The sequence below is a fragment of the Phalacrocorax carbo genome, chromosome 2 (genome assembly GCF_963921805.1).
Source record: "Phalacrocorax carbo chromosome 2, bPhaCar2.1, whole genome shotgun sequence".
NCBI classification, from domain to species: domain Eukaryota; kingdom Metazoa; phylum Chordata; class Aves; order Suliformes; family Phalacrocoracidae; genus Phalacrocorax; species Phalacrocorax carbo.
Window position 1 is genome coordinate 37,208,337 of NC_087514.1, and position 288,358 is coordinate 37,496,694.

The window sequence follows — 288,358 nt, forward strand, 5'->3', positions numbered from 1 at the left end:
GGATAATTACAGTAGTCCCTTAACGTATTTTAGCCTTGAATTATTGACAAGTGCTTTCAACCTTAAATCCACTTAAATGTAGAATAGATTTCTGAAGTAATCATTATACTGTCTTGTGTGTCTCTTCTATTACCCTTCAGAGACTATATAATATTTGTATATTTACATTTCTATACAAAGGAAGTGTCTGAAAAACCTCTCAGTTCTGGACACATGACAAATTATCTGAATGGGATTGTTACCTGGTCTCCTACTCCACTTCTTCTTTTTGCTTATTCATTACATCACATCTAAACTTATTTTGTTTTTTGATTCCTTTTTTAATTGAAGTTTCTCTTAAGAAGGAATTTTGCACATATTTTATATGACACACCAGACATGCAATAGTAACAGGCACAAAAATTAAACTTGACACTTTATTTGGAGAGAGATTTGATAGCAATATAATCATCACATTTTTCTGGCTGACAAGGGCAGGATGATTCCTTCCACAGCCTCAGGCTGGATGATTTAGTTGATTTTGATAAGAGTTGTGGTCATATGCAATTTTTCCTAACCCTATATTAACTTTAATATGGTTTTGATCTGGTTTAGAGGTACTGGAAATTATTCTAAATACCTATGTTAGTGGTCTATCTGAGTCATCTCTTGAAGAATTCATTCTCCTGCTTTGGACTATTGGGAATTTAAGAAGATTTTACTGCTAGATATTTATAGGTAAAAAATGAAAATAACCCCAGTATTTTTGGTGTGGTGACCTGTACTGCCCTGTCACTGTAAGAAATCACCAAATAAGCACAGTGCGCTTGCTCCAGGCACAGCCACTGTCTGACTCCCAGGGTCTCAGGAAAGGACATTTCCCTCTTCTCCTTAAGCCTGGAAGATGCACCTTGGCTGACCAAGCAGGCCTTCAAGGTCTACAGCCAGGTGTGCTCCTGGGGCTGACATCACAGTGACTAAAATACAGCTTAGAGCTATAAATGTTCTGAAGTTGCCTTCATTCAGAGGAGGGAAGCTGAGCCAGATGTGGGAGTGAGCTGAGCCCCTGGCAGCCCAGCTGAGCTCCCTGGATGCTCTGCCTGCCTGGCCGTGTTTCCCCACTTATTGAGGTCTCCATGTGCAAAGAGGTCTCATCCACGCATCTGGCATCCACACACCTCATCCATCCATATCTGGCATATGCAGCCCAGGGAATACCCTACAGGTGTCTTGCTGTTTCCAATATTACCTGTGAATATAATTCCCAAAGCACTGTTTTTAAACCTAGTCACCTGTATTTGATGTTTCAGCAGAAGCCCTTTACATAGATGTGCAGAAAATGGTCTTGATGGGAATAAATGGTGTTCTGTATTCTCCAGCTTAGAAAAAGCTGGATTTAGACCTGGCATCATCAAATGGGTAAAACTCTTCATGCTCAAAAGCGTATGAGTACACTTATAAAGTGGTTAATCTCTGTGTCAGCTGAGTTGTTTGCTGGGAATCCTTTGACAAATGCCTGAGGGCCATCGTGTCTCATGTTCCCTCCCTCATAAATAGTTTTCCTCACTGTAAATGTGAGATTACATAAACCTCTGCCATTGATGACTGATTGCACCTACTTTGGGAATGCTTTTAAACGTACATTGAGCTTTCCAAAGTTACCTATAATGAGTGATATTTGGAAAGGAAAAGAATATTTTATTGTATCAACTACTGCAAATGATCGCTCTGAGATGTTACCTCCTAATTCACTCTTCTCCCTCCCTGCTTCCCTCCCTCCCAAAACACCCCCAAATCATTTAAATTGCTGTGCTGCCAACTGAACCATTTTGACTACTACTTCATCTGCTTCTTTCTTCTCCCTTCCCTGGAAGTGTCAGTATCTGGATTTAGGCCTATGTTCCTTAAATGGATGAAAATGCACACTCAGCAACAGTCAAAAATGCGTTTATAAATGGGTTAATCTCTTTGCCAGCTGAGTTTATTTTCAAGGAATCTCAGCCCTTTCCCTCTCCTGGATTTCAATATACACAGGCCCATGTACAGCTAGTGATATAAATCAGGTCAGCTCTGAGATTAGAGGTGTGGGAGCAAGGCAGAAAGAACATAATCAGTGCCTGCATGCTGCTATGGTGCTAATGACACAGTTACAAGGAGTAACTTTAATCCCAAATGTCCTATGTGTTCTGAAAAAACATGTCTAGCTAACCTGCCAGGATTTAAGATAAATCCGGTGAAATGAAGTGAACTGTGGCCTTTGCCTTTTTTTTTTTTCAACTGGCAGATGTGAATTTAAAAAAAAACCAAAACCTCATTCAAACACAGAGATTTAAAAATAGAAGCTAAAACAGTTTCAACTTTCTGGCTAGATGGCAGATCATCTGGCTGTAAAAATAATAAGAAACCCCTATGACCAGAATACATTTTAGAAAATAGAGAAAGTTTCATTACAGCAGTGAAGAATGAAAGCTAGGGAAAATCCATAATATTTCTGCAGTATGATCAGCATCACACAGGTTCTGGCCTTAATTTCCTGCAACAATTGTTATTCAGCATATGCAAAACTGTGAGCGGGCTAGCTGTGCAGTTCCATGCTGTAATTATTACAAACATGAATAATTAATATTTGGGGAGAGTATTTTTGATGAAAAAGTCTTTTTTTAATTCTTTCCCAAGGTGCTTTGTTATGTAAGTGCGCGAATCCCAGATTGGTACTTCTAATTAAATCAGAGGTTTCTTCTGAGATGAGCATGTTAGATAACAGGGACAGAAAGCAGAGTGGCCAAGCACACAAATCTTTGAACTTATTTTTAACCTCTTCATCATACTTGGTCCATCTTTCCTCAAATATATCAGCTCCTAATAGTAAGTGTCTCCTACTGCTTTTGGGAGTTGTTAATGTTTTTGCAGGATCAGTTTGGATCAGACTGTCAGCCAGTTTACATGGGGAGCCCAAATTTTTAACACTGAGAGAGGATTTGGCTTGAAAATGGCAGACCTAAAGCTACAGGACCAGGATTTAATCAAATACAGTAGCAGCACAGCACAAGTAACAAGCTCCCATTAGGTATTTGAACCTTACTGGATACTACCAATGTCTGGGTCCGGCTAGCTCCATCTTTCACCAGGTGCTTTTGTACTTTTGCACTTAAATTGATAGTGTATTTCTGGGTTTTATTAACAGTGTTTTACTGATTTAGCAATATAGTTCAAAATTATACTGATGGTTGTTCTCATGCTTATGGAGTTCATGGCTTTGGATAATACTAAGATCTGAGAAACAAACTGATGTTTCACTGAAACTGGTAAATTTAAAAAATGATTTCTTAATGGGGAAAAAAAACCTGAAACAATAAGGATACCTCTGGGAAGATTGCATGACAAGAAAACATTTAAAGAATTCACTCCTTCCATTTAGTGGCAGATTTAAGGATAGGATCCAGAGCGCACAAATCTGCCTGGGTCCTGCCTGCCTCAGGGTCTGGTCCTCCACGAAATGGGTACAAAACAGCTGGGGAGCACTGGGGGGACTGCTCTGCTGCTGCAAGGTGAGAGCTGGGCTTTTGGGTTGAGACCGTGTTGCTGGTGGGGCTCCCAGATGGGAGGAAAGCAGTAGGGAGCAGGGCCAAGATGCACCTCTGTGGTCAGGAGGGATCAGGAGCTGCAGGGAAAAGGTGAGTTGTGGGTCAGGCCCCTGTACCTCAGTGGCAGTGAGCTGGAAAACAAAAGCCATACTGGGAAAGGAGACTGGAAAGGAGAAGGTGTTAAGAAGAGCAAAGGAAGGGAGGACATATATTTAGAGTTGAACCCATAACCAGGAGGTCAACAGAGGAGAGAGGAACTGTTGAAAGGTGTAGGTTAGAGGAGCGGGGTGAACAAAAATAGTCTTTAGATTGATATGTGCTTTTAGGACAGGGATACATAGGTGTAACAGTTAAGACATTCCAAAAAGGACTGCCAGGATCCTCTACCCATTATATAGGAGGAAAGACCAACTCCAAAGAGCTGGAACAGAGCTGCCTTCTTCAATCTGTAAAATAGTCAGAGGTGCAACACTTAATGCAAATGCAGATGCACTGGGAAGTGCTGACTTACAGCTCTTCTTTCTTCACACTTGATGAGGATGAATCACTCCGGGGCCAGTCTGCACTGGGCGAAAGAAGGCGACAGGGTGGTGGAGTCTCTTGTGGAGATACACAGCTCATTTACATTACAGGACTGTGAATCTCCTTCCAAGTCTGAGCAGGAGGGTTTAGGCAAAAACAGCCTGGGGAGCATACTGACAAGGTGAGCAGATCAGCATCCTCTTGTCATTTCAGTAGAAATAGCAGCAAAACTTCTGGACAAATAATTTATTAATTGAAAATGCATTTGGTGCACATTGTTCAGCTGAATGTAGAAAAAAAATGGTGTCTGGAGATATGAGACCAAATTAAGCTAAGCTTAGTTTTATATTAAAAATCAACTGAAATAATTACACCTTTGATTTGGGAAGGTTGACATTTTTGTTAAGCTGTTTTACTAAGGAATGGATTTTTTTTTATATGAAATAAAATATCTCTACTTGAAGTTTGTCAGTCCCCCTCTGCCCCCAAATTCTAAGTGAATTACACAAATCCTGAAAATCAGGCCTAAGACCTCAGACAGGTCTACAGAACCTATTCATTAAAAGGATCCTTCCAGCTCCGGTAAGGAGATACTTAGGTTAGAAAACAAGACCAGTTTATTTATTTTTTAAGAGGTTAAAATACTAATATTTTATTCTTTGCCCTGTATTTTATACCAGAAATTGTTTCTTCCATGAGAACATGACCATTTATTTTCATAATCTTTCAGTTCTGCCCTGGGAGTGAAGAGATCTGAGTTTTATCTAAGTTCACAATAGTGAAATTTTGGGTTAACTGATAATAAATGAACATTTTTATTACAAAGTCCCCATTGGCTATAGAAGCATCCAATAGTCAAATTCTTCTTTATGCCCATGAATTTGTTTGTAAAAGCCTATTTAATAGCTTCCAAAACCACAAACAACTCTTGGGAAGACACTTTTCCTATTTCTTTTCCCAATCAGTTATGGTCTGCAAGCTTCTTAAAATTAAATTCAACTTCAAATACTCCTTACTCAAAGACACATACCTGAATTGCATGTGCACTGCAGAACTAAGGCCATGTACCTGAGGACAAAATCCCTGTGTTGCTTAGGCAAAGGCAATTTCACCAGCTGACGTATGTCAGCAAACTGGCAGCTACAGTGAGCGCTTGAGCATGATGATGATGATGTGATTTCATATTTATCTTATTATTGTGCTCAGAAATCCACTTAGCTGAATTTATATTTTTTTTCATATTTCCACTGAGGTTGTGCATGGTAGGCAGGAGTTGCAAAGCCTTGTGCACAAGCATGAGATTTAATGTAGGACATCAGGTGTATATAGACAGAGCTTGAGTCCTAAACCAGCAGACCTGTTAAGCACATCTCAAATTTCCAGAATATGCTACAATGCTTCACTGAATAAAGACAAAACTTGTTGGATGCCTAATGGTAAATACTTTGCTGGAGTGGGACTTTACCCTTCAACCTGTTCCAGGTGGTGTCCAATTCTGGAAATTGCTGTTCCCTGAAGCATCAGTGTTACCTGCTGCACAACACATTTTATTTCTGTCTCTGCAATTCCCAATAACTTTGTGTCCTTATCTGCACACCCATGGTGAGATTCAGCACCATATCACAGACACGTTTAGGTACCTAGATGTAGGTAACAGCATAGGAACTAGTTGTCTAAACTTTGTTACACTTGAAAACCTAACTGATGCAGCTGACCCACTGCTCACTCTGCTAGTTCTTCAAGTCACCCGTGAACAGCAGTCTACATGAGGAGCTCCAAGCTCAACTGAGTTTGACTAATGGAGGAATCTAATGCCCTTTGGGTGACCTGCCTGGTCTCCTTCTGAAGTTCGGAAAGGCATGGGTCTCCTCTGTAGCTTGTGCCACATCAGCCACCTTTGTGCAGTGCTGCCAGGTTTGGTGACACTTGACATCTATACTTGTTGAATGAGTCAAGTATTTTATCTTCAGGAGCTAGAGCAGGAACTTCTACGCTTAAATTATACATAGACGCCTACATTTAGACACTAAAATGTTCTACAGGGTAGAAGGTATCAACATTTTTTTGAGGTATTCTCTTGTTGTCCAGACAAAATCTATTCCAAAATGTTTATCTTCTTTAATGCTAAAAGCAACAACAGAGTCTTGCCTGAGTTTTATCACAGCTGATGAAAAATCTGTGCTTCCTTACCACTCACTGAAATGGCAGCAGAGCACTGACCGTATGGTCTTCTTTTAGGGAAGAGTAAGGGCTCTGTATAGCTAAGGTGTATCTGAAATTCTTCTCTGTCTACAGAACTTTGAAGCTCTCCCTACAAACTCTTTGACTGAAATTCTTGACTGCACTGATTTTATTTTGCAGGCGAGGTAGGATAAGAGACTGTAGAAAATCCTTCTCCTGGAGCCAGCAATTCTAATCAAAAGAAGCCAATGTATGGCCTTTTGCAAAACTAGCAAATGATACAAGGTTTCAGTACTGATGTGCCATACATATCCTGAGCTTTAAGGAAGAGCTGAAAGAGCTTTTTACAGCTGAAGAGTCGGGGTGTGGGGGTGTGGGGTGTTGGGGGGGAGCAAGGGAGGGAGAAGAAAGAAAAAAAGAGATTTCTAAGCACCTTGCCCCAAATGTAAGTTTGTCTAAGGTAGGTCAGTTACATCAAGATGCCTCTTTGATGATCTGACACAAGCTCTGCTTGTGTAATCTAGTTTTGCTCTGAAAGCTAGATTCAGGCCAGCTTGTTTGGCTGAACAAGATGAGGGGAGTACAAAGCTGTGCCATCATGCCAAAGTGAGGCAGGTATGAATCATTCATCCTTGGGTGGTCTGCACCCTCTCCCTTGTGATGCACACACCATGCACTGTAGGAGCTGGACATCCTCCTGCACACCTACTAGGTGACTTCTAGCAGAGCTGGCTGTGCAATGGGACAGACTTTTCTGGAAGACTGGGTGAGGAAGGGGATGGGGATGGGTGGGAGGAATGGAGAATGTAAGCAAGCCTGACACTAATCTTTGTACTTTTTTATAATTTTCTTTAGGAAAATTTCTTTAGGAAAAAGAAGAGTAGGAAAATATACAAGGTATAAAAATTTTGGTTTTTTTCCCTAATAACTAAAAACCTGAGGACTTTAAAACCACATATATGAGAAATGTATCAACCAAGCACTAACACTGAAGGGTCTATAGACATAAAAATTCTAGATAATATAAAACAGGTAACCAAAGTCTTAAGTCCTCACCCATTTTAGTTTTGTACAAAAACCTACTGACACTAAGCAAACCGTTCAGAGCTACTTCATTGTACAGACGTTCTAAGCATTTTCGCATTGGAGTAACTAACTATTCACTGTACGTGTATAAATTAAAGAGCAAAAGATATCCAGAGGGCAAGCACTGGCTTCCCTATCTGTTGAACATGGAGCCTAGTCCATGAACCCAGCATAGATGGCCACATATTAGACAACTACAGTTAGATGAGTTGGATCCCATTCACTGCTTTTACAATCTCTTGGCCTGATAAGGGAGAAATGAGCAGACTTTCAACAACATGAAGCTATAATTTACCAGAGATAAAATGGCAATTTTCCTCTATGTACTTATATTTTCTGTATTCTACAGCTGCAGAAAGAGTGACTAGCAAATGAGAAAAATACCACAGACTGATGTAATGTGAATGATGACAGCTTCAGCCGATGACTGTCTACTAATAGATATGTTTCAAAAGAAAGAAAGAAAGGAAGGAAGGAAGGAAGGAAGGAAGAAAGATAATTTTAAATAATGACTTGGCTCAACACTTGATTGTATCCTATATTCTGCTTAAAATTGGGCTGTAAAGGTGTCCTTTTAATGAGACAAAGGACTTCTTTGCTATGCAGCGCCTGCCTCGATCTTATCTACATCAGTGGAGCTACATCTCTGTAACTTCATTTTGGTGACAAAACACAGTGTTTATGCCAGTAATATTGCAAAGATGAGTATACTGAAACTGGCAAATTAAAGCAAACAGCGCTGAAGGCCTTAATATGGAAATCTTCTGCCTTTCAGTATCTGCAGTTTTAATTTTACATTTTGAGGTTTTAAAATTCATTAAACTATTCCTTGCCTTATTCATCTGAGTCATTCTTCAATCTCCTTCCAGCATTCTGTTTCTGATTAATAGCTATTAAGTAGTAACAGCAATCATGGGAAAATTACTATTTTGTCCTGGAAAATTTAGCAATTCTAATAACTGCTAGTATTTCACAGTTGAATGTGAACATATAGGATACAAACTGAAGTAATGCTAACCCTTTAAAAATCTCTCTCTAAAAAATATTGTGTTTCTTTTGCATTTTCATTATGACTGCAAGCTACCATGTTTTCTCAATAGTTTATTATAATAAAGCTGATATTTCCTTATGGGTAGTAAACAATAAAGCTGCTCTTTCTACTGCAGAAACAATCTATGCTGTAGAAATAATTACAGCTATAATTGTGCAATATGCCAAAAAGAAGGGTAAATTGGATAATCGAAACATCTGGTTTTGTTCACAAATGTAATCTAGAGGTCCATAAACACATCCAGGGTAGATACAGACTGCTTTCTATTCAAATTCAAGTTAACTACCTACAGAAGAGGGGGGGGGTCTATTTTTTTATTAGAATGGTTGGGTTTCAAGGTTCTTAACAATGAAGCTCAGTACATATTTCAGGTGAAACCATGGAAACAGCAGGAGCCATTTTACTCCAAATAGAAATACCACAAATGACCTTGACATTTAAAAGCTGATGCTGCACATTGTCGTTTAGATTGTGAATGATGGGCATATTATCATGTCCTCTGGTCCAAAATTGTTCTTGGTCTTCCAAGAAGGAGTATTTGATAGCTGGGCACTTCTCTCATCCTCCCTCTGTGTGGGTGCAAGGTAGGAAAGTCAGAAATATGCAAGAAGACATGACAAACTGTAAATGATGGCAGTGGAGACTGAGAGAGTGGGACTCAGGTATTTATTTGCACCAAAAGACTGTAGAAGACACAACATACAAAACTTCTTCCCTCAGGTAGCTGCACGTGAATGGCTTTTTGCTGTTGACATACAGAGAGACAGAATTTTTCTACGTTACATGTCTGAACAATGCTAACATTTCGAAATACTGCTTAATTTAAGTATGTAATCCTTTTGAGGATTGCTGTACAACGTGATTTCTTAGTCTACAATGTCTGCATAAAAGCCTAACTTCTACCATCTTTAAACAAATGAAAATTGCAAAGGTATTTTGGCTTTTTGCAGTTGAGCCATCCTTCCTGGATCTGTATTTCGATTCCCATTTGAATGGTATTCTTGTTGCTGAAACATAATTGCTGATCCAAGGCCTGTGGGGGGCCAGGGGCCAGCACAGGGCCCCTTTTAACAGGGCCCTATTGGAAAACACTTCTTCCGAGAGGGACTATCCACCCACCGCTTGTGCCTCTTGTAGGGCCTGCTGCCAAGGACAGGCACCCCATGTGGTGTTTAGCAAATATGCTCTGGTGTTGGCACCCTGCACTCTGGCCCTTGCCGGTGAGGAAGAGTGAGGCAATGCCATTGTGTCCAAGTGGGGCTGGCTGTTTGGGTTAAGTTCTTTGCTGGTACTGACTTCTTCAGAGGCACTAACTAGAGGTGGTGTGTGGGAGGACAGAACTGGCACTCCCAGCACTGGGCCATATTTTTTCACCAGGTATTCAGGATCTCACAGACGTAGAGTCGAAGATACTCCTGAAGCGGTTTCAGATTGCATGTAGGTTCTTTGTTTCTCAGAAGACAAAAAGTGAGTTGAAGGAGAAAATAACCTGGAGAATGAGTGTCTGGCAGTGGAGATTTTACCATTGACTTGTGGGGCCAGGATTTTACCTTTCAGCTTCAGACAGCATTTCATCTCTTGGGTGTAGCACTTAAGAAAAAACCCTTGATGAATTCACCACTGCCCCCATCTACTATTTCAGAGAATACAAACCAACACACGTCAGTGGCAATTTCTGCTTAAATGATGAGCAGTAAGAGAGCTAGCATTGGGCACCATATAAGGAAAGAGCTGAAATGCCTACTACAGCTTGGTTTGCCTTCTCCAGTTTATACTGCTCCACTGAATTCACACTCTTTCTTTCCCTTTATTTATTATTAGTGTGAGTGCAGTCTGTGTGTGCATGTGCCTGTGTGCATGCATGCGTGCACGTAAGTATTAACAATTTTCACTGGCCTTCTCTTTCACTTTTTTGAGTAATAATTGTACTTCTAAATAAGATTTTTAATACTTAAAGAAGGCTGCTAACACTGCCCTTGAAGCTTTACTTTGTCTTGTCCTCATGCTGGGAGCAACTCTTCCTTTAGGTGACGGATAGGAAGCCCATTTTCTGACATTTCAGATCCAGCAATGTCATGACATAAAAGGCAAAATAATAGCTCCAGGGGCAACAATGACAGACTCAAAACATCTGAGTGAAAATCTGCTTTACAAGCATCATTCCTGGCAGGATTTAGTTTTAAAACTTTTTAGGATTAATTTCACATAACCATTTTATGGGTAAAATAATTTAATTCTATTCACCACTGGTAATGTTTCATATTGAAAGTGAATGCATTGCAGCATTTCTTGTACAAACACAAGCTCTGTCCCTGTGGACCAGAAGGGTTTCTGAGGAATAGTAAATACAATACAAAACTCAGTGTTTGCTCCTGCTGGTAATGGGAGCAGCAGTCCCAGCGATGTCCTATAATGACTTCGAGCCTACCATGAAAGCCTTGAGGTCAAACTCAGCAGTGCGTCCCTGAGCACTGCACAACACCCAAGTCTTAATGGTTCCTACAGACATCTAAATTAATAACTTAACAATTAATGCAAAGCATTTTTTTAAAATAAAATAAAAAATTACCATCAGGGAGAAAGGAGGGCTATTGTGCCTGGCTTTGGCTGAGTGGATTCGTGCTCTGGGGCACACTTGGGTCAACAGCCTTCAGGCACTGCTTGGTCCCTAACTTTTTTGCAAGTTGTATTATTGGTCACCAATATAATAGACAAAATAATAATTATTTAGTATCCAGGCCAGGACCATGTCGGCAACTGAGGTGAGTGGAGAAAGGGGCACATAGAGCCTCCTCCCCCCACAGCAGACTGGAAACTGCATTTGCAGAAGAGGGAACTGCAGTCCCTCAGCCCCTCTTGCAATTCTACTTCTGACAATGCCTCACTCCATTCTAGCCAGTATTTCTAATGAAAACCTCCCATCTTCTGCTATGATTTAACCTGTTAACTAAAGTTAAAATGAGAATAGGCCTTCCCCAAAACGTCATGACAATAAGTATCCTACAAGTAAGTGTCTCTGACCCTAAGCTGAAGAGCTGCACAGGCCAGTGATTTAGCTAAGCTGATACAGAATATTACCATTTAAAGCACTGCAACAGTCACCTTCCTTTTCTTGACAGCACTGACGTAGCTGGGTCACATCTGGAGGTAGCAGTAAGAGACCGAGGGCAGGAAATTCACTTGAGAAAAAATGGGGCTAGCTTGCTTTTCCCCCTTTGAGAAGTTGTCCTCTCAGCCCAACGTATCTCCACCTGTCTCTGGTGACACCCAGAAAACACTAGAAACACCAACCCCGTGTATGCAGGACCCATCAGGTAAATGGTCACCACACCTCTGCTCTGCTGCCTCTGACTTCAACTCCAGTGTAGCAAGTTTCCCCACTCCCTGCCCAACTGATGAACACTGGATTAAAGCCAGTGTACATCTTCGGTGGCAGCTGGATGGCTGATCTCACCCCTATGTGTAGAACAAACCCAGCGGTATTTTCCTGAACCCAGGGGAATCTCTGTGTCCTGTAACTCAGATGAGAGTTTGGGCCACAGTGACTAGAGCTCAGGGCAATTGTAGGGTGGTCTTTAACATGGAACGGAGGCTGTAGTAGTTTACATTTACCATTAGATTTCATATATAAGCCTCCATGACTGCCATGCCTGAAAGCTTTCTTGGGTCAGCAGCTGCAGAGGCTACTGCTTGCTGATATAAGCCTTCAGAGTGCCCACATTAAATACATGTTTCAAGGATAAAAGGTGAATAATGTTTCAGCATATGGTTCCTCTTAGAGCATTTCCTTTGGTTCTTTTTTCAGCCTTATAATAATAAATACATAACTTCAGGATAATTTTGCATGCATTCCTCTAAGAGATCTGCAAGTTTTATTTGTATAGGGACCCTAAGGCTGTAAAATATGCCTTGTTGGGCAAAATACTCTTCCTAAAAAACAACAAAACCCTGCTCTCATATCTGGCCTGAATCTGTTTTTGAGAATTGGTGCACATTTTCCAGCAGATTTCCTGGGTACTTTTTTGTATCTCTGCTTTTTACACTGTATTGCTTCAGACCAGATAATTGTAAATATCTCACTACATTCCTTTCTGTTTTTCTTATTCTAGGTAGAGAATTTGGTTTAAGTGCTGGAGATGTACAGTAGCCCCAGGGCTTTGAAATGGCTTTACCACTCCAGAGGTAGGGAGTAGAAGCCTTACGGACTTATCTCAGAGTATGATTCTCCCATTTCATCCATTTTCTCCTTTTTCAGATCTACTGAAACCGGAGGAAGCTAGCTTCTGTACTGGCAATTGAAGAATGTTTTTAATATGCTCAGATTTACTGAACTGATTCTATTAAATCACATTTTAGGTGGCAATGTGTTTCATGAGAATCTATTCTCATCACTCCTTCTTGTGTTACTCTTATTTTGTGCTACCTTTCTCTGTATTCATCAATGTTCAATTACTTTATTGCTACTCACTAATTAAAATTGCTCATGATTTTATTTAATAGCATTGGTTCTGAATGACATGCACTTTCCCTGGACAAATGCTCTTTCCCTTGGTGTGAAGGCACAAGGGCTGATTCCAGGTGGCACATTGCTGACTCCCATCTGAGGTAGCTGGCTGGGGTGACACCTTGGAGCACCAGTTCAGACACTGGCATGGTCCAGAAAGATACACTTGATGTGTTTACCTCTAGACACATGGTAGATTTACTTAGAAGCTGGCAATTAAATTGATTTTTTTCTTGCTCTCTGTTTAATGGTACATTATAGGTTTTGTGGTTTTTTGGGTGTTTTGTACTAAACCCCCTACACTTTGCAGTTAGTGATGTTTGTGGGCAGGCCACAGTGTGGGCCACAGTAGACTAAAAGCCTATGTGTCATGGTAACTGGGACTGGGGGATGATGACCCAGGAGTTCCCAGACATTTTTATGTTCCTGTGTACTGACTTTTGGAGAGGATATTTTTACTTGGTGGCATTCTTCCATGTTTCTTCTATTGTGGCACTGATATTTTGTGATTTTGCTAGTGCATTTCCCCTGAGAGAAACTAATGATCTGGTGGGGGAAAAAACAATGAGCAAATATTCTATTTTCATGTGGAATTTTGAATTTGGATATGGGCAAGGAATTCAAACAGATTCAAACTGTTATTTCGAAGTATTGTGACTTTGTCACTTAACATTTTAAACTAGCACATTTAAAGGCATATAAGTGTAGACAGGAGACCAATGTTTAAGGCTGGTTAAGGTCATAATGCATATGTTAATCAAATATAAATGCATTAGCGGATATATGAATACAGAATTCTTGCCAAAAGGCTGCTGAAAGGTGACATTGAAATAAAGAGGCAGATGCTGCGAAACAAGATCTCTGTGAATGAGATTGAGAGGGAAAGCTGGTTTAGTCTTTGTTCATGGCTTTGATCCTGGGTTCACATGATGTTTCCACAGTTTCAGATGAATGTTTATATAATTTTAGAAGCAGGACGTTGTAGAGGAACTGGGACTTTTGGGGAAAAATGTGAACATAAAAAATGAAATGGCATAGAAAGGCACAGTACAACTCCCTTCTTCCTCTCCCACGTAGACTGTGTGAGTATCTGACGTCTCCTTAATGCCTGATATTGCTGTGGCAGTAGGAAAAGAAAGGCTTAAAACCAGGGGTATAGATCTTAGGAAATAATTATAGGCACTAAACGTGTCTTTGCATTCAAGGCATATACCTTATCTCATTGCTGCTAGGCTACCACAGCCCTGTATACATTCCTAAGAAAGTACCCTGGTGTTTAATAATCTGGTATATCTTACTTGGAAAAAAGATACCTTTGATGATCAGCTGGTGGATCATCTGCCTTTAGATATTCTTTGCTCAGGGCTAGAGTGCAGCACTTGCAGCACTGCGCTGCAGGATGAGCTGTGGCTCAAGGCTGCCCAGAGCCTCGGCACCCTGCAGTGCTTCAGTGAGGGGCTCCAGCCCAGCTCCACAGTGAAGGAAACGGCCTGCTCTGCTCCTCAGCACAGGGGTGGAAGAAGCCCTCACAGCTGTCCTCAGACCTGAGAGACTGCCCGTAGGGAGGTCCTGTGCTGACTCAGAAAGCTTCCTGCATCCTGCCGCTTCCTTCATCCTCCCCCTTCCCTCATCCTCCCCCTTCCCTCTGCCCCACTAGACAAATTCCTAACACAGTCTGACATGTTGCAGGATTGGGAATTAGAGCCCCTGCCTCCTAGTGTGTCACTTAGCATTTATCAATGTGATCTCCAGAAGTTAATGGTACATAGAAAAAGAAAACATGCTTTAGTTTCTTCTTGTTTCTTCTATGCTTTCGCTTCTAGTTTTTTAAAATTTTATTTTATTTTTTATACTCCTTATGTATAAAAACAAATGAGACTTTTTAACCTTAAATTTATTTTTCAAAATAAGAGTTTTTCTGTGTACTTGCATAGGAGATGATAGACATAAGTAATTGAGACAAAACTCCCATTTTTAAGATGCTCAACTAGCTTTTTCGGACAAACACACTTAAACATTGTGCTTTTGCTTGAGAAGGAAAGTCTAATTTTGAACATAACTGTTAAATTATCTCAAGTGGATACACTATAACTTGTCTCCTGAGACTTGGCATCTTCTAAAATAAAACAGTAAGCCCTGTAGAACCATCACCATGACTAATATAGGTGGCATGGGCTTTATCCTGCTACTAGGCACTCAAAGGGGAGCCCATGTTTATAGGCGTGGTGCCAGACTCAGCCCTGCAATGGGCAACGCGTGCCAGGGCCTTCCCCGTGCTACCCTTTGCAGGTAGCCTTATCACCTGCTGCTTCTGACTGGGCCCCCCGCACTGACGCAAGCCCAGCTCACCACCTCTCCATGCCCGGTGATCACTGGATGGCCAGCTGAACCCATCACCCCACCATCCTGGCCCTGTTGCAGGTTGTGGGGCTGCTCCCTGGACAGGAGGACATGGCACAGGGCAGACTATCATGTAGAATAATGACCTCAGTGAGGAAAGGTAGCCCTTTCTTCTCTGATATATACAGTTTTAATGCTGATAGCTGTCACCCTTAAGCTTAACTGTAACTTCTGAGACTCTCTTTTCTTCCTTTACGCTATTGCTTTGCACATTCCTCCCATTCATGGTTTCTTTATTTCATTCATGAAACTGTAGCTAGCTCTTCTCTGGAGACCGACAAACGTTAACGTGGATTTATCTCAACAGTATCTGAGTGTGGTTAAGCTTGTTTCTTGTACTAAATGAGCTCTTTAGTTTAGGCTCTGCTGTTACAAGCGCTCTCTCTGGCATCCCAAATAAAAATAATGAGCTGTTCTCTTCTAGCAGTGAGCTGCCCTCGGGAGTTCATTAGGACACTAGCTAGGTGAGGGTCCCTGAGGGGTGAAGTTACTTTTCCTTTTGCTTTATTCTTCCCAGTGCTCACGCTCCAGAAGGACCTAAAGCCCATTAGCCTCCTAATGCACATCCTGTTTTGCTCATTGCTTTATTAATATTGGGCTGGGAATGAAGAGCAGATGTTGCCCAAAAATGGCAGCAGTGTCAGGGAAATGGGGAAGGAAGACAAGTGTGTTGATTTATTGCATTTGTGGCATAGCATTGAGTGGAAAACCTGGCTGGAAATGTGAAATACTGAAGGAAAAGCAGAGCCATCAACTCACACCACCCTTCAGCTGAGTTCTTCCCTCTCTTCATGGCCTAGAATAGACCAGACTGAGGCACCTCGTTGGGTGTCAGCAGCTTCCTGGACTAGCAGGCACATGTAAAGCCCCAAATCCATCACAACTGAAACATGACCTTAAAAAGATGGTGCCTTTGTAGCTCTTTTACCTTCTCTTCTGAAACTGATACAGCTCATGAGACCAAGCCAGCCTGAGTGACTGTACTTCTCTCCTCTCTGCTGATGGTTACCATCTCTCTGCCAAGAGGTCGTGTTCCTCAGAGAATAGCAGCCAAGAGCACTGTGCAAGTGCTCACCACCGCAGCAAGGGCAGCCCGTGCGGAAAGCAGGTTGTCAGCTGGGAACTTAGGAACTGTTAAGATGAAGGACCTGTCCGCCACTAGGCCTGACTTAATGTCTTTCACTAACACAGATAAATCCAAAGTAGGATGTCAGCTCATGTCTTTAATCTGGCAAAATGGGAACAATGTTCTTTTGTAGTTGTAGCCATAAAGAGATCATTCTGCAACACCAATGGATTGCTTTGTGCTTGAGGGATCTTATATATTTTACATTCACTGAGGTGAAAATTTAAAAGCAGAAAGTTTGCATAATAAGTCTTACATATTTGTATTTTATTGTGAACTTGGGTACCATCATTGCACCTTCTGTAATCAACCTGTCAAGTGAAGGGAGTAATACTGATTTCCCATTCATCACTTGGCACTGGATGCTCATACCCACTGCAGACTATGAATACTCCCTTTGCTCAGCTAACCTGTTATTTAAGTATTCAGAGCCAAAAGTAAGCAGGGAAGTCAGGCATTTTAGAAGCTGTAGTCTGCTGGAGTAACTTCCCAAAACAAACATCTTCACATAGTCCTAAGGACAATTTTATCTCTTGATAGGTTTGTTGCTGCAGGAAGAATTGAAAATGCACCTCTTTGCAGGCTGTACTGTTTGCAACTGCTGTGACGGCTGTGAAGGCTACACCCTTACATTTTCCCGTGGGACTGGATAATGCTTTTGTAATATCTACTGTTATTCTGTGATGTCATGAAAATTATTGTTGGTTTTATACAATAATGGCTAGGAATCCTGGTCATAGAACAAGATCCCGAAGCTGATGTAGAAATATATGATCCAGAAAGCTTACAAACTGCGGTTATTGATTCATATACAAGTTCAAGTGCAATGGAGTTACTGAAGTTTACTGGGTTACTGCCTATCAGCTGAATTATATGTATGTTCTCATGGATGGCTCAATGGGGTGACTGAGTTGAATTAAGAGCTCATCCTTGTTGAAACGGGCTATCCTTTCTTCCTCTTCCCCCATGGACCTCCCCTCTTCTTTCCCTTTTTCATGCAAGCTCGTGCTCCCATTCTTGGTGAAGCTGTCCAGCTCACAAAAACAAAAGCAAAAATCTTTCCTTCCCTTGGGATGGTTCCATGCTGCCTCAGTGAGCTGAATCAGCGTACCGAGGGCTGAGCTGAGTGCCAGAGCCATTGCGAAGGAAGCTGGGGCCATGAGGTGCTGACAGTGGAAGAGAAACAAAAAGAAGAGAGGAACCACAGTAAAAAGAAGCTGTGGGATGATGAGATAGAAGAAACCGCATTAGTGAGCTTATGTGGAAAGAATCATTGAGATGGAGAATCACTGAGATGACTTTTTCAAGGATGCTTGGGCACCTGTCTGAATCAAAGAGAATACTAAAACTACAGGCCCAGACAACCACTGAACTTGGGGTACCTTATCAACAGAAGGAGTACGGTGAAAACTTAGGGGAAAAACAAGTATTGTTCTGATTGTGTTGAGTGTGAGCTGTCTGAGTGCTGAGCAAGCACAAAGAGGTATCAAGCACAAGCTTGATAAAAATTGAAAACGATATCCTATGAAACCATCTTATTGATCAAGAGTATAAATAACTAAACAAATGTGGTGAGTCAGTCTTCACCATTTTTTTTAAAGAGAGGAAACAAACCAAAGGTAATTCCTCTCTCCTGCCAGAAAAGCACTAGCTATTCAGAAATGTGCAAGATGTTATACTTCTTTGGTATATTCCTCAGCATTATTTTATGGTAAAATTTAGGGCAAAAAGAGGCATCAGTTCACCCTCTATCAAACCACAACAGATGTAATAATTTGCAGCACTATCGCGACTTATCTTAGTGCCAGGGCTTTAAAAACAGAGACTTGAGAGGAAAACAAACCAGTGCGATTCAAGACACTACACAAACTGAGAAAAGGGGATTCAGAGGAAACTCTGAGAGGAGTAAAATCCAGACTACTTTTCCCAGGTTTTGTGTGTGTTTCACACTTCTGGAAGTGGCTCACGTTGGAGACAAAATCCTGGACAAAATGGGTCATCAGGTGGCCTGGCTATTTTCGTTAAAAAAAAAAAAATCCCTTTGTTCTTTATTTTCACTTCTCGGCAGACGCTGTAACGGAGGTATCGCTCTCCGAATACTTCATTACCTCGTACAAAGCAGGGAGCACTGGGGCCGACACCCGCGCCTGCATCGCGCGGGGCGCTCCGCTCACCTTCTCGGCGACGGGCTCGAAGTTGCCCACCCGCGGCGAGCAAAGGCACCGGCCAGCCCCTCGCGAAGCCTGCCCCGCCCCGGGCTCGCCCTCCCGCGGGGGGTCCCTAAACTTTTGCGAGGGGGTGTAACTTGGTTACCGCTTGCCCTGCCGGTGTGGGTCGCGGGAGCCCCGGCAGCCGCTCCCTGCTCGGCAGGGAGGGGAGGGCGGAGGGGACGCGGGTGCCCGCCGGCGGCACCCCCCGCCCCAGCCCGCCCCGGCCCGCGGGCGCGCCTGCGCTCCGCCCGGGGAGGCGGGGGCGGCCGAGGGGGACCCGGGGTTGGGTGACAGCCGGGGCGGGGGCGCAGGGCCCGGCTGGCTCCCCGGCCGCCCCCCCTCACCCCCGCGCCGCAGGCACGGTGAGTAGCCCCGTCTTTCTTCTCCGCGGCGGCCGGGAGCCCGGTGCGCCCCGCCGGCTCCCCCCCGCCCTGCCCGCCGCCCACCCTCCGGGGTTGGCGGGAGAGTCCCCGCCGGGGCGCGGCTGCCCCAGCTGCCGCTACCCGCCCTCCCCCCTGCCCGCCCCTCCGCACCGAGCAGGCGGCGGCGGGGAGACAAAAGCGGACAAAGGAGGCACAACGCGTGTATCGCTGCCGGGGTAGGCAGGGCTGGGCATCGCTCATCGCTCGGCGGTCCCGCGTGTCTGCGGGCGCGGGGGGCACCCAGGCGACCTGGGGCGCCGAGGCCGGCCCCGGGGTGCCCCTTCCCGAGGTGCTGCCTCCCGGGGTGCCCGCCGCCGCTGCCCCGGCGCCGCCTTTGTTCCCCTCTGCTCCGCCCGCTGCTGCTCCCCGGGCTGCCGAGTTGTAGCGGAGTATTTATTTCAGCGTGTTTATTTTTAGGCTGGAAAATAAAATAAGGCTTGGCACGGCGACCTTTGGCTGTCGCGTCCAGCGCCAAATCAAAGGGTCGCGCTCCGGCCGAGGCCCACGGACGCGTACGTCCGCCCCTGCTCTTATGTAAAGCCACGTGCTGTCCCCACGGACGCGCTCCCCGGGGCGCTCCCCGGAGCTCAGGGCAGATCCCGGGATCGGGCGGGCAGAGGCCGGGGCGGCGGGGCCGGGGCGGGGGGGGGCCGGGGGGCGGTGGGGCCGGCGCCGCTGACCTCCCCTGCTTGCTCTCCGCCCCGCAGATCGGCAGCGACCCCCCGGAGCTCTGTCACCGGCGTCGGCGGCGCGGAGAGCGGAGGATGCGGGCGGCGGAAGGGCGGCAGCGGCGGCGGCGGCGGGCAGCGCTCCCCCGCGGCGGCCGGGCTGGCCGCGGGGCCCCGGCGGGCGGCTGCTGAGCGCGGCGCGGCGGGCATGCGGCGGCGGGGAGCAGGAGCCAGCGGCAGCGGGGTCGCCCCGGCGGACGGGCGGCACCTGCGGCGAGACTGAGGGAGGATGGAGCCACAAAGGACTTTGGCTGACGGGCGCGGCGGGGCGGCCGGCGGCCGCGGCTAGGGCCACCCCCCTCCCCTCCCTCCTCCCCTCCCCGCCATGCTGCGCTCCCGCCGGGCCCCTCACCGCGCTCGACGCGCGGCGGCGATGGAGCCGGCCGGGCGCCTCTGAGGCGGCGGCCGGACCCGGCATGGCCTCGGCGGGGACCCCGGCGCAGCGGCGCCCCGGGGCGGAGCGGCCGGCGGCGGCGGGGGGCCGGGCGGAGGCGCCGCGGTGCCGCAGCCTGCCCGCCATCGGCGGGGCGGCGCCGCGGGGCGACGGGGCCGCGCTCGGCTCCCCCCTGGCGGCCGGGGGGGGCGGCGGCGGCCGGGACGCGCCGAGCCCCGCCGCGGGTCCGGCGCCCCAGGAGGGACGGGGCGGGGGCGCCTCCGCCGCCGCCGCCGCCGCCGGGGCTGCCCGCCCCCCCGCCGCCGCCGGCTGCAGCGGCAGCTCCCCCGGCGGGACGGAGCGCGGCCGGCCGGTGGTGCCCGGCCGAGGGGTGTCCCCGGGCCCCCCGCTGCCCCTGCGGCCGCCGCCGCTGCTGCTGGGGGTCCCCCCGGGCAGGGCGTGCCTGCGGGCCGTGCTGGCGGACTCGCGCTTCTTCTTGGTGTGCATGTGCTTCCTGACCTTCATCCAGTCCCTCATGGTCTCCGGCTACCTAAGCAGCGTCATCACCACCATCGAGCGGAGATACAGCCTCAAGAGCTCGGAGTCGGGGCTGCTGGTCAGCTGCTTCGACATCGGGAGCCTGGTGGTGGTGGTCTTCATCAGCTACTTTGGGGGGCGCGGACGGAGGCCGCTCTGGCTGGCTGTAGGGGGGTTTTTCATCGCCCTGGGGGCTGCGCTCTTCTCCTTACCTCATTTCATCTCTCCGCCGTACCAGATCCAGGAATTGAACTCCTCCATCAGTAACGAGGGCTTGTGCGTGACTGGCAATGGCACCGCCAAAGAGCAGTGGGACTCGCCGGCCTGTGTCAAGGACTCCGGTGGAAACGACCACTCTCTCTATGTAGCTTTATTCATTTGTGCCCAAATCCTTATTGGCATGGGCTCGACACCCATCTATACCTTGGGACCAACCTACTTAGATGACAATGTCAAGAAAGAAAACGCCTCGCTTTACCTAGGTAAGGCATCTGAGTAGCAGGGTGCTTTGAAGGCTGAACCCCAGATCCCTCTGAGGGACCAGTCACAGGTACTTCTGCCCTGTTCCTTCTGAATGATGTCCGTGCTAAGCTTTCCTTCTGAAGTGAACTTCTGAAGTAAAACTGCCATGCTTTCTTATTTTAAAATGTCTTTTTCCTCTTTCTCGCGGAGTGAACAGCAGTAACAGGTGGAGCTACCATAGTGTGCATGAAGCGGCTGTACTTGCACCCTCCCGCACGGGGAACGGGACAGCAGAGAACGTCGGCTTCTCTAACGCTTTTTGGCACTTGGCGTTAGCCAGTGACTTTTTCAGAAAGCAGTGTTAAAGTTTGCTGTGCCCCTTCAAGTTTCTTTTTGCTAATACAGAAACTCTGTATTTCTAAATTTTGGTCAGTATGCCTTCAGCTTAGAGTCTCTGTCTATGATGTTAATGTTTTATAAGCACTTTGAGCGATTTTGGCATGCTTAGTTTTACTTCTCCAACATCCATTTATCTCTTAACTAGCAGAGAATTTTGGCTGGCATTGGTAAATGATCTGGCGACTCAGAATGAGTTAACAAAACATTGATAAAACAGCAAGTAAAACCTTCAGGGTTAAGAGTTTCGTGACGGGAGCTCAAGGGGTGCAACAAAATGAGAGTCTGTCCTGTTAGTACCTGGCACCTGGCTTTTGGCAGGTACAGATGGGTCTTCCTGTTAGTTGTTCTTATGATGGGAGAAAGGGGTTTGTCGTATAACTGGGCACTAAACTTGTTTGGAGTTTGAACATGATAATGAACACGGTACGTTTTTGATAGTTTGTGTAATGCGTAAGGTGATTGACTATTCTCTGAATTTGTATTGGTATCTTACATGACCCTCTAAGAAATGCACCTCACGTGCTCCTTGAAATTATTTTCAAATAACGAGAGGAACTTAAGGAGCTGAGAGAGCTGCCAAGGGGTTTTGGATGCTCAGTGTTACCATTTGCAGTTCAATTTACTTCAGCTTTATGATAACCGTGGAGATAACCATTCCGTGTAAAATAGACATGTATGAAAGGAATACACTTGGGGTGCATGTGTAATTACTTTATTAAGCAAAAGTAGTGATCTGGATCAGTATTTCTATTCCTTTCGATCTGTTCTTCAACAATTTGACTGTTGCCTGAACCATTTTAAAGCAATGCACAGTCTATGTGAAGTGTCTTGAGAAAGCCGGAGACACCGTGGGTTTTGGGAAGGAGGAAGAGGTATTATCTGTGGTTTTTTCTACTGTTTTCACAGCATTGCTAATCTGCCTGATGAAATTTTTGAAAAAGTGTTTTCCCTCTCTTCCTCTCCTCTGAGAAAGGTTAAGTGGTATGGAAGTTTAGATTAACCTGGAAACAACTTTATTGGCAGTATGCAAAAAGCAAAGCATCTTGTTGCTGAGGTTAGTAACTGTAGTTCAGAGCAGCAGAGAGAGAGCTGAAACTTTTGCAATTAGATGATTTCATATAGTCCTCAAAAGCATGGAAAGAAGGGAAGTGGAAAGGCTGCAGGTGAGGAATGAAGGGTAAAAGATGAATGGGGCAAGAGGAGGAAGCCTTCACCGATGGGGGAGGCAAGGTCAGTGGTCAGAAATCCTCACTGCGCAGGAGAAATGATACCTGCCATTGAAGCACTTCCAGTGCAGGAAATTGTGATAAAGTGACTCGGGTAACTTTTAATTGCAGCAAAGATCAGCCTTAAAGTTAACAAAGATAAAAGACACCAGCAGCTGTTGGAAGACTATATGTGACCCTGTCGCCAGGCCCTGAAGGTGGCTTTGATCTATCCTGAGAATACCCTCGTAAAGTGGAAGTTCATACGCAGTGATACAAAAAAGTAAAGATGAGGTACCCAGCTGAACTGTACATGAAAAATTCATGCCTGTGATCTGATTGTGTCCACAGGGAGAAGAATTAAAATGAACACAAAGCATGCTTAAACACTGAGTAAAACGTACCATCACCTCCTTTCAGTCTTTAAGCTACTCACGGCTAGAAGCAATGTTGCTTGCCACTGGAAATCTTGGTATTATCTTTTTTAAATAACGTGAAATTCTGTGGAAAGTTTTAAATTGTTCAAGTCTGAGTGTTTACCTCTCTTTAGACGTATGCTGATGACTTTTTGAGGGGTAAAAACTGAGTTCAGTGGAAAAAGGGGGCATCGTTTGGCGTGCTGATGTGAGCAAACATGTTTTTTTGAGTTTCTCAAAGGTCTGGAATGTTTCATGTCCTCGAGGAGAGGGATTTGTAGGTGGCAGGCATCCCAGCTGGGTACGGGGCCGGGCTAGAGATGGCCAGGGCATGGCTGCGCAGGCCAGCCACCACACATCTTGCATTACGCAATGCCTGTTTCTCAAGGCTGTATGATTTTATTCCTGGGGCAAGCTATGCAAATGATGTAAAAATGTAAAATGGATGTATGCACTTAGGCGTGAGCTAACGAAAAGTCTTGGAGTAGGCCATGGGAGCTGAGAGGTTTTGAAAAGAGAAGAAAGCCTGGTGAAACAGATCCGAGTCACACAGATATTTGTGCCTGAGTGAGGACAGTTAATTAAAAAAACCCCCATATCCTCTAACATAAATTGGAAGGTCACTAATGTGTTTGCTCGTAACCATGCTGGTATTGCATTCTGTGTTTTTTTTTTCCAAAGAAATGTAACATATATAAATACCTGTTCAGATGAGAAACATTTGTTTACAAGCATGCACATGATCAAAGTTCCACTGAGCAGCAGAACTGAAGAGGTCTTCCACCCTGAGAGTGTACCCGCTAATCGTAGGTCAGTAAAGCCCCCCTAATCCTGATTCTGCAAAAACTCACCTTATGTGGCTGTGGAAGCTATTTTATTTCTTTTCCAAGTTAATCCAGCTCAGGGCTCGAGTGGCAATAGCATATCCTCTTAAGTGTAGGCATGCAAGCTCAATGTGGACAGCTGTTTTAACATTCCTGGCTGGAAGTCCTGCTCTCAAAAAACATATTTGATGCTTATACATAGTCTCTTGGCTGCCTACACTTAAGTCCATCTGTCAGGGTAGCATGGTGCCAGATTACAAGGTGGTATGTCACTTTTAGTAGGACAAAGGTGCCAAGCAGGGATGTGTATTTGGGCCGCCTGCATAGCAATGTGCGAGCTCACTCTTCTGTGGGATGTTTCATCCTTGTGAAGGCAGTGCCACCTCCGGGTCCTCTTGCCCCTTAAACCTAGCGGTGCTTTGATGCCTTGATGCTAACTTTGAGAAAATGTATGACATCAGTGTTGGAAACAAGTCATGATTGTAACAGGTGCACAGGAAATATAAGAATCCGCTCCCTTAATCACAGATAATCCAAAATGGAAGTTACACACTTTCTGTAAAAACTGGGCAATCACTAAGTTGTCTTTGTCTGCTCCTACAGTCTCTCCCTTCTGTGCTCAGCTGTACTGTATCATGTCTGTTGTCAGCTGCCCGATGTGTGCAGGTTCGCCTTTTAATTTCTTAATTAATTGAATTAATTGCAACTTGATTTGGAGTTGAATTGGACTTCATGAGTCTTGTTTTGTACTCTTGATGGTGTTTCTGCTACTCGCCAAATTCTAGTGCTTCAACACGGTGTGTTTTTTTTAAAAACTGTGGGGTTTTTTTAGAGGTCTAACAGTTTGTCTTGTATGTGAGTTTTCCTTGTGTTGGTAACGTGAATTTTTAAAGCAGTTCCTTAAAATTAACTGTGACACTTGGAAAAGGAGGTTTTATTAGTGGCATTACAGTGCCTGAATAATTTTTAAATATTTTGCTTCTTTTGGAAGTGGCTATTATAATAGAAAAGGAATTTACTTTGAAAAATCATACATAGAAAGTCAATGTTAGGTCTTACAGAAAAATTACATTAAGGAAAATATTTGAGCATTCAAGGAATGGGTCTCACCAGTACCCCCCAAAAATGACTAGTGGATGAATTAGTCATTGTGGTAAGGGTGTTTTATTTCAGTTTCCAGAATGCTGTAGGCTTCTTAGGATGTAATATGAGAAAAGGGTCTAAGTCAGTTTAATTTCACGCAGACTCTCCATAGTTTTGGGAGCAAATGGTAATTACAAAATGCAAAGATAAAGCTTTTATGGGGTAAGAGCTGAAAAATTGGATAAACCTGTGTAAATGGAGTTGGTGCAGATAACAGCTTGAGAGCCAGCGAAGAAAATCCTTTCCTAAGCTGGAAAAGAATAAATATTTAGACTAGTTTCAAAAATGTTTTGGACTCTGGCTTTGTTTTCATGAGGACCATTTGTGGGTTGCTGTTGCTAGCATTAGGTAGACTGTTTCACTGAGACTACATTCTACTTGGAAATCACCTTCTTACCAGTGTTTTCCAGGTGGATGCTCTATGTACCCCTCACGTCTTTTACAGACTTCCCCAAAGCATATCAACATGTGAATATGTTGACTGTATTTGTTGTATTTCTAGTTAAACCTACCCTTATATTGATGTCCCACCTGGAAGGAGAGGGCAGGAGGGGTAGCTTCACGAACTCCATCAGAAACCCGCTGCCTCTGCCCTCTGGGTTCTGGGGCAGAGTCAAGCTGCCCGTCAAGCTGGGCCTCCATAACATGCCGTTGCCTGGAAGTTGGCATGGGAAGCACTGGATTTTTGTGCCACTTTGATTGATTCATTTTGCTCTGGCCACTTCTGAGGTTATGGATGCCACTGGAGGACAGGAGCTGGAGCCTGCCAAGGGCATCAGGTCCTCTGTATGGATGCTGCAAGATCACTGAGGTTTCCCAAGGCAGGATCAACTTTCTAGCTGAACAGGAGGGACCGTCTGGAAGCAGTGAAACAGCTGACTAGCATTTCATTTTATTCTCACCATTCAGCCTATGACCACTTGTGGTTTATGTTCAGTACGCTTCCTGCTACCTGATATCTGAAAAGGCTCGTTTCCTACAGGGTATTCTCAGCATTGATCCCTATAGTTGGTAAACCCTGCAGACATAGTACATTTATTTTTACAGCATGCCCGTGAGGAGGAAGGATTTTTTGAATAAAAAACTGAAGCAAAAGGGCAGGTTCACCAGCATTTTTTATTGCTTGTTTGTATTTCCCTTGTAAAAGAGCAGCGTGCTGAGCTTATTCCTCACATACAGGATTTTAATTTATCAGAGTGAAAGCCACATATTGGTTTATCCATAGGCTAACACTAAGACTTAGCCCATCAGCAGTCTTTTTTGTACAAACATGTGCTTTCTTTGTGTGCGCACTCAGATGGGCAGAGCTAGCTGCAGGCTGAGCGCACTGTGCTCTCGGCTGGCTGTAAAGAGCATCTTGGGATGCAGGTGAAGTGGCTGCGGGTCTGTTTGTGCATATGGATTATACTGTTTTCTCACACAGATGATCTAGTGCTCAGAAATGCTTCTCTGGCATTTCTGTAACATCTTTTCTGTTGAAATGCTGATCAGGCAAGCAGGCGTGGTTCCTAATAATTATTTAAAGTAGCACTGTGCAGTTTTATTGCCCTTTCCTATAGCTGACGAAATAGAAAGATAAATTCTGCTTTCTTCTCCACTGTAGTCTCCTGCTCCATAGGTGGACTGATATTTTTTTTTTCCACAGTATAATCCTAGATATCCTTTTCTTAGGCATTTAGAGAAGGTGGGGTTCTGCATCCTGTGTAAGTTGTGTGCGCGTACAATGAGTTCAATGAAAGGTGGGGGCAGCCTTTCCTCTGAAGTTTTCTGCCTGCAGGATTTAATGTCATTAGTGATACACCTTCACTTGCCCTGCCAGTGTCATGTCCCTTAGGGATGCTTTCTGCATCTCTCCTGTGGTGTCCTTGTCAGGAGCTATGTCATTGTGCACAAGCAGTTGCATTGACAAAGCATGGCTTGAAGTAACTGGCAAAATGTGCTTTGCCCCTTTTAGGAACAAAAAGAGACTTATGCACATACTTCCCTAATTGTCTCTTTCCTTTTATATTAAAGGAGAAAAATGGGGTTGGGTCCAGGGGACTGAAACTCACTGAAGTCCCAGGCCCAGTTGTTTTCCTTGCTTTGCGTTTGTCAAAATGCTCAGCATTTTGTTTCTGAGGCCAACAGTGCCCTTTTCACCTGCTTGAGCTTGGGACTGGTGCTTGGAGAGCAGCTCCTTTCTGCCCTGCCAAGCTCTGCTGGAGGGCTGGTGTGAGCAGACCAAGTGTCTGAACCTGCTGCGATCCCTGGAGGAGCTTGGAAACTTAGATGTGAAAGTGGCCTTTAAGTAACAGCTTGTTTGTACCTTCTCCCAGGAACTGAAGGCTAGGGATCTAGTGTCTGATTACCCCTGGGGCTGTAAACTTTAGCTGTCTGCTGGATACCCTGACTATTTTGTAAAGGGTCACTGTAACTACTCCTGTTGCAAGTGGATTAGAGATGCTTTGTGTTTCATACATTTTCCCTTAACTTCCATTCAGTGGCCACCTCACCTGGGAGAACTTAATTGCTGTGCAAGTGCTTACACAGTCAAAAGAGAGGAGACTGGGTTTCTCTCTACCATCATTCCAAGACACATAGGTTTCTATCTTGGCTGTGTAGGGAACACAGGCAATTATATAAATGACGCTTGACCTGCTGTTTCATCATCCTGATGGCCAGCATCTAAAAATTCTGATTTTTAAAGTAGGTAAATGGATTTCATCCATGGATTTTAAAACAGCAGAAGAGTAACTCAATCGTATTAGTCTGTTTAGTCTCATGCTCTGTTTTTAATCCTATTTTAAGTCTTTTTCACCCTGATAGCACTTATAAAACCCTTGTCACTTGGGACGCATGAACTCAGTTTTCCTTTTTAATTGTTTTTACGTGCCTTTCCCATTTCTTTTGAAAACAGTTGAGAAGTTACCATGCAAAAGTGGCACACACTTCAGCTGGTCCCCTCTGGCAGTTGTTGCCTCTGTTGACCTCTGTAGGGTCAAAGTGTTAGCTCTGTCTCGCACTGCTGATGGATCGGACAGTGTCACATGGACTGTGACAGCAGGGCAAGCTAATCACCTGCCTTCGTGCGAACCATTGCCAGAGCTGTCAGAATTTCAGCTCCAAGTCCAAGGGTGCCTCTGCAACCCCCCACAGCAGCCGTGGGGGACAATGGGAGTTGTTAGGTCTGTAATCTGAAGGCGCTGAAGCAGCACAGTTGGAAGAGGGAAATGTTTTCCCTGGGGAACCTCTAGAAGTGAGGGCACTGCACAAGGAGCCAACAACTCTGTTGGCCTTCTGAGTCCTGGTGTCCATGCTTTTATTCAAACACCATGATGCTTTCACCACAGCTTAGTTGGACTATCTGGGCATGTGGGCTGGAGCAAAGTTACAACAGCAGACAACTCTGTATTGTCATTGCAAGCTAATTTCACTTGAGTCAGCCTGATCCATACCCCAACTCCTTCCATGTGCCCAGAAAGAAATAGGATATTTCCTGTGATGGGAAAGAATATGCAAATGCCCAGCACCGCAAAGAAGTATGGGCTGTCCCCTGCTTTGCCACTGAGCAGTTGGGAGTTTGGGCATCTGTTGTGCTGTCACAAGGCCAGAAATTCAGACACGCTGCATGGCGTTAATGGGAGAGCTAACGTACCTAGGTCTTTCCTCTTCCCTTTCCTCCATACTTCTCTTCTGACACGGTGAATTTGTTCTTACCTGAGAAATTGGGAAGTGCGAACACAGAAACTCGCGTGCTAATTTTTGCTGCCATTACACCTGATTGCCTAATTTGAAGGCACTAATTCTTATGTAGGTAAACAGCTTGCTTGGCAGCAAAGACACATTGTGCCAGTGAAAACCATCATACTCCGGTATGAATTACATTTTAACTAGTCTCATGGTGAGTTGGGAAGAGATACATTCAAAAAAAACCATGTATATTTTCACTTTTATTTGAACAAGCGGATGCAAAAATTATTCAGAGGAAATAAACATGAATTGTATCATGTGAAGTACTTGCAAAACAGTACTGCATATTCACTAATCATATGCTCCTGTGCTGTTCCTCTTTGATTTTTTTCTCCATTTTCAGTACAGGTTCTTTTTCAGCAGCTTGCTTTCTTTTCATTAGCTTGCTGGGATATATTGTGGTTGCTCCCATTTTTTTTCCTTGCATAGATTGATATTAATACTTTCTTTGCCTTGCACCATGCACAGTAGGACTTTCAGTCTGATGGTTACCCTCTGCTCCTTCTATCTTTGGTGCTTACAGGTTCAGAATGAGAGCCTCAAGAGTGTCTCGGCTGAAAACAGCTACCAGCTCTTCAGTTGTTTGTATTTAGTAAGCTTTTGTAAATTAACAACTACTTTCTGTATTTATCCGCCTGTTTCAATCAGTTTCTTCTAATTCATACTGGATGGATTCTCATATGGTTGTATCCCGTCCTTTCTGGATTAATTAAGCTATCATCTAGGGTCAAGAGTATTTCAGATAATCTGTATATTAGCTGAGCGTATCTTCTGATAGATGGTTTGCTAGCCAGGGTATGGTATTTGCTGCTTCATGCTCAAGCTGTAGTTTACCCCAGTGTTTGTCGCAGATTTGTTCACACTGTTTTACTTCAGGTGTCATGGAGGCACTCAAAGGTCCCAGTGGGCTCCTGAAGTCAAGTGCTCCCAATGACACCTTGGTTCCCTCTTCTCCTTTTTTTCTGTCCCTGGTTAGATTAAAATCTAAATACCCGACCTCCCCAGAAGACATTTTTAAGAAATGCGTGTTTGTAGGTAAGTCAAAGTAGATCGTGAAATAGTTGTGAGCACGCTGTGGTGGCTGCTAACCTCTAATTACTCAACAGAATGTGTTCAGCAAGCCTCACTGGTGTCTAAAATATCTAAAGGAAATACTCTGTAAGATACTATCTGATGTTGCTCTGTGTTAAGCTTTCCTTCTACTTAAGGAGAAATTGCTGTATTCAGCTGAGCTGTTGGCTCAGTAGATCTTGCTAGGTGTAAGACGACTGACAACACTACCTTTTCCATCAAAGGTCCCAAATGAATCAGCTCATAGGCCCAGAGGTCAAAACCACGTGACATTCATGAGCAGGATTCCCTGAGGATGCTGGTTAGGTGGGACTTCTCAGCTCCAGGAAGGGTGAAGGAGAAGGGGAGGTTGAGTGCCAGTGGCATGGGACCGGCAGTACCTCTTTGGCGGGGTCTAAGGCGGTGGGTGGCAGAGCCAGAAGGGGCTCTGGGCCAAGGGGCACCTGCTGGGGCAGTTCAAGGTGGAGTCCTTGGCAAGGGCTGAAGGTGCTGCTGTAATTGTCTGTGGAGCCCTCAAAAGCCCCTGGCAAGGCTGGGGAGTTTTGGACATGTAGACAACAGAGAGGCTTTGCTTCTGCCTATGCTTTTTTTCCCTGCAGCCCAGTATTTCCAGCTTTAGCCTGACATGCCTCTCCATGCTGTCCATTGATCCCTGCCATGTCAGTAGCTGGAGTTTAAAAAGTAATAACAAAATAGTTTGCCTCTTTGTGATTTTTAATCTGAATTTAAGTTTCCGTTGTTACTTCATCCCAGTGAGTGAAAAAGAGGTTTAATAGAGAGTGTAACCTTCTGGAGTGCAAATAGCTTCAGTAATAACCCTCCTATTTCAAAAAGTAAAAAATTCACAGAAGACCACTACATAATATTAGAGTCTGTAATTTCTGTAAACATGATGGGCAATTTATATCAACTTGATTTAATACAGCTGTCTAGTGACAGAAATAGTGAGGGCATTCCTAGGGAAAATTTGTAGTCATGGGGGAATATAGATAACACATGAGCTTTTTAGTCTGCAGTACTGTCTGTGCTGATGCACACAAATGCAGGCGTTTATCTGGTAAGTTATGTAATTGGCCTAAAATAGGCATTTCAGGAAACTCTGTTTCTTCTGCTAATAACATGACTGAGGGGGGGAAGTGGAATTTCGGAGTTGGCTGAAACAAGTAGGTGTTAGTTTGTTACCACACCTGCATTGTGTTATTGGAGCAATATTAGTCCTGTTACACAAGGATAGTAAAAAGGCTCTGAACTCAGCACTAGATCACTGTAATGCAATACTGTAAATAATTTTTCAAAAGCGTAGCTGAGGACTGATTTGATGCCTGAAGGAAGAGCTGTACTCTAAATTACAGTTCCCAAGTAGCAATTGCACTTTTTTGTTATGTGGAACCTCTGTATATTCATTGACCTCAGTGTCTGAATATTTTAATGGGACAGTGATTATAATGGGAAAGATAGAGCTGGCCGGTGTGAATTCCTTTGGCTGCAGAAGCAAAGTAGGCAATGATATCTATATGTTTACTCCTAGGGCTTCTCCAGAAGCTCTGGGAGAAGGAAGATGAGCACTTCTAAAAGAGTGCCCTCTGCGTTTAGGAGTTCCTCTGTGACTGAGCCTATGCAGAAGTATAAAACCAGACCTTTCCTCATTAGCTTTTTCTCCTTGCCTTACTTGATATTTGTTGGCAACTGATTTTTGCTTAGATGTGGACGTTTATTGTGCTTACTGAGTTTATGGCTAATTGCACCAGCTTTGGACACTCAGAAGCAAGTAGGACACAGACAGCAAGTAGGAAGGCATTTCACCTTGAAAGGCAAAATAAAGAGTGGGTAAGGCTGCTGCACTCATGCAGTTGTGCTAATTAAAAGATCAGCCTTCTATGGGAAATGAGGTAAAACTGATTGACTAGTATTTGCCGGCCAGCTAATGGGAAAGGAGTTGATAAAAGCTTTTAAACCTGGTGAGCCTTGGGTACATATGTGCATTCTCAGCCTACAATAAGGATAAGAGATTCAATTTCCCAGAGAGAAATGGAGGAATATATGAACTAATATAATTTTAAGAGCTCCTGCACTGATGTCCTTAGAGCAGCTATTACTCCTTCAGGTAAGCAGTAATATTTTAAGTATTTGGACAAGGTAAAAGCGAGCTGTTTAGGATCAGATAGATCTGTAATTAACTTCTCTTCATCCTTATTCCTCTCTCCATCCTCCCCTGCATCCCCACACTCCAAATTTAAATCCTACAGAAAGAACAGCTTAGCAGGGGTCTGATGCAGTGCAATGCTTTCAAGAAAACCCCATGTTTTAATTCTCAGAATCGTACTGTGTATTTATACCTATCCTGAGTATTGCGAATACTGAAGAAGGGATCTATCAGATGTCACAGTTTCAGGGTATGTCAGAAATGACATCTTTATTGTTTGCCCAAGTTGGCACACTGAAATCTTTTACTAACTGTTGGGTCAATGTTGACCACTTTCCTGTAGGAGAAGATGTAACTCGTTCAGACAGTGAGAGGATTGCTGAATGGTCATGGTAGAAGACTTTGATAGCTACGAGGTTTATATGAGCACATAGGCATTCTACACTATGAGCCAGCTGCTTTTGTCTGAATTGTGCCTGACAGGAAAAACCAGTGTAGTATATCAGGAATGTAGTGCATTTCCCTTGTCTAGCTGAATAAGAAGCTCGGATCAGTTACTTTGTGGTCTGAGCGTTAGGGTTTTGCCGAAGTACAACTACTAGGGAAAGCAACTCTTCCAGTGCTGGATTAATCCCAGTTTGCTTGGCCTGTCCAGAGATATTAGAAGAATTAGTAGCATAGCATTAGAAGGGATGGTAGTGTAACCCATGTGACTGTGTCAGAGAGTCCATCCCTGGATGCTCTTAGAGCTGCTGTCTGCTGCTTTTCTACCGAATTAGGATACAGAGTATGAGGAGCAGCATGGTTATTTTTGTATGCAGAGGACTGGAAAGTAATATTACAATTCTACCTTTAATTTAGGCTATATTGCACTCCTGCTAAATTGAAAACAGAAGACTTCTCAACTTTTTTTTTCTTTTTGTTCCTGGTTTTCTTGAGTAAGAAAATGGTGTGGTGCTCAGGGAGCTGACAGCTGGTCGTTTTCTGATGTGGGAGATTTGACTTCAAGAATATATGTGTGGGTGTGATGATATGAGGCAGCTTCTTTGTACAACCCCTTGGTGATGTGCTGTATACTGCTGTTATACATAGTGCCAAAATAGACAGTAATCCTCTTACGTGGGATTGTGAAGCAAGTAATAATAGAGCACAAGTCAGTGTCATCAGTTCAGAGCTGGGTTTTTTGTAACGTTTTTTAGACATATTTGTCATTTTGTATCTCCTGAATTCTTTAGTACTTCTTAATCTTTATATTGAATAAGTCCTTGTCTCCAGCTGGAAATGTTAATGTTTCACAGTTGTAGTGTCAGCTGCAGTCAAGACGTTTCTATTCATCTTTCTAATTGATGCACTTGCTTTAAAAGGCCACAGAGATTTTGAGTTTTATAATCCAACTCATTTCCTAATATGAAAAATTCAGATGAAGAAAAATTGTAAGATCACTTAGTCTGCATAAAATTTTTCAATTGTCTTAGAGGCACCCTGAAAAGATCTGATCTGAAGCAATCGGAGTTACTATCTGCAGGCTGTTCATCCTATTTAGAAAACATGAAGTTGGCTGCTATGCAGCAGGGCAGGCACGATAAGCGTGTGCTGGAGGAGAGAAGCAATTAGCTCTACAGCAACTACAGTCAGAGCAGAAAGGAAGGTCTGGAGGCGTTTAATTAATACTAATGCTTTTGTGCTTATGAGGACCAGAGTCATGATAGGTTACTGCTGCCTTGGTCTTGTGGTTCTCAAGTCTGGCATCTAATGAACGTTAGATTTAGAAAAGCTTTCCAGAAAAGTTAATAAATCACAACTAACTATGGCACATTCACATTCTCCCTGAAGATAATGAGGTACACCTGATACTGAATGTGAGCGGGATCTGATCTGTAAAGCTTTTTCATTTTTAAACAGATAAGAAGTCCTCGTGGGATTTTTGTACCAAATTTATTTAAGCAATCTGAAATAATGAAAATGCATGCCATTTATCAAGTCACCAAACCAATTAGGGAAAAATGAAACAGGGTTTCTTTTCCATTGTGAAATTAATTCGGGACAGATGTAATTTTCATTAACCTGAGTTTGATGGCAGAAGTACTTTTGATGGAAAATTGTTTAGCCATCAGTGTATACTTATTTGCATAGCTTGACATTTTGAGATGCATTTTTGCTCTTTAATTCTCAATTGTTGTTATTCATTTCAACTTCCATTCATTCTTGGGTAGAAAATACAAGTAATCACAGAATCACAGAATCACAGAATGGTAGGGGTTTAAGGGACCTCTGGAGATCATCTTGTCCAACCCCCCTGCTTGAGCAGGGACATTTAGAGCAGGGGGCACAGGAACGCGTCCAGGTGGGTTTTGAATGTCTCCAGGGAAGGAGACTCCACAGCCTCCCTGGGCAGCCTGTGCCACTGCTCTGTCACCCTCACAGCAAAGAAGTTTTTTCTCATATTGAGGTGGAACTTCCTGTGTTCCAGCTTGTGCCCATTGCCCCTTGTCCTGTCGTTGGGTGCTATTGAAAAGAGGCGAGTCCCATTGTCCTGACACTCACCCTCTAGATATTTATAGGTATTGATGAAATTCCCCCATATTCGTCTTTTCTCCAGGCTGAACAAACCAAAGTCTCTCAGCCTTTCCTCATAAAGGAGATGCTCCAGTCCCCTGATCATCTCGGTAGGTCTCTGCTGGACTTACTGGAGCAGTTCCACATCCTTCTTATACTGGGGGCCCAAAACTGGACACAGTACTCCAAATATGGCACTATACTCCCACTAGGGCAGAGTAGAGAGGGAGGATGACCTCCCTCGACCTGCTGGCCACACTCCTTTTCATGCAGCCCAGGATACTGTTGGCCTTCTTGGCCACAAGGGCACAGTGCTGGCTCAGGGTCAGCTTGCTGTCCACCAGCACTCCCAGGTCCTTCTCAACAGAGCCGCTTTGTCCTATTCGATTTGAAGACCACTCTCTGTGTAACTCCTCTTGCTCCTGTTTTCATGTAGTATATCGTTCAATACATATTCAGACTCCAGTAGGCTGGAGAGGATGAATTTTTCCATTTGCTCCCACTGAAAATACCAGCTTTGTGGCTTCAGGCTTACCTGTTTTGACAGTTTGTAAAGGTTTCCCTGATGGGATTCAGCAGTGTGCATTAATAAAAAGATGATCTCTGTGATGATTTACTTTTTGTGCAGGAACACTAATATAATCCAATTTAAGTTGTACTTTAATCACAGGCAATTTGGATAACTGCAAGGGGCCATCCGCAAACTTTTGAGTTTTGTTTAGAGGTTGCCTGTGTTTAGGTCACCTCTATGTCACCTCTTCTACTGATGGTTATCTGTGCAAACAGCTTTGGTGTTCCGTTGTGGGAGCAGAGGTCCATATCACATTGCATTTGATATATTGTTGTATTGCGCTGATTGCCTGTTACTACATATTTTCAGATTTTGCAGGTATTGTGTGATTAAAGTGTTCTTATTACACATTACGGTATGGTCTGAGAGTTACATATCAAGGTAATCAGGCTATACTTTCTCCAAGGAATAAATCAAAAACACTGCATCAGGGTCACAATGTTTAATGATTATTTATGTCACAAGAAAAAAGCTAAACAGAAACGTTTGGATTTTCCGATTTTGATGGATCTTTAAGTGTATAGCACTTAATTTCCTTAGTCATCTGGGACTCCCCAGCTGAACATTGTTAGTACCGTGGTAATAGCTTACAGGTCTGGAAGATGAACATAAGGAGTTGAATTCTGAATTACGGACTTCTGAATACCCCTAATAGCATTGATATGCTGTTAATATAATGCCAAAAAAAAAGGGTTAGTGTTAACTTGAATTGCATCTGGAGGCCGTTTTCCCTGAAGGCTGTCCCTTAGTTTTAGTCAGCCAGCAGATGTGTTTTCGTGTCCGTGTGGCGTGCCACCTGGAGGGAGGTCTTCCACCGCACCGCTCCTTTCCCTTTGCTGTGGGTGTGTGCTGCTGCCGCTTCCCTGGCGCTGGATTCAAGGATTTTGTGACTGCAGCGTGGATCAGACCTCCTGCTGCTCTGACACAAAATTCCCTCACCACCACTGGCAGGGCCAGGTTCATGCCAGATCCGCTCCCTCCTGTAGCTTGTCCATGGGCTGCCGGCCCTCCTGGGAAGGAGGGGGGCAGCCAGGGCACCTGGGGAGCGGGTGGCTCTCAGGACCACCCGGGCCAGCAGCCTGCAGACAGACACACGGGTGAAACCACACGTGGCGGCTGAACCGCAGGCTGCCTGCGGTCGTTTCTCAGGTGGCATGGAGAGAGGCAGCTGCAACAAACACCTGGATTTTTAACAACTGCCTGAAACTTTCACTCCTTTAGTCATAGACTTTCTTGAAATGAGGGGTGTTTAGCTGAACAGCTCATGTATTTTTAGTATTTTGGAAGAGAGGATTTTTTCTTTAATATCATATTTGGAATGATGACTTCCTTATTGCACATCTTTCAGTGGAATATTTTCTCTGCAGGTTCTTTCCCTCTATTATTGTGATTGTTTTGAAGCTCCCACACTGTAGGTAACAGTACATTATCCAATGATATGCTTCTTACACACTTGTAAATAGAATTTTCAGGGTAATATTGTAATTAATAGTAATATATTATTCATTAATGTGGTGCTCGTGTAGAATAGCAGCCAAATAGAAAACCTATTTGGTTTTATGCAATATAGGATTCTGAAAATAAATGATAAAATGAAAGATAATAATTAAAAAAAAGATTATAGGGATTTATCGCCCCCCGTCATAGACATGCTCCCTTTTCTTTCCTCTACAGAAGGAGTTTTTCTCCCAGCATCTTGCACAGACAAGCAGACATCTCCCCAGGACACTGCCAAACCCACCTTGTTCTGCCTTGCCTCAAATATTTAATATTAATTTCTGAGAACCAGGAGAAATTAAATTCATGCTGAAGTGTCCATACGTAATCTGCTTTCAGATACTGCAGTGATGAATCTGTTCTAAAAAAGAAAAGTGTAGAAAGAAAACCTTTCAGAATAAGTGCTGTCCTTTCACTGAGCAGCACATAGGGAGATGGGTGTTACAGCCTAATAAGGTATTTCTTTTGATTCTGAATGTGTCATTCTTACAATGGAAGGTCAAAGAATTTTCTTTTAAAAATTAATAAAATAGGAAGATAGAGACAATGCTGTAATGTATGACTTTTTTAGGCAAGGCAGTAAGTGGAAGTAGGTGGTCCTGCAGATGTGTTACCATGTACAGTTGCGTGAAGGCACAAGGCAGGACACCACCGCATACCTGCCAAAGGGAACCTCTGTCAAATCCCGTCTGCTTGGCAGTGGGGAGCGTCTCCTTTTCAAGCCTGGCTTTTCTCTTTCTGTTAATAAACAAAGTTGATGCATCGCTGCAGAGATTAATATCTCCAGCGTCACAGGGCTAGCCGTGAACATTTATCCATGTGCTTTTGGTTGGGGTTTTTTTTTCACAGGAGGGGGATTAGCTTCCATTCCTTAAGGTTTAGACTTGATTGTTTGGCCTTCCTTTACATTTTTCCTAACACAGATATCTGAAGTTGTATTAATTATGTGATGCCAGCCTCAGCCTGAGGCATGGGAGAACCATGGGATGGGTGAGTGGCAGGAGAACCTCTGGGAAGGCTATGCAATGGCTCCAGAGTAGCAGAGGAATTTGGAGAGGAAATGAAACAAACCAGTCAGTAGTAATAATTACAACATTTTATAATTGTTGGAAATGTTTGTCTCCTAGAACAAAATCTACAGAAATTAAAGCCTTCTATTTTTCATTTGTTTTGGGTGGAATGAAATACCAACAGTAAAGATGGCACATAAAACACATGACACAGGTGGGCTTACTAAATAACTAGTTAGTAAATAATTGTTCCCTACATCAGTGCTCCTGTTTTCCACCTGAAAGTCTTCAGGACATTCCTGAAACTGGGCAATAAGAGGAAGCCATTTTCTGATTTTGTTTCTTCCTGTGACAATCTGAAGACATTTCATTGGCTTCCATGGATATTTTTTTTCTGTATCACATCAATGTAAAGGAGAACATAGTGTGATCTAAACTTTTTACTTTTTGTTTTCTTTTTAGGCCTATGCAAATTGTTTATTTTTAAGTTAATCTCCTGAGCCAGTTCTATGATTGAAACATTACTTATTTTCTGTGATTGTATGAAAACTAAAACCTAAAGAAATAATAACTGTTAAATAAAATATTTCTTTCTGGACACTTGTAAAGGTACAGCTGAAAGGAAGGGGTGGATTCATAAAAATGGCTAGGGAAGTCGGTCTCCATCAGCCATATGCTAAATATCCCAAAGATAAGAGCCTGGGGTGGTACCTCCAAATTGTTTCTCCTCTGGAAAAGGAGGCACCTAGTGTTAGAGTTTTCTACTATTTCTTGTATTACTGAGAAGTAACATTTTAGTTTGGTTATTGAGCTAAGAACAAGCAATATTGCTGAGAACAAGTGTCTGATTCTGCTGCCATATCTCTGCTGGAGTTGTCACTGCAGTGTTTTGATCTTTGAGTTGCTAAGTTTTTCCCAACAGTTTTAGTGTTTGAAAAGCATAATGCTGTGCGACTATCATTTGTCTGTTTTGAAAGAAACATTTGCCTGAGTGGTTTATTATACAAGTTAGCAGATGGCGATTTAACTGTGCTTGATCCAGTGAGAGCCTTGGTTCTGTAAGTATGTCTCTGGCTCAGAAAATCTCTGCAAAGCACTTACAAAGCAGTGAGCAAAGTAGTGGTAGCTGTGCTGTTTGAGGGCACAAATGGAGCAGCTGTGACATGTTTGACAAGGGTTTATGCAGTTTTGGGGGTTAGAATTGGCCTTGAGACAAGGATGTGTAACTCCAGCATAACATACAGACTCCTCAGTGATACAATGGGCGAGCTGCTTGTTTGAGGAGAGGAGGAGGTAACTGCAAGAGATACCTCAAAGTTGAATTTGCTGTGTGATGTTTGATTCCTGTATTCTGCGTATGAGTGCTTCCATGATATACTTAATAAGAACTTCACCTTTATAAGAGTTTACAGTAGATGAAGGTCTGCATTTCTCATAAATTGTGCAAAGACCATTTTTAAACTTGTTCTGTTTTGTCTGAGCATTTGTGGTCTGAGTGTAGTGCCACCACTGACAGCAGAAGTAGACTTGTAAACTTTGGATGGTTTTTAAAATTTATTATAGATGTGCAATTTAGATTAGGGATAGGAATGCATAAAATATAATTATCTGTGTAATGATCTAAAAATATGGATCTGAGATTGTTATATTAACTTATAAATAATTTACATGGCATGTGGAGTTCAAGGGAATGTCATAACCAGAGATATTTTTGTTCACAGAATCACAGAATGGTGGGGGTTGGAAGGGACCTCTGGAGATCATCTTGTCCAACCCCCCTGCTTGAGCAGGGACATTTAGAGCAGGGGGCACAGGAACACGTCCAGGCGGGTTTTGAATGTCTCCAGAGAAGGAGACTCCACAGCCTCCCTGGGCAGCCTGTGCCACTGCTCTGTCACCCTCACAGGAAAGACGTTTTTTCTCATATTGAGGTGGAACTTCCTGTGTTCCAGCTTGTGCCCATTGCCCCATGTCCTGTCGTTGGGCACTAATGAAAAGAGGCGAGTCCCATTGTCCTGACACTCACCCTCTAGATATTTATAGGTATTGATGAAATCCCCCCATATTAGTCTTTTCTCCAGGCTGAACAATCCAAAGTCTCTCAGCCTTTAATAGTATTTTTGACTGTATTTTAGACTGTATTTTTATTTACCGGGTGTATTAGAAGCAGGCATGATTTAAACAGTGATTGAAAATTTAAGTTTTATTGCTAGTGTTCTCACATTTGATTTTTTTTAACTTTCACGTTATAACTTCAGTTGTTTCACAGGAGACAAAACTAAGGCTTACACCACATCTTCAGTATCTGTGTTTAATAACTGTTTGTGTATGCTATATTGAAACTCAGTCTATACTGTCATAAATTAATCTCATGACAATATAGTTTGTTAAAATTATCAGTGCAATGGATTACAATTGCAATTAAATATAACATGCAATATAGAAATATATGCCTTATATTTGGTCTTTGAAGGAGTACTAGATGTTTGCCTTTTTTGGTGATTAACATTTTCACTCTTTTTCTCTGCCTATAAGCTGTGTGTTTCCACTTGTTTTGTTGTCAAATTTATCAGCATGAATCTGAAAATGTAGTTAAGGGTCCAGCAGTGTATGAAGGCATCCTTTTTCTGTCACATGATGTAAAAAACTCCTACAGAGTGGAAAGATGCCTGATCGATTTTCATTGGACTTGGAAAAGCTCTGCCAGCAGCAGAGACCACTGGTAACACTTGCAATCATGGTTATTCCAAGCAACTCTAGTATCATTCTTTGCGGACCTCCCTGTCAACCTCTCTCTCTCTCTCTCTCTCTCTCTGAATAATTTCATAACTGAAGTCAAGATTTCCCAAGGAGCCTGAGGAAGCCAAGGGATCTGACTTTTAATAAATTTCTTTGCAAACATAGGCCTAAAGTTTCAACAAGTAACTTGCTTGTGGTAAGCTGATTGAAAGTTGTGATAGTTTGCAGATTGTGTACATAAGTGTAATCTTCCAGTTGAATCTTCCTAAATGTAAATAACCAAAAACATGTTCGCTATGAGAAGGGATGCAAATGGACTAAGATCCTAGAAAAAAGGTCACTGAATTGCTTGAGTAAGCAAAATCTAAGTAATGAAATATATTTTATTTTCATTGGTGCTTAGTACCTGATTTCTTAAGCCTGGCTAAGCAGTTTCTATGTGTTCGGGCATCAGTACCAGCTCCCATGGTTCTGGGGTGTTCTTGCTCTTTGGTGCTCTCAGAGTCAGCCTGGCAGAGAGAGGTGACCCAGAGTGGCTCGGGACAGCCTGGAGGTTCCCTGGCTGCTGCAGCCGGTACCAAGGGCTACCTCTGCTACATTCTGGGGCTACCTCTGCTAAATGCTCAACTGATACACCAGTGAAATATGTAAAGAGCACAAGGTCAGCTCTGGTCCTTCCCTTACCTGGGCAATGACTTTGGAGATGTCTCAAGGCAGCATGGCCAGGAAGGAGAGGTCAAGAGGTTTCTTGTCTCTTGGCATCCTTCTTTGCAAACAGTGACGACTATTTCTGCAAGACCTACTGTGTTAGAGACAAAAAGAGAATTTGTGGGATAATTTTATGCTTTTTTGGGCCAGAAAGGACTGTTATGTTCATTTTCTTTGACATCTGTGTTGAATCAGATTTCATTACAGCATTATCCCTATGCAATGCTCTATTTATATAAAACCATTTAGCTTAAAATTAACTACTCATGGAGAGTCCGCCACATCCCTAGGAAAATAATATAATTAATTATCCTGTTGAAAAAGTTGCTGTTATGCAAGTGTGTCTAAAGTTGGCTGAAAGTCATTTGTACGTAGCCTCTAGCTACCACGTTTTTCATGTCTGTCTGCTAAATATGAAAGCATCTTTTACTTTTGGAGAATAACAATATGCTTAATAATCTGCTAATTAAGAAACAAACTGCCATGTCTAATTCTACTCACAGAAGAGAGAAACAACAGAATGAAGTCCTCATTTAAAAGAAATGCAGACTAAGTAAAAGGGTATTGCCCAATTTTCCCCAAAACATGTCAGCAGGATAATTAAATTCCCTAATTAGTGAAAGTAACTACAGCTGATTTTAAATGTTTCAGTTTTTGTAAATCAACCATGTATGGTGTTTTGAAATATCTTGGAAGGATCCTTGTAATATAAATAATTTTCTATTGGAAATGCTAACACTGTAAGCTAGTAATACTGCTATATATTATTAACATATCTTGCTGTGACTAGGAATGAGCTGCAAATGGAGCCCTAAATCACAGTGACAACTTATATCTTAAAAAGGAAGACAAATGTAATTATAATACTACCATTAAGGAGAACCTTTTGTAAGAGTAATTACTTTTTCAGTGCTACACTTTGTGTTTAAACTATGCCATTCAGTAGCACTGATAAAGATGTTCTGATGGTTTTGCTCTGGCAAATGACTTAATTAGGTCTTGATTTTTGGGATATATGGACTTAATATTTTTTCATGTAGAAAAAAATTATTTATTCTTAATAAGGTTGAAATATTTAACTTACATTGCATTATTTTGACCTTTATGTAGGAATACAGGTTAGCATTTAAAAAAATCAAGTTATTTTAACTTGATGCGTAGACAAAACCAAACTAAACCGTGTAAATCCCATTTCTTAATAACATAATATAAAAATATTTTCATAATTTTTATTTGATTATTGACTTTGCATATCAATATCCACTTTTCCCTGTGAGATGTACATTCATTTGTTTCGGCCCTAACTAAAACTGTCTTAGCAATTATATGGGTTTATAGAATTGGTTTGTTACTAACGAATTGTGTCTGTGGTGGTTTTCTGTCCAAAGCAAAAATATGAATGAATTGCCTTCTTTTTGTTTCTTCTTACAGAGATCTCAATTTCTTTTTCTCAGAATTTCTGGTATATCTCTGACAATTCACATCCCTTCATCTACTGGGTTTATCAGGGCCTTTTTAGGGATCAACAGCAGCAGCTCTGTGCTTCTGTGTCCTCTTTCATGGGACTGTGTCAAGAGTGCCAGGGTCATTTGGGAACAATTTGTTTCTCAGTGGGGCACCCATTAGCTCCTTAACTATGGGGAAGGACAGAGGTGCTGGGGCATTTCTTGCTGACATTCCTCCATAGGCTGGGATGTCTACACAAGGGTGAAGATAACCCTTCCCCTAACTCTGGGTTATTTCTTCTTCAATTCAAGGCATTAAATCCCAGGAGTCTTCTAGTTCAGTGAATCCAAGTCAGGGCCTAGAAGCTCACAGTGGTCATGGTGTTCGGTGTAGCCAAAGGGATATACAGAAGTTTCTTCTGCCGATACTAAGGCCACATGGTCCATGGTCAGGCTTGTCATAGCCTGGGTTCCCTGCAAGATCTGTTATTTAGATAACATCGATCTAAGATCTAAGACCTGGCTATCTAGACCTGGCTGTCAAAGATCTGGCTATGCACTATTTCCTTCCAGGTGGTTTTGCTTCTCCTGCCCTAATTCTATTAGAAATTGTGACTGAAGCCATTAAGAACATTTTGTTGTTGCATTGAAACCAAAAGCTTTTTTGTTGTGGGAAGTGGTGGAAAAGACCGGGGAAGCCTGCTGTTGTCATCATCCATCTGTTGTTGATAAGGAGGCTGTGCTTGAATGGTGAAAAAATTTATTTTGGTGCTGCAGCAAAAAATCTCTGCTGTCTCCAAGCAGAACATGGAGTTGAATGAACTCTCACGTCTATCTTATGATCCCTATGTGGAGACACAGAGAAGGAGAGACCCCTACCCAGAACCCAGAGCTCAAGTTTTTTCCAGAAACAAACATTTCAGCATAATTCCAATTTTGTGAAAATGCCCAAACCATGTTTGTTCCTATGAGAATAAAGAGTAAATTTTGAAACTTTGTGGAGGTTTTCATAAAATGGTCGTGGTGTCCTATAGCCAAAATAAATAGCCTCCGCTATTTATAACTGTTACACATGGATGGAAATGTTTTTCAGACTCTTTGACCTGTAATAATATTTTCAATATGCTTTCAAATATGGCTATATGGCTCTGCATTTCACTTTGCCAATTGTTATTTAATTTTTTTTTATTGAGGCTATTTCAGCTTTCAGCCTTTTTGAATGTAGAAAAATGACTTCTTTAGCAACACAATAAATGTTAATAAAACTAACAGGGTCATCTGCAAATTACTGGAATAATGTGCTTTTGCTTACAGGCAGATTTTCAGCCAGATATGAGTAATGAACTGTAATTCCTGTTGTTTTGGTTGAAAAATGAAAATGTAAGTGCAATTTACAAAGAAAACAGAAGAAATGCTATTTGGCTTGCCCTTCTTTGCAATCTGTTAGTGAGAGGTAGTCAGGGGAAAAACAATCACCAACATTTTCAATAATTAACCTGTGCCTCCTAGGCAGAAACCAATTTTTGAAAGGAAATTAATTCTGAGAGAACATGATTGAAATAATTTCCCCCTCTACTTCTTCTGTTGTCTTGCTGGTGGGACAAAGGAATAGTGAATATATATAGAAATTCTTTGTCAGCACCTAACCTTCCCTTTCAGTAGATATTTGGTCTGTCTCCATTTCTTCCTCATAGTTTCTTTCCTAGGCACAAAGGGTCTGCTTTTGGGTAATGATGAATTATGCAAAATGTGGGTTGAACCTGCCTCTGAAAATCAGATATTTATGTGTGCTATTACCTACTTTGTGCACAATAACCAATAAAGCCCAGATCAATAGACATTAGGTATTTGAAGTACATAGACTTTGCTAATAAGGAACTGGTACTTATTCCTGGTTCTTCCCATGGTATGTGATAGCATACTTTAAAATCTGGTCCTGTGCCTGAAAAATTTCACCAAGCTCTTCCCCTGCTTTTCCTCCAAGAAAAACATTCTCCCAGCAAAAAGCAATGAGAAGACCTGAACAAATATTCCTGCCTGCTTATGCTGTTACACTGCCTGAACATGATATAAAACTAGGGCAGATACAAATAGTCTGAAATACTCTTCTGGGCTGGGTTCACCTGATCTTGTAGCTATGGACCTGGGTTCTCTCACTGCAATTTTAAATTCACAGGATTTAAAAATACTTCAGTCTCTTTCATTTGATTACTAGGGATCTACCTGGTGAGGTCTTCTTGCAGGCCAAATCTCAGCTTTCATTGCTTGGTATTTTTCAGTTACGATAGCCTAAAGAAAAGGGGGATAAGATGCAAATGAACAACCCAGCCTCACTCCAGTTTAGTTAGAAGTAATAGTAAAGAAATGAAAATTAGTTTTAAGAAGTTAAGATCAACAGTGTCTGTAAGCATGTGCCTGGGGATAGTCTCCAATGAAAATTAAATGCATGTGTGTGTCTTCAACTGCCAAACCATTAAAAAAAACAAAGCCAAGCAATTAAAAGATAGAGAAGAGATATTCCCATTTGACATGACTTAACGGGAAGAATGACTGTGAGTCAAGAGGCTGCTCCAGTATCTCTTAATGACAGCCAACAGCTTCCGTGCCCATTTATTAGGAATATCACTGAGTAATAGGACAGAAGTTCGAAATCCTGCCTGCCTTGTGAAAGTAGCCCCACTAACTTATAGGATCCTACTAGCGTGAGGGATGAATTCACTACTGTGGATTTAGCTTTCAGTGTTTGGATGAATGGGAAATAAGACAATGAAATTACCTAACTAGTTATTTCTTGGATTTGGGATGTTAAAGGGTTTTAAAATAATTTGGAGTAGTAGTTTGCTTAGGATTTAGGTTAGTGTATATACAGAAGATAATTTTCTGTATGGAAATGAACATTACATTTATGACATTTCATTGAAGGTGAGTTTGGAATGCTGACTCTTTTGAAAAGTCATGGTTTGGGAACTCACAGCTAGTGACCTTGGGATATGTTAAGTTGTCTTATGTTTATAATGCAACATACTGACAGAGACTTGAGAAACTTGAAGGTAAGATGTGGAGCTTTCTTTTAGAACTGATTTCCAGAAAGTAACAGCTAAAAGCAAAGTTCTGCCTTTCAGGGCATCTTTGGGCATTCTTACTGTGTTCAGCACAAGTCATGTATGCATCTGTCTGAGAGCTAGATTTCAATAAGAGCTCATTTCCATATCAAAATTCCCTACATGTGGAAAAACACCTCGGAGGTTTAAGACAGACAGTTTTCATTGCTCTCATATTAATGCATTTAAGTAGTTGTTAACACTTCTGTTTTTAAAATACATTTATTGGGGGGACCAATGCCGCTTCGTCCACGGAAAGAATGTCAGAGCATCTTTGTTTTCAGTTTAGGTTCTGATCATGCAAGTATAGACAAGCTTATCTTTGGTCACGCAAACCGTTTGCATCAGTGGGGACTTGCCATGTGCTGAAAGTTAAGAGATAGCTGCGTGTGCTTTTGGAATACCATCACCAGAAGGTTCTTGCCTTCTAATTGGTTTAAGAACTGATAAAGCTGATAAAGCCTGATTTGCTTAATTATCTGATATCAGAATTTCCTCATGTATGGTGTCTAAATTCAGTTAACCACACTGACATGAAGACTGCACTTGGAAATTGGAGTAGTTTTCACTAGACTCTTAGAGCAGATGTATCTTTTTCATATTTACTTACTAACCACAAGTCATGCATGGTAATATCAGTAAATTTTTATTTATAGGTGAATATAAAGAGAGAAAAGACAGATTTTGAAGAAAAAAAAGAAATAATATTCGTGTTTCCAAATGAAACAGTTGTCTCTAAAGAATGGGACAGTCTCCGGTTGCCCCTTGGGTTTCTACTTCCACAGTTCTCAGGTTTGAGGAGTAAAGAAATAGAGAGTCCATTTTAAGTAGTTTTTCTTGTAGTTAAGTAGTTTTTCTTGGAGAAATCTTTTCTTAAGCAGAGTATCTGTAAGGCTGAAATAACATGGCACAAGTGCAAGCCTTTCTTCTTTGATGTTTTCAGTGTTTTCAGATTTTGGATTGGATGCGCACACCTGTTGATAGTGTAACCTAAAGACAAGTGCTGAGGCCTGTGAAATTTTGATTTAAGATTAATTGCTTTATAGTCACTGTGGCTCCACAGCATAGCAAGTGACTGGGAGCAGCATTGCAGTGACAGTGTATATGAGAGGTGCACTTTGGGACAGACAGCCTATTTTAGCTTGTTTTGTTTGGGCTTATTTTCCTGGTTTTTTTTTTTTGTTTGTTTGTTTGGTTTTTTTTGTGGTGTTAGAACTAGATCCTGTGAAAATTATTATAATGTTTTAGAAAATGACCAAAAATGGAGAACAGAAAGCATAAGGAAGCTTAGCTGCTTGAGCCAGGGAATGATATCTCCTTTGATACAAATTATATCTTAGTAATAAATCTGTAAGAGAAAAGTAAAAATGTAATGCTTTTCATCTGGCATTGGCAAGTCACTGGACATATTTGTATTTAATTTAACTTTCAACATTTTTTTAATGGATGGTAAGGAGGACCTTTTGTTTTAGTTTGCATGGTAGGCATGTAAAATTGTGCTTCTCTATAAATTTGTCTCTAAGGTCTGGGGAATCTGCTTGTGAAAATAGTGACGAATATATTCTATACAAAGATCAAGGCAGGCTACTGGAGTAGTTTTGTTGCTTTATTTATTGTTTTGAGTGGAGCAGTGGATCTGAGAGACCTTTAAAGTCATGCTAACAGTAATACATTTTAAAGGAAATGATTTAAATATCTGATCTGTACCTTGTTATCTGACTGCAGTACTGCTTAAAACATTGTTTTTTCCTGAGCAAATAACCACATTAAAGAAAAAATACTAAAGCATGTATAGATAGGCTTGGCTATGTGCTCATAAAGAAAAGAAGGAAGTGAACTGATTTCCTGACTTAAAAGCTTTTGAGAAGTATGCCTGGCTTCTGCTCACAACTCCTCTCAGTTATGTGTCCTCAGGCTCAAATGAGTGGTTAAACCTTATGGTTTTTTGGGTAGCTTCTGGGTGTGTGAATTTAGACAAGATGAGGTAAATACACCTTTATGAATGGAAGCAATGTTTCTTTGAAATTTGCTTCATGCTTGTTCCTTGCTACCCCGTGATGGGTATGGATGAGAGGAACAGGGGAAAGCTGAGACATGTTCCACATTGAAACCTCTGCCTCTCAGCTTTGTTCTGTGGGGATATTGAAACCTGCCTTGTACCCTGGAGAAATATCCTGCTGCTTATTCCTCAGCGACAGCATAGCTCATCTTCCCAGGGAAATGTGCTGCAGAAGGACTAGAGAGGATGCTATGGTACCATAGCATGGTGATGCTTCTCTTGCTTGCAAAATCCCAGATGGTAACCCCTGTGACTATCTTTTTTTTTTTTTCTCTGTAGCCCCCTAAATTTCCTGACATATAGACACACAGTCAGGATTATATAAAGTTCATCTTGCTATTTCTGATAAAGCTCACTCCTCAGGCTGTGGACAGGTAACCTGTAAACACGAGGCTTTTCTTGCAAATTCACAGGAGCATTTTCTTTCTTGAGTGTTGTTCAGCAGGGAGGCCAGTGAGTTATTGCTTTGGTGAAGTAAATTATACTCCTGGACTTTCTACTCTACTCCATGACGATGGGGGATTAATTTTATCTTTTGTATCTCTGTTTCCCAATCAATACCCTCATGCTAATGACGGTTAAGTTTTTGGAGTAAAAATTTGAAATCTACAGATATAAAATAATTATACCTTTATGCCATTAAAAAGCATCCTGCAAAATCTGCCCAAATCGCCATACTATTGTGACAGGAAAAACATGTATATTATATATATATATATCTGTATTTACATATAGAGATATATATATGTATTTATATATATATAAAACCTCCAGAATGCACACTGTAGCTTTTGCAGGATTTTGCAAATCCTAAACTTCCATTGAAAATAGAATAAAGGTCAAATTCTGCTTGCCTTACACATGTATGAAATGAACAGTTGTACTATGGTGACGTGCTGCCAAGATTTGAACAATGGGGTCTTTCAGAAGTGTTTCTCCTCATCCAGTGATAAACTCTGTGTGGTGACATGTGTGTGCACACAGAGATGAGATGCACTGAGCAATATATGCATTTGTTTTTACTTTTTAAACCAAAGTGGCTGTTTTAGATCCCAGAAGCCAGACAGCCTGTTGTAGTGCACTGGAGTTGTGTACTTTCTGTTCATGGAGGCACAATATGATGCTTGCGGCTTTAATTGGCACTAGCGTTACTAATATAAAAAGGCACAGTCGGAGGGTTAACAATGTATGCATTTGAGGATGCCATGTTAGATATTCCCAAATGCAAAATGTATTAAAGTTGTCATTTGGTGTGATTAGAGGAAAAGGACATTCAAAGTATTTTTATGACCTCTTTCTCAGTATATTTTCATAGTGTGGGGAGATTAAAAAGAAAATCTTTGGCAACAAAGTTATTTCATGCATGTGATGTGAAAACAGGCATTTTCGGACCTGTAGAGGATTCAGTCCGTCTCGTAATCATAGAGACTTTGCTGTACTACTACGTAAAGCTTTCTTCAGCTGAAGAAGAATCTCCTATGAATAGAAGCAATACACAATATTATAATTTTGTCAAATATTGTCAAAATGGCAGCATTCATTGCAACATGTCCTAGGATAAACTTTTTAGTGAAGAATGACACTGCTTGATCTTATTGCGCTTTTGTAGGTAAATTCTATGTGTAACTCAATTACTGTTTGTTTGACTCCCTCTTTCCCATCCAGCGTCTTAGCTGTGATGGACGTTTGTGGCTAAGCCTGGATAGCCATAGCCAGCTGCAGTTTCAAAACTACACAGCCTTGTTAGTATGGTGGTGTGCCTGAGATAATATGCCATGCTGAGGGCATACTCAGTGAGGCAGATAAGCTCCTCAGGTACAAAACTTCAAAGGAATTAAAATAACCGTGGCTGGATATCGTGGGGGCAAATGGGCACTGTGTCTGAACCAGTATATTTTTACTCATCTACAGTCTATGTCAGATGTAGAACTACAGTTGAAAGCCCAGGTTTGGGAGAGCTGGGAAAGGCTATCCCTCATCACTGAAGAGAAGCTGAACCCAAAGGAAGAAGCATGCTTGCTAATGCAAACCCCTCACCACAACGCCAAGTTCTTCAGAGGAAAGGGAAACTCAGAAGAATTTGCAAGGTCTTTGGCCTTTGAAATTGTCTTGTTAAATACCGTGTAATTTTAGTAGACTAACATGTGCTTTGGTTTGAAGACTTAAGATCCTACATCACAGCAGCAGCAAGCTATGAAGGGGCTGTTTAGTCTGGAGAAGAGGAGGCTGAGGGGAGGCCTTAGCACTCTCTAAGCACCTGAAAGGAGGTGGTAGTGAGGTGGGTGTTGGTCTTCTTCTCCCAAGTTACCAGTGATAGGATGAGAGAAAATGGCTTCAAGCTGCATCAGGGGAGATTTAGATTGGATATTAGGAAAAATTTCTTCACTGAAAGGGTGGTCAGGCATTGGAACAGGCTGCCCAGAGAGGTGGTGGAGTCACCATCCCTGAAGGTGTTCAAAAAACGTGTAAATGTAGCACTTCAGGGCATGGTTTAGGAGACATGGTAGTGTTGGGTTGATGGTTGGACTTGGTGACCCTAGAGGTCTTTTCCGACCTTAATGACCTTAATAATTGTATGGTTGTATGATTGATTGTATGATTCTGTGATTCTATGATTCTATGACAGGCTTCTGGGGAAAAACTTTTGCAAGGTCCAGTCTGAGCTGGTCATGTTGAATGTCATGAGTAGTTCTCAGATGGCTCTAATTCAGCTAGGAGTGGGTGACCTGCAGGTGCTCTTTCCTAGAGAGATCCATGTTTCCAGAGAAATGTACTTAGTGACTTGCCAGTGTTGAACATGCATGGTTAATACGGTAACTCTGGGAGGTACAATTTTTCATTTAAATGAAAACCAATCAGAAGAGAATCAGATGAATGTTGTAGCCCATATGTCTATATTAACAATAGTTTCCTCATTTTATCTTTTGAAGGTGATTCATTGTTTGGATTAGAGTTATAACTTGTAGAACGTACATCATCTCTGTTGGATCATGGGAAAGGAGGTATTACTGTGATTTATAGCATAGTTCTTTATAACTTAAGAAATTTGAAGGCAACTTGCAAGTCTAAGCACCAGTCAAGGTTATGGCTAGGATGTTAAAAGGCAAATCCTGGATTTCATTAAGGGCAATTTAAAAAATCATCTGGATACCATGTGGCCTGCCTCTACATCACAGTAATCCAGTATGTCCCCTGATAAAAATGTTCGTTACTTCTTTTGTTGAAACTTCTCGGCTGTTGAATCAGTGCAGCTCCCTAGACCAAGGTCCCAGATCATGGCCCAAAGAGGGAGGACCAAAAAGAGCTAGCTGAAATGCCAGGCAGGGGGCTGAAAGGAAGGTGCTCCTACATCATCTACATGTTTCAGAACCTTTTTCTTCCAGAAGGTGGAGACCTTCTAATGACCTGGATGGAAAAACACTATGGAACAGTTCTCGGTAAAATTTTTCATTTGTGAATTGCACTCAGTTTTGATGACACCCTGATTGAATCTGTTTCCAGTTTAGTTTCCCTTCCATATCATCCAGTAATCTTAGTGGCCTGTTTGGGAATCAGGAACCTCTTTATTCCTGGACACTGGGGTGCATAGCTGTGAGGGCTGTAACCGGAATTTCAAGGGTCCAGGACCCTGGAGCAGCCTGCCAGGGTGACTCTTGGAGATGACTGTCCCTTCACTTCCACAGCAAAGTTGGGAGGTTTGGGGCAGATTTTTTCAAGTACCTAATTTTGAAATATCAAAATCCTTTACTTGCCATGCTCTATCTTTAGTCCTATTTAGAAGTCCAAATCAGTTTATTCCAGTTGGTGTCTGGTTTCTGATAGGGACCATTACTAGGTACTGAGGAGCATGCTGCAAAGTGTCTGAAAATGGCAATTGTGGAACTCATCTGCTCACACGTTTCCTCCTTCCTTGAACCAGGACTGCCCTAGGGGCTCTCTTCTTTCTGAAAGATCCAGAAAATTGCATGCTATCTGTAAGTTATATTAAAAAAAATCTAGAAGCCTAAACAGCATACACTTATTTTAAAATACTTTTGAAATGGCTCAAAGCATTCCCTCCTCTAATGGAGCACAGTGTGCACTGTTATTTTTATCTTTACTGTGCAGTATTTTTGCCTACAAAGAAAACCTATGAAGTTACCAGGTGTACAAAATGCACTGTCTGGGTAGTGCTCCTAAGCCTCTAAGCAGTTGCTGCATTTTGCCTGTTTCAGTGGTGGAACTGAAGCTGAATAAATACAGCATAAGTATTTTTTCTGAATACTGAAATGAATGGATTAGGTCACTCTTTTACTCCCTTTGTGTTTCCTCTATAAAGTTTTTAGAGATCGGAGTTTGCTGTAGCTGTTTGAATCAATTTGCAAAGCAACCATTTGTAGAACAAACTTATTATAGTGGATGGAGGTTGATTTTTTTTTTCACTCCTCATGATGTGGATTTTAGAAATAACAGTTACTGTGGTATTTATCTGAACACTTACTGCTACGGAGCAGTGTTAAATATCTCGTGGAGCATTTTAGGCATACAGAGAATTGTTTACAATCAATCCAGAAGGGAACATGGCTGGAATAAATTTAAATAGTGAACACGGTTCTGGAAACCATTATGCAAAAAGAACTTCAGCAAAATCTAATTACTTGAAATTGCAGGTTCATAAAAACTGAAAATGTGTTTAAGAAAGAGTAACTTAGAAGTGATAAATCTGTTTAATCAATTTGTATTCTGGCAGCATTTTTTACTATAAGCAGTTTACCTTTTGTAGTAGTTTCTGTGATTTTTTTTTCCCCCTGCAATCTAGGTCTCAGCAGCCCCTTTTTATTAATGAGAATGTTCTTTTTCTTCTTCCTCTTATTTCAAAACATAAGATAAAAAATGTACAAGTTATTTTGGTTTAATCGGGCAGATGTAGTGATTTCTTTTTGCTCCTTTTGTCCATGAGATAGAATTTACTGTAACTGGTAATGCAGAAACGCAAGCTCTAACAGCTCAGTTACGCTTCCTCAGCTGCTGCAGTCTAGGGATGCAGCATGCCTGATTGAGGATGTGACCAAAAAGGATGGAGTCTGCATACTGCCATGGAGAGTGACTGGTCCACAGAAACTATGTGGAGGTACAGATTTTGTGGTGAAGATGATGTTTTCTGAGAATTAGGTAATCGGTTGTTTTTTCATGTGCTAAGTAGTGGATCTGCAGCAACTGAGTAAGTGGTGATGTGCTGGCTTTCAGTGGTACCAAACATGTGAGTGGACAGCAGAGACCATCCCTTACCACCCCTCTTGCCTTTCATGCTTACAGCTAGACAGCATGGGAAGCAGGGCAGAAGCATCTCAAAAGGGGTAAGTACTGCAGGATGCATTAAGGAAGGAAAGAGATCAAGTAGGGGAACAGAACGGAATGGAATGGACTATTTCAGTTGGAAGGGACCTACAGTGATCATCTCATCCAACTGCCTGACCTCTTCAGGGCTGACCAAAAGTTAAAGCATCTTATTAAGGGCATTGTCCAAATGCCTCTTATATACCGACAGGCTGGGGGCATCAACCACCTCTTTAGGAAGCCAATTCTAGGGTTTGACCACCCTCTCGGTAAAGAAATGCTTCCTAATGTCTAGTCTAAACCTCCCTGGTGCAGCTTTGAACCATTCCCACGCATCCTATCGCTTGATGCCGGGGAGAAGAGCTCAGCACCTCCCTCTCTGCTTCCCCTCAGGAAGCTGTAGAGAGCACTGAGGTCACCCCGCAGCCTCCTTTTCTCCAGACTAGACAAGGCCAAAGTCCTTAGCTGCTCCTCATAGGCCATTTCTTGCAGCCCTTTCACCAGCTTTGTTGCCCTCCTCTGGACGCATTCAAGGACCTTCACATCCTCCTGAAATTGTGAGGCCCACAACTGCACACAGTACTCAAGGTGAGGCTGCACCAACACTGAACAGAGCGGGATAATCGCCTCTTTTGACCAGCTGGTTGTATGTGTTTGATGCACCCCAGGATGCAGTTTGCCCTCTCGGCTGCCAGGACACACTGCTGACTCATATTGAGCCTGCTGCCAACCAGCACCCCCCATCCCGTTCTTCAGGGCTGCTCTCCAGCCACTCCTCTCCCAGTTTATACTTGTGGTCAGCATTACTCCATCCTAGGTGCAGAATCCGGCATTTGGACTTTTAAAATGTAATCCTATTAATCATTGTCCAATGCTCCAATCTATCTAGATCCCTCTGGAAGTCTGCTTGTCCCTCAAGACAGTTAGCAGCACCTCCCAGTTTGGCATCATCAGCAAACTTGCTAATGGTGCATTGAAGTCCCACATCCAGATCATTGATAAATATATTGAACAGAACTGGCCCTAGAATTGAACCCTGAGGAGCCCCACTTGTGACCAGTCACCAGCCAGATGTGGCCCAGTTCACTACAACCATTTGAGCTCTGCCCTTCAGCCAGTTCTTCACCCAGTGCACTGTGAACCCCCTCATCCCACAGTTGGACAACTTGTCCAGAAGGATGTTGTGAGGGACCATATGAAAAGTCATACTAAAATCCAGAAAAACTACATCCACTGCCTTCCCTTCATCACTAGGTGAGTGACCTTATCATAGATGGATATCAAATTAGTTAAAACAGGACTTTCCTTTTGTGAATCCATGTTGACTGTGCCTGATGCATTATTCTTTATGTGCCTTTCAGTAGTACCCAGTATAATCTTCACCATAATTTTTCCAGGAACTGAGGTTAGACTAACATTTGTAGTTCCTTGGGTCTTCCCTCATGCCTTTTTTGTAGATTGGAATGACATTAGCTAGCTTCCAGCCAGCAGGGACCTCCCCAGATTCCCAAGAGCTTTGGTCGAGAGGGGCCCTGCCATAACATCCACTAGCTCCTTCAGTACTCTGGGATGAAGCCCATCAGGCCCCATGGACTTGTGAACATTCAGCTGATACAACTGATCCCTTACAAGAGAACAGTCTTTGGAAGATGGCTGTGGTCTTGATGTTGTGGTCAAGATCATACGGATCTTGTAAAAGGTGTCTGAATTCAAGGTTGTGATAACTGACCTTGGCTTAGTTCAAAAGTTGATTTGGGGTTTGCAGAAGTAGGATAGCAAAGGAGTGGAATTGGCAAGGCTTAAGGGCAAGGCAAATGACAGCCTTTAAATCATCCAGTTTTCAAAACCTGGAAATGAGAGCAGGATTCCTAATTCTCAGCACTCAGTTCTTGTCAGCAGACAGACCAGATGTTTTTGTCTGCTCCTGCTGGTGTCTCAGAACTATACCTCTGCTGGGAGATCCAGAAGGGTTTCCTGGGTCCCATGGCCAGTTGCATCTTGGCCTCATGCTAAGATGTCGCCTTTCCTTGCCCGTCTCTCCCTTGCTCCCAACAGCACTGGCACACAAGCCGAAGGGGAGCGGCGATGTTTTCTCACACATGCCCTTTTGTAGATGGCTGAAGGACCAGTACTGGAGATTGGACTCTGAAGAGTATCATGTAGAAGACGCAGCAGATGGGAACCTTCTGTTGTTACTTCCTACTCTGTTATTCCAAGTTATAAGGATTTTACTATCATCCAGCATGATGACGGTGTAAAATCTGTGTCTGTATGGTTGCACATGAGAAAGATATTTTCATTTTACTTGCTTTTTAAATTAGGAAATATCTTTTAAAATAGAATTAAGATTTTAAATTTAAAAGATCACATGTTCTGAGTAAGGCAAGAGTCTTGCAGGAAATATCATATATGTGGTCTGCTGGTATCAGTATGTAAAATAGACAAGTCCGTGGCTACAAAATTCTGTCAATTTCTGTAATAGGAATATTTGATTTCTTAACTTTTTTTAAACTCAGTATTAGTCTGATGGTAATGTTGTACTTCGTTCTTTGGTGTCTTACACAGTTTTTAGCCTTTGCTTTTCTGTTTGATTACCATTAATTATATTTTTCCATTTTGTATTAAGTTTTGTTTTGATCCAAAGAAAATATTGCCAAATGTGAAAAATACTGTAAAAGTCAAGTATGCTTTCCATCCAAAATACCAAAGTAGTATGTACTTCCATCCATAATTTGTCTGAAAACATACAGGAAGTGGTAATTTTCTTATCAATATGTTACTTATGCAGAAGCTGCTGCCTTCAAAGGTTGCAAAAAAGGGCTCTGAAGGTTTTAGGATAGAAAACCCCCTGCTTTAAGAAGCATCTTTTACTTTTTGATCTTACATGAAATTAACTAATGAGGCATCCATTTTATTGATGTACAACTCTGACCTTTTATTTCCTCAGCCATCATGTACGTGATGGGAGCACTCGGTCCTGCAGCTGGATACTTGCTAGGAGGACTTCTTATTGGCTTCTATGTTGATCCTAGGACAACTGTTTATATTGACCAGAGTGATCCCCGATTCATTGGAAACTGGTAAGAATCAATAGTTTTTCAAAACTAAACTCTAAATTGCCAGTAGGGAGTTGAGACAGATTGGGAAATCATATCCCTGGAGGGCTTGTTTAAGGTTGTAGAAGGAGGCCAAGGAAGAGGAGGTTTCTGTCAATTACTACACACTAGTCTCTGACAGAGAGGGAACACTTGCCACAGAAGCACATGCCACACTGCATGGAAAACCTCCTGCTTTTGGCTGCTCCAGGACTGACTCTGACCACTGTGGGTGCTGACTGACAGAGCTCAGCACAGGAATGGCAGGACACAATATCCATCTTGCAGGAGGCCATCAAGCATCACTGCTGCCCAGGGCTGAGCTCTTCCTGCTGGAAGGTGGATTAATCCCTTCTCTGGTTTTCCAGAGCAGGCAGCACAAAATGCTGAGCTCTGCTGCCCAGATGACAAACGGTAGACTTTGCTTACCCTGCACTAGGAGAAGGAGGTAGGATGGGGTCAGAACATGGCCTTTCCAGTCTTGTTTAGGCAGCAGATGATGTAAACTGTCACATTATTCTCTAGTAAATAGTAGGCTTCCAGCAGCTGATGTCTTTGGGCAGCCTTTGTTACGTGGCCTCCTTGGAAATGTGTCTTTGAGGAAGCATGTCTTGAGGACGCTCTAACTGCCTTTTCTCAGATAATTCATAAATCTGCCTTGAAATTTTTGTGCAAGGCCGGAAAAGACTTAAGTTCATTATTGCAGGAGGAGACCTCTACTTTCTAGGTGTAGAGTTGTCATGGTTTAGCCCCAGCTGACAATGAAGTCCCACACAGCCGCTCGCTCACTCCCCCCCAGTGGGATAGGGGAGAGAATCAGAAGGGTGAAAGTGAGAAAACTCATGGATTGAGATAAAGACAGTTTAATAGGTAAAGCAAAACAGTAATAGTAATAATAATAACAATGATAATATAATGAAAAGGGAAAGCAAAAGCTGTGCGCTCAAGTGAAACAAACCAAGGAATTCATTGACTACTTCCCATGGCCAGGCAGGTGTTCAGCCATCTCCAGGAAAGCAGGGCTCCATCATGCGTAACGGTTACTTGGGAAGACAAATGCCATCACTCTGAATGTCCCCCTCCCCTTTCTTCTTCTTCCCCCAGCTTTATATGCTGAGCATGACGTCATATGGTGTGGAATATCCCTTTGGTCAGTTTGGATCAGCTGCCTTGGCTGTGCTTCCTCCCCTCCCGGCTTCTTGTGCCCCTAGCAGAGCATGGGAAGCTAAAAGAGTCTTTGACTAGTAAAGGCACTACTTGGGGACTCTTAGCCACTTCTTAACAACAACTGAAACATAGTGCCATCAGCGCTATTCTCATACCAAATCCAAAACACACTATACCAGCTACAGTGAAGAAAATTAACTCTAATGCAGCCAAAGCGAGCACAAGGGTGCAGTGTCAGTTCTCATGCACTGGATTCATATTTGTCATTGCGCCATCGCAGTCAAATTGTACCTGTTTCTATTTATCCTGTAGTAATCTCTCCTGACAGTTTGATGTGAAAAATTCTTTATTTGGAGTGTTCTTAAGCCTTTAAAGATTTATCGCTGCTTCATTTGCCTTACTTAGTCCAAGAGCATTGCTGCACGGGACTGTATAGCTGAATTTTCAGTGAGAGAAAGGCAAACCTGAGTGCTCAGTTAACCTATGGCCTTGGGGTTAATGACTCTGTGCTCTCATGTATATACTGACTTATCTCACAGAAAAGATTTGTCGTGTGAATGTGCTACAGTGTTAAAAATGTGCTTTGACTGAATAAAAGATTAGAAATCAAAGCAAAATATTATACATTCTTCCTAAAACTCTTACGTTTCATGTGTTTTTAAGGACACGTCAGAACTGGTATTCAGCATCTGCTCAGTACTTTTCAACAGAAATCGTGAACTGGCCCATAAATATATTTAATAATTCAAATCAGTGGAGCTATACGAATGTGGAGTAAGCTTTACTTTTATCTATAATGCAACCTTGTAGTCTGGGCATATCTGTGTGAGTTTTGACTTAAACAGCTCAGGTGAAGGTAAAATAACCAAAGCAGCACAGACACATCAATTTGCCGCTTCTTGGGCTCTTTGCACCAAGCTCTGTGCTGCAGCAGATGGGCAGCCACTACTGCTTGTTTAAAGCTAGCTTGGATATACATGCAATGTTGTCATAGCCAAATGTATCAGAAAGATCAGGCAAAAAAATGCCTGTCCTTGTTCGTGAATTACAAGTTTAACTATCCTCCCTCAAAAGAGTGAGCAGGAGGGATGGATGCCCAGTGCCAGGGATGAATCCCCAGCGTCCTACAGGAATGCTGTAACCACTGAGCTCTGTGGCAAGAGTTATGAGAAGTCACCTTTTGCAACCGTTTCTGTGGGGCAGGCTTTGAGAGCATCTACTGTACCCGGCCTCGCAAGCAAAATAAGGAAAAGAGCCTAGTTTGACCATTTGGAAGATTTTATGTCAAATTGCTAAATGCATTTCATGTATCTCCAATGTTTAATGTCACCTGAACAAAGTATCTTGGTGATTTCAGTTTTGCACAGGGTTGCCAGCAGAAGTGATGCTTATATGACTGCAGCAAGGGCAGGAAATCAGCTGTCATAGGATCTCAGCAGGCAAGTCGTATTCTAGCCAGCATAGAAAAAGTAAAAGTCATTCAGTTCCCTTTTTCCATCATGTTGATTAAATTTGTAGACAGTGGCTTCCCCTGAAGTGTGTTCCAGATCCTTGTATAACTTTTCCAATTTTGGCTCACTCAATTTTTTCTCTTTAATTTCTAAAAAGTATTTCCTGCTATCAGATCTTTGGTAATTTGTTTCATAATCTGTGGTGTCCTCTCATAAAAGTTTGGTGGCATTCATAGCATCTGCGCCTCGTTCTTTTTTCTCTTTCTGGAGCTTTTTCTACCCATTAAAATGAAGACTCTCACAGCGTGACGATTGCTGCTTTGTTCCTTGCTGCTCACTGAGTGCCCAGTTGCAAGTGTAGATTTTCATTCCACTGAAATCTATTTTCTGGGACTGTGACATTTTCTCCTTGGATTTATGTAATCTAACAATTTGAAATATAAAAGTAGTCTAGCACTTACTTCAGCTGACACTCTTTTTAAAAGTAGTGTGCAGCGGAGGTAAGTTAATGGGCAGTTGTATTTGAGGATTCTCAGCCTTGTCTCCTTTGAAGCGAATTAGTGTCTTTGATTCTCATCTTTCCTTTATTATAGCTGTAAGATTTCTAATGTAATTTATCGCAGGGACCCAGTGGAAAAATTCCATTATGGAAGGAGGTAGTGATTACAGACAAAATAGTAAGTACAGCAACTATGATATATGGCAACAAAAATTACTGTAAAACCTATTTTTTACTTAAGCTGTTCCTGTTTAAGAGCTATATTGCATATATGCAGGGCAGGTAACTTGGTTTATCTCTTGTGAAACCTGATAAACAAAGTAAGTGGTTATTTCTCAGCATTATTTCTGGTTTGATTCTTCCCCGAGTTTCACAGAACATGGGTTTGCGCTCCTTGGTTTTGCACACCTGGGCTTTCTGTAGGTGCTCTGACAGGCCAGTTGTCTACGCCAGCCCATCAAATGTTTAAAACTGCTTTTTATTCAAATATGGTAGCTGCAGGCATATCTGTTAGAAAGCATCCATCATGTTGCTGTCTTTGCAAACTCTTAAACTGCTATACAGGGATCTCATTAGTTATGGAGTAGCCCTTGGCGATCTGTCAGGTGCTTTGAATCAAATTTTCTTTTGCTGACACTTTTCTAAGTGTTTGCCTAGTTCTGAATCTGTTTAATACTTGGATCTTCCCATATAGTCTTTCATCGGCATTCCACACAAGTTTAAAGGAATTCCTCCAGCACTGTGTGGTCCTTCCTTAGCTTTCATTGTTTTTATCTGAGGTCCTAGGGCTTGTGCAGATGCCTTTGAGGTATTCTCCTGCATATTTTTTTGACTTTAGAAGGCCGAAAATTGGCTTTTTAATTAATACAGAACCTGTTCTGACCTCTAATTTCTCATTATAGGTATAGGTGTCATTATTTTTGATATAATCTTTTGTCTGTTTTCCAATTCTTTGATATTTCTCCAGGAGGATGCAAAGTGTAGACAGTGCAGATAATTGCATCCAGTGCTGCATTTGTGACATCTCCAGCACTCGGTATGCTCCCATAATGGTCCCTTTGGATTTGAATTTCATTTCGTGCTACATCACAGGCTTCTGTCTCCTTTGCTGTTTCCTGCTGAGTGGTCGGTTTCTGATTTCTGTGTATTATTGCTACAGATAATTTCTTTGATCAGTGTCTTTGCAGCTTCTGCCTTTGAGATCCTGAAAGGGATGTTACTATATTTTTATACAGTCTACCAATTTATTCCCTGTCTGATAGTGCTGACTAATCCTCCTAAAAGTCTGCTTTCTAATCCATGTATGTTATCAGCTAAAATGAATGAGTAGAGGATTTTCTGTTTACATAACATCAAAACTAGTCAAAAACTTTCAGTCACTTAGATTTGCCTCGCAAAAGCTTCCCGTACAATCTTTCTAACGAAAATGATATTACGCATGGCTGTTTGGTGTTTGGCTTTGCATAACCATTTAATACACAAACCATTACACATGCCTATGAATTTGCCTTCATTTGAAAATACAGTTTGCAATATCTTTGCATTACGAATATGAGGCCCAATGTTTTTATTTCTTGTGCAAGTAATCTTGTCTACTTTTAAATGTTTAAAGTTTGAACAAATATATAATTAATGGCTTCCTCTTGTAGCTTCCTTTTTAAAGTGTAAAAGAGGTACAAAAAGTGTAAAAATTGTTCTTCTATTTGGTTTGTGTGGCAAGGTTTTAGTAGTGGGAGGGTTATAGGGGTGGCTTCTGTGAGAAACTTCTAGAAGCTTCCCCTGTGTCCGATAGAGCCTTGGCCAGTGGCAGGTCTGTCTTGGAGCCCATCAGCAACGGTGGTAGGGCCTCTAGGGTAACATATTCAGGAAGGGGAAAAAAAATCTGCCCAGTAGAAACTGCAGCTGGAGACAGAACTGAGAATATGTGAGAGAAACAGCTCTGCAGACACAAAGGTCAGTGAAGAAGGAGGGGCAGAAGGTGCTCCAGGCACAGGAGCAGAGATTCCCCTGCAGCCCGTGGTGAAGACCATGGTGAGGCAGGCTGTCCCCCTGCAGCCCATGGAGGTTCACGGTAGAGCAGATATCCACCTGCAGCCCGTGGAGGACCCCACACCAGAGCAGGTGGATGCCCAAAGGAGGCTGTGGTGGGAAGTCCACACTGGAGCAGGCTCCTACCAGGACCTGTGGGCCCATGGAGAGACAAGCCCACGCTGCAGCAGGTTTGCTGGCAGGACTTGTGACCCTGTGGGGGACCCATGCTGGAGCAGTCTGTCCTGAAAGACTGCAGACTGTCATGAAAGCAGACTTTCCTGAAAGGACCCACGCTGGAGCAGTTCGTGAAGAACTGCAGCCTGTGGGAGGGACTCATGTTGGAGAGGTTAATGGAAAACTGTCTCCCATGGGAGGGACCCCATGCTGGAGCAGAGGAAGAGTGTGAGGAGTCCTCCCTCTGAGGAGAAAGGAATGTCAGAGACAGAGAGGGATGAACTGACGGTAATCGCCATTCCCTGTCCCCCTGTGCTGCTTTGGGGGAGGAGGTGGAGAATCTGGAAGTAAAGTTAAGCCCGGGAAGAAGGGAAGGGTAGAGGGAAGGTGTTTTTAAGATTTGGTTTTTATTTTCTCATTACCCTACTCTGATTTGATTGGTAATAAATTAAATTAATTTTCCCCAAGTTGAGTCTGTATTGCCCATGACAGTAACTGCTGAGTGATCTCCCTGTCCTTATCTCGACCCGTCAACCTTTTGTTATATTTTCCCTCCCTTGTCCTGCTGAGGAGGGGAGAGATAGAGCAGCTTTGGTGGGCACCTGGTATCCAGCCAGGGTCAACCCACCAGTTCTGTAAACTGTGATTCGAAAGCAAAGAGCTTGAGTCTTTCTTTGTCATGGTTTGATATTGCAGTAGTGTGGTTGACTCCACTGAAAATTCCAAACACTAGTATGGATTAGTGTGGTGGGTTGACCTTGGCTGGCTGCTGGGTGCCCACCAAGCTGCTCTCTCACTCCCCCTCCTCACCAGGACAGGGGGAGAAAATATGATAAAAAGCATGTGGGTCATGATGAGGACAGGGAGAACGCTCACCAGTTACCATCATGCACAAAACAGACTTGACTAAGGGAAATCAATTTGATTTACTGCAATTAATAACAGAACAGGATAGTAGGAACTAAAAGCAAAACTACACTTTCCACCCATCCCTCCCTTCTTCCAAGGCTCAACTTCACTACCAACTCTTCTACCTCCTCTGGCCTGAGTGGTGCAGGGGGATGGGGAATGGGGGTTGCGGTCAGTTCATAGCACTTGGTCTCTGCTGCTCCGGACTCCTCACGCTCTTTCCCTGCTTCAGTGTGAGGTCCGCCCCATGGCAGACATTCTTTCATTAACTGCTGTAGCATGGGTCCTTTCCACAGAGTAGAGTCCTTCAGGAGCATACTGCTCCAGCGTGGGTCCCCCATGGGTCACAGGTCCTGTCGGAAAACCTGCTTCCTGTGGGCTTTCCAAGAGCTGCAGACATATCTACTCCACTGTGGTCCTCCATGGGCTGCAGGGGAACAACCTGCATTACCATGGTCTTATCTTGGGCCTGCAGGGGACTTCCTGCACCAGCATGTGGAGCACCTCCTCCTCCTCCTTCTTCTTTCACTTTGGTGTCTGCAGGGCTGCTTCTCTCACATTTTCTCATTCCCCTCACGCAGCTGCTACACAGCATTTTTAATCTTTTCTTAAATGAGTTACCACAGAGGTGCCACCAGCATCGCTGATGGGCTCAGCTTTGGGCAGTGGTGGATCTGTTTTGGAGTTGGCTGGAGCTGGCTCTGTCCAGCATGGGGGCAGCTCGTGGTGCCTTCTCACAGAAGCACCCCTGCAGCCCCCACCCCCCTACTAAAACCTTGCCACATAAGCCCAGTACAATTAGATTAGTATATAGTGCGAATTGCACTTTCAGTACACGGGAAGAACTCTGGGTGGATTCTGAGGTTGTCCTTCTTTATGGAAGCATCTGTGTGAGTTTATCTGTGTTTCCCTGCAGTCTTCCATTACAAGATGAACTTCAGAGGAGAAATTATGTTATCTGACACTCTACTATCAGCTGCAGAAAGTTAATTCTAGAGTACTTTCTAGTAAGACCCTTTTGCCCATCTGTGTTGCTGTGGTACAGTTCATTAAGCTTCTTGTCCTCTGGGAGGATAAGTTATGCCTGCAGTCTAAAAGGCACTTTTCTGGCACGCCGTACATTGCCCCTTCTGTGGGTACATCCCAAGTCATTCCATGTGAGCCAGGGGATCATCGCAGGGTTGTTTATAACCCCTTCTTATAAGACAGAGGGAGAGAGGAGGGAGTTTTTATGAAGGGATATTTCAGGTTGTGGTCACAGAACAGAGGTGCAAAGTTTTAGGCATAAACCCTGACACGAACTGCAACACATTGGTTCTTTACAGTCAGGCTTTAGGAGCTCTTCATTGGGAAGGGAGAGAATTGGACAGTCAGGGCAGTGAGAGGTAGGCAGTGGAAAGCTGAACAGATTTAGCCCTGATGTATCCATCTGGACATTTTATCTTCTCATGCCATGGTTAACTTTTTTTCATGTTCTCCAGAGGAATATTGTATTGCTTTGCTGGGAATTATTAAAAAAAAAAAAAAAAAAGGGCACAGTAAAAATGAGTATCTACTTCTCAGCACTTGGTACTGAATAATTACCAAAAGAGAAAATTTATGTAAACTCAAAGCTGGCACTATTTCATAATATTTGGTGGGTTCTAGATAAATACCTTTATCAGCAGACAAGCCAACAGAAACATCCTCTAATTAAGGGTTTTAGTGCAGTGAAGGCTCTCCCCCACTCCAATCCTTTACTCTTAATGACAATGTTCCATATTTTGCAAATATGTGTTTCCAGCCAGTACAGCCTGTAATAATCACTTTGGGTTTTTTATTTCATGTAATTTGTTGGCTTTCATTTCTGTTCCTGTCTCTTTGCATTAGGTGGAGTGGATTTCTCCTTTGTGCCATTGCAATGCTCCTTGTGATATTTCCCATGTTTACCTTTCCGAAAAAGCTCCCTCCTCGACATAAAAAAAAGAAAAAGAAAAAGAAGATGAACTCTGATGATGTTTCAAGTGATGATGAAGTTGTGAAAGAGAAAACGAATAGCAAAATACAAGCAGAGAGTGCAGTTCCTGCCTCTATGGGATTTGGAAAGAATGTTAAAGGTGAAGTTTGCTTTTAATTTTTAAATGCTTTAAATTTTAGGTACAGGGTCGTCTAAGATTACATGAGTGTAACCGAAGGCAGAGTTTTGACACCCTGTATTTAATCTTATGTTAAGATAATATTATATTGAGATTTTAATAGATGGTTGTCATCTAAAATTACAAAATGCAGTGATGAGTTTAAGACATCCGTTTCCTTAAACTACAGTTTATTTCCTGTAGTTATAGGACCTCTATTACCAGACATATCTGTGCACCTTACAGTTTGTAACTGTCATACTTGCCTTCAGCTGTCCTTCATAGAATAAAGTTCTCTTCTAAAATATAAGTGAAACAAGTAAAAAGAATTCTAGTATGTGATTTCAATTACATTCATGCACTTGGGTAAGTTAATTGAGAAAGATTATTTGCTTCATATGCCTTTCCTGGCTATTTTGTACTGCAAGCTATTTATTTTCAGAAGGCTAGGATGAATGAAACCTGTGCTATGATTTTGAAACAAGAAGAGATCAAGAGATTGACAAGTAATAGAGATTTTTATTTTATTCAAGAAGTAAACCGTTAATGTGAAATCTAACAGTAAGTAGTAATCATTGATAAAATGCTGTGGGAAGAAGAGCAGTGTTGTTAAAAATTAATTACTGTGAAATTTATACATTTGACAGTATAGGCTTAACAGTGTCATAATACTGAATAGTATAGAACAAGAATGAATGTGCCTTAATGCTGTTGTGTTATCAATGCTGTCGTGTCCTCCTTGGATTCCATGATACAAATGCTGGTTGTGCCATTTTGTGGCAGCCTGATGAATGCAATCGGACTAGGAGAAACCATGAAATGTCATTTGTACCATTAGATGTAATTAGAACTCAAAACTTCAAGTGTTTGTTTGTTGACATGAACTTTAGTGTTACTTTTTCATTGGATATCAGTCCAGGATATAATGATTGGGAGATTTTTTAATGACACATTTATGATCACTCTTTATATTGAGTAGGCAAGGCTTAGCAAAACCAGTGTGCTGGTTTTAGACTAAAACCAGTGTGGTTATAAGTAACACTTGCCTACATGCATATTGATTTGCTCTACATTGCATTTACATCTATACCTAAAGTTACTGTTAATTTCTATGGAAGTAAAGAAAAAACAGGAGACCAGATGACCAGTGGTGATTTTATTAGCTTACAAAACAGCATCAAGGCACAGAGCATACAAGGCAAACCTGCAATATCAGATCTTTCAGAACCATATTCTCCCTTTGTTTGCAAAGTAGCTAAAAATGTGGTGGAGAAGCAAGAAAAGCATGTTGTCTACTTCCTTGTTTGAAGTCTTACTATTCCCAGTATTGTGAGTCCCCGTACGTAATGTTTTCACCTAAATTGATAAAGCTAGTTGTGGGGTTTTTTGGCCTTCAAACCTACTGGCCTGATTAGCAAAAGTAGTTCAGGGCTAGTCCTGTCAAGGTTTTCTCTCTAACTTAGGGAAGTGGAAAAGGGGAGCTCAGTCTTCACCAGGCTCTTTCCTAATCATTGTAGTCAATGTCACAGCAGAGGGACTGCTTCATCCTGTAGGTGTGCCTGGAAAAGATATAGGTATTCAGACAAACTCTGTGTCTGGGTGAGTTTGCTGATGCTGGTTCTCTGTTTCTGTCCATAATTTCACCTTCCAGGTCATGTTGTGTCACTACAGCCACAGCAGATACACAGAAAACAGGTATACTCTTAGGAGAATGCTCCCTAGTAGTTTTTGTCACAAAAATGAAAACTACTGTGTCTCATTTTAGTGTGTATTTTTAATATATATATCTGCCTAAATGTGTACCATACCTTCTACAAAATCCTACATTAATGTATTAGTGGAGCTTCCAAAATTAGAGTTTCTCATATACAAAACTTTTCCTTTTCTCTGGAAGAGAAACTTCACCACATGGAACAGTGAAAAGCAGCATTGTATTCCACATGTCAGAAAGATACCAAGCGAGCTGAGATAACACAGAGAAAAGTATTTTGCTATAAGCTGATAATAGCTTCCCCATTAGGTGTCATTTACCCTAGGAAAGAGGGCCTGCAGCAGGAATGCACTATCATTTAATTATTTTTCAAGTTTAAGTGGGCTTTATGGAATGAGATCATGCCTCAAGCTTCTCGGTTGAGGTAATTTTGTTCATAATAGGAAGGAAAAAAGGATCGCCTGTGTCTAAGTCATTTAGCATTGCTTCTTCTGAGATGCAATGTGCATTTTATACTTCCCATTGAATTTCAGGGCTTCATCTTTTTATAGCATAATGGGCAGAACCTCCACTTAGGCAGTAGCCTGGAGACTGTTGATTTAGTAGGTCATGTCTTCTGTTCCATACTAATAAATATCAGTGGTGTCATAGTCTGCCATGACAGAGGTCAGTGCCATTAAATTTGTAATATCCGTGCACCTTCGGTAAGGAAAGTCTCAGGGAAGAAGCTGCTTGTTTTGGTCTTCTGCTATGACGTTGTCTTACCTGGGAAGCCTGGCAAAATGATTCTTGTCCTCCTGTAACTTGTCCTAATTTCATATAAGTTGGTTCTCTAGATGAATGAAACGGAATTGAAAAGGTATGATGGGAGAGGGCTGGAGTCTCTTTTCCTGCAGTGGCTGCCAGTGTCTCCAGCTACAAGTAGCCTCAAACTTCAGTGATCTGAGCTTTATTTTGGCCCATAGTAGAGCTGGGATCAGATGAAAATACAGATACATCTTTGATTTTTCTCATGTTTCGAGATGCAAGGGCTTGGAATTCAGTCTTTTCCTATTTATGTTGCAAGTAAACAACATAAGAGGGAGATTGCTTCTGAGGCAGGTATCAAAAGTATTAAATAAAACATTAAATAGGTCACAGGAGGAAGAAAATTGGGTGTAGTTTATTGGGAGAAATAGAGACAGTGCAGGTAACATGAGCTAGAGGAGATTTATAATGAAGAAGCCACAGTTCAATCCCATACATACAGATAAATCATGAACCTGAGCAGGCAAAACCACTGTTTTCATTTATTACATGCATACCCTTAGGGTTTTGTACCATGGGAGTTGCATAGGCAGTCCCTTTTAATTACCAATATAATGAAACTTACTGTGCAGTTGAATAAAGGATCAGTGTAAAGAAAGCAGATGTATATATTACCTAAAATGTACTGATCTAGTCTGAAGGCTGTTAATGAATTACATGTCTTTTGTAGTCTATGGGATTTTTTTTGATGATTTGAGTGTTGTCCCTCTGTACAGCCCTTTCTTAAATGTGGAATATTCCTGTCTGCCTTTTCACTTCTACCAGCTGTCATATGCTCTTCCCAGTCAGTCCCTGCCAGGGACTGAGACAGGATAATAACGCTTGTCAGGGCATCAGCAAAGGTAAAAGACATTCCTGAGGGGCTCGTGGCTGTAGGGTAAGCCCACTGCAGTGCTTCCCCAAGGATCCGGATGGGAGTTTCTGCAGTACCTGAAGATCAGTTGGCAGGGATCAGAAGAGGAGGAGGAGACAGTGGTCTGTGTGTATGGGGTGCTTGGTGAGCTCTGTAAATGTCAGAGAGTTCAGCAGATTGTGGGCTGGAAATCCTGCTGTGCCAGTGACCTTGAGCAAGTCACTCCCCCCTCGCCCTTTCTTAGGCCATCTTGAAGAACTCAAAATAGAAAAGGTTGGCATGGCCCCATGCAGGGATGAGCAGTGTTAGCTGGAGCCTCAAAAACCTGCTCTAAATCAAGTTAACAAAAGTGGTAATCAGATCAAACTCACTCTGAACCTCCCTACTCTTGATGGGATATGAGGGGCTGTTCAGCTGTCTGGCCACCATCCAGGTACCTATGGCATGTCCTGAAAATGCTTGAGGAATCGAGTTGAATGAGGTTGTTTAAATGGTATGTGAGTAGATAATGAAATTAAATACATGGCAAAATATTGCTCTAGAATTTAGTGATTAGCTCCATGCAGAATATATTTGAAGTAGTTGTGTGTGACTGAAAATGCTCATTTCCATTCTGATAAACAAACCAGAAATTCTGTCCCAAATCTTGGCTCTGCCTTGTACTGCATGAGAGCAGAAGCTGTCCCTGAGACCTTGGTGTGGAGGCAGCCTCCTTCAAAGCTGCAGGCTTGGATAGTGCTGTCCAGGCTTGGAGCACCAGGAGAAAGGAGGTACTTTGGCTAATATCTGCATCACCCTCACAAGGGATTTCGCTGATGGACTACGAGAGGACAGTGCTGTAGGCTGGGATGGTTTATTCCGCTGGTTGTATTCACTGCACTGCCTTGGGCTAGATGCACAGGAACAGTGATAAAAGAAGCTATATTAAATTAGGAAAAAGGAGGTGAAGTCAGAATTATTTGAGTTTTTACTGAAATTCTTTTTACAGTGCTCTAAGAGTGTTGCTTAGAGCAGTATTTACAAATACTTGTATTGCTTGCAGATTTTTCTTATGCTTTTCCCTTACCATGAATCAAGCAGTGGTCCAGCACACTAGTGAAAGAAAATGGGTGCTGACTAGGGAAACAATATTGTCAAAGACCATGAAGGGAAGAAAATTGCCAGTATATTAGCAAACCAGTCCAGCAAGGCAGGTTCCAATTTACTCTTAGTTACATATTAGTTTATTAAAAAAAAAAGAAAAAAAGGAAAGAAGATGAGGATGTTTAAGATTTGAATTACTGCACAGAAGAGTAAACATATTTGCAGCCATACTAAAAGATCATTTGAGTTTCAGGAATGTAATCGGCAGAGATTTATTTGTTCAAATGACAGAATGAGGGGAACTGCAAGTTCTCATAGGTTTGTTTCTGATGCAGACTTGCAAAAACAAAAGATGTTTTTTGAAGATCTCCTAAAAATCAGAACTTGACAGGTTTAATGATCACATTGAAATCAAAGCCTCGGCCTATGGCTAGTCACACAAAAATAATGTGACACTGAGATGTTTTAAATGCGTGATTGATTATGTAGAACAAAGGATCCTTAAAGTTTTTAGCATTCTTGCTTTTTACTAGAATTGGTATGTTTGAAAGATATGAGATACTAATAGTGCCTTTTTATTATAGGGTTTTTAAATTCAGAAGCGTAATACAGATTCTGTCACACAGGATTTGACTATAATCATAGGAGGAAATCGGGGAAAACCTAATTCTGAATATGTATTTTTATTTGCAAATTTCTTACTATATAGCAACTTTTCCTTGTATGCCATACAGTTCCTCTTCATAAGTTGCAAAGAGCTTCAACCCTCTGCTACTCCAGGTGGTGTGTATTAGTGCAGCATGCAGAAATAATCTCTGTTTAATTTCATGCCAAAAATTACAGTAATCAGCAGAGCTGTTCCCTGAAGAATCCTTCACATGGGTGTAAGAGAACTTGTGCTTATTCTAAGACACTGAGTTTTTTCTATTTCTCAATAGAAATCCAATTTGAACATACTAATTAGTTTTGAAATTAATAATGACCTTTAGACTGAGTGCTCAGATGGGATGCAAGTAGGAGTCAACAGAAAGTACAGCTCTATATCCGAACGCCAGAGCAAAATGTTTGTTAGCTCTGCAGTTCTTTACCTAATTAGTTCTTCAGTATCTTTAGATCAAAAATTCTAAACCAGGCATTTTCCTGAAGCTCAGTTTTACCAGGAAGACCTAAACTTTACTAGTGTTATGATATTGGGACCAGGCCCTTTAAAATAATGGATTTAGCAGAGATCTTGGGCTCAGCCCTTGGCCAAGGACTTCCAGTTCATTTCTACAAAGAACACTTTAGTTCATCATCCTAATAAAATTATATTTCTTTCTGTGATGTCCAGTGTCTAAGAGTTACTATCTTATTATTTTCTTCCACATTTTTAGCACAGGTGAGCAGCTGCCACCACGTAGCTCATTTTCCAGCAGGACTGATCCTGGCACCCCCTCTTTCTGTTTCCTGACTCCTTTCTCACAGCTTGCTCCTGTTGCAGGGGGAGAAGCACTCAGTCCTGCACCTTGTCCCCAGGGAAATCCTGCTTCAGCTGTCCCGCTGCAGCCCTGTGGCAGCCGTTTTCTTAAACTGCGTCATCTAGCCCCATGAGAGGCTTTGCAAAAGCTGGGTTAGAGCATCTTGGCTCTTGCCTTCTGGTTTCTTTTTGCATCTAAGCCCCATCAGCTAACCCAACGCAACCCAAGCCAACCCAACCCAAAAATAGACACAAAGCCAAAGCTGGTGAGGTTTGAGGGCTGACATCTGATGGTATTTTAGATCCTTCATTTTTTTTGCTCTCTTTCATTTCCTTTTGAACAATGACATTAATTTTGGTCAGCTGTATTTTGAACATGCAGCATATTTGCCAATAAATACTGATACTATTTTATCTTTGTATTTGCTACTGTGATGTAGTTTCTGAAGGTGTGCAGTTGCACTGCAGTTTTCATATATTCATGTTGGTAGTATATGGTCTCATACTCCTGTTATCTTGTTTTTTTTCTGTTCTTCTATTGCAAACAGTGCTGCATTTTGTTTTTAAAATCTGTAGGTGGTAAAACCCGTTAAGATTAAACCATATGAGTGCTTCTTAATATAATTTATTCATTACTTATTTCCACCGAATTTTGTGTTTAACATGTAATGTATTTCTTCATAGACGCAGCAAGAGAGCATTTGGCTATGTTAAAATTATAACTTCTGTACTCATAATGAATTCAGCATGATTTTTGACAAATGGCATAAACTAAGACCGGATGCAGTCAGACAACTTAGGTGCTAATTTGCAGCCTGACAAGTTTCGACATGACAAGAGTCTAAATCCTGTTTGCTTTTATACAGATAGCCTACTGGAGTCAGTGGAGAAAGTGAGACAAACTTTTGACTTGACAACTTTTAACATCAGTAAAATTCTCACTCAGGAGTTCTTACTCAACATGTTGTATTTCTAATGGGTGCTTTTGTAATTGTATTCACTGGGCTTTGATTCAAGCAGCGTTTAATTTCTGTATGAAGTGGAAAACAAATTAAACCCAAATCATAGTTGGTTAGATATAATACTTGAACAGAAAATCTCATCTTGGTAGAAGCCCCAAGGGAAAAAAAAATGTTTAAAATCATGCCATCTAATCTGAAAAACTAAAGTCTTGAATAGAGTTATCATCTTGTGATGATAATTTGATATCACTACAGGACTGAATTAAAAGTATTTAAGTGTTTAACTACAGTGCTGAATTTCATGAGGTTTTGATATTTGATTTGAGGATAATTGCAACATCTATGAATACTTTTTCAATTTAAGTTAATGATTTGCCTTCATTTTTAATTGATTGTTTTATCCCTTCTGAGAATATTAAATGAGTTGTATGTAAGGTAGGTTGAGATTCATTGACATCATTGAGCTGTTTTTCAGTACGCTTTGTCTGCCTCTATGTTAAATACTTCTAAATCATGTAGAAAAATGTTTAGTTAAAAAATCTTTTGGTTCCCTTTTCAAATTATACTAGTATTATCCCAGCTTTCCAGCCGTGGTCATCGAAGCAGAGAGTTACAGGGGGAGTACGTAATCTGTTTTCCTACTGTGAAGCACAAATCTCTGTCCTGTTGGTTCAGCAACATGATATGCATTATCTTGTAAAGAATTTCAAAATAAAACATCAGAATAATTCCAAAATCACTACATTTTATTGCTGTTTTTCTTTCCTTTAAGGTGTTACTGTGTAGACCTTGTTTCTTCAGATGGTTTTGTTAAATCAGACCTCAGTTATGTTTGTGAAAAGTTGGACTGCAGCTTAGGGGCGATGCAGTGAGGTGGGGTAAGAGCAGACAGCAAAGACTGCAATCCCAAATATCCACTCTGCCTTCTACTTAGCAAATGTAGCCAAATGTAGCAAGCCATTACTGCCAGTCCATCTCAAAGAGAATCAATTTGTTTTGTTTCAGTTTGGTTTTGTTTCTCACTCATTTGTAACATTCCTTTGTCATTTTTGTCATTTTATAGAGCTTCCAAGAGCAGCTGTCAGGATCTTAAGCAACATGACATTCCTTTTTGTGAGTTTGTCATACACAGCTGAGAGTGCCATTGTCACAGCTTTTATTACCTTCATTCCCAAGTTCATCGAGTCACAGTTTGGCATCCCAGCTTCCAATGCCAGCATCTACACTGGTAAGGCATTGCCACGTAGTGTAACATTGAAAGGGTTGGTGTTCTTTGGCTAATGAAATGAATCAATACAGGAATGAACCGAAAATATGCTTGTTAGAACAGGTGATTGGATCCAGCTTTGTGCATTTGGTTAGGTATTCAGGCCTTTTTTGACGTTTGCTATATGTTTTTAGTGAGAATGAGAGAAGTGTTACAGGGCTGGGGTTTTTATATAAGCCTAGGCAAACATTTTCTAATACATTAATGGTCATCAAGGGGGAGAACGCAACAAAAACAAGCTAGAAAATCCATAGGCATTACAGTGGTTTGTGTGCCTTGAAAGATATTTTAAAGCTGTTCTTATTTTCTGTGAATTTTACTTCCTCTTTGATCTTTAAAATATCCTAATATCTCTTTTTTCCCCAGCGATGAGTTGTTTATCTGTCCCATCCTTCAGTTATCTCTCCCTTCCAGGCTGGTGGTCTTCTGCCTATTTACTTATTAACACTGCGCGTACAGTGATCTAGTCTGACCAGGAGAGCTCTGCAAATCCTCTCCCACCTGCTGTTGCAGGTCTGAGGCCCCTCTTTTGCAGGTGTGACACTTTGCTGCTGTCATGGTCCAAGTGCAGCCAAGACCAACTTCTTAACAGAGCTACCAACCACAAAATTTTAAGCTTCACAGTGCTCAGAGGGAGGGAGAGATGGGAACTTCCCTAGGGAAAAGACCAAAATGTTGTGCAGAATTGGGGCCCATGACCGTCATGCAGATCATCTCCCTACTCTCTTGGCTGCATCAAAGACATTTGTCTCAATACCTCTTTCTTCTTTTGCACTTATAAGCATCTTTTCTGCCTTCTCTATAGTGCTTCCCATATAGAATAGCTGCTGATTGCTAGACAGGTTAGTTCTTTGCTCCACTGTACTTTCAGATATTGTGCTTGAGAAGGAGTGATGGAGTGGATAGTGAGTTGTGGGAACAGGGGTGAAGTATGGGTTGAAGCTGCCCAGGGGCATCAGTCAAGAAGACAAAAAGTGGTAGAAGAAGGAGAGACAAAGACGCAGAGACCTCACATGGGAATTATTTGTCACCTGCAGTGGCTGGAAAAAATGAGAAGAGTCTTTCTAGAGTGCTGAGGGGAAACATTAGAGAAGCACCATATAGTGACTTCTGTTTGAAAGCTTGCTGGGATGAGATTTTCTTCAGGGTGTGAAATCCCTGTGTTCTGTATATAAGGAGGAAACATTGATTGATGGGACCATGATTCTATCTGAACATTAGGGTGGCTATACATGCACAGGAGTTTCACTGTAATAAGTCTTGATGGGATTGCTACTCCATAACTTGCTTCATTCTCAGGAAAAAACAGAAACAAAATATTGTCAGACAAAATATTCAACAGCCAGTACATTAAAGAGGAAAAATTGATGTGATCCTATCCAGGGTGTGAAACTATTAACAGCTGTTGTTTTCCCTGTTATAAGTAACTTGGTAAATAATATTATAATGAACCAGAAGAAGATGATGAAATAACTCAGGCTGGATGTGCAACATAGACAAGTGAACACTGCTTCCGCAACCCCAGCCCCTAAACTTAGCGTTAAAGTCAACAGTTGTTATTAATTTTATAAATTCTTTTTGTAGGAAAAATGGGAAAAGGAAACTTGGAGATTCTGTATTGGATTGCTCTGGCTAATCTAGTAAAAGAGATGTCCAGTTTACAAACTTCTGGTTAGCAAAAGAAGGACTTACATGTTATTTATATCACTACATCTATACTTCATATGTACATCGCCAGCTGAGTACATGTGCTTGACGAATCTCTCCATGTGACTGCTGTAAAGTATTTATCCATAATTTTCTGTGTCAGTTCATAAGCAGTGATTCTTTAAGTAAGTCTCAGGTTTTTTCTATTTTTTAACAAACCTGGTATTAATCATCAGCAAAAATGCCATGTGCCAAACTTCATGACTTGAACTTTTGCAGCTTGTGCTGCAGTCTTGTCTTGTTTGGAAGTGTTTTGTGTTCAGAGCAGGTGGCATTCAGCCTTTAGGCTTTCTCAAGTCCAAAAAAAATGGACTTTGACTCCAGTTTACACATAGATCTTAGACAAGTCCAGGTTAAACTTTTAGGTGCTTTGCTAGTGTATTTACTTGTGAGAAAGAGAGTTACAACTGAAATAATTTGTAATTGGAAGAACTGCACATAAACTGTATATAAATGTATTATAAAGCACTGCTCTGGTGACTTCTAAAATGGTTACAAATGCATTGGATCTACCTTTAGTTTTAGAAAAGGTGTAGTATGTATCTCAGACAGAACTGGTATGAAAATCTCCACGGTATTCCCTTAGTGTACCCTGCTTAGCAGGTATTGCAGTTTTCTGTTCCTAGGCTATTAGTAGCTGTTAAGATCACCTTTTGCTGCTGTGAAAAGCCTCAAGTGCTGTAGCATCCTGACAACAGCAAAAAGGACAAAGCTTGAAAATTGCTGACTGAAAGCCGATATTGCCTTGGAGCAGTGTACCCAGGAGTGTATTTGGCACATGCACAATTCCTGTGAGGCAAACTGTCATTATAAAATGGAGAGTGCAGTGCAACAGCTTAATATCAGATCTTAAGCTTTATTCCTCTAAATGCCTTTGAAAAAGAAGAATGCATGTCCTGATCAGATGTACATGCTTTGATTTGCCCTGGAAGCTCATCTGGAAGTGCACTGGAGTAGCTGTTTTTCTTTGACAGTACATAACTTCTGATTTCACATCCCCTGTGGAAAGAGAGGGGCATAAAGATGAAGAGTTTGTACTTTAGGCAAACAAACCTGTCAGGCTTCCTAACATGCGGGAGGGAATGAGTGCTTCTCTCTGCTGCCTTCACCACAAACAGTGAAATCTGCTCCTGCCCTTCCATTTCCTCCCAGAAAGAGTTTTCCCATCTCCATCTTTGGTTTGCCTGGAGGAATTGGTCTTTGTACTACTTCTGTGTAGGCTTTCCTTTACCTTTCCTCCTGAATGAGAGCAAGCCTCGGCAGGCAATTTGCTCATGTTTGTCTCCTCATTTTTTATGTTCTGATATTTATGGTGTGTCAAAGGATGGATGAAAACAGCAGCACAGCATAACTCAGTGATGGAAGAACCACTAACTTAATGCCTCATAAAATATTTACGTGCTCAGTTTTGACAAGGTACTAGATATAGACCCACAGGGTCTCAGTTCTAGTGAAAGGATTTTCCAATATACATGTCCTCAGGAGAATAAGAAAGAAAAGGTAAATTCAGGTCCAAAAGAGGCTAAGAACTCAAAGTTAAGCTGTAAGATGGAAGGAAGAAGAATACTGAGGTTAATTCATTGTCAGTAAGCCCTTACCTTGGGCTAGATCCTTAGTTCATATAGCCACGGATTTGGTCCATGGAATTTGGTTCACCTGACAGGGGTGTCTTAGAAGGCATTGCAAGTGACCCCAGTCTGCCTTCAGTGTGGGTGTAGGCTTCTCTGACACAGATTTTGTAGAGCAGGGCATGCCTGGTAGACTCAGATGGCTAAGTTACCATTTTCACCCAGAGAGAACATTTTCAGTGCAAGTGAAAGGATTTGCATTATTTCTTTCCCTCATTCATATTCAGTCATTGAAAGTGAGAGATATAACAGCTTGAGAGAGATGACAGCTTTGAACTTTGTAAAAATAATTTAATTCTCCCAGAAGGACTTCTACATTTAAATTATGCTCTTATGAGGAAGACTGGTTTTGAGTCTGTGAAGGGTTATTATTAAGAATCTTCCTCATGAAATGACATTTTATTTTATAATGCCATTTGTGATGGTGGTATAATTAAGGCAGCAACTATTTTTACCTCTTATTTTTACTTTCACAATCTCAACATTTTGATAAATATAATGTCCCCTTCACCTTTAGGCAAATTAGTAGATAATGAGAATGCTTTGCATTAATATTAAAGATATTTGCAAGTGATAGTATTACCAGCTTCTTTAAAAAGAAGACCAACATCTTTAAGAATTTGGATTATAAAGTTTAGCTCCTTCTCCGTAAATGCAGCTGCTAAAAGTTGTTCAAATTCCATATTTATGTGGACTGCATCTTTATTAGCAAAGACCTTATTTAAAGACAGTCTCACGTGTCAGTGGGAAGCAAAAGCCAAGGGAAGCTCAGGAGTGCAAGACATTCACTGACAATACTACCTCAGGCCCTGGGAAGTGAGGACAGCTCGGTGACATGCTGCTAAACCAGCACCTCATAACTGCAGCAGCAGAGCGACAGAAATTTCATGGGCACGTCTTTTGTGTCTCAAACTTAGCCTCATACTAATTCTAGTATCTTAATTTCTTTCATCATGTTTGATCAGTGCGCACTCCATGTGGCTGTGCTGAGTTGAATGGGGCTGCTGATGTAGGGAAGTGCCATTCAACTTGAGTAAAGTATCCAGAAGGCAGAATTTGCAGCCAGGCTCACACATGCACTCCCAGGTGGGCAGGCTTCTGGGGGCCTGCCTGCGATTAACGCTTGTGCTTCCCTGGAATTAACCATGAGAGTAGGAAGAGGAAGCTTCATGGCGAAATCTGGGTTTCTTCAAATTTTCAGTAATTAAACTGGAGCAATGTGTATCCCTTCTCCCCATGCTAAAATAAATACAAAGCAATGTTTCTGCTTGTGAGTACAATAGTTCTCTTATAGTGCTTTGGCTGCTGGTAATATCATAAGGAGGCTTTTATTAATTCTCGGACAACACTCCAGAGGTTTGAAAAGTCTGACTCAGTTTGCTAGCAGACAATGGAGATCTTAGTACAGCGATTGCAGTCATCTAGTCAGGGAATGAAACCAATATTTATGCTTTAATCTGTTTCTGTAGGTCCTGTTTTAATGTTGCTCAAATTTCTTCCTGGCAGGTGTGATTATTGTCCCGAGTGCTGGTGTTGGTATTGTCCTAGGCGGCTACATTATAAAAAAACTGAAACTTGGTGCGAGAGAGTCTGCGAAGTTGGCTATGATCTGCAGTGGTGTATCTCTGCTGTGCTTTTCAACTCTCTTCATTGTTGGATGTGAAAGCATTAATCTAGGGGGAATAAATATACCTTACACGACTGGGTAAGTATCTTTGAATCATCTGTGGCAAACCCAACTTTTTCCAATAAGCCTGATAAAGAAATGTAAAAAAACGTTGATGGCTGATGTACTGAAGAAGACACATGTTCAGTTGAGAATGTGGTGAGTATTGTGATATAAACACATGCTGTTACTATGTGGCCCTTCGGTTTTAAATCTAACTAATTATGAAGCTTATGTAATAATTCACCTTTTTGAGGGGTGGGAAAACACATTAGAATGGACTTCAGTGATTTTTACAAGAAAACAAGAATGGCATCCTCTGTAGATTGCTCAGAGTTTAGTTGGTGTTTCAACATTTTTTCTTTTCTGCTCATGAAAATTGTGAAAATACTAAAGGGGTTATAAAGATTATTTCTGGATAGGTTTGTTTATTATCATAATAATAGTGTCCTAAGTCTACGGTCCCTATTTGAGAGGAATCACTTGCGCATGTGCTATTAACATTAGTGATGTGCGCTGCTTCTGAACCCCTGACAAGTTGTATGAATGCCCTCCAGCACCTGTTGGATCATTATAAAGACAGTGACTAGGTCATAACTCTTAAAGACATGTTGAGAATGAAGAAGGCTCTCATGAAAAAGAAGGTGTGGATGTAGGAAGGTATTAGGAGTGAGAGATTTAAGCTGTGACGTTAAAAAATGCGTGGAAGGGCATTTTAAAAAAATGAGGGATATTTGGAAGGAAGACAGTGTGCTAAAAGTTGTGAGAAGGTGTTTCAATGGGAAGCAATTCCTCAGAAGCCCGAGCTTTTGTTTTCTGTCTTATTTTGTGCATTAGCTTTTCTCCAAAATTTACCTTCTTCATGTAGCTTAAACGCAAGAACAGAGTAAGCATTTGAAAAGCACAGACTTATCTGAAGCAATGTTTTTCCCTTTGCTTTTACATCTGAGACAATGCCTGCCTTTTATTTATGGCCAGGTGCTGGGTATCAGATCGATTTGAATATCTTGCTTTTAAGGCTCAGCTCTGGATTCTTAATATTTTGATGTTTTCAAGAGAGTGTAGAAGTGCAGAGCTAGAAAAGAGATGAACAAATGGGGACAAAAAGAACTACAGTGGGGCAGTGAGCAAGTGTCATGGTTTAACCTGGTGCTGAAACCAGGACAGCAAGCCAAGTGAAAAACAAAGAGGAAAAATGAGAAACAAGCGAGGAAGAAAATAGGCACTATTTACACAGAGAACATTTTGCATTGTGTGTTGCTGGGTTTGCTTACAGCTACATTGCTGTCAAACTCTAACCCTAGAGCAAGGAAAACCAGCAACTGAAAGTCATGAGCTGATGGAAAGCTGTTTTAATCCTTTTTCTTTACACCTAGAGTTAAAGCTTGGTGCTGAGGAGCTGACTGCAGAGGAGAGTAGCATGATGATATATCCTTGTCTGAGCATAGTGGGCTGAAAAATGAGCGAACAGAGATGGGAAGGAGGTGGAATGCTTTGATTGCCCACCTGCTATTGATGTTTTTGACAGCTGGTGGGCATAGATGAAGAAATGAAAATTATTAGGAATTAAAACAAATTTCTGACAGCAATTAATTGAACTGTGTGGCAAGTCAGAATGTCCCTGCCTGGCTAATGAGAAGGTTGTAGTCTTCTGTTGGTGAAAAGCTGCTATTTAATTTAAACCTATTTCTAAATTGAAGGGAAGGCAAACAATTGCTATGTAAAACATAACCTTCACACTGGAATTGTCAGAGTATCTAATTTTTTTTTTTGCAGTAAGTAATAGCACTTGCAGGAAATACATAGCATGAATTGAAATAGGCATCTATTCACAGCTGTTCTGAAAGTCTGAAGTAGCATTGCTTCTTTACCACCTTCATCTAATTGTTCTTATTGAGAAAAGAGGTGAGAGATGGTAATAGCAAAATCCTTGAAAGCGTTGAGGTATATCAACTCTTTGAAATCAGTATAAAAATCAGTATGCTTAGACTGTAATGTCGTCAGAAATTGAGAATTATCAGCATGTTATAAAGCATGGTTCAGGAGTTTGCAGCCCCAGCCCTATATGATTTTTTAAATCCAGAGATCAAATCCAAATTTATTATCAAAATGATAATAAAGAAGCAGGATCCTCTTGAATATCTGGCATGATAAATCTTCTCTTAATTCTCATGATCAATCACTTGATAGCTTCAAATAATTTACTTGGTAGTCAACTCTTTAACTCAGACATCAAAAAATGTTACTGTTCGTGTAGCAAAAAAGTATGCTTTCATTTTGAGGTTTAATAAAACACGTACTTCATTCTCTAGTTCCAATGAAGTGCAGTGTTATGGATATTAAAGCCAGTACAACAGGCTAGATCGGATAGGAGAAGCAGTACAGCTACTTGGTTCAGAGTAAATATCTTGCATGATGCTCTGCCGTAACATGGCTATGCTGGGTCTGGTGTCTGAGCTACCTGCACTGGCAGCAGCCCAGAGATCTCAGCTGCACTGGGCAGGGTAGACATACCCTGCAGGAGAATCTTCTCTGATGTTCTCTGAAGCATGTTCAGTTCTACTGTTCTTTTCTTTTACATTTAAAAAGTAGGTTTTTTTGATTTGATGAAAGCCATAAACCAGTACAGAAGAGAAGGATAAGCTTGGTTTTAGATAACATAGAAGTCTGTGCATACCAATATTCAGCAAAGTAGGCCGTGATATTTCATTATTCAGTATGTTTCATAACTCAGTATTTTTCTAACTGTACCAGCTGTGAGGAAGTGGATGGGACCTCGAGGCATGCACAGATTAGAATACATTTGCAAGGTTTTTCTGATGTTTTATGTTGGGCACAAGCAGTTTGTTGGTGTGTCATCAGCAGTTCTGTTATCAGGAAGGTGAAGGGCACCTGTATTATACATCTCATAATTTTACAACCTGTTGTGCTGTGCCCCAGCCTTATCTGCAAAGGCACGTTTGATATTTGAACACAGTACAAGAAGCCTTATGTCAAACCTCAACAGGGCACCCCTTCTCTTGCCCTGTAACCAGCATCCGAATGGGAAGTCCTCAATCAGTGAATTGCCTCCTTGTCCAGGCAGCTTTTGAAGATCTCCAAGGAGAGAGACTCCACAGCCTCTCTGCGCAGCCTGTGCCACTGCTCGGTCACCCTCACAGTGAAAAAGTGTTTCCTGATGTTCAGAGGGAACCTCCTGTGTTTCAGTGTGTGCCCATTGCCTCCGGTTCTGTCACTGGGCACCGCTGGAAAGGCCTGTCTCTGTCCTCTTTGCACCCTCCCTTCAGGTATTTATGTACATTGAGAAGATCCCCCTGAGCCTTCTCTTCTTCAGGCTGAACAGTCCCAGCTCTCTCAGCCTTTCCCTATAGGAGAGATGCTCCAGCCCCTTCATCACCTTAGCGGCCCCTCGCTGGACTCTCTCTGGTATGCCCACGTCTCTCTTGTACTGGCAAGCCAGACCTGAACCCGGCACTCCAAGTGTGGCCTCACCAGTGCTGAATAAGGGGGGAATAACAGAGAAGAGTTGGTTTGGTTGTTCGTAGACCCAACTCTTCCATGTTTTGTGGTATAAGGCAAATAAAGCAGTCTCCATGGGAGCTTACTTATAGTGACAGATTCCTGTATTAGATCAGTTCCATTTCTCATATTTCTGGCATGTAATGAATCAAAACAGGCCTTTCCGATTGCTTTCTGTTGTTTTGGTGCAATTAAGGTTTAGTTAAAACAGGCAATTGAGTTATTGAGGTACTCCACATAAAAAAAAATATCCTATTCTTCCTCTTCTACCAGCAGTTTGGGTTTCTGTTATTCTTGTCTATCTTTCAGTCCAGTTAGCCGGTTGGATCTCTTAACTTGAAAGCAGTGACTAATTGGATCAGAACAATAACAACAAAGAAGGAATCCAGCTAACACAGTGTGAGGGTCCCTTGTTTGACAGCTACACAAAAATTGCATCATTGCTGCAATTCTAGCTGCTTGCCAACAAGGACACTGCAGATCTCGACCATCCAGAATGTCCTTCAGTACCAAACCAAAAATACTGCTATCAAACTAAGATAATCCTTTTTATTGTATAGCCCAATATTATAGAAACTGTGTGGGGATGGGTTATCTCTTTCCTTTGCATTTCCTTCAACCTGTAGGTTACTACTGAGACCTAAATAAATATGAATAAAACCATGTGCATACCAATTCTTTGTTTAGATGTTACCAAAATATAGGCAGGCACTTTTTTTTTTTTTTAAACTGTGTTTCATTTAGATTGTAACCTCATGGGAAGAGGGTCCACCTTTTTTTTCCAATATGTGTGCATTGACTGCCAGCACAATGAAGTTTCAGTCCAAGCCTGGGTATCTGAAATAACAGGTCACAGCTCTGAAAACTCCAGGCAATAAATCTTGCCTTATACTTTCCCTTTTCCTACTTTACTGCTATACCACAAGCCTTCCATAGAGTAGTAGTTGGAAAGGAGAATGGGATTTAGAAAAAAAGAATGTTGGGAACTAGAGTCCCTTTTATCGTTAGTCACATCTAATAAAGGTCTCCTCTTTACCAGAGTTGTATTATGGAGACACAGAACAGTCTTCCTGAGAAGTGAACAAATGCAATTTGTCAGATGGGATTCTGGGTTTTGTCCTGGCATACGTTCAGCAAACTCGCAGTTGCATCTTACTAATGAAAAAAGTGGCATCATTGCTTCTAATTGAAAGAATAGTTCAGGAAATGCTGTTGTTTGGGGTGGTTTGTGTTAGTGTGCTCGTGCATGACAGGTGTCCTTAGCAGCTCAGGTGCAGCAGCACCTCACGTTGACAGCATCTGCACCTGCTGAAACAAGCGGGGCAGCTGTTAGACCTCCTGTGTGTCTACAGCAGTGGATGCATTGAAACTAAGATGCCTTGCCACAGGCCAGCTCACGAGCAGGACTTACTAGATAAGAGCCTGCTCTTTCTGACTGATGCAGGTAAATCTACAACGTAGTGCAGTAATTCAGAGATCAATGCTCTGTTTTCCTTTGTGGAGAGTAGGCAGCTTCCCAGTGTCAGATTAGGATTAGTAGAGTACTTTAGTTCAGTTTACTGCTGAAAACATACGTGCCTTCAAGAAAAATGGTCCCCTACTGGGAGAGGTGTTCACAGAAATCTGTTATGTGCTACATGGTAAATCACACGTGATGAAAATAGGGTTACATGGATATGTGTCAGTAAAGATTTCATGTCCCCAGCATCTGAATTCCTTCATCCTACATTAGTTTCCCATCACTGAAAGAGGAAGAAACAATGAGTGAACAGTGAAGGTAATAAAGATGAAAGCACGAACCTCTTACAACTGTCTTATAATGAGCTTTTGGAAACAGAGTTAATAGAAGATTTTGTGTATCACATGTTCTTGAAAGGATGGAAAAAAGGTCTCTTTGCATGCAATGCATTTGCTGTAAACAACAAAAAAATAAACCTTACAGTGGTTTGCCGAGGTGCAAAAGGTGATGAAAGTTGGAGAGACACAGCTTGCAGTAGCTTGTTATTAATATGAGCATATTTGCTTTGCGTGTCTGTAAACTTAATGCTTCTTCTGGGGAAAACAAAAAAATGCCCGAGATTAAATTTTCACAGTGGTCTCAGCTAAGTTTCCAGTTTAATGCTTCTCATTTCTTGCATGCCCGATTTCATTCACCTTTATTTTTAAGCTGATTTCCTAACCTCTGTGTCACGGTGATGTTCAGCAAAGCAGCTGACGCGAGTTAGCTATGTAAGCAAAGCGAGCTGGGGAGCAAGCTCTCCTGCCTGTGGAGCGATACAACCCATCTGCTGCTGAGAAGGGCTTTATGTGATGGAGGGATAAGAGGTCAGAAGAATGCGTTTCACAGGGTAGGAGAGGTTGGAGAGGGGAGCCTGAGCTGTGCCTTCCCCTGCAGCCTGGGCCGTCCCCAGACCTGTCTGTGTGCATGGTGGCAGAGCCCTGCTGGCAGCCAGGACGTGGGCACGAGGGTCTCCCAGGCAGGCTGGTGAGCCACTGCTTGCCCCAGCTATTCAGGCACCTGGGACATCCAGCTCAGCAGGCTGTTGAGGAGCTTGCAAAACTCCAAAAACTCTGCCTCTCTTGTTGGCGTGAAAAGCTTCTGTCACTGTGCTGCCGAAATCAGTATGCTCCTGAGGAATGTTTTGATGATTTGGTGTTTTCCATCAGAGAAAATATTCTGTCGAGAGATTACTGGAAAAGCCTGCCTGTTGCTATATGACGTGTTGCTGCATATTGCTTTCTGGAATCCAGCGTGATATAACAAGACAAGTTTCAGCTGATAGCTGAGAAGGTGACAGAATCAATATGACTCCTGGATATTTAATTTCCTGCTCAAGCTGCAACTTGTTTCTAAAACTGTGCCTTGTTTGTTTATGGCGCAAGAAAGAAAACATTCAGAAAGGCTTTGGTCAACATCCAACTAGACCATAAAGCATAAAGTAGCTCCAAGAGCTAAATTTGTGAACCTGATTTGTGTGATCAGTAGACAGTCAATAAATATTTAAGAGCGATTTAGTAACATTTGATCGGCTGCAAAAGTGCCTAGCTGGAAAGACAAGCATATTCAGCAAAAGCAAATAGTGGTGTATAAATACATTAAAAACAAGTCAAGTGGAAACCACTAAGCAGCAGTTGTACTGCTTAGTGTCACTAATGACAGGAGGTGAGGTGACAGACAACATGAGTGACAGTTGCTGTGTGTAGAGCAGCTCCTGAGCCAGGTCACTGATCTATTTGGGTGTAGAAGATGGGAGCAGAAGAACATCCCTTGTTGTCTGTGAAGTAGCTGGGATGCAGTAAGTCTGATGTTAGCTGTTTACCTTTACAGTGGTTCAGCCCACACATTACAGATGTGAAGGCAAGCAAGCAGCAGCCCCCATGAGGCTCTCCAACCCTGGCAATCTGTGAGCATGTGTACAGTTTGTCAGGGATGCAGCCACAAACCCAATCCAGATTCCTGTTCAGCTCCTGCCTGGCTGAGGAGGTGCTAAAATTCCCTGGCTATCTACTGATCTGCTTAGAGCAAAGATACTCGAGCTAGTTTTAAAGAGCAGCGGCCTCTCTGTGGCACCATTGAGCAGTACTGAGAGCAGGGCAAACAAGGCAGCACAGTTAATTCAGTATTACACTGCGGTGCCTGATGTGGAGAGGTTGTCCATACCAACATAATTCCCAAGGCAAGATTTTTTGCTTAAAGCACATGTACATATACTCGTGCCCCAAGAGAGATCAGTACTTGGCTCTATCTGGTTTTGCAGATTCTGCAGGGATCAAACTGGCATGTGTTGTCAGACATTTAGGTCTTCTGGACTGGACTGTGCATGGACCATAGGCAGAAAGAGGATGGTGCCTGCAGCTCCACTTACCACTCGGGTGTGAGAAGGCAAAGGGCACAGTCTTCTCCTGGAGCTGGGGATTTTCATACATATATTCTAGTCTCTGGAGAAGGCCCTCAAATTTCACTCCTGCAACCTCTCCTCTTTATAGCATTCATCTGTTCGTGGATTACTTCAGTATGCTTTGGAAGCTGGGTTTTCATATCTAACCAGTGAACTACTGAGTAAATGATGCAATGGAGGACCCTTTTCGCTTCCATTTGTCAGTAAAAAAAGTAATCTAATTTAAAAGTGTCAGGTAGTAAGAGGAAGGAGGGACAGCCTTATGTCACAGAGCTAAGCAGATCCAAACTCTTGGGAGAGGATCCAGAAGCTGTGCCCCTCTGTGGATCAAAGACAGAGTGACTGTAGCCATGAGCCACAGTATCCTGTACTCTGTGAAGCACTGGTGAAAGGTGGCACATGGAGTATTCAAAGCAACCTTTCAAAATAAAATTATGACACACCAAAGGGTTCTGGTACCACTGTAATAAAACCCATGAGAAAAAAAAGTATCCAAAACTGCATTCTCGAAGCATCACCTTTCTTCACTGATCTGCTACCATGCACTCTAGCTATGAAGAGTGCCAGAACCATGCAGGTGACACACCTGGCCTTGTCTTCTGAGCTAAACTAGATCCCTGCCATTGTGACCACTTAGAGAAGGTAGAGGAGTGCATTGACTGGAGGAAGACTTTGGGAAGAGTTTGAAATATGTGAATTCTTTCCAAAACCCAGATTAAGCGTATTTTGGACTATTCAGTCTCAAAGATTAGTATAGTTACCTATTTTCAAGGACTACTCAAGTGAAATAAGCTGCTGTTTGTATTTTGGCCAGAGTTCTCCAAGTGACGAAGCATATACTCTTGTGTGGTTTTAGAAGACCCTGTGCTAGGGAGCCACGTAGGTGCAGGTGTTTAAGCTGCTGAGACTCAAAGATGGGAAGAAAGCATTTGAAATATGTCCAAATCCACAAGGGATATATGTGTGTTTCCCACTGATACCCACTTTATTAGCATTGGCCACCATGTTTACCAGTTATTGTGGAGAAGACAAAACTACCTGATAGTGTGTGTTTGCTAGGAAGTCCAGGAGTTGGTTGCTACAAAAGTTGCTCACCTTATGCGTGGTAGCCTCTACCCAGGTATTTAGCCAGAGAGAATCTGACTCTGAACTCCTGATGTCCCCAAGAGCACCATAACCACTGCACAAATGGATAGTGGATATAAGGGAAGAGAAAGGAGGAAAAATGAGCAATGTATAGAGATGCAGAAGAAGAAAAAAGAGTATGCAGGAGAGGAACCTAACTTTAAAACCCTCTCGAAGGAGATTTCCCTTGGAAGAAATGGCTTCAGTCATGGTCCCTGTTCCAGGTTTTGCTTGTAGATACATCAGTAGAGAGTTATTGATGAGGAGACCTGGACAGGATTGGGATCACATTCAGCTTCAGCAGGAGGGATGGAAAGAGATGCCATTCTGGAGCTTGCTGATAAGAACATCGAGATGTAAGTTTGAGCACCTTCAGGTTGATGAGGACCTGGAACCCCAGTGTTCCCAACACGATCAACTGGAGAGCGATGAAGAAGCAGCTTCTTCCTCTGCTTCAGAAGAGATCTGTTATAAATCCATGAAGTACAGTGTTTCTGGAGAAGGCTATCAGCACAAAGGGGCAGCTTTTTGCTGTGTGTAGGAACTCACTGAGCTGTCTGCAGTGGGCACTGATATTCCTATACAGTGTCAGGGCGCAGAATGTGTCCCCCCACTTCTAGGAGCTTGGTCACCTGAGTTAAGGAGTTCAGCTGGCTGAGTCCAGGGTTTGCTCTGTCACTGATAAGAGCTGTTTTGAAGAAAGATGGAGGTGAGGGCCTGCCCCTTCTGTCTTTCGGACTTGCTGTGTGATCACTGAACTGATCAGTGTGATCATTTTGTCTGGACCCAATTCTGATCTGTCCTTGCCGTCACTCTCAGCTCCCATCTCACCTTCCCTGGCCAGGGTGCCAGCCAAAAAGTCACAGGAGTGAGGTCAGGCCCTCGCTTCCATGTTCGGAATTTTTGGAGATCTTAGAAGTGGCAGCCGTCTTGACTCCTTACAGATTCTGCCTTTCTGACTTTGGCACCTGGAAGGACTGAATACTTTCAGGATTAGGTATTGCAAATTACAACCCATAAAGTGCATGGTTTGAAACTGGCCCTCGATCTTCAGAAAAACTTCTGTACTGTAATGCTGAATATTGCAGTGCCTAACATTTTGGTACTTGGAGACACAAAATAGCATTCACAAGCCTGGAGTGTAGCTATGACAGAAAGTAAGACTTACATTTAGGAGTGAACCCCAGAAAAAGAAATCTGTTTAAGCATCACAGGAAACTATAGATTGCAGTTCCTGAAAACATAATAAAATGGGATTTTTCCTAAGTAACAGGAGAACCCTCAGGTTAAAACATTGATTTCAGCTGCTTTTCAGTTTTCAGTGGCTTGGCATTGCCTTATGAAGTGAAGAGGGAGCATGGGTGCAGAATTCAGGAACTGTGATTTCTTAGACAGAAAGGTATTTAGGAAATCAGAGCTAGGGTCCCTAGCCACAGCCAACTGTGTCACTTGGAAATGGATTGATATGAATAAGGTCATTCAGGTAACTTTTCCATTGGTTTATTGCATTCATGTTGCTGGCAGTATTTTAAACCCAGATGAAATTCCAAATGAGATGCAGAAAATTGAACCAACAATAAAACACACTGCAGGCTTTTGCTTTTCCACTTACTAAATTAATTTAGCAACCTGAAACAAGACAGAGGGCATGGCAAGTGCAGTAAAAATAAGTATAAATGTACCATGGGCCATTTTAAAGTTTATGCTTTTTACAATTTGGCTGCATAATGACAGCAGAAAATACATTTCAAGGTGTGTCTGCATAGATGTCTAAGTGGAAGAGTTATTTTCTTTTTGGTACCTGAGCTAGCATGTTCACTAATAGCATGGATAAAAGGTAATACTTCATGCCTATACCTTCAGGTACCTTCCATCATAATGCCTTCAGGTAGTACTAGATGTGATTAGATTAGATTAGATTAGATTAGTCAATATTAGATGTGGTTTATTTAATTGCAAGTACAAGATTTCACTAGAGCTTGCAAATACTTTCATGTTGGCCATAGGAACCCCTTAAGTTTATTTTTTCAGGAGTTTTCATGTGTTTAGAATTTACAAAGTAGTAGAAGTGGTGGCTGTCAGGTAAAGCTAGGAAAAGCCAGATTGAAAACAAACAACAGCTCCTGTAACAGTCTGTTGAAAAATATTTGCTGTTGGATATTGCAGATGTAAAAAAATTAATCTCAATAGGACAAATACAGGGAAAAAATTGGGGTTTTATAACTAAAAAACCACATCAGACTTAGAAAATATTTTGGGCTGAGACTCATTAGAGGCTGGGAGAATACTTTTCTGGGGGAAGTTACTCGCCCTGTTCTTGCTCTTCCCTAGTCATCTTCTTAGGGCTACTGTTAGAGACAGGACACTGGTGAAGAGACAACAATGGTCTCAACAGCCGTTTTGATGTGTTTCTAAAGGTTTTCATAGAAAATGTACACATACAAAAATAAGTTTTCAATTAGTCTTTAGCCAGGCAAGAGAAAAAAGCAATGCTCAAAACTCATCTGAGCAATCCCAGTAACAGAAAGGACCAAAGGTAGTATAGTAGCTCTTTATAAACTAGTCTGAGGTTTGCAAGAAAATATGTGCATTAAAAGTAAATGGCTTTTCAGACCTGTTCTTTGTCAGAAAAATATGATATGATCATGAACTACTTCCTCATTAATGAGGAGCTTCTAGGTAGTAGAGATTGACACCTTACACCCTCTGATATTACCTCTGTATACAATGGGTCTGGTTATGCCAATCTGTTTCTAATTTGGTAGCAAACTAGTATGCATTTTCTCTTTCTTTAACCCTTTCATTTTAACTCTCTCTCTTTATTATCTATTCTCTTTCTCTATTATAGGGTTGCCTTTGTGCCTGCTAACAACTTTCCTCCTTTGCTTTGTACTCCAAGCCCTTACTCTACCCAGGAATGTTAAAAGTCCAGTGTCACCTTGGGCTTTCTTTCAGTGCAGGGAGTAGCTGGGTTGTCTCCTCCAAGGTTTGTGCCCAAAGCTGGGCATTTTTAAGTGATCTGAGAGTTGTTTAGGGTAGGGCTGAAGTGATATGGTAGGTAAGGCAGGAGCTGGTTAGTTTGGTGACTGTGTGACTTAGTCAACCTGAGTTGACTGGGGTTGTCCTGTGCAGGGTCAGGAGTTGGGCTTCATGACCCTTGTGGGTCCCTTCCAACTCAGGACATTCTATGATTCTGTGAAAACCTGTGGTGGTGACAGCTGGCAGTCAATTGTAACCAGAGTTCATTTCTTTCTACTGATAGACGAAAGCACCATTTGATCGGGGGGAGAGGGTGGGGGGGAGTTCCCCATCATCTTCTGATGAAGGGTCTGTGATCTTATAGGTATGGACTCTGCTTTTACTGAGGCCTTTGTCACTTCTGGATTGAGCTGCAATGGTACAACTGGTACAATTATAAAATCTTGATTCCAGCCACAAGTTGCACGCTGGCACTCAGTGGTTCACACTGGCTGCCCTTGGCAGCTCAGAATATCAGGTATTGGTTCTGTCTTAGGAGGTTGTCTTGCTTTGGGACCCCCAGCACCCAGGGCAGTGCCATTTGGGGAGACCAAAACTGCTTCCAAATAACCTGCTCTCTCCAGGCAGGGCCTAGATGTGCCACATAGAGGTGTTAGCTGGAGGTGAGGGCACATCAGGAGACACATGTAGCTGCCTCAGTGCATTACTTCATTTGGGCCCTGTTACATGAACCACTGAGCTCAGATGAGTGCCATGAGGTGCTGCCTTGGTTGGGGTCCTTTTGCACATTCATCCCGTGGTGAGGATGTGCCCAGGCTGGCATGGCGCTTGCCAGTGAAGAGGTGATGCAATTCCCTGCTGTAGCAGTCGAGATCTGTTCAACCACCAGTTTGGAGCAGCAGTGGTAGATAGCGAAGAGCCTGCTTTTTGGTGTCCTTCAGCTCTGAAATTCCCTTTAGTTCCTTCTGAGCATACCACCAAATACTTCTGGGGAGGGCCTAGAAAGCTCACTTTGGCAAGATTTCGGGGAATGGTCCAGGGAACCAGAGTGGTGGTTGGTTCTTTTACAGATATTTGTTGAAAACACAGCAGTCCTCCATACCTAGAGAGATTCCTGTAGATTTCACATATACATATAAATAATACAAGCATTAAGTTTTCTGAACAGTTGTTGGTATGTGGGAAGAGATGCCTGTTAGTTCATGCTTATATCTCTTCACTGAGCCTTTCACTAGTAATCAACAACAAATTGCTGTAGCTTAGGATAAACATATATAATAGTGGTGTCTTAACTCCTAAAGGAAAAAAAATGGGAAAAATACAACTATTACATGGACAAAAAAGAGACAAATTTTATACTTTGGTATTATTTTTGTATTGTGTTTTTAGTTGATAGCAGGGATGCCTTGAACGTTATTCCGTATTGTTTAAATCATGTACCTAACCTAGAGTTAATGCAGTCTTTCTCTGATAATCTACTCTCAGTTCCAGAATTAATGAGTAGGATGTTTTCTCCCACTGAACAGTGGGATATCTGTGCTTGCTCTACTAGCATGTTCTTTTCCTTTCTTTAGTCCCACTCTCGCCATGGCCCACAGGAATCTGACTGGAAGCTGTAATGTTAACTGTGGATGTAAGATTCATGAGTATGAGCCTGTCTGTGGATCAGATGGAATAACATATTTTAATCCTTGTCTAGCTGGCTGCGTCAACGGTGGAAACCATAGCACAGGGGTAAGTGCTTCACCCACCCACCCACCCGCGTACAACCTGTGAGTAGCCCCTCGGGACTGATGCAGATCAGACCGCTCTGTTTCTAGTGCGAGCATCCCACCTCTTAAGCTCTGGAGAAGTTGCTGCTGACTTGTGCATGAGTCTTTGCATGTTTTGAAAGGCTGGTGATGCACACTCCCACTCCCCTTCCTTTCAGTTATGTACAAATTTGAGGCACAGGCTCATTTGTACCAAGTAAATCCTCCAACCGAGTGAGGGCTAAGTGCCATGGGGTGGGGAGGGCTCGTGTTTCCAGTACAGACTCTGAAGTCCCTGATGGCAGTAGCCTGCCTGCCTGCTGCTCCTGCAGGGCTCGGAGAGGGAACCTTGCATCAGTGTCATCTAATTCAGCTTTCTGCTAACATAGGCAACCATGTCATACTGTCTTTCCACAAGCTCATCAGTATTACTCTTAAGAGCAGTTTTGGGTTTTTTTTAGCTCCCTCTCTGAATGGAAGACAGAACTTAACTCTTCAGGTAGTTGGAAGTGTTTTAAACCCCCTTTTAAATTTAGTCATGCCCTGTTTAAAATCATTGGTGTTTGTATCAGCCTCATCATTTTATGTGAGTAGCTGTTGCACCTGCACCAGTGTATTGATAGGTCTTTTGCTTGCATGGCTAAATAAAGACCGCCTGTTTATTCTGCTCTTGTAAAATAGTTTGGCCATTGTCATAGCCTTTCTCTAAACCTCTTTCAGGCTAAATGAAGTGATTGTCATTGAACTCAACTAACCAGAACTTAAAGGATGTTAATAATCCACTTTCTTTCTTGGAAATACATTGCCTGTTACAGCCCAGTCTTCCAGTTATGCTGGACTGGGGAAAGGCATCCTGCTGGTTAAATCATACCATAGAAATTTGGCAGTTTCTAGTATGGGGCACAAGAAAACAGTTGAAAAGTAGAATCTGACCTAAATATCAACAGAACATTATGGTTGTGCTCGTTTCATACAAAAACCAAACTCTTAAATTCTTCTGTTGCATAGCTTTCCTTTAAAAAAGGATAATTAAGAAAGATGGGAAGCAATGTAAACGTTGATTTTCTCAGGACTTGAGTGTGCTTTCCAGAAAGTTGATTTATTATGTATCAGTCTTCTGATTTGCAGTCCTGAGACAGTCTGTGAAGCAGGAGGATGTTAGGTCCAGCACTGTGCTTTCTCAGGTTTGACTGGATAATGGTCTGAAAAAGCAGGTGTATACATAGATTCCACTTAGAACAGTTTCATTTCCTTTATAGGATTTTTTTTAGAGTATCTTGCTGGTTTTTAATGGAAAATTGATTTGGCCCATTGCAAAAAGCCTGTGATGTGACCCTGTGGTTAACTTTCAGTGTCTGTATAAATCTTACTTGTGCTTTGGTGGATTGAGACATAGGTTTGATCTTTGCTACATTTCACCTGATATCAAACTGGCACTAGCAATTCAGTTGGTTGGGAGGTACTTTGAAGTATGTACTCTTTACTACAGATTTTGACAATTTAAGAAAAGATAATCCATGGCCTGAAGTTTTAACTCAGTAGCTAATGGTGAATAGAATAGGGCTGACATAGGTAGGAAAACACATTTCTTAATTAAATAATGCTTTATGTAGGGCACTTCTAAAAACAAGTGTAAGATTGTGTCACTGTATAACACACAAAATGTTGTTAACTTATAACATTTGGATATAAGTTTATAACATTTTTTTTCAAAATTAACCACTTAAGACTTGGAAGTAGGAGAAAAGGATGCCTGTGTACAGTTCATACCTATTTTAGATATATATTCCTATACTGTAGCATTTCTGTTGTGTCATATTTGTGTCTTTTAATGCACAGACTTGGTTTATTTGGTGATGAATCAGGATTGTGTAGTAGAGAGGGACTATTTTCTCTAGGATGCCGGTTTGGAAGCAATAAAGAGATTAAGGTGAGGCACTGTAGGAAGAAAGCAAACACTCATGTGATATTAGACAGGACAGTGTAGTGCTGCCTTACAAACTGGATTCTGTCATTGCCTCCATTCCTAAGTGGTCTTGGGCAAGTCACTTAAACGAAACCTCTCCCAGTTGTTCATTAATTTTGTATTCTTCATATTCTGGATGATGGGCATGAGCAATAACCAGAAGTGCTGTTTGTAGAAGCATGGAGTGCCTAAATCTGTATCTGAAGGCACAAAAATTTTCATTTAGAATATATTAAGTTGTATATAATGGAAAATGTTCTGAAAAAAAAGGATCCCAGCTATCTCAAATTTGCCACCCACATTTGTGAAACTTTTGGTCTGTTTCTGTTACTTAGCTACAAAATAGAGGTAACAGCATCAGTACCTCATCTCATAACTGTTTTGAAGATAAATTGCTCCTTTTTGAAAGAGTTAAGCAATAATGATGAGTGTGATAGAAAAATCCATATGAAATATGAGTCATTCTGTCTTTGTAGTGGAATATGTTTAGTGTGAGGAAAAAAATACCTGGAGCCACATTTTGAAAATGGGAGGTAAACTACTGGATAAATGGATACATTATTAGGATGTTCTGCTAAATCCCATGGAAAAAAATAAAAAAGTGAGGCTATATCATAACATGAACACATGCAGAGATATACATTGAAGTTGACAAACAACCCTAATGTGGATATTTCCTGACATTCAAGTGCTTAAAGTTACAACCTTAAGATGGTCTTGTAATGTAGCTTCTGTGCATGTGTGATCCTAGGTTTTATGAATGTAAATATCAAACCCCAAAACTCCTTCCTGTAACGTCAGATGAGCCCTGACCTGTTTCCCCTCTAACGCTGGAATATTCTGATGTGCCGCACAACCCTTCACTGTTAGAGCAGTTGAAAACAGTAGTAGAGTCAATGTGATGGGAGGCTGTCTCTGATCTAGCTCTTCTTCACCTTGCTCAAATCACAGTCCCTTTGCCTATGATATGCCACTTCATTATTCAGTCTGTTCATCCTAATTTCAGCCTCTTTGTCCATCCATGAATTCCTCATGTCCTTCAGTCTCACTGTTTAATTTTCTGCTTTCTCATTCTCTGATTTTGCTCCTGTACGCACCCCATCCACATCCACATCCACGTCCACGTCCATGTCCACGTCCACATCCACATCCACATCCACATCCAACTGGAAGGTCCTGGGCTCCAAGCATGAAGTGCTGCTTGTTGCTCTTTAGTCCTATCTGGGGAGACTTTCACTGAGATTGCAGAAGACACCTCCTGAAGATGGATGCTGACAGCCTGCCAAATTCCAGAATATGGTATTGTCAGTGCTGCCTTAAGAGTGTTTCCTCACAGTTTTTGTAATACAGTAGAAACAATCTTTTCCTCCAGCTTCCCTCTCAGAAGTAATTGAATTGTTTAATCAGATTTTTCAAAAAATATTCCAGAATTTTTTCTAAACTCAGCCTAAACAGTGGAAGTCGCAAATAAGAAAGGCAGTCTCATCATGGGAAGTCCTGGCCAACTTTAAAAATACTCGGAGTGGTAACCTTGCTTGTGCTTGGGGTAATGATGCTAGAGATTGAGAAGTACCATGGGACTGTTGTATGACATTTCTGCACAATGTCTTTCTCACATGGGGTTTTCATGTGGAAATGTTCTTTTTCACACTCCCCAGGTAAGAAATTACACAGAATGTGCCTGTGTCCAGAGTCGCCAGGTGATCACTCCGCCGACGGTGGGGCAGCGCAGTCAGCTCCGTCTGGTTATTGTCAAAACCTACCTGAATGAGAACGGCTATGCTGTTTCTGGGAAGTGTGATCGAACCTGCAACACGCTTATCCCATTCCTGATATTTCTCTTCATTGTCACCCTTATAACAGCGTGCGCCCAGCCGTCAGCAATCATAGTCACTCTCAGGTGAGAACTCAGTTATGGTTCTTTAAGCATTTATGCTGTGCCCGCTATCACCAGTGCCTGTGTCAGAAGAGGCTGGAACAATGCAGCCAAACTCCTTCAAGCTTATGTGTCCTTGAAAAGTTAGAATAGGGCTGACAGGGATAAGGTCAACTTGCTTGTATTTAGAATATGTAATGTGATAATCCACTTGAGAAAACGTAAAGTACCCAGTGATTTCCAGGGACTATAAAGACAGAAAAAGTAAAAGCATCATGTAAGAAAATGATTACTTTTGAAGAAATTTTCAGACTTAGAACAGTGGTTTGGATTTTCAAATGCAAATGAAAAATAAAAGCATTTAAAATCATCCTTTTTTCTTTCTTAAAACTGTTCATTCCTGCCACATGCCCGGTTTTGAATCTTCCCTTTTTTTCTTCACAAGAATTTTGAACTTCTACTGTAGTAGTGGTGTTGTCACTGTGGTCATTTAAGGGTAGAGAACAACAAAGTGTTTGTAGGGAAAGGTAGTGTCATTTATTTGTCCATTTGAAAAAAATGTGTTCAGGTTTTTGGATTGGCTTTTCCCATCTCTGCCATCTGGTCTCATAAACATTATCACTCCCTGCAACATCTTTGTCCATTTAGAAAACAGCTTCTGTAAGTGAACTTCAGTCTGATTTTTGAAGAAAAGTGAGCTGAAAAACAAAATATGGTCTACTGCTAAAATTAATTTGTATTTGTATAATACATGTTGCTGTTGTTAAAAGAGGAGGGGGAAGAATTAGAGGAAAATGAGATAATTATTTACTAGGATTTACAAAGCACACCCATAGGTATTGGTTCTCCTGGTAACAGAAGGACAAAGAGAAGGGTTTAAAGATATTGATTTGGTTTGGAATCTGAAGCTGAAGAGCTCTCAGAGTTTAAGAAGTAAGTTCCTTTCAGATGGAGATGAGCTGGAAGAGAATAGAATAGAATAGAATAGAATAGAATAGAATAGAATAGAATAGAATAGAATAGAACAGAACAGTTCAGTTGGAAGGTACCTACAATGATCGCCTAGTCCAACAGCCTGACCACTTCAGGGCTGACCAAAAATTAAAACCTGTTTCTAAGGGCATTATCCAAACACTGACAGGCATGGGGCATTGACCACCTCTCTAGGAAGCCTGTTCCAGTGTTTGAGATGCTCTTCAGAAGCACACCCAAAATGATCCAGATGCAAATGGGCAGTCAGTCCTTGGGACCAGGTTAGAGCTCATCTGAAGTAAATTCCTACAAAATCTGAAATGCTTGTGGTGTAAATGTCAGGTCCTCAGCATGAGCTATTTAGCTGTCTAAATCTGCTTCCCTTGAGCTGCATTAATTGCTGACATAGAGACACCTTTTGACCTGGTTTTGTGTAAAATCTCCTCCAAATTCAGCTTTTTAAAAACACTCTTGTGCCTTTTCTTTCTGTGAGAATGGGCCTCCCCACCAAGTAGGATTTTCTCCTGGCAGTGTTGCCTTTATATCTTCACTCTGATATTCTCAGACTACTGATGTTCTGCTGCTGCTCACAATTAGCCCCCTATAAAAATAATAACGGCAAATCTTTGTAATAGGTCATGGAGCCTTAGAAACATGAGGCTGATCAGGACTAGGCTTTGCTCTCCTTAGGCACAGCGGTGAGCACAGCTCTGAAACCCTCTGGCAGGCATCTGTGTCACATCCCCAGCAATGACAAGCACTCTCTTGCTGTCATTTTCTCAGCTCGAGTGGCTGAGGTTTATGCAGGAGCCTGCTGCTGACACGTGGATGGCTGTGCCGTGTCATGTGGTGGAATTTGTCTCCAGTTCGCTTTTCAGAAAATCTACGAAAATGGGCACAAGTATCACTGTTAGGACTCTGAAGCCAAGCGCTGTGAGTGGGCGCATCAGAATTCCAGTTGCTCATGCAGCTTTACCTCAACTGCTGTATGCACAGTGATGTTATAATTCAGAGTCTTCTGACCTTATTCCTTCTGTCTCCAGGTTTTCCACCTGTACAGTAACAACAACAACAATGATAATACATTGTCATTGAACTGCAATTATGCAAAGGTAAACTGCAATCAATGAACGTTAATATTGCAGTGAGCCTCACAATAATGAGGTGCATAAGGGACATCTCCATCAGGATTTTATGATGTTCAGTAAAAAAAGGATGGCCCACACACAGGAACAGTGACACCCACTGTCCCAAACCACATATTATGCACAGCACATCGGTCTAAGATTTTTGGCCTAAGTTGCTTCCCTGATTTCTCAATTTCTGAGTGAGTGCCTGACTTCAAAACCTTGATTTTACAGCTGCACCCCTTTGACTGCAGGGGTTTTTTGTGTTTTTATCTTATATTTCAACGTTCAGTAGAAGCTGCCTATCTTAATTTCAGATCTTTACATTAAGATTTGAAAGTATTTTTTAAATCAGAAGAAAATTTGTGGTTTACTAAACTTGTAGTTGCATTGTGGAATATCATTACTTAGTATTTAGTCTTTTGAAAGCTTGTCATTTTTCATCTGAAACCAATGAAAAAAATCTTGTATTACTTGTATTGAAAAGGCTCAGTGTTTGAAGAGACTGTTTGGATATTTCTACTGATATTTTTCCTAAAGTAGCTCCAAAGTGCTTATGCTGTTCAATTCAGAAGCTGAGTCCAGCTTTCAGCAACCTAATTCTCCATTAATTCTAATTTATCTGAAAAAGATTAAGAAAACAAAGCAAGTCATTATACGAAAGAACAGGAAACTATCATGAGAAGGCATAAACGTTTTGGATGGATTCTCTAAATTTCCTTAATGGGTTTGGATCAGATTCATAAGGCCTTACACAGGTAAATAAAGGTTAAAAGGTGTGATTCAAATTTTGATTAAACAGGGACAGGAGGGGCTGGCTATATTTTTTCCTAGCAACAAGAGTTAACAATATTAGAAGCTAAATGGAAGAAATTTAGACAAAGGTGTTTTAAAGTTCAGAAAAAAGCCAGGAGGCAGAACTAGAACATTCTACAATGATTGTCTGTTATGACTCTTTCTTCAGAGGAGTTTTCTTTTTGCCTGCTAGGTCTGTGGAAGATGGGGAGCGGCCCTTTGCACTAGGAATGCAGTTTGTTTTATTACGAACCCTTGGTAAGTCTTACAGTTATTCAGGGTTTCCATAAAGGCTCACCATGTTTAGCTTAAACGTACCATAAAAGTACTAAAATTCCAAAAATCTGCAACTAATTGCCTGACTAATTGATTTAGGTACCTAAAATTAATAGCTTCAGAAAACACTGTTGCTAAGAATGTATTTAATTATCTTTTTTTTTGTTGTTACTGACTCTCTAGAACACCATTTCTGTCCCAGAAAGAGCTATTTTACAGTTACGAATTTTATTTAAAATTATTAGTTACTAAATATTATTTTATAAGGATTTTTTATTTTTTGGAAACATATTTTATTGCTTTTACCAATAAAAATAGCTTTTTGCATTTTTAAAATAAGATGCAATTGTTACTTAATGTCTAATTTCAGATGTTTCATAGCAAAAAGGGTACATGTTAAAAGTCCTTATTCCACAAAGCAGTTTCTTTCAAGCTCTTGAACTTCTAAAGTCCTGCCTATAAAGAACACTCCAGGTGTTCAGCTACTATGAAACATACGACTGGAGCAAGGAAGGACCATTGTAAGAGAACAAGGGAAGCCTGTATGGCTGCATCTGGAATTTTCTTTGAGGAAGGACATTTCTGAGTTGCCTTAAAGGTGTCATATTTCTGGAGAAAGCAGGAGCATTCAGTGGGCTGGCTGCATTTTTAGCAGCCTTAGAAGTTAAAGTCTGTTTCTGAGGAAGATCTATTCAAAAGAAAAATCCACAATTTTAGTGGTCTCACTGCTACCATCCATCTTCAGTAAGAGAAACATTTTGTGGTCTTTGGGGGCTGCTTCTCCTTAATTTAAAGCAGCAACCCCCGCCCTTTCCCAGCTCATGGGCAATGGATGTTCAGCAAGTAACTCTCTGGAGATAATGTTTTGTTCCTCTCCTGTATTTTATTTCCTGAGAGCAACATGGGATTTTCTTCTGGGGGACACGTAGTTCAGGAAGAGCTGTCTGGGGACAGCAGGTTGAAGCAGTAGCTTTTGTAAGGTGCTGCTGCATTGTCTTATTTTTGTTAATTCTTTCCCATTGTGGTATGTTTCATGTGTGGGATAAGTAGTGTTGGTGGGAAGGTTGGCTGACCAGTTTTCCATGTTTTACATTTCATGTGAGAACAGTGGTGCAGAAATCTCAAAACTTCTCAACCTACACTGTTTGCCTAAGGCATACAGTTTCTTTAGAAGTTTTCCACTATATACTAACACATATTATTTCTGTTGCTATTTTTATTTCAGCTTACATTCCCACTCCAATTTATTTTGGGGCTGTCATTGACACCACGTGCATGCTTTGGCAACAGGATTGTGGCGTACAAGGATCTTGTTGGGAATACGATGTCACCTCGTTTCGTTTTGTCTACTTTGGGTTGGCAGCTGCTCTCAAGTTTGTGGGATTCTTTTTTATTTTCCTGGCTTGGTATTCCATTAAGTGTAAAGAAGAGCAATTGCAGAGACAGAGATGGAGGGCTTCACCGGTGAACACTGTGAGTGAGATGGTTGGCCAAGCTGGACCCCAACAAAACTATGCACGGACTAGATCCTGCCCTACCTTCAGTTCCCGAGGAGACATCGGTGTGGCACAAGGAATGAACTGCGTAGCACAGACATACCCCGGCCCTTTTTCAGAAGCAATAAATTCCTCAAATGAAAATGCATTGGAAGAAGTCACTGCTGAGATATAGACCCCTGGCTTGGTAATGTAATATTTAGTTTTGTTGGTTGACTTAATTACGGCGCCTTGTAAAACAACTGTGCCTTCTATTTTTAATCTAAATGTAACACGTGATAAAACCAACAAAGCTTAATGCAAACAACCATAGTATGTTCCTGAGGGCTGGATACCTCAAACCAACCCAAGCTCTTATTTCTCCCCTCCTGACAATGGAGTTTTAAAAATTGTGTTTGTAATTATTTCAGATGTGTCCATTAAATGTCCATGCTCTGATCTGATATCAATGTAAGGGTGAGGTATTATGAACAGCAGAAGTCAGTGGAAGAGTGACAAAAACTCATATCGTTGATGTCTAGACGCCATAAAAATGCTTAAATGTATCGTCAACTTTGTATCCGCAAATCATATTTTTACGAGATGAGTAATTACTGTGAGTTCTGCTACAAAGCACAACTGAACTTGTTTAAACTATGCAACTTATTTGGATAATTGTATGTGCAGCAAATTAAGTTTAAAGTTTGCTTTTAAAGACATAACTGCAACTGAATTTGAAAGGGGCTATTTTCAGACATAAGCATTAAATTAAAAAGAACACAAGGTTTAAAGTACTGTTAATAACATGTTAAGCCATACAAACGTTATGCATCAGGTAACCTTTGCAAATGCTGAGTTGTGGTTTCTTTATCCTGTCAAAATGTGCATTGATTTTCATTTGATGGGATATAGTTATTCTTCACAAAGTACACAGGCTAGGAAAGCATAATGCTTGGAGTAAAAAACTTCAGTATTAATTTATAATAACATTAGGATGTAGGAATCATACACACACACCAGACCGGATATGTGCATATTTCTGTAATGTTATTTGGGTGGCCGTCACTAAGCACCAAATCCATACTTTTCCATAAGAAGAAAATAACCAGTTATAGCTTCATAGGAAGAGCTTGGCTGACCTTCAGAAATGCATGCCAGTCTAGTTCAGCTTTGGTGAAAGAATCTCAAGGGAGAGCTGATGGCCTCGTTTCGTGTCTGAAGTGGCCACCTGGGACCCGGCAAGCCCTCGCAGCCAGCGATGGTGCAGGGCTCAAGCTGGCACCGCTCGCTACCTGCCGCAGGAGCGAAAAGAGAGACCTTCAGGTGGGCTGCAGGCAGCCTACCTGCCATGGTGCCTGGTACGAGGCTTTCCCTTACACTCCTGGCACCTCCAGCATGCTGTGCTCCCCACCACCGAGGACAGCTGGGGAGGGGATGGCGGCTTAGAGCCCAGCTCCCTCTTGTTTCTGCCCCACTTCTGCCTCTCCCCTGCCCGGTGCTGAACAGGCGGTGGGACAGGCCTGGAGGTCATAGTTGCATGGTTTGTCCCACACATGGCCACCTTTCCTTTTCTCAGCTTCATTGAATGCTCCTGTGAAGACAAAGGGTGAGTCGCCTCTCCTTTGCCCTCCCAGGGGAAGAGCTAAGAATAGAAACTGTCTGTAAGCATGGATCCATGGGATGTGATGTGGCCTTTGCTTGTTCCAAATTACTGTAGTGTGTTTTCTCCCCAGGAGATGGTGAGACTTTCTAATCGAACGTACTTGGCATCTCATTTCTTACTCTGGAGGCTTTGTAGTGCCATGCTTATGATGTACTAACATTTCAAAGGGCAGAGAATGATTTCAGGTGGACGCTAAGAAGTCAAAGTTGTATTTTGCCCCGCAGGGAAAGTCTTAGAAGCCTAGGAAATGAAAAGCACTCTTTTAAGAGGACTCAGTGACAGGCAGGTTTGGATTTTGCAATGTGGGGGTTTGTGTGAAAACAAATAGAAGAGAGCAGAACTTCTACATGTTTTTGAACAGTTATTCCTCATTTAATTTTTAATGTATCAATGATTTAATTGATTAATGATCAAACATTATATGGAACCAAGTCCTTGAAATTAGACAGTACTCTCCTTGGCATCCATTGAGTTGTTCTGGGAATTGTAAATTTCCCTCTTATTATCCTTTGCCAGCTGCCTTCCCTCCCCTCCTGGATCTCCTTGACTGGCACGTGGGGCTGATTCCCCTGCTTGAAATGGTGGCTGCTTATTTCAGAGTGTCGCAGTCCATTTACGTGGCTTACAACAACTTCCACTCTCTGTGGCTGCAAACTCAGATGCTTCTACTCCAAACTACAACATAGAGGAATAAGGAATATAGTTTTAATCACCTCAAGCTATTCTATACATCTTAATAGCTTTTTGGGATCAAGCCACCAGGCACAACGCATCCTCAGTCTTGTGCCACCTGAGATTTTAAGCTTCTACAATTCTCATCCTGAAGAATAAATTTCCTTGGCTCAAAGGTATTGGGTATATTTTTTTTTTTTTGCCAGAGGAGATGAGAATAGATGATAAAAATGTCTCCTTTTGCTCCAGTCTCAAATGCTTTTTGCACCAAGAAATTCGGGCCATGGCAAAAATTTAAGCAAAGTAGTAGGACAAAGTGTAATTGCAGCCCATCACCCATCCATTTCAGTCACTTGCCCATTTTAATCAGCACGGGATGAGGTGAAGAGCGACAATCTTTTCAAATACCTCAGAAACAGAGTATTAAGGGAATTGTAAAAGGCTGGAAATGAATCATCTATCCTGATATATTCTGTTACATGCTTGTGTGTACTTCTGTTCCATGTGGATAAGAAGGGAGAGCAGATTAGGCTTGTAGGATTGTCAGGAGCTGACTGATGGCAGAGGATGAGAGTGATAGAAGTGACACATCTGCAACTGCTGCCACTTCTGAGCTGATTTCAAGGAAACTGCCCAGGGAGGCTGTGGACTCTCCTTCCCTGGAGATGTTCAAAACCCACCTGGACGCGTTCCTGTGCCCCCTGCTCTGGGTGTGCCTGCTCAAGCAGGGGGGTTGGACAAGGTGATCTCCAGAGGTCCCTTCCAACCCCTACCAGTCTGTGATTCTGTGAAATTCAGGGCTTGTTGGAATGGAGACCTCCTGCTTTTTAGGAAAGCCTGACACACTTTTAAAAACATTCATTTTTTGAAATGTTTGAGAAACTGGAATGTGGAGGGAAAGATGTTCTCTTTGGAAATATTGAAATAGCCTTGTTTACGTGCTATCAATAGCCTTTTAAGTTTCTTTTCAGAATTATATGCAAAAAAACCCCATAACATAACATAAAAATCATTAGTATTTTTTGATATAGATAATTTTAACAATATTTCTACAAAATCACTTAATTAAATCAGCACCTTCTGAAAGAAAGAAAACCCAAACTCTGGCCAGTTTTCGATTGATTCCTGAGGGAGACTTTATTGTGAGTAAACTGTAACAGTCTAAACCAATAAAGGCATGCAGGGGAAACACATTAACTTCCTAAAGAAGTGAATTCCAGCATTGTCAGCGTTGACTGAAATGTGGACTGAGACCTGCTGAACAAACACTATTTTCTGAGGTTGTCATTGCTGAAGGAAGCAAAACTGCCAGAGAATTTGTGTGCATCCCTAGCAGTAGTCATGACTGATGTGTGGTGCTAAACTAACTCACAGGAAGGAAAAAGGTGCTTTATCTATCACACAGTGAAGGTGGCCATGCTATCTTCCTGCCGTGAAACCCTCTGACCAGGGAATATAAAATTCCATTGACTTGTAATGTCCATCACCTTCCCTCCCCACCCCAAACATTAAAGTTTGGATAGCAGTGAGCACAAGAAAATGTAAAGCAGGGGTCTACAGTTTGCTATCAGCAGCAAACCCAAGTTGTCTACCTGCAGTTAACCGGCCAGGAATATTATGAAGCAGCGACACCCTGCGATTAACTACAAGTCCACAAAGTGCCATCATGTCACCACAAGGACAGACTAAATTCCTCTTACACCACTTATTCCTGATGTAGCATGAGGGACATGAGAAGAGAAGTAGCCTCAATATATGGACTTGACTGAACAGGTAATCGTCCCTGCTTAGGCTCCCATTCATCCCTGTTTCGCCAAAAAGGGCAGAACTTCAGAAAGGGCATAGCCATGGCCTTGGGTCCTTATGAGTGTAGCACCCTCAAGAGATGGCTCATAGAGCTTTCGGGGGCTGTGGTCTTGTCTGGAATATCTGGAAAGTGGGACCCTGTATTTCTAATTCTAGGCAAAAGCCCTGTGGTTTTGGTCCTCCTTTTTCCCCATGAACATACTGGATATAGTATGGTATAATTTGGGACTAGTGGCATTTTATGTCCTTTCAGTACAGTGTGAGCAGCTGCAAGAAACATGCTGAATATTATGGTGCATTTTATATTTAATTGGAAACTTTCAGTTCTTTGACCAGCCATTGTATCTTTAAAAGGGCATGTAATAACATGCAGTTCCTCAGAACCTGATGTTCTGTAAGTGAAGCAGGGGCACAAATCTCCTCCTAGGTATTAGAAATGTAAGTTTGAAAGCCCCTAAATCAGTTACAAACACTAGAGTATGTTTTCAAACATATGTTACCTGTTTTTAAAAATCTAGCTTATTAATTCATAGTATTAACTATTCATTCATTACGGCTCTGATCCAGCAGAACACTTACATATGTGTGTAAGTTTATATACTTAAGTAATACACTTAAAAATAACACATGTGTGTAAGTATTGGACCGAATCCCATTTGCATTCAGAAAGGAGTTCCTTTACCCAAAGAGTAATTTCCATGCTCAGTTTTTTTCCCCATGGATTCAGTGATCGTTATAACCAGAATAGCACAAAGTAGCACTCAAGTATTCCCGTGACACTCGTGTGTAGCTAGTTATATACCTGGCAATGGAGGAAAGCTTTCATTTTCAAATATAATTAAAATTTGAAATATTTTGTGGACATGCTCAAAGACACATTCTAGCTCTTCCTGCCATTCACTTATTTTATGAATTTCTGGCTGAAAATCTGTGCATTATGTGGGGATTTGATTAAATAAAGACATCTTTCTGACTTTAAAGCCAATGAAATTGCTCAAGTAATGCTGTAGGTTCGGATTGTGCCCTTCCACAGAATTTGGACCTAGAGGTACAGGTGACAAATTTTCAGTATCCTGCACAAGCGGAGCCGGGCGCTGCCTGTTCTGTATAACTCCAGACAGCATGGCTGGGAGAGGGGTCAGCACCTTCTGTACTGTTCTTGCAGATTTTCCCCCCAAATGCTTGAATTATTGCTGCCTTACTACACGTTCTCTGTGTGTGTAATACCACAGCTCTTCATAGTGTTATATTGACATAAAACTGATGAAAAATAGGTCCAAAGTGTCTTACTGCTATTTTGGAGCCAGATTCTCAGCCTCATCAGTCCAATGATGAGGCTGAAGAACTGGGCCAGTACCTTGGGTTAGATGTTAACAAGCTGGCGCTTTAGCATGTGTGCGTGAACTAAGTGATATCAAGTGCTTGTTTAGCTTTTATACTCTGTTCACTGGTTACTGCTACTGTTCTCAGAGGTCAAAGACAAAATATTTTTTAAACAAGTTTATCTTTTCCTGTTTTCTCGATAATGTGTCTTTTATAACGGCATAGGAGATGCCATGCTGCATGCTGCAGGGCCTGGGTTCCCCCAGCTGAAGCCATCCAGCTATGATTGCTTTCCAGGGGCTTAAAATATCTGGTAGCAGAGATTTATCTGGCCTGGAATCTGAATTGGCATCGCTTTGGACAGAGTGTTTGCCCTCTTGTAGATTGAACCTGTATCGACGCATTTCAGGTTCTTCACATATTTTACTTGATTTTATAGACATTTTTATCCTTTAGAGTGCTTAGAAGATGGGCAGTTGACATTACGGTGGTAGATTCATTCTTTGGTATAGAATGAGGGCTTTCTTTTTTTGTTGTTATAACACCTTGTTTTACAAATAACAGTTCAAAAAGGTCACATGTAAACATTGTCACAGAGTAGAGATGTGGAGCCTTCAGCATGGGGACTAGGTATGGCCGGGGTTCACATGATTCTTCTTCTTTACAGTGAATATCACTAGTGCATGTTATTTTGTGGCCAAAGGTTTGAAAGCCTACCTGATCCTCAGGAAGGACATTTTCCCTATCCTTTCCACAGAATATATTACATAAATTAAGGAGGACAGTTAACACCATCCGTATCCCGTAGCGATATCCATTACATTAACTACAGTTAATAACTGTAGTTTTTAGCAACCCCCGCTCCAGTCCTTCAGATAAGCTATTTTCTTTTTAATTGCTACAGCCTTTTAAACACAGATGTAGCTCTGCAAGTTCTAAGTAGCTCCAAACTTTTCTTGACTTCAAGTGTTATGAAATAGATGCTTATTTATTCAGGTTCCATTTTGCTCTTCTAATTCTTACATTATCTGTTGTTTGTACTGTATTTTCTTATTTTTTCTATCTCAAACCAGTTGTCACAATGTTACCCTGTAACAACATTTTGTTCATGATGTAGAATAGGTGAAAAGCTGTGGAATTCATGAAGGGCTACAAAAAGCATCCAAAACTTTGTTCACCTCAAGGAAGGGTGAGCCAGCTTGATAATCTTTGGACAAATGACTAAACAACACTGTGGTGCTAATAGGTACTGAAGTATTTTATGATGTATCCGCTATGACTTAAATGCCGTATTCAAGGCATGTCAATGATGCAACTGCATGTGTTTTTGTTCTTAAAGTCTGGACTGCTTCAGCAAAGAGTGGTTTTAATTCCTGGCGGGCCAATTCCTACCTACGTCTTCTGTGGGAAAATAATTTCAGGAGGCGCTATAGGATTTGGCCCAGCACTAGCAGCTAAGGTAAAAGCTATACAGACCACAGAAATCTCATGCAGGATATAGTCATCCTGCTGCAGAGTGTTACTTTCTTTAGTGGCTTTGCGTAAGCAAGGGCTGAAAGTGAATTCTATAGTAATGACAAGAGACACTGGGCTGGGACTGCTTAACCAAACAGCATTAGTAAGCGTTTGAATTAAATTGAGCATTCAGATCTAAAATATTAATGTTCTTCCATGGAATACCAGAAGGAGAAGGGCAGAATAAGAGCAAGTTCTACCTCTAGCAAAGTTAAAAGGCCAAATCTGGTCAACTGTAAAGTGAGCTATGATTTAAAACAGAGGGGTTTGGTTTTAAAATCGTGAGCACAAATTTTTTTCCCTTGCATTTTGAAATCTGAAAGGTAATTAATATGTGTTACTGTGCCTTGACTGCTCGTGCAGAGAAGGCATCTGTATCCTAAATAGCACTAAGAGGTACACCTCCGACTGACAGGTCAGAAAATTTACCTCTAACAAATTCCATCTCTGAAAACACGAAGGGAAATTTCAAAACAAAAAGAAATGTACAAAATCATCTGGAACTGAGTTCCGGTACACAAAAAATAAAAATAACTTGGAGTCAGTGTGATCCGTGGTTGAGTGGAGGCGTTCCTTAGAGGCGACCTGCTCTTTTCCCCAGTCGAGCAAACGGGATTTTGCCCTTGCCTGCGGCGCATACCTCTACCAAATGATTTAAGCATAACAGCAACAGAATAGTCTGGGTAGTATGTTGGGAGCATGGAGTGGGCACACTGCCTGTAACTGTTTAGTTTTTAAAAAAACATTATTAAGCAAATGTGTAGAGAATTAAGGAAATTTGTAGAGTATGTCTGACCGTATGAGTGTGTGGGTGCTGTGCTGTGGTAAAAAGAGACTAATTGGTTTATGCGGTTTGTTCTGCATACTTTAGGCTCCTGTGTGGGGTTTTTTAATTGATATTTATTTCTCAGCAGAGCTTAGAATAATTTTAAAGCTGTGTAACACATCATTTAATGAAATCTATTGTCAGCATCTGTTGTAAACGTGTGTTTACAAAACAAACTCTTGAATACTTGATATTTGGAAATAAAAAATAGCATATCAAATGTGTTTTATTTCTGACAAAAGGAAAGACAGAAAGCAACAAAAAAGGTACATGGGTTTCTGTGGAATCATTCTGGATCAGGTGATGAAGCGTTTGGTCTTTCTGTGCGTAGTCGGACAAAAGCAAATCTTCCCACTGAATTCAGTGACCACCAAACCACAATTAAGTACTGATTGTGTAGAAATAAACTGTAAATTCCACAGTTTCCTCTAGCACTAGATTTGATTTATATTAGTTATATGCTAAGAAACACAAAGTTTTTTTGAAATAGATATTGACAGTTGGAAAAAATACATAGGGTACGAGTTTGTGCATCTATGCTGCTCAGAAAAAGAGGGCCAGGTCATGAACCCAAGGACTGGACTCCTGATACCCGCAGTGCTTAGTGCTTAGTTCCCTCCTTGGCTCTGGTTTGGACCGTGCCAACGATCTACCTCCATGTGGTTTGGGGGGGGGGGGGGTGGGCTATGCCACAGACACCTCCCACACGGCCCAAGTGGCTGAGCCAGGTTTGCTTCCCCCAGTTCCTGCAGCCACCCAAACCCACAGGCTGTGTGGGTCAGGGACCCCCGTGTCCTCATGCAGCGCCGCAGGGGCTGCAGCACACACCGCAGTACCGCACCGTAAGTACTCTAGTCGTTGCAACACAGGTCTTGTACTACCACAGACATTTAAAAATGGTAACAATTGGAAATTGTTCATTTTGGGTCCACAGGAGTATTGGCAGAGAGCCAAGGGGAAAGCCAGGGCTGAGGGCCACGTAACGTGGATGGGGCCAGCCTGGTCTATCAGTGCGGATGTGACCTTGTTCATACCATTTGCTTTTGGAGCTGGGTTTTCTACTCTCTGGACTCACTTTTATTTAAAAGTATAGAAGTATCCTTGAATGGAAATCCTGTCCCAAGGCAACCTGGTCTTTCAAGATCAAAAGAACAGCAAGTTGAAGTCAAATATATTTTTCTAGGCATATTTCATTATTGAGCCTGACAGTAAAAGAATTTTCACCTGTAGCGCATGTTTCATGGCTGGGTAAGCTGTGGCTTGGTTCTATGAAATGTCCTTGCTGCTTGGTGTACGGTGAATACTACAAGCCCCCCCCCGCCAGTAGTAACCCAACAAAACTTTGCTGCCACGGGGCAGCTGGATTCGTAGTGATACAGACACGGCTTGTCTTTCTGAGGTCTCTTACGTGCATTCGGTTTCAGACGACAGAAACGGCGGTGGTGTGCACAGCACCTAGCAGATTTGAGTCCTCAGTCAGCAGCGCACCTTCAGCTGATGTGCACAGCCAGGTAGGAGCTACCGTTCCACGGGCAGCAGAGCAGTCTATGTGGTCCAGATCCTCTGTGCTTCCAAGTTCAAAGTAAGACTTATCTCTTTTCATTTCCAATACATATAACCACGCAAAAAAGCATCTTGCAGATCCCCCTGAATGTCACCAGCGTTCAAGACTAGAACTGTTAAACCAAGGAATGTGCTGTGGATGAAATTATCATCAGTAGATTTCCAGCAGATCAAGAGTATCGTTGCTAGTTGAAAACTGAATAAATGAGCTACTTTGGCAGGGGTTGGAAGCACATCGGGGTGTGCAGGGGCCGGGGAGAGGCACTGTTGTGTGGCTCTGCACTGACATCTGCTGCCTGAGTGGGAGTAACATTACCCCAGGCAGCTCCGAGGTGGCTCAGGCTGCGATTGCGTCCCTGCAGGTGGGACATATGTTTTTGAAACGACTCTCCCGTTTGTATCCCACTTAACTGCGCATCGGTTCTCGCTGCAAAGTGGTGTCAGAGCACACAAACTGGATTGTTCTTTGCTGAAACTAAAGGAAGAAGTTTTGTTACAGCATCACACCTAGTGGGTACCAGCCACCCATGGGTCCCCGGGCCTCAAGACCAGTCCTAAGCGAATCCTTCCTGAACATGGTTGCTGCAGCTCTTGGCTTCTCAGCCCCAGATGTTTCACCACACAAATCCTCTTCCACTGTGCTTCAGAGACTGCCAATGTAAACAGCTGCAGGCATCTAAAGGGATTTTGGTGGGATGAGTGGGGGTGTCCGTGCCCAGACTTGCACTCTGAAAAACCCTTCACTCAGGTGTCAAATAAACCTGAACTCCAGCATGATGCTATGATCCAATTGTTACCCAAGAACCTTAATTGGTTTTTTTAGCTGTCTGTGTGCAGGACCAAGAGGATTTACTTGTCCGTAACAGAAACTAACTCATGTCTGAAGTTCTGGAAATGAAGCATTACCCATCTTTGCTTTTCTTGAATGCTTTAAGTCGGTAAGAGGTCTCAAAATGTCTCACACAGTCCAAGCATGTGAGGACAGTACTTCTTTTAAATCCCAGAGGAAGCATTTCAAACAACATTGACACCTCCCAAAGATGTGCAAGCCTTAAAGTTATTCCTGTGCAGCTCCAGGGCCCTCTTCAGAAAGTCGGTAACTATGTAGTACCTTTCAAAAAAGACACACCTGCCATTATTTTGCAGATCAGAAAAAGCCAAGGTCGTCCTCTCAGGTCTCTGCTTGCCCATGAAGTCAGATTTAGGCATTTGTTTTCTTCCTGAGCCTGCAACTGCCTGATGCCTGTGAGAGCCTCCTGACAGTTACACCATGCACTAGTCATGGGCTCAACTGCCTCAGCTACAGGACAAGTACTGCACAGAAAGAAATGCAAAATATATTGGGATAGCAAGATGTTGCTTAGGACACCTACTTAGGTGTATGAGAGCTTTTGGCCCCTTACCTTTGGGCTGGTTTAATATTTGATGCGTATTGCCGGAGAGCAAGGATCAGAGCTCATTGCTGCCAGTACCTCTTAGCTACAGAATGTCTCTTTTTTTCCCTCCACACTCCTATAAGAGAGCTGTAAAAAAGACTCCCACCTCAACTATCTGATAGTTTGGAGGACAGGGTGCTGTCATGGAAGGAGGAAGGTTGACTACTTTCAAGCTGAGGAGGATGGGATCTCTTCTGTTTCCTGAGTGAGTACTTCAAGCTGTCATGTAAGGAGGAAGCAGAAGTGGCATGAATGGGTGGACCACACTACCGCACCATTCCCTTCTCTATCTCTACCCAAGCATTAGGAAAGAAGAAAGCAGCTTGCTTGGTTCTTTCAAAGAACGGAGGGCACATCCACACAAAGCTATGAGAGGCAGTTGCATGGGACCTTGCTTCAACTTCCCTGTGTCCTTAAAGTCCTCCCAAACTTGCTGGCTCAGCCGGCTTGGCACCCTGTTTTGAAATACCTCCTGTGTTTGCCAGTGTGTTTTCCAGCGGTAGGCATCCCTCAGGGGTCTATCTAGCATTGCAATGACTGATCTTTGAGCACTTAGTTTAACCATTGGCCACCTTTCTTGATGCCCACAAACATCACCTGCAACTTCATGTCTGCAGAAGCATCGGTGTCAAAAGACTGTGTAGAACAAAGATGAGATCCAGAAGCATAGCTTCAGAGGCTGATTTTTATCTTACGAAGCTAATCTTATTCACAGGCCACCAAAGAGAAGTAGAGCGCAAGTAAGACAGAGCTTATCTTGAAAGCTAAATTTCCTTTGGTGAAGACTTGTGTGAGGAGTTACTCCTCCTGACTAGAGGTCTGTGGTCCGTTCTCGTTAAGCCCTGTGTGTCTGGTGTGCTGCACTTTGCTGTAACAGAGAGCTCTGCAGGGAGGAGGGAAAGCAGCAACGCAGGGAATGGCACCGTGTAGCATTGCTTTACTTCTGGGAACCACTGGTTGTGCAGCTCGGTGCGTTGACTTCAGGGAAGAAAAGATTGGATGAATTGGGAATTAAAAATAAAAAAAATCACAGCATGTCTTAAACAAAAAATATGTATGCTTCTCAATCTCCAGGAATAATTTATAACTAACAGAATGTAGTGTGCTATTTCGTTATCCATTGCTTTAAATGTGGATGGATTCTTAATACTCAAACTGTTAACGTATTTTAAAAATAAATCTTAATTAGGAGGAAAACTGGATCATCTCGACTTGTTTGAAGTAGGTAAAGTAAAACACTTTTTATTTAAAGAAATATTGCTTCTAGACTTTCCCGAAGCCAGAATTGTTCTATAAAAGTATCACAGAAATATTATACAAGATTTAAAAACACAGTTTGTGTCCTAGTAACTTAAAACCTATGTACAAATAGCAACATTCATGACCATAAATACGTTTTTCTATCAATCAGCCCATGACACATACATCAGATAAAGAGCTAGTAATTTTAACATATGTACAGAGTCCATCGAAAAGACTGCTTCTTAAAATTATTAAAATCCTACTAAAAGAATCTCCTTTTTAAAAAGTTTCAACTTAAAATACAATGCAATGAATGTAAGTTTAACCTGCAGTGCTTGCAATAGCCAAAAAATACTCACTAGACTAAATAACATGTAACAGATAGGAAACAGATTGGACGTTATGGAATTACATCTGTTTGAGGTCATTCTCTTCTGTTGTTGTCGTGCTAATTATTTCGAAATTGATAAAAAAGCAAGGGAAGATATTAAGTGTCAAGTAATACAGATTTTCAAAGCCATTTTTGTATTATACTTTATAAAATGTAATGTTTGGTAAAGGTCAAGAAAAAATTTAGAATACAACAACAAAGATTATCTAAACAACTATTTTTAGCCCCGTGTGCCTTTTGTATTTAAAATAAAGTAAATCTAACATGATTTTATAATTCCCTTTATTGCCTGTTGAAAACAAAAACAATTTAAGTCTCCAAATAATAATAATGCTTTCAAGATATTGTCCGGCCTAATGAAAATCACATGTGGTGAAAAAAGCATAAATGTATTGATGTAAACCTTTCCACCAGTATCAGAAAAAAAAAAAAGTCAAAAAAACCTCACGAATTTTTAATACTGACAATATCAATATATAGGGAAACAATCCAATTTAAACAAATCCTGCTACAGTTAACAATCATTACCTCTCTGAGAGTAAATTTAATTAAATCAAAGTAACAAAAACATGCAATAATTTTGCTAAAATAATATTCAAAGAGTCTGTTTCCACAATCCATGCTGATTACCTCTTTCCTGTCAATCTATTTATTGGTTTCACAATTACATGAGACAATGAGCAAACTAAGAGCATGTAAGGTATTAGATTCATAAATGGTATGGCATACAGTTTTTAAAAGTGCATTTTACTCGAAAGCGTGACATTAGGAATTTCCAGTGGTTAAAATAATTTATGAAAAAGACATTATGCAGGCAGATTGGGTGGACTGAAACATTCATTCAGGGTGGGATCATTTGGAAATCGAGAAAGTAACTTGAACATCCTCTTCAAAGAAATACTTTTTAGCTTTCAGAGAATGTGCTGCTGCACTGGAAAGTTAACACTGTTTCTTTTCAGTAAAAACTGGAAATCTTGCTTCCCAGTGGGGAGAGTTACAGTGATAAAATGTGCGTGTGAATAAAACAAATGGACACAGACAAATACTGAACTGGGCTCAATTTAGCTGCAGAACGTATCTACAATAAACATGGAATGTCAGTTGTCATGATTACCTTTATTAGTTTGCTAATAAGAAAAAGGAGAACTCAGTTAATGGTTTACGACCTGTTCTAATCCAAGGAGAGTGGAGCTGAGGCACTGCCTTCTACACTTAGGATTTGTGAAGATTCCCCTGCAAGACTCTGTTCTGTTTTCTTTAAGAAATTTCCTGTTTTCTGGGTACCGATAGATGAATCCTTAATGGATACGTTTACAGCCTGATGAACAAGGCGTTCATCAGACCTCACGGGAAGATATATTTGGTCTTCAAATATATCCTCCACAGCATCGCTGTCCTGATGAGTGACTTTTTGAGGAATGCTGACGGGTTGTAGCGTGAAGCTATGCCGAGACTCCAACTCCATCAAACCGTTTCCACTGAAATCCATATCAAAACGGTCCGTCTCTTTATCCTCCATACATTTTTCAGCTTGATGATTATTTCTCCAGTGTGCGTCATTCAAACTACTTTTCTCAGGAATATCATTGTTTAATTCAAGTTTCCTCTCCTGACCTAAATTCACCGTGCTCAAAGTGAGGGCTGCAAAGTCAGTTGGCACAATAGGCTGCAACTCTTCTGCAGGCAGGCCGCTTGATTCTTCAGCAGAAGTCATTTCCAAGGTAAACGGTGTGGATGATTCGTCCCCATCCCCGTTGCTTTGAGCAGTGTTAGCCTTGTCTGTTTTATTTTGCTGGTAGTAACTGTTCAGCAGTGCAAACATTCTATCTACATCCTTCAAGTAATTAGTCCAGTCAGCCAGACTAAGTTTATAGTTGTATCTGTATTCATATACACTTTCCTTCACACTGTACAAGTCTTCCAGTCCTTGCCAGTTGATGTCACCAGTGAAATTGGGCAGGTTAGCCTTCCCATCCATCCCATAACTGTCCCCTGTTGAAAGAAAGAATAAAGCCTAATGGTGAACACCAGCTTAAAAGTGCAAGCAAAGCTTCCACATGTGTTTCTACTCCAATTTGCTTGAAAGCACCACTATTCATAACGTATGTAGCTCAAAATGCAAGAAGCTCCACATCTTCTGTCATAATATTAATGATCCTGAGCTCTGGTGTGTTCACAACTCCTGCTGTGAACTCCCTGTCTTCTGCTACATCCTTGGACTGAGTAAAAAAGAGCCAAAAACTGGTCTGTTGGGGCTTTGTGATGACAGTCAGAGATAAATCTTTCCTCTGATATTTCAAGGCAGGAAAGGTTCTTCAATACATGAATAATCCATTCGCCTTTATTGAACACTCCACCACAATATGGAACAAACGAACAATGGTTGAGTATAAAAGATGCAACTAACTCTGAAAGCCATTAGTGACCTGAACTTCAACAACGCCCACAGGAATTTGGTGTCTGGGTAGCTCGAGATATATTGTCTACAAACCAACCAGCCACATTTTATTTAATAAATAATAGCCAAAGGTAGTATTCTATTCACTTTGTAAACATTCATTTTATCTTGCACGGAGCAATGAGGAGAAATAAAAGCTGTAAAAACTTGGTATGAATTAATTTATAGGACTGCATCACTCTGTAAAGTAGTGCTAAAATATACATAGATATAGAACCTCCTAAAGGTTTTATTTTAATTAGAAAAAGAAAGCTGTCAAAGAAAACATCTACCAGCTTTATCAAATAACATGTTTGAATAAAGGGCATACGTATAAACTTATAAGTAGCAATGGAGCTGGATTTTATATTGATCACAGCCAGAAAAAACAGAGACATGAAGGAAACCCGTTTCCAACAGATTTTTAAAAGTCACTACACTCATTATGGTGACCCAGATTATCAAATATAGTGTGACATTTTATATTGACAAGTAACACTGAACATCACTATTTCAGTTAGTTCACTGTGCAGACTGTGTTTAGTCCAAAGATTTTATCAAGGACGTGGACTACAAGGGAAAACTAATCAGGTAATGCAAAAGCCTGTCATGGAAAGTGGCGAATTTGTCCTTACAAATTATGTTCTAGGCAATATTTAGTAGTTAATTCACTGCGATCACTTACTCTTTTTCTGATAATTGTACGGGCAGGTAGGCTGGTAGTAATTACCTTGGGAGTTCACGTGGCTATAGTCCAACAGAACGAATTGAGCACAAATATTCATCTATTTTGAGCCCTTCATCCCTACAGTAGGTTCTTGGCATCTCCATTACTTTGTTCATATTTTAACTTGACCTTCCCTGTTGTTCAAGTAAAAGAGAAGATACAGCTTGCACCTATCATAGCTTATATTCTTTGCTTCTTTACTAGCTTGGGATTTCACAAGTGGAAAAATTTCTTCAATATTTATTCCATCATATGGAAAGTCAGACAAATACTATTATGGTCAGAAAAAACCTATACATTTTCTTATGATGAGGGGCCTTATTCTGCACCAAAGGGACACCACTTTCCTTACTTGGAAACACCTGAATCTTTGATCTTAATGGATATTTTTTCACTTAATACAACAGCTGTAAATATTTTACAATGTAAAATTTAAATATCTTTTTTTAAGCAAGTTCTAGAAATATTTTTTTTGCAAACACTTGGCAAACTCCCTGTTACAGGAAGCAACACAAGCTTTTTGGATTTGGTAGGACAGCTATGACAGAGAGTCTTCCTTCTTTCTTTTCCTGAAGTAAACAAGAGAAATGAAATTATGGCATGGCCACATGACAGCCATCTTCATCAGACAAATTATGGATAATTTTTTCCTGAAAAAAAAAAAATATTAAATACTACAGAGGTTTCAAGAAAGAAGTCTTACTATTCCAGTGCTTAGAGGCATAAAAGCCCCTAGAAAGCGTCGTAGGAAGGATTGCATTTTTGAGGGATTTTGTCACCAAACCCTTGAAGATATTAACCACACTGCAAATGTGAAATATTTAAATCTTGCTCTGGTATTATTTGTATTGATAGTTTCTTTTTTTTTTTTCCTTGCCAAATCAGAGCCTGTATAGGAAAACAAACTGCTGTAGGAACAGCCAGTGGCCAAAGCGGTTTGGTATGTGTTGGCAGAAACTGAAACTGGAGTGCTGCTCTTTGACCAGTAACAGGTTTGGGGGTGGACCAGGGCAGTGGGGGGCAAAGCAGGGGCCAGAAGGGTGCTTTTGGGCCCAGAGGATCCTCTCCTGCCTGTCCTAGGCAGTGGGACAAGGGGCTGAGCTAGGCAAGCCTGAGTGTCAGAGTGGGCAGCAGGGACGTCAGGGGACCAGTGAAGAGGCGTAGGGTTTCCCATCAGCCTCAGCAGCAGGGCAACGCAGAGAAGTGAGATCCAGAAGGAGTTTGCTGTATTCCTACAAAATAGCTCAAAGAATGCCAGAGCTACACGGTCCTTCATGCTGGATCTGTATTTTCCCCTCTAAATGTGGCACTGTTTCTGCAGTCTCAGAGGAGTCTCACAGCTGGGAAGGCACTGGGAATTGTTCCATCATCTTCAGATCAAGCAGCAAAAAATAACTTCTTTAAACACATGGGACAGAGGTAACTTGTGTTCATACATGTTAAACCAATAGGAAAGCAAAGTCTTACGGTCCTAGGGCTGGCTGTATGTTGGTTGACTGAGCGAGTCACCTCACAGTTTAATTCCACAACTTAGCAGTAAGCATGAAAAGTTTCCCACTGAAATCAAAGCAGGGAAGGGGAGAGGAAAGAAAAGGTTTCCCCCTGTAAGAAATCTCATTACAAATAGGCGTGAAACAGGAAAGTTCAGATGAGTTGCATTTGAGTAACAGCATGGTAGTGGTTTCCTTGAAAAATATTTTGGAATCTCAGCTATGTCATAGACCCAAAAGAGAGGAAAAATGCTGCTAACTGTTCACAGTAAAACATCTTCTGATTTTAAAAATCAAGCATTAGCTAAGCTTCACTGTCCAATTATCATACCCGGAAGCCGATGATGCCATCCATGGCTACATTGTCTCAAAATTAATAAGAGATCTGGATATGTCTCCACTGGGACTAAAGGCAAGTGGGTACAATCACCTCCTTGGTGGCTTTGAAAAACCTCAGACAAGTGGGAGAGGAGAGAGGAGTGTGCAATACCTGCATTCTGTTATCAGCCAGGTCTGCAGAGTTGTTCTGTCCATCAAAGGACACAGATGACATGAATTCTTCTCTGTTGAAACTCTCTCCCTATGTGTTAAGCAAACAGCACTACATTGCCTGTTTCCATACAGGCCTGTTGTCTCAGTATTGTAACACCTGTAGCGCTGTACTAACTCAGGACAATTTGAACTGGAAACAGATCTGAGTGGATGAACTACAACATCTGAAGGAAGCCTAAGTGGTAGTTCGGATGACTTAGCAGCATAGGGCTTTCCCTTTCCTATTCCACTGGTTTCTCTGCAGACATCAAGATAAGGCTCCTCTAAGAGACTGTTTTAATGATTCCTGGTAAATAGTTTTCGGTCACTTAAAAATTTTTTTGTTTTAGAAAAGAAAACCAATTTGCACCAAGATAGGGCTTGACCCAAAGATTTTGAACCGAGGCATCTATGTATATTGAGAAACTGTGTGTCTGGAATGTAACGGCACAGAGCAATATCACTTGTGTTACACTATACATGCTATTTAACCCAGTAACATAATGTTATTGGCTTGGTATCAGAAGTTAAAATGGTTTCTTTACTAAACAGTGTAGCAAGACATAATTTAAAGATTAATCCTGTGTGAGCTACTATTTCATGCAATCCTACAATTCAAAAATGCCATTTCTGTTAGATCTGTAGTTAAAATGAGGAATGCTTACAAGGACATCTTCTAATGAAAGACCTGAAAGCATAATTACAGGGATTACTTTTTATCATTGTAGTAACCAGTTCCCACCAGGCTGTAACGAGCAATGCAAACAACTGGGACATAACTAAACAAATGTCTATCATTTTCCTAGATCCCCAAACTACTCAAGTGAGAAAATACAAAATTGGCTGCAAGGAAAAACTAGCTGCTTAAAGTGGAGATCTGTAAGATACTGAAATACATTTTCTTAATTGTTCCCTGGCTGCTGCGAGCTAATGACAAGGTTCTTTCCAGAAGACCCTGTGAAAAAAAGCTTTCTGTAGACTTGTATGCTCCTTGGACCCAGTTTACATCTCAGATGAACAATGTATATCAGGAGCTAATTCACCAAAGCACACGGAGAAGAAAATGTATAAAACTGATATACTGTGGAAAGGTATCAAGTCTAAATATGACACTTGACAGACTTTAATCTGTGGAAGTATTGCTCAATTAACAGCAAGTGCAGTACTGTTAAGACCTGAGGTTTTGCACTCTCTTCAGGCTTTTGCTTTATGTTTGTCTGGTTCCTCCACCAGGAGGAACTGGGCTCTGTGTGAAAAACATGCAGGTATGATAACTATACTTGCAAACAGATAAATACACTTGCAAACATTAGTCTTTCACATATTCCTCAGGTTCAAGCATTAGGTATAAAAAACCTCACCTGGTGCCCTTCCTCAGTTCAAAAATTACAATCTTTTTAAGAAATTTCATTTCATGCACGTGTGATCTGATCTGGGTGCATTTTCCCCCCTACCCAAAGGAGCCTCATCATTCTGCCATATTTATATTGACCTGTCTCCTGCTGGCTTCTGAGCACATGCTGCTCACATTGAGCACTCCTTTTGCTTAAAGCAGCATCTGCCAACATTTCCTAAAGCCAGTGAGAAGATTTTACTTTACTTCCTGGATTTGATTAGGCTTTTTGGATATATATACCTCAGAAAGCTTTTTAAGCATACTTGGTTTACGTTTAAAAAGCAGCTGTACAGACTTCCTAAATAAAACCGGAAAAAAACCCCAACCCATTCAAAATCAATCCAACAACAGGAAAACAACCCAAAAGAGGTGATTCTTTTTGTGTCATTTTCCCTGTGTAAACATCTAAGAAATACAGGCATGGAATATGAGCTGTATGAAGTCTTGCTATGACAATGAGCTATGTTAAATGCAGAATGGTAGATCTAAAAAACAATGGCCAAGTTCTGTGTAGAGTAGTTAGAAAATGCATGCATCAAAAGCTATGCTGTATGCAACATGGCAGGATACAGACATTAGTTGAAATGGGCTGGAGTCATGCAATTATTTGGAAAGAAGCTGCTGAGGAGAATAAAAAAGTGCGGATACCTGTGTGGATCATAGCTTCCTCCATCTTTATTTCCTGATATAGGAAAATACAAGAGTAACTTTTGTTAGTGTTTAGAACTTTTGTAAAACCATTCACAATGTAGTTTTCCATGCACAGCATCTAATTCCTAAAAAGAAATGTACTGTGTTAAATAAAGGCAGAGCTGCAGTCCAACAAAGATTTCCTGGAAGTTTTATATAAAGAACTGAAAAACCACAGTTTTTCAAAAATAATAAAACCCCCAATCAAGTAGATATTGGAGAAAAGAGAAACATTTGTAGGCGAAGAAAGAGATACAATGATGCAACAACACAAAATATGTAGAAGGAAATATTCCTGGAAAAAAAAATCACAGTATTCAGTCAACCAAATTTAAGTGCAATGAATTCCAGGTTAATGAAGTATAAATACCAGCTATTTTTGTACTCAGAGGCTCTTGTAAAGAAATATTGCATTCCTCAAAGACGGAGGGGACTACTGCTGATTAGAAGTTTGCAACATTAAGTCTCAGCCGTCGTGTAGAGCCCGAGGCTGTTCATATAGACAGGCAGCAATTGGAATAAACACAGCATTTAATACCTCACCTGCTACTGGGAGGCAAAAAATAACCAAATAAACCCTGCAACAGAAAAGAGTTATGACTATGAAGATCTGCATGTGCTTGTTATTGGTTAGTCAAATAACATGACAGCCTTTCTGCAGCATTTCTGTTAAATCTTGTTGTTTGCCATCAGCATCTGACTAGAATAACCTGTGCAAGCTTGCAAAGAAGCTTCCTGGTCATGTGGTTGTGCATGATGGTGTATGTGGATCATTTTAAATTATTCAGAGCAACACTTAGGAGAGCAGGACTTCATGGATACAATTAGTACTTAAGCAGATGGAAAAAACAAATTAATAAAATGGAAATAAACACTTGTCTCTTTCTTGTACCTGTTTCAAGTCCCTTTGGCCTCGGATTGCACTGCTTATAACCCTGACAACTTCGCAGTTCCATTAGCTGTATGTGTAATTGATTCAAAATGCCTCTTTCCACTGTGTGTACTGTATTTGTCAGCTGAAGAAAAGAGGAATGGAGGGAAAAAAATGCTTGTTAACAGAAATAAAAAAACCATAGAGGAGTCTGGTGAACAACATTTTGTAACAGGAAAGGGGTTTACCTGGTAAGGATCAGTGTTCATATCAAAATACTCCAAGAAGCCAGTCGCAAACTCACAAAAGAGAAAATTGTGGGTGTCATTAACTGTTCGCAAACACCAGTAAGTGTTGTTATTTGAGCTTGTGCAAGCACAGAAAGACCCCACTGTAATTAAAGAAACAAGTTGTTAGTTTTCAGAAAAAATAATATGCTTGTTTCTTCTACTAGTGAAACTTTTATAGGTTTTCATGTGTTTAAAAACTCTATAAATTTTAAAAAAATCTTCTATTTGAATAATCTTTGATTCTCATCCAAGCCAGAATAACTGTTGCTAACATGTAATTTTCACAAACATACAGTTAATGAAAGCAGAAGATAGTGAATCCTATGGTTATTGAGGCATATTCTGTTCTGAGTTATATACGGTTTATTGGGATTGAGTGGAATTCAGACTTTAAAAAACAAAACAAAACAAAACAAATCCTGATCCTTAAGATTTTTATACAGGATCCCTTGGAATTGCTTACTATATATAAGGATATAATTTCTCCCAACAGTAAGTAACCTTAACCTACTAAAGCCTCTGAGCTGCAAGTACAACAGAAGATTACAGAACGGTAGGCAATACAGGGGAAGCTCATGTTGCTGGTTGATATCATAAGTGAGATGGAAATGACACAGCAGTCAAGAAAGTGCAAGGCAGTGCATGGGAACGAGGCAAGTGAGAGATTAGGCAATGAAGAGATGGGTTTGCAAGCAGGGAGTTTGCCTGGCATCTTGAATGCGTGAAAGGTGGAAGCAGCAAGGTGGGAAGGAAGACCGATGGATAATCCTATGCCTCATTTTAAGCAGCTCTCCCTTACTGGCTTGAGTTTTCCACTTCACTGTTATTTTGAACTACAATCCCCCATTTAGTTTATTTCATACACATACAAGAGGGAAATTGAAGCACTCAGTCAGGCCTTTGTAGGACAATCCCAAGCAGTGTAACTGGATTACACCTTGCTTTCACTGTTTAACCTGGGGAAACATAGAGCAGGCTTCCACTCCAGACTGAAGACACCTGGATGCAGGTGTCACAGTGATGGGAGCAGCCATAGAGGAGACCTGGGTATATCTTGTCTATTATCTTGTTCTGCCAGTGGAAAAGGCTGTAAGAAAGGTATCTGTCTCAATTTTCAAACAAACTGCTAACAGAGTTTTGCTGCAGAAGACTGTCTCTTTAATTCCAATAATAAAATATTAATATTGCCTTGGATTTTTATTTAGATTTATTAAAATTTGTCATTAGTACTGTGACTAGCTGTAATGATATCAATGTTTTGAACAAACTTCATAAAAATAATAATGGTATTGGACCTTTTTATCTGTGTAATGCGAATCAACACATAAGCTCTTCTATAAGTTATAGATTGCATCAAAGGGTCTTTTTTTTACACCATGACTGTTGCTGGAGCATTGCCAGAATGCACAGCAATATGAGAATGCTTTTCATAAGTGTTTGTTACTCCACAGATAAACAGTAATAAGCCAATTTAATTGCTGTCTTTAAAACAAAAATCATACATATGACTGCTTTAGGAACATCTTAAAATGCAAAAGGTGTATTAGCAGAAATCCCAGTGCAGTCAGAACACTTTATCACTCAGAGACAACTTCTTTCTCCAAATGAAAAATTATTCTTAGCAACTTTTCTGCTTGGAGTCAAATATGTTGTAACTTAATCATTATTTGATCTGCAAGTTTTTGAAAGTAAAGTTTATAATAACTTTTCTTCCTCCTCCACCAGAGATGAGAAAGGTATTTTTTTGTTAATGCTGAATACTGAGAACTGTTGAAGCATGCCTCAATAGGATGGTTATCTATATACTCTGAAGTTTAAAGGAACTTAAAATATTTCCTCTCAATAATATTTTGTTCTTGTACACCAGGTGAGCATTCCACAGCTTTGATTTTTAAATTCTTTAGAATATAAAAAAATGGGAAGAATGTGAAGAATTTGTAAGGGATAGTATCTGTATTTTCTTCACGATAAGGTAAGCTGTTTATGATACACTTTGAAATCAAAATAATAAAATTAAAGAAGACCTTTTATGTGCTGAAGTTGGTGACATTAAAGGTCAAGTCCCAAAAAGGATTTGTGACAATTGGAAGAATAATGTTATTATTAGTAACCAGAAACCCAAATTAAAATTCCTATAAAATATTTGGTCATTTTGATCTCCAAGAGGCAACACAAATATCAGGGGCTGGTTATGAAAATCTGTGCTTCGGAGATCAACTCTCTTTTTTGTTTCTGCAGTGTTTAGCGTTGAGCCTTTTGTGATAATTTCATATAAATAAATAATGCAACAATTGCAAGCATACTCGAGTGACATTCTTCCTTCACACTTCAGAATAACGGCAGCAGCAACATTACTAAGTGTCCGTTCTTCAAAATAATGCCCTGATTGCATGAAGTGGAAACTCTAACACAGCAGAGGATAACCTGGATCACATCTGCACATAGAGGTAAGACTTACAGTTCCAGAATGGTGCTGTTTGCCAGTGGTTGTTGTCATGGGTAAAACATGTTAATCCAGGAAGGCTACACTCGTCTCCTTTCTTCTGGCGCTTTTTCCCTTTCCTTTCCTTCTTCCTTCTCCGGTTCTCTTTGAACAGCTGCAGTTTGCCATCCACTTCCTGTGCTGCTTCTCTGTTCAGAGAAAAAGTTGGGCACAGCTGACAGAGAACAGCCTCTATTTGGTTAAAAACAGCATTAGCAGTTTTTTACATCTTTCTGGCTTTTTTAAAGATGAGAATATGAGAATATGCCCCTCTTCTAGCTCAGCTTCCACCCCAGCTGTTATGACAAGGTGTTCTCTTCAGTAAGCATAAGAAATGATGCACTGTTGGTTTTAGGTTTAACTGGATCTCTTTAACAATCGTGAGGTCAATCAGTTTCTGAAATGATAAATTTAATCCATTTTCTGTCAATAGGTTTTAAAATATTATGCATAAGCTTTCACAAGTCTGTCCAAAACTACTGAAAGCTTCTGACAGCTTGCTATATTGGAACTTTTCTTTCCCTTGCTTCCTTCCTTCCCCCTCCACAAAAAAAAAACCCAAACCCCCAAAATTATATTTCTCCACGAAAAAAACAGCTGAGAAAGTGAGAGGACAACAACAATCTTACTTGAAGGGATGAAGATGACTCTTGAGTTTCTCTTGGGCCTTTACCCCTTTCTCTTTGTTGTAATAGCTATGGGGGAAATTATTAGGAATTGTCAAGTCATGAAACTTTTCAACACAAAAACAAACCAGAAACATACCATCTTTGACAATTTTCTTAAAGAACTACACAGAATGACTTATGAACTTAATTTAAAGATGTTATCTCTGTATTAGTGATCCTATGCTAGATTATAGCAAAACTAGAGCTGGGTTCAAATACGTTAGTGGAATACAAACTTATTTAACCTTAAAATATTTACATTCATCTTCTTTTGCTTCACAGTAGTTTCTACTCTTAAAAGTGAACTAACTAAAATGAGTACCTACAGTAGCTATAAATATCAATAAAGCTTATATTCTTTCTTTGCCATCTCAAAAAACTTGGAAAATGTGTAAGCCTTAGCAATCGGTGTAGCTTTCAGTGATGAATGTCATGTCACTTACCTCTGTTTACTGCAGTCACATTCCTCTGGTTTTCTTCTTTTTAGGTGTCCTCTAACTTCCCTCAAATTCTTAATTTTGTCTTGGAGAGCTTCAATCTGCAGAGAATATTTCCGAGTCAGAATTATTCTTTGAAAATGTAGCAGTGCAAAGATTTTACTCAGATTTTAAAATACCTCTTACCTCCTTATCAATGTAAGCCTTGTGGTCCTTCCAGGCTCTGGCAGATTGGTACAGCTCCCTCTCACAGTGAATAGTATCATTTGGAAGAATAAAACACCTATAGACATGAATTTAATAAGTAGGAAAAAGGTCAGTGGTTTCCCAATTGCCTACCCATTTCTTCTTTTTCTTCCAACATTCCTAATCAATTCTTTGTTATAGTGTGTTAAGAAATAAACTCTACAAGGTCTTCTCATGTTGACTTAATAATATTAATAATTGCTTCAATCTGTTTTCTCTGGAAAAAACAAAAATCCTCATCCGTGACAGATGCTCTGTGCCTGCTAAGCAAAAAACCAACGGCATAGCCATCTTGGAGATTCTTAATCCAATCAGAAAGGAAATTGAAACTGAAATAAAAATCTGTTTGGAATTTAAAGCCTCTTAACCAAACACGCCATTGCTTATTTAACCACCAGCCGCTAAGAAATATGTTCCTCTTGCCATATGAATGTGACTCATCTTCCAAGTATGCAAGAGAGTCAAGAACAGAACATACAGTCATTGGGCTAAAGATCAATATAGTCAATAAAGACCAATAAGAATCAAAGTTAGAGGAAAGAGTTCAAACAAGTGGTTAACAAAAAGCCAACAGAACACTCAAGTTAAAAAGAGATGCAATGACAAAAACATTCATAACAATGTTTGAAAAAACACCTCTACCAAGAGAAAAAAAACAATGCGGAAGGCCAGGGAGGTGGGCTGAACTAGAAAATCCAACAGACTACAGCCTGGGCTTTCAAAGGCTCCACGCTGACAAACAGAAATATTGCAGTTTTATAGACACAGCCTTTCTTGGGTCCTGCTTCATCAGACCCCTTCTTTTAATTTTTGAGAATAGCAGAAAGGAAGATTTAGATGCTTCTCTCTTCCCATGTTACCCCATTATGGTTTTTTCTTCACTCAAAGAATTCTGAAAACAATACTGTATTCAGTAAAAGTTAAAACATTTTATGGAGAAATAATAACTTTTCCAGAAAGCTATTTAAGGCTGTATTATTGCCACGGTTGGAAATTATCGATGTAAAATGAAGGATAGTTTTCATTTATTCAAAATTAACTTTTAGGTTTTCCTTGGTGTTTAAAAATAAAAAAGAAAAGAAAAGAGAGAAATGCTATTTATATTTAAACACAATAAAAAGGATAAAATAGAAGATTTTTGTTGCCTGTGTCTGCCTGGCTTTTCAGATGAATCATATTAGCTTTTTTAAACTAAAAAAATATTTTGAGATTTTTTGCCTTTTTATGCAGATTCAGTGTAGGGCTAAAACTTGTAATCTAAGCATCTTCCAGGGTGGAAAAATGGTTGTGGCCTCTTCAGGGATAACCAGGTCTAATCTATCTTAGCTAATGTTACTGGCTACAAACAACTAAGTGTTAGGAAAGACGATGTAATTGATCTAATCTGTCCTCATTTAGAGTGGGATTTCAGTCCTCTCAGATTTAGGCCTCTATGCTAAGCTGGTAGGCTAGACTTTACAAAGAACAGCATGAGTGTCAGCTTCACAGGGTGATTAACCCATCATGAGATGCCTGTTTCAATATGGCGGATGAATCTCCCTCTGGAGATGTCTACTCCTCCTCAGAAATAAAACTTAAACTAGATCCCTCCTTTTAAAATACACATACTAAAGTTAAATGAATCCACCTACTAACAAGTACAACCCAGGTTTATCCAGAACCTACAACAATAATTTTAAGTGCTTAAATATTGTAATCATAAAATAATAAAAAATGGAAAGAGAGAAGGAATACAATTAGAAAACAAAGATTTCATTTTAAGAAGAAAAACACAGGAAAAGCAATTGTACTTGTGTGTCACTCTGACAGAGTCGGGTTGACCTATAGCATCAGAGCCATCGGCGATCATTGTGTCACCAGGAGCACCATCGCTTTCCTCTGCTGCTTCTTCATTTTCAGCATTGTGACGCTTGGTGATACTTTTGGTCTTTAACACCTGCAGCTCTTCCTCTTCCAGATTTATGTCATATATTTCACCTTCAAATTCCACAGACAAGGACCGGGTTTGGCGAGTGTGAACAAATCGGGGTTTGTATTCTGAGGCAGAAGAAAAAAACATCCCTGATTGTATACACATACCTACATGACCCATGCTATGAACACAAATCATTCTCCAAAGAGCAAGAATGCTGTTCAGCAAAACCAGATTATTTTTTTCTGAAGCTTTACAGAAACTTATTTAATTATTTTTTGATTTGTCAGGGACCACACTTTCTCGAGTAGCATGAAATAGCAGTTGCTTCAAGGTTTGGATTTCATGCTAGTCTGACCTTATGCCACAGTTAGCATCTATATCTCTAGATACAAGCAGTACCTTAGAAATCAGATATCTAGAAAGAGGCACTCAAAAAATCAGAGACCACAGGATTAAAAACCACTTTAGAAAATCAAACCATTCAGTACTATGTGAAACAAGGTCACCTCCGTAAACTGGCATGTGACATAAGTTTGACTTATGCTTTAGAATAAAAATAACTTTTTAAAAGAATAATAGCTTTTTCTTTTAAAAGGTAGGCATTAAAAGGGCAAGAATCCATCATATATCAGTGATATGTATCTATATGTATATACATAAAGGAATAAGAATGTTGTAAAGGAGAAAAGCATAACAAATGGACTTTTTCTGATGCTCCCTTCAGACATTTTCCATAATTCCCCTCTTTCTTCCAAGTCACTTCCCCCTTGAGTTGCAGTCCCCATTCAGCCCTTGCTGGTATGCTTCTCTTTGCAAGGTACATGACAGGTATCTCCCCTTGAAAATATCCCTTAGGGGAACATTCCACAGTTTGAGAAGTGCTCTGGCAGTCTGTGACATGTAGACTTTTCAGCAGAGATCTGCCTGTACACACGGTGAAGTTCCTTAGATCATACTAAACAAATGGAAGAAATTATATCAAGGCAGCATTTAGTCTGAACCATGAGACAACTCAAGGCAGACAATATTGTGGTTGAACGTACAAAGAGTACCAGGGATTCTTGTTCACATCCAGAGTGGGGGAGGCATTAAATCAAGAAACAATTTGAATTATGGTGACATTATTTTCTTATTTCATAGACATCTGTGCAGCATCTTTTAACTTTTGCATTTCTCATACAACTTCACTATCTCCCTGTTTTAAAGACCCATCTTTATTTCATTCCCCAGTCTAGTAGTCTAGATAGAGAGCCGGAAGATACAGCCTGCTCTTGAATAAAGTCTAAAATCCAGGTCCACTGCTACAGCTACAGAACTTCACTTTCATCACAGGGCAGACTGATGAAAATACTTGTTCCGTATAAAATGATGGCTTATTTAAACAGGCTTCTTTTGTAGACATCATTAGCAGAAACGAATCCAAGCACTGCTGTCCTAAAACCCTCTTGTACGTTCCCTTCAGCCACGCTCCGCTAGAGGACACTGCAACCTCACTCGTGTCCCTGCGGGGACCCGGGTACCGACCTGCCGGGAAGCTACAGCCGAGCAGAATTTCAGTCCGACAGCAGGCACAGCACCGCAGTGCCTCATGTGCAAGATGTCTTTGGGCTGTCACCCAGCCGTACGCGAGTCGGTGTTAACGGTGCACGAGCACGCGTGCCCGGCCATCTCAGCGACCGGCGGCACCGACGGACCGGCGGCTGCCACCGGCTTGTCGGGTCCGAGCAGCGCGATAGGTGGCCCCAGAGCATCACCGCCGCCGCCACCACCAGCCCAAAGGCCGTTCCTCACCGTGATCCGAAGGATAAATATTGTTGTTGTTATCATTATTGTTATTACAGAGGCAATTATGTAGAACCTGCCTGACAATTACGCATTATATTCATTATACGCGGAGCTGAGAACAAGAGCTTACTGGTAAGCCAACGCTCTGCTAGCCATTTTCCCCACTCTTTGCCTCAGCGGTTCAAGAGATCACATAACACTTACTTTGCGCGTTAGGGTTTCTCAAGAACTGTCTTTGATTTTTCCTTTGGGTCCTGCTGTTTCGGTAATCAGTGTCTCCACAGTTGCAGTCTTTGTCTTTACCGCTGTATCCCCGGGAGTGTATGCTGCGGGTCCTTTTTCTGATGGCAAGTATGTCACTAGATACCTTACACTTGTGAATTCGAAGTTTGCCGGAAGCATCCTCCGTGCACTGCCACTTCTGTGAGAGAGAGAAATGAAGATGATTTCTCAGCAGCCTTCCAAACCCCTGCCTCTTTCAGGTGATTGTAAAGTGAGGCAGGCAAATTTCTTTAAAAATTAAGCAGTCCCTTAAATAACAAACTGAGAAGGGAAACACTTTAAGGGACAGACATTCTTCTCAACACCTCTCTCATGCTAGGCAAATATAAGCTTGAATGAAATGACTGCAAATCTGCATAAAAAAGTACAACCCAGCCAAAAAAAGATATATAAATCAAGAGTATCTAGACTAAACATATCCCTGAAAGGGGCAAGTAAAAAGTCTTAATTTACTGAGCCACAGAGTACAGCTGTCAGGGCTGCTTTCACCAACTCTTCTTTTTTCTCTGTAAAAACAAACTTTTCTTTCTTTGTTCTGTGACTTGGAATTTCTAACATGATTCAGGGGAAAATAAAAAATCCTCACAGATGAAGAAGAACTGTTTCAGTTCTTAGGGTTCCTTGAAAAAAGAGGACAAACTGTGGATGTGATTTATAGAAAAATACATAAACAATTAACAACATGTAATTCATTTCCTTACCAGTGGTCAGAGTTAGGACCTGCACCCTCAAACATGCCCCTGCAAACCGTGCCATTCAGACCTGCAAACATTGCTGGCTCTTTATATTTTACATGAGAAGCCTGAAAGTGTGATACCCCCAGCCACCCTCCCTATGCATAGCAGGTGCAAGCAGGGGAAGAACTTTAGGGACAGTAAACAAATAAATTAGCTTGGATAAACTCCTTTGGATACCTGTCTTGAGATTTGTATCAGACTTGGGAATAAAAAGTGTAGCCTGGAAGGAGTATCTGTAAAAGGCATTGTACGCATGCTGAATATCACAGCAAGTGCAGGAGAATGAGAGGAAACAGAGTTTTTCCAGCTTGCCTGCACAATATCTGCCTGACTTGATTATCAACAGCACCGAACCAGATAGAAGATTGCAGGTGGGTTTTTCCAGTGGATCCCACTGTCTTCACATTTCAAATTAAAAAGCAGCCGGGACTTTAATATCCTTTCCATAGCGAACTGTCTTTAAAAAGTTGAATGTCTCTTTTTTTTAAGACATGGTTAGGCGTTGACAGATCAGAGCTCCATTGCCCATGCCCAAAGCTTGCCATATATGGCTGTTGGGTTATAGCTGGCTCTCATAGTATCCTACACAGGCTAAGAAGCCTGTGAAGATTTTAAGTCACTTGTGCAAATAACAATAGGGAGAACTAGAAATAGCTATGTTTATTTATAGTTTGAATACAGCTATAAATAACTATCACCCAGTGAGTTTTGTTCACTTGTGCATCTTAAGCCACAATGACCAGACTTTGCATACAAAGCAATTAAGTTTGGCTGGATAGTGTAGAGAACAAAACTCAGTAACGCTATTGATAACTGGAAAATTTTAGCTGCGGTTTCAGCTAAGTTTCCCTACAATGTGCCCTTTTTTGGTTCCCGTGACTGAATAGCATAACTTTCTCTTGCCTCATTAATAATAGCAGGACAGTTAGATGCTGGTCCTAACAGGGTCCCCAACTTAATTTTTTAAATGGACACTAATATCAGAGCACAGGCTTCGGTAAGTCTCTTCTGTTAACAAATGGCTGCTATGGACTGTTTTGAGGCTGCTGTCAAACTGACCAAAGAATGAAGAAAGAAAACTAAGCCTCAGGTAGATTTGCTGGCCTGATAACCTGAGGAATGAGCTGATGTGGCTCTGAACCACAGCAGCATGAGAGCACTCTCTAGCGTAACACGTGGGCTGCGCTAAAAGATGGATCCCATGCTCAGACACCTTGCCTGTAGATTGGCATGCCTCTGATCCCACAACAGTAAACCATGTGTAAAAAAGGCCATAGGCCTACGTGTGTCTGATGACTGTCTGAGAAATTACACTTGTGCCCAGACTTTCAGTGTAAACCCACATCTACAAGTAACAGGGTGACTTTCTACAAGTAAAGATGTCTTAGAGCTATAATGCTTTGCAGGATTTTATTCTGCAACACCATGTGGACTTCTCCTATTGCAGCAAGAGATGATTGTTACAGGATAAGAACTGACTGCACCGCTATATTTCCTGTGTTTATTGGGTACACATTGCATTTATAAACATATGGCACTCATTTTTAATGAGTCTCAAAAGCACCATTTTAAAGTAAAATAAGTATTCTCTTTGTCTAACATTAATTATAGCAAGAGGTTCCAGGAGTGGCTTCAATAGCCATTTAGATCACTTTTAACAGTATTATGACTAACACTGAAACAAGACTCTCTGTGTCTAATACAAGCCAATAATAGTTCTCTATTTAAAACAGGGATTAAATGGGATTCAGTTCCTCTTCTTTTTTTTTAATTTTACTTTAAAAGGTAGTATTATAAAGATGCTTCACAGTTCTAAGATGGACTTTTTAGACTAACTTTCCTGAATCCCTGTCCCTGCCAATGTAGTTGGGCACTGAGCATGCATTATGCAGTAAGTCATAATGGTCCTTCTGCTCATCTTTAGATCTATAAAATGCATTAATGCACATAAAAGAAGATTCTGACTGATGTACTGCCCTTTCCCCTCCCTTGTTTTCTGCCTTCCTTCCTGCTATGAATACCAAACTATTCTTTGCAATCCAGGTTCAGTTTCTGGGTCCCCATTTCTCTGTCAATAAAAAAATATTGGCACATACAAACACTAAATACGTTTTAATTACATTTTAATTTGTGTATGTTTTCTTATTTTCCCTATCTTTATCTCCCTTCTTGTGGTGATGTTTCACAAGACACCTAAGCCGATCTAACAATTCACTGTTGCCATAGGAATACTGGATAGTCCCTGCTTCTGGCTGCATGCTGACTTAGGGACCCCTGTGCTGATTTATTCTCTCCCTCAGTAGGAGGCAAGAGGACTAACTTAGAACTAAAAAAAAACCCAACAACAACTAATCAGAGAGGAAAAGAAGGATGCTGCCATTTGACTCCAACAAGACGTTATATTGTTTCAGTCATGTTGTGAAACTTAACCTGTGTTGGCCTTTTTCACAGTCATTGGCTCATCTTTTCCTTCTTTCACCTCATTTCAGCACCTACCCTCCAGCAATTATTTCCCTCTCACCTCAGCTGCCCATCTCCAGTTTTCCTTCTGCCCCAATTTAACTTCAGAGGGGAATAAAATGTGGAAGAGGATCCTTAATAGCCCCACACCAATGGAGTCCAGAAACCCCACACCTGAAAGCTGGTGGGACCATCCCACTGCAAGGGGCTTTGCTGGTTTACAGCCTCCTCAAACTGAGGAAGAGTCTGTTCTGCAAGTGTGCTCGGGGCCCTGGCTGGCTCCATGTAAACCCTCTCTGCCCTTGGCAGCAAATTGCAGAGGCAGCTTAGGATACATAAAAGGAGTGAGCATCATCTGGGGGCTCAAGGTGCTTTAATCCCTGCCAAACATGAAGTTTAAAAACATAAGTACATGTGCCTGCTCCTCGGTGGGGAGGCAAGCACCAGACTGCAGCAGGACTGCAGCAGCAGTTTTTCCACGGGTGATGTCATTGGCATTATGCATTTTCATCTGGGGGTAGAAGTTTGCCCTTATAAAGACAATTCAAAGGCAAAGGGGAGCAAACGGGCTGGTTAAAAGGGTATTGTTTGTACTTGGTGGCTCTGCATTGTGCTGCTACTGGCACAGCTCCAGCTGTGACTTCGAGCTACATGAACAAGAAAACAGCAAATGACGTGGTAACTACCTTGGGTCTCAGTTTCCTGGTATTAATCAGTTTGTGCCACTGCTTTAAAATTAAGTAAGTCTATTTCATTACTGAGTATAATTAAGGCATAAAAATATACATTCAGCATGAATCATTGTTATGTGCTGCACTGTAAATATCCACTTAAGCAGGATTTCAAGTCAATTTTGTTTAGTTAATAGACTGTGACAGCTTTGAGCTCCCACCCCCTTATATAGAAGGGAAATTAATTAGTTCCTGAAAGGTGTCTTAAGAGTAGGCAAACTAAGGGTTTCTATGAAATGTAATTACCCGGTATTTGCAGTAGACACTTCAGTGTTAAATATCTTGTCAGATTTTATCACAAAGTTATGAAACGCTGAAAAACATGCAACCAGAAATATAACACAGTGACAATATTTTTACAGGTGCTTTTTCATTTGGTCATGTATGACTGACTTTGAGTATTATTGCTCAGGGAATGTTAAGATAAAGCATGAAAAGGAAGACTTCATGAATTTAAACATGTCCTCAAGATCTCATTTCCCTTTTTTCCTGTTTCAAAAGGTATGACCTAAATTTGAAAACAGTGTAGACAAAAATACCATCATGGACTGCGTAAGTGTGTACCCCACTTTCCTCTATTAGCAGCAACCAGATCTGTGTGGGTGTCAGGGGACCTGATGTGATAATACCAGTACGGGAGTCTGGTTTAGGGCTGTGCTACCACAATGAGAACAAAATTCTGGTTTTGCTTTCTCTGTGCCATTCAAAAAGGACACTTCACACAGCATATTGAAAAGTGCCCTGTAATTAGCTGGCTATGGTAAATAGTACAGAGCAGCAGCAGTTTATTTCTGCTGAACTAGACCTGAATTTTGAGAAATACTTAACTAGCTAAGGCCATGTCCTCTATGCACTCCTGCAGAGCAGTCATGAACCCTAGTCCTGACTGAGACTTCTAAGTGCTCCTGGAAATATTAATCTGTGCTGTTAATCTCAGCAGTATTTGAACATTGCACGCAAGTGCAGCTGTTTCATAGGGATGGTGTGCCAGGTTCGCTCAGGGAATTTGGAACTGCTGCATTTCTGTGGAACAAAAACCTCATCCTTGAATTTAGAACTGGGTTGATGCTGCCCGTAAGGGCAGGTCCCAATTTTTGTACCACTCCCTCAAAACTGGACCACCTTCTGTTGAATCATACACAGCTCCAGAGTCTACTGGCATTAATATACTAAAAAATGGTTATTTACATACAGCCTAACACCCTGAGGAAGTGTTCCTGAAAAGTGCAATGGTCAGTGGTTCAACAGATAGGGAAGCAATTTGTCCTGTAAGAACAGATGCAATATAGAGGGAAATGTATGACAAATTTTAAAATTACATTCAGTTAAATACACAGGGACAGAACTAGAGGAAAAAAAGAATGAATAAATTAATCACTGTATAATAGAAATAACTATGAAAATTGCCAATTTTGAGCTACTTCACAGTGTTTAAGAAATGGAAGAGAGAGAAAAATAGCCTAGAAGCTTACAGACTGTAGAATTTCACATTCTTGACATATAAACCAGATTGATTTTAAGTGTCATAGCTATAGCAGTGCTCTAGTTTATAAAAAATGTATGGGCTGCATTGTCAGCTTTAGAAGTGTAGGCACTTAGGTTGAGACATCAAATTTTTCACCTTTCTACCAAATCTATTAGCTTGTCTGTAGTTACACCTCAACATCAACAGATTTCTGTTATTATCCAATAAATGTCCACTTTCAGGTGCAAGCAAATAGGAGACAATGAAAAGGATATTTTTAGCCTTTCAGTTATAAATAGCAATACCGATACTGGTCAGTTACTATTGAGTCATATACATTTAACTTACTGAGGACTTAATTCATACTATATTTCACTGGATAGTTTAAAATGGAAACTCTGCAAAAAGAGAACCCCAAAGGAGTCTACAAAAAGTCCTAAACATGATTCTTGCATAATCTATGTTTTCTGTCTAAACATTTTTTTATATAAAATTGCTTTTTAAGGTGACATTCTACCAAAAAGCCTTTCTGGTAGAGGACACTGATAAGATGGTGGTAAAAATGCTGAACACTGTCGTACATTGAAAAAGGTGAAACCAGTGATGTTCTCAGACCAGAATATCTCTGGATTTTATCCAGAATAGAGCTGGTACTTCAGATTAAGATTTGCTTAAATTTTAATTGTCAAATCTGAAAAGAGCTGTCCTCTGTTTAGTAGGAAACTTAAATATTTAGGCTGAAATGTGAAATATTTAGGCTGAAATATGAAATACCATGCTTTGAAGGATTATTTTTAGAGATAAAGGAAGTTATCTTCATATTTGGTTTTAACTCATAAACAGGGAGGTATTTTAACAAGGGATAACATAATTTCTGGCAATTCCTATGAATTCTTGAGCAACTATGTTGCAGACGTATTTCTGTCAACTATGAGGGATGACTCTGCAGGGTCTAAAAAGAGCAATAGCTGCAAGAGCTGTTCCCGAAAGCACTGAAGTATGTACTTAGTTTTAAGCACATGACTGGTCCCAAATACGTATGCTTCCAGTTAAGCCTCTGTATAGACGCTCTGCTGAATTATGACTAAGAAAAGGTGGTATCAATGAGCAGATGGCAAAGAAGAGCCAGCTTTGAACTGCTGTTCTGGTAAAACAGGTTGATGGGATTAGTTGTCACTGCTTTAAACAAGCGAATGTTGCTACTATGAAGAAAAAAGTATTTTCTTTCTTGCAGTAATCTACACTGGGCTGCTAATTCCTTGCTTTAGGAAAGCTTTAAGAAACTCTGTTTGAATAGGTGCAACATGATAGAAAATGGAGAAAGGCAAGCTAAAGCGGGAGGCAGCATATGGAATAGCAATACATTAATGTACTCTTGCATGCTCACCATCAGTGCCTTTTGACTCCTGCGTGCATCAGGAGGTTGTTCTGAAATCAGGAGGATCCATGAGTGATGTTTATATGCCATATCATAATTTTAGCTGGGTTTTAGTGGGTGCTCGGGGTCTGGCTGTCAGTTGCTGGCCAGCCTTCTGACACTTCTGGCCAGATCTTACCGGCTTATGTGCTCTTATTCATACTCTGCAGCTGGTCATAAAGCTGACCTTTACAAATGTATGGTCTGTGATATTTATTTTATGAGAACAAAGATACTTGAGCCAAACCAGACTACACCTAATAAGCCTCGTTCTAATTTCCTTTACAGTATTATCTGTAAACTGATTGATGGCAAGTGTTCTTTTAACATTACAAATAGGCATGCTTTCAACTGAATGCTGATGCGATAATGTGATAAATATGAACAGTAAAACTGAATTCTTATTCTAGATTTTTAAGTGGCAAAGGATACGTGAGAAATAAGAGGTATGTACAGACTTTATAACCTGCTCTTTGGATCAGAGCCAGAAGAATCTTGCACATTTACTGCAGAGCTGATGCTTGGATTCAGCAACATGTCTCCAGTGACTACCTGTAAAGCCTTAAATCACTTAAGTCATTGAGACCTAATTAACTAAAACCTCACTGTACAGTCTTCAGGCTGTCTCAGTCTACAGTCTCCATGTTCTCCAAACAGAATATGGTTTCTTTAGGGCGGTTTTGGGATACGCTTCCTCAGGATGAAACAAAATGTTCTGCATCTCTAAAGCTGAGGTGCGTGAAAAAAGGGCACAAGGAAGGTTAGTGGCTACAGCATTACACCTGTCCAGCTCGGCTTGAGTTCATGGCATGCATGTCACAAAAACACGGGCAGCATGATGCATTTTTCCATTCTGCCCACTGTCAGTGCTCATTGGAGCTGGCAACAGACCACAGATCTTTACAAGTTTCAGACCTTTGCTGTTCACAAACTGGCAGGTATTGCAGAGCAGATGGTAGGAGATGTACGCCCATAAAATAAACAGACCTGTGGCTGGATTTGGTTGCTGTGTCATTCAACCTAAGAGCTGAAATTTTAAACACAAAGCTTCACAGCCCTCATTTTGGGACACTGGCTTCCCTCCCCCCCCCCTCCCCCCCCTTTAGGAAATCTAAAAAATAAAGTTGTGATTTGTGTAATTTTTGTAAGAGGATAAAAATGTGTGTTTAGCTAAGGATTTGATACTGATTATAAATAATAGATTGAACAGTACACTGGAGACACCTGACATATCAGTCACAAGACCTCGAAAGGTAACTGCTGTCTGGGAAACAGCGTTAAATCCCAGGAGTCAAAATTATGCCTCAGGAAAATTCCTATGACTCAGACTGGTGGAGAGAAAAAAGATTAAATACTTATGAATTAATTCAACTCATTAATTACATGTTTAGATAAGGGAAGACAGAAAGAAAATGTATAAATGAAAACACAGTTAACATGTTTTTATTTGATGTTTGCTCAGTATCCAGAAGAATTTAATGGGTGAGAAGATGGAGTGGATTCAAGAAAAATAACCTGCCAGAGGATTAAAAATCATCTTGCCTCTAAACCTCCTGAATTAACATATATTCTCATCTCAGGTTATTTCAATGGAAATCTGAGAGGAGATTTGTGTCATGAAAGGTTGTCTTAATCCAGAGAAACATCTGTTCACATTATATTATTTCTGCTCTATTGGAAAATTAGCAAAGTTTCAGTTAAAAGTTCACACTGCTTCCTATTTTAAAACAACAGCAGGGATAGCAATGTTGCAGATGAACAGATATTTCTATACAGTGTACCTTATTACAGTAAAGCTGAGAGGCAAAATATGTATCAATGAAATACCCCCCCACCTCCCCTGCAAGCCATTAAAACGCTAAAAACCATCAATAGTCACTACTAAACCAACTGGGATCAATCAGGTGACCTCAGTAAGTTACACCACATAAACTGGTGACAAATTTGGCATATAAACTATGAAAGAAACCTCCGGTTCCCATCACAATTTCTGTGGGATGTGAAGGAAGGACCGCAAAGGAAACTTCTACCCTGCCCCGAGCCCCAGAACTGAGCAGAGGGCCCACCCCACTGCTGCTCCCTTGGCAGGGGGAGTGAACCTGGCCTGAGTGTGATGGGATCGGCTGTGCTGCAGATGAGCACAGGTCAACAGCTGGGTCAGGGTGGGAGCCAAAACCTGGTCTGTGTCCAAATACAATGTGGGCAAGTGACCCATAACTCACTTGAGATGGACAAAATTAACAGCACTTCCCAACTGATGAAGCTGAGGAGGAGGAAGAAAACATGAAATCCTCAAGTCCAGGTATTAAGCAAACAAAAAATTAAGAGCATGTGTAATTGCTGGAAGGAACATCTGGAGGTCATTTAGTCTAACCTCCTCTTCAAAGTAGGAACAACATTATTAGGTTTTGAAAGTATCCCTGGATGGGCCTTCCACAGCCTCTTTGGGCTCCAGTGCTTAATCACTCCTACGTTAACATTTTTCCCAGACACCTAGTCAGACTTTCCCTTGCTGCAACTGTGTGTTGCTGATAGCTGTTTTCCTGTGCACCTCCAAGAAGTGCCTGGGTCCATCTTCTCTCTGATTAGCCATTAGTTGAAGGAAGCAATGAGATTCCCCCTTTGCCTTCTGTTCTCCTGGCTAAACAAGCCTCTGCCCATCCTCAGTACTTCCTGATCATCTCTGGGGTCCTCCACTGGCCTTGCTCCAGCTTCCCGATGTCCCTCTGCTAATGGAGGCCCCAGCCCAAATGCAGCACGCCAGCTGCAGCCCACAAGCGCCAAGGAGAGGCAAGTAATCGCTTCCCATGACCTGTTAGCTACGCTCTCGCTAACGCAGCTCAGCAGGCACGGTCGTCTCCTCTGCAAGGGCTCGGTGCTGACCTGAGTTAATGATTGGCTGAGCATAACTCAAAAGTGAACATATCCATGCAGTTGTGTGCATCTCATTTCTGATACGTTCTCAAGGAGATGAGTGAACTTTTGGAAACTGTCTTTCCATAAAGAGGATTATGAAAAAATAGCGAGGGGAGGGTGCTTTACAATGAAAGTGATGCAATCTGTCCATGGTGCTAAAAAATGTAAATTAAAAAAGAAAATCTTGGTGACAGTAGTTTAACTTAATTTTGCATACTCATTTTAAAACTATTTTTTCTTAATGAAACAAAAATCTTGTTTTTTGAAGGGGTAATGCATAAGTCTTATTGATTTGCAGCTAAATGTAATCTATAACCTACACTTCCTCTTTTGGCAAACAGTAATTTTGAACTTTAAAAATTATGGAATAATTATAGCAATTATACAGGTGTTTAATATTTTCTTTTTTAAAAAATTTTTATGTTTACCTACTTCTGGATAGACATTGGACATCAGAAAAAAATGAAGTTTTGAAACTTTTAATTAAAATGTTTCTTTACTATGCTATGTGCTCTTTTTTCTTTTCTTCTTTTTTAAATTTTCTTTCTTTAGATGCTACTTATTAAATAGAAAATAAGCTGAAATTATTATTATTTTCCTGAGTACCACATCCTTGGAGATTTGGAACTAGCAGGTCTCAGGATCACACCTCATTTTAATAAAGGAAAACAAAATTATTTTCTTCTTTTTCAACTCCCAATTGTGTTCTCTGTTTCAAATGAAGCAGATATTGACTAAAGTAAATTAAAATGAAGAGCAAGCTCTAAAGGTACTAGACAGTATATTGGTGTATTAATCTACCAAATGCTTAATCTTAGTTCCAGACACTTAGCAGCAACTTCCCATAGACCATTAATTTTATTATTTGAAAATCTGTCATCAATCACTCATTCTGTGAAGGTGATTTTAATTTAAGTGATGTTAACTGCAACCGGTTGATGTAGGAAGTATTATAAACCATCATAATGAAAATGAAGATTTTTTTTTCCATATATGCACCTATGTAATTTAAATTAAGGATACTAATCACAAAAGAGAAAATAAAGTTAAGACCCACACAACAATATTTCCTCTTTCTCTCTTCCAAGAGGTGCAAAATGGCTAGGGGAAATCTACTGGAAGAATCTCATATTAAACTATGATACCTCGTATTGCACATTGGAAACTATTTGGGATAAAGTAAAATTATTTGGCCTATTAACTTTTAATTTTCTTTAAGAACTTTTCTACATGGAGAAAATCCTGCAGGCATTTATTTCACACAGCAATGCCTTACTGATGTTCATGATCTTTCCAATGTCGCTCTTTAAATTCACACTCTCTATTCTGTGTTGACTTCCCTGTGAGCACTGCATATAGGCCAACCCTGAGAGAGAAGCTGCCCTTGCTCTGTCTGATGGGAGGTTTCTGTAGGCACGTCTAACTTTGGCATCCCTGCAAGAAGCCTTCAGGATGTTAGAAGTATCAGGGACAACTTTGGTCTCTTTGTTTAAGAAAATAATTTACATACACCGATGGTAAATTTAGCTGCTGTCAAACACCATTGCTCTTGTAAGCTCCTTGCTGACTCAAGGCCTTCTCCCTTCGCCCTTTGATCAAACAGGATTCACCAATATGGGATGGAAAGACAAGTCTACCACAGTGGGCTGTGAGCATGGCTGTGAGCAGTGTTTCCTACTGCTTCAGGTGTGATATCTGGTCAGGACACTTAACATTTTCTTTTCACATGTGGAAAAGTAAAGCTATTCCAAGCCTGGATTTTGGCATAAAAGGTAATAAATATAAGAAATAATTGCAAAGAAAATATTCTGGTATTTAAAAACTAAACATTTTAGCGTCTAACAGTCTAAATGACTCCATTGATCTCCTTCAGTTTTTATAAAAATATTCATTTTTTCAAATTTAATCTCTGTTTACAATGGCAGTGTTTGAACCCCTGAAAACTTTGCTCTTGGGTGAGACTGTGATATTGTGTATATCTCCTCAAAAGTGGCCATGTTTAAGGAGCATGTGTGAGGTGAGAGCTGTGGCAGAGGACCTGACCAAGGATGTGCCAGACAAAACATATTCCAGTCCAATCTGGGATTAACCAAGATTTACTGTAACACTATGCTCTAAAGAACAAGAAGGAGAAAGGTAGGGATGGAGCATTTCTTTAAGTGAGCGAGCTCTCCCCAGCGCCCTCCAGTTTCTTGCAGGGAGCTCTGCCCTGGGTGAAGCACCATGGGTGGCTGCAGATGGAAGCGGAGCACAGTGAGGCTTTATGCTCCTGTTCAAAACAGTTTACTGATATTTCAGTGCCAGGCCTACAGCCGGCTGCAGCGGTCTGAGCAAACATCTGAGGGAAAGGCGCAAGTGCCTGCCTGAGAGAAATCACCTCACACTCCTCCGGGGAGGTGTGTGGGGATGGAGGCAGAGGGGGAGGAGGACAGGGAGGGCGTGAGCTGCTGTCTGGGGCCCCCAGCATGTGCCTGGTTGGAAATGGTGTTGGTAGGAAGGCATACACCTCCCGTCCACATCTCCCTAGTAAATTCATCTTCATATGTTACCATAGGTATAGCATTAATTAAGAACAGATTGAAGAGAATTAGGGGTCAGCTTCACTTTTTCTTAGTTTAGGCCCCACTCTGTATACTCACTACGGAGCTGGAGGTGTAAGCATACTAGTCGGGGGTGTAATAACTTCCGGTTTGGTGAGCAGGCAATTAGACCTCAGTCAGGCATTATACTGAAATCATTAAGGCTATGAGAAGAAAATGTAACACTTGGGTATGGGTATTACTGTCTGATTCCTTACAGTGACCTTAAACAGCAAGCTTTTCTGAGCAAGGGGACTCTTCTATTAAAAGGTGTTTCAACAATTAATAAAGCATGATGATTACCAAGGGTGTTGTCCAGTCGTTCATCCCAGCAAATGAAATAATGTGTAACTGTAGGACTAACAAGTTTGCTTTCATAATTCTGAATTAGCCCAGTGAGTACAAACTTTCACTGCTCAGAAAAGTTCTCTCCCTTATTCATAATTATCACTGAATTATCTTGCATATTTAGCGATACAGTGAATCAAAGAAAAAGTAGCTATGTAATGTTATATTTGAGCATGTGAGTTTTACCATAAGCCCTGTACTGAGACAGCAAACTAAGGACTAGCCCTCCAACACCCTAAATTGGACCACTGCTTAGAGCAATTTGTGTCTGGTTTTCTTTGCTCTGAAGACCATTCAGAATAATGGTCTTTTAGCTATCTTCCAAATGCTGTATTCTTCAGATTCTTTTGACCCATAGTGAAAAATAAGTATTGCCCTGTGGCACATAGAAGACTGCAGTTGTTTGTGGCTTACCTGTCCTGGTTGTTCACAGGCTGTCTGGTATCTTGCTTGTTGGCATAATTCTTTTACTCGCTCATATTTTGGTAGTTGATTAGACTGTTGATTGTTTTTGTTGGGTTCCTCCTTCTTGCGTAGGAATTTGCTTTAAAAAAATAAAGTTGTATATTTTAGATACATTCTTCTAAACTCCGGAGATGATGAGTTTAATGGGAAAAGCAAAACTGCTAGATTTAATGTCTTCTCAGGGAAAAAGATCCCCACATTTCTGTTACTGACCTTCAATGTAGGTCATGTAGTGAAAAAAAGGCTCAGGTGATTTGCTGGAAATTACCCAAAGAGAAATAAGGGCTGCTGAAATATGTCTAACTGATACAGTTCAACACCATTCATACATAAACCTAAGTTCCTTCACAAAGCAAAACATGCTGATGCAGTACTCGCCTGGCTGAAAAGCCCAGCTGGAGAGACTAAAGGGCTTCCATACTCATTCAGCACTACCTTGGCTATATCTTATATATCACAGTGTGCCTTATATGTACTGTTTTGTACTACATCACATAAGATTTCCATAATCTGTAAAGCCATCAAGTGCCACAAGGAAATTGCTGTAAAATTTTTACTCAGAGAAAATTTTCACAGCAGTAATTGGCAAGGTGAGAGGGTGTAAAGAGGTTTCAGTGAAAAAAGGAGCAGTTATAGTCATAAATCTCATTTACACATAAGTCTTTTCTTAGCTAGAACAAAAATAAAGAATGCTTCCAATATGTGATGGGAAATACAAAATCAGTTGATAAGAGGATTCTACACAGCTGGATTTGAAACAGAGATTTGGACACAAAATTAATCAGATGATTACGTAAGTGGTCTCAAGTACAATGTTAGAGAAAGAGGAGATACAGGCTAGGACAGTTGCCAGAAAAGCATGTTTCCAAATTTCTTCAGAGGTAGGGATTTGGGAGCAGAGCAGCTTGCAAAGCCAGTGGTGGGAAACCAGGAAACAAGTCAGGCCTGTAAGTTTGCTTGCAAAATTTACTACTTTGCTGACCATAAAAAGGAAGAGAAGGGAGCAGAAAGAGCAGCATGTACAAGAGAGTGTTCCCAGCAGGCAGGTTCTCCCAAAACTCTCTCACCCCTAATAATTACCCTCTTTCCACCAGAAATGTGTCACGCCACATTTTGGTCTTCTTGTTTGTTCGAAACCTGAAAGCAAAATAATAATATTTACTGCTGGCACCTATGTATAGCACTGCTAGCGTTAACAATTTATTTTTAAAAAAATACCGCTCCACTTATATACACCTGCAATTTTATAGATGTGTTATTAAGACACTCTTCAAATGCGAAAGCTGTGGTTGTTGGCATGACACAGCGCATTTTCACAGAATCTTTTTCCACTCAGCTGTTGATTTACTTAGGTGTTTGCTTCTGAACTGGCTAAAAAAATATGCTGGGACCCACCTGTTTCCTGGTCTCTCCAAGTCCAGAAGCTTTAGGACAGATTTGCCATCCATATCTGGAGGTGTGTCAAGCCCTGCTATATCCAGAATTGTTGGAGCAAGATCAATATTGAGAACTATCTGAGGCACTCTGCAAATCAGCAGAAAAGGTCATAGTTGTCATGTGTTCAACATGTAAGCCTTCACATTCTCTTGGAAATAGAATGGTAATTAATGTTTATCAGGGCTTTGAAGATGTAGAGCCCTACAGAAGTGCTAAATTTAGAAAATCCCTTTTGAAGGCTACAATTCTGAGAACAACAGGCCAGTACTGCAGACTGTCATCAGAAAGAAAAAGTTAAGCACAATAAAACACGGAGGTGCAGTAGCCACTGCTCTTATCTCATTGACAATGAGGGCATGACAATCACAATTGTCATGACAATGAGGCCATTCTGCTAAACCAGAGGGTTAGCAGTAAAGATGAGCACCTACTTTTCACAAGCAAAATCCAAAGCCTAACCCTACAGGACTATACATTACATGACTTCCTCATCTGCATTATAACTTATTAATAATATGCAAAATGAAACACATGCCTTTCTATAAGACTCATTACTCTATAATAATAGGACATTCTTTATGAAATGAAACTAGACAGAGTAATAATTACATGCTCTTAGAAACATTTTACATTAGGTTCAACAGCCGTGCTAGAGACATAAGAGAACGTACACTGATCCCGGCTCTACGCTTGGACCACGAATAAAGAAAGGAACTCGAATATCAAAGTCATATGGCATTGACTTCCCCTTGACCAGTCCGAACTGCCCGATATGGTAACCGTGGTCAGCAGTGTAAATAATGTAGGTATTCTCCAGTTCTCCCATCTCTGCAAGCATTTGGTATAACTGCAACACAGCATAGGTAAAACTCTGAATTAAATGTAGCAAAACATGTTTTGTGCATCATCATGTATGACCACCATTTTACTCCCTTAAACACACAGAACCAAACATGACATCGATGAGGTTGTTGAAACAGACATTCTGGGGATGGATATTTTTACATCTTATCTTTACTGTGCACTTAAAAAGTTCAACTTACAAGTTCAATTTCACATTTCACAGAGGGGAAAATTAAACAGGTCCAGAAAATTAAAATAGCAAAATATGTTCGTACTAATATAGTTGCATTAGTATGTCCAAAAGTCACTGTGCACTGAAACACAGGTTGGGAAAAAAGTCTGTTACAGCTTTAGGGCAAATGGTACTTAGATTTGATTTACTGTGTTAGTCCACAACTTTCTCATTCCTTATAGTTGTGGGCTTGGGAAAAGGCTGTAAATTTTTATTAAAGTTTGAAGAAATCTCTCTGGGGGAAGATCTCTGGTCATGGTGCTTGATTTTTGAACAAAAAGTCATGCAAAGTACACCTAATAGTTCATGTATCACATTACCTATAATTAGCTGTACACTGCATTGCCTAACTTCTGCAAACACCAGCAGACTGACACCTGAGTTGCTGTGATTTGCCAATTCCCAGATTTCAGCTGAAGGATGAACTGTAAAGGGAGTGTGTGAAATGAATAGTTGTCATCTGTGCCCCTGTGTCTATCCATGTGTACACGCAGGTGATGCATCTTCTGTTAATACCAGGCTTTATATTAAGCCCAGTAACTTTTCCCTTTTGAAAACTCATCAGTTTATTCACCCAGCAACTGAAAGAAGCAAGCGAGGAGCTTGGCATCGTGTTGCAGAGAACATAAACAGAATTCATTTCTACTGAGGATATGTGGAGTAATTTGTAGCCCAGAGGCTTTCCCCAGGCTGTGGTTGGGAAAGGCAGAAAAAGAATTTATTTAATTTTGTAACCCACTAATATGATTGTATACACAGTAGTTTCTTGAACTCACTCTTTCCATAGAGTCGTCAACAGACATCAGGGTCTGAAGTCTTTTGCGCTGCAAGACGTTTGTAAACTCCATGTGGATAGGCAGCATGGGCCCCGTGTACTGCATGATCCAGTGCTTATCCATGTTTGGTGCATAGTTATAGCTGGGAGTGCTGGGAGGAAAAGAAAGGATCTGAAAAGTTATGCAGCATCACAGGCATGAGAGGAAGTTGAGAACTCCTCTAACACAGGAATAGCTAACAAACAGTTAAATCACATATTCCATGTAGTAGCTGGTATTCCTAATGTAAAATATCACAAACATCACTTCACTGGCTTCTGAGCTTCATTGGTTCACACACTACTTCAACATTTTTCAACCACTTGTTTTGTGAGCTTTCTTTTGGGATCAAAGACCACTACATGGTCTTGTTAACATGATACATGTCAATATTTGGGATACACCAAAATGTGTTTCTCAAAAGAATTTGTAATCATTAAAAATGTTTAGCTGAAAGATGCATCCCATAAAGATAAGTAGAAAAATGAAGAAAGTCAGAGATGAAAGACAACTACTTCCCCCTACTATTAATGTAAATTGCCCTGATGCTACCAGTGGGGAAACAACCTTATATTAGCACAAGTTCAGTGAAACTCACAAGAAAGATATTTTCCTGTGGGATAAAGAAATTTAGCAGTCACTAATAAGAATAGTAACACTGGTGTTATCAGTTTTCAAGATGCCTCCAAGAGCAAAAGCACTGACTTTTTTTCCCCTCCCCATCACCAAAGGAGAGTGCAGGCATTGCCAGGACCCTAAGTACATCACCCCAGGGGCTGGGCACAGGGTCAGCTTTGATATGAAGCCATGCTGTGTCCTTGAAGGAGAGAGCTGAGAAAGTGCTGCAACCAGTGCCATTGACTCCAGATCCATGTTCAGTTTCCACCACTTACCCTTGGCCCTCACCTGAGCTATGTCCCAATGATGCCTGGTGATGTGGTAGACGTGCAAATTCTGCTCATACTAAAATAACATTTATTTACATACTAAATACTGTTGATGTGTTATTTTCTTATGTGAATGCAAAGCACAGTGCATTACCAGCATAACATGAACTATGAAACACTACTGAGCTAATAGTGCTGTTGATACTAGCACTGAGAAGTATGACACAGAGTCCTACTGAAGCAAAGAATGATGCTTTAGGAGTTCACACAAACATCAAAGGAAAGATTTGAGAGAGGTGTTCTATTCACGGCTGATTAATTTTTGAAGGATATCACATAAGAAACAAGAACACATTCACAGATATATCACCTGTGAAGAAAATGTACTGCAAAAAATATGCCAAGTAAACTCACTGTACAGATATGCAGAGTACAAAAGCTTTCCATCAACCCTGTTTTTAAACCTGGCATACATGACAACTAAAAGGTGAAGAGAAACTAAGCAAAATCCATGTCCCATAACAGTTTCACCTATATATGACCACTTTCCTCTGTTACACTTGCAGAATCTAGGCTTTAAGAAGCTAAGCTTTGCCATTTTGATGAAGTGCTTTGGGTTTTATTTTTTCCCAGTTTCTAATACACTGCAGTACATGATACATGCACTGCAGCATTACCTTTGAAAAATAAACTTAAATAGAAAACAAAAAAATGCTGTTGTGTGGTTGGATTAATTTGATTCCTATGGTTCTTTTTTCAGTTTATAACAAAAATGCAATTAAATATTAATTTAGATACTAATTTTAAATTTTTAAATATTAATTTAGATACTAAACATAGGTACTGATAATTTTAATATATGCATTACCCAAAGGTACATTTTCCCTACAGAAATATTTATCTTTAGCTGCCCTTTCAAAAAGGTAGCACTGAACAATGTGAGAACATCGCCTACTGTCACACCTTTGACTAGTCCTTCATTTAGCTTTAATTTTTCTTGACATGGTTGTATGTGATCACAGAATGGTGGAAGCAGTTGATTTTACTGAAGCAGTTGTTTTTACTGTATCAGCTATAGAACGTATAACCTATAACTATATATTCTGAGGATAAAAATTGGCTGAATGGACAATGATATAGACTGATAGTAAATTGCAATAAATTCATGGAGTCCACATTTTAATTGGAGACTGTTTCTGAGAATTTAGGTGGAACTTGAGAAGTACATATGTCTCTAGTACATGCATCAAGTTTTGACTAAACTACTTAACCATTAGCATCAAGGGAAAACAGAAGTCAGACAATGGTATTACAGGATTTATGATGATTTCTTAGAGTACTTTCTTTCTAAGAAGTATGGAAAGGTTAGCAAAGACAAACATAAAGTGAAATTCCTTTTCTGCTGGAAATTCTTTTGTTTCAGGTTGAAAAGTCAAAATGTTGACATTTCCCATGGTAGAAGCCTGATTTTTAAAGGAATGTTTATACTACCACAAAATTAATGGAACTGAGTCCAGGAGCACAGTCCTCTAGGTTCTTGGCTAGCCAGCAGCCGAATCAGATGGACCAATGGAGCCCTAGACCTTGACGAAGCAAGGAGTATAGGAGTTTTGGTCACCTCTCAGGTATTAGGCAGGTTGACAGAAAAGGAGGATACTTCCAGTGCAAACTTTCCTTTGTTTTGTTGGAAGTTTGTCAAATGAGATGTTTTCCCAGGAAAGACTTCAGTTTTGATTAATCAGCTTTTTCCAGCAAAACCCTGCTTTTTTTCAGCAGACTCCTGAGTGCCCCCGCCATGGAGGGATGAGGTGGCTGTGAGCTGTGCTCAGCCCGCAGCACCATGACAGCCTGCCGCTGTGCCAGGAAGGAGAGCCAGCTGCTGAAGCAGGCTCAGATCTCATGTTCCCAGGCCATTGTCAGAAGCCTCCTCCATATAATGGATAGGCTTTAAAAGCAGCACTCACGGGTTTAGCAAGGCAGTTAAAACCTTTCACAGACACTTTCTAAATGTATTTTGAATTTTCTGGGTGAGAAATGCAGTAAGCAGAGAGTGGGCAGAATTTTCCTCCCAGACAATCCAAGGAACAGGACCTTCTGTGAAATATCCAGTGTCAGTGGCTGATGGAGAAACAAGAAACAGGGGTCCAAAGTGGAGGAGAAAGAGCACTAGGGAAAAGACAGAAAGGAATCCAAAACCTCCCCAGCTTGTCTATGTCCCCTGCATATCCATTTGTTGTGCCTTGCAGAAATCCACCACAATGGCACTGTTTGCCAGGCACAAGATCTGACATTACCCTCAGAACTGTCTACCTTTTATTGTGTAAAACAGACAAACACATATAGAGAAGTGAATTCTGGGGAAATATTGCTGATTTCTGAAAACCTTTCCAGGTAGACAGATCTCTTCCCTGTCAGTGATAACTGTTTATCACAACATTTTTTTCTGGAAGCAGTTGGAGATATCAGCTAAATGTTCAACTGTTATAAGGCCTTGAGAGTCATCATGGCACAGTCTGTCACTGTTTCTATTCTTCCATTTTTGGGAATGTCTTTGCTCTGTCTTGACAAGTACTGCTATAAAGTAACACCAACATCTACATTTCCTTGATTCCTCCTAGCACTGGGAATATAAGGTTGAAGGCATGTACCATGTCTCCTATTGCGTCTTCTCAGTCATGGAGGCTATCTAGTCTTGAGCACTTTTGCTGATCCATGGTCAGAAGACAGTGCCAGGTACCCCATTATTCTCAGGTTGTCCACAGCCTCTAAGTCTGGCAAGGAGCTACCGCTCACCTGCCCATCGGTCTTTGCTGGGCTGCCCCTGAACAGCTCAGATGCTGCCCCAGTGTGTAGTAAGGAACAGTTTCTGATTTCAAGGTCATGCTTGCTAGTTGATCAGCAAATATTAAAGCCCTTCTGAATGTGTGCCCAGAGACTGGCCAAGAGTTCATTTTACATGTTACAAAAATAGATAACTTGAAAAAGTGCTCCCCTTCATGCAGGTCGGTTCTAAAATGAGCAGCAACATACTACATGAAAAATAAATCTGTAGAGAGGGTAAGGATTGAGAGACCAAATGATTACTCTACTGAAAAGGTACAATATTTGTCATTCTTGTAGGCTATACTAGCTTGGGCAGATCTAGATTGCTCAGTCACTCACCTACATTTGTCCAACACATACTATGCAGAACTTACTACGCAGAGACTTCTTGGCACTCCATGACAGGTCTGTTCTGGCACTGGGCAGGACATTGGAAGATGTCAGGTTCATAAAATTTCAAACTGAAATCCCCAGTTTAACTAAAAAAGAATCCCAAATACTTAACTTTTCTGTAAATGCATTCTCAGAATGAGAATAATTCACCCTGAGATTTCATAATCACTCACCTATGTGAATAAATTTACAGAGAAATTATCCAATTTTATTTGCACATTTGCAAAACAAAAAAGAAATTGGATTAGCCTTCTATAGCCTTAGATTACAGTCTCCTCAGGAAAGGGGTGACTTGTGTGGTTTGAGTTCCATTAGCACTTAATGTCTCTGCATCAATGTGCGTTGTTTTATTCATGCCAAATCATAGACATTGCATTCATTGTCTATTTCCCACCTGTTAAACTGCAGCAGGAAAGCCCACAGTCGTGATAACAAAGTGTTCGATAAGTCATGGAAGGAGTAAATATCTGTAAGCACTAGTACACTTTTCTCTTTAGAGAAAGATTCACTGTGAAATCTATAATTTATTTATCTGTAAGCACTCATTCAAATAGGTACTTAAAGTTATGTTGAGAGTAAAGGAATTATATTAACATTCAGCTTTGTGGCCTGAATCCAAAAGGCCTCAATAACTTTCAGTTACATGAACAATCACCATTTCATATCACACATTTTAATTACTGTTACTGACTGTTACGTATCTGCTATGCTTGTATATTTAAATTTGAAGTTTAAAACAGACTATTTGCCTTATTTGGCATCTAAGGTACCACAATAACTTTAAGTTAGACAAGAAATAAAAAGGTCCAGCAACCAAAAACAACGGATGTTTGTCCTTGAGGACGTATTGAAATGGGGTCCTCAAATAACACATCATTCAGAAATGAATTACACAATCTTCTACTAGTAACTGAACTGTTTCTTGTGTGATATTCAATGAAACAAATGGAATGAAGCCCTTCTGCAAGTCATTATTAGAAAAATATAGTTTACAGGTTAAGAAAAGAATGGGAGATTCAGCTTGCCTAATGACACTTACACAGTTGTGGTATCTGTGTGGAAAAGAAAGCAAGCAGAGTACAGCATGTTTTAAGAGCTCACAGAATTCAGTGCAACTTTAACATTTGTTTTCTAAAAGCTTGATCTAAATATATACATTTGCACCTCAGGTGGGTTAACATGGAAAGAAACAAGCACGTTTACAAACATTTGTTCAATTGCTTGTATTAAAAATCTGAGTTTACCTCTATTTACAATCTCTGAGTTCCCTCCTGTTTTTATCCAATAAAAGAAAATTACAGTCACAAAAATACTGCCTGAAAATGTTGATTGTGAATAATTCCATAGAGCCCTCAGGGGGTTTTATCCCAAAAGTGTTTGGCTAATCTTCTATTTGGATTGGGAGTCCTCCAGCTAATGAAAATAATACAGTACTTATATACCCCAGGAACACTTTCATTTCACATAAATAGAAGTCAACAATATTTTAAAATAATACCTATGGTAAAACTCATTGTAAAAAAATGAATAGTTTCTGTATAAAATTAACACCTATATTATTCTTTGAAATATGATTAGCAAACATTGCATAAGTGGTCATGTTTCTTCAGAAAAAGAGTAAATAAACAAAGGAAGCAAATCTTTTGTTTCCAGGGAAAGTAGACTTCCAGGTTTAGACACTGTTCTTGGAAAGCAGGAAGCCTAGGTTATGGGCAAAATTAAAAGTAAAAAAAACATGACCAGTGGCATGGTCAGTATTAATGTGAAGTTGAATTTCACCATTCTGGATCTACTTTCACTGCCTTTTAAAAGGGGAATTTTTTAAACCCAGGAATATTTGTATATCTGGGGATGTAAGGTATGAAAATTTACTCCTGAAATGTAACAGAACTGCTATATTTCAGAATAAAGAAGAAAAAATATTGTTATCCATTAAATATAACATGTTTTTAATGTAGGAAAGTTTACTTGTTGCTGCTGAAGTTAATTCTGTAACTAGAATCTTACCCCATTTCTACATCACACTAGTTCTAGTCCTTTTTAAAGTCACATTTGCAATGATGTGTGTGTTGATTTTAATCATTTATCTCTAAGTCAGGAATCCAAGTGGGCTTCAGGCCAGCCATGACGAGACACATTGACATGTCAAGATTTACTACTGATGCAAATGTGTGATTCTACTCTAATGGGTAAGTGTCCACATTACAAGAAATACCACTGTAACTGGCAGGTGTTTGAGACTTGGCCTCAGTGACTAGAAGGCATCCTGAATGCAGCCATCTCACACCCCAAATACACAGTTAAGACTGCTCTGGGGATTCCAAGGTGCAACAGCATTGCTCTTCATGCTTCGCTACTGCAAACACACCGCTACCGCTAGACCTGGTTGTTCAGCACCTTTCACACTATCTTTAAATGGAAATTGAAAATTCTGCTTTTCCTATCATCTACCTTTAATCACATTACCTTGGGAAGCTTTCCAATCTCTTTCCAGATACCATTTCTAGCTGCTCCTCCTAAGATATTTAGCCTGGCAGTAGGATTGCTTCCAGGTAAACATAAAATCTGTTTGTCAGTCCTCCTGTCAGCCCAAGGATCTTTAAGTCAGCACAGCCAGCAGTGTTTCAGATTTCCATTTTTTACATACTTCAGTAAACCTGCCTCCTGCAGGTTTTTGCTTCTAATGTTTGTTTACTTCACAGCTTATAAACAGCTTAGGTCTGATTCACAATTCCCCTAAGACTAGTTCACACTGGAAGGTAAAGAGAAGTTGAAGTGCCAGAGGCCCTGAGCATAACAGAGAATTCAGGCTTTCATTAGAGCATCCTTTGAGCCAGAGCTTTCCTGCTCAGCTGTCTGATGGAACAAGATTCCCCTGTAATGGCTGCCAGGGACACCTAGAGAAGCATCTCTTGTGTCATAACTTCATATTTAACAACAGCATTTATAAAGGTCTAGCAACCACCCTCCCCAGCAGATGATGTTCATTACCACAGCAAAAGTCTAAGTATTGCTTTCATCTAGGACACCTCCAGTCCTATCTTCTTCCACAGAAATAACTTCTGGGCATAGCTAGAGTACATGCATTAGTATGAATTATTTTCAGAAGTATATCACTCATTATGGTGATAGCAGCCAGCACAAACTTTCAGAAGTATTTTCAGGTGTCAGAAATGGGACACATTTTAAGGAGAGGAGAGGTGGGAGAGTAGGAGGGGGAATGGACACTTAAAAACAATAGAGAGTCTGCTGCCTGCAGTATGATATAGTCTGTTAAACTGAAGCTAATGAGAATTAACAGGGATCACTTAAAATTTATGATTAAACAGTATACACATCATTACCTTCCTTGTCCTTGTAAGAATTTTCATGCCACTGCTGCAGGCTGATTGTGCTGAGGAGGACAGGACTGCAAAGTAACGATAGCATGTAATTCTTCCTTTTCTTTTTGGCTTTGATGGGTTTTTCATAAACCTTATGGACTTTGTAGCTGCATTCATTTGATTTTCTTCTTTTCTTGTTGTTAAGTGGGGAAATGAGACCATTGGACACTCACATTTGAGGGCAGAACACTCCCTGAACTGGAATATCTCCTGCTGTAGCTGATCCCCTCTGCATATGTGCAAGTAGAAAACTTCTTCTAAACAAACTTCTGGTTTGTGTTTTTTAAAAATTTATAAAGGCAATATTCCAGTCAAATGATCGGCACTTTACCAGAAAAGAAGTTTTACATAATTTAAGGCCTGCTTCAGCTACTGTACTTTTAAGTAAAACTTCCTCTCACATGTGGTTGACAGGCTATCTTAATCCTTGGTTTGTAGGTATAACCTTCCATCTGAGTTTATAAAGCCAGCAAGCAGCTTTTGACCTGGTTTCCCTTCTTTGTTGGAGGTAGGCGTTACAGTAACATGATATAGCAACTACATTTTTAAAAACAAAATCCAAGGTCAGATGGCTGTCACCCAAGGTCAGAAAGAAAGAGATTCAAATGGTGCTTGACCACCAAGGAAGAAAACCTAAGGGTTAAACGTTCAAATTACACAAACCTTGGCAGCGGGATTTTATTGTTCTTATGCTCTTTTCACAGGAAGCACTGAATATTTTTATGAGAACTGGACTTCTTATATCTTTTAGAGCATTTTTGCTAGAGAAATCAGTTATTTGGAGGCTTCAGCCACCCAAATTGGCAGTTTATCTTCAGTTTATCTCATTTCTTAGTCTGCAGACTGAACTCTAACACATGCAGTTAGTCACTGCAATAAGAAACACAAAACAACCCAGCAAGGATCTCTTGAGGTCACTAGAGAAAAAACTCTTTGCAAGAAGGTTGCCAAGAAATCAACAACACCAGAAGACAAGAAGAAGCACAGCTGAGTCTCATATTCTGGCCTATTTCACAAGTAGCCTAGCAGAGCAAGGTGTTGGTTGATGAGAATCTCAACATGACCTGGCAACGTGTGCTTGCAGCCCAGAAGGCCAACTGTATCCTGGGCTGCAGCAAAAGAAGCATGACCAGCTGGGATGATTCTCCCCCTCTACTCCATCCTCGTGACACCCAACCTGGAGTACTGCATTTAGCTCTGGGGTCCTAGCATGAGCAGGACATAGACCTGTAGGAGCAAGTCCAGAGGAGGGCTGTGAAGATGATCAGAAGGCTGGAGCACCTCTCCTATGAAGACAGACTGAGAGAGTTGGGGTTGTTCAGCAGCTCCGGGAGACCTCATAGCAAACTTCCAGTACCTGAAGGGGACCTACAAGAAAGCTGGAGAGGGACTTTTTACAAGGACATGTAGTGATAGGACAAGGGATAATGGCTTTAAACTGAAAGAGGGTAGATTAAGTATATGGAAGAAATTCTTCACTATGAGGGTGGTGATGCACTGGAACATGTTGCCCAGAGAAGTGATCAAGACCAGGTTGGATGGGGCTTTGAGCAACCTGGTCTGGTGGAAAGCGTCCCTGCCCATGTTGGGGGGTTGGAACTAGATGACCTTTAAGGTCCCTTCCAACACAAACCATTCTATGATTCTGTTTAGACCCCAGGAATCCATGCAAATAAAAATTAATTTACACAAGTACTCAAATGAAACTAAGCCTGCAAATAGATAACTAGGATCTTTGCTTGATCTTTGCAGGTGACAGGTAACCTGTATAAGGTGGGGAGGCTGTTAAAATTTTGGAGACTAACTAAACCCATTGGTTCTGGCAGCAAAACCTAGAAAACAAGCAGGCTGAAAACACCAAGCCGTAGAAAGTGTCAGGAGCATGAAAAACCAATGCAAGTTCCTACAAGCACTCTTTTATCAGAAGACAGTGAGCATGGAGTCTAAAATGAGTTGCTTTGGCCTGGGGAGAGGTAGGATGAGATACAATGATTCAGTGCTTTTCTTCCAGACACAGTCCCCACAGCTAAGCGGAAACAGTTTGAATCCTACCCTCCTGTATGATGGATAGTCCCCCAGCAAACAGGATGGCTTGCCTGAGGCCAGGCAATCTGTGCCACTAAACGGGAAGCAATCTGTTGAACAGAGTGAGAACAAATAGACATAACTCTCCTGCTATGAAAAGGGGTGACTGAAAGACGACATGGGAGAGGTCCATTAAATTTGATGTAGTGACTATTCATCATTCCTCACAGGATAGGAAGTAGGGGACACTGGTGGCATGGGCAAGCTCCAGGTTTAGAAGGAAAAAAAAAGTAGTCCTTTGTCCCCGACGCATGGGGTGACACTGTGGAACTTGTTGCCACAAGATGGTGAGGCTGCCACCGTGGTTCAACAACAGATCAGACCGATGCACAGTGGCCTGGATGCTTTCCCTAAACTGGTGATCTTCAGAAGCTGGAAAATGAGGAAAAGGAATATCTCTTGGTTTTTTTTTTCCCCAAGCACTCCCTGCTGCTTTATGCTGGAGCACATAATTCCAGACACTGAGTTAGAATGATCTTTCATACAACCCAATATGACAGGTTTTATGTGTTCGTGCCTATCTTATTTTACCTTTAGGACATAAAAATGTGATAATTCTTCAGGACGATTATTTGAGAAACATTTTTAAGTGTATATTTACAAACTAAAGTATCAATCTCATCACTTCGGTATACAGGTAGGAATTACCCTGAATATATAAATAACTATGAAACATTGCTGACTGGTCTGCATTACCTGCAAAGACTAGTCTCAGGAATGTGGGATCATTGAGAATATAGGATAAGAAAAATATAGTTAAGAATGTAAGGTCAGGGAAAGTGGCATATCTAGAAAATAGCTGCCAATAAGAGGATAAAACCAATATAGACTAACAAATATTTAACCATGTGCCATGAACAGCAAATCTCTTTCTGGCCCCAACTAGTGATCAATTTATGCATGCAGTTTATGCAGTAACTGCTACTCCTTGCAATTGTAAACTAGCTAGTGTAACTACAAAGAACATCCCTGCATGTGAGCCACTGCAGAGTGTCCAAAATGCAATTTGTAGACCACAGAGCTTTTCCACAGTGTAAGATGATTCCTCCTAGTTTTTAGAGGCCAAATCAATGTACAGTCCAGCTAAAATATTTTATTATGTTATTTTCTCTGTGGAAGGAGGTGCAAAGACATTGTTTAAGCACAAATGGGAATAGTGGTCCACACATCTACAGTAGACAGCAGGGTGAAGGAAAGCTTCCCTGTCACCTCCCTATGAGGAAAAGGACCCATAATATTGAAGTTATAAAGCAAGTTTTAAAATCCAGGACTATTCTCATATTTTTACCTGGAGTTGGCCTCAGTTCTAGAAACAAAATGAAGAGGTTGGGTGGTTTTGTGGTTTTTTTTTTTTTTTAATTATAGTATAATCACCAGAAAAGATTAAGCATGTTATTTAAAAATGCCGTCTAATAGGCTGTTTTGGGCATCAGCCAGTATCTAGTCTATAAAAAATCTGGTGCAGTCAAAAGCTACAAAAGGGTGCTGGGTTATTAGAGCCCAGGAAGCGCATATCTTAGAGGAAGATGAAGGAAGTAATATCTTTCTAACAGATCCTGACCTGTGTCTACATATTTTCAGGGTATTGTAAGAACCTGCCCTTACAAAGCCAAATACTGACCTTTTAATCTCCCACAACTTCCCAGGAGGAAAAGAGCTTCTCTCTGTTTTGATAATGGTCAGAGCTGTTACTCTCCTCCCCAAAAAAAGCAAGCATGGCAAAAGAAACAAGTAAGTATCTACCACTTATCATGAGTTTCTTATATTTGAATTCTCTGTCACTACAATGTGTCCATAAAGAAATACCTCACAAGAAGTAGATACATGAAGCGGGTCTGGCAGCGTGTGATTTTTGACTTACATATGCTGTGAAGCATTGGGGTAGAGCTCTGAGAACTGTGGTGCCGAATCCTCAGGGCCATGGGGCGCAGCATGGCTGATGACCATCATTATGGGCCTGTGGGGATATATCCTCTTAGACATTCTGAAGTAATTAATGCTCTCATTAGTGATCAGGTCTGTGAAGTAGTCCTGGAACATAAGATTAACACAAAGCAAAAGTTACAAAGTGCATGATTAATTAGATCACATACTATCATGTTATTCTGTTATTTTCAAGTCCTCATTAAAGCTCAGATCAAGAAGTAAAAACATACCATCAAAGAGATGTATGATTTGAGGGAGCACAGGGAAGACTGAGAAGTAATTACTTTCTTAAGCAGTCAAGGCCACATAAAATGAGACAGTATTTTGCAAATCAGCTACAACAGATTAAGTAAATATGATTATCAGATTTCATAATATAATGCTAAGTAACGTTTAAAATGAGAGACTATACTGACAAAGATATATTTCTTGAATTTCATTGATAAAACACTTTCACAATATAATGGCTCCAAACTGCAACCCCAAACTCCTGCTTTGGTTTTTTGTTTACATAAACATTTATTGCCTGCTCTTTGTTCAGAGTATACTTTTGCACATGTACACCGTGGAAGAAAGCTACAACAGGCAACAGATTGCAAAAAATCTTTATCAAAGAAATTGCAAATGTGAATGCAGGGAGCGGTTGAATTCCTGTAGGCTCTGTTCATTTAATTGTGCAACTTTAAGGAGTGCAGCTGCTGAGATTAAGGTTGTGACTCGCTAATAAACTGGCTTAACCCACAGCCAAGGTGGCAAATGGAAGCCAATGAGGGGAAGGGAGGAAATGGAACTAAGAAAAAACAAGACGAAAACTTAAATTAAACCACCTGCCACCTTGGAGCATTCACTGTTGGCCTGGAGGTCTAGTGCGAGCTTCATTGAGAAAGTGCTGAGACAATGTTTGTAATTTCAAGCACTTCCAGGCATGACTAATCATATGTTGTGGATTCGAGGCCCCGAACAGCTGCAAAAGCAGAGCCTGAGGGACAAGGTCTGTGTCGCATGTCGGTGCTAGGACAAACCAACCAGCTGTGACCTCCTCATTTGCCCACTCCCAGTCCCCGCTGCCCCTTCCTCTCTCCTGTAGCACGCTCGGAGCACACATGGCTCTACCCTGGCTGCTACAATCCTTGCGGGGACATGGAAGAGACAGCGAGTGACCTTTTGGTGTACAAGATGGGTAATGACTGCGAGACACCAGTGTTGTGATAATTTCTGGTTTTGTGGCTCATTCCAGTGAAATGCCTGTATGACTGCTTTCCCAAAGCATTCACTCCCCTCCTGTTTGCCTGTTTATTCTAGCTACACACACAGAGTGTGTAAGGAATGTATAACTAACCAATATTCTTTATTTTCTTTTTTTTTTTACTCTATATAAATATATAATTAGTATCATGTAATTTCTACGGGTGGGGAAATCAGAAACAGGCATCGTGAGCTTCCAATAAAATCTCATTACATGGGTCAGAAACCACAGCTGCAACATCTGTATCATCTTCCATGAGCTACAGTCTGAGGAAATTCCAGATTGCTTTCTGCAGGCTGGAAAGTCTGCAATCTGCACTCCTAAGCCTTTCTGAGAAACTTCACGGCTGTGGGCAGGTCACCTTGGCGTACTTTCCAAACTTTGTCAAGAGCACAAACAAGGTCTGAAGTTTTCCAACGGCTGTGTTCTCGTGCTTATCTATTTTCAGAGTCATATCCGGAGTCTGACACCACAGGCGCACAGCCTTTTTTTGTGTGTGTGCACTGTATAATGGAAAACAGCATTAACTAAGGTTTCTTATGTGGGTAACAACTGACAACACACAGCTAACTTTAAATTTCAGTAGTGCAAGGGGTACAATTATTTTGGGGAAAGGCCTTTATTTACTACTTGCTTCTGCCACAGAACCACCACTTCCTAGCAGAGAGAGGGAAGGAGGCACCAGGCTGCACTGAAGAGCCCTTGAAAACTTTCTTCTGTTGTGTGATTAATATTCTTACATGGAAACTGATCTGCAATGCCCTGGAGAGAAAATGACATCTCAATTTCTTGGTTGTAGTTGGTTAATTAATTAATTATCTGGTTAATTAATTATCAGAAAGTGATTTTTATATGGATTAATGATGCAGCATTTATGTGTCTGGAAAATACCTTTGCATAATCAAATCCATGCTTCTCTTTGTTACCATTGCGAGAAATGGTGTAATTATAGAAGCGAGAGTTCTTCACTAATCCAACCCACTCTCTCCACCCAGGAGGGATGTAGCTGCCATTGTATTCATTGAGGTATTTCCCAAAAAAAGCTGTGAAGGTAAAAAAAAAAAAAGAACACACACACACACATGAGTCTTTGCAATCCAAGTTTTTTAGTCTGAGACAAAAGCATGCATGAATGAAGATAAAATGTGTTAGAATGAGTCAGAGTTGCTTTATCAAAAATGTTCCTTTTATACCTTATATGGTTTTGAAATTAAAATAAGTTATTTCCAGAGCTTTTATGAGAGTTGAAAGCCCTTGTGACTTTAGGTTTTCTTCTTAATCTTTTGGAATCTAGTGCTCATGTGAAATATTTTGGGTTTTGGTTTTTTTTTTTTTAGAATGATCATGTTCCTCTTGGTTTCCACTTGAAAACTGAATAAAAATTCAGTGTCCAGCGGAAATATCTGAGAAACACCTTGTGTTTTTTAGCAAGTCCTGTGATGTTTTGAAGCTTGGCTTCTGACTGAAAGTTTGGGCTTAGCCACCTGCCTACTTTTGCTGGTTTGATAAAAGGTCTGGGGAGTCCAGATCTCCATCCCACTGGGCCATGTTTGGTTGAGCAAGAGGGATCCCCACCCTGCTTTGCTACCACAGCTTCTCTAGGGCAACACTAATGAAGAGACAAAGACTTGGAGGGCAACTACCTCTACCTGGCCCCAGGTGACAAGTCAGAACCCACTCAGACTGAAACTTTCAGCCTTTGCTGTCAGGCTGTTAGGAGGGCTTGCAGGTGCTCCTGACAATTCCTCTGGAAGGAAGTGAAAAGGAAAACAATCTCACAATGGAGCGCACTCCCAGCTATCTGGGAGTTGTGAATTGCTTGTTGCCAAAGATACGCAGACACCAAAAGCTGGCCAACTGGCTTTGGGAGGGTGGATTGTTGCTGGCATGGCATGCTGGCAAATGCAGGCGTGTTGCTTCTAGGGACAGATGGGTGTGGAAGCTCTTTAGCTCCTTGTGTATTGTCTTTGGCCTGGATAAAAAAGTCAGTTTGGATGGCTCTGCTCTGCTTCTCTGCTGCCTGGGAAATGTGGTGACAAAACACCTGACGGGGCCTGCAACTTGGGTTTTTAGGGATTTATTAGCTCCAGCTCATTCCCAGCAAGTTACCGGGGTGTCTGGGTAACTTCACTGTTTGCATTTTTAATTTTCTTGAGTTTTACAAGCCCCTGGAGGGTCACCTGTGCCAGCAGATCTGGCTCCCATGTCCCCAGCAGTCAGCACAAAGGTACACCCAGTGCTCACAAAATGAGACACCTCTGAAACAGAGGGAATAACAGAGACCTCTCCCTTTCTAGTGACAAAGCTCTTCTGGCTGGCAGCTGCCCACCTCACTGGTGGTACCATCCCTTGTGGTATGCAGCCCCTGCCCTCACTGCTGGCCCTGGCTTGGCCAGCCAGGCCTGCCCATGGAGATCTGCCACCCAGGATCAGTTCCTCAGCTGGGCTTCAGGATACACGTCAAAGCCCGATACTTGTTTCCTACTAGGAAATGAAATCACTTTGAAAAACCTCACACTCAGCCTAGACACATTCAACCTAACCAAAAAAGCACATTTGTGGAAGGGCTTAAATAATTCAGATCTGATTGATGTGGGCATTGTGAACTTCCTGGGAAAAACTGGTGGAAAAATCAAAATGTTCATAATTAAAACTTGCCTGAGGCAACATAAATACGGTGCAATCAGATCCTGTAACTGCCAACTGTCACTAACCAGAGGTTACGGTCATATATAATGTTACTTTCCTATACCACGTGGAATGTGACATATAAACAAGACCAACAGACACTAGACCAGGCTTCCAGCTCTTCCTCCCACAGCCACTCAGAAAGCAGCACAGCTGCTCTCCTTTTTTCTCCTGAGGCCAACCAGAAGTCAAGAACCTTGAGGTGAAGAGGGTGATCGTGGGGAAGGGATATGTACCCAGCCCCATTGCGTCCCAGAACGGAAACCATACCTCTCCTCTAAGGCAGCCAAATTGGGCTAAACATTCAGAGAGTCAGACGTCCAGGGAAAGTGTAAGGGTAAAGGCTGAAATACTGTGGGAAGGGAAGCCAAAGAAAGAGAAGAAGGGGAAGAGAAGTCAGAGAGAGGCAACAGTGAAGAAAAGTATGGGAAAGTGGTGTGACCAAGAGAGAGGAAGCATTAGTGAGCCAAGCAAAATCAAGGACAGTCTGTGGTTACAGGGGACATCTGAGGTCAGCCATTCTGAATGCCATCCCAAATCCATCAGCAGCTACTGCGTGACCTTGGGGAACCTGCGCGTGCTGCGCTCATCTGTGAAGGACTCTATTGCCAACCACAAAGATCAGAGTCTTTCAAGCTGTGAAATGGAAGTTATGGCAATTTATCATGTAGGATGGTTTGATAGCCCCACCTATAATTAAGATTGACTAACACTGAGACCTGAACTCTGCTGTTTACAGTCTTGCCAAATTTCAATCATTAGTGATGATAGTTTCCATGCTATCTGACTCAGGCTGCATTTTGCTCTATGGAACATTTTAGCCAAACAGTTCAGCAATTTCCAAGAAAAAGGCTAGGGAAAAATAAATGGGTTTGCCTATTTAAAAATAATTGGCAAGCTTTTCTCTAAGAAGTTCTAGTGTCTGTAGGTTTTGATGTAGTGCCCTTGTAAATAACAGAGGTGGCTATGAAAACCTGTCTCGAAATGGTCAAACTCTGAAAAACTGTAGCACACAGATGATCAGGAAAAACTTAGAACAGCTTCTCAGTTTAATGTCACCATAGGGTGTTCCTTTGGACCTGAGAAAGTCCCCACAGTTTCAGTTTTGGCACTAAAACAAAAACCAGTCAGGTTCTTTCCTTCTCTCTCTTTTGATATTCAGGTATTACCTGAGAGAAAGCCATCAGCATAAACTGCAGAAATTAAATTAACCTGAGGCATAAGGATGAGAAAGGAAACTGAATTTAGAAAAGGAAAGGGAGGCTTGGAGCTGGTGGGGGCCAATCCATCTTGGAATTTCCTTGGTTTAGATTACTTAATTTTCCAACATTGATAACGTTTTGTTGGCTCCCCTTTGGCACCCTGAACCCCATATTTTGGTGCATGTTATGAGACTTTGGATTGACAGACTGAACCATTCACCTTTGTGTTGGCAATGATTTAGTATTTTATCATAAAAATAATCTCAGAGCTGTCAAGTTTTAAGTGGCTCCTTGAGTGACAGTTTGCAGAAATAGACGTTTCCCCCTGTTGTAGAATAAAGCAGTTCCCATGTCAAATGTACAGCAAAGCCTGGAATACTAGTAGGAGCAGTGGTAGCTGTGATAATGGATTACATTTGCCAAATTGCTTTAACCAAGAGTGGTTTGTCGGACAAAAGCTCAGGAGGATATGAGTAATTAGACAGATGAAGGGAAAAGCTAGGCTTGTACTGAAACACAAGAGTTTAGTCCCTTCACCGTGGGATTTTCCGAGTACCACAGAGTATAGGATAGGGCGAGTGAGTCAGAGCTGGAGCCCAGCACCAGCAGTTAGTGTCTGGCTCTTCATGCTCTGAATGAAGACAAGTACCAGAGTAAAAGGAAAGCACAGTAGCGTCCATGGGGCCAAATAACAATCAGCAAGCAATCATGACGGGTGTCCTAGTTGTTTTTTGTTAACCGTAGGATTGTAAACAATTAAAGTGCTATGGTACATGTCACAGAACTGCCCAGGAGCTGACACTGTGATGTGCAAATGTCCTAGCTGGATCTTCACATGTTTGGCTCAACCACATCCTTAACTTAGCTGTAGCCTGACACTTTTTGAATTGCCCAAGTCTGAGTACTGACTGGGAATGCTCAGCTTTAGAAGCTGCTTGCACTTAGCAGTTACAGGGTTTAGGAAGCTATTTCTGCTTGTAATTAATAAAACAGAGATTATGACTCAATGGGTAAAAGCCTCATTAAAAAGTAATGCCATTTCAAGGGACATCTTTTCATTATTGCGTGAAATGGCCCCCACAGAGATAACAGGAAAGATAAATGCTGATTTTTGCATTTTAATAAGAGAGTCTTTATCTGCATTCTGGCAGTTTTGCTAACTGTTCCCAGGACACATTGTTATTTTTTAATCACATGTAGAGTAGCTTATATATCAGAATAATTGCATTCTGTGTATGTTCAATTAAGTTTATGCAAACAACAACACATGTCATGGTGAACAGAGTTATACAGACATCTATATGTCTCAGGAGTGGCTGCAGAGTATATATGTTTGATACCTAATATGAATAGATGCCTTAATACAGGGGTTTTTTTCCCTTTAGCAATTAGCTAATGAGTCCTGAACTGGACCAAGAGATACAGCAGGTTGCAGTGGGTGCAAGACAAGGAGAATTTGACCCAGGGGATCTCTGAAGTTTGAAGCCAGGATATTTATCGCTGAATGTGATCCAAATTTTCATAATACCCAGTACTTTTTTCCCCAGTATTTTCTACAAGCATTTATGACCAATGTTTACAGTATTATACAACAGAATTAGTCCCCTAACTCCTGTCAGCATTACTGGATTAGCATACAGGTGAACTGGGCTACATCTACTGGTGAGACATCTCTGCACTTCCACAGATCAAAGGACGTATATTATGTTCTACGCCCTTGTTATTTGTTGAGGCTTATGGGAATGTTTCCGTTTTAAAACAAACCCAAACCTTTAAAAAGGCATGCTGCAGTAAGGTTTAGTCACCGTGACCCAGACAAGAGCTTTAAGGAGACAGCCCACTTCCTTTAACAAAGTCAGGAAACCATTTACAGGGGTTGCGAACCACTGTTTATATGACATTTCAGGGCTGACATACAGTGATTCTGTGCTTCTGGGGACAGAGCCCAGCAAAACTGCAACTTCCGGATTATTCCAGTAAATTCCTCCTTGCTTTCTTCCCATTATGCAAGTGATAGATTCAAACCCCAGAAGTTTGATTTTTCCCTTCTGTTGAAAAATTACAGAGGATTATTGTATCACGTCATTAAAGTGCAGAAAGCCAGGTCAGTATGCCAGCACTGCCTAAGAAATGAAATAAGCACGGTCCCAAAAATGCAGTGAGGAAACTGAGGCACCAGGAGGGTAACCCTCAGCTAGACCTAAGTCATGCAGGAAGCCTGTGGCATTGCCAAGAATATTATTCAGATTTTGCAGTTCCCAGTCTTGTAACTTAACCGCAGCAGAAAACCTCAGGTTTTCTACTTTTTCTCCAGCTTTGTGGGTCTTTCCCAGTTGCTGCCAGGTTTACCATTGTAACCAAAAAGAGCATTAAAGATTTTATAACTCAGCAGTTGCAAAAAGCATTAGCCTATAACTTGATATAGCAATCATTAGCCTGGGTGATGTCTTTAACAAAGCCTGTATTATGGGCCAAGCTGGTAGCGCTTTCCAGTATTGATGTTGTCTGACACTTCTCATTATAAGATCCTGTTTTCAGTTGCTTATAACTTTCTTATACTTGGAGTGAATTTTTCCACACTGGATGTCTGCCTCAGGCTCAATTTTTTGAAACTTCTTAGACCAAACAGTAGCCATCTTTGAGAACCTCAGTAATGGAAAAGGAATTACATTTAACATCTGAAAAAAATTATGTGAGCTTCCATTTGATAGCACTTCCATGCTCTGCACTGAAAGCATGGACTCTGTCAAAGACATGATGGATTCTCTGTCAAGGAGACATCTTTTATCATCGTGGTGAAAATCTGTCCAAAATTTGCTCAGTTTTGGAAAAAGCTCTGCAGTTTGTCTGTGCTGGAGATCTGGGCACCTCAGGACTTTATGCCCTGTCCACCTGTGAGTGCTGTCAGTAGGTAGGAGAAAGTTGAGATAAAGAGGTAACCAGATAAGGCCAAGCAATTTGGGGAGCCGCAGGAGATCCAGCAAAGGAGCTGAGAGGGCAGGAAAGCAGTGGGTGCTTGGGGACCCAAGACTGGCAATGTCAACCAAGAAACCGGACAGTGAGAGCAGAAAGGAGAAAAACGCTGACTGACATGGCAAGGGCAGTGGGAGAAGCAGATTTGCTGATCAGGCTGGGAAAGGAGATCACTAGCGGTAGGCGGTGGGAACGGGATGTGTCTGCCAAGGACTGACTGGACCCAGGAGGGCGAGGGAGGGTGGGGACAACCTGAGGACAGACAGGCTGGGGGACAAGGCTCAGAGCAGAGGCTGAGGTGAGGTCCTGCAGGGTCAGAAAACTGGTACGAGGAAACTGAAGAGTGGAGACTGCTCCCCCTAATGGGGTAGGACAGTGGGGAGGGCACAACAATGCTTGAAAGGACTCCTGAGTATCACTGGTACCTTTCTTTCAGCAGACATCTGAAAACCTGTAGCTTCCACCCTGAGCCCCCATATAATGTGATAAAACCCCACTCTGCCTAGTAACTCCGTAAGAAAACCATACAGTTTTGCAGAGGGGATCTGAGACCCCCATCCCTGCTGATGTGGATGCCAGCATCATGCCACTTGATAGAACTGGTCTATCTTTTTAAACCAGGGAAATTTCACCCTCCAATTAGGGATATGTTATTATGTAGTTAAATACTATCATTTGGCTACGTTAACAAGAGAGACTAAATAGTTGCACAATGTTCTACCCAGATTTTCCACAATGAAGCACTTGAATATGTAAACTTGTTAAAAATCTTCTAATGTACAGTTTTCTGTGCAATATTTAATAGCACAGAATTCTGTTTTAAGCATAAGTAGGCAAACATGCTGTGGTTTTGATGAGGTCCTGGACAGAAACCAAAATGAGGTTCACTTCCCATGATACCATAGAACTTGAAAATCCTGCATGTTATCCATTTCAGCCTTTTCCCTCTTCTGCATTTCACTTTTTGTGGACTATTTCGATACATTCAGCATATTTAGTTTTTATTTATACATTTCTTAGTTTGACTGAAAGTGCAATTTCATTCTGAGAAGTGAGGCATATTTTTAATTATTTAAAATATTTACAAGTTAAATTATGTTTGCGGCTCCTCAGCCTCTTTTATAGCAATTAGGAGAGAACCTGAATGGTTGGAGTTCTTTCTCTTTCTTTATTTTCACTTTAGAAATATTCTGAAAACCAGGACTCATTCCCTGCTCGCTCATTCCCACCCCTGTATCACATTCTGTCACCCTCTCTGGTTTGAAAGGGTGCATGAGGCAGGATACAAATTAGGTCACTGAAATGATGCAGATTAAAAATATGTGCTGGCAGAGGATTGTACTGTAAGGCTGTGAACAGGAAACACACTGGCTTTGCCTACAGAGGAAAAGTATTGTCTGCCCACGCCTTCAGGAGGCATAGCTTTTGCTCCCTTTATGAAAGATTAACTTGTCCCTGGGTATCAGAGGGAATGGTACACCTCAGCTTTCAGTCTGCTGTCATCTCGGCATGTTATCAGTTCTTTAGTCACTACTCTAAGAAATATACCCATAAGTGACAGATGTCAACTGACATGCATCAGAAGCTGATGTGAACTGTTGAACATATTAACTAGATGTCAAGCAAGTGACCGTTTCTGTTCATCATTACACAGAATTCTGTGACTAATGTCAAAACATACCAGATAGTGACACCTTGATGTCCAGTCATTTCCTGCATTCTGAGCTTTACAAACGCAAACATTTAGAAATCAACAGTCAAGTTGCTTAATTTTGCTATGTTACCATTTTTGTCCCACAAAAGGCTGAGAATGCCATCAGGACACTCGCATGCATGAATCCTGGATGTTATTCTGATCCATTGATACTTGTGAGAAAGAAATAAAATATTGGGAAATACATCTTCCCAAAGCCAAATCTAAAAGATGTAAGCAAATAACTGCCTTATTTGGTGATCCCTGTTCTTTCAGGTGGGACTCCGTAAGGGGAGAGCCTGGTCCTGAGTTTGGTGTGCTGTTGTGAGGCTGTCAGCGGTCACTGAGCCAGGGCAGACTCCTGTTGTCTCCTGCACAGTTACGCTGGCTGTGAGGGCTAAGAGGAGTGAGGATTAAAGTGTAATAAATTTATAAAGTAACACTAAGCAGAGAGGGCTCTGAATGCAGATGCATGTTAAGTGAGGGTGGGAATTTTAGACTTACATTTCTCTTCATATTTTCAAAAAGATGAAACTTCAGCTGGTAAAAATGTAAAATCCAGCATCATACAAATTGTGACACACTATTTAACAATAAAATGATTGTTGCATGTATGTCTCCTGGCTATTGGCTGTGCTGCTGTCCTGGCTCTCAGTTCTAAAATACTAAGATAATACTCAGCTACTGCTTGGTTATTAAAATGTAGCATAATCCTCCTTTCCTACTGGAGGAATCCAGGGCTGAGGTAGTGCACTCTTGAAGTTTTCCTTTGTGTTTGTGTAGGTGAATGTCAGTGTGAATTGGCACCACTGGGGAGCACATCTGAGAGGCAAGGCTATGTGTTGTAGGGCTGGGACAGAACAGTAGAAGGTAAAGAAAGTAAGAGACTTCAACAGTACCACAGGGAGGGCTGAAAGAACAGCAAATAGCCAGCCAATACTTTGGAAAGCACAAAACAAAATCTCTAACTCCTGCATCTAATAATGTTTTGAATAAAGTTTCTGAATCTAAATAGCTGAAGGGATGTTTATTGACGTTAAAAACTATGATATGAAAGAAAACTTCTCAAGCTTTTGTCACAATTTCCACAAAATTTGAAAGTGATTACAGAGTGACCCTTTTTCCTCCCCAGTATGAGCAGCTGGAGCCTATGTAATTAAAACAAATGTCTCATCTCTCTGAAGCTCTCCACAGTTGCTTTGTTTTCTCTTTCTACTTATTTACTGTGCCTCCCCTGCTATTTCCTACAAATTCTAGTATAATATTACCATTTTGTGAACTTCCAGCAATCAGAAAGCTGTGTAGTTGACTCACTGATGCATTAGCATGTAGCTTGTGAGTAAGAGAAACCATAAACACTGAAACATCCTTAATTGTTTGGGATTTTTTTTTAACGATAATTAGAAGCAAAAGTGATTTTGGTTTGGCAGTGTTGTACCTGAGTATTGTCTGCCCTGCTAGCACCCAGAACAGTTCCTGCCTATGATTTGGCACTGACGTATAATCTTCAAAACGGGATGTTTCCATGAAATGCAACATCTCCTTTAGGTCACATCAGAGTAGAACAGGAGTAGAAGAGTAAAATAAAAAAAGGAAAGAAAAATCTATTCTGTTCTTTGCCAAGTTTTCACAGTGGTCTCTAATTATGACTGTGGTTTATTAGAGCACATTTCAGGCATCTCTTTAAATGGCCTGCTGTGCTTGTGTGGCGTCCTCATGGCTTCAGCAGGACTCCCCTCATGAACAGTCTGCCCACGTGTGATCAGTTGCAGTATAGAGGGTTTAGTTAAGGCTGCAGCAGGTTTAGACACTGCATGCTTTATAGATGTTGGAAATCATTTGGGGTGAACAGAAATAAGGACATTATATAAACAATCCCCCACTCCTTTATTTACAACGTCTTCTATAATAATTTGATCCTATGTAAAAAGTGAGAGCTAAATCCTCATCATTTCAAACAGAGAACCAGGTTCGAGGCATTGCACATTGTCTTATCTGGACTGGAGCTCCCCGGACCAGTGCCTTATCAGGACTGTCACCAAACTGTGAGTCGCCTTGGGTCACTCACTTCTCTTTCTCCACCTCGGTTTCCTGTGGAGGAGGATACTTATTTCCTCTCAAAACGCATAGAAATGCCCAGGGTAAATACCCACAACATCTGCAATACCAGCAGAGTCATGACTAGTCTATGTGGCATGTGGCCACTCTCTCTCCCCGCTTCCCTCTTTTTTACTCCCAGTTATTCTTGACTCCCAGGTATACCCAAGTCATTACAATTTTACTAAACTTTCTAGCTGTGAAGCGCAGATTATTAGTTGCTTAGTGGATTTGTGATTAATTTTTAATGAGGCAACACTGTCTTTGAAAAATGTATTATAAGATCTGCTGTTAATTAAGCTGCCACTTCAAAAATAATTGTGGGGCAATTAGAAAGTAGGTTCATCTTACAAGGAGTAAATGGATAAATTCTTTGGGGCCATATCATTTTAAGGTCAAACAATGTACCTTGGTCAGAATCAGAGTTCCATACAAGTATTTTAATTTGTTTCCATCTCCTTTTTCTTCTTCCTGCCCCTTGTTAAAACTCACCTACACTGACAGTTTTAGGACTGATGTTCTCTCTGCCTGCCTTTGGAAAGAGATTTTTTCCTTTTCTTTTTCTTTTGACCCCTTTTTCCTTTCCATTTAATAGGGCCAAGTCTGCATTTAGCAGACATCTCCGCACGCCTTTGTAATACAAGGCAGTGCAGAAAATATACCCAAAGCAGAGTGTTTACCGTGAGAAGTGGCGAGAAGGCTAGTGACACAGCTACCCAGTTTATGCATGAGGCATTTAGTTGTGCAGGTATTAGATCACAAATCTATTGATAATAAATTTTTTAAGAACAGGAAAGCCAGGTCCCACATGAAGCAGCCATAGATCAAGAAGAAAGGATTTCTGAGACATAAGCCATGAGACAAGGCTTATATTGTAGGGCAAATTCAGCACCTTTTCTAGAAGTGATTGTCAATTCTCTCTCCCCTCTTTTTCTCCTCCAAAGCCTTGATGCTGACCCTTTCTCAGGTTTACCAGTGCTGTACTCAGATGGCAACTTCACTGAACCTAGCTTAATAGAGACTGAAAAACTATTCAGTGCATGTGTCAGAGCCAACACCAGGTCCAAATAAGTTAAATATTTGTCTGTTTTTGCTTTTTAAACAGGATGCAGAAGTTCTCCAGAACTACAGATACAGAGAGACAGAAGAAAAAAGAGCAAGTTGTCTGTGTGGTGAAGAAAAGACGACAATCAGGCAGATAAATTTAAGGCATTGGATATAGCAGCATTAAGAGAATTAGGACAAGCAGACAGCATGGAGACATTCGCCTGCTATATGTTTTGAAAGCGATCCATTCTTGAGCCTAAGCTGCTAATAGAGACAAATTTCTTTGCTGCCAGTTACATTGTAAGGAACATAGTTGGCACTGAGATCTGTGCTTCGTTGGTCCTGTAAAGGGGAGTCTTTGTAGTCGAACGACGCTTCTGGACAAATTGCACCCTGATGACCTCGCACAACTCCTGTACCTTGCGAAGGGGAAGTCAGGCTGGAGCCTAACGTGTCTACAGATTGAATCTTAGGGGATAGGTGATGCAGAAATGAATCAGGTTTTACATCAAGCTGAAGCACAGACGAGAGGAATAAGAAGAGTTCTTTGTAGACAGGAAAGGGATCTCCTGACTACGGAAAACCACCAGGAATTTACAAGAAAACTATCAAATCTTACTGGTGCAGAGCAGAACAATCCTTCTTAAAGGCATGTTTCTGTTCCTTTTCAGAAAATGCAAATGAAATATTGCCCCATGGCAAAGTTTAAATTGTACCATTCACCTTGTTTCACTCCCATGACAGGCACTTCACTCCTGTGAGGTCTTTGGCACCAGTCCCCCGCCTGGCCCTGACATCTTCTTCCATAACTGCTAGCAGCTGTCCACAAGCAGGCCATAATACTGGCCATAATCACGGCTGGAACTGCCAGTTCAGACCCACAATGCCACTAAAATGCACCTCTTTCTCACCAGGTGTAACTGCCCAACAGCTTATTTCCCACCTGGGACATCCAAACGTGAAAATATGCTGTTCCGTTACAAGTTCAGTTCTTTACACAGCCATTAGCTGCGGATCGGGACCAGCAGGCAGTACTACTCTCGCTTTTCATAACACTAAACCTCTGCTCTGTAAACCCAATTTGGGACAATATTTGCTTCATTTTAGGCAGTGATTCGAGTCTCACTGCTGAATACCTGTCACCTTCACTTTAAACAAAGAACTACTGTTGATTTGCCTCTTACCTGTTCTATACCCAGTGTTATTGAGATACACGGCGAAGGTACGTGGCTCATGAGTAGCCTGCCATGAGGGAGAAGAGCAGTTTTCGTTGTTGGTGTATATGTTGTGGTTGTGGACATACTTCCCAGTCAGCATGGAGGAACGCGATGGGCAGCACATTGGGGTGGTTACAAATGCATTGATAAAAGACGCCCCTCCATTCTCCATAATCCTTCTGGTTTTATTCATCACTTGTAAGGACCCTGCAATTAGAGGTACTGATCATCACTGTTCTGCAAAAAATAGTTAGAATATATTGGCTACTACTATGCCATTAACAGGATCGGTACTTAGCTCACCTTTGCACATCAGTCTATACTACTACATAGCTTAAGTAATTTTAGAAGAAAAGATGATATTTTTATTATATCACCAAAAATGTTTTTCATGATTCCAGAAATACATTTTTCTCAGGCTCCAAAACAAATTAAAATACGGAAAAATCTATAAATACAATGTTAAATATTCAGAGCTGTATCAAATGTATACATTAATAGTTCTTCAAACACTGCTGTAGGAAAACAGTATGCTACACAGACTACATCATTAGTCAATGTGCCAATAAAATATGTAAAAATCTGAGATTACCAATAATCTGTTACAATTCTTTCCATTTTATCAGGTAATCAGAGAGAGAAAAAGAGAGAGAGGAAGAAGGTAAGGGAGAGAGTGTGAATAGGGGAGCAGAAAGAGATAATTTGGTAACAATTTTTCTAGAGGGAAGTCTCTCTGGACACAGGATCAGCATTTCTGGCTCTGATATTGAAGCACTATGCACAAAATCAGTTTCTGGGGATGAATCTGTACGCAAAGAATATTGGCAAAATTCAGCACCTTTCTCAAGAAACTGTACTGATCCAGTTTAAAGAACAAAGATTTTTTTTTTTTTTGCATCCTTCAGAACACCTTCATGAACAACAAGGTGAGACAGGCAGGGCATGCAGATTTCAGATTGCAGAAGGACTGAGCAGCCTCTGATAGGGTCCATCAGTATTTGCTGACAGCTGACAAACTGCTCTTTCTGTTATCCAGCAAAGCAGAGACTGAAGAGTGAGGGTGAACCATGGATATGGCAGTATTTGTCCAGGAAAAAAGTTTGTGAACTGTAATACAGGCACAATTTTGGTGGAAAAAAGAGGTTTCTGGAATTCTACTTTCTTTTTTACCTTTGTTTTTACAATTAATTTTGCACAGTTGACAGCAGTGAGCTTTAATTTAAATTCATTGATTCCACTGATACAATAAGAGTTTTCTTCCTGGCGGTTTTGTTTGGGTCACTTGAAAATGAAATTAAAAAAATTAAACATGAAAGACATGCCTGTAAAACCACAAAACTGCCAAGGAGGCTCAGCTTGAAGTCCAAGCAGTAAAATCTTGCAAATGATTTTACTAGTTAAACATGTTCTGTTTTGTTCTGGGGCTAAGGAGTCAGTGCTGACTATGAAATCTTTTGCATTAAAATGGTTTGATTTAGAAAAGTAAGAGGCAGTTAGCTCTTCAGCATTTCCTGGTGCAGTGTCAGTGTGTGTGTCTTTAAGGATACATTTAATACCCTGCATATAAGTGACTATCATTTTGGACCCTTCTCCTTCACATCTCCTCTTTTCTAAATGCAGAGTATCTGCATTCGTGCTTTCCTGAACTCAGTAGAGACAAAATCCATGTAGAGGTATAGAGAAGAAAGAGAGTAACTGAGAGGTCCCTGAACACAAAAGGTCTCAATTTGTTTGAGAGGGAACATTTCACTGAATTGTTGAGTAAAAGTCAAACGGGAGATCATCCTCACTCTACATGTCTTATCTTAGACCCCATGCTGGCTATTCCTTTTCATTTTTACTTTTGTTTTGTTTTTGTCATAGCTCTCCCATTTTTGAAATGTCACAGTTTACTACTGAGAGCTCAGCTGTAAAGTGCGTGTAGGTCCTCAGACGGAAAGTGCTCTGTTCAGGCACACTAATGCACAGTAACAGCAGCAGAGCTGATGTGCACTTTCATGCTTCTATGCATTATAAATGAGTAGCTGTTAGAGCGCTTCCTCATTCCTCTGCTTGGTCAGCCCTCTCTCTTTGCAAACCTGCTGTTTATGAGTAAGTTTTTCCTCCAGGTATGCACTTACTGACACTGATAATAGATTTAGCCCCTCTGGAAATTCTGGAATAGGCACTTCAAAGCAGGTGAGACTTCCTCATTTGGAAAACAAAACATAAGTAAGAGATAAAACTTGCTGATATAAGTTATAATCCTTTGCTGTCTGTAGTTCTCCTCACAGCTTGTGCTCTTTACCATCTGGCCCACAGTCTTCAGGGCACACATACTCAGGCACTCTCTGACAGCAGGATGCTCAGGCTCTACATGACCGATTGGTGAACACCTGAGCGGAACCAGATAAGCGGGAACAACCACTTTGGACACAGAAGGTAGCAAGTTTTGTCAGACAAGAAATTCAGTGTCACCTCTCAGTCTATTCTCATATACCAATAAATATGTTTAGTAACCAAGGTTTCACAACAAGTCTTAAAGTTGCTATAGATTTTCAACCAGGTGTAACACAGGTGGACTTCACTACAAAGGGCTGGCTAGAGCCACCTTGTCTTTATTTGGGACATATGTAAGGCCCCAGGAAGGTGATGGACTTTCTCAGATCTCAGCACATATCCCCATTTTTTCTGTTTGTGTTGTTAAGTTCTTCTAAAGTTCTACTGAAGATGGAAAGCAAACCAGGTGAATTATGCCTGATATGATGTATATAGATGATGCTGTGATCTCTTCACCCACTGCAGTACTCAGTGGATCGTTTATATGGGTTTCACTGAGTGGTGCATTAGGATGTAAACAAGGGTAGAGAAAAAGTAATCCTCTCAGATTTCTTTTTTTTTTTTTTAACCTGTTCCCTCTTCTCTGACATCTCAAAGGTCTCTGTAAGAAACACTGGAACTACCAGCGTATTTATGAGTTCTGGATTCTTTCTGACGTTAATCAAGATATTATTCACAGTGAGCGTTATTAGAGTGATTGGGGGGGTCACTGTTTGAGGTACTGATGTGTGGAAGTGACAGAGAATCTGAAGGACAGGGGAAGAGACTAAAGAGTGAGCAAAAAGTTGGAAATATCTGTACTAATGCTGGAACAGACATGACCCCAGTGAGAGCTAGGGCCACTGACCTGAAGAGCATCTCAGTACGTTGTCTGCGGGGAGGCAGTAGTTCTGGGCAGTGCTGGGTGCTGGGAGCTGGTGCTTTGCTCTGAGCAAGATGCCCATTTGCCTCAGTGTTGGGCAGTTATTTCTTGAACCTCAGGATCTTGGTGAGGGAAAGAAAGTGCACAGAGGCACAATTTAACCAGCCTTCTTCCAGCTTCTGGGCCCAAGTATTCGCTGAGTTTCTTCAAGAGCTGTGTGCCAGGCTGCTTTATACCACTTAAGTTGCCATCCACCAGCTGATCAGTAATATCCTTCCTCTGTGCCACATTCCTCCCGGCATAGATAGGAACTGGCTGCAGTTGTGGAGCAATTTGTGGGTTTTATCTGACAAGTTGGATGAGACAGCATCTCTGCTGAACTTTTTTTGCATTCAGAATGCAAAACTCAAAGGGATGGCGCAGATCAATAGGAAGATGTGCATACTCCTATGCTTTGAGCACTAACTAAATGCAAGTTCCCTGCCTCTTGCAAATTTTGCTTTGGATAACTCCCCTGTATATCACTTGTGCTCAGGCAGCTGAATATTTTGGTTCAGTGCTTATACATGCTCTGGAGACAGATTCTTCCCAACTGAAGTGTATAATGTACCTTATATGCTTTTATGTTCAAGCATTCATTTAGAAGAGCTTTTAGAAATGTTCGTGCTGGGAATACAATAGCAAATAATCCATATTGAGAGACTTTCAGTCTTGCAATTTTTAGATAGCAATACCTAAGTTTTTTCTGTTCATGGCAGAAAGTGTTATTTCACATTGACCTTTGGAAAACTTAAGATTTTTCTCAAGAATCACTGAGGGGCGAGGGGATAATTCACACATGGAAAACAGTATGGCTTTACTTTTGAGATAAGCAGAATGATTTATTAGTAGAAGTGCGAATAATGCAGTACCATAAGTCTTGGGGCTGAATCTTGTTTCCTGTGAAACGACCTATGAGAAGGGGAAACCTGTGTCTTCATTGAATGCAGTGGGAGTGCATACACATCCAGACTATTGCTCAACTGCTTGCTAATAGGAGCCAGAGCACCCTGCGAACATCCAGAGCAGCTTTCAAAGAGAGGGGCTCCACAATATGAACAAAGTGGCTTGCCACATCCTTCCTGCTCTTTCACCACTTGCAAACCCTCTTGGAAGATTGAAGACAGCAAGTCAGTAACATTGTTCAGAGGCATGTGTCTGCTGACCTACCTTCCCCAGTCCCCTGGAGAAAGTAGGCTCTTTTGGACCACAAAAAGGAAGACATGACTTGACCCTTTTAAAGAAATTTCAGAACGACTCTGTCAAGAAGAAATGCATTCTTATTGTAATAGCTGTATTTTAGGCCAAAAATAGAGCCGGGAACAGCCATTCATTATGCAGCACAGCTAAACAGAGCAGACATTTGAAAGAGTGAGAAATAAAAATGATAAGATGCGCTGAGATCTAAAGGCCTGGTCTTGGAGCTCTGCTGCATAAAAGCACTAACCCTCAGTCACGACATATAGTTTATTAATTATGTTCTCACAACCCTGAAGGAGTGTGTAAATTATTATTGCAATCATGACAAATACAAAAATGCTAGCAACTAAAGAATTACTTTTAGATCTAGACTACTTTTTGTCTACAGCTTTCTAGCTGAAAGGATATGATTTTACAACAAATGAACTATTTTGTTATAAGTTTTCTGGAATGAAGCATTTTGACTTTTCAAGGTCATATGGAATTTTGTTTAGAAATTCACTATACTTTTATTAAAAATATGACTTTCATTAAAAAACACTAGGAATGCGAGATTTCATTTCAAATTGATTTGCCATTTTGTCACCTTTTTGATCTTACCTCCCACCCCCAAAACTAAAATATTTGCTTGGGGGTAGCCTAAAATGATCCTCTTTCTCTCCTTGATTTTTCACTTTAGGCAGTGAACCAAAAAATCAGTTATATGGATAACTACCATTAATATCTTTCTAACTTACTTAATGGAAAACATTCAAAGGCCTCCTGGAACATCATCCAAGTGTTTTAACTTTTTCCACCCTAAGAAAAATATGTGAAAATCACTTCTGGCTGGTATGTTCAGGTTGTGCTCAGATATTTAGTATACTTGTGAAAGCAAAACTAACCTATTTTTATACATATAGCATAGTTTTAAAGCAGATGGATTTTAAACACTTTAATAATTCACAGAAATATTAAGCTTATGTCCTGAAACCAGACCAGTTTGTCTGTGTGCATAAATATGTCAGATTACATACATGCATGTGACAAATACGTGGAGAATATAGACATTCAGCTATACAGCACTGAGGGAAAGGCTAATCTGATAAGGCTCAAATTTTTAAATGCTACAGAAAGTCACAAAGTGAAGAAGGGCTTTTGATGCAAGTTTTTTACCTGTATGTCCTTGCATGTGTAAGTAAATAATTTTATGGTAGTGATTAAAGCCTTCCATGGCAGATTTTGATATGCAAAATTGATTTTGCTTTTCCTAAAGTCTGTAATTAAATCTGATGAATGCTATTAAACAATATTTGTTAACTCATTTTCCAAACTTGCCCCACATTCTGGTATTGTTCCAGGACCAGTAGCTTCTCTGAATTTAAAGTACTGCCTGGCAGAAATTATGGAAAGACATGTTATGAAATGAAGTAGCAAATAACAATTATTTCTCACCTAGCTCCACATCTTGATCATCTGTGAGTACAAGGATGATATTTGGTCTGATATTTTTTCGCTCCTGCTGCACACGTCCTCTGAACCTTGGGGACTTGATGGTGGAACAGTGACTTGTTAGCAGTTCAGTACTGAGCACTGCCAAGATGAGTGCAAACCAAGAAGACTTCATAGTAGTTCCAGTATTTCAATGAAGAGACTGATCCAGAAGTGCCTGAGCTCTAGTTTTCAAGACCTGTAGGGAGGAAAAGAAATCTTATTCAAGCAATAAATAAATTCCCAGTCACACAGTGAAAGGATGACACTTAGGGAAGTCAAGCCTGACACATACCATTTAACATGATTATAAGCCATATTGTTGAATAAGAGCTTTATTCTGTCATTTTCTAAGAATAAACTTGGTCATTCTGCAACTACGCTTTCTCAAATAATTTTTGCTTGAAGTCGTGCCACTGCCTGCATTTTGTATAGGCATGACTTCTGGTATACTCCTCACTGTGCTCCTTCTCCTCCACCCCACGCTTCTTTTTATGCAGCTTGTTCCTTACATTCAGTACCTGGGTGCAGTAAAAAATTGCTGGGATGCAGACGTGTTCAGAACATCTGTAGGAGGAGCCCTGTAAGAAGAAGAAAGCAGAAGCCTTGTCAGTCAAAGACCTCAGCACTGTGTCTGTGCTTCAAAGTCTCCAGAACTGTTCATTACAGCTTCTTTCTCTGTCCTGAAAGAAAAGGGCAGAAAAAATTTGCATTTCCCTCAGCTCACCCCCTTAATTTAATACCGTACCTATGCAGTGGTTAGACAGCACCTTAGCTGCTAGAGATAAAGGACATATATATTGTGTCATCAGATGCAGGTGGTTTTCCAACAGTTATAGTCAGCCTGAGATTCTGAGAATAAGAGTTAATTCCAGGGTATGGCACCTGGCAAGCAGTGACGTACTTTAGGTTAACTCACCTGCATGAGCAACAAATCTCTTACAAAGCAGAGGGCAAAGCATGGCTGTCATTTGCAATCTACATTGGATCACTATGTGAAAAGTCATCGTCCCACTGACAAGAAAGCCCATATTAAGTGACAGTCCAGATGATCTTACCCAGCATTGTGAAAGAGCGTAACTGTCCATCAGTCAATCAACGACAGACCTGAGTGCCTCATCCATAATGCACAGTAGCTCTGGCACTGCCTTGTCCTCAATACTCTGCTTCCAGACTCGGCTCAGTACGTTATCAGAACCCCCTCTCCGTGCCTGTCAGTCAGCCAGTCTTGCTTTTGTAAGACTTGATGCAAGCACAAAGGCTTGGCTTTGCTGCAGCAGATTTAAACCTGTGACTGAAAATGACTGATTGGCCCGGGGAGGAATGGGTAGCCACATACACTTTAACATTTTTGGCATTACTGACTGAAGCTCTGCAAAACCATCCTGTTACACAAGGGAAGGGAGGGGATATCTGGGGGCAAAAAGGAAGGGGGTGGGAAAGAAACCGCAGAGTCATTCCTGCTCCCTCCAGGGTATTGACCTGCCACATACATTCCTTCTGTTTTTATTTTGGGACTATGGATAAAGCACGATGACATCGGTCAATAAAAACCCCCAGAAAACCATCCAAGCCCAAGAACATTCAAGAGGTCTGCCCAAGGGGAAGCCTGCATGGGAACTGGGGTGCACGTTATATAATTAGACTGGGGCATAATTCACGACGAGATCTGTGCACCCACACCTGACACTTCATATTCAGACATGCAACATTAACTACAAACAGATGAATAAGCAGAAATAATTTAACAAGAGCAACACAGAAAACAAAAAGGGTCCCATCACTCACCTAAAAATGCATTAATAGGAAGGTGCTCTAAATTTCAGGGGAAGAAGCCACAGGAGAGGGAGGGGATGGGACTTGGTGCTGGACTGCTAGAAAAAGGATCGTGTTCTTGTTTTCACATACACCTTTTATTTTAAGCTTCGCAAGCTAAACAGTTTCATGCTCCTCACTCTGGCAGGCTGTAATTACACCAGAAGAGTGTGAACATCTTTAAAAGGGAAATCCAAGTGTCTGTTGCAGAGAAATCCTGTCTTTCATTGTCTCCGCACCAACAAACAGTCCGGCCTCTGACTAACATTAGAGCACTGCAAAGCCAATATATTTAACTTTAAACACCATTTTGGTGATTACACAACATTCAGATAAGTAGACTGGAAGTCTGTAATTAGTCTGGACTTACTTTTAAAAATACTTCAATTTCCATGTATTTGTTCTAAGTCATATAAAAGCTGACAAAAGCCCCAAAGAATGGGGTTACCAGAGACGTCAACCTCCTTCTGACAGACACCAGACACCACATGCTCCGGTGCAAAAGCAGAAATACAATTTCTCTAAATGTCTGATCTTTAAATAGCAAAACTTTGACTCACCTCACAAAGCACAAAAGGCTACGTGAAGTGAGACTCAGTGTTTAGTTTCTTACCTCAGTGGTACCGTACAGCAAACTTTTTCAGACAATGTTGACCCAGAAAGCGCAGTCATCCTGACTGCACTGAGCAAACATTGGCACCAACATGTTTGAATAATCCCCCACAGTACGAAATTGCAAGTTCCTCACAATTACACCTCAGTGCTATTAAAATTTACACTAATCCAAACGAACGTTAACAAGTATTCTCCATTTCATCCTCTTTGGGCTATATTAGTTATTTTTTTAAAAATCCTTTTGCTTTAGCAAGTTAGGGCCACCTTAGGCAATTCTTTTCTAGGAAAAAGGGCACGAAGTGTTTCTTTTCTAATTCTAATTTTTTCCCCTTGATGAATAAAAGAAAATATCAGGCGTGATCCACACATATAAAATTAATGATCCAAGTTTCATTGAATGGTTCTTGCGCAAGAGCACAATAATGCCACCTTTTGTTGTTCATAACTATTCCTGTTTTGCATACAACAAATCTTTATTAAAAGGTGACCCTTGACCACTTGTCCTCTTACAGTCTGTCTGCCAGTCCTAGAAGGAAATGAAGTAAAGAAAACTGACAAAATACAGGCTTGATAGGGAAGGCAGGGCTGCAGTGTTTGTGCTGGACGCAGGCTGGTAGTCTACAAGTGTCCCTACAGACACTGTAATTTGTCTTGAGAGATAGATGAAAATAGGAGAAATTCTAAAAGGGACCTTTTCAAACTGAAATGGGGAAGTAAACTTAAAAATTTTTGTGCAGAGTTCAGAAATCAAACGGTACCCTAGCCAAGTAAACAAGTGCTGATCATAACGTCTATACATGCTATTTGGAAATTTTAAATTATATTTTCCTATAGAACATACCTATGACAACTGAAATGTAGTCAGTAAATAAAGGAAACCAGAGAAACCCAAAGAAACTATTTTTCCTCATCTGGATGTAATTTTTTCTTTCAGTAATTCTTTTTTTTTTTTCCACAGGAGCACAAATTCATAGTCTGTAGTCACCTTTCATAGGATAAAATCTGAAAACTTGGATCTTTAGTTGGTTCTATGCTGCAGGTATTATAACAGGCAGTTCAAGGACTTGTTGGCATGGAGAACTAATTACCCACGAAACTTGAATTACATTAGCAGGGCACTGCAAAGAAGGGCTACCGTGCCACTTCGTGTGATGTGGCATAAAAACTAGAAGGACTTTATTTCCAGGTCTCTTAAGAGAATATCTTTCAGTGGCTAGGAAGAAAAGCAAAAGGTAGAATAGTATCTCTTGAAACTATTCATAGATTTTATATTCATTTTGGCCAAGAAGCTTTTAAGATTTTTCAGTGCATTAGCTGAAAGTGCTTAATTTGGAATGCAACAAAAGATAGCCAGTTTTCAAAAAATAGTATTTTCCATTTGAAAATCCACTTTGTTTTCATGTCCACATTTTTTACTGCGTTCACTTGAAATGCCATTTTGTGGCTAGCTAATAAAAATCTGTGCAGAATCATACACTTTGTTAATGAAAGAGGGCACTGAGTATCCAGAAGCATACTCCATTTTAAGCTTTAAAGATGTATGGACTTCTTGATATTTAATATTTTACAAATGTGGCTTCCACATATCCTTGCGTAGGGAGTCTGTCTTACATGAACAGATTTCTTTCTTGTTTGTAAATCTGGAATCAAATGCAGGGATTATGAATAAGGATACTGGACATATGTCCATCCCCAATACCATGGGCTATGCAATCACTACTTCAAGACCAAGTGGTGACAAAGGGCAGACAACTTTGTCTTCTCTGCACCACAGCGTCAGTGTTTTCTTTTAAGCATGAACATTGAGGACATCACATTATCCAAAGTCATAGGCTAAGGCCTGCTGTTCTAGTGGCCTTTCCTTAGAAACAAAAATGGACCAACTCTGGCCAATCAAGGAAACAGCAATAATAATAATGATGATGATGATGATGATGATGCTAGTAGTAGTAGTAGTAGTAATGATGTGGACTGTGGTTGTGGAGCTTGAGCACCAGAATTCTGGTTTCTTTTCCTCTGATATTAGCAATAGGTGTGCCCAGCAAATTGCAAATGTAAGGTACCACAGGGATCCTAAATCAAGCAACTCCTAATGTAGTAGCAATTTTGTGGTTGTTTTGTTCCTCATTACTATCCAGTATCCTACTGATTATTGCTCTGTTCTTAGATATCCCTGCCTCCAAAAATTGACATAGTTGTATATAATTAAGATATAGTCCACAAACAAATATTTTGCTACTTAGGACATTGTTGAGATTTGCTGACAAGTGCTAGGAACTTGCATAAAAATATATCATAGCATGGAAAAGAAGCAAAAGGCCTTGTCATTGCAAGTGATAAGTTGCCTCATTTCCTTCATGCAAAAGGCCATCTTAGATAATTACTTCTTACAGGTTTCTCTGATAAATAAGTGGATAAAACCTCTCCCACAAACAAAACCTCAAATATCAATCACCATGAGAAAATGAGCTTTGTCTCCTCACCCCAAGCAGAGGACGATTATCTTCCTACGTATTTTACCTATGACCTGCTGCCTTGATGGTTTTAGCTTTGATGAATGTTTTTCCCAGGAACATGACCCCAGCATCCTCTGTTTCCTTAAAATCAGACTCTCCATAAGAAAAGTAGAGAGGCAAAGGACAACAACAAGAATTCTGACTATTTATAAAAAGCAGAATGGGGATTCTGCTATTGACAGCATTTAGTCATTTCCAATATGATCTTGGAGGTTGGTCACATCGGTGGGCACTTGGTCAGTAGCATTTCAAAAACCTGACAGTCTGCTCATAGTGTCAGAAATCACTATCATTGGCATCATGTTAACTGGAGGTGGCTTCACCCACTAGTGCCCCTGCAAAGGTCATGTTCAGTGGTTTTTGCCTACCATTTCCTTTTCTTTGCTTTAAAGTGAAATGTGTCTGTTTAGCAATGCTGCTCTACTCACAAATGTTTTGCATACATGGAAACTCCAGGGTGAAAGGGAGTGAAAGGGGTTTTCTCAGCGACTCATATACAGCTTCTGTGAATCTTTGATGTTTATGTCAAAGAGTGGATGGACGTCTCAAAGACTCACGCAGTCTGAATCATAGCAGGTGTGAGGTTAGAGACCCAATAAAATTAGTAATTTCATGAGATTAGTAATTTTGTTAAGATTGTGCAGACAGATTGAAATTACGTAATAAAAGGTTAGAGACAGGAGATGTTCTTCTGCACCAAAGCAACCTAGTGGTTCAGAAGTCCTAAATCCCTCCTTAAATCATACTGCCTTCTAACACCATGCAACAACAACAACTCCTCTCAGTTTCATTAATACAGTGAAGCACTTAAGTGGAAAAAGCTGTTGACAGATGACTGTTTTAAGTGTAGTAATGTTAATGCTCTTGTCACATCTTACGCTGCTATCTTGAATTTAAAAGGCAAACACTGCAATCTCAGACTACCAGGCACGACCGCGTAAATCCGCGGGTCAGTTTCCTGTGGGAATATTGAGCCTGCAGCCATGGGAAACACATTTACAGTACAGCAGAAGTCAGGAGAAAGTGAGACCTACCATCTCTTCTTAAAGGTTAATCCCCTAATCTTAGCTGTAAAGTATAGGATTTACAGTGAACACAAAGAATGTAGTTCCTATCTGGGTCTAATCTAATCATTACCTATTGGATTTCCAACACACTTTACTAATCAATAAGTTATCTGCTTACTTTCCAAATGTAATCTGTGTATTATAATGATGTATCATCAGTGCCTCAGGCTAGATTAATTTCAAGTAACTATAATTTAAAGTAATTGCAGGCAGGGAGAATCATAACCTTATATTACGTTTTTACATTGTAATTTCACAAACAGTTACAGACAGGAAAGGAAAAAGCCTGCAGTGACTTGAAAGTATAGTACACACTTGCTAACCCACTTTTATAACTTTGTACAGGTTAAGGGATATTCTTAGTAGGCAAAAGTTTCCAACACTTCATAAGCCAGAGTAAAAAAACAAACTCCCATAACATTGAAAAAATACATAACTGTAGAAGAAATGATCTGCCTTTGAGAAAAGGAAAATATGTCTTTGATTTTAATGCTGTTAATATAGTTGAACAAAACATTAAAGAAAATTAAAAATAATATTTTTATATTAACTTCAAATCCATGAAAGTTTTAAAAGAAAATTCCTGCATATTTTTCAGTAGGAAGAGTGCCTGCTGCTAAGTTACAGAATTCTAATAATATACAGTTACTTAAATTTATTTCTCACCATCTGATTTACTTTGTTTTAGAATTTCATATTTCAACACAGCCAAGAAGTGCACTTGTCGTACAAAAGAGCCTGGTATAATTGAGCCAGATGACGTGCCCCACAAGTAAAATCAGCCATTCATGAAAGCTGGTCACCAGAGGCCATTTCAAACAATGCACATTTCAAAGTAATCTAAAGTAATCCCTTTTCTCTACTGATTTGGTTTCCAGGCAGTCTTAAGCACATGTGTGCAGCAAACAGGAGGCTTATTAAAACCTGATGTTATATTGGAAGTTAAAATGCCATTGCCTTGTGATTGAATTTCGTGTCTGTGAGTCTTCAAAGAGAGAGGAAAAAAAAATCAATTAAATTTATATGCTTATTAAACATGAGTGTCATGATACATGCCGTTTATTAGCACTTGCTAAATAATTAAGACTGAGAAAGATAATTAGATGTGTACTAGGCTCCAAACAGGCTTCTGATATCAGGGTTTTTTTTTTTTTTATCTTTACAGAAAGTGGCTTTCCAGCTACCAGGTAATATAATTGCTAAAAGACTCAAGTATTTTTCAAATATAAAGAGTAACCTCTGTGTATGAAGGAATTTAAGGTAATTTAAAAATTCCATTTTAAAACCACATATCTTTGCTATATCCCTGCTCACTTCAGCAGTGTGGGGCATTATGAAAACATACCATACAATAACACACTGATGGTTGGTTCAGTGATCCAGTAAGTGGTCTTGAGTTGGGAGATCATATCACAGAGGTGAACAACAGCAACACAGTTTGCACATTTCTTTAAGTTCTTATTTAAGTCCACTGGCTTTAGAAACTGTGCAAGAGCATAGATTTTCACATCTCCCTTAGATAGAGAACTCTTTCAATTTAAAAAGCTTCCTTCCTAGATATGTTTACTTCTCCTCAAAGATCTGCAACTCTCTTTGAAAGAGGGATTTTTGATTTTTTATTTGGTAAACAGTTTGTTTTCCTAAATAAATGGATGTGATTAGCTTGAATATGAATACAGCACCTTTAGCACAGAATGTGTATGGATCTACATATATAGAAGACAGAGAACATGCCCATTTCCTCATAGTAATGTACACACCTCTATTATCACAGGGAGAGGTTCAGATAGCTTGTGCAGTCATGTGGATAGGTGGTCTTGGGTGGAAGCTGGGCCTAATGCATGGCTGCTGTGGCCGCTCTCCTTGCTGACTGCACAGGAGAAGCAGCAGGAGCTCATGGGGACCAGAGGAGCCTATGTAAGGACTGAAACATGAGGAACTGGCAGTATGAATCCATGTAAGTGTGTGTATGGAAACACACAGAGTGAGCACCTGTACTCCTAGGAGAGGATCTCAGATGGTCCTTTACCTATAACACAGGAGGATGGGCTTCTCACAAACACCGCAGGGATTTTGATAGGTGCCATCCCCTGGCTAACTGTGAGAATCGGGCTGTTCCTGTAAGTGTTTTTGAAAAACTTATTCTATTATACTACATTGCAGAAAGTGAATTTACTTGTAGTGTTAGTACTTTGTGTGCTTACATGCACAGTGAGTATGCTTATATGCACGTAGATCCACTACAGACCGCGTATGGTATCTGCTGACTTTCTTTTTCCCTTCAGATCTGGAGACCAAGCCTAATAAATCTCTGGTTTTTTGAGTAGCCCCTATATATTCAAATGAGTTTTACTCTCAGTAAGTTCAAACTGAATTTAATAGGACTACTAAGACAGACTCAATGGATCAGGTCCTGAATACAATTTTTAAAGTGACATCTTCCTTACTAGGTTGTTTCTCTTTGTCGAGCAGCTTTTCCAGTCCTGGTACAGTAAAAACTTTACCTTCACTGATATACATATAAAAGCTCCTTGACAGACCGAGAAATGTGTTTTTAAATAAGTTCCTCCCTGACAAACCTGTACTATAGAGAAACCAGCCTACTAATAATAGTAAACAGACAGTCAGACCAAACAAAACAATCTGTTACAAAAACCAGATGCTTCATATCCTTTTCCATAAAGACTAGTCAGCGAGGAAGTTGCACTGACTTGAGGCACTGCTGAGAAGCATGTCACCCCTACTATCTATCTTACTTTTAATCTCTTTTGTAATCAGGAGGCCCCCAGTGTTCCCCAAGCTGTGTTACCTGGGGGCACAAGGTACAGCCCCAGCCTAGAAACCTAGGGGACCTGTGCGTGCTATCACAGTAATACTTCTGGTCCCCCCGCCTCCTGTCACCTCGCTGTCCCAGAGTCCCCACTCAAGCACACACCTCGTGTGCTTGGGGGGGGTTCCTGGGGTTACCTGTGACTGACCCACCACAAGGAAACTCAGAAAGTCATCCCCACATGGCCTCAGTCCCATGCCAGAAGCATTACAGGAGCCACATCCTCCCAGGTGAAAAAGTTTTGCACAGGAATGGCAGCAAATATAAGCACGGAATATGGCTGATGGAGTTTACTGCCAGATCATGTGTCCAAGTCCTTACTTAGACCCTGAATTATGTGTTCTGCTGTGCGAAATAAATATACCTGCTGGATTCAGCAAGACTCCTCAGCTCCTTAAAACAAACTCCTGCAGGCTCTTCAATAAATCCCTGGTGCAAGGATGCTTTAAGATCTTTGCTGAATATCAATTCTTTTAGCCTGAGTTCTGGAAATCTGTTCTTAAAGAGCTGTTTGAAAATAATCTTCAGTCTGAGATCTAAGAGACTCAGGAATGGATTGTTGAAATTATTCTGTGAATAACTTCATCTCAGAAAACATTTTGAAAAGGTAGCACGTAGAAATGCTCCTTCATTTTCCAAGTGGAAATGTATGTGGAAAGACTTTCTTCATCTTTCAAGCGCACATACAGGTACTTCAATTTCACAGTCCTGGCTTCTGTAGATGAGAGAACAGTTTTGAAGCATGGAAGCTGAGGCTGAATACATTCAAGAACACATTTTTATTTCCAATGCACTTCTTATTATGCAAAGTTCCTATTTAACAATAAAGAGACATGATTTTATATCATCTTTATAAATGATATATATACCTTGTATCTTTACAGATAATTAATCGTAAGCCTGCTCATGAGCCAAGATTGTACTAAGATGCCTGACACAGCACATAATTATTTTCTCTAGAAGTAATGGAGCAGGCAGTAAAGTTTATGTCCCAGCACCTGACTGTGCATTATGCACAGAGTGGGAAGGCAGGAATGGAAATTGGTAATCATGAAATAGAAGCTTCTGAATAATACAGAATGGATCAGGAATGGGAAGGACCAGGATGTATCGGAAACCACTCCCAGATAACAGAGAGGAGATAGAAAGGCAAAAGACAGAACTGTAGTGCTTTTCTTCATTTTGCGTAGGAAGGAATTTGGGAGGCATCCCAGTTTACAGTGATTATTGTGGGGAAACCCTCAATGCTTGCTTTACTGGATGGTTTTTTTTTTCCTAAATGTAGATGAGACGTTCTTATATGAAAGGTGTCTCATAAACTGCATCAATGACCCAATTCAGGAATGCTTAGACCAACATATAGAGAATCCACTTCTTTGTCCTTAGCAGGCTCAGCGGTGAGGTCAGACCAGGCTCCTCAGAGCTTTACCAAGTCAAGCCTTGAAAACCCCAAAGGATGGACACTGCCCAAATGCTCTGGGGCCCTGTTCCACTGCTTGATAGTCCTGAGGATGAAATCTGTTTTTCCTTATATCCAGTCTGAGCCTCTTTTGTTTCAATTTATTCCCATTGTCTCTTGTCCTCCTGCCATGCATGGAATGGGGCTCCATCTTCTCAGTGACCTTCCTGTAAGCACTGGGGGGCGGCTGTTAGATGGAAGCTGTCCATGCTGAACAGCACAGCCTCTTCACACAGGGCAAGGGGTCCAACCCCAACCATCTTGATGGCCCTCTGCTGAAGCTACTCCATTTTATTGATGTCTTTCCTGTATTTGGACCCAGAATTGTTAGGTCCTAACAAGTGCTGAGTAAAATACATTTTAATATTTGTTTAAAGAGGTATTGCTATTGTTTAAAGAGGGAGAAGTGAGCTGAACTAAGTGAAACAAAAATTTCACAGACCATTTCACTTGTAAAGTGAATGAATCAGTGAAGATTTTCAAATAGTTGGATAGACTGAAAACATGATTTTTCTATTTCTGATTATTTCTGAACTTTTTATGTTATTCTCAGGACCAGCGATTAATAGCGCTATTAAAAATTCTGGGTTTGTTATAGTTACAGGCTGACCAAAGTCCTCTGAACTGGGAAGAAGTCTTCCAATCAGTTCAGTGGTCACTGCTTCAGCAGAAATGAAAACTGATTTAGAAATCATTTTGGTTGTTGGTTTGGTTGTTGTTTTTTTTTTTTTTTTTTGTTAATAAAACAGACTGATTAAAGCAGTAAGGATTTGGAAAAGAAGTGCAACTTTATATATGAGAAAAGAGAGATTTGAAATCCCCTCTGTCCCAGGCCCCATGTAAATGTAAAGAGCACAGCTGGAATGAAACAAATGATCTGACTGGTTTCTGATGAGCTGGGTGGTGTAAATGTTTCACACTAACCACACTGCACACTCATAATATAGGAGCTAATTCATCTGCTATGAATACATTCCTGTGTATGTTGTCCTTTAAAATAAACAAGCAAAAATGAGTAATTTATCAGGAGTTAAACGAATATTTTTCCAGAGGGACCCCTTCTGTCCCATACGGCTGATTTTAGAGCCTAAAAGCAGGCATCTTAAATGCTACATCCTCTGTCTCAGTATGTGAAACAGTTATTGCTTTAAAATATGGAATTTCAAATGTTTAGCACTGTCAACAAGTTCCAATTGTTCCTGAAAATACCATTCAGGCTGCTTATTAGTTTCTTAGAAGACCGTAAAACTCTAAACACAGGGCTGCGGACAGTGAATAATGATAATTTTTCAAAGCTTCTATTTACAATGGCATTGCATTTGCAAAATGAGCTTATTTCTAGATTTAACTTAAGAAATTTTGATGGAAGGTTTATAACCACAATAAAGCGGTTTTACAGGAAAAGTATCCTGGAAAAAAAGGCTAATCATAACCAGCTCTGCATGTATTTAATTTTACAAATCCTTTTTATTTCTTAATACCTTAAAATACATCAAAACCATATTATTCTTGAAGATATCATTATGATCTATTAACATCACAATGATTAATGTATTTCCCAGAGTTTTTCTGTAGTAGGAATGACGTTATTAGCTTGCATTTGTTCCTGCAGAATCTTCCCCATAGTAAGGGTTACTTGTGTAGGCAGCTCTGATCATAAGCTTTTAGTAACAGATACTCTGAGACTGAGGGTCACAGGTTTCTTAGACTAACACAGCCTCCAGATAAGTTCCTTCCAAAATTAGAGGTGTTCCCCAGGGCTTACAGTGAAGAGCAAACAACGCCTCTTGGACAGAAGCTTCAGAAAAACTCTACAAGGAGGTTGTGGCATAATCCCTGCTGTTTTCTGCCCGAACATTTTCCTTTGTGGCAGAAGAATTAAACACTGAACATTAACACAGAAAAGCTTCCAGACTGAAAATGCTCTGTTATTCATGTGTAGTGTCCTGATGCATATCTGGAAACTGTAACTTGCACCTAAAGAAAAGCAGGACACTGTTTGGAAAAACCACTTACTGTGGTGTTGTTGTTAAACAGAGGCAGTGCAAAAGAATTCCAAGCGATGGAAAGAAGGATACCCTGAAAATATAACATTTTCCTATCTCTGTTCTTTTATTCAATTTTATAATGCACTTTTAAAAAATTCCTAGCTCTCCTTAGCATATCCTGTTAAAGCAGAGTAGTTTCAAATAGACGACATGCCCTAAATCCCCTCCCCAGACCTGCAGGATGGGGATGGAAGCGCCCATATAGCACACAGCATAATCCACCACTTGGTCACCTGCTTGGGTTACCCCACCTTCTTGTTTATCCATTTTACTGAAAGGTCTAGAAACTTACCTCTTCCCCAGCTGGTAAAGTATCTTCAGGTTATAGACATGTTAAAATTTGGACAAAAATATACCAAACATTTCAGGATATAAAGACAGAGAAAGGATCTGAAATGAAAATTGCATTATGCTGAAGTGTCATATGGCACTGGATTATGTTTCCATTATCTCCTACATTTAAAACTCTGTTGAGCCCTCGTCAGAGGCATTTATCTTAACACTGCAACTATTTGTAAGGCTCTTCCACATTTCTTTGCATGATTTTCTCTCCTAAAACTAGGCCTTTATTACAATATTGAGTTACATATGCAGCTTTTCACAGAATAAAGCTGGGAAAGAGATATAGCAAAATGTCTGAGCATTGGCATGTGTTTCCTACATTCACTAATGTAATTTTTATGTATCTGCAAATGAAATCCTCCTGTGTTTCAAGTAACACCTATAACCACATTTTCAGGGCACAGCGTGGGCCCTGCGGGCCGTGGCCGGGAGCGGTCGGGCAGGGTCTGGCAGCCTGTCCTGTCCCACCTCCCAGACCAGGAGCAGGGCACTGGGGGGCACCAGGGCAGCCCCAGCCCCAGGCATCGGGCACCTCCCTGGGGACGGGGGACAGGCCCAGGCCAGGCTGGGACATGGACCCATCAGTGGGCCTGGCTCAGCAGGGCCCATGGCCTGGCAGGGCTGGGGGGAGCCCAGGGGGCTGAAATGGGGTCCTGAGCCATGGGCAGGGAGGTGAAGGCCCCCGGGGGTGGGCAGGGGCAGGCAGGGCCTGCGGTGCTTCATGGCTGTGACACGCACAGGCAGCAACAGCGTCAGTTGTAAATGAGTGAAAAAGTATCCATCCAGCTGAATGAGAATAAAACCCCATTATCTATAACTGTAGAAAAGTTGCCCTGCAAGTTGCAATGGACATTTTGCCAGGAAATTGTTATGGATAAATCCACAGAATTGGCTATTCTGTGAGGAAGGGTGTAAACAACTACAATCAAGCAGAAATTGCAATACAATAGAACGGAACATGTCACAAATCATCACCTTTAGTAATATGATAAAGAGCAGTCTATTTATTATAAATTATCTTATCTTCTATGGTTTAACATTCAGTTCAGCAGTCTATACAAAATATATATCAACTTTTAACAGTCAAATGATACAAGTTTTAGCTTACAGGTGAGGACAAAGTGGGAAGGCAATTTCAGGAAGAAAATAACCGTAACCAAGTAGCAAAGAGCTTTTGCTAATACATTTTCTCTTTAGTGTGAAATTGCTTAAAACCAAGGCAGCTGATTTACCAGTGTGAATCGTATGTACCTCCAGCGTGATAAATGCCACAAGTTAGCATCTAATACCTGCCTAAGGCTTATGGCTGAAAAACTACTCCTTATGCCATATGTTATGGAAATATCCTATTGAATAGGACTTTTGGACAATTTTTAAATGTATCATTCTCTGTTTGTGAGCTATATGTTGGATATAACACTTTCAGTATTTTTGCATGTTTTCTTACATAACATCTTTCATCTAAGTTCCTTGATTCACTGTGGAAACCATTAGCTAATTGAGTATCACTGGTATCAACAAAATAATATTGAAACTAAAACAGAGAAGGATCAGCTTGACTACTTGGAGCTAGGCTAAGCTTTCTGCTTACTCCCAGACTTGAGGCTCGATGGAAAACCTTAACTTTTCAATCTGAAAATAAATTTCAATACAATTTTATGTTGTGGAAAGAAAAACAAAAAACTGGAAGGGTTTTGTTTTCATTGCAGTGTGAAATGAAAAAACCTGAATCCTTGAAAGCTGAACTGTCATCCTCTGAGCAGCTCTACCTTTAATGAAAGACATAGTGTAGATCATACATCCCTACAATATTAAATGACAACAGTCTTATGTATTAAAAGCCCTCCCTTAAAATCCGATTATATTACTACTGAGGATGTTAGGCCAGAATGACTTTCCAAAAATAATACCATTCTGCAATTTATTATGGATGATGACATGTAAAGGTAGACTGGGTCATGAGCTTGGATCCTTAATGATCATCCAGGTAAGCCTCCTCAAAGGTGTATTCCTGACTTGTTTCCATTCATCAACCTTTCATTTGAGCTATGACTGTCTTATGCTAATTCATCTCTTTACCTGTAAACTGATCATGCACTATTCAGATATTATTAAGGGAAATGGTAAGCCAACAGTGCCATATCTGGGTGAATGTTCAAAGTAAAGTCATGGTTTCACTTACTGCTCTGTACTGTAGGAATATAAGACATACTGTATTTCTTCAATAATGTATGGTGTGTGTTACCTTAGGACCTAAGTAAGGGAACTGGCAAAGATTTACTAATATTTACTTATTTACTAATACAAAACTTTTAGATTGGTTCATGATACAGTATTCACCTGGGTTATGGTTCTCTGCCATATATAAATATGCAACCATCAGACATTCTACATTTAATTATTTCTCAACACCATGCCTTTTGTCTCTTTGAAAACAGAGGGCACTTAAATCGCATAATCTGCAGGACATTGACTTGGGTAATAACAATACCAGCAGGTACTAAAATATGACATACTACTTGCTGCTGAGTTGTGGACTATTGTGGCAGATGCACCGTCTGGTAACAGGCCAAGTGCAGCACATCTTGATCAACTCTGAGATAGCACAGTTGTGCCAGCAGATGAACTTGCTGAACCCATGGTCAGACTATTGTTATTATCCTGATACTTTTTTCCCAGGTCCCTAGACTACAGAGTCTCTCAGAAAAAAATCCTCACAAAATGCTTGTGCCTCAAGAAACAGCACTTGCTGGCATTTGAAGGATTTAACAGTAGTGACCATCTGTTAGTGTTTTGGTTCATTACTGGCACAGGCCAGACACAGGTAGGATATTATCTTCTTTCCACCATTACTAGAATTGTTTTTGAATCTAACAGTATCAACTGACATCTGAACCTAGTTTATGCTCAAGCATAAAGCAGCAGAAAAGGAGCCTAAAATGACTGTCAGCATAAAAGCAAGGTTCCTTAGAAGAAAGGAAGCCATACTGTAGATGGGGAAGCCAAGATGGGAGGAACCAGGGATTACTACTCTAGTGAGAAAAGATTGTTAAGTGTCATTTTCCCAAGCCTTTTCTATACGTGTAACATTCAGTAAAAGGAAGCTTTTATGATCTAGTGATCAAAGTTGTTTTTACTTTCACAGCTAACTATTATTGCTTTTGTCAGCTGTGCTGACAATGACGTATCTCCCTATCACTTTTGGGAATCATTCTGTATCTTGCAATAACCAGCAGTTATGATTAACTTATTATTCTTATTAACTGGCCTTCTAGGAAAGGATGTTGACAATTGAAGATGGGATAAAACTATTATTAAGCATGCAGCCTCCTTTATTTATAAATGTTTCCTGAATTCCCAGTTTTTCTCTGATGCTCAGTGGTTATGCATTCAGTGAATATTTCTTGCCTTTTCCCTTCCTCCAAGAAAATGACATAATGTAAGCAATCAAAGCCGTTGGCTATAAGGAATTAGCAAGAGATGACCCTGTGGAGGGTCTCTCAGTCTATGAATACTCTAATAAGGCAATAAGTATGAGAGTTTCCTCAATGTGTAATTGCTTACTCCTCATCTCAGCAGGTTTTTCTTTACTTAATCATCAGCAAAATAACCCATGTAAATCACAAAATAGTCTAGTTGTTTGATCATTCCCTTTCTTTGTGTTAGCCCTTTGATATTTAACCTCTCATTTCAGTCAGGTTTACAAAGATGTTTTCTGGAGAAACAGTATGTCTCATCTGATGCTATATTAATCATTTGGAGAACATGTATGTTGCTAGGTTGGCAGTAAGTGTATGCATATGAAAACAGGCCCAGTTGTGGGCCACAATGAGGTCCTTCTGCAACGGACCAAGAGCCCTTCATCTTTATTGACCTAGGGAGCTGGTCAGATATGATGGCTGCTATAACAAAGACATTTCTTGAATACAAAAATGCCCTTGCAGTCGCACCAGCTAATCAGTCTGAAAATCTCAATTTTATTTGGCTTTAAAATACTTCAAGATAACAGCACAATACAGTTGACATGCTGGAAGAAAGGCTAATACTTAATCTTTTCCAAACCATGACAGACATGCAAATTAACACCTGACTGGAGATGGCAAGACTTTTGGTAAACTTTAAGTATCTTTTCACCTACTAACTAAAGCAACACTAACTCCAGAAGAAAGTAACTTCACCAGGCAAATAAGACACTTGCATTTCTGTTAAAAAAAAATAAATATCTTTGCAGTAAGCAATGGGTTATGTTGTCCCTGTTTTGCTCTACAAACATTTTTCTTTTCACCCAGCTTGTGAGAGAACAAGTGGACTGCATGCCAGCTGTGGCACATCTACTGATTATTTTCTATAATCAAGCAGGTGGTGGTGTGCAAGAGGATCCTGAAAAGTAGTAACTTAGGATCCACCTGAATTCATGTGAAGGGTAGTAACTTCCATGTGGATCACAACAAAAGAAGGATCATATTTTCACATTTTTCTTGTCCAGCCTGACCCGAAGAATAAAACTTATAAGGCCACCATCTTGGAAAATTAATAATCTTACACATAGGTATATGTTATGTTGGAGGTAAAAACTTAATACTTAAAATAATATTTTAAATGAAATTTCGTATGACAGTTTCAAAAGAAGAAAAACTTAGCAGGATGAATACTCTTTTCTATTGTAGATAAGCTCTTAACCATAGAGATACACAACACACTCTAAAACTGCTCAGAGATTAAGGTATGTAAGTTATGTGGCGAATATTATAGGGATCTTAGTTTCTATCCTGCTTCATGGGATGAAAAGGAGCGTTTAACTGCTTGGCTCCTGCTGTTCTTGAATGAAAATCCAATGCTTCATTAATATTTATCCCTTTCTCTTCTAACCCTACTATACATGCTCTCTTTCGGAGTTTCAGGAAAAACAGCAATTATCACATCAAAGGTCATCAGTCCACCAGGGAAACTTCAATCCTTAACTGATGGAGAATTGCTGCAGCTTTTGCAAACATCCCAGATCAGGCGAGCAAGTGTTTTCCCTCCTCCCTTCCCTCCTGTGTCTCTTGTTGGTTTTATTTAATCAGCTTAGAAGACCTCCTTAGTTTTCCTGTGATGCCATACACTATCCTAGACATCAAAAAGATTTTTATGCTGCTGTTATATTTATACAGAGGGAAAAAAGAATAACAATGATTTAACCATACTACACAATAGGTCCAGTCTGAAACGGTCTGAAGGACTCTGCTTAAATTTCCCGAAAGATATTTTTGTTAAGCTCCATTCTGAAGTTATTGGCAACACTCTCACTTACTTCAGTAGTAGCTGTAGCATTAAAGAACAGAGGTGATCCGTGCAGAAGAAAATTACAGAGATGTTCAAGTTACTGAACAGCAGAAATCGCGAGAACTGAAAAGAGACTTTAGTCCTGCCAATAGCAAGCATTAAATAAAAAAGATATGAGTCAAATCCCCAAGATAAATCAAGAAACTGGTCTCAAAATAATGATATTTTAAAAAATAATAAATGAGGTGTTCGTGTTACTTATCTTTTGGCTTCATAGCCCTTATGGCCATGCATTTTGAAAGTTTTTTTGGCAATCCTAAGTCCTAAAGAACATTTCTTTTTTCTTCCAAAGGAGAGATAAGTTTTCCTAGAATCATACGATGCCAAAAATGAGATGCATGATAAAGCAGAGAGAGTTGCCAATGCTAAAAAATGTGTTTTCTTCAGGGCTGAAGAAGACAGTTCTGATGACACACAATAGGAAGGGCATCACACTCATCTGTGTTTCCAGCCTCACTGGAGAATAGATGACCAAACATCATTAATTCTGAGTATTACTTTTTTTGGCTCTTGTACCTTTGCACAATGAATTAATTTGGGCATGTAGGAATCTTGACACTAATCAAAACATGACTTCAGTGTTATGTAGCCTGCTAGCAGGGGCTGTTTACCTCCACTAAAACAAAGTATCATTCAGTGCTTTAAAAAATCATTAAAATAAATTAACAAATTTGGCAGAACTATGAGGGAATACTGCTCCACTTTGTCTGAAGTATCATTTCTTTCTCACTGCTATTTCTGGCTCTGATCCTCTGCACAACTCCCGTGGCCAAGTCCCATTAAATAGCAGTCTTTCCTACTTTATGTGTGAAGCTGTGCAGAGAAATTTCCTTCACGATACTGTAAAGCAAAACCAAATAATTTTATCCAACTTACTGCTTTAATGTAATTAGTTAGTTGATTCGATTTAATCATTTAATCCATGCTCCCTAGTGCCTCCTTTAAAGATAGAGAGTAGAAAGGAACACTCCTATGTACTGAGCCAAGCCAGCTATATGTTTCTGAAGCATGGTTTTAATTTTGATAGAATTACAAGTTTGTAGTTCCATGTTTCTCCTCTTTACAATAAACCAATCTCACGTCTGTAAGGGTGGGGACCAATCTAAGAAGCCACAGAACCACACAAAGCTGAAATTTCAACTCTTCCCAGCTCTGCAGCCCTCCTTACCAAGACATGAGCTGGTACGTCCCTCCTGCATGAGGGACTTCCCTCACCATCCACCACATCGTGTAACAGTTTTGGTGAGGATCCTGTTCATGTACTCATTTTGATAGGGCAGAAGGGGAGAAGAGGGAAACAGAAGAGTTGTTTCTTCTTCCAGACAACAGAAAGACCTGCTGTCTTCTTACTGTGTGCTGGCAAGGTGGGAAATATTGGTATTGCTACTGCAGCTTTGCATCACGTAACTGCCTCAAGTTCCTTGGACACCCTGCTAATGCAGGGGCTCCTACACAGTTAATTTACTTAAGGTAAATATGGCAATATGTTTTTACTGTACTTTCATATTACTGCACCTACTCCTTGGGTGTTCAAGAGTTCAGTGTAGTTAGCCTAGCAAAATAAGTTCAAGAATTAACTAGAAGTTATTTTGTATAGAAACGGACTTTGTTAAAAAGTGACTTGAAATGTTAAACAATTGGTTTGTTCAAATAGCTGAAGTAATTGAACATCTGAGCTTGACTTCAGAACATGAATATTCTCACAGAAAAATACAGTGCATTGAGGAATTTTGCCTATGGCTATGGTATGAAAGAACTGAATCATCCCCTGAAAAAGAGATATTTCCTCAATCTTCATAGTATAGCAAAAAGCTGCCATTCGAGCAGTGAAACGTTACTGTTTGTTTTATGATTGGCCACACTGATACTATCATCTTCTTAATTCCTAGTTACTGCTCTGTTTTTAGCACTGTTAATTTTGTTATAATTCAGCTATATTTGACAAGCACAGCAGAAAGCAGCCACAGAAGCAGCTGAAAGAGTTTCACTCAGGTGCGCTGAAAGTCACTCAGGTGAGCTGAAAGGAGCTCCCTAGGTATGGAATCATTGGTAGCAGACAAAGGACATGTCACAGGTCACATGTGAAAGCCAAGTATGCTGAACTGCCCTTAAATTAGATCCTAGGTGAAAATAACAGCAGAGACCACATAGGCTTTTTTAAAGATTTCTAATACGAAAACAGTGACATCATGCCTCTTGCATAAAACCCCTCTGTTGATACCAAAACCTTTGTCCCGTCAGCACTCAGCTACAGTACTGTACCATGTGTTGCTATGAGTTACTAGAAACACACTAAGGTTATCAAGCTGCTGCAGAACAGTCAACTCTAGGAAAGTTACAGGGCAGGAATGGTGCACTAACAAAAGCTGCTCTGGTTAGCTGTTTCTGGATGGTGTGATAAGCACTGATTTTCATTGACAAGAAATGGTTCTGAGCATTGTACCCACCAGATAACCTCTTTTCCTGACTCACAGTTCTGCAATGGGGACACCCTGAAGATAGATTAGTTTACCTACTGGATACTCACAACGTTTCTGAAGCTTTAGGGAAATATGTGAATTTATGAAACAGAATAGGCAGTGTGCTTGTGGCACAGGGACTTCTGGGCCTTCTTTTTCCAACAGGCTGAGGAAATTCAGTTGAACAATACAGTATCTGGATTACACCACTGGAAGGGCAGAAGTTGTACAAAATACATTGGGCTTTGCATTTTAATGACTTTACAGTATGTCTATAGACTAGAACAGTCACAGTGAGATAAAAAAGAAATGCCCCAAATCTTCATGTGAGATACAGTATTCTTACTTATTGCCCCCAGGCACTGCATATTGCAAGACTGCTGCTTGTCTAGATACAAGGCTGTGACTAACTGATGATTAATTAGCTTAACTTATACTCTCATCAAATTCACTACTTTCATAAATAATTTCCTGAATGATTTAGCTCATGTAGACAAACTCAGGCAATAATTGACATAGTTCAAATAATTCAACACTTCTAGCAGAAAGGCTCAAAGAAATACAAGCACACAGAAGCCTTACCCAACGTCCTTAATGAAGTTTTCTCTGGGGTCACAAGCAATGGATGTTTTTTGGCTCCACAGAGCTTTCAGAATGTGTTCCACATGGCGTGTCTTTGGTCCTTGTTTTGATAAGAAAGGATTAAGGGACTTGCCCAGGCAAACACCAAGACATGATTGGAACTACCTGTATTGTTAGGATTTCCCAATGCATTTGACAGACAGTACTGACACTAGTGTCTTTCTCAGTTTAGGCAGTGTCTTAATTTTGCCACTGTTTACATCAAATATCTAGGAAGTTTTGGTCAGAATCTTGTCTACAGCTACAATCTAGAAATATTTGCTGTATGTGACTTGCCATCTGAGTCAACAGAGGTATATGCTGTCAAACATCAACCACAAATGTATCAGACTGTATTCTAATGATAAACAGAACCATTCCAATATAACTTTTCTTTACTTTTCAAATTGTGAGGCTTAATTATTTAAAAATTTTTAGAAAGTTCTTGATGATAAGTTACTATAGAAATTAAAAATATTTGCAGCCCATAGAGACCTTTGCTACAGAACAATTAAGATGTTTCTCATGCTATGTTTTCTCTAATTATGTTTCAGTCTTGTCCATGGATCTTAGCTTTCCGTTGTCTAACAGCACATTTGAGGTTTCTGGATTTCATTTATACAGAAGCTAACATTATAGTTTCAGAACCTCCACTACTTGAAATAGGACTTTTGGAAAGAAAAGTAAACAATAAAGGAATAAATATACATCATAAAGAACCTGGGGGAATGTCCCAAAAGTTTATTGTCCAGAATTCTCTGCTTTTGGCAAGACAAAATCAAAGGCAGCTAAGAACAATTTCATTTGAAAGTGCCTTCATCAGGTATGGAATCAGCATGGTTCAACTGCAGCAGCTTTCACAGCCATCATAAACCACTAAGATTTTAATAAATCTGAGGCTAGGCTTTCAAGATTACCCTAGAACATATGTATCTCACTGTCATATGAAGAATGTACATGTGAAAGAATGTTAAAAGTTTGGAGAAACTGAAAGAATCAGTGCTGGAATGCTATTTCATGCCACAGGCTTTCAAGAGCTGCCCTGGTCGTAGTGCCAGTGTCTGTCTAGGATTGATGCATTAGAGTATCATGATGTGAAGTACAGTTTAGAGAGGAATGCACAGCCTTAAAATCAATCTCTTATTGACAGCTTAAAAACATCTATCCTACTAAACCTAAGTAAGCACTAAAACCCCTTCAATCTATAGATATGCAGAGTGGGTTTTGGAACACATGGACTGCTCTGACTGAACACGGGTCTGTTCACCTCCTCCTGGCACTTCAGAAAGACACATTAATTAAAATTTAAAAAGAATCCGAACAAACTGTCTGAAACCTTGCAGCACTATGCCTCCACTAATACATCGCAAACTCCTTTTCTGGAAAAATAGACCATGGTGCAGAAGCAACTGCTTCACTCCCCCCCACCCTTTGTCACCTGCCAGCCTCAGGGTTGCCATCAATTCCAGCTCCACTGTGGGCTTGGCAGAGCAGCACTGAGCCCAAATTAATAAAGCCCAGCTGGACACAGGTTGACACCATCAAGAGCCTCTGAGTTTCCCAGGGAAATAACTTGCCATGGAGCCAGATAAGATTCATATGGGCTTATTAACTCCAGCTCTGTGTAATGCAAAAGCAGCTGTACTGATTATGGAGTTGAGATGCTCCTGGAAGCAGTGTAGCCACATTCATGTGGCTCTGAGCTTCAGCTAATATCTGTGCCATGAATAATCTGCAGCACATGGATAATCAAGTGCTGACTGTATCCTGCTTCTGAATGGGTGGACAACCAACATATCTAGTGAGGCAGTGCTGAGACAGAAGAACTTAAGAGCTCTGAGTCTAAAAGAAATTCAAACCCTTCTTTCTTTCTAGTCTGTCAGCAACTTGTTTTGCACAGAAAAACAAGACTGAATCTTACTATTTAAAGGAAGGAATTTCATACTTATAGTCAGATTCACCTTCATGCACAGGATCAAGCACAAAAATCGACGAATCACTTCAGGTCTGTTTTGATGACTTGTCAGTGCTTCTTAGGACTTAGGCTGATCCTCCCTTGAGGTATGAACGTGTCCCTGAGGACTCCACCCTGCTTGTTGCTAAACTACTTCTGAAGGTGATAAGTGCTCTTACTTTATGGTACTAATCATTATTTGGAATTGCTCAGACACTACAGGGCTAGCTCTCTAGCTTCTGGTTTTAATATTTTTCATTGGAAATAAATAAGTATAATTGACTTATGTAATGCTTAATGGGAGTTAATATTACTAAATGCTTACTGAGTACACTGAATATCTTAATCATGAGGAAGATACTCACAAGTGTCCTCAACACTTTCTTCACCTCTGTCTTTACCAGCACTGCTGGGTCCCAGGCTTTGGAAACTAAATTGCCGGTTGATCCAAACGCCAACCCACCATCAGTGAAGGAAGAGGTAGTACATGAATTGTTACAGGAGCTTGATCCCTACAAATTGATGGGCCCTGACGCCATCCACCCGAGGGTGTTGAGAGAGCTGGCTGACATCATTGAAAGGCTACTCTCCATAATCTTCGAGAAGTCATGGAGAACGGGGGATGTCCCAGAGTACTGGAGGAAGGGAAATGTTACCCCTATCTACAAGAAAGTATTGAGGGAGGATCTGGGTAACTATAGGCCCATCAGACTTACTTCAATCCCTGGGAAAGTTATGGAACAAATCCTCCCGGGGGCCATCACAAGTCAAATGAAGCACGTGTTTGGGAAAAGCCAACATGGCTTCACTAAAGGCAGATTGTGCTTGACAAACCTGGTGGCCTTCTACAACAAAGTGACTTGCCTGGTTGACATGGGGAGGGCAGTTGACATTGCCTACCTACACTTCTTCAAGGCCTTTGATAAGGTCCCCCCGGCCTCCTCCTGGAGAAATTGATGCGTTATGGCCTAGAGAAGTGGTCTATGCAGTGGGTGGGGAACTGGCTGACAGGCCACACCCAAAGGGTGGTGATAAATAGCTCCTTTTCCAAGTGGCAACCTGTCACTAGTGGAGTCCCCCAAGGATTGATATTGGGCCCAATGTTATTCAACATCTTTATAAGTGATCTGGATAACGGCATCAAGTGTAGCCTGATGAAGTTTGCAGATGACACCAAGTTGAGTGGGGAAATAGACACTCCAGAAGGGTGAGCTGCTCTGCAGGAAGATCTGGATAGGCTGGAGGAGTGGGCCAGCAAGAACCTTATGAAACTCAACAAGGAGAAGTGTAAGGTCATGCACCTGGGAAAACATAATCCGGAAGTGCAGCACAGACTGGGATGCACCTGGCTGGAGAGCAGCTCTGTGGAAAGGGAGCTGGGGGTCCTGGTGGACAGAAAGCTCAACATGAGCGAACAGTGTGCTGCTGTGGCCAAGAAGGCCAACAGGACGCTGGGTTGCATCAAAAAGGTCATCGCCAGCAGAGATAAAGAAGTCATTATCCCGCTCTACTCAGCGCTTGTCAGGCCACACCTGGAGTACTGTGTACAGTTCTGGTCCCCGCTACACAAAAAGGATGTGGACAAGCTGGAAGAGGTCTAGAGAAGGGCCACCATGATGATCAAAGGACTGGGAAGCCTGCCATATGAGGGTAGGCTGGGAGAACCAGGTTTGTTCAGCCTTGAGAAAAGGAGTCTTAGAGGGGATCTCATCGCCATGTACCAGTACTTAAGGGGTAGCTACAAAGAAGATGGAGACTCCCTTTTTACATGGAGTCACATGGAGAGGACAAGGGGGAATGGACACAAATTGCTCTTGGGGACATTCTGATTGGACATGAGGGAAATTTTTCAAAGTGAGGACAGTCAACCATTGGAATAATCCCCCCAGGGAAGGGGTTGACTTGGCCACGTTGGACACCTTTAAGAGTCGTCTGGACAGGGTGCTGGGCCATCTTGTCTAGACTGTGCTCTTCCCAGAAAGGTTGGACTAGATGATCCCTGAGGTCCTTTCCAACCTGTGATTCTGTGATTCTGTGTGATTCTGTGAGTTACTTGCCTCATGAATACAGGCACATATACCCCTTTTGTAATAGGTAAATGCACATAAAAGTAAGTTAGGCATATACTGGATTTTAATTACTCCTGAGGGCCACATAACATAATAGGCTGGAATTTATTCAAGTTAAAAATGACAGCAGTTTTAATCCAATCACTGTCTTTACTTCACACATACATCTGCATCTACTTAAATAATTACACTGGGTAGGATTCACCTCCATGTTCTAGTCTTTAGGTTTCCTTCTCAAAATGTCAGTAAGTGATGTAGGTGTCTAAGCTCCCACAACAGTCAGAGGGGAATCTAGTCTGTACAGTTAGGGACACGTGGAAACTATTTGGCTGTCCAGGTACAGCTCTCCAAGCCCCACTAGCTGTATTGATGCAAATGCTATTGCCTGTAATGGGAGACCAGATATTCACACACTAACACCTACATCTAGGTGTCTGAATCCCACCCAGTAGACCAGGTAATTGGTATAATTTCTGAGCTATTGCCTAGCCCCTTTTACTGCAAATATATTGAAAAGCATACATTTGAAAGAGTTTTAGGATATTATCAGCCTACTATACATATATGGACTAAAATCTCCCTAGAGATGCTCCTTCAAGTTGTACTTAAAGGTACAACTATTGTACAACTACAAAAGGTATACAGAGAGAGGAAGAGGATGAAAGAGTCACACTGGGGAGGGTTTCTTAAATTTTCATGATATCTCAGCTTGTGTCTGGGGAGTCAATGATCACCACAGCAAAACAAGGCTAGAGATTATATCAATATCTTTATCTATGTCTACCTACAGGCACACACACAGATATATGCATTATTTTCCTTATACACACATCTAAAATTCAGTACACTTATTTTCTCATAAGGGTAGACAAAGCATATTACTGTCCTATAATCTGCAGTTAGGAGGAAAATTATAGACTTGTGTTCAGAAGCATCAATTGTAATCCTGAATTTTAACAGTATAAGCCAATATAATACTGTTGCCTTTGGAAGAGTGACACTGACATAAGCCTTCACTTGCAACACTAAAAATATTCACTTACTGCTTTTCATTATGCTTTAGTGAAGTTGTGCCTGAGTACCCAGTGCTACTGTGAGGGAAATTCTGGCACAATTTTGCCCTTTAATGCTTTTTTACTTTCTCCTGAAGCCTCATATGCCATCATACTCGACAGTGCGCTGTTCTCCTTCCTCTGCTCTGCTGTGCAAAGCAAGCTAAGGAAGATGTCCAGATCCCAAATCTTGCTGTGAAGAGCTTGGAGGCAAACTATATAGCATTATCAGATCATATTTAGTGTCATCCTCCATCTGCCATGTTTACATCTTCCACAGCTTTCTACAAAGATAAAAAGGCAACTGGGAAGAGAATAATAAAAAAAAAAAGGTTCAGGGAAGTGTCTAAAGTTAGGGAAACTTTAATAAGAAAAAATGTGATGAGAGAAAAGGGAGAAGGGAGGCAGTGAAACAAATGGCAGAGATGTGAGAAAGGCATGTCCGTGCACAAGTCAGTGCTGATTAAGCTAATCAGGTTCAGTTAAACCCCTGCATGAACACCTCTGGGAACTGTGACACATATGCGAAGAAATGAACAATCTCTAAAAAGACTTGGGTCACTATAGCATGAATCAATGTGCTTTTCAGCAAGCATACAACAAATCACATCAGTGCACTTTCAGGGAAATTTAGGAGCTTAACTTCAGAAGAGCAATTAAAATAATCCATATCTATCGTGCTGCACAGCTTAAGATACCTAAGGTTCCTTGGAGACCTAATGCCAGGCTTCTGGGTCTGTTCAGTTGTCACCCTGTCTTTGTTGCACTAATTGCCTAAGATCCTGCCTTTTAGCTAAAGCTGTTTGGGAGATGCAAAACAGCATAAGTCTCCAAAGGTGCCCAATTTGTGAGGCACACATTGATCATGGACAATTCAGGGGATTTTGGGGATCCACTAGGAAACTGGAAGTCTGAGATTCAAGCCCTCCTCCTCCTGACGACCTCTGGAGCTCCAGACCTAGGAGAGTTCTTCAGTCACCAGGCAGTGGTGACAAAAGGTTCAGTATAGCTCCCCTGGGAAAGCTGCTCCAGGCAAGATCCGTATGCTGGGCAGAAGGAGGAGGGGGGCTTGGTTCTGCAGGTTAGATCACTTGGTGTGGGGACAGAGTGCTGGCATTCTTAAGACCTTTCTGCTCTTCATCAAATGACAATTTTGGGATAATGTATAAACAGTCTACGAGCAAGCACTGAGACTGAGGGCATTATTTCAGGCTCCAAGTATCTGTTTCCCAGAGAAGCCTGACTGTAGCCCTGACGTAGGTTTCTGCATTTGTGCGAGACAGATATCTAGGGTTTCCATCCCTTTGCCACCCCTTATAAGCTGTTTCCATTTCCCTTTGCTCAGATCCCAGCCTAGGAGAAAAAAAATCTGCCACACAAATTGTAGGTGTCTAATAATACTTAGCAAATTCTATTCCTAGGGCATCATAACATTAACTCACTTTGTTGCCTTTTGCCTCAGGGAACAGAACTTTTTTCCACATGTTTTTTGCCACTAAAATATACAGGAGCAGCCATGTATGGTCTGTGAATGTTTGGGAAATGTCAGGCTCCCATCCGAGCAGCTTAATGCATTTTCTGATTACCTGTTCAAGATGACTCACAACATTGTGTAAATCTTGGTATTGTCACACAGCTTGCTTATGTCACTCAACAACCCAGGAAGGGGCCTGGAACGTTAGCTCTGCTCCTGAGTTTCAGTTATTTGATCAGTCTTCCTTCCTTAGGACCAATCCTTGCGACGTTTCACAGAGACCACTGTTTTTTATAACTGCACTTGTAAGGCTAGTTTGACCTACCGTACCTAAATATTTTCAAACAAAAAAAAGGAGTTTAAAAAAACAATAAATATATAAATCATTCTTTTTGTTTCTTTTTATGATCTAGAAAAAAATTGCTACCTAGGTAAAGTCAGCTTTAGAATTGTTTGCTATTTAGCTAAAGGGATTCCTTCATGAACTAAATGAAGCTATAGATTTCAGAGCTGGAGGTTTAATAATTCCCTTTGCTGAAGGTTCAAAGGCACAGAGCCCTCTTGGGCAGAGGCTACAGTTTGCCAAATTCATTGAATGAATGCTAAAAAGACCCTGATCCACTCAAACACAGAAACAACTTGTCATTACTTGCACTGTCAATACCTGAAAACATGTGACCTTTGCTGCCGGCAAAGTAACATCTTATAGCCCAGAGGTACATTAAATGAGCTTAACGTAGAATCAGTTTGACACTAACATTAATCTAGGGCATGCAGACTTAGGAGAATCACAAATCTTCTTTTACAGCGTGAAGTAGGTCAAACACCTCCCTTTATAGAAACGGCATTTGAGTTCACATAGCTAAAGAAAATACACATTATTTAAAATAAACATCTCTAAGACATATGCAAAGTATTTTAATTAAGTAGCTGCATTCTATCCTTACTTTTTCTCTGCTGTTTTAACAGCACATATTCTACTCCTTACTAAACCCTTGTTCAGTTTGCTAGCACCAATAAAATTCTACATCTCTGAACAGGCTGCACTTCAGTGATGGGTGAAATGATCCCTCTTATTTTCTTCATATAGTGAAGTAACAGTGCTACTTGAAAATGTATTTCTTTATTTATACTTATAGAAAAGCCATAAGTCTGCAAAAAGAAAAAAAAATCAGTGAAACACAAAACCCGGAAATCTTTTCTATTGTTATTTAGATAGAAGGCACAGACATTTCAAGTTTGTATTTATAAACTCTGATCTATGGAAGCATTTTGTTGCTATTCAACGTACTGATCACGAATGCACATAAACTGTTGTCCTGCACTGAAGATTCAGCTTGCAAAGTGACACCTTCTTATTCAGCAATATTTGCTTAGTGAAAAACAAACTTCAGAACCAATCCAACAGCAAAAAAAGAAGAAAAGTGGTCTTTTTTTTTCCCCCTGCTATCTCTTTCCAGCCAATAATGTTAAAAAAGTAAACAGGTCCTTTTTATGTCACCTTGTGTATTAACTCAATAGTTAATTACATTCCTGTCAGATACAGTGGGGCAAGTCCTCCAGAGGTAAATGGCTTCTTCAGACGTTATGATGGAAATATTCTAGTGAGTAGCACTATACAGGGCACCTAAAGTTTGTAGCCAGCAAATTTTTGCTAAACGAATATCTCTAATGTAGCCTATAGACCTCTATTACTAGTGATTTATAATATATGTTATATTGTTAAATTGCTTGCTAGAAAGCAGAAGCTGTATAACTTTAATGCATTCACTGTAACCATCATGAATCACAGAAGACATGGGAACCTCATGATACTGGTCTTATGAGAGATGCACATTAAGAAAAATCACCGTAAATTTTTCAGAAGTCTGAAAGCCCAAATAGAAGAGCTCTACCTTTGAAATATTTCTGGAATGGGACAGATCCGCTCAGCTCTCTCTCCTCACCTTTTTTTTTTCCACCTATAAGCATCTCTGTCTCACCTATTCCAGTTGATATCCTTTGAGTTAATAGTTAAATCTTTGTTGCTGTTGTATTTCAGCATCAAGCTTCACCTTCACCTCTGTATCACCTCTATTTTTTATCCCAGCCAGTGTTGTGTGTGTGGTACAATATTCAGACTGGGAGAAAAGTCTCTCAGCAGAGACCCAGAAGAAAATTTTGGTGCACCTGAGAATCAGACCATGCATTCAGAAGGTGGTACAACAGTACTCGGTAGTGACTAGAGAGGAAATAATGGGAAAAATATAAAAATCACCACTACCACCCCAAAATATTCTCAGAATACTTTTCTTCTTTCATAAGGTTAAAAATTCATCATGATCTAGCTGATTATCTTGAGGTGTAAAGGCTATCCACTATGTTTGTTCTGGGCATCACTGAATATAATCCTACTAGAATATTAAGTGTAACCTAAGCAGGAGGCCCTGCACACACAGTTCATCACTTCCATGGCATCAAAGAATACGGGATTCTATATCAGGATATTTAAAAATTTGTCTAAATCACAACCTAAATTCGAAGTCCAAGTTTCCATAGAACTACTGTATTCTTTTGTTGTTTTATGCTATTCTGGATGATTTCAATAGTTACGCATAGTTTTAAATATTCAGGAACACATGGTGTACATGATGGTTTAATTTGGTACTATTTAAACTATGAGAAGTTGTGGGGAAAGCCTCCTACCTAAAAGAAAAAGTTAATGTGTGTATAAGAATCTAAAAATGTTGGTGAAGAATGTTTTCATTTCAGTTACAATTACTGTGTCACCATATCTTATTTGCTTTCAATTAGTTGCATGGTTGAACATCGTCACTCAGTCATGTCTCTGGCTATTTATAAATATAGAATTAATGGCTATGAAGACCTGCTTTGTTAATCAGTGGTTATATTTTATTGCCTTAGTCATCTTAATTTACATCTCACAGGATTTCAAAATCCCATAGAAGCTCTGGACCTGATCATGGAGGGGTCTGAGAACGCCTGCAGTGGGAACCAGTGTGGCCTGCAGGTTCCAGGATCAGTTCCTAGAGATAAACACGCCCACTGTGTGATACACAGCTGCTGAGCCGAGAAGCCTGGGATTTCTCGATGGCATTTGTGAGCATCCCATTACTGCATTATCCAAGCACTCCGTAATCTTAAATGTATCTGTTTCCGCAGCTCTCCTGTGAGATGGTGAAGAAATGTTTTCCCTGTAGTGCTGACTGTAGTGCAGTCATATGGGAAGTCTTGACTGGAGCAAGGAGGTGAGACTAAATTCCTCTACCAGGCTAATCAACTAACTAGTGCACCACTTTTCTCACTGCAGTGTAACACCAAAGGAGCTGAGAAGAGGGCGACGACTTAGAGAATCTTTCATGTACACCTCATCTCTCGTTTGTACATACTCCTATATATTAAGAACAGCAAAACAGGCTGGAAAACCATGCATTTTCCTTCCACATGAGGAATAAAGTGTAAAGCATGGTCAAAATATTCCTCAGAATTAATATCCTCACTCTCAACACTTCTTTAGGTGAGAGCCTGCCCTTCACTAGTACATAATCTGGTTGCTTGTCAAGACCAAAACCTACCAGGCCTTCACGTGACACAGATAACAGGGCATCTTCTTCTTCTTTTTGGGAACAGATTGAGGAGGCGGTAAGGATTAGAACTAGAGGCAACAATGAGCAAAGAAATGTTGTCTTAGATCTGTAAATCTGCAAGGCAACAACAAATGCGGGACAGTTTTCCCATTAGTATTTCTTGGCCCTGAGTCAGTAAGTTGCTTCATTGCTATGTCAATAGCACATATACATGTATAAAAACATGGCCAAGTGCTTTTCTCACTGCAAGTAGATTTAAACAGTTGCACATTTGTCATTTTTTTTCTAGATGACCAAAAAAAGTCCTCTGTGAAGAAATATTAATCTTATCTGTATACTTCACTCAAAAAGCATTTACAGTTTTAATATTACTGTATCTTACCACTGATGTCACATTAGGCAGTTCTGTTTGTATGTTTTTGCTTTAGCTGTTTTCTTTTGTCATTCTGGTCTTAATACATAAAGCCAGAAAAAAATTTTCTTTCTAGTATTCTGTTTTTCTATTCCCTGACTATATCATTACAATCTTAATGATACTATAGCTCTACTTCCTAATAAAGATATTTTGCATTTTTGCAAGAAAAACAGTTAGATAGTTCTGGATCAAGTTACTGGCAGTAGAAGTGTGTGGCTGAAAAAAATCTCCATTCTCCTTAAACATCCATTTGAATGGAAATATTTGGAAGGGGTAAAGGAAATTATGACACATACAACCCTTTTACAAAACCCACTTCAAAAACATTCTTTACATGAAATGTTAGAAGCATTTTTATCAGACTATGCACGTCTTATTTTGATGCCCTTGCATAGCACCAATTCTCCACTAAGGCACAGTAACATGACCGATACTGGATAGAAAGGAAGTGACTTGGCTCTTACAGGAAAAAATACCACCTAAATGTGGGAAAAGGTTCATAAATACTTCCAGAGACTGGCATTTTGAAAGCTTAATCTTGAAATATTAAGAATACATTTATACAAGCGTTCCTGCTTTCAGTTTGGTGCAGGCTGGGAAGGAAGATTTTTGGATTAATTTTTCTTGCCCATCTCTCTTTACCTGAGCATACTCTCAGCACACTGCCCACTGAACTGCTGACTGCTGGTTCCTCATTAAGGCATGCAATGCGGAGGAACACACTGGTAAGAAAACCAATGAAGCAACCTAATCAGCAGCTGAGAACCCATTCCACTAAGTAGCAGGAGGAAACGAAGGTGAAAAACCTCATACTTCCTCTTTGGAGCTCTACTGGTGTGAACTAATTTAATAGGGGTGAACGGCCACAAAGGCAAACAAGTGCCTGTTGCTTCATGTAAGTGACATGGTAGGTTACAGATACATTAAAAGTGGATCCCAGACTCTTCACTTTCACAACTTCTAAAGGGAAAACTCCATGATCACAGGCTTTCTATTCTATTGACAGGCTGTAGAAAACCTTGCCCTGGATCTTAATCAATGCTGTATATAGGAAAACATAGAAAAGGTTTATGTGTGAGAGGGTGATGGAAGAGAAAACTAAAAGGAAAGGGCACTCATTTACCAGGTCCAATCAGAAATGTGCTGTGGGCAAGATAGTCACAAAATGGAGAGGAAATGAAGTGGCAAAGTCATGTCTCCCTGGAATATCTCATTCTGTCAGCTGTATCTATTGTAGTTAAAAGCTATTTACCCTAATGCATTTAGGGGGAAAACCCCTTATCTTTCAGCTAATAATCCCCTTCTACATAATCCTCTTTTCCAAACCCAGAAACTTGACAGCTTGAGAGGAAAAAAAGAGTTGAGAATGATTCAGTTTTGTTTCCAAAAGTGTAATATACTAATGAGATAGAACTAAGGTCACTGATGGCAGAGATCACTTGGGAGGGATGCAGAAGCAAATAGTTTAGCGCATGCTTCTTAGCACATAATCTTTGTGTGGGTGCGTGTTGGAACGTGTATGCATATGCAACACAGAGATCTACCTCTCTGTTAGAGGATTTTTCCCATGGGACTTCCCTATTTTTGGTAGGTATTTCCTTGTGACCTTTTAGCAGGAGAGAAAAAAAAGGCCTCTAGACAAGGAGATGAAAACACTTGACAAGATCCTGGCTAGAGAAAGTCTGTCTGGCTACAGATTCAACATGGCTTGGCTGCGTCCCATGTAGACAACTAATAAAAATGAAATATCACAGCACAGAAAGAGGAATCCTACAAGAAGATTGTAGTTTTGCTGTACACCTTCTAGCAGGACACTCAGCAACACCTTCTGCTGACAGACCAGTGGCTGTGCCTTCATTGTGCATACAGTGAAGTGAAGGGTGATATAGCGAACTGTAAAAAAATGTTACTTGTCACTGTATGTCTCTGTTCCTCAGCTTCCCAGCCTCTCCTAACAATCTACTGCCTGTGGGGATTTTCCAAGTTATTCTGTGAGACCCATCTGACCATCTACCAGGTTTCTTGAGTGGAAAAACCACTGGTCAGCCCAATACTCTTGACCTATAGATCCCTCAAGCAGATTCACTCTCCTAAGCTCTGTAACCTGGAGTGAAATGCTGTAATGCAAGCCCCTCTGGTTCTTGTTTCAAGATCATGCTCATTTCACATGAAGTGAAATGGGTTTTTCAAGCTCTTACACTTTCCAAAAATAAACTGGGATCCAAAAGCCTGTTTGGAACTGGGACTTGGATACGTGTGTGTGCAATAACGAAACTACTTTTCTAAAAATCCTGACCCCAAGGGTTAAGTTGTATTCACTTAATTAACTGAAGTTGGCTTTTGGAATGTCAGTGGATAATGTGCCAGGAAAGTCTTTGCACTGAGAGTGTCATTAATAGATTATATACATAAGAGACATGATTTTTAAGCTTCAGGTCAAAAAGCCACCTTTTCATTTTTCTTGGAACTTTCCAACTATTTTAACCATGGCACAAGTGATAACACTTTATTTCATAATAAATAGTCTGAAGGCATTCCTAATACTGACAAATATGAATTACATTTATGCATACTTCACAGTTATAGTTTTATTGTATGAGATACCATGACCCTAAATCTGTAGAGAAAAGGTATGTTTATAAATTTTTAAGAAATCTCTCTACAACAGTAGATGATGTAGTCAATGAAGAGTGAACCTCTAAAGTTTCAGGTTAGATAAACAATGTCCAAGATTTTCTTTTTTTTAAAATATGAACCTTTAGATCTGCAAAAATTGCTTGGAAACCTTCCAATATGAAGTCCTTCATAAAATTATTTGTGCTTCCTGCCTTTGGTAGACTGCGAACATCACTAAAATGATCGCTTGCCATTTCATTGAATAGAACTGGAAGGTACTGCAAACAATAATCCAATCCATTCTCTTCAACAAAAGCAAGATCACTCATCTAAATCATACTATTTCATAACTTCCACTTCTGTGGAAATCTAAGGCAGGCATTTTCTTGGCCCTACTCTAGTTAACCTCTTTAACAGCAACCTAGGAAAAATATAGATAAACCTAGGAAAAATTTAGATAAAGTTGGGAGAGAACATTAAGATGGAACTGGAGATAATGACTAGACCAATGGTATAGGACAGCCTGGATATCCTGATATGCTGTATGCAAGCAAACAATATGTGCTTTATATGAGGCCAACATCCAGCCACACATCTGGAGGGAAGATAAAGGAGATTGAATAATCTTATATTCATTCTAATTGTTACAAAAAATTATCCGAAGATCTGGTAATTTAAATATTCTGTAATTAAAATAAACTATGAGCTAACATGTCAAATAGTAACTAGTTCCAAACAAAATTCCATACAAAGACTCGCACGTGAAATAAACTTGATGCATACCAGCTGTCTTTCATTGCTAGCAACGTCTTAATTTTAAATCGAAATTTACCTCTGCCACATATATACCTGTTATTAAATCACATGCATTTGCAAATTGTTTAACCAGAAATATTTTATGTAAATGAGGTGACAAAATATAATATAGGTGGGGAAAAAATTAATCTCCGAGCATTTCAAGCTTCCTGCTCTGTGCTCTGTCATGTGGCTTTATATTTTTATTTGTTAAGTTGAGACATATGATTTGATACTCAGCCTCATGCCATAATTCCCACATCACAAGATCACCACACAACTCACTGTGACCTCCTAATTCCACCTAAAAGTCAGCCAGGCCTTGAAAGCACGTAACTAGTGCAGATCTTTTGGAATTGCTTTGGCAGAGTCGCATAAGACTCGCATAGTGCTTTTCTTCACCATGACCAGCTGCATACAGTGAGATTAGCTTCAAGTTTTCATAATTGTCATGTTCACATAAACAAAGGAAAATTCCAAACCACTACTTTTTGTTTAATGTATATCTTTCCCTCCAGGAAAAGTGCACTTTTATCTTGACATAACTCAAGCTTATAAAATATTCCTTTTCCCAGGCTCAAGAAAGGCTTACATTTTGTTCACAGGATATTATTCAACAACCACAAAACATACAATTTCTGGATGTCTTAAAAAATAGAAAGTTAAAAGTAGCACATTTCGGATTGAAAAGCTATCTGTGTAATCATTTACTGGCTCACTAAAATGTTAAGGGTCCTTGGGTTAGTCTTGAGCCTTTAAAGTTTGGCAGGATAGAACCTCCAGAAGATTTACTACAGCTTAATTATTGACCTGACATAATACTTAGGCTATGTAGCACATGCTGATGGCTTGTTTGGTTTAATTAATTACTGAATAAGCATATTATTTTTGTACCTTTGAAGATATTCTGCAGTTAATGTGCCTTGGTTAATTTTCATAGCATTGGACAGTAGTCTGTATGTCTTGCTCGTGAATTTATTATAGGTAAAACCTGCAAAAAGGGGAAAACACATTAATACTTAGAGCTGCTAGGAATCACGTATTTTAGTTGCAACACAAGCCCTGCTCATACTGTATTTAGAATTTGTTTTCAAAACTAAACTTATTAATTCCTTTTTACTTTGCTGAACCACCCTGCAGATTCAAGTTAATCCCTGTTTAATTACTTTGCTTACAAGTCAGCAAGATACCATAGTTCAAATAATTGAAACGTTAGAGAGCACACAATAATTTTTAAAGATTATGACTTCCTTGTGCTTTTTTCATTATTAAAGTACCTGTCAATGTGTACCTGCCTTTTCAGTGCCTTAATACAGCTGAGAAAACTTGTGGCAGATGTTGTTCTACATGAGGAGAAAAAAAAGTATAATTTCTACAATTGTAAAATAACTGTACAGAAATTATAAGATGTATTTTATTTAGCTGTCAAAATAGAATTAAAGTTCTTTCCTTTTGTATTCTCTGTGGGAAAGCTCTATCAATATATCAGAAATAATTATCTTCAAGTTAAGTGTAGTCTTACTGTTTGAGTAAGTCTTTACATCTCCAGCCTCAGATTCTAATGGATGGTTCAAATAGCTAGTTGTCCACCACTAAGTTCTGTAACTTCTCAGGATATTTTCTAGGAACATTTGTTATATTTTGATAGAATTTTCAGTTTTGGAGATGCTTGTCTTGGCTTTCATAATTGTTTGTTAATTTATTTGTTCTTTTCTCAAATGAGGTAATATTAAAATCAGATATAAATTAGCACAAACAACTCCATTTTGTCTTTAGGCAACTGAAATGTAACTACTAGTATCTACTATATTAATGTAGATTCCTCACTCATCTTCTTCCTTTGACAAGAACCAATCAGTTCATGTCTACTTTCTCCTTTTCTGACCTGAGTCACTATTAAGATGCAAGATCTCATAGCTGACTCCAGTCAGGAAAAAGTTTCGCTGACAGAAAAAGACCTCTGTTTTGTTATTTTCATGAACACAGAAGATATTTTGTAGACATGACCTGTAGTTTCACATTCCCTTAGCCTTGACTAGTCACAAGCTTCTGACAGAAGAGACGCCCCCTTCCCTTCCTGCCCTGGCGGCATGTCACTCCAGTGTGTGCCAGCACATACACTCCTGGGGTCGAGGGGAGCCAGGTGAAAGAACTAATGTGACCAAGTATTGATCCTGCCAGCCAAAAGCATAGCAGCAAGCCGGTAAGCAGGTTAATTTTCAGACAGGTCAGCTCTGTCATCTGGTTCCCTGTGTTGTCGCACCACTGCCTGTGCCGTCACAAGAAAGGAGCAGAACTGGGAGCCACCACCTCAGCAGTCAGCACATCATGAAACAGATGCCTCAGACAATGGGGGCACTAAAACCACCAGACAGGGTTTTCCTGCGTAAGTCAGCCTGTCAGTCGAAAAGGCCTCTCTCTAGGCTTTAGTTTCCTCTGTTGTGAAGTCTCTTTCCCTGTCAGTCTGTCTGCTCCTCTTCTTCGGGATATTTCCCCATCTGGTGCACCACCCTTCTGGAAGGGCCAGCCAAAGCCTGGCTGCCTACTGCTTACGCACTCTTGAACAGCTCTGGGGTTTGACTTTGGTTTTGGAACACGCACACTTTACTGTTTCTTACAGCTGTTTTATAAGGGCAGTGGCAAGGAAGTCTATGTGTTTTGAGGATAATGAACGCAGTTATATTCTTCATTTGAGAACTTCTGAAAGGTCAAACCCAACCTTATTAGGAAAACTCTGGTGACTTGCACAGACACCAGCAATGGGAACAATGAACACATATGGGGAGCATTATTTCATGCACAGCTGGGTACCTGGGACCAAAAAACCCAAAGAAATCCCAGGAAAAATTGGGGCATTTATAACTTCCAGGGAATGGAGTGGGAGGGAAAAAAAAAGAAAGAATGAACCTTCCCTTCAACAAACCCAAAATGTGGATAATGTAAATCAAGGAACCTGAAATACATACACCCCTAATATGCTGCTACAAAATGAAATATAACCTTTGTTTCTCTAACGCAGAGCAGGTCAATACAGTGGCATATACAGTGCTTGGAAGTGGACTCATTGTTTCAGTTAATCAGAAAACACTGTGAATTTTAAATCACCATCTTCTAGGTGGCAAAGGCTGTGAAGGTCTGAATAAATTTAAATAAAAAGCTGCCATTATTTGGGAACTTAACAAATTATCTCATAGTTGTTATTATGCTATAAATAAGTACTTGCAATACTACGGTCTTCTAAATCTTACCTTCTTCTGATGCAAGAAAGAAATATTGTCATTATTTTTCCACTCTTCCTCAGTTCAGTCTTTTTTTTCTGTAATAAAAAACCAATAGGAAGTTATAACAATTTCTAAGCAATAAATTTAATAATATTCTTAAAGAAAAAAACCCCAACAAATCACATGCATTTATCTATACATTATTTCTAGGAATACAGCCCAGCACAATAAGAAAGACATTGCATGGAATAACGTTTTTTTGAGCTGTCCTATAAGCCTCACTGGGACCATTGCCTTTAATTTCAGCAGGGAAGGGTTACAGCGTAGTACATTGCTACTGCAAATTTCTTCATTTATCAACAATTCTCTTTCTTCTTTAAGTCTTTTCTTGAGAAGGCTATACCAACAGTGTACAGTATCTACAGAGGGCAGTAGCTCTCTAAAGCTGCTTCTGCAGGTGCAAAGTAGAAATCCAGCATGACTTATTTAGATTCCAGCCAGTGAGTTCAGTTAAGCCTGCTTCCTAATAAATCAAAAAACAAACCAATGTGTTGTTAGGTTTTCTAGATGGTAGTGGCTGTAAAAACCAATAGGTCTTCTGGGATTTCACTTTGAAAATTTAAGCCCAGAATCTAGATTGAACACTCTTAAAGCACAACAAAAATACATAGCCATGAAATAATTGGAGAGGTGAAAAATAATGTTATTACTGTATTACATAATAAGTGGTTTTGGCTCTCTTTCTTTCAGAGATTAGTCTCTCCAGCTTTTAATAATTGTTTTTTTCATTGATCAGATTCCAATTTTTTAGCAATGCGGTAATAGCTAGGATAATCAGGCTGAAGGGTTTCTTTGTGATTCTCACTAGCTACCATTGAACCTTTTTGCTCACCATTAACGTCAAATAAAGTTATGGGCAACTAATGAAGACTTGCCTTTCTCTCTGGATACCCTTAGCACTCTTGGGCATGTATATTGCTTGGGCCAAGAGGCTAGGAATTAAAAAAAGCACTCTCAGTCAATCACACTCAACACAACTTTTCTGTCCCAATGGTCACATAAGCCTTCCATATCACAGAAGCCAGCAATGCTCTGCCAACCTTCTGAGTGCAATAACTCCTAAGTGACCAGTACGAAGGATAGGTGAGTGCACCAGGTCCTTTCGTACAGGAGCTGGTTGAATGCACAGTAGGGTTACAGCAATTTTTTCCCAAAGCAAAGCCTGTGATATAATGGAAGGCCAAGAAGTCACAACTGACATGCTTTTTCCATTTACTGTATGAACTAGACCAAGTCTCAAGCAGATGGTGTAATGAAAGATTAGCCACAGTATGAGAGGATGTGAAGAAGGGATAGGTATACAAACACTAGATGATTAATCAAATTATTCCCTCAATTTTGAAACATAAATGAAGTCTTACTATGTTTTGTTACAGTTACTTGTTGTAGTTACGTGGAGGAGTTGGCTGTGAGGCACAGGTCAGCTTTTTAGCCTCAGTTACGTGAGTGCAAATCCCACTGAAAGGGTGACTGCACGTAAATAACAAAGGATGGATTTTGGTCCTTAACTTGCTATAAAAAAAAGAGCGTTTTTTTTTCCTATTGTTGTTGTTATGGGAAACAAATTGGGAAAATAACTTTTGGAAGGAAAGTGTTTTCTAATGGCCAAGAATGTAACAGCAAAGAAAATAAAGAAAATAAACCATCAAGATGAAAGTAAGTTAATGAAGAAAACAACGGTTACAACAGCAAATTAAGCAGAGGGAAGATGCTTAAAAAACTATCCTCAAATCATCCCTGCTCACAATCAGTAAGATGACTGCATATGAACAACAAAAGCTCTTTTTTTCCCCAGTTTAAAATATCTCCTTCTTTCATTGCAAGAGATCCATGATTTTTTTTACCTCTTCCTTCTTCCTCACCACTGCACTTAAGACATTAGTTTCAAGTACATGTAGTAAGGTGAAATCAAGAATCACCTAATAGCACCAACTGAAGTGAAACTTTGGCTTTAGGACCTCTTTATCTACACATATGAAAGGGTAAAAATATCAGATAATGAAGCAAAGTGACGATGAAATAAGCCGTTGGATTATATACAGAAGAATGAATCCAATAGAATTGGAATAAATGGGAATCTTTCTATTTACTTCAGTGGGCATTGAAATAGACGATTACAGATCAGCAAAAGACACGTGGAGATGGTACCTACCATTGTCAAAGTTTCCAGATCCCTGTTTTCCACATTCATGAGCATATGAAAATTTAATACTTTCCAGTAGGTGCACAAACAAGTTCATTATGACTTAACATTAGAGAGGATATCATGCCATAATTATATTCTATGCAAAAAGGACCCGTTATTTTCTTTAAATGCTGCTGTGTTTAAAGAAATTGCAGGAGCATTTTCATTTTTCTTCTTTAATTTTTTTTTTCTTCAGGTTTCTGTGCACCATCTACTATCTAAATTCTGCATACAGCCTTAGTGAGGAACCTTGCTGCAACACATTTCTAACCTGTGGTACAGACAGAGATTTAATGGCATCCCATGATGGAAAAGGCTTACAGCATGCTGTAATGCAAGATTACTAGTTACTGTTCTGCCTTTGAACAGCAGGTGTTTAGATACTGCTGCATGCATGGCATATTGTTTTGGAATTTTGGGGAGAATAGGTGTATGTATGACAGTGAAAGAAATCCTTCCTAACACAGATACCCAGTAAAACACAGAAGGGTTTACTATGTGCAGGACTATTTCCATACCTGGTACACATTGGTGATAAAGAGTTTTCTGAATCATTCCAGAAGTGGCGATTCATGACTGTTACCATGTCCCTGGGCTGCAATGATCTTATTTAAGCTCACAAAAGAAACACAGTCACAAAGCCTCCAAGGAAGACCGGAGGGACTGCGGGGAGTGTTGTGTGTGATTCATTCCATCTCTGAGTCAGTCCTGAATTTACGTACTCAGTTTCATGCCAGAAGGGAGGTCTTTCAGAAAACAGGAAAATACTAGGCCTACATCTTTCTACAGATTCAGCCAGAGACATGTTCATTACTTCCTCAGACCAACGCTGTATAAAGATGTCCTTATGCAGCAGCTTCCCATTTCACGCAGAAACAACTTCATTCCAGCGGAGAACTCAGTGATTTCTGTGTGTATAAAATGCTTTTGCATTTCCAGGCTTCAAATATTCTATACACAAGTTACAAGTGCAAGATGACTGCAGCTGTAACTCACTGAAAACAGAATGACCTAGAAAACATTTTGGTGGCTGACTTCACAAATGCCAATAAATGGACGAGACAATCCAACTCCAGTTACCCAATACTTTTTTTGCTGGACCATCTATAGGAACAACTGCAGAGCAGTCTGAGCAACCACAGTTTATGTAAGTGTTATGTAAGTGTTGATTCTCCTCTGGCCTTGTATTTCTCATTGCCTTCAGCAGGCACTGTAAGTATTTCTGGATAAAGATATATCCTAATATTTTTTAGAACTGCAGTTTCATTATTGACACATAAGAGAGCTCCAGCATACACAGAGCTCTCCCACTGCCTGGCACTATCATGCTGTCTAGCCTGGCTCATAATAGATTCAGAAGACAGAGTAGTAAAAAGGCACAAAATGCCAACAACTTATGAACATTACTGACTTCATCACTCATGCAGCAATATTGCCAAAACAATGGAAACATCTATTGTTTGAAAAAAACAATGGATCAGCCTATGCAGACCAATACAACATCAATTTCTATTTGCAACACAGTGACAGCTAAAACTGATCTCATATGCCTCTAGATATTCAAAACTCAGTGAAATTATCTCAGCAGACTGATTTCTGAAGGGCTTCTAACACTTACTGCTAAAAATTCCTTGCTAAAAGAATTTCCATTATCAAGATGCTGGACAAGCAAGGGGCAATGCAGGACCAGTCAAAAAATGACCCCTGACCCCCATTTCTGGGTGAAACAGTGCAGAATAAAACTTCCTGGTGGCACCTTTTTGACGTGTGAAATACTGCTTTTAACAGTCACGAGCAAAACCCTTAAATTAAATAAAACTAATCTATATACATCTCTTTTTCCTGAGACAATAGACTCTGCTCATTTAATATTTCATCATGATTTTGGTGGATATGGCTAAAAAGTTGCCATAGTATTTGATCCTCCATTTGGAAAAATGTGTTAGCCTGATGTATGAGTCTATTTTGCTACATTGTAAAAATGCACTGGCTATAGGGTTCAAGTCTGCTTCCAAGCACTTAGTTAGCTAGCTGGTGACAAAACTGGACACAACTCTTACACTTCAAAAGAACAATGGGCAAATTCTGCTTTTTAAATTACAAGTAGAAAGCCAAACTAAAAATTTGACCATTAAGTGAAGTGAAGCAAAAATAAAATAAAGCCAAAATAGTAGGCAATAAAAATATAATATGCTAAAAAAAGATAAAAGATTAAATTCAGCTCTGACATAGCAAGTCACTTTACATTTAACTTGTAATTATTCCTGCTTTGATTTAATCAAAAGGTTTGATTTGGTAAGTGTACCAATACTGAATAGATGTATAGGCCTGGGGGCTATTCCCATTATCATTATTCCAGTGGAATTAATCGCTGAGGAAAGTGGAAGCAAATATGACCAATCTTAGAAACAGCAAAAAGGTGGCAGAATCTTCTTAAAATAGACTGAACCTGACAGGCACTTATTCCTCACAAACAACTTTTACACAGACTGTTATATCTCCTCAGGGTGTAAGGTAATTCTGTGTTTCTGCTATGTAATTGTGGGAGAAGAAAACAAATAATTTGCATTTAAAAGGATACCTATCTCTGTTTAGGTGTTTGGGAGACACTAGAAGCCCCAAAAGAGACTTAAAATGTTAACTGATACTCAAAATACATGAAGGGAAGGGTGGAGCAGAAAACTTCTTAGATGTGACTTGATGAGGGTTAATGAGCCCCCAATTACGTGTATGCTTCCTTAGTTGATTAAATATCAGCATCTCCCTCTGCCTTACTGTTCTGGCAGACTTGCTTTTTCAGCAGCCAAATACAGCCTTTTGTTTAGTGAAAAACACAAACTACAGAAAAGGTTGCTTCAGAGAGAAAAATAACTCAGGGGTTTAATAAAGCAGGCTTTCCCTATATTTCAGCACTTAAAATAACAAAGTCACTGTGACTTGAAACCTGAGTACTCCTTATTGCCTTCTGAACATAAAGAACAATGTCACTACAATCAATGAATCAAAAAGCAAGACGACCCTAATTTATATATTTAAGGAGCAATTTAGGAAAGTGAAACATGTGAAGGCAAGGAAGAATATTTGCTGGAAATTTTTCCTCTTTGATTTTAAGAACGCATACGCTTACGTGAAAAAGAAATTAAAATAATGATAAGCAATAAATCTTTTGTGTTATCTTGTTAATGACATTGCTTTTTTAACTTTTTATTTTTTTTTTTTAGAAATGTGGAACCATTCCATAAACACAACCGAGCTCTGCCTTCTGTTATGGGTTGCAGCACCATTGAAGTTTGAACTCATTTAAGCAGTTCTGTTGTGCTTTCAATTCCCCCTACCTTCTTTTTTCTTCCAGTGGATTGAAATGTGACCAAATAGCAGCATGACTGTGAATGGAAAAGATAATTCTCACACAACATTCTTCTCAGTGCTTTGGGGAAAACATACACATACAAATGCATTTGCTCATGTCTGAGTCAAGATGGGAAAAAAAATAATAAGGCAAATCTATGAGAAATTTTTCTGAAATTGGAAACACACTTAAAAACTCTCCTATGTATTTGTTTTGTTTAGACTAATTAAGACTTCTGCTTTATGTTACCACAATAGACACTAAACATTTGCAATATATTTACTGAGGTTAAAGGAATTATGGGATGAATTTGTATCTATTACACCACTATCCTTAAGCAACACTGCTTTAGTAATCCGTTGGAATACATTTTTATCAGTCAAAAAGATGACTTCTCTGTCTAACCAGAGACATTTTGCGTCCTTAATATACTATATAATACAGAATGCTAGTAAATTTTGTTTCTCAGGAAAAGAATCCCCTTTTGCTGAAATATATTACCATATTTGCTTAGGTAGATTAAAGATGGGGGCAAAAGCACTTGTGGATTCGTCAGCATCTATAGCTTGCACTGCTTTTCTTGTATGTGTGTAATTTATTACACTAATGGTTGTCCTTACCATGAACTTAAATAACGGGCAATTCCTGAAGAAAAACATGTCCAAAAAGTGAAAACTAAGTTAAATATTCTAATGCAAGGGATACAGGGATTTACTTTTGTTGTTGTGCCTCCCACGCACATACACAGAAGAAACATTCACTTCCTTTATTAAAACATGATGGTGGAACTAGTTCTTACTAACACAATTTTCTTCCATGTCCTACTCACAAAATCTAAATTAGATTAGGGTCAAGCTTCAGCTGCATTAAGTCTCCTCTTCCAAGGAGATTTTTTTTAAACATATATCTTTTGAGTTTCTCCAGCAACATGAAGGAGTGAAAGCTTTTTGTTATAAAAGCTATTTTAGATCTTAGAAACTTGGGCCTACTTTCTTTTATTCAGCTTTCGTATTGCACATTGTTAACATGTCTTGAAATGTAAAAGCCGGAAAATTTGTATCAGCAGTCTTCCCTTAAAATGACAGTATACTGGATAGCACAATATCAAGACACTAGTAAAACTCAAGGTCCTGACGCATGCTTTGGGAAATTCGTACTCTGTTAAATCAAGAAGTTAGTTCTTCCAGCTGTTCCATTTTTCTATACCCCATTTCTGGCCAAGGTAACTGACGGTCTAACAGAGACAGCAGAATCAGAGGTGTGTTCCAATGGGAGAGCTTCCCAGTGCTTCTTGTTTATAGCCCAGCATATTAACTACCATTTAAAAATGGCTACTTCAATTTACATCAAGATGCAGAGCTATGGACTGGAGTAGTCAAGGAGATGCTATGGATCACGTTCAGCTTTATTTGCAACAAGCCCTCTAATCTCCAGGAGATTAATGGAGCAACAGGTGGGAGGAGTGATTCTGAAACTGCTCCGAGGCATCAGAGATCATGGATCAGTGCAGAATAAAGATCCATGTCGAGGCTCCAAGCTGCAAATGAAGAGTCTAAGATGGCATTTCAGACCCATCATCCTGCTGAGCAAAGAGTAGACCTAGCTAGCCTGCAAGAGAGAAACTTCTGCCTTCTCAGAGCTTGGGAGTCTAAATTATCCTAACCACGAATAGATAACTCATTGTCTTGAGGAGGTTCTAGAAGATGCTCAACCATTATATGGCCAAAGCTTTTGTGGTTGAAAGCACACTGACAAAGAAATTAGAGATATCCTCCAGATGAGGGTGGTCACACACATGACTCTTCTACAGGAGTACCTTTACTACACAGCTGCAAAGATGGTGTGTGTCCAACATTACAGTTATTTTAGGAATGCTGAGCCAATTTCAATGCATCTATATAAGTGAGTTTGCACTGATTTAAAAGGTCAATAAATGTCATTGTAGACAAGCCTTCAGTTTCAAATACGTTTACAGGTTTGTGGTGATGACTGCTATCACATATTGGTTACCTACGAGAAGCTACAAGAGGATGGATAAGTGAAGATGGATGAATAAAAACTGAATTGGACTATGCTAGCTGGCAACTCAATTGAGTGAAAAGGTCAAAAATAGCTGTAGAGTAACCAGCTTTTAAGGAAATGTTACTGAAGTTTAGGTTATTTTGGGTATTTTCAATGCTAAGCCTTATAAACAAGTAGCAGAAACAAGTTTTCCCCTTTACCCCACCCTATAAAAATCCATGGAAGTTCCTTTCTCCTTATTCCCTCACACTGTGATACCGTGACAAAGATAGTTCAGATGCAGATTGAGGTCCAGAAAATATGTATTCCACTCTAAATTTTCAAGAATTGGCTGAACGGTGCAGGTAGTCACATCACATGGATAATGTACAGGTCAACAGTTGATCTTCTCTCTTACCTGCCAAACAACCTTCTCACTAAAAAAGTGATTCAAGTATTTTGCTCCAAATTTAAGCTTCCTAGAATACTGCCAAAGGTTGGTAGTAGTGACATGTTCCTAATGAAATGCTTGGCAATTGAATGAATTGAACATTCAATTCCATTCACAAAGTTCTTAAGCTCAGACAGCAGCGTGCTTTTTAAGAGGGGAGGTATGAGCAAACCCAGGTAGAAATCAGACAGGCTGATGGGGAAATGAAATTACCCAGGATAATCACTAAACTAGGATGGCTTTGGACTTTGTACATTTTAAGTTCAGAAATTTCAGCTGTCTGTTAACTCCTTATCTGGCAACAAAGAGAAGTTTAAACTAACTTTATAAGGACAATATATGCATCAATAAAATATGCATGTTGAACTAAAATTAGATTGTTTTAATTAACAATTCTAAAGTTGCAAAGACATATAAGAACCACCGCTACTGAGAACTGACAATCAAGTTATAGGAGGAACTTCAAGCAATATGAAGATGAGGGAAGGCAGCATTGCCAGTGCTGCTAAAGAGCAGCAAGAAACTCAGAAGAAACAATATCACTGATGATAAGAGATGCCAGATTTTAAAGGCTGTTTCAGGGCTCCAGACTGTCGGCTGTAGTTGTTTGAAATGGATCTATTTCAGGACACCCAAAGTTCATGTAAAGTCCTCTCAAACTTTTGAAAAAGGCAATAAAAATCCATAAATGAAATTAAAGACTAAGTTCAAAATAAAAATCTTGCATGGTTTTAGCTTACATGTTTTAAATAGTAATCTTCAACACACTGTTTAGTTGGGCTGCACAGAAAACCACTGAATTTGAAAGAGATTCTTTGAAGGAGATCTTCTTAAAGATGTCTATTGTGACAGACCTGACCAAAACCAGAAAGAAGACTATCCCATGTGAGTATGTTTTTGAGAAATATTTGTCCTGCAGCTCCCTGTGACTGGAAGAGTTATTTAAAGGTGAGTTAAGAACAACTAAATATATTAGGAACAAATTGCAAGCTGGAATGGAGGGTTGCTTTAATATACTGCTTTTTATAAACAGCCAGTTTACTCAGAGATACTGAGAAGTCAGGACAAAAGTCAAGAATAAAACTTAATTTAAAGTAAAATAATGAAAACAACAACTTGGGAGCAAAAGTTCTGAGCAAAATAACAACCATTATCAAGTCTGAGGATGACACCAAACTGGGAGGAGCAGTGGATCTCCTCGAGACAGGGCTGTCATTCAGAGGGACCTAGGTGGGCTGGAACAATGAGCCATTAGGAACTTATGGAATTCAGCAAGGACAGATGCTAAGTCCTGCTACTGGGAAGAAAGAGCTCCTTGCAATGATATAAGCAGGAGATGGACTGGCTGGGGATCAGCTCTGCTGAGAAGGACCATGGGGTCATGTTGGACAGCAAGCTGAACCTGAGATGGCAGTGTCCCCAGGGAGCACAGAAGGCCAAGAATATCCTGGGCTATATTAACAGAAACATATCAAGTGTGTTGAGAGAAGTAATCATTTTCCTTTACTCAGAGCTCATTAGATGGCATCTACAGTACTGTGCCCACTTTTGGGGCCCACAGTACAAGAACAGCAATGATAAACTGGAAGAAGTTCAGTGGAGGGCCATCAAGATAGTCAAGGGATGCCCTGCAGCCCTGGGGTTGCACTGGGGTTGTTCCGCCTGGAGATGAGCAGGCTTTGGAGAGACCTCACAGCAGCTGTCCAGTACCTGTAATGAAGTTATAAAGAAGATAGAGCCAGGCTCTGTCAGGAGACAGCAGCGCATGGCAGGAGTGCAAGAGATAATGGGCATAAACTGAAACAAAAGAGAGTCAAACTGGATATAAATAAAAGCAAGCCTCTTCTCAGGGACAAAGTCAAGTAGCAGAACAGGTTGTCCAAGACATTGTGCACTCTCCATCTTCCGGAGTTTTCAAGATCCAACTGGAAAAAGTTCTGAGCAACCTGATCTGTTCTCATAGCTCAGCCTAGTTTGAGCAGGACCTGTGACCTTCCAAGGTCCCTTCCAAGCTGAATTTTCCAGTGATCATTCTGTGAGTATATTAAATGTTTAATATGTTTCTGAGAATCCTGGTTGAGAGTGTCTTCTCGTCACAGGAAAGGGTGACTTTCCTTATTCTTGACAGCGGGATAAAGAATTTACTTGAACATCCCCATTCAGATTATTTATGGAAAAAGATAGTGGTAATCATACAATTGTGTTTTGTGGGGCAAGAAATGGCTCAATTAAACGGAGAACTAAACCAAAATGAAATTTGAGGTTGAAAAATGGCTGGTTCTTTCCCTGCACTACACAGTCAGCTCTCACACTGTCTCTGCACATTGTGGTGGCTCTCATAACAAAGCTCCATGGAGCACAATTTGCTGTGGCATGGACACATCCCAAACTGCAAGACTCTGCAGTGGTTACTACTGGGACTGAGGGCAAGAGAGAGGTTCAGCCCTAGCTCTTCTCCTCTCAGGAGTGTGACAACTGAAGAACAGGACAGCCTCTCCATTAAAAGCAGCAGTGTCCTGAGGGCATAGATCCCACTCCCTCTGAAGCTCTTTTACAGGGAGACTGCCAAAGTATTTTGGAGTGAGCACCCCAAGGGATGGGAATAGCCCCCTTACTAGCCAAGAGCATTCAGTCTCACACTGTGAATGTTAGAGTAGCACAAAAAATGCTCCAGTGGAGATGGATAACATGGCAACATTTCTAGGTTTTTGCAGAAGGAATGAACACAGTATTCATAAATTGCAAATGTAGCAATTCTTTATGTTTGTTCTTAATGCCAGTAAAGAAGATGCCTGGGAGGAACCCATTAACCAAACTGAGATTCGCTCCTGAGATTTGTTAATCTCTAGCAAGAGGACTGGCAAAATCATCACTAGCAAAATAGAGCTGGAGACATGAGAGGAAGGCTTGACACTTTATCATCATTGCCACAAGCTATTAATTTCTCTCTGAAAATCAAGTTTAATAATTTGATTTGAGGAGAGATGAATGCCCATAGCAGGGAAAGTAAACATGAACTATGGAAAGTCTTTCTGGTTAAGGTGGAAAGGCTGCAGCCAAGATATTCCCCACTTAACCTTCATCAAGGAAAAGGTCAAAAAAGGCCAATGTGTTTAAGCAGGGCATAGGACAGAACAGAACAAAACTTCCTATGAAAAAGATTAAGTTCACATTCTTTTGGCTTTCATTAAAACTATTCCACATCACTCCACACTTTCATTTAAAGCAGTTTCCTGACAGCATTGAACACAAATCTTAAGTAGGAAAATCAAAAGATAAAAGTGTAAACAGAGAATGGCTTGTGTACTGTATACAAAATAGGGAAAAATATGAAGGGCACATAAGAAACAGCAAAAGAGAAATAATACCTATAGCCTTTGCAAATTATATAATACATGGTGCCCAAGGTAATCCTCCACCCCGCATACTTCCATGTACATGTACTTTAAGCTGAACAGTTCCCAGGGCATATGTGGCTTTACCAAAGTAGAAGATTTTTGTTTTACATGAAGGCTTCTAAGGAAGAAAGAATTTTCTTCCAGCACTGCAAAAAAGTAAAACCAAAACTAAGGTCTCCAGGTATGTAATTTCCAAAGTGCTGAGAAACCAGATTAGCTCCTCTTTGGCACTACCACCTCCCCATGTCCATTACAGCAACTATAAGTATTGGATGATATAAAATGATACATGGCAAATGCCCTAGAAATGTTTGATTCTGCAATATTGTGCTCAGGATTTCTCCTGGAAGAAAAGATAAGTATACATTTGAGCAGACTGATATGTGGATGGATCAATAGATATGCGCAAGAAGCATACTAAAACACCACTGAGAGAGGGAGAGAATGTATTTTCTTTCCATCCTCCACTCACCAAATCTGGTCTACATTCCTTCGGGAGATCTATCAGCCATGATCCAGACTCCTACTCTGTCTGTTTTAGAAGCTGCCTAGTCACTCAGACTCATTTTTGAAGCCTGTATCTACAGTGTCAGCATGGCAGTTTATTGCCCACCTGAATTTTCATCCTCCATTGTTCAATAGCATTGTTCCTATTAAGTGTGGATGTCAATGATTCATGATGAGGCGGGGCAAAGAGCTTCTTCAAACAATGAGATTGGCCCACGCAGAGCTTTGAAGCTAAGGGCTGAGACATGGGAGCCTCATTTCATACCAGATGTGACTCAGCAAGGTGTCTGGAAGAGAGGGGTGGGGCGTTCTTGGAGACCTGCTCTGCCTTGTGTTAGGCTCTCATCCAAGCTAACTGCTACACTTTTTCTAAAGATGAGTTGTTTGACAGTAAGGTATGACTTCAAAAAAACCCAGATCCATAAATGCATCCATTACTGAGATCAATTCTAAACTGAAAAGCCCAGCATATTCTTCTATTGCAGGCAGGGAAAAGTGGCAGTTCTTGCAGCTATAGGTGGTTGGAGACTAAAAACCCAGTGAATAGTTTAAATAGCTGCCAGATTCAACACACTGATGCTCCATGTGTCTGCCTCTTTTCCAGTGTCATGGTAGCATTGGTGTCACAGTTCAGGCTTCAGTACAGAGCTGTATTAGTGCAGCAAATGTAGAATGGCTGAATCATAGTTGCTCTTTATCTGAACTGTCTCTGACTGAAGGGCAAATATTCCTGTGGAAAATTAAAAACTTGCTCCACACTGGACTTTGCACTGGAGCTCCTGAGGCGTGTGCATGCACTCCATTAGTTATCTCTAGCAGAGGAATGAAGCAGACAGGTCACAGCAGTAGCGTCACTCATCCCAACTGGAGCTGCTGATGCCTGTGTCAATGACTTCAGTGAACAGTGCAGAGTATGTAGAAAACAGTTTTATTCAGAGCAACCTTGAACCAGTACCCAAAGAGAACCAACAGAAAGTCAGCAGTGTGGTAGGTATACTCCTGAGTATGACTGCAGAAGTCACTCAACACGGGGTGAGTTCAAGCTTCTTGGCACAGGTTTCCCTCCAATAATCCTGTGGGTTTCTGACAACAATCAAGGATTCTTACTTGGCACACAAAAGGAGCCATAAACAAAGCATGCATGGTCTTCTCACACTACTTGTGCTGTCCAGCAGCCAGAAAGAACAGTGAATCCTCCAGGCTTACACACAAGGTAGACAGGGTGCCTCAAAAAGGACAATTGTCAGGACATAGTTGCACAACGTCATTTGTCCAAGACAGCATGGACCTCAGTTCTAGCTAGCCATGCCTTCTTTCACCTGGCTTTTCCAGCCCATGCTGGCAAATATTCTCCACTCTAAAGGAGTCACAAGATCTGATAGACATTTTTTATGTTAAAGGTAGACATGGTACAAGTATCTGTAATACAGACCTGTTTCTTAAGATGTGGTTATACTGCTTCTCAAACCCTTCAGAAGTCACTGAGGTGCAAAAAGGTGCAAAATTTGTGGAGGGGAAAAGTTTGTCGAGCAATTTAGGGAAAGGGAAAATTGGATGTGAGCTGCAGAGCTTGGAAATGACCTGAAAAAGGGATGTACCTGCTTCAACACTCTTACGGCTGCTTGTGTTCCTATGTTGAACTCTTTGTTATTTTTTTGAGGAACCTGGTGATCCCTGACTACACATACATCAAAGCCTCTTCATTTTACCCTTACTCACTTCAGAGGATCCATGCTTTACAGGAATTCTCCATACCAAGTAGAAGGGAACCAAAAAACTAACTTAGCAGCCTTTTGCACTTCGGAGTTGAGTTGCAGAGCAGTAGAGCACAGGAAGCCTTCCTCTGTGAGCCTATGTAACAGCAATAGACTGAAGTTTACAGTGAGATAAGAAATGTCAACCCTCTACTGATATAGAGATAAAAGAAGCTACTGGAATGCCTGGCAGATAAACCTGGGTAAACTTCAAAACATTTTTATTGGTCTAACTGTGGTAATGGTCTCCCTAAATCCTACACGATAGTGGCCAAGTAGTTACAGTCTCAGCTCATAAATTGGCTCTAGATGTAAAATAGATCACAACAAGGTAAATTCACGTGTGCTTTACTAGGGACACATTCAGGAATTCAGCTATTACAGCAATTCTTTTCAATAAAATAGTGAGGATTTACACTAAGGGTATCTTTGCTAAAAATTAGTACAAAAGTTGGCTTAATGCATAATTCTTTATTTCTTCCAAGTTATCAAAACTCAATTATTATTCTAAAATCTACTATTTTTAGCATTTTTGCAATCCTTGGAAAAAGTGACAGTTAAAAGGTATCCTGTGCTGATTATTTACAATATGTTTGGTTTATTATTGCACTACTGTTCTCTAATTTGTGACTGGCATGCCCTGAGGCGGCTGAGTCAGTGGGAGATAATCCTCAAAAGATTTAGCATAGCTAAATCCAGAAACACGGGTACTGAATCTTTTACAGTTCTGTCTTTCTTCCGTTCTTTGTCCAACATCATACCCCTGTAATATCCATTATTCTTCACCACACCTTTAGTGCTTGCAGGCACCAACAACATCTCTGATCCCCCTAAGTTTTATCTGCCCCACAGGGCTTCGACACATTTCTTCAAGAAACAACAGTGGGTGACTTTTAAAACATTTTCCTGCAACTTAAATGATTTAGAAAGAAAAGGCTGTGCATTTTTTTTGTCAGCATAACTCAGCACTGAAACGGATGACACTTTGAATGAGTACAGTGTTCCATTTCTACAGTCAGTACCTCAATTACAGTTAATCTAAAATGGTCATTCTAGTCTCTTCAAGTGAATCGCAGCTCCTGCTGTTCAAATGAAAGACCTGCTTCATGCTTTCTTCTGTGGAAAGTATAGGAGACACCTTAAAGAGCTGTGCAGGAATTGCATTACAGCTGTTCAAATACAGACAGTGTTTATCCATGGCATCGCTCATCTGTGGGCCAACCAAGACACTCAAGATTATATCAAGTCCCTCCAGCTTAATGTCTTTAGCAATCCTCATAAAGCAAGTGGGTAAGCTCCATCCCTGCTTGTGCAACTGAAAGAGGCAGGTGCCTTTGAAGGTTTCCAGGAGGAAATCCTTCCTGCCTAACTGCAATGCCTAGAGGCTTTCAGAGGGACTCTCTTCATTGATCAGAGAGAGCATATGCCTTTAGGTAGTTGCTGTATAAGTATTTAAGACCCAGGGGCACCACAAGCGCCTTGGCTGTGCAGACCCTCAGAATCTCACTCATCTTTTTTAAAGCAACAGCTCAGCAGGCACTTCTGTTTCTTTCCTCTTTTCTCCCCACACTTCTTATTAGCTTCTCTCCAAAGCTTATTTATCTTTTTAAAAATTCAGAAACAGTAAGTGGGGCCTTTCTGCATCCTGAGTGACACTGCAGCAATCCTCTCCATAAAAACAGACACGCTTTCATTAAAAGCACGCACATTTAGCCTTCTGCTCATGGCAACGCTGGCACAGTCACACGTCTCTGTCACCACACCTTCTCCTGTAGTGTGATAGTGAACACAGCATGTAGTGAACACAGTGCCCTTGTTCACAGGGTGAAGTGTCACCAGGTAGCTGAGTGATCTTATGGCTCACATCTCCCTAGAGGGGTGGCCATGTTTTTCCCCCTCACTCCAAGCCACCAGCTCCAACAACTTCCCTTGCATCGCATGGAGATTCTGTCCACTTGCTGAGCTGAACCAATCTCACTAGGCCAGCAGCAAACAGCTTCCTGCTGCTCTGGTGAGCTCATTCAGCATGCCAGGAGGTGAACCAAGAGCCAAACCTGGCACAAGGGAGGAGATGGGAACATACTGCTAGAGGCAGAGGATGGGAGGATCAAGGATGGGATTCTCCAGGGCAGCAAGCTATTCCACTGGCTGAGTGGAGTCAAGGACCCTCATCCTGCATTGCAATAGAACCTCTTTAACAAAATGGGAGTTATCAAATGATCAGAAATTCCAGGAGGAGTTGTTTATGGTAAACCTCAGGAAAAAAAGTTGGGTGGTTGTTTTTTTTTAATCGCCAGGCTTAACATACACAAAACCACCTTATTCACAAAGTCTGCATGCATTTACAGATTTGGGATTTCTGTTAGTTTCCTTCACATTTCTGGAGCTGCATGCAAGTCAGCTTCCTCAGCAACCTGGAGGATTAGGTTTAAAAAGAACAGAAAGGAGAGATCTGAATTTCTCACGTTGTATCTTGCCTCTAACACTTGAAGCTTTGCAAATGAGGCTAAATATCATGAGACTACTGATAAAAGTCAGGGGAGTTGGCAGCTCTGCAGATATTTATGGGCTTGGTAATGTATTTTTTTGTTTTTAAGTGAAAACAGACAAAACAGTGCACATGTTAGAATAATGAACATCTTGGCACATTGCAATTACAATGCTGGAACAGACCACTATTCTGGTTTTATGGATGCTTTTGAGAAAAACAATCCCTATGTTCAGCTCCCTGTTACATTTATTCTCCAGAATTCTAGTGCCAAAGGCTTCCCCATCTTCTCTGTGGGCTTTCCAAGCAGAGTTCACCTCCTGTGAAGCACCACAAAAATACAGCTGCTGTGGAGCAGCTCCTCTTCTTGCTAAGATGGGTTAATCACATCACAGAGGAATGGCAACACACAATGCCATAATTACACTCAGACAGCATCAGGAGAGATATTTTTTTTTCTTAGAACATAGAATTACTGACTTCCAGTGTTTTTCTTCCATTTAGAAACTCCATGAAGCATTCTGTGGATAACCTAGCATTGATCTACAAAATAGTTTGGATTTCCATAGCACGGTACCACATCTAGTGATCTTCCAGAATATGATGGTGGTATCGTCATGTTAGCCTGTGACAAAATTGATGAAAAAGCATATTTTTGTTTGGAGTTCCAGCAATATTAGCAACTTTGCAGAGAGCTATAAACATTAAAATGTAGAATTATAGTCAATTGTAAGTTAATTTTTGCTATAAAATAACTCAAAATTTTAAGAAACTCATGATAAAATCCTGCATGAAAAAGTCAACTCTTAAAAAACCATTTCACTGTAGCCAAATCACCAGTGATGGTTAAGGCCAGAGCTCCAGGATTAACAGAGCACACCCAGTAACAAAGGTTTACCAAAACTTTTAAGCAGATTCTGAAAGTGGGAGTTAAAGTTCTGGGAAATCACTGATACCAAATCTGCCATGTGCAATGCATAAACCAGAAGATGAAATAAGTATTACTTTTCTCAGAAAATAAAAGTCTTAAAACACCAAAAATTGAAAAAAGAATCAGTCTCACCAGCTAACAATAACTTTTGAGCATACAAGCAATACTAAAGCAAAGATCTTGCAGGGGGTCTCAACAGGAGTCTACTGACATAATTGAAATATGCTGAAATAATTCAGTTAAAAACTATCTGCTTTGGCAATTCATATATTACTGTGTCGCATTCTGAGGAGATACTGGTGAAGGTCTTGAGTCTTTCCACTTTAAAGTGTCCTCTAAAAGCACATGACAGTGTTGAACGTTCCCTACTCGGTAGAAACAACAGTAGAACCATATGTGCTCTGATCATATGGAAATCGTGAATTAGTGTTGGAGTAAGAAAAGTGAAAGACAAAAAAAAGGCGGGGGGAGGGCGGAATACTATGTTGCTGGTCCAGCTGGGAAGGCAGAGTGATGACTTAGGACTTGTTAAAGGGAGAAGCAGGCTGACCTGCTGCCACTACTGCGGCACAGCAGAGGGGATTGTGTCACTTCCCACCCCCTTCTCCCGCTGCTTTCCGCACGTGTAACTGCGTAGGGACAAGGTCTACAGGTAATTGCAGTGCAGGGACAGCCACAACTCAGTGGATTACTCACTATGTACATACAGGTCCCCTGCTCCATCTGTAGCCCCCTTACAGCAGCTCAACCCGTGATGAAGGTGTAGGAAAACCTAGTATGAGAAAGACAACCGCTGGGTGACACGTGTGTCACGTAGGTCTCTTGTGAGCTGTGCTATTCAGGGCCTTCTAATTTAATATCTTCAAAATCTCCTAAGACAGCAGTTAAAATTTAAACAGGCATTCTGAAAACACACTCTTGATCCCATTATCAGGATCGTGGATGGGATTACAATGAGGGTGGTAATGGTGGAAATTTTTTCGGGGAGATCTAGTATCAACAGCAGGAGTGGCCACTAATTGGATTCTTTCAGTGTCACCGCAGAGTTGTCACGGGACCCTCGTTCTCTGTTGAACACTGCAGCTCTCAAGGCACTCAGAAAGGAGCTTTCTCAATTGTTATCACATCAGTCTGCCTTCCCACTCAAACACAAATCCCCCAAAGCCCTTTCTAAAGCTAAGGAAATCATGGAACCCACGACTCCCATGACATCTGCGACAAGTGTCCAGCCTCGCCTGCCATTACACAAGGCTCAAACTCCAGATCCTGCATGAACAAACATATAACATCGAGTGCCATATGTAAGTTAAACAAAGCTAGATAATAAACTGCAAGCTGTCAAAGTAGTCTGCAATAAAGTGATCTAGCCAGAACAGAATTTGCAAATCTTTCAAAATATTTTTTCCATAGCTGTCTAACTTCCACTAAGTGTGGGTTTTATAATGGCTTCCACATTTGGAAACACTGTCCCCAGCATCACAGCATTTTTAATAAACTGTTTTTATCAGTTCCTGACTTGAATGTGAGCTGTTACAATAATTTTCACACTGATACTTGCCATCTCTAGGATACTTCTGGTTTCTTACATGCATTTTTTTTCCCTAATGACCTCTCATTTAGCCTACTTTTTGAAGATGTATTTACATGCCATTTGGAAATTCACCAAGGCTTTTTTTTTTTTCAATGTGAAATTACACCAGTTATAATTAATTTTTTCTTCCTCTGAAACAAAGAAAAAATCAATGAAAGGCCAAGGATACATGCCAAGCAGCAGAAATTGAAGTTTCCTATTATGATGGAACAAGCTCACCCACCTCGATTATAAAGTGCTAAGAAGAGGAAGCCCCTGACAAGTAATAAACTGACACATAATTAAGACAATTCAGGGCAGAACATATTCTGGCTGGAAAACATTTTCTTGAGCTCTGTCTCACTGCTCAGAGAAGTGCGGAAAAAAAAAAGGTGACACTTTGAAAACAACTCCGTGAAGACAATCAGTATCCCACCTAGTCTTCACTAGCTGGGGGAAAAAGCAACCCACCAGCTTTTGTGCAGTGCAGATTCCCTCACATCACAAACACAGTTGATAGTACAGACATGCCTGGTATGTTCAGCATTCTGTATCAAGCAAAGATGAATTAGCCGCAAAAAAAACAACCCATATCACAGCTTTCATGCAGCAGTTTATGGATCTTTTTGTACCTCTGGAATTTTTTACCTTGAGCGTGTTGTGCATCTACTGAAGTTTGTACTGGTCTCAGATCTTTTCCTCGTATTATTTTTATCTCACTGTGAGGAACATCTCTGTGAGTTCTGAACACTTTTACAGCTGCGAGGATGCTAATGGGAACTTCATGTGTGTACCCAGTACAAGTGCTCTCAGGGAAAAAAAAGCCAATGTCAAAGGAAGGTATGTAGAAGTCACCATAAATATGTCTTTGAATGTTTACCATCTGGAACAGTAGATTACGTTTTGACAAGAAGCTGGACTGCCCCGTGGGCATTGTCTTTTAAACAGCCCCATCATTATAAAGGAAGGAAAAACATGATTTGCTGTTCCTAGTTTCTCCGTAAGATTTTCGGGCAGTGCTAGAGAAACTCAATTTTTTCCCCAGTAAAACAAAAACAAACTGGGCATGTGTAGCTAGCTATACACTTTCTTGAAAAAATATGTTTTCTTATCTGCTCTGTGGTCTGACGATACCCACAGAGAGGGCTGCGTTTCAGTTAGGGTGTGAGTTAGGCAGCTCACATTGCTGCTGCACCTTAGCTTTGCTGGAAGACTAAACCTCTATGCACCAAAGCTGTCTTATTGGACTTCTCACAGGATAGACTGGGAAGAGGGAAGAGGAGAAATCCAACATACAAGGCATACAAGCGTTTAACATAGGGTCATAGTGAGGTTTTGCTTTGGTTTTCTTTTTCATTTTTAAGCTTGTTAAAGTTTACATCACTATTTACAGTGAGAAAGGTTGGACTAAGAGAAATATCAAACCGGTTACATTTATTCACATACTGGTCCTGGTCTGGTCGTGCAGTCATATTAGGGATTTAGCTAATTCTCTGTTTGAAATTGCTGTGGGTCACTTTTGAGAACACATTCTTACTAAAGAGTGTGTTTGAAAATACAATCTGAAAACAACTTGTAAAGGGGCCAAACAGCCTTCCCCCCCAAAAAATGTAGTTAACAAAAAAGTTGGTTTGAGGCAAAAATACAAGTGCAACTTGAAACATGGTTTTATGGGCATCGTTACACAGTTGAATGCCAAAATCAGAAAGCACCAGCTATAAATCCCCTTGCTCAGCCTACTAAACAGATCTGATTTCAGAATACATCATATACAGTATTATTTATAGAATATCTCACCTGTAAGTGGTGAGGACAGTGTTAGATTTCTTTCACAAGTAGGAGGCCAATAATTCATAAGCACCACAGGTATGTGAGAGTTAGTGTGAGGATCTGTTATAGTGCGAAAGAAACAAATCATTTTGTTACTCTGCACAGGAAGACAGTATACATATACAGTAAATCTTCTATTAAAAGAAAAACAAAAAGGAAAAGAACCCATCCGCTAGTTTCTCCATCTAGATCATTTGGAGTAAAACACTGAGAACACCTTAATTCTCCGATAAGCTAACATACTGTAATCAGTGATGACACTTCTGACTTGGGCTTCCCCCACTTTTTGCTGGGCTTCCCCCACTCCAGACATCAATGAACCTAATAGTAGAATTAAATTAAAATTATAGTAGACCACTTCCATAACCAAATTCTAACTACATTGCTGTCCCTTTTCCTCCCTCAACGTAAATTTTTGCTTACTTTTAATTAACACTTCAGATCGCTAGTTTAGGATCTGTAAATACAGCGAGACTTTAATGATCCATTATAGTGATGCTACTTAGTTTTCAATGACTTGTAAAACTTTCACAAACAGATCTGCAAATGAATTACATCCATCTGCTCCGCTGCAGCCGCAGGAGCAGCATTACACCGTTCCCTGCCTTTCCCTACTTTCCTGATTTTCTCGTAACTTTAAGCCCACGTGTAAGCCAAACCATGTCGATATCGATCAGCAGAAGCCCAGCCAGGTCTCTATAAAGGAGTCTTCAAACTTTACAGACATCTCAGACGCACTTCTAAAACGCTTTGCCTCCCAGCTGAGCCCGGGGCAGGCTGCACGCTGCTCAAGCATCCTCAAAACCTAGGAAATACTCCGCCGAGATTCCTCCCCCCGCCCGACCACGCAGTTTCCACGGATCTACTGAGACACGGAGGCATTTCTAGCCGCAGACCCAGCGAGACAATAATTTCCCGGCGGCCGGTTGCCCCGCACCGGCGGTCCGGGCACAGCACGTGTGTGCGGGCGGCGAGCGGTGCCCGCGGGAGCGGGAGCGGTGCCTGCGGGAGCGGGCGCGGGCGCGGGCGCGGGAGCGGGAGCGGTGCCTGAGGGCGCGGGCGCGGGCGCGGGAGCGGGAGCGGAGGCACCGCCGCGGCCACATACACCGCTCCAGAAGCGGTTTTTCTAATCTACACCTTCAAAAGCGTGACCCTAGCTGCGGTAAGAGTGTTAGCTCGATGAAGACGGCCAAGCATCAGGCTGTGCTCGCTGTTATCTGTCAGCCGTACAATAGCAGCATTGATAAGGCTGCAGCAACTGGCTTTGACAAGTGTGCTGTGCTAGCATTCCTCTGAAACCCGTGAAGGAGAGAGAGAGAGAGAGAGAGAGGCATGAGGTGCCTTTTACTTTACCTGAACAAAGTGTGGGGTTTTATTTTTCCCTCTGAGCTGCTGGAAGCGATTCCTCCCTCTTCTCCCCCAAAGCTAGGTAGTTCTTCTTTTGCTTGCAGCTCGCACTTGGGGAAGACCACACAGCTCCAGCGAGGCTGCCTCTCTCCCCTAATCCCCACTCGAGTGTGATGACACACACTAACCCCAACCATCTGTTGAAACACGTCCTCAAGCACTCAGCACAGTGGTGTGTCAAGACGGGCTGCCCAATCCAATCGCTGGGGCTGGGTGGCTCTTAAGGAGCTGGAGGCAGAGACAAGGGCAGAAACTATAGGGCTGAGAACTCTTTAGCAAAGTAACCTGAGATTTTGAGAAAGGGCTGCTATTGAAAAAAAGAGCAGAAGGGGGAGGTACTAGCGGGAAGGTAGAGGGAGTGGATTAGTCTGGTGGCCAGTTGTGTTACTTCTCACAACTCCTTGTCTTCCCAAGGGACCGCTGGGACCCCCTCGCAGTGGGATGCACAGAAGCACAAGAGCAACACTAAAATCTTTTTTATGGCGGGTCTATTGAGGGCAATCTCCTCCGAGAGACGCTTTTCTAAAAGAGATAAAAGATGCAGTTTGAGATTCTGATAAAGTGCCAATGCGGGAGTCGTTTGCACTGCGATGAGACATTCGCATCCCGAAATCCCAGCTCCTTACCCTGCCGTGATCCCCCCGTGGCTGCCCCCAGCCTTCCTGGGCGGAGAGAGGCAGAAGCAACACCGGGGAGGGGGCGACGTCGGGACATCCCAAGGGCAAATATTTCTACTTCTGCACAGACATCTGCAAGCCCTTCCCACGAGCCCGCGCTTTCCCGGGGCTCCCCGGCGTGCCCGCGGCCACGCTCGCCGATCGCGCCGTGGCTGCTGCAGCCGCCCCGCGCCCGCGGCGTTGCTGTGACAGCTCCGGCCGCCGCGCCCCGCCGCGCCCCGGCCCCACGCCGCGCCCCGCCGCGCCCCGGCCCCACGCCGCGCTCCCCGCGCCCCGGCCCCACGCCGCGCTCCCGGTGCCGGCCTCGGCACCCGCGCCTCCCCCCCATCCCACCCCCCCGCCGCGGGAAACGGTGCCACCAGCCTGTTGCTTCCCCCCTTCCCCACCCGCTTCCGCCACGGCCGCGCCCACTCGGACTTTCTTGCGGGATGCAGCCCGAGAGTTTAAAGCTTCCCCTCGGGACCCGCCACCCCCCCAGCTGGGGCTGGGGGCTCTGGGCAGTGCCTCGGCAGGTCTGGACCGGGTCTGGTCTGTACCTCGGTTTCCCTCGGCCACAAAACAAGCATTATCACACCTTCCTCCCTCTCAGGGACGCTGCCAGGAAAAACACACTAATTTATAGAAGATGTCCGGGAAGGATAGATAAGGGACACAGAAAAGCTGCTAAGTGCCAAAGAAACAGTTCTTTCCTTTCCCCTCCCTGTAATAGGATAGCGTGGAAGAGAGACTTAAAATCTCCAGGGTTTTTACCTCATTACCAAGTGCCTGGCTTGACGCTTGCATTAAATCTACATTTCACATTATGACAGATGTGTTTTCTTTGAACTGAAAGGGAGGAACGTCGTTTTGGCATTAAAAGTTACTCCGAAAGTGTTAACATCCAACTTGAAGAAAGGTTTGCAATTGTGAAAAGACACACTTTACCCAGCTACATGAAAGCCATATGAGAGCCTTGAAATGTTGATTTGGCTTACTTGTTCTTTAATACCTTACACAGGGCTATTTCTGAATCACTAGTGGCAAAGTGAATACTTAATAAAAAGTGAGATTAAAGAGCTGTGGTTTGTGCCCAGTTAGCTGTTACCAGAGCTGACCTGGAGAAGCAAGGAAAAAGAAGAAGAAACTGTAGTCACAATTGCATTTGCTCAAATTCTTCCCAAAAGTGATTATATGGTGTCTGTTTCAGCCTATTAAACTGAAACTGCTTTCACAGATGTTGGGTATTCACTAAAACACTACTCCCTAATCTGCTAATTCCAGATAAATAAACAACTAAACAATATTTTTGACAATAATATGTGGTGAAGTAGGGATGCAACTACTGTCCCATGGGTATTGTAAGATTCTTAACATTGCCAATTATGTCTTCAGGGCAAGGGTTTGGTTTGATTTTGTTTTGCTCTAGCAGACTGTGGTCTGTAAACAGACTGGATAACCTTACACATTCGGAAAGCTCTGGAGACATTATTAAAGCCATTTACATTCTCTTTAGCTGTACGTCTTACCAGGATTGTATTAGTAACTCTGCGTTAAAAATGTATAGTCATCAGAGATGTGGAATATCAAAAAGGCCAAAAAATTGTGCTGTATCATCCTGTGTTGTTTGTTGTCTAAAATGCAGCTCAGCTCATGACTGCTCTATTTGCTGTTGGTCAGATGAGATGCAAACTCAACAAGGTTTAACCTCTAGATATTTCTAACCAACATGAATGACAGTTATGTGCAGTACAATTATTTTATGTTGTGTTGTGTGTATGCTTACACAATGTCATGCATTATATCTGCATATAGATGCACATAACCAAGCCACTGAACATTCATATGACGTGCAGGTCCTGTTCTGTTCTTTTTTATGCCTGTGTAAGTCAGAGATGCCTCTGCTGACACCTGTCAAGTCACAATAGTGTAAAATTGACATGGTTAAAAGGACCCCTAATTGCATGTTTTGTACACAGAGACGCATGCACGCACACACTTACCTTCAAAGACTCTTCAACGACTTAAAATACAAACTTTCATCTCCAAAAATAATGTTAGCAATAGCCCTCAAACATTGCACATGAAAGCTACTGCTGATGTTGTGGGATAATTTAACCGCTACTCTCATAACTGCAGCCAAATTTAGTTTGCTGTGACAGTTTATAACAGACTTTTCATAGAATTATAGAATCATATAAACTTTTAGGTTGGAAAAGACCTTTAAGATCATCAGGTCCAACCGTTAACCTAGCACTGCCAAGTCCATCACTAAACCATGTCCCTAAGTGCCACATCTACATGTCTTTTAAATACCTCCAGGGATGGTGACTCAACCGCTTCCCTGGGCATCCTGTTCCAATGCCTGACAACCCTTTCGGTGAAGAAATTTTTCCTACTATCTCCTCTATCCAGACTGCCATCTGCAAAGAGTTTAGGTTTTAAAGGCTGAAATGAAAGCTGCAGTGGAAGAGCTGGACCCAAAATACTATTAAAATAATGCACCATAAAACAGGTTCCAAAGTTGACTCTCAAACCCATGAACTCTTGCTAAGGTCAAACTGACCCCACTCAGATAAGACTTTCAACAAAGTGCATAACGCTTTATGCAAGTAACTCAAGACAATCCTAATAAGCAAGATTAACTGTAGGCAATTGTGATATTGAGAAATAGTCACTCCTGTTTTGTTCCCACAGTTAGCATGTCCCTTACTTATTAGCTCCAACTAGTTTCCATGGTAGCCACCAGTGTCTTTAAGCCAGGGCACGGAGCTTCACTCAGCGTTGCCTGGATTAAACTCACCACCTTTGCTCCGCCACAGATGGCCTTGGTGGTTTTGTGTGTCTGTGCAGACATACGTACACACTCACACACGTGCACTTCTGCTCAAGAACCTCACAGAATTCTCAAACTCTGGCATTTTCAGCCCTCAAAAGAAATTAAAGGGCATTTTTCTTGGTGGCAACCTCAGTCTGTCTCCACCTCCAATACGAATATAATCTGCTTTTTTATTTCCTTGAATCATTATAAGTCTACCCTGGATTCAATTAGTTTTGAAGAGTTCACATAGGAATAGTACAGGTTCTAGAACATGACTATAAATGCACAGACAAGTCCATGGTCACATTCTAGCCTAAAATGTACACATGCAGTGGCTCATGTTGAGCTTGGGTGACATATTGATGAGATATAATAAAAAAGGCCTCTACAATCCTGAGTGGCACAGAAAAGGTAAATAAGGAATTACCAACAAATATTTGGTTTCAGCAAATGGCAGGTTCAAAGAAGCACAGAAATATACGCTTCTTCATATTTAGCACAGTGAAGACTTGGAACTCTTGCTGCAGAATGCAGTGGAGGAAAAACAATTACAGATACTCAAGTGTTTGGGCAAGTTAATGGAAAAAAAAATCTACTCACAGCAATTAAATACAAATACAGATCTTCTGGTACAGGGAATCCCTGAACTGCCTGGAGAGGATCCTGGACAAGTACCATTCTTTCTTGTCCTATTCCTACACTTTTCCCCAAGGATCTACTGTTTTCCACTATTGGAGGATGCCAAGCTTAGTATACTCAGGATTTAGCATGGTACAGCTGTTCTTGCTTTCTTAAAGAATTCAGCTATTGGTAGTTTTTGGGCCTCTTCATGGGTAGTATAAGATAGATTAATTCCTTTTAAGAACTTCAGCCAAGATTTTCAAAGGTTGGCTCATAAATCTGTATTCAGGAACCTAAGTAAAAATGGTCTGATCAAAAGTATTGAGTATACAGCAGCTGCTACTGAAGTCAGCAGTTAATTTTATTTTTCTCCATATGTAGACATTACAAAGCCAGACATGGGCTCATGTAAAATTTGGGTGCTAAATCCCAAACTATATTCTGTGTAAAACTCTGCTCAGCTGTTTCCTAACCTGGAGTAACCTAAATCCCACAGACACATGGTGTTTTAAAGGCACTGCTCTGGCACCTCTGTGCATTCCCCCATGCTGAAAGCCCATGCCCAAGGCCAAGCAAGATTCAGGAGTCAGGCATTCCTTCACTTCAGTTCTCTGAAGTGCGCCTACCAAACCTGGAGAGCTTTGAGTGGCGTATTTAAAGATCAATTATTTCTTCTAAAACCTGTCCAGAGGAAGAAAAAGTAGATAACTTGTGGAACGTGCAACAAAATACCAACTGGAGTAGCTTTCTCCTCAATCTGCCTGTTCAAGCCATTCATCTGAACATAATATTCCAACAGTGATTATTCTGTGTAAAAATACGGAAAGGTTAATGTGCAAAAAATATTGAAAGGTTCAGTGAATTACACGCAGTGCAAGTACAGGAAAACACTTCACCCTACAAGCTAGCTGAAATATGGGCACATACATACTCTTCCTGAATGTATCCATACATCTGCTAGGTACAAAAGGGCTGCTTTGGAAATGCATTAAGGATGCAGTTCCAGACTCATGATTACCTGCCTGTGCATAGCTATTGTAGGATGGAAAAGTCTAGCCTTCTTCAGTTTTTAAAGGAAGCTCTCCTGCCCTCCTCCAACTTCCCTGCAATGGAATTGGATGGTATGGAAGTTATACGCAACTACAACTTACCTCAGGTCTGCAATGCTAAAGATAGTCCCCCTGAGGGGTAACCAGACCGGAGGATAGAGTCAGGTGAGACAGACAAAAGTTCATAATTGACTCAATTTATCACAGGGCTTTACAGTTTGTCAGATTGTTGTCATCTCTATCCCTTGCCCCCAGAAGAAGATTAATGGTTGCAATGATTGTCAGTCCCAAATTTGTGTTCCTTCACTCACATCCCCTCCCAAAATACTCATTCTCATCAGTTATTGTTTCTTCTAAGGTAGCTCCCTTACTAGAGGTTGCATAGTAAGTCAGTACCAAGCAAGACCACTGCAATAATGAAAAAAAGACATATTTCTTACCCTAGCAGGAGAGCTGGTTAAATTTGTCATAGCTGAACTTTTTTTTTAAAATATCCCAAAATAAGAAGGAAAAAAACAACAAATGAAAACCCCTCATATTTGTCATGTCTATCTTAGGGAAAAAGAAAACAAAGCCAGCAAAAGTTTTTCCAAGCTAGAGACTAATATGACGATTTAATGCACTGAGAAGCCGTGGTTCTTCCCTTCTCAGCTGCCAGTTGGCCAAGAGTTCCAACCCCAGCACAGTAAACAAGTGATCAGTGAGTCTGGGAAGAGCTCAGCACACCAGACAGTTGGAAAATAGAGGCAAATAAAGGCAGGAAAATCAACAGACTTAACCAGTCAGCACAAGGTAGGTCATCCCATACTCAGCAGTAGAGAAAGTGCTAAGGGGAGAGTATATATGGAGTCTACAAGGCTTTAAAGTGTGAGAACTCAGCAAGCAATGTGCTCTCAGAACTTGTGCTGACTTCACATTTTTGGACAGAGTTCAGTTTCATTACTGAAAAACTTTGAGGTAAACCATCCAATACTTAACAAAAATTGAAAAAATGCCAAAAATTTAGAAGCCAGAATGTCTCATAGCTTTTAATGTTAATTATTAGTAAACTGATGGCCAATGGTCATCTTTAAGTACCCTCCTCTTACATAATTCTCATCTTTACCCTTACTCAGAACTTCCAGCCTAAAAGAATTGCAGTGTCAAAGAAGGAAGGACTTGAAGGACTCCTAGGTTAAACTCACCAAAATCAGAAAAACTTTCATTATTAAGGTTCAACCTTACCAATTCCCCCTTTGAGTATGCCTCTAATATTACACATAGTCAAGGTACCACTCGCCTAAAAAAACAACTATGTTCATCATGTTGTTCTGGACAGAGCGTGGGAATACGTGTAGTTTAACATACAGATTCATTTTTTCCTAGCGAGTCAAGGAAGCAACAGCCCCTGTAGTCCTTTTATTTTTAAAACAGCTAAGCATCAGCAAATCCCATAACACTTTAAGAAAATATTTCGTTTAACCCCTTTGTGATCTCATCTCAGACATAATGATGAAAATATTTGGGAGCAGAAAGACCAGACACATTGCAGGACCAGCAGTACCTCTGTATAGCAATTTTTATATGATAGCAGGGATCTTTCAGTCTCACTTCTGTTCTCACTGAGAAAACAGGCCAATATGCTTAGGTTGCTTCTCATATATAATTAACTTCATAGTTGCACCTGTTAAGACAATTAACCTCAAGGAAGCTGGCACCTAACATGAGCACCTCCAAGTATACAGGTAGGCGAATGCACCCGTAATAGCTGGCAGACTCACTCAAGGCCCTCTTCACTATAAATCTTGATGTAGTCATAACACCTAAGGTAAGCACATACTAAAATCATAATACAACCCCAAGTCACCAAAATAATTCATTGCACAGGAGAATGCATTTGCTGGACCCAAGTTTTCTTCTTCTTGTCTTGGGTGCCCTTGGTAGCTTCTCCTACACACGGGAATGACTTAAACACCAATACCCATCCCTAAAAGAAAAATGTGTAGACATGTATAGATAGATAATATTGATATGTAGAATTAGATATATATTCATATATAAAATATATGTATGTATAGAATTATATGTATTAAATTCTACATCTAAATTCTTGCTGTTGGGCCTAAATCAAGAATATAATAGATTGAAAAACAAACACAAACATCATAAACTGATATGTTTATAAACATGACCTTTAGAGAGCAATTTAAATGTAGCCATGTAAAGAGAAAAAAGAAGGCTAATATGCTTATCCCACTGATCCAAACCACTTGCCATTCCCTTTCTAAGTGCCAAAATCCCTGAATGTCCTCACTCTACTGCCAAAACCTCTAGTTCACCTCCTGAAAATATCTATGGCTCATATTGTGTCAGTAAAAAAAATTCTTTGTAAAGAAAACTAAAAAAAGTGAGGATAGAGTAAAAACTGAAATGTAATATTGAAAAGGCCAAGAGGGAACTGTTAACATGGGGTAGAGAGTTGCTGGAAGACATCATGATTACTTTGTAGGTCAGAACAATCCCTCTGGATGTATAAAAAGTCCCAAGAACAGGTGCGGGTCCTGTATCCATGTTGATGGGGGGCTTCAGTGATAAAGAGAAGAGAAATGTAATTTCTTTCCAAGCAGAGATAGTTTTAGGCAGGCATGAGTGATGCCATCTGAGGGGCCTACTGAGCTGTCATAGCAGCAGTTTGTTCAGCAGTATTGACTAGATACAATTGTGATGTTCCAAGGATGAACAAAGAATAGGCAAGATTCAGTGTTGTAGTAGTGGCAGAAAGACTGGGGGGAGAAAGGATGGGAAAAGTCATGATACTTTGGAAAACAAGAAAGTATTAGTAAAATTCCAGCCAAGCAAAAGATGTTGAGGGCATTCAAGCTGGGGAGCAAGGAGTTGGAGAGTCTTCAAAGGTGTGGGGAAGGTTTTGAAGGGGAATAGTTGCAAGAAGGGGATGCTAGCAGGATTTGATGCATTTCAGGGAGGTTTTCACAAAAGACAGAGTCTGAAAAAAAGCCATTGGGCTGCAGAACCTGCTGGCTGTGGCATTTCTGAAAGGCTGTGGGTGAGAAAAGATGTTCCTGATCCTTCTGACAGTCTGCCCTTCTCTGCACTTTCTCTTCAACGGATGGCACAGGACGATCTTGTTCCCCAACCTGATGGCTTCCCCCTTTCTCTCTAGGTACCCACAGCTCTACCCCACTGCCCTTTAACACAACAGTCATGCTCCCCATCTCTACCTCAGTAGTCCTTTGGCACTTCCTAAACCCTGACCACTTAAAGGGATACAGGAGAGAGGAAAGGGGCAGGACTGAAAGGGGCAAAATGGAAGTCTGGCTGGAAAAACATTTGCTCCTCCTGATGCCACCATGGGCCTCAGGAGCCCTTCCTTCTCTTCAGCTCTCTGCTCTCTGTCCAAGCAAAACCTACTACAGCAGCAAGGGAAAACTCCCAACAGATAGTCCCATCTGCTGTCCTTAGGCTGACACTTACCCAAAACCTCCTCTTATGGTAAATATAATTATTATTTACTCTCAGTGGTAATTTAGGGCACTGAATCTTTTCCAAGCTTGTGTCAGTGAAGTTGAATTTTAAAAGGACTGGAACAGGAAGTTGTAATATTTGCCTGGCTGGTTTATTTTGTTTTCATTTTAATTCCACATTTGGTTGAAGGGAGGGAAAAATATTTTTCCTCTTCCTTCATTCTGGTATCGATCAGTGGGAAGGTTGAACCTGGTTAGTTATGCTAATATAAAAGGCAGAGCCAGACTTATTTCTGTACGGTCCTAGGGAATTTGGAGTATTTTTTATAGCTGGCTCATACTCCTCCCAAGGTTGTATACATGGTTCTAAAAAAAGGACAGAAATGCCATTTTGCAACTAGTTTCGAAATTTGTTTCCATTCCGCACTTTAATAAATCCAAGGCCTTTCTAACATTTTCTTCAAACTGAATGCTATCAGAGAGTCGCTTTCACATGGAAAAATCAGAATTTGCAAACGAACCGTAGTAAGGGCCGTGGTGCGACATGCAGTCCAACACCCAGCTCCACAGAGGCAGCTAGGAGCTGCACTCCATCTGTAGATGATGCAGCTTCAGCGGGCAGGTTCACATCCAGCAAAAACCACTGGAAGCAACAATCCATCCTTTTCCCTTGCTCTGCTCCTCCTGGTTCTTGTTCCTGCTGACTCTTTCACATAAACACTAGCCGACCATTGTTTTTTTTTTAAATGGCTAAATTTGTCAGGTTTAATCAGACCATAAAGCTATGAAAATGTTAGCGCTGACACAACAAAAGGCACAGAAACATACAGCCAAGGCAGAGAAGGAAAAAATCCATCTCCTTTCAGAGACAGTCTCATCTTAAATGGGCTTAAGCTGATCTTAAACTCAAATTTTGGAACTCACACAAACTCCAGGTGAATCAGACTGGTGAAGCTTTACAACCATCGTTTACTGAAGGATGGCACTAGGGACAGAAAGTGCTCTAGTAATGGGCAATTGTCCTACTATGGGAGATGGGACTTGTCCCTGAGAAGCTGAATTACCTCAGGAGGCAACCATCAGAAAACAAGCACCTTTTTTAGGCACTAGCCCAGGTACTATTTATTAGTCCCATCGAGAATAAAGATTTCAGAGGAGTTGAGTTTGATTTTCTCATAGTGATAGACTTAGAGGTTAGTGTCTCTGCCATATTTGTTTGAGAGATGAAAGGAGGCAGGCCTTTCCTGTCAGGAAGATAGCCTGACATAGGAACATCACAGATAGCCTTGGCTTGTGCTGGAGATGTATTCTGCCAAAAAGTACCCTTTTGAAATTGTCTTCTTTGGGTCTCCAGAAAGTCAAGATAGTGGTTTCCAGATAAATTAATATAGAAGTTTTTACACCTGCTGTAAGGGTTTTTAAACCTGACTACACCCACTATGTGCTATCATGACATTGCTTCACAGGTGGTAAAATGGTCTACCTGAGCTTTCTGAGAAGAAATTATATTTTATATATATGTAAGTATTTATGTATACAGACACACGTACACACCATCTTTTATTGCATTTAAGATTTTCCCTTTAAGTTGAGAGTCTCTGAGCAAAGAAAAAAAAAAAAAGCTTTTGACCTGTAGTCTTTCCAGAAGAAGCTGACGGCCTGAAATAAGCTTTGTGCTTTTACAGCCTGGCCCTGCAGTGGGACCAAGCAGACAGATCATTTCACTGAAATGAATCACACCCTTCTACAAAATATCCTTTCACGCAAATGAATCCACAGCTCAGTTTTAAGACAGCAGTACCTGAATCATACATAGCAATGTGGTAGCTGATCAATAGCTGTGTCACAGCGCTAATAATAAAGACATACTAACAACCACATATTAGAGCTAATTGCAGATCTTGATCCCTGCCTGTCTCATTTGCTTATGTAAAAGCCAACAAGTGAAAGTATTGGAGGTTGTTGACTATTTTAGAAGCCGTTTCAGCTAACGATCTGATCTGCTCTCTTGTGATCTTTATTTCACTTACAAAAATCAAGAGAGATATTTGATCACTGAATGACAGTAATTGTTGGCATTTCATTGGTCATTTTAAAGAATAAACCTTTCCACTTGTGTTGAGCTATTTATTAAAATTAAAATTGGTAATTTTTATTGGGACAGCATAGCTTCCTTCAGATTTTTTCCAATTCGAGTGTTATTCCTGAAATTAGCACAACCTAAGGCAGCTTGTGTTAACGCTTTCTTATGCTAAACAGCCCTTGTTAGTTTAACAGAACAAAAGCTTTGATTGTAAGTGCAAATATGTGTGAGAATCTTGAGTCAAAGCACATTGGTGGTTTTTTTTCTGAATGACTTGCTTTGGTGCAAGTTTCCAAATAAAGATTTAATTGCACCCACTTGCATCAATTACAATATCAAAGCGCAGAAGTTATAAAAACAGAAGGTGCATACACAATGGCTATTTCACAGTCTGTTTTGAAAACAGATTAAACACAGTTATAATGACCATTTCTTCAAAAGAATTTAGAGATTATCAGAAAAAGAACAGACTGTGGATTTTAATTGAAAACTCAGTCCGAATTCATTGTATCCCTCCACCCCAGCCTGGTCTCCTTCACAGCATTCAACAGAATGGTTAATGAGTGGTTTTAAGGGTGGGGGGTGTGTGTGTGTGGATTTGAAACCAGGAGATAAATACGGTTGCAGTACCCAGTTCTTAATATTGCAGTGCCTGTGGTATCTTTGGGTGATCTCATTTCCTGCATTTAGGCTTTGACGTAATAACACTTAGCACCTGTACGTATAACTTAGCAATTCATTCTAACAACCCAGACACTCTTCACAGGCCCCTTGGATTTGAAAATAACTATCCGTACATTTCCAAGGCGAAATCTGACTCTCATATACTTGAAAGCCCTTTGTGACTCTGAAATGTCAATATCTTTCTCAAGAGAATTAAAAAAAAGTAAAAAGAACAGAACATCTTTTTTTATTTTGAATATTAATAATCACAAAGACCTTTGTTTAGACCATGGAAATTCCCTGGAAAGTGTTCTGATACAGATTGTACAAAAGAGTACATATTAAAAAGAAGTGATATCAGTAATACTTTTGAGAACCGTAGGCCTAAATTTGAACCTCACCTAGGCATTGAAAATGTTTAATTAATACAACTCAATAGTTATTAGATCAAGATATGAACATATATATGTTCTACCACATATTAATTAGTGAGAAGTCAGGAATATATTGAAAAATGTGGAAAAAGTTGATATAATGACTGACAGAAAGAATTATTTTATGAACACAATGTTTTGGTTAGGTCATTTCATCTTTTTTACACAAAGATTTTTTTTTCTGAGGTTTTTTGTTTCCACAATCAGAATGACATTACAGACCTCCCAGGCAAGGCCCTTCATATACTGGGTTCTCTGAAGGCTATTTCATTGGAGTTTAATCTGATAATTTTGCCAAAGCAGCAGTCTCTGCTGAGAATGCTTCTCATCCCAAATTAAGCCTCAGGTCTTGTCCATAGGGTGAGATCTGGACTATTTTGGCTCATCCTAAACACATGCATGCGGTCTTTCAATTGTCCCCAGCACCAGGTCAGGGCACACCACTGCTCTGCTGTCACAGTCCCTTCAGCTGCTGAGAAACTCTCTGCTGGCCTGGGACACCACTCCTGGGGCACCCTAGTTTTATGAATGCAGAAGACATCCCCCTGGATCTGTATAGCACTTGCATCGCGTTTAGCCCTGCAAAAAGTCTGTCCCAATGTTTTAGGAGAGTGAAAAAACCCTTTTGGAAAAATTGCTGCCTCCTAAATTCACTTGGCTTTTTACTCACCTAAATCTTAAAGCTGAATTCTAGCAGTGGTTTAAATCATTGCAAATTTCTCTGAGGGGATTAAGCATTTTAATCATACTGACATGAAAAATATCTGGCGATACATCCATTGCATAATCGAAAATAAAATTAAAATCTTCTAAAAATATTGGCTAATTTAGAGTGTCAAGGACACCAGTTAAGGACATTGAAGGATTAGCAATCACAGCCAAAGATAGCCAGGTGGCCAATTCAAACACATTACAAAACCTTTCTAAAAAGTAGAAAACTGCTGTGGTTTCACATCAGATCGTATTTCTGTGTAGTTCTGTCACTGTCTTTTTTTATATTACAAGGAGTCTCAGAAACTAATTTAGCAATCACCTACATCTCAGGCAAGTTCAAGTGCTGGCCTGACAAGAACGCTGATGGACATCCTCTCCATGGTCCCTGTGGAGCTGCTTCGCATCCTCTGCCGAGCAGAGCCGGCGGCTCCGGCACACGGCAGCAGCCTGCGCAGAGCCAGCGCAGGCTGCGTGCAGGGAGATCAGCTGCCTCTCACAGCAAACATTACTGCGGGAGAGATAGGCAGAAACACCTCTCGTGTGCATAGGGTTGGAACTGTGACATATTTTGTTCATGATAGACCTTATCCCTGGCGTCTAGCAGCAGCTCTCAGGTTTCAGGCAAAAAAAAAATATATCTTCCTATATAATCCTAAATCACCTACCATTACAAAGGGGAAGCACGTGAGGTGCCCTAGATGACAAGGGCCGTGATGACACCTAGCAATTTCTCCTAACTTTGGGGTATGGCATGGAAGCTAAATGGGTCTTGGATGTAGGGTGGTGGAAGGAACGGGGTGCCTGTCACACCAGTGTCCCCCCCTCAGGGTCAATGAGTGTGGGCCAGGCAAGCACCTTATGTCTGGCATTACCACTGAGATCATAACTTCTAATCATTTCCCTTCACTTCCATACTCTCCCCAACGCACCTCACCGTTTTCCTTGTTTTAGATGCATATGCTTTAGTCGTGAAATAATAAACAGACACTGGGCAAAAGGTACACCAGTTTAGGGAGGAGATGATTAACTCAGAAATCTTTGAACAAAAGAGCAGAAATTCTATGAAATCGTCTATTTGTTTTAATTACCTGGCATTCTTGGGCCAAGATGTTTCGAAGTCAAATGACTATAATGAGCCTTTAAAATCCGTATTTGGATAGATACAAATAGCACTGAGCATTGCTGTTGCCTTCACCTTGTCAGGGATGAGCAAATGGCTTCCAGGAGATGTGCAGCCACTCACTCAGGCAGGCAAGTGTAAATGAAAAGTGGGGACAAGAGCAAGCTCTGGGGAAGACACTGACATAGAAGAGTTCCACGGCTTTTCCCCACACATTTCCAGAAAGAGCAGTGAAAACTGTGTTTCCTCCCCCCAAGTAATGCTTGATTTCTTCTTTAAAACATAGAACTAATGAAACTTGAAGGAAAAGTATCTGAATTAATAAAGGCTATTGGCAGCAGAATAGAAATGAGCACAGAGACATTTTGCTAACCAGACAGTGCAGCTAACCTCAGGGGCAGAAGAGTGAGGTGCTACACTTAAAAAATGCATTGTAGAGGTTTTCTCATCTTACACATTTAGGGACAAGCCCAGCAGGACAACGCTGGTGCACGGCCAGGAGATTTACTCTGAATTCACACCAGTGCCACACAACAGAATTAGCATCGCAGTCTCTGGGGAACAGCTCCCTTTTGGTCAAAGTATTTTACAGATAGGTTGCCAGGAACTGAAATCCAGTGGAAACAGCAGTTCCCAAACTAGGACTCACCCTCTGGGAAAGAAAGGGGGGGTATGAGAGATACTGGCAGAGCTGCGAGCTGAGATGAGCAGCTATAATCCTGAATACTGGATGCTGGATGAGTTAGGGAGAAAAGGGGGAGAGAAGGGTCACGAATGGTAGAGTTCACTTGGGAGAGGGGCACGGGAAAAATAGTTTGGGAAATGCTGCGGCAGAAGCCTTTTTTTTTTTCAAATCCCTTCTTTTCCATTGTTGCTTCCTTGAACAAAAGCAGCCCATGCAAAGACAAAGGCTTAAAACTAAAAGGCCTGACATATTTCCTCATCTCAGTATCAGATATCTCCTGTGTTATTTGCATTTCTTATAACATAAATAGAAATATTTGAATGCAGAGCTCATTTCCTGGTTTCTCAGAAAATGACATCCTCTTCCTACTTGCCAATTTCCCACATCTCTCCGTGCTTAGCGCTGGTGGCCTGCCTTTCCCCACCATTGTAGTGGTTGTTCTCTTTTCCAGCAGCCACAGCCTCACATTTGGTAACCTTTGCCCTTCCATTCGATCGGAGCCAAAATGCCACCTTTAGAAAACTAACGTACCAGAGAAAATGGAAATATGAAGCTGGGCAACCCAACATGCTGTTATCTTACCCTGTTTGCCACTGAGGTTTATTTTCTGGAATTCACCTGTGGATTTTAAAGTCAAGAAAGATTTTCTAAAGGAACCAGAGCATCTGAAGACTCAGGGTCTCCTTACCAGCACAGCCCCCTTTAAAACTGATCCTCTACCAATGCCGTAAATTTGAGGCAGAACAAAAATTTACTGAAAAAGAATAGTACTTTACCTTCAGGCTTCTTTGAAGTCTTCTTGTCATGAATAGAAATTCATTGAATCATCTTGCCATCCCCCAAATCATCTTTCTGCTGACACAAGAGAGCTTCACCTTCTTTTTGATCCTACAAGTGAAGCCATGTGGAAATGATTGAGAGTGACGTCACGAGTTCAGCATTATGATTTAAATTTGGGATCAAGCAGGAGGAGGGGTAAAAAATTACACGCATCCATGATTACTGTGTTTGGGTCATTCAGATGCAGGCTTAAAAAATAAGGTCTTGTCTCAGTGAATATGAAAAGTATTATGGGATCTTTTAATAGGAACTATTACTTGCCCTCATAGATATATATCCAAAACTTTGGCTTCTTCCCCAGCCTTTCATTGTTTATGTGCCTTTGGATCAGTGTTGTCAGTACCAGAGGTAACTGTGTTTCAGTGATGCTGTATGTAAATAAGTTTTTGACCTTTCAAAAAGAGAAGCATGTGTTTCCATAAGCTCCAGGCCCCTTCTGGCCTCTTAGGTTGAGCACCCAGAGCATGCAGCACTCAAAACCACTGAGTTTAAAACACTCACCCATGATTATTACTAATTATAGTAAAATTCAGGTAAGTGTCTGGAAGATGACCTTTTTAGAAAGGACATTTACATACAGAAGAATTTGAACAAGTAAATCAAGAGTCAGAGAAAACAGCTTGGAGGGAGAAACTTAAGGAGCTCCCTCTGCTTAGTTTATTACAACAAAAGACTAAGAGGGGACTGGCCAATTTTGCATCAGAACTCCACCAGGAAGAAAGCTTCTCAGTTCCCTAGCAGAATTGGGAGCAGTGCGGGAGGCTGATGCTGGAGGCTGATGCTGGAAGCAAAATGGCAAGGTGCTACATACATGGTTTCTGAGCTGAAGTAATGCTCCACTGGAACTCACTGCCAAGGAAGTACCATCTCAAAGAACAAGAGTGGCCCCTATTAGGAGACTTACTTTAGCCAGTCTCAGATTCTGCTTTGTCCTATGCTTTTACTGCATTCAGATCAGAGGAAGCTGGGAAGAAGATGATACACAGGATTGTTAGTTCACTTTGAATTATATAAATCTAGAAAGGCCTTGGGAGTTTCTTTTCTTTTTCTCTCTTTTTTGTTTTTTTTTAAACCAGAGGTCATTGGAAAGTGAAGAAGAGTTTTCCTATAACAGTTTTACGGCAGTGTGAGCAGTGAGGGTTAAGGACAGAACAGTGCCTGTGCTAGGGTATAAGAGGACATCCAGAAGCATTACAGCAGGCATACAAGCAACCTGGGATCTACGCAGAGAATTCAATTCTTTGAACTTACAAGCAAGGTAGTAGATACCTATGTTTTCTTAAATAGAAGTAGATAGCTAAGCTCTGATTCAGCACTAAGCTCATACTAAATTTATCTAAATTTTTCTCTGTATGTGAATTCCTAGATTCATATACAGTCTTGAACTCATATTCATTAAATTTCCCTTGTACACACAGGCACACAACACTGGCAAATAAATGAATGAGACAAGAACTTTCAGCCCCAAGGGTCATTTCAATGTTTAAGCTTTTCCGTGCTCCCCCAGGGATATTCATGTAAATGTCTTAATAAGGCAGGGACGGCCATTTACATGCCTGAAAACATGTGCTCTAACTCAGGAAACCGTGCACAAAGTGGGATAGGAGTCGTATGTTTTCTCAGAGGGGAAAAGCGGAGTAGTTCTCTATTGTGCAGCACCAGTCTCAGTCCACAGTTAACTTTAACAAAAGCATCACCGTGATCAGTTCAGGCAAACACCACCACCACCAAAATTAGCCAAAAAGACAAATGTATCACAAAATAATTGTATGACTTTGGAAGTACCTGTTGTACTAATTCACAGTTGGTATTGTTGCTACTGTGGAAAAGCTTCCTCAGAGTTTTCTGCTGTAGAGCACAAGATGTTGCCAACTTCAGAGGTGATTTACAGTTAAGATCCTGGTTAATGCATCTGACTGCAAGTGTTTACTGTCTTCCCCAAGCAGTCCTTTAACTTGAGCATTAAAGAAGAACCTAAACCGAGATGTGGTCTTTATGCAAGCAGTGCTTCCAAATGGTGTAATTTGAGAAGAGTTATGCAATAAGCACAAGCTCACAAAAATAAAGACATATATTATGTATGATATATGAAAAATAATGCAGATATTTGCATTAGTATCACATTCCAGTAAATATAAAAGATTGCATGCAAATTTATTTACAGAAAAAAATCATAATTTGCAGAAGAAAGATAAGGTTAATAAATATTATAATGTTTAGATTATTATATATATCACTGATTCTATTTATCTGCTAATAGAATTGATTCTCTTTATAAATTGCTCTCCATGGTGTAAAATGGCAAAGAGCCATTGCTTACCATGGAGGTGAATATCTGTCCTTATATTGTAAGCATGGCTTTCATATTAAAGTGTTAAATATAATATACCCAGTGAAATACACTTGAAACCCAGAGTTACTGTCTAAGGAAAGACCTGCAGAAGAATCTGTCTAGGAGTTACTACCCTGAAGGAGAGATGAAGCTGCGTCCTCCACCCAGGAATTTCCATGGCGAAGGCAGAGAACCAGCAGTACAGGTGGCTGCCTTGGGCAGCAGACTGCAGGGAGAAACTACAGTGGGTCCATGCCTTTTCTGCCCAGCTGACAGTCCCATGTAGGAAGGCAACCTTACTTTCATCATGGTCTTGGGCTAATATGTTGAATCACTTTCACCATGTGCTTGGCATAATATGCTGGATTAAGACCAATTCCTCATTCGTTATTGCAGCAACCTTAGATCCAAATCGCAAATGTGGGAAAAGGCTATTTCCAGCAGACATGGAGAGTGGGTAGCACCTTAGCAGGCTGCAGCTGAATCCTCCCTGCTGAAGGCATTACAGATTGTAGCTATATCCAGATTCCCTGGAAGACCTCCATGATGGTGGAGCACAGTTGGGAAGGACACGGTGCACAGCTCCCCTTTCCAGGCACCTCTCCATACCCTTAGTTAGAGGGATGACAACCTGTCAGTCTTCAGGCCTAAAAGCTGGCCAGAGGATGAGGTCCCTTAGCGTTCTTTCCTAAGCAGATGTAAACACTTGCCTTGCTGGAGTTTCAGTAAGCCTTCAGTGAGTATTTCCGTACAGCTTCAGCCTAACATTGAGTATAAACTATGTGTAGATGCTTCTGCACAGTGTGAAGTTTTCTGGAAGTCTAAGTCCAGGGCCATCTTTCCACTGTTTCTAAATCACCACATGGCACCCAAGTTCCCTTCCTTGCCCCCAGTTTTCTTCTAGATCTACCCTGGCTTTCTTAAGCTTCCCAGGCCATATGGCTTTGATGGACCCACCCAGTCACAAATCCCACCAGTCCCCAGGCTGTAGCCCCTGAATCTAACCACTGTAGCAATTTCATTTGAGCCGTATACTTTCTGGGACAGCAATTCCATATTTATTTAAAGTGATCCAGCAAAAGGAACTCTCTGAACTTAGATACTGACTTCAGTGAGGATTTTGCCTGCGTATGCACAGCAGAACTGAGCTATTAACTGCTGATAAAGGACTGGCTCTTTGAAATATGTTTTGTACTTTGATGTTTTTTCAAGAAGGAAGTGAAAAGAAGTTAAAAGAACATTTAGAATCAATGATCAAGTATTCAAAGCACTTAGAAGTTCTGAAATTAAGGTGTCATTTAATGAGGCATGGGTCACATACAAGTTTAAGACTATATTTGGCGATATATAAGAGAATCCTGAAGTTTCTCAGATTATCGCAATTCTGGCTGGAGCCACTGGCCTGGAACTGTATGTGTTTTTGACTGTTTTGGTAACATCTACATCTGGGTTTTTCCCATTTTTTGAAAAAAGGAAAATTGAAAAACTGGCAACAGATTGATGTTCCCCTGCAGGTCTGTAGCAGATTTGGGTTCCTGGCTTCTTGAATGAAACAGAGTAGGATATAATGCCCTTTGTAGACCAGCTACTAAGGGATAGAGAAGAGAAATATACTCTGATGGTTATTTATTTCCTAGTCAGGGGTGGAATGGTCATAGCTCTTCCATTTTTAAAATCACTCTTCTACTTCCAAGCCATCCCAATATCCTTTGACTTCCATAAACCTCATTCATCTACACGCCTGTTTTGCATATTTATTCCTGCCTCTTTCAAAATCTCCAGCTTTCTACATTAGTTGGGTTGTTTTTTCCCCCTTCTCCTATTTTATGGCAAACAATACGTTAAATTTATACACAGTCTTCTTTCCAGTCTAGTAAATATCAAATAATGTCAGGGGAGACCTGTACCTCTCTTGCAGCTCTGGGAAGGCACGTGATCGACCCAGCTGACATATCAGAGCTGTACAAGGGTGGAGCATGATCAGTGCACTGGAACTTTTTGCAACTCTGCAATTTTCAAATACTCACACTTCAGCCAGTTGTAGACAGATTTTCAAAAGAATGTCAAGGAATCATACATTCTTGTTCTCTGTTGCCAAGTTTTCACTCTCTTATTGGGAATATTCTGTTTTGTATAAATAATTAAACATCCCAGCCAAAGCAAGGCTAGTTTTATAGCCCCAGCAGTTATCCGGTTATCACATTTCTTTGGTCTGTTGTTCATATCCCTGTTTCAAATTGGACAGCATAGCAATTTTTAATCTGGAGTTCTAGATTTCAGGTAAGTGATGCAACCATCAGGCTTTTCTCACATTTCCATGAAAACAATTACAGGAGATCATTTGTTTGTTCTGATGTCAGCCAAACAAATTTTCATTTCTTGGCCACATGTAGCCTTGAAAAGTGTGCCTTCTATAAATAGAACTGGTACAGACTAATATTAGTAGCAATAGTTTGAAATAATTCTTATCATCTTACTAGAAGAAACCAACAGTCTTTACTCCTTAAATGTCTGAAGATCTAAATTAAAAACCTTGTTTCACAAGCACTTGTATATCTGGGGCTTTAATCAGCTCCTGTTAAGCATTTTTTTTTCTTTCTTCTACTACTGCACACATGAAGCTTCAAGTTCATTTTAGAAGATCAGTATGCTGTATCATAAGATAACAAAACACTATACTACAGCCATCTGTGTTTGTTCCATGGTAAACAGGAGGATGTTTTTAACCAAGACTTTTGTAATTCAAAGGAAATTCTCAACTGCAAACACAATTAATCTCCCAGTGCTCTGCTGATGATATATAGAATAACAAAGGATGACCAGCCTCTCTTCTCTTGTGGACACATATAGATGCCATCTGGGTTGCTCTGCTAGTCACCCCATTTTCCCCTTTGTATTTAACCTCCTGTATAAGAGGGAAATCAAGAGCAATGATCACCTGACAAATGACTGCACTATGTGCAGTATCACCATCACCGCGCCGTTTGGGGCCAGGCTGACTGAGCTTTTACAACCTCTGGGTTTGTCAGCTGATGTCAAGCACAGAAAGAAGCAGGCCTTTGCAAGGGGGACCTTCTAGTCTTGCTGAAGTTATTTGAAGTTAAACACTCTAAATGTTGGGGAGGGGAGGAAGGAGGTGAAAAGAGAGGGACAAAATGAATATTATACCTCCCATATGAATTTTACCATTTGTTTCATAAAAAGATGTTAAAGCACAAATCACTTGATTTTTATAATTTTTGTACCACACATCCTTCAGGGAAAACACTGTGATACGTAGAAGCTTTTGGGAATAATATAGCATAATCTGCAGAAAAGTTGGTGTATTTATGCTGTGTTTTGTAACTGACCACTAATTCCCTAAATTAGTTTGCAGTTAACTCTCTCTTTGTGTAAGTGTGTAATGGGCTGCTGAGTCAAATATTTTACTGACTTCAATTTGTGATAAGTATGCTAGTCAAATGCTGTGGTGATGTGCATTACATGAGTTGCAAAGCAATGATTGAGTTATGCCTTCTTCCCAACGGAGTGCTAATAAAAACTTTATACTTTACAAACCATCATAACTCTGTATATGCCACATGAAATAAGGTATTAAAATGTTTTAGAGAGCTTTAAAATTTTTATTGGTACTTTTTCAGTATTGCTCCACCTATAAAGCTGGACTTCCTTAATTAGTAAGGGCCTAGGCTCAGGGAAAAAAAAATAAAATGTCTGGGAATATTGGACCCTTTAAATTTTAAGTACTCCAATTATAGTAGGTTTTGCTGTCATACAGTTACATGAAGTATGCTTAGACTGAGTGGTGAGCCATCCTAGGCAGAATGTTTGTACAGATTAGCCAGTACATTAATTCAGGGTTTCTGATTTAGTTTCAAAATAAGATTAAGTTCTTGGTTTGGGGGAATTATTTTATTCTTCCCAGGGTCTTGCTGCTCATTAAAAGATCACTGCACGCAGAAGAGTCATTAGCTATTCCATACATCATAACAGTATCCAGTCAGGCCATTCCTAGCTGCAGATGGATGGGTCAGTAATGCTCTTGTCAGAAAACATTTCTCACTAAAGGAAGCTGTTGGACATTCCAACTAATTTAAAACTCACAGAGGAGCATATGAATTCTACATCCCAGAAAAATCAGGCAGTCATATTTTTTGCAAGTGCTGGCTTCCCCTCCTCTGGTAGTTTTTCTGATGGACATGTGCTTGAACAGAGCACTCCAGCCCTGCACACTTCCAAATGAGGCCTGGAGCCATAGATGTCTGTGATGATCTGCAGTTTAACCCTTTCTTGCAATTGAACTTTTCTGCCTTGACAAATACCCAACATGCAAAATATAGATTTCTTAAGTTGTACCAGGGACTTAGTTATGCTTAAACTAATTCACAGAATTTATGACCCTGGAGACCTCCATAAAACAGCTTCTGCTTTACAGGTACATGAGTGGAGTGAGGAGAGTTGTGCCAGCCCCCGCTGAGGGGAACAGTGGACTGGGTTGAGGCTGTCGAGTAATGGGGAAAGTGTAGCTAGAACCACCTCCCACCACAACACCCTAACCCCACTGGAGCCTTGCTGTAGAAGCTTCTCTTGGCTCTAACCTCAAAGAGCTGGGTCTCAGCTGTGTTTTTTTCACATATTGATGATAACAACTTATGTTACAGTCCCATAATGGTGTTCACCACAATGAGTTTAAACAAAAGTATCTTGTTCGTCTCTTCACTAACTCAGCTGGAGGAGAGCCTGGAGAAGAGAAGGCTCTGGGGAAACCTTATTGCAGCCTCCCGGTACTTAAAGGGGGACTATAGGAAGGATGGGGGCAATCTAGCAAGCTCTATTGTGACAGGACAAGAGGTAATGGTTTTAAACTAAAGGAGGGTAGATTTAGACTGGATATAAGGAAAACATTTTTTATGATGAGGGTGGTAAAACACTGGAACAGGTTGCCCAGAGAGGTGGTAGGTGCCCCATCCCTGGAAACATTCAAGGTCATGTTGGACAGGGCTCTGAGCAACCTGATCTTGTTGAAGATGTTCCTGCTCACTGTAGAGGAGTTGGACTAGGTGACCTCTAAAGGTCCCTTCCAACCTAAACCATTCTATGATTCTATGATTCATCTAGCTACCATGGTCACAGTAACAACTACTCAGTTTTCTCTTTCCTTCTGCCTCTAGGTTATTTTATTCAGTGCAGGGTACCCTTTCAGCTTCCCTCTGCAGAGAGCAGCAGGTGACTTCTCACATCTGCCTCTGCACCTGCTCCTTACCCATTTTTAGGGCTGAGATGTTACAGAGGGTCTGAAGTGTCACCCAGGTTTCCCAAGAGTGTGCCACCTGAAAGGTATCCAGGCAAAGGCTGAGGACAACTTCTTGCTTAGGGTACCACTGCAATGCAAACTAACCCGAGGAAAAGCTACTAGGATAGTGGGAGCAGGACTTTAAACAGGCCTGTCAGAGGCTACATCTGCACTACAGCTGGAGATTTGACTGCAGAATACCAAATAAGTTTAAAGTTCCGGGTGAGAGGGGGGATGGTACTTACCACAGCAATGAGACACTAGGACCGTCTATTTAGTTGCTGCCAGCAGTACTCCACTGTTATTAGGACCTGAGATTAACTCTAGCTCTAATATACACATGTACCACTGTATGCGGTACCTGAGATTGGTTTAGCACTAGTCTACTGCTCTCTGAATATCTCTGTAGAAAAAGGGAACCAGCAAGTTTTCTGTGGAGATTATGGTGGAAGCTAGTCATATCTTCCACCCACCAGAACTATGGAGTAGGATCTTTAGCCTTATTTCTCTGAAACTGTCAAATTTAACCCTTAAAATCCCAGAGTATTTTCCCTCTGCATGTTAAGTCTTGTAATAGCTAAAAATCAGGGCCTGGCAAGAAACACCACACAATCACTTTGTGCATAAATGATGGTATAAGAACGTAAGAAAAGCATTTTCAGTACTGACTGAAACACTAAGTATTTTTAAGATTTGGTGACTTGGTCATAAGGAAGTCAGTATAATCCCTCTATCTGGGACTTTGCACTTCAGTTGCTGCTTATCCAATACACACTCATGGGATGTAAACATGATTTGAAACATCTGCATCACACTTGTGGAGTGTCAGCTGGACGCTTACACTTTTTTGTATGCAGTTCATAAGTTTTCCCCAGCAGCCTCTTCCAGAGACCATCTTTAAGTCATGAGGTGAAAAGGAGAATATGGTAGCTTCAAAAAGATTTAGGAATTGCTGTCTAGTCCAGTGCATAGCATGAAGAAGCATATAATACAATTCTTTAAAAACAGAAATATCCCTCACTCAAGTAAACACCCACATCCTGTCTGCAGCACGAATCAAAATTTCCTTTTGCTTTGTCCCATAGCTAAATTACTCATCTTTTTCACAAAAGAGATGTTATTTTTGAAGTATAAGAACTCCCAAGACAGTGGCAGATTTTCTAAGAGGCTCTTTTTTTCAGGTTAATGAAGCTGGGCAGAGCATTGCATGGTGGCACTCCTCTCCCTTCAGCACATGTTCACACTGTGGCTTCATGTGCTAAGCTGGCATCACCCCCTGCTTGCTCTCCTTTGACTTGCTCCTTCCACTGTCTGTCCCTCTCCCTCTTTTCCTTCCTCATCTCTTGCTTTCCTCCTACACTTGCCTTGAGGCAGAGTCCTTTAGCTGAGAGATTTAACTCACCAAAACCAGAAGATAATTGCCCATGGTTTTTCTGCCTTTCCTGTCAGCTTGGGGAGTTGGGCTGGCTCACAGAAGGTGCTGCTAAAACAGTGGTGGGAGAAGATGATGGAGAGCGGGCAAGGAAGGAGACCTGTGAAGGGGGAGCAGGACCTTCCTCCTTGGAAATGGTGAGAAGTTTTCACCTAACTCCATGCTTTCATGTCTGTCTTCATCAGATGCAGCAACCATGATGGAATCATGTCCCTGATAGATTTTACATACTTATGTTCCAATTCATTAACTAAGACAAGATCTCAATTTCAACAAGTAGCTGCTAACTAAAGCTACTCTCTGGGTGCCCAGGAAGCAATATAATTTCCTTTTTTCAGTGTTCCTTCTACAGTCATTAGGTAATTCACAGTGGCTCCGTGGAGTAATGATAGTATCTAGACAAAACATCATAGATTTTTAAGTGCACACTTGAGAGCAATTATGTCAACCTCCCCTTCTAAGTTTCCTCAAGATGCCAAGTCTTCCTAGCTGCTTTTCTGTTAGCTGCCAGCTAACAGGAAAGCAGCTAACAGAATCACAGGCATCACATGGCATGTGATGAACTTACCATACCTCCCATTTTTAACTCTGGAAATTCAAAACGACCACCATCATTGTTGAATATAATTTGGGAAGCCAGTGCACAGTAAACTTAAGTAATCAACCAAGTTTGTGGTAAAGCAGGAAATCTAAGCCTGTGTCATCTAAAATCCTAATTATATCTTTAACTGCACAAGTGCACATGGCAAAATACAGATACCAGAATACCAGATTCATACATTCCAAACCTAACCCTAAGCCATAGTTACCCTTGCTCTTGGAAAATACAAACCAAAAATGATTGTAATTTCTGTTATTTTCCTTGCAAGCTGTGAGGTACTTTGGGAAAGAAAGCGAACTAAATGAAATAAATTTATTCCACTTAAAATGTACCATGTAGTGCCATAGATACTTACTAGAGGAAAGCCCCAAATAGAGAAAAATTAATTTAGAAATCTTTTCTAATGGGGTTTGTTAGAGGAGTGTAATAAGATTGCCACTTAACAACTCTCAGTTGTAAAAATATGATGGGTTAAAGTTTGATAGTCAGCTGCAAAGTGACTTTGGTGCTTTTTGGGTAGCCCAGCAGTTCATAAACAGGACACATAAGTGCTTAGGCACCCCAGTATGTCCAGGTATCCTCTGATTCTGCCCAAAGGACCCATTTCATGCAAGACTGCCTTTCCTACATACAGACAAACTTACTGGCTTTCTGCAGCTCAGAGTTCTGGTTTTCAAGGCTGTGGGATATATGGGGATCCTGTCGACATCTCTGACTCTTCAGCACTGCCTGTCACCACATCTTACTCCCATTGTGGAGCTGTCAGAATGGCTTTGACTCTCTGTCAAGTAACTCAGAGAAACCACAGCCTAAGTGGGTAGCACTGACAGATATGCACTGATGTGGATCTCACTGGCAAATTCAAGAACTGTTTTTGGCTTTTCATTTTTAATATCCACAAATCAGCAAGAAGTGAACTGGAAAGTGAATAGCCTTCTCCAGTAACGTTAAGAGGTTATACTACTTAAAATGTTTTCTTTTTTGGAAATGTGAGTACCTACAATTGGATGACTTAGCTCATAATACCCCATATGTTAGCTCAAAGTTAAGAGCATCGGTAAAACCATTGTCCATTAAAACTGTGTAAGTGCTTTCTTCCTTTCTTGCTTTCTTTTGGCATCTGTCCTACAGTAAAGTACCTTGCCTCAAAATAATCTCCCTTTTACTTATGGGGACCACCACATTGGCTGGGAGGATGGAGTCACTCAGTGGGAGAGAAAGCAGTACCAAAACCTATGGCCAGCTTAAGTATATTTGTATATTTGCATATTTAGACAGAGAAAGGAATGGAAAGCATTTCCCCACCCCGCCCCCTTTTCGGTGGCTGTCATTTTGAGCATGGCTAGAGGTAGGATGAGGTTAAAAGTTCAGGAAAGAGAGAGAACACAGAATAACATCCTATGCACTCGCTGTAATTGCGACAAGGGGCTTAAAACCCTTCCCACGTTTTGCCATATACAGTACTTACCGCAGGTAGTCCCCTATCCTGTCTGGCTGTGATTACAGTTCATTTCTCAGCCAGGAGCGGGGTAGGACAGTCCTGAGCCTGGCAGGCGACTGTGCTTTCAGCACGCTTTGCTGGATGGATGAGACCTGGCATTTCCAATTAGGGCATTCACACAATGCAGCAGCCAGGCCGTGGCATTGCCATGCAGCCCAGCTCCTCAGCGCAGGCTTCCTCCTGCAGCCCCACTCCGCCGGCATGGCAGCTTCAAGGTAAGGACTGTGCTCCCTGCCCTGTATTTGGGTGCAATAACCACGAGAAAATTTATATTTATTTTGTGTACATGCTCTCCTCCTCACAGGGAAGTGCAGATCAGGATTTCTGTACAGCACCATATTGAAAGGATGAGGAAGGACTGCTGGTTTCTCCCACGCTTGTGAGTTACCATCAGAATGCAGCACTTCAAAATGGAAGGGGCAAGTAACACCCCATCAGCTGACAGCAAGCAGACTGCCCCAGGGAGGCAGGGAGATGCCTCCCTGGAGGGGCAGCAGGTATTTGAGAGTCCTTGTAGTGGAAAAGGGATACACTTCTACCTTGTTTAGGGTAGACTCATCCTTTATTCTGATATGGCCAAAGTGCTTTTAATAATGCTCATCAGAAGTCACAAATGATTCATGCAGTAAATTTTGTCTGTGGCTAAATGACATTGAAACACAGGATTAGATGATTAGCTTGCCCCAGATTTGCTATCCTTGAGTTTCTGGGGCTACAAATAAAACAGTTAGTATACATTGGCAGCAAGGGAGGCCAGAGCATAGACTCTGTGTATTCCTGACTTTCATCATTCCCAATTCCAACAGCACAAAAAATAACCCTGGAGGCCCCTGCTTTTTATTTCTGCTTAATCTGGGAGGGAATAATTTTTGATTCCAGTTGTTGTTGGGGATTTGTATAGTATCTTAATTCACTGGCTGAATCTAATCTTTATCTCAAAACTTTGCATGTATGTAGCTACTGCCACTCAAAGCCTTCTTGCAGCTATCAAGCAAACTCCTCTGGGCTCATGAATACCACCAGCTTTGTGGGTAACTGTAAGGAGCCTCATATTCTAGAGATATCTGTTAAAAAGAATTTGGTCACTTTCCTCTACAGCTCCCCACCTGCAACCTGCCACATTTTAGTGGGCACTTTTATCTGTTATGCTGCTCCCCAAATTCTTTACCATCGTAGGGAATCTGCCAGCATTTTTTTTTTTCAGTCAATATTACTGAGGTTTTTGTTCATTGATAAGAGGAGATTTGCTGTACTGAAATAACAACAGAAAGCTTCTAACAGGTGCTGTGATAATTGTTCCTTTTAGCAAAGATCTAATTCATATGATAATCTGTCATTGTCTGGCATTTCATCCTAACTGATTTTTAATGCTATATTGATCTCAGCTTCCATAATTGGCCTCTTCAAATAGTTCACTTTCTTTTTCTCAGAGAAAGGGGAATTGCAGGTTTTGTTTCTTTTAGCCTCTTTTACTAACTGGTATATGCTGCCATGGAATTTAATTCTGTATAACTTTTTTTTTTTTTAAAGCGGAATCTACATTTCTGTAACAAAAATAAATTAAATATAGTCAACTTGCATTTGATCTTGAAATCCTTATGTAAGCCAAGATTTCTTAGGAAAAGAGATGATAACTAAAGAAATTGAATAGTCATAATCTGCCTATCTTTAAAAAGCAATGATTTGATTAGTTGATACAAAGGGTGTCACTCCTCATAATATCTCAGCTGGAAAAAAACAGATGAAGAATTGTCAAAAAAAAAAAGAAAAAAAGAAAAAAAGGTGCTTGCAGGCTTTTGTGAATATCCTTCCAAACGGTTGTATTCTAACCTATATAAATCAGCAGCCACAGACGCAATAGCTAAGCTAACAAAGACGTATGGTACTCTGTGACCCTCATCATCCCTGTGCATCTGAGAACAGAACTCAGAACTATAAGGTTACTGTGAATGTGGAAAATGGCAGGCAGTCAGCTCTTTCACCAGACTTAGCAAAATCATAAGACTAAACGAAATGAAAAGTAAAAACATGTAACCAGTACTTTGCACAGGGATGGGGGGAGGGGAGAATTTTAGGTCATCTAACAGCTAATGTAAACTACAGGGTGGATTCCTTCCAGAGCTAAGCTTGTGATTACATTAATCATACACACTAGAGCTAATGCTATACATTACACTTCCAGGATTTCAATAGCGGGTTAGAGCTATAAAAGAGGGAAACAGTCCCCAATATTGGGCACACCATTAATACAAATGAAGAACAGGAAAATAATTGCTGAAACAGCTAGTCGGCTGAATACTGAGGAAATAGTGAGTGAGCAATTATCAGTTTGTAATCGATGTGACCATTACCCTCTTCTATAGTCTCTTTTTGAGCACATCTTTTGCACCTGGCACTTCAGCGAAACAGCAGCTGAAAGAGGACTCTGTAACATGTCCATAATAGACCGCTCCCCTGCCTTCAGGAGCAAGTGGCCGTTTCAATGGCTGCAGATGTTAATGTAAGAATGGTCGCTGCTAGGTACCATTCTCTAGTCGTAATGCAGGAGTCCTTGTAGTCAACAGCTTGAGCTCTTTAATTCATGATACAGTCTTTATGCTAAAAGGTCTCAAGAAAACACTGATAGCTTCTGCTTCAGATGTTCTCAGCAGACTGTGTAAATGATGTGTTGGTTTAGAAGGTCACATAGATGTCCTATATTTACTTACAGTAAAGGCCTTCATTGTATTTTCTGATGCCGTCTGCCTGAATGGATATGCATGTCAGCTGGGTAGCTTGCTGAATTCCGAACACAGGAAAAAAGCCCCAACTATGTTATAACTGGTTCTCATTAAACTGCTAAATGGAATACTAAAAGGTAGCTTAAAATCAGGTGCATTTAATAAAGCTGTATTTGAATTGGCACACATACAGGTCCCATATGTTTTTCAGTTTGCTAGTGTTGCGAGTTTATCATCTGTATTACCTACACTTAAGTGTTACTTCACTCCAATAAAAACAGGCATCATTTATAATTTCTATCAAACATTGCTAAGTAAGTCCATGACCAGATTCGTTAGCTGTTTGAGGCAGCATAACACACCCGCTGAATTTACCGTATCTTCAAAAGTGATTTATGCCTTTAGATTAGATATGGGTTTGGAGGATTAAAAAAAAAAAAGCAACACAGGGGCACGACGAGGGGATTTTCTGTAGAAGATATATTTTTAGTTTGAACAGAACTGTACAGAACACTCATTCACCACAGTTCACTTTCCTTGTTAAACCTGCAGAAGTCCCAGAAAATAAATCACAGGGAGGAGTTTCATCTGTGCAATTGTATAAAAATTCCATGTGGAAGAAGCTGTGTAAAGAGATCTGTTGTGGGAAAGAGTGTTTTCCTGTTTCTTCATCAAAGTTTCTTTGGGGAGAGAGAACACGGAGACCTCTGCAGCAAGCCTCTCCTGAGGGCTCCCTGCCCAGCCCAGGAGAGAGGCTGACAACCTTCCAGGTCTGGCTGTTTCTGTCTCTTCAGATCTGCTGTTATGACTCAGGCAAGGGCAAGTCCCGACTGTGACAGAGATCCCAAAACAGATCGGTATCCCAGCAAGACTGTGTAATATGCATTCACAGCCAGACTGCCAAAACTAACCTTGGCCATAGGAATTTGGTGTCCTTGCAACTGTGGAGACATTGCATTCCTCAGATATGATAGATTTGTTAAAATACAAATAGTAGTTTTACAGATTTGCCTCAACTGCCTTTCACATTCACAGTCACAGAAGCCACTCCTCTGATCTGGGACGCGACCATACCTCTACAATACTTTGGTTGCTTACATGGAAACACAACAGTAGGAAACTATTTTATGTAATTTAGCAGTGAGAAAGAGAGCAAAGGAGCCATCACTGTGTGATTTTCCAACTCTCTGGACCACCATCAGGTAGTGCCTAGAATAAAATTTGGTCATCTTTGCTTTACAGCAGCAGCAAAGTACAACAGGTTTCTACCTTTCCTTTTTCAGGAAGCTGAAATAACTTATTAGAAAAAAAGAATCTGAATTTTAATTAGTAATCGTGCCCATGGTGAGATAAATTTATGCTTGCAAAGGCTTCAGCAGATGTTTTTCATTGTAATGGCTGAGATCCAGAATCTTTTTACATTCTTATTTTCTTTCCTCAGACTGAAATAAGACCAGAGGTCATGCCAATTATTTTTTTTTTGTGTGTGTGTGTGTGTGTGTCTGTGCATGAAGAAAGTGGACACGTAGAAAAAAAGAGCCCTCTAAGTGGGAAAAATAAATCAGAAGTACCACAAACTAGGATAAATTCAGATTTTCTGAGTGATGCAGACATTTGGAAATAAAAGCCATCTGAAAGAGTAATTTAAAAAATATCACAACTTCTTTTGAAGTGAGATTTGTCAATGAGGAAAGCAACTTCTTTGGCTCAAGGAAGGTGTAGTGGCATCACGGAGCTCATGCAACTTTCCCAGATACTTCAGAAACCTGTATAAACTCATCCAAACCAAAAATGAAAACATAAACGAAGATATTTGACTCACAAACTAGCCACTAAAATGTCAACTGGTTACAGAATGCTCCACCTGCCAAGGCTGAAATCTAGGACAAAGATCCCAGAGGGGTCAAAATCGTGTAATCCCTACTCAGGCCAAAGTCCTATTAACTCTAAAACTTCCTTAATAAAGAGAGAAAACACCTATATTACACAATGAGACTAGAGTTAAATGTTTTTTTATGAAAACAACATGCTCGTGGAAGGTGCCAGGCTGCTAGTCCCAGAAAATAGAAGGCAGCTATATCTGAGGCAGAAGTAGGACTTGCTTGTTCATCAACTTGCCATGACCTGAGGCCAGGACAAGGAGTGCAGTCTCCCTGCCTGCTTAAATCCTTGGCTCGGAAGCTTTCGTAGCCAGCAAGTGTGCTAATTAGAGTCAACTGTGGTGTTGACACACGTGTACTGGGAACTGGGAGGGGACCAACATTTTTACATTTTTACAACATCATTGCACAGAAAGAAGTTTTGGTTGTTTTGGTTTAATGACTTGATTAGAATTTGAGCCGATAATTTACAAGGGATGGATGCTGTATTCACTGCCAGTACTCTAAACCAGCCAGCTTCGTACAGGATCAAATTTATATAACAGTCCAGACTCAGCAGTGACATAAATAAGGGTATAAATTTCATGCAAAGTGTAAATGAGTAATAAAGTAGTTACAAAGTAGTATGCCTGTATGCTAATTTGGCATTCCATGTGTGTGCAGAAGCAATTTGGTATGCTATGGGGACAAAATTCAGCCCTGGCATAAATCAATGGGACTCACATCTATTGAACACCAGAATTGAAATAGGACTCAAAAGCATTTTAGACGGTGTAGGAATTAGTGATGGGAGGGATGTGTGAAGGGAGTATGGATGGGGAACAGCACAGAAGGGAAAGAGAGCAGGAAAGAAGGAAGAAGAGAGGAGGGTAGAAGGTGAACAGGACCTTCTCTGTTCTTCATACAGTTCTTTTTCTTCAATTAGAACTTGATTTTTTTTTTTTTTTAATCCAAACTGTGCGATAAATTGGGGAACAGCTTGGAAACACTTAAAAGCCTTTTAATGGTCAGTTACACCTGATGAGTAACAATCATTCAGGTCAGTTCTGAACGAGGTCCAGAGACCTCTGCGGAATTTCCATCTGCTCACCGCAAACAGCTTCAGGGGAATTTGGCCGCCAAATATTCTTGAATCCATAGTGTTATAGTCGAGGTGAACTGAGCCCAACGTATACAGTTTTTTAGACCTAGTTTCCCGCAGCAAACAGACCCTGAGTGATAAAACGACAGCAATAGAAACACCCAGACAGATGGAATGAAGGATACTGCAAACCTGGATGAAAACAGTGAGCTACTAAGATGTAAGAGTGGTAGCTGAAAGCAGACATGGTTTTACCAGGTGGCTAAGGCAGCTCAGTTGTGACTCATTTTATCAGGCACACTTGCATCACAAAAAGCGAAGGAGAGCTGCATGTCTCTGCCGCTCCCCTATATAAACTGAAGCATTCCTTGCAGTGTTTATGATTGCGCTGTGCAAGCCTAGAGGAGACCAGCAAACAATGGTATATGGTATTGCCTAACAGGTTCCAGATTATCCAAATAGTTTGTAAGTGGGCATGAGGGAGCAATGCAGAAGTTCTGCAAATTGTCACCATACATTTCAGACATTTATAAGCTCTCAGGTGTTGATCACGGTGGTTTATTTATATACTATGTGCACAGTGCTAAGGTCCTCAGCACTAACAGGGAACAGAAAGCAGCTTTTTGTTATTTTTTGCTCAGGTTTTTTTCAGACTGAGCACTTGCTACCAGTTTTAGACAGCAGGTTTTGATATTTTAGTAAAAACTTCTACTGATGTCACTTTGGAACAAACTTCTAGTATGGAAAGTCCTACAGATATTTCAGGCATGGGCATCTGTCTCATCATTATGTATAAATGCACTTGGACCATCAAAATACTCTCTGATACATTTTCTGAGGCTTCCCAGAGCAGGAAACATTAAAATTCAGGATAAGGCCTGAGTATGTGAAATCTCCACTCTCAGCATGCTGTATGATTTCACTACATCTTTTTTGGGCATGTCACCTGCACTTTGTTACCAAAACCAGTAGAACCTACTTAATGGTGTTCAAATCACATTTAAATTAAGTGACATAGTTTCTGAAAATGTTTCTTCACAACATACTGAAAGGAGGCTTATAAATGATGTCGTAAGTGTAAATTTATTACAATTATTCCTGTGTATAATGATCACCTATTTGATCAACATCCACCCACATACTGTCACTCCTTGTTGGAAGTTTCATCCACATATACTTTGAGAAACACATTTAAAGCCACAAAATGGTGTCATGTTTTCCTCCGGTGCAAGAGCTCTTTTCTTCTGCACTACTGTAGCAAATTGTAGAATAAATAAAAAGTGGTCTTGGGTTCTTAAAAATGCTCAGGCATGGGCTTCCGAAGGCTATCAGAAACATAAACAAGTGCACTTCACAGCACATCACCATCACCCACCAAAACATTGGTTGCTGAGAATTATGAATACTTCCATGGCAACAGGTGAAAATTAATAACAGAGTGAAATGATGATTGGTTATATACACCCTCAAGAATTTTTTTTCAGTTCCTTCCCTGAGAACAGAGAGGATGGAAATGTCAGGGAAAGCTCATCAGTCTTATGGACTACCTGAATAAAGCTGATGACATTGACTTTGATTAAACTCAGGTTGTTTCAAAGCCAGCTTCAAATATCTAGCTCCTGACTAGAATCCATCAGAGGGCAAAGGTTGGGTTAAATGGTAGGTTATCTAATCACCTGCTTGAATGAGACAGATCTAGGTTAAAACATGCACTACAGTAGTCACAATCTTTTAGTTCATTAGAGTCTAGAGCAAGGCTTATGAATGAGCACACAGTAAAGCATGTGCATTGTCAGAGCCAGGCTAGGAAAAGTTGCAGGGCTGCCTTGACTCCCAGAAGGCTCCATACATTCTTGACTTTTCGGCCATCAAGCTATCATCTAAGCAGTCACACTGATTTGCAAAGCCAGAGGTAACTGGGACAGGAGAAAGATCCTGCAGGATCCCTGACCGGCTCAGTTCTGCATAACACAAGTTCTCCTGTGCAAGAGCAGACATGACCCCCCTGCCAGTCTCACAGATGGTATTAAAGTTTAGTCATAATGGATAGGACAGGGGATAAGAAGAAATTGATTAGCATATAATTATGTTAATTGTGGCACCCATGCACTTCATTAAAGATTGAAGCTCAGCAGCTGTATAAATTAGGTGTTTGAAAATAAAAGAATTTGGTGACTAACTTTGACTCTACTGTCTTTAAGCAAAGAGATTTACTTATCAGAGACATACAATTATTTGTTGGAGAATGCCATAAAAAGGTGAGAATTCAATATTTTAAAGCCCATGTGTAGCATCTGAATGAAATATTCTGCCAATCATGCAGCAAAGTTCAAACATCCTCTTTAGACCAGACTGGATTTACGCAAGGCTAACCAAAAAAATCTAGAGACTAGAGCTGCCTGGAAGCAACTTCATGGGCCATCAGCTTAGTCACCTGCTCACAGATCATGAAATTCCCTCACATACACACTGTCCCTGAAATCAGAAATATTTTTCCCCTCTGCCCCTCCACCCCTCCGCACCACCTTACTTCGACTGGAGGTTTGTTCCAGAAGCTGACTGCTCAGGTTTTATGCCAGACCTGTCCATACCTGGCAGAGAGCCGTGAAGGAGTGTACATAACAGAGTTTCTTTGGCTTTAGAGCACATGAAGTTATGCTGCTGGTGATTTGGACCTGCTAGATAAGACAGCCCAACTGTTGTGTGTGAAATAGCTGTGAAAATCCTTTTCTTGTTACCATCTCACACCTTTTCTTGTTACCATCTCACATGTTATTCTTCTGAAGATCACAGGAGAGATGAGATGCAGTATCCAGTTTTACATTACTGCAGTGGGGCATAGTTTGTCAAAGTCTCCCAGCAATCCCTGACTTAGTTTCCCAGGAGCAATCAGTAGCATGTTCCAGAGAAAATCTTCTTATCTGCTCCTGGCTAGCTAGCATCAAGCTGAGGAACAGATGGTATGATCCTTTAGGAAAATGGAGATAGATGGGCTGAGGCAAATTAGACCATTCGGATCTATTTATCTGATGAGATATGAAGCCCTGAGCTGGCATCGCCTTTTCCTGAGGTGGCAGCGGCAGCAGCAGCAGCAGATGTGAAGATGAGCTGGTGAGAACGAGATCAGAAGGCACCTGGTGCTGAGATGTATACCTCCTTTACAGCAAGCTTGTATGACGCTGGCCAGCTGTCTAGCTGAAATCAGCACCTTCTTGAGGTTTAGCTATCAAAGCAGGAAGCTAGGTAAGACTGGGTGCTGCTGACAGAACAGGGAGCAGCCTTCTGTTAGAGTACCTTTCCAGGGATTATCCACTACCAGGGTTTTGTTAATCTTTTTTGGATTCTTGCCTGTAGCCACAGCAACTGAGAAACCACCGCTTTCTCCTGCGACCAGGCAAAATGCTGTTCACTCTTTGTTAATAGAGGTCTGGCAACAGCCTTTATGATTTGATTATTTCAGTTCCTACTGTTGAGCAATCCAGCCTCCCTGAAAAAGCTCCAGTGAATATGGAAGTAACAGCCTGGTTGAGGTGTTCAGCTGAGGTGTTCCCAATAATCATCTTCACCCTCCGAAGCACCTGTTCAAGAGGTCTTCAAAGACCTCTGCAGAACTGGTCCTTAGCACCAGTTGAAGGTGTTTGCTATACAGAGATGCTCCTCAGGCAGTTCCCGTCTCTTCCTCCTGGCGAGGCACAGTGGTATGTGCGGGCACAGGATCAGACCTTGGAGGCTCCAGGACAGCCGTGGCCCTTCAGAGCTGAATAGCTGTGTTGAGTGTTGCATCAGCAAAGCGCCTGCTGGTCCATGAATTGATGTGTGCACCTGGGCTTGGGACTGCTGTTTTGTCAGAAGTACCTTGCTTTTGCACTCATATGGATTTAGCTGTGCCCAGGAGAAGGGTGGCTGAGGGCAGCATGCTGGATCAGGCCCCCTCCCCTTTGCTCCAGGAACTTTCCCTTTCTGCTTGCCCAGATGGGTAAATGGGGAAGGAAAATGCAAGGGCAGAGGCAGGTTTCTCCCAAAAGTTCTTACTCCTCTCCCTATTTGTAGGAAGAGCCAAAACAAATTTAAAAAAAAAGAGGAAAAAAAAAAGCGGAAAAAAAAGCAGTTGTCTTCTCCCCACAGCAGGAATCACAGTGTGAACAGCCACTGAGTGACAGAGTAAGAGTAGGAGGTTGGGCTTAGCTGCCTTTATTCCTCGGTGCATGTGGCTTACAACAAAGGCCATATGCCCTGATCCTAGACATCTTTAGCCTTTTAAGCAGTCTTCAGCACGCAAGTAGCTCTATTAAACATTATTAATTATTACAGCATATGGCCGTAAAGTTAAAAATGAGAAAAATCTTATTGGTTCCTTTAATTAAAATAGCTATACAGCTAACCTCTTAGACAATCTTCATAGACAGGAAAAAAAGATAAATTAATAGTCTTTTTTGTTGGGTGAGTTATTTGTCAAGGCACTCCTGATTTCTGCACAAGCACTCATTCTTCATAGAGATTGAAAAGAAAAAGTTTAGAATAATACCTGTCAAACTATGAGGTTATCTGTGAATTGTTCATTTTGACCATTCACTATCAATGACATGCAATTTGTCCCATGAAATATTTTCTGCTATCTCAATGGATGAGATAGTTTTATACAAGAAAAACAGCTGAAGAAGGCTAGGACAGGTTTGTGAATGCCACCAAGTGAACTGCTATTCAACAAAAGACATGAGACAGATTCTGCTCCTATTACTCTCGTATTTCTAAGGGACTATTCAGTGTAAGATTGATCAAGTTGTCAGTTACAAATGACATCAAACAAAAACCTGTGCGGCTTATTGATGAGTTTATTTGCAATGTTGCGTTTTATGTTCTTTGCTCTTGCTGAAAATGAAAGCATATTGAATTTGCTTGGCATAACGAAGCTGATTCTTTATCATCTGCCATATTCTGCTACTGAGCAATTTTATATACATTTACAAATAAAGCTCTAAGGTATAGTTAATTTCTCATTTTTTCCTCCTTGAAAACATCAGAAGTCTGCATACTTTGTAGAAATCAGTCATACCACTGGGGAACAGAAATGTCTGATGTGATCTTTTCCATTTAAAAAAAAAGATAGTGGCTCAAGAAACAAACCCTTGAAGTAGAAAAGTAATTTTATTCCATACATACATTTTGGCATAGGCAACCCAGTTGATTAACAAAACTGGTTGTTTAAAATATTAATCTTATAAATAAAATAAAGGAAACCCTATTACTTCTTATCCTTGCACTTTAAGAAAAATGCTCACTTTAATACAAGAACAGAGACCTGAACATTTCAGTAGAAGCAAATGATGAAAACGCAAGCCTTATTTTGAAATGTGCCTCAAATTTTGGAAAGAAAATACAGCTGGGCCCTCTTCAGTCTAGTCTGTTAACTAACTTCATCAGGTTGAAATCCAGCCCTCTCCTATAAGCACCAGGCTTTTGTAGTGTTTTCTCGACCCATAGTCAGCCGCCCAGCTCACTAAGTGCTTGCATATGCATAAACAGAACAAGGCATCCTTCCCCTGTCTGCCCCCTGAAAGCCTCAAATGCTGAAGTAAAGGAGAACCTTTTAAGCAGGGTTTTAATTAGCACCCATTGTTCCTTGGCTGGCAGGACAGGCAGAAAGGCCCAGTGATTTGAAAACTGCCATCACAGTGGGAATCTAACTTTGCAATTGAATCAATCTGCAAACTCCACAGGACTTGTACACTGCAAATAAAAAAAGAGGGAGTAGACCAGGGCATTAATTATAGTTGTGTACTCATACTGCTACATTTAAGGGTCTGTGAGCGTTTCTCTCGTATATTTTTAAGAGGAAAATAGAATCATATAAATCCACTAGAGAATGAGACCTGGTCATACAAGTCTAAACACAAAAGTGAAATTCAGCATTAAGTCTACCACTTGATCTTTAACGTGTAGCATCTGTACTACAGATGGTTATGTCTGTAGATGTCTGAAATGGCTAACTGGGAAAAGAGGATTTCAGGAGGAAGATATCCTTTAGCTTTAGTAGGCTTGCTGTATAATATGCAGGCGTTTAGGTTTAACAGAAATTCCTCCACCTTCAGTAGGGAGGTGCATGTGTGAGGATGCACAACATGATGCAGCTGTTTCAAGAAAACCAGGGTGCAATCGTTGACTTGAATACCCCAAATAAGAACTTTTACTGGAGGCTGTCTATCTTTTCAAATTTGAACAGGTAAAACCTGACTGACTTTTTTGTGGTTCTGCACCAGCTCAGGCATGGCTCACCCCCAGATTCTGGCTACCCTTGTGGCACGCAGGCAATTCTCCTCATCACATCAGCTAGTTTTTTCTGCAGAGGACTTCTCCCTGCTTTTTCCGGGACCAAAGAGAAGTATATATTTGACTCTTACTTAAAAAAAAAGATGGAAAATAAACAACACTAGCAAAAGTGAATTATACTCAAGCTCATTTATCAGTACCATCTATTTTATAGCTATACAGAAAATACAGAGACTTCTATCTAAATAGAACGTAGAAAAGACATAACATCTCACCTTGTTATAGTTACGTTTTTGGAAGAACTGTTCTGCATATTTGTTTTATTTCTTTGCTATGTTTTAGGAATGATAGGTCCTCTATTTCATATGAGAAGATGCACCATGCATCTTCTCATATGAAAGAGCAGAGATGCACTTTGTTCTGTTTTCAGAACAAAGAGATCAGAGGTGGTCACTATAACTCATATACAACAGGACACTCCAAGCGAAAACCTTTAAGTTAAACTTTGGAGTGAATAAAATGATTTTAAATATTAAAATTAAAAATGGTGGGAAATGAAAAAGTTTTCTTCAAGACTCTATTTTATGTTAATTTAAGCAGTCAGTTCTATAAGAATTGTATCTACTTGCAGTGCCAAAAAATATAATAAGGTTTTCTTATCAGCACAGGTTTTCTTACTGACGGCAGCTGAGATTCCATGACATCAAGACAGGGGAGCAGTGAAAAGGCCCGCTCCGAGGAACAGATATATTTATGGATGCTTCTCGGCTGCCTAGAATCTGATCTGAATCAAAACATGGATGTAGCCAGGAGCAATTTGGGAGCTACATGTAAAGCAAACCTCCTGCTGATTTGAAGAACGTTCTTTTAATTGCTTGTTAAATATATCTTAAAAGTCCATGAGAGCTGGCAAGACAAGCTTTCAGAAGCTGAGAAGTAAAATCATCTAAGTAAAAGCAAATACAAAAAGTAAAATCAGCTTTTTTCTCCATTCCTCTGTTCTTGTTCAACGCACAGGATGGGCAGAGTTCAAATAATGAGCAGCTACACAATATTTGTGCCTCCAGGCCTTATTTACTATACACAATTCATATCCTGCTCTGAAGACAGAGTTATTAAATTCTCCATGAACTTTTTCATTGCTCTACTCACAATATTGTATCTAAGGGCTTTGTGAACAAAATGAATTTATTTTTACAGCATGTTTCTGAGGACAGGGACACATTGCAAGAGGCAAATGTTATCATTGTTTCTTGGAGGGGGAACTTAAGGTCAAAAGGCCAAAAGTATTTCGGGTACATAATTTAAAGAACCAGAACCCGATATTTCTGAGACTAGTTCACGTTAAGAACAGCTTCACCTATTCAAAGCATGAATAACTTTACTTCAGCTCCAACAGTGAGTATTTTTTTTTCTCTCTACAAATCTGCCCACATCCCTCCAGAAAAGCATGCCAAAAATGAGTGACCATCTGAAAAATTTTGGCTTCACTGCATGGCCACAAATCACAGAGCAACCCAAAATTTAAATACAAGGTTCTTTTCCCCCTTCTTGCCATCCTTGCCCGATTTGCCCTTAGCAAACAGAAGAGTCCCTCAAACAGCAGTGTCTTTGTTAAATACCTTTGATTATTTCTCAGAAAAGGCCCAGATTTTCTATACAGTGAGGATAATGTCCTGTGGGATAACAGAAGAGTCGAGATCATCTGGATGCTTTCATATTTAAGTGTCTACCTTATGCTTGTGAACCTAGCTCTTGCATAGTCAAGGAATAGAAGTAAATGCCTCCAAAGAGCAATTCTGAACCCTTCAGTGGGATAAATAGCTAGTGTCAGTCGAGTGTGACTCCCCCTGGATGCTAAATTGGACAAGGATGGTGATGTATAGGCAAGGTGCCAGGGTATGCTGCATGAGAGAAAGAAGTTTTGCAGGCAAGCCACCTTCTGGCATTTTTCATCTTTCTTTCCTTAGCTTTGCAACATTATATTCTTCCAAGATGGTATTTAAAAAAGAAAACACCTTGGGAATTTACTCACAAAATTCTTGATTGAAAATAGAAGGCTTTCCTTTTGTTCTCTATCAAAACCTGTGCCAGACATCCCCAGAGCTGGAAGGTTTACTGCCATCACAATAACTTCTGATACTTGTGGGTATGGAAAACTACTTGTTGCTATGGGATCTGCACAAGCTGGATCATATCCAGCATGGGCAGCTGTGCTGTGGGGTCTAAGAGCTGTGTCTTGCCTGCAGACAAGTGAGACTCAGAAGCACTGTGATCTTTTCTTATCCTCCAGAGAAAGGTGTGCTGGGGCATTCACAGATCTCTGTCCATTCTCCACCGTCTTATCTATCCTGCATCTCAGTCAGGCCCAGCTACCTTAGGTCCAAATCCCCTTCCCACCCCAATTCTTCTTGCAGTATTATTTTCCAACCAATCTATTTCCCTCTAATTCCTATTGCCATGTCTTTCTAGTTTTCCTACTGCAACTCAGCTGTACAAGGCTGAGTTTCCATGAAAAAGAAACAATTCTTTTTCATTCAAATACAACACCTTGTTTTTCCATGTTGCCAGGACCTGGCAGGACATCCTTAAGGACACGGTTAAACAGATTTGATAGCCTGAACAGCCCAAACCAGACTATTGCAATTACAGGGTACATCCAACTCAAATGTAAAAATGTATTTTGGAAACAGAGTTGCCAAAAGCTTACCAAGTTTCAACTGAGAGTGCTCAAACTACAATTTAAAAGAGCTTAAAAATTGGCCAGGTTTGGGTAACAGAATAGCAGAGCCCTTTTCTGACACAAGGCTAGCCTGAGTCACTCCCAGCTTGTGTCAGAAATGCACGCTCTTTTGTATTATACAGGTTGGGATCACTTCATAGGGGTGTTTACCTCAGAATACCCTACATGAGAAGCATACTTGTTTTAGCAAGGTAGAAAAATTTCAGCTGAAGAACAACATACATCTAATGTTTGATGGCTGGGACATTGCTTTAGAAAATGTGACATATATATTAAAATCCTCTGGAGGGTAAGAAAATTGATTCCAGCTTTCCAGTTCTCGAATAAAGACCTAACTGGTAGGCTTTCTGGAAAAAAAGGGGAGTTACCAACCTTCAACTTTCTTAAAATTCCCCGTCATTGACTTTCATTTTCTTGAAAGCTTTCCCCAAATTAAAAAAAAAAAAAAAAAAAGGCAGTTTTGGGTTACCTTCAGACCAAACCCAAAAGGTTTTTCCTTTCCTTTTTCCCCTCTTCCCAAGCAATTCGAATCTTGGGGGTCCCTATGATTGCTCACAGGAGGTGACATCTGGCTGCAAACCTGGTTCATACGGGACACAAGGGACTTGAACAGCGGTTCCAGTGAACCTCATTTGGAAAATGGATTCTAACTCAATACTTGAGAACCTTAAAAAAAGAGGGGTGGAGAGAATTTTATAAAAAGCCAATACTTCGGGCACAAAAAGAAGAGGTTAGAAACCTATTTTCCATAGAAAACCTGTATCATGGAAAGTGTTTGAACAATCCTAATAACTACTGTAGTAAAACATGCCTTACATTGACTTTGACTTTTCATGCCTTAAACACAAATGTGCTTCTTTTCTTTCTGTCTTATTTTTAATTAAATAGAATTTTCCTACCACGCTGTCCAAAGGTAGAGGAAATCACATAATACCCCTACCTTTCTTTTGGGAGAAAAATTGCTAAGGAGTTTTTCAACTTTAGCTCTCTTTTACTGCAGATGGCAACACATGGTTATACAAGTCAAGGTCACATTTAGCTAGTTGTCATGGTGAATGAAAACACATGGGAAATCGGGCATATAGCATTTAGTTTGGCTTTCTGGGAGAAGAAACATGAAAGAAACCCTGTCATGAAGAGGCTGTGTTTAGCCAACCTCTGGTACCTTTAACAGTCATCTTTTTGGCACTCACATTTAAACAGAGTAATGAACCTTTTCCTCTCCTCAGCTGTAAATCAATACCACCAATGTGTCCCTTAAGAAAATCATTAACGAATTGTATAAATGCCTGACTGGTCAATAGAAGGATTTCCATTTCAATTGCCCATGGAAGGAAAAGAAACTATTTTTGGAACACATTCAGAGCAAGTTCTGGTTGTGCACTGCAATCATTTTCAAGATAAATATTTCAAAAGACATAACCTCATTATCCACACACACCCCACCCCCCTCCCCTTCCCATCCTTTGATACAATACACAGATATTATTCCCTTAGTCTACAGACTACCTCTGTAAAATGTCCATAAATGTCAACAAATGTCCATTGAGTGCATGCAGTCCATGCATGAGTTGTGGTGGTCACCCAGGAAAGGAGAGGTGGTGTATTGTGTGGAGTTATTGAGCACTAAAGCCAGCTCAGGTCAGGTCTCTGCTGCACTTGCACTGCTTTTTGTAAGGCTTCTCCTCCATTGGTGCAGGTGGTTCCTTCTATAGTAATTCCCATAACATGCAACTCAAATCCCAGGTTACAACAATTTAAAGGTATTTCTGTTACAATCTCCACCCCTGGCCCCTTTGGACCAGACCATTGGGTTTAACATTGCCCCTGCTCTGGCTTGGACTTATCCACAGACTGTAGTCCCTTAGTGGATTATCTGGTCCAAGTGGAGCCTTATTTATGAGCCACAGTCTCTCCAGGGGTACACCAGATGCAGCACAGACCTATCCATAGCCACAGCTGCTTTGAGGAGGTGCGCCTGTTCCAGCATGGCCTTCTCCATGGGCCACAATGCCTTCAGAGATAGATCTTCTCCCGCGAGGCCTTACCACAGTCCCTTCAGAAGTAAACCTGCTCCAACATGGCCTTACCCATGGCTGCAGTACCTCCAGGGGAGTACCTGCTCTGCTGTGGGCTTATCCATGACCACACCCTTTGAGGTGCTCCAGCATGACCTCGTACACAGCCACTGAGGCTTCAAGGTGTCCCTGCTGCAGCACAGACATAACCACAGCCACAGATGTTTCAAGATGTACGTGCTCTGGCATGGGCTTATCCATGGCCACAGATGCTCCAGGGTGTCCTGCTCCCACACAGACTCATCCACTGGTCACAGTCCCTTCGACTCAAGTTCACACTGGAGTTCCAGCCTGTCCAGTACAGCAGCACAGAAACAGCAGCAGGGCCCTGGCCACCTGCCAGCCCAGGTACATCTCCACTGCTGTTATCAAAATGTTCCCAGGCACAGCAGAATAAGGTGATAAGCAGTACAGCAAGCAGCGAGAGCAAAAAGTAGCCACTAATAAGCACTAGACTCTAATATACAGTAAGGCAAGCAAGCCCCATGGCAAGCACAGAACCTGACCAATTAATAGCTAAACGACAATAACAGCTATAAATGCAATCTAGCACATTGCAATCAAATCTGCTGTTATTGTGAACCCTTTGAGCCCCATGTGGGTGCCAAAAAAAGACTGTCATGGTTTAACCCTAGCTGGTAACTCAGCTCCACACAGCCGCTCGCTCACGTCCCTCCAGTGGGATAGGGGACAGAATTGGAAGAGTAAAAATGAGAAAACTTGTGGGTTGAGATAAAGACAGTTTAACAGGTAAAGCAAAAGCTGCACATGGAAGCAAAGCAAACCAAGGAATTAATTCACAGCTTGCCATCAGCAGGCAGGTGTTCAGCCATCTCCAGGAAAGCAGGGCTCCATCATGCGTAATGGTTACTTGGGAAGACAAACGCCATCACTCTGAACGTTCCCTCTGTCTTTCTTCTTCCCCCAGATTTATATGCTGAGCATGACGTCATATGGTATGGAATATCCCTTTGGTCTGTCGGGGTCAGCTGTCCCAGCTGTGCCCCTCCCAACTCCTTATGCACCTCCAGCCCACTTGTTGGTGGGGTGGGGTGAGGAGCAGAAAGGGCCTTGACTCTGTGTAAGTACTGCTCAGCAATAACTAAAACATCCCTGTGTTATCAACACTGTTACTAGCACAAATCCCAAACATAGCCCCATACTAGTTACTATGAAGAAAATTAACCCTATCCCAGCCAAAACTAGCACACTGACTCAGTGCTAAATGTTATCTGGGAAAAATAATAACCATGTATGTGTCTATGAGCTCTTAATGATCTGTGATCTAGCTCTTAATGAGCTATGATCTGGATGAGGGGGTTGAGTGCACCCTCAGTAAATTTGCAGATGACACCAAGCTGGGTGGAAGCGTTGATCTGCTGGAGGGCAGGAAGGCCCTACAGAGGGACCTGGACAGGCTGGAACGATGGGCCAGAGCCAACGGTATGAGATTCAACAAGGCCAAGTGCTGGGTCCTGCACTTCGGTCACAACAACCCCATGCAACACTACAGGCCTGGGGAGGAGTGGCTGGAAAACTGCCTGGAGGAAAAGGACCTGGGGGTGTTGGTTGAACATAAGCCACCAGTGTGCTCAGGCAGCCAAGAAGGCCAATGGCATCCTGGCTTGTATCAGGAATAGTGTGGCCAGCAGGAGCAGGGAGGTGATGGTGCCCCTGTACTCGGCACTGGTGAGGCCACACCTCGAGTGCTGTGTGCAGTTCTGGGCCCCTCACTACAAGAAGGACATTGAGGTGCTGGAGCGTGTCCAGAGAAGGGCAACAAAGTTGGTGAAAGGTCTAGAGAACAAGTCTTATGAGGAGTGGCTGAGGGAATTGGGGTTTTTTAATCTGGAGAAGAGGAGGCTGAGGGGAGATCTTATCGCTCTCTACAACTACCTGAAAGAAAGCAAGGTCGGGGTTGGTCTCTTCTCCCTAGTAACAAGTGATAGGACAAGAGGAAATGGCCTCAAGCTGCGCCAGGGGAAGTTTAGGTTGGATATTAGGAAAAACTCCTTCACCGAAAGGGTTGTCAGGCATTGGAACAGGCTGCCCAGGGAGGTGGTGGAGTCTCCATCCCTGGAGGTACTTAAAAGAAGGGTAGATGTGGTGCTTGAGGATATGGTTTAGTGGTGGATGTGGCAGTGATAGGTTAGCGGTTGGACTTGATGATATTAAGGGTCTTTTCCAACCTTAACGATTCTATGATTCTATGATTAATGACTATTTTCTCCAAAGAAGAAATGGAAAGAAACTGATAAAATTATGGAAAATGCAATTTCAAAAAAAAGTATTTCTTCTTTCTAAGTATCTTGAAAACGTACCTGAGAAAATCTTTCTTAGCAAAGTAGGTGAACTACTGTAGATAGGTTCCTCTAGAGAAACTCTTCCGGTAACTGCCTGCTCTATGTACAAATTAAAAAGCTGGCTTGGAGAGCGCAAGAGTAGGAGTATGAGGAAAGAGCAGTGTTAGGCACCAGCTGAGGAAAGACCAATATATGGTTGCTGTTTGAGCCTTCTCTAGAGGCTAAAGACTATTTGAAGTGATCTTAAATTGGAAAGCAAGACAGTTTCAATTTTCAGTAGTAAAGTGGAGAAAAAGAACAAGTTGCTTGAAAATAATATGAGTGCAATTTTTACAGAATTGTGCTGAAGTTCACAATAAAATCCTTTAAAATCAGAATATTTTGGGTGGAAAATATGTAATCTACTACTTTTGATTGCCAGTGGAAGCTCCTTGATTGCCAGTGGGAGCTCCTAATACCTTCCATATGTCTAGCTTGGTATCACATGAGGCATTTTTGGATGTGCTTTGACCTGGATAAGAATATTACCAGTTCTTCCCTCTGTCCTAGCCTATCCCTGTGGCAGCATTCCCACAGAAGTCTGGGCTTAGCAGTTCAAAACTTTCCATTCAAAACCTGGCTGTATTTATTGAATTATCAATGAGCAGTGTCACCTCCATAGCTTACCCTTTTTTTTTGAAGATAAAGTGGTCCTAGGAAAGAAAGATTAGCATTTATTTGCTGTTAGGTAATGGGAGGAAAATAGAACCAGGAAAAAAAAATCACCCATAAAACTAGCACTTGAATTGCTCCTTCAGGATATATGTCTGGTTTGCCCAACTACTCTGAGTCAGAAGAGTTCCCCCTCAGTCCCATATACTCCTCTCAAATCCTCCCATTTTTCACCCATCTGCAGGAAGGAGTATGTTCCAGCTCTGTGAGGAGTATGGCTCCTTCCAACTCCCTTTTGCACTTTCGTCTGTCCCCTGCTGTTTAAAAAACAGTGATTTAAGGGATAACCTGACACGATATCTATGTAGGGGCATGGTAGGGATAAAGGCACCCTGATTACTGTAAGTACTTCTTAAAAAAATAAACCTCACTGTTACCTGATGGAGCAAAACAGGGAATGAAAAGAGAAAGTGGAATAGAAAAGCCAACACCAAGCTACAGTTTATGATGAGACCAATACAGAAAATACTGCTTTCTAATGCAGGCCCACAATTATGTGTCTAGCTCAGTATTTTTGTATAGAAATGATGAATCCTATGTTTTTTCCTGGTTGCAAGGAGTGCTACGGCTGGCCCATGGCTGTGCAAGAGAAATAACAAAGCTGGTGTTCACATGAATTCCCTGAGCATGCAGAGGGACAGTGCAAAGAATGAGAAGGTTTAAATGATAATATCTAGTGACCGCAGAACTCCCTAAGCAGAATTAAAAAAGAATGAGAAGAAGGATTTCTAACAGTAGCGGCAAATTCCTTATTACTGTGTGCAGACAGCCTCACGTGCAGTAGTGACTTTGGTGCACTGCTTTCTGACAGCTCATGCCAGAGCCATTTTGTAATGTTAATAGGCTAGGTAGTCAAGAGGAGGGAGAAGGAATCCAAGCAGACTATTATAATAGTTCATATTAGCCTTGTAATGCTTTCTATTATAAATCACAAAGGAAGAAAGTTTGTCACATTGTCTTACGATAACTCAGAGACAAACTTATCAGATGTGTAAGCACAGAGGACAGCCCAATGGCTGCTGCTGGAAACAACTGCATGCACCTTCTGGTTTGGGGATACTGGATATATCAAGAATCAGGGTCAGGATGCCTCAGGACCCTTTATTTTGAGCCTAATGCATGTAACACTGCACAGCTACCTAGTTATTTCAGTATTACAGAACAGGTAGGAAAAAATCCTGTACACAAAGACAAAAAGAACAACTAATTTCTTCTAAAAATCCCATCTCTCTATATATTTTTCATTATGCTGAAATAATGACAGAGCAGAGACAGGCAAATCATTACAACGCTGCCAATGTGGTATTAGGCCCAGAGTCTCCAAAGACAATGTGCTTCAGGTGTTTAAGTGTGACAAGAGGACATAGCCCTTATATTAATTGCACCTCAGAAGTGACTACTTCTTCCAGCAGCTGCAAAAGGAGATAGTTAAGCCTCATTAGCTAAATCCCAGCTCTACTTTGGATGCTAATAAAGGACGTGGTATAGCTGTCAGACAGTAATTCTCCCTCCTTGGAATCAATACAGCATAAATTGCCCAACACTGGGGCACTGGGCTGAGGGGAGAATGTTTATATGTGAAGCATGGAATCAGTGCACAACTTTTCATCTTTCATCCCAGCAATACTGTAATGTGCAGCAAATACTATATTGTAATTTGAACTACAGGTCAGGGAAGGTATCTGAAAATACCATCATGTGAAAAAGTAAGAGAATTTGTGTTGAAAATGCAGCTGAGGTGATGAGTTTGTGGACGAGACAAGAACATGAGGATAATATGAGCAATGAATCAGACAGCACGGGATAGGGAACACATCTCACAGAGGGACAAGGAGCATTGGGGAAAAGGATGCAGAAGCAGCAGGAGAAGCACTGGGATTAAATACACTTGTGTAAAGAAATCAAAGCATGTAACTTTCTTGTTCTTAAAGTGGAAATAATTGTCAAATACCAACGTATGACAGATAAAATTTGCACATAACACAAATGTTGGCACATGCACAAAGTGATCTCAACTGCTGGATAAGACAATTTTTTCAAAAGACAATATTGATATGAGTTTTGGCTATTATAGACTTAGAAACCTAAGGTATACATTAAAATGGCATTTTGAAAAATATTTAGAGAAGTATCTTGAAAAGCAACCTTTCTGAAATGATTTAGGGTCAAAGTAGGCAAGCAACAGACCATAAGCTTCCACTACAATGCTGTTGCCTAAGGGCTAATATAATCTGTGGATCTATAAATGTAGGAAAAACAGGTGATGACTTCATTTTTCTCTATAGCAAAGACAAATTCATTAGAGAGGTAGATACATTGGAAAAAATGGGAGCTCTTAAAAGCAGAGTCACAGACTTCTTCAAAAGCCACAGAAAATAACCTTCTAGGAGAGACTTAAGTACTTCAACAAATTAAGTCCATTAAAAATAAAATTGAGACTCACTTGATTACAATGTACAAGTACATTTGTGAGAAGAAAATAGAGGGCCCTTTAACAGTCAAGAAGGTACAATAAAGGTTGAAAGCTGAAGCTGGACATATTTATAAGAGAAATTACACACTTTGGGTTTTCACAGAGAAAGTGTGATCAACTTGTGAAACAAGAGAAGCTTTAGAAATTTTTTGTTTTGAAATCCTTGTGTCAAAACTGGGTGTTTTCCTGAGGGGTATGATTTTGCCCTCTGTGTGTTATGGACTAAGTCTAGAACAAAGAAAGCAGACATGACATTTTCACAGATAAACCAAAATACGGTACACTTAGCCAAAGCTGAAAAACTGGGGAAAATGGCACTTCAATTTTAGTTGCTCTCTCTAGTATTAAAACTTAAGGAAGGTAGATTTAACCCAAAGCTATAAAGATTCTGTCAAGCTGAATTGAATCTTTTGTTTCATGTACTGCTTTACCAACATGTTTTGTCTAGCTCTATTCAGCTCAGAGGTAATACTGTGAGATTTAATGGCTTTGATTTACAGGTCTGATGAGACAATCAGATGATCTCGCCAGAATTTAAAGTCCATAAATCTATCAATTTATTCTTATTAACAAAAGAACTTTGCATGCTGATGTTTATCTACTGCAGTTTAATATCTTCTCCTTTTCCTGACAATAATCAATGAATATGTTCTCTCATATATTTCACTTCATTAAAAAAATACTATCTTTATCTGCTTATCTGAACTGCTGAAAATCACATCCATTCATGCATAAACTATTCAATGAATTTGAAAATAAAGCTTTATGTTTAAATTAGCATCCCATAGTCTGCCTCTGATGATTCCCTGTCTTCCCCAAAAGTGACATGAATTGTGATACTGGGTAGTGTGCACTAGTCTCTCAATGAAATGACACTGCAGCCTTTGAAGCAGAAGTAGTTGACAAAAGCATCATCAAGGTTGTGGGTACTGTGGCAGCAAATACTGATGATTCTCATGAGAGATTTTCTTAGGAACCTGAAAAGCAACAGGAAGAATTTGAAAGTTGGGGGAGGCAATGCTAAGCACTTGGGAAACTTCTCTTTTTATACTTAAATTCTGCTCTTCGAGATACCCCTCTGTGAGACAATGCAGGCGTCAGACTTCACTGTCTGTTACTGGAAAACTGGGCTGCCTAATCTGTATAGGCAGAAGACAGAGCAGAGTCACGGAGTTTCTATGGAGATGGGAATTGGTGAAGAAGTGCATTTTCTCCCGATTCATCCAGTCTTCCTGATCTTATAAGGGGCCATTATAGCCATTTATATCTGTCTTTGAAGAAATGATGACATCTTTGGGAGCAATTGCAAAAGCAAGCTTAAGTTTGGCCTCAAATGAGGGTATCTGGTACATTTTCACCAGGCCCAGCATTTCAAAGTGTAATTCACAACAGTTTTTCGTTCTCAGACCTGACAGTATATGCCAAATATAGATAAGCTAGTAGGCTGGTTTTGACACTCAGTAAAAGGTAGCAGAGAATAACAAGCATTTCTCAAGTAACAGTAATCTCATTAACACTAACCCTGCTATCACACAATTGCACACTACACCTCTCCACAGAGCAAGCCTATCGAACACCACTGGATCTTTGGGAAGTATGTGTAGATGAGGAAACTGTCTGAGTTACTAACTCAGACATGCAACCAGGCAAATCAGAGGTGCTTTACCTGATCATTTGTACACCTGAGAGATGTGTGGAAAAATGGAGTTCAATTTCTCCACTTCCAGAATTCATAGGGTTACTCAAACTCTTTTTATCTCCCTGTCTCCTCTCCCTCTTTCAGGGAATTTTTTTAGGAGATGAAATTTATAACTGGAAAAGGAAATTGTTTGCAGAAAGAGAGAGCTACAAAGCTGGATTTTTTATTTTTAAAGCCACTTGTTTGGCTGCTGATACTTTGCATGGGTTTGAGGCTGCTCCCTTATCTACATGTCTCCTCTGAGAGGCTAAAGGAGTGGGGAGAGGACTTAAAACATACCTTGATGGAGTCATCAAAGAGAAATATATGTCTGGCTTCAATTTAGCTCAGTTCAGGGACATAATATATGTGGTGGGTGACACTCATTTTCAAGAGCTTGTAAAGAAATATGTTTCCCAATTTGTATTCTGATGTAAAAGTTTTTCTTTTCAAATCTGTGAAGACCAGATGTTTTTACAGGCTTTGTAGCACGAGCTGAAGAGTTTGAAGGCAGCCCTTTGCCTTCCTCCCCCCGCGCTCTCCCTCAGTGGCGGTGGTGCATCACGGCAGTACGTGAGGCTGACCAGTTACCTGTCCTCCCCCCAGAGAGCACCGTCGCTGCCCTGTGCACCCGCAAGCTTCTTTATTAGCACTTCCAGCTTTGCAAGCACGTTTTGATACATATTTGAATCTAAGCTTGATTTATTTAATAAAATAGGCTTTCTAGAAGAAAATGTGAAAGTCCCAGGGGGAAGGAGGTGGGGGGAGGAAGCCCACAGAATTGCAAATTCTGGTTCACTGCTCTGAAAAAAAGGTAAAGGGCCATCACATAAAACAAGTTCCTCAAAAACCAGAAGGAGCGAGGGGTAGGAATTTCCCTAAAGCCATGTAAATCTTGAAGACAGGAATATATATGTCTATATATCTATATATCTCACAATGACAGATAACCCAATCACAGTAGTTTCTTCTGAGCTTACTCTTAACTTGCAGATCCCTTTTGGTTTTAACCTTTTGCAGTTTTGTTTCATTTCTGATAGAAGCAGGGTTGTAAAATTAGTGTTCAGCTAATGCAAAATAATCCATATATATTTCAAGTAGTATAATTTCATAATTTACTTCAGTCTACAGAAAAATTATGGAGCATTCAGCTCACACCAGTAGCAACTAATACTTCATTACTATATTCAGTGAAACAGATCCTTTTGATAATGTAGAGAAACATTTATGTACATGAATTTTCAAAAGCAGAAAAGAGAATATGATTAGTGATCTTCCTACTAGTTCACAGGTTCAGAAAGTACTATTTGCAGTGTAATATTATGTGTGTTTTGTAACATATACAATAAATAACTTATTATTTACTTACTAAAATTTTTTTCTTTTTTGATCTATTTACCTCAGATTTTTAGAATTACTCAAAAAGATTTTTAAGCTTTTAAACTGCTACCTTTCTCTTCTTTTTAGTAAATCAGAGCTATTTCAACTGTGGTAGGCATACAGTGATTTATTTGCCAGATCCATTCTCCCTTCCTCCCCTTTCCCCACAAGTCAATTCCTCAGTTTGCTTGCCAGGACAATTCAAGAGCCACGTTTTCCTTGTGCAATGTGTATCACTCAGCATTTTATAGTTATACCCATTTTACAAACTGAAAAATGCTAAGTGAAAATACTCGACCACCACTGGAAGTTTTTGCTTCTGAAACAGGGACAGCAGGCCGAAACTCCTTGAAAGTTATAAAAAAATCAGCAGGTCAGCAGGAGAAAAAAAATGTAGGCAGGAAAATGTGTCCT

The 288,358-nt window shown here is 40.8% G+C and overlaps 2 protein-coding genes and 1 long non-coding RNA gene across 7 annotated transcripts; 1 reads left to right on the forward strand and 2 right to left on the reverse strand.

Moving 5' to 3' along the window:
- The first annotated feature begins 18,762 nt into the window (after window positions 1–18,762).
- Window positions 18,763–106,950, forward strand: SLCO5A1 (solute carrier organic anion transporter family member 5A1). Of its 2 annotated transcripts, none has more exons than XM_064442574.1 (10): window positions 18,763–19,005; window positions 19,773–21,185; window positions 56,045–56,177; window positions 64,293–64,519; window positions 72,473–72,637; window positions 77,518–77,716; window positions 90,774–90,933; window positions 94,575–94,816; window positions 97,880–97,944; window positions 99,188–106,950. In XM_064442574.1, the coding sequence occupies exons 2-10, from the start codon at window positions 20,210–20,212 to the stop codon at window positions 99,631–99,633; spliced, it is 2,613 nt and encodes an 870-aa protein (XP_064298644.1). In that variant the 5' UTR covers window positions 18,763–19,005; window positions 19,773–20,209; the 3' UTR covers window positions 99,634–106,950. The 2 variants fall into 2 exon arrangements, with proteins under 2 accessions (XP_064298644.1, XP_064298643.1); XM_064442573.1 differs by lacking the exon at window positions 18,763–19,005 and adding an exon at window positions 19,138–19,241.
- Window positions 106,951–111,463: 4,513 nt separating this feature from the next.
- On the reverse strand, window positions 111,464–214,502 carry SULF1 (sulfatase 1). Of its 4 annotated transcripts, none has more exons than XM_064442576.1 (22): window positions 214,424–214,502; window positions 212,070–212,166; window positions 204,521–204,624; window positions 176,638–176,697; window positions 176,081–176,315; window positions 170,194–170,433; window positions 158,201–158,352; window positions 155,999–156,168; window positions 144,528–144,678; window positions 143,348–143,523; window positions 142,635–142,763; window positions 142,320–142,376; window positions 141,189–141,318; window positions 128,044–128,260; window positions 125,930–126,176; window positions 124,080–124,176; window positions 123,900–123,994; window positions 123,418–123,483; window positions 122,765–122,937; window positions 120,265–120,407; window positions 120,038–120,161; window positions 111,464–113,866 (listed from the first exon to the last, which is right to left on the reverse strand). In XM_064442576.1, exons 5-22 carry the CDS (start codon window positions 176,250–176,252, stop codon window positions 113,046–113,048), a joined length of 3,360 nt encoding a protein of 1,119 aa, XP_064298646.1. In that variant the 5' UTR covers window positions 176,253–176,315; window positions 176,638–176,697; window positions 204,521–204,624; window positions 212,070–212,166; window positions 214,424–214,502; the 3' UTR covers window positions 111,464–113,045. The 4 variants fall into 4 exon arrangements, with proteins under 4 accessions (XP_064298646.1, XP_064298645.1, XP_064298648.1 ...); XM_064442578.1 differs by lacking the exon at window positions 204,521–204,624 and adding an exon at window positions 119,104–119,137 and having other exon boundaries at window positions 113,722–113,866; XM_064442575.1 differs by lacking the exon at window positions 204,521–204,624.
- A 20,385-nt stretch (window positions 214,503–234,887) lies between these two features.
- On the reverse strand, window positions 234,888–236,844 carry LOC135312301 (uncharacterized). The gene is made up of 2 exons (XR_010371867.1): window positions 236,274–236,844; window positions 234,888–234,980 (listed from the first exon to the last, which is right to left on the reverse strand). It is a non-coding gene; the product is annotated as an uncharacterized LOC135312301 (long non-coding RNA).
- Window positions 236,845–288,358: the final 51,514 nt, after the last annotated feature.

What these genes read in the sequence shown, in the direction of transcription:
- SLCO5A1 (XM_064442574.1), top strand. Translation starts at nt 20,210, where the DNA reads ATGGCCTCGGCGGGGACCCCGGCGCAGCGGCGCCCCGGGGCGGAGCGG. An exon ending in AAACGCCTCGCTTTACCTAG is followed by an intron (nt 21,186 to 56,044) that starts GTAAGGCATCTG and finishes TTATTTCCTCAG; the next exon opens with CCATCATGTACGTGATGGGA. An exon ending in GTGGAAACCATAGCACAGGG is followed by an intron (nt 90,934 to 94,574) that starts GTAAGTGCTTCA and finishes CACACTCCCCAG; the next exon opens with GTAAGAAATTACACAGAATG.
- SULF1 (XM_064442575.1), bottom strand. Translation starts at nt 176,252, where the DNA reads ATGAAGTCTTCTTGGTTTGCACTCATCTTGGCAGTGCTCAGTACTGAA. An exon ending in TAACACTGGGTATAGAACAG is followed by an intron (nt 158,353 to 170,193) that starts GTAAGAGGCAAA and finishes TTACCTTCACAG; the next exon opens with CTTTTTTTGGGAAATACCTC. An exon ending in TTGGAGAGACCAGGAAACAG is followed by an intron (nt 142,377 to 142,634) that starts GTGGGTCCCAGC and finishes TTTTGCTTTCAG; the next exon opens with GTTTCGAACAAACAAGAAGA.